This window comes from Aquila chrysaetos, chromosome 3 (assembly GCF_900496995.4).
Source record: "Aquila chrysaetos chrysaetos chromosome 3, bAquChr1.4, whole genome shotgun sequence".
In the NCBI taxonomy this organism is placed as follows: domain Eukaryota; kingdom Metazoa; phylum Chordata; class Aves; order Accipitriformes; family Accipitridae; genus Aquila; species Aquila chrysaetos.
In genome coordinates this window covers 17,391,658-17,629,086 of record NC_044006.1, presented here as the reverse complement: position 1 = coordinate 17,629,086, position 237,429 = coordinate 17,391,658, and the positions used below count along the sequence as shown (strand labels likewise).

Genomic DNA, 237,429 nt, shown 5'->3' with positions numbered 1-237,429 from the left:
GGCTGTTTTACCCGAGAGCTGCGTCGCGGTGCCGCTGGGGCCCGGCGTGAGAAGCTGCAGCCGCGGGAGAGGCACGGGGTCTTCCCTCTGAGGCGGCAGGAGGCTGGGCGGGCTCCATGAGCAGGTGCCGTTCCCATGGGGGTAACGGGACGGCACCTGGCCCGGCCGGGGCTACCTCGGGCCGCGCTGCCTCAGCTCCCGCCCCACCGCCTCCTCAGCGCCCAACACCATCCCCCGCCTCGCGCACCCAGCGAGCACGACGTCCACCGCCACGCGGGGAGAGCGCCCCCCGCCAGCCGCGAGGGGGCGGGGCTCCCGCCCCCGCCCCTCCCGGCGGGCCCCGCCCCCTCCCTGGCGGCTCCGCATCGAGGCGGCCATTTTGTGGCGCTGCGCGGTCGGTGGCGCTGGGTTCGGCGCGGAGCGGGGCCCGGGGCAGTTCGGCTCCGTTCTGATCCTTTTCCCCGTACAGGTCCCTCGGTAAGAGCACGGCTGCACCCGGGCGGGCTGGGCTGGGCCGTCTGCCCGGCCGGGCCGTCTGCCCGCCCTGCGGGCCTGCGGCGTGGCGTGGGGTGGAAGCGAGGCGAGGGGAGGGAGGCAGGCAGGCAGGCCGGGCGCGGCGCGGCTGGCACGCGTCCCCGCGCACAAAGGGCCGGGCCGAGCGACGTCTCCCGCGCTGCGGGCCTGGGGCGCCGAGCGGGGGCCGCTTCCGCCTCGCCGCGGCTTGGCGTGCTGAGGCCGGGGGTCCCGGGCCGCGGGCCGGCCCCCGCCCGCCCGCCGCGCCTCCGCCCGGCGGCCCGCGGAGCTGCGCGGCCGGCGCGGGCAGGTGAGTATGTGCGGGCCGAGCGCTGGCGCCGAGGGCCCGGCCGGCGGGGGCGGCCGAGTGACCTTGCGGCGGCGCCGGAGCCCGAGCCGGGGCGCGGGGGCTCTGCCGGCAGTGGCCGGGGCAGGGCGGGCGCGGGCAGCGGTCTGGGGGTCGCGCGGGCCAGGAGCGGCGCCTCGCGGGTCTCGCGTTGTGGGGGAGCGGCGGGGCCGCCGGAGTTGCGCGCGCGGCGACGCGGTCCCGTTGTCGGCGCCTCGCCCCTTTGGCGCGCGAGGAAGCGGCGCGGGGCCGGTCCCGGCGGGGCTCGTCCCGGGGGGGCGCTCGGCGGGGCGCCGGCCGCTGCTCCTCGCCCGGCCCCGCGGGACGAAGCGGGGAGGAACCTCGCGTGGGGCGGGTACCTGCCCCACAAGGTGTGCTCCGCGGCTGGGGTTCGTCTCCGTAGGCGGTACCGTCAGCAGGAGGCTTCTGGCCTTTTTGTGTCATGTGAAGTCTGGGACACGTTGCCATCCCACTGTATTTTGCCCCTTCAAAATGTCTTTAAGGAACAGAAATAACGGTGGATCCTTGCACTAACCCGAAAGCTGCTTCATGGCACACCTGTTTAATGCATAGAATTGAGAGGTACCATATTCTTTTTCGGGACAGGCCTAGGTTCAGATAGGGCTTATTGCCACCAAAATGGATTGCTGTACCAGTTGGCTTGGTATGGATGTGCGAACCATAGCCCTGTAGCAGGGCTTGGTTAATCGAAGCAGATTGTCAGTACCATTTTGGGAAACGGTTGTATCTTCTTTACTTACTGAAAGTTTTCCTGGTATCAGAGATGTTTCTAGCCTAAATGCTTGAAAATAGATCAGGAGGGATATTTGAATGTTGATGAGTCCAAGCTGGATAAAATAAATATCTTTCTGTGTACAGAATTTAGTACTGTATGCAGTATGAAAATAAAAACAAATATTAAAGACAATGCTAATGACTTGAAGTAACTTTTTGTAGGTCTCTGTGCAGAAGGTTGTAGCTGGGCATCTCTGTAACAGAAATGCTTTTGACCTGTGTTCATTTAATTTTCTATAATGAGCAAGGATCCTTTCACAGGATCAGTTTCCAAAAAAAGCCAAGTGAGAAGAGTTGCAACGAAGATCGCTCATAGTATAATTCTCTCTTTAATTTTTGTGTGACTTATTAATAGTTTTGGAATTGAAGGTGGTTTAGATGAATACTCGTTATGTGATCTAAGTCAGCTTGTGGAATATTTGAGTTTACATTCTTGCTGATAACTTTGTTGATGTCTCTTGATTAGAAATAAAATTTTACTTGAGCAGTTTGAGAGTAAAATCTGCTTGTCTGTAATCCAGAGTAATTAATTAAGGTCAAATTGGGAATGAGGCTAGAATAGTAATTGCTCGTAACAGTGCTGCCTTGACTGAAAAGTAAGCAGCATGTAATTAATTCTTACTTTTAATTGGATAAATTCTCTGAAGTGCTTTCTTATGCTCTTGTAGTTCCTGGATAACCTAGGCAATGATATTGACCTAAATTCTCCCCCTTGGTCAAGAAAGGAGGGTGCAATCCCGAATTTAATTGTAGGCAATGATAAATTTTCTGTAACTGCGTATTTTATTTATAACTGCATCTCTAGAAGCTAGTTATTGTCTGTGGCTGTAATTTGTCAGACCTTGACAGGAACTGACGCTGGTGCAGTAGGAAAGCTGTCCTGCCACTTGCCTCCTCATTTCTGCCCATATGGCACTGTCCTGCGCAGATGTGAGCACTTGTGCAACAGTGTTGTGAGCTGAGCTAAAGAATGTACATGGGGTGGGCGCGTGGGGGGAGGATTTATTGTTCAGCCCTGCAAGTGGTTGTCATCAGTATTTAAACTGCATTCTTGATGGTTGCCTAATTGCGTGGGTGCAGGGTTTTTTTTTTTTTTTAATTAAAGAGAAAAAGAAAAGTTGCATATACTTTGGACTTAGTGGTGCTTCATATTGAGAAGTCTTGTGAAGTGCTCGTAATAGTTCATTCAACAGCTGAACAAGTCTACTCCTTTCTTCTTTGCTTCAATGTATACCTTATCATCTTCACACTTCTGTTCCTTGCTTGCCTACAGGTTTATTTTGATTTCTTGTGCTTACCTGACTTTTTTTCAGGTAAGAAATAGTGACTTCAAGCTCTTGGTTTGTCCTTGCTGTCAAAATGCCAATAGCTACATGGCCTATACGTTTCAAAAAACCTTTTGGAACTTGTGGCTTTTCAGGTTTTTTGTGGATGCAAGCACCAGACTTAAGTGATCATGCGGGTCTATAATGTGTCCATGCTGACTGACTCCAGATGCATGTGGCAGAAAATAATGCATGTTGGAATATAATTACTTCTTTTTGAGGCTTGTTAGTTTGTTGAGATGCCTTTGTGTGGTTTTAGTGGGCTTGAGAACTTTCAGCCAGCCTTGTTTTGGTATAGCCAGCTGCAGTTAGCCTTATTTTTGAAGAACTCTGTTTCAGGTAGGCTTATGAAATTGGTTAAGAGATGTTATTGTCTCCAGCTGTGTCTTTTAGCTAGGTAGCCTGTATTAAAAGAAAGAGGGGAAGCACTGCTTAGTGTGGGATGGGGTATTTTTTTCAGTGTGAAGTTAGCACCAAAAAGCTTTCCTGATCTTGTTGCTGATGTTAAAATACTAGCTTCAAAACTGACTTCTTTTTTCTGCTACTTATATGCAGCACTTCTTTCCCAAGGAGATGGAGAATAAGCTCTTGATCCACAGAGTGCTTGAGTCAGGAAACTATCTTGAACACCTCTAGTGCTCTGGATACAGAACCGAGCATCCTTAGCCTAGACCTGTGCATCAGTGGCACAAAGACAGTGCCATTGGTAGGGTTTGAGTTTGGGTTTTTAGTTAATCTTAAAGTTGAAGGCTTAAAGCATAAAGGCTTCTGTTAGTGTGGCAGAGGTTGCAAGTATACCAGACTTTAATTGCTTCTTCACTATAATGCAAGTTGCTAATGGCTTTTTTGTTATGTGATCCCCTGTATTTGTATCAGTCCTTTGCCTAGATTGCAGTTCTGTCTTCTCAGTATTGCTGCCATCAAACTTGCAAAAAGATGCACTGATTTTTTTTTTGTTGTTCATTTGTTTTTTCTGCTGTCCTTTCATCTCTGAGCTGGGGGACAAGTCTACAAGCAGCCTTGAAGTGCACCCCTTTCTTTCCTTGTAATAAAACAGGCGAGTCACATCCTTCTTACAGTGTGGCACACAGACAGACGATTTGTCTGCTTAATGCATTATCTTAAATGAAGACATAATTTTTCATCAAAGCTCATGGCAGTGTAACTTGCAAGATTTGCCTTTATTTGACTGTCAGGAAAATATCCTCTTCTTTATCAACAAGTAGGGTAGACTTGGTCCTGTCCAGTCAGGAAGCAATTGAATAATGAAACTGAGAATGCCACATCTGAGTGTCAGAACCCTATATGCTGACTGCCTGGACACAATGCCCTATGGGATTTTCAGTGGCCAATATTGCAGGTGCTATAAATTATCTGTGAAAAATGTTTCTCAAATTTTTTTTAATGGATGTTTTTACAGGTAGACTTCTTAAGAGTCAGAAGTCCAAGTCCAGCTACTGCTGCAGGTACTGTTGCTGGATCATTTTTATGCTTTCCTAGTGGCTCCTTTCATTTTTGGTCATAATCTTTTCTTCTGATAGCTAAAATACATGTGTATGCTCACTGATAAGAAAAATCTTAGGTTCAACAAACTGCTGTAAGTGTATAGTGTGCTGCTGGAATACCCAGAGCAACCTCAAAGCCAGGGGCAGGATATCTGGTCAAAACTGAGAAATTAATTGGTCAGCTTACTGACCAACACATAGCCTTAAGCATTAAATTTCTATCTCAAATGTGGACTTCTCTAGAATACCAAGGTATTGCTTTCAGAAGAGATGTAGGCGGTAACACTTCAGAGTGACTTAATACTTAAATGTACTTAAATGTTTGTATTGACTTTAAAACATTGGCATTGAGTGCAAAATGGTATTAGTAATCTAAGTGTTGTAGCCAAGCAGACAATATGTAGGCAAATGGAAGTCATGTTCTTGGACCCTGCCTGTTTCTTAAAGGTATGTTCTTTTAAGAAGAAACCTGTTGTCTTTGCAAAATCATGAAATTGTCATACAAGTTTTTGAGCCCATGTGTGGTTCCTTTCCTCATCTGTCATGCAAAGCCACTCTCCGATGCTTAGCACCTTGTCCAAGGTTGTTCAATAGGTTCAACCTTAGGCTGCTGCAACACCACCCTAAACCAAATATTTAAATATAGTCCCACTGTAAGTAAGTTTGTCCAAGGAGTTCTGTGGGATTTTTGTTGGGTTTGCTTCTGAGGGAGTATAGAATGGTAATGAGAACCAGTCCACTTTTTTCCTTTTCCTGATTTCATTTTTATTTGACAAAGGCACTGTGAACCCATAGATACCTATTAGGCAGGGGAAAAGTGTCTTTTTGAGGACAGTTACACTTGGTGCATTCAGCATTATGAAGTGGTTTTATTCAGTTCAGGTAGAAAAACAGGAAAATGGCATTGGGGTGCCCAATCTGTGGGCTAAATTAAGCTTCTTGGAACAATTCAATTCGCTGTAGCTTGTTTCTGCCACTCCTGCAGTCTGGAGAAGCTTTGCATTTATTGACATGAATTGGATTTGTGGATGAAGAAACTGTTGTGGAGAAACTCTTTTAGTTAATTTCTTGTATGACCAAAATGCAGATCACTCTGCCATGTGATGAATGTAGTTTATCCAGCTGAGGATGTCTTTGTTGACAGGAGAGAACTAACTGCATTTGGTCATCTTGGCTTGTGTTTGTTCATGTGGCTAGATGTGTGTGGATTGACATGGTGAACTCTCATGATTTGGAGATTGTGCTTCCATAAGAAACAACACAGCTTGCTTGAGCTGTCTGCAGGTCTTTTAGCTGTTAAACATTTGAACTCTTAATTTCCTAGAGAGGATTTCTGGCTGTCTGATATTAATTTGCACCTTAAAATATCCTTCACACTAAATTTATTCTTTCTTAACTAAGAAGATCTAAAACCATAGAGATGTTTAGAGTCTTAAGTTGCTAGAAGCTTTTTTAAGGAAAGAAGTGTTCCGTGTAATGTTTTTTTCCCTGATTTGTTAGGCTGTTTTTTCCACAGCAGTTGGAATTACTTCTAAATGCAAGAAGGGTTTTTTTTCTGTCTCTCTGAATAGTTTAAAAGATATTTTTAAATATTCAGAAATCATCAGTCTTACCATGATATATCTTGAAAAGCCATGCTTGTTAAATAAGAGTATATCTGTAATTTGAGCTTGTTGAAGGCTTGTGTCTGACCTAGGGTTTTGGTTGGTTTTTTAAAATAACCCATACTGAAAGATGACTTGTTAAAGTTTGTTAACCACCGTGGTATTGCGGCAGAAATTCACCAATACGTGTAGGAATTGTATGTTACATCAGAAGCAATGACTTCAGTTGTGCGAATCCCAGTCTACTGTAATTGTTTTGCAAAAGAATTTTGATGTACTTCCAAACCTAGAATGCTCAGGCATTTTGACCCTTTGACTCAGATTTGGCAGTTTGGTTTTGTTTATGGGTTGCTTCCCATACTTAGTATTTCAGAATTGAGGCTTTCTCTTTTTTTAGCTGCTGTCCTCAGAGTTAAAGACTGTTTGGGTGATAGGAGTATAATTGATGCAGTGATATTTGTGGGGGTTTCTCAGTAGCAGTTCTCAGTAAACTCCTGGGAGGAAAAGAGGGTGTTAGATTTGGGGCAGATTGGTTGCATTTAAGTATCTTCAAATGTTTCGGATACACTTGCTGAAAAGTCTTACCTACCAAATAGCGGTTAGATAGAAAAGTGGGGAGAGCAGTTAAGAATTTCTGCAACTTGGAATAACAGAGAAAGGAAAAGCAAAAAAAACCCAAACCAAAAAAACCATGCCGAAAACCCCCACCAAATAACCAACAAATGAGATAAAGGGTGGTGGGGGACACCCAACAGTAGGAACTCTTGTTTTCATATTTAGCAATCCATTGGAAGAGATGGTGAACTCGTTGTGATCATCTGTGCTGGATCTTTAGCCTATCATTTCACCTAGAATCATACATTCTCAATGTACAAGATAAAACCGACTGTAGCCTGTAATTTCCTTTAAGTGCAACTCGGCCCATATGGTGGATTTAACGTGTCAGTGATCTAGTCTTTAAGTGTCTGCAGACAGTACCTTGAATTTTGTGTTACTTGCATATACAAGGTTTGGTAGTTACACTGTGTGCTTGCCTAGTTAATGGTGTTACTCTGAAATATCTGGTGTGCCAAAGTAGGAGTAATGATAAAGTTACTGGTGGCTTCTGTTTGGCAAAGGATAAATAAATGATGGAGAAATTTGATGTGGATATGCAGAGGGAGTATCTGTGTGTCTGTAAGGATCTCATAAGTTTCTCTCTAATATGGATCACAGCAGCCTGCTGACCCTCTGTATTGAAATACTTTCAGATTAAATTGATGTTCTAGAGGTGTTATTGTATGATATTGTTGGCTGTAGAGAAAATATTTTTTAAAACTCTAATCTACTTTTAGTCTCAGAATTCACATGACTTATGTTTTTCCTTCCCTATAGTTGTACAACAGTGTTTGGAATGTTTGCAGCCATATAAGCAACGAGTTTTTTCTTGGTGAGTATAAGCATGGATCCTTGGTTTTGTTAATTGTAGCTTTTCTTTATGCTTTTGAAGTTTTGCTTTAAAATTCAGGTGTTTATTAATTCTTGCAGAGGCACTGTGGATAATATTTTTCTAAATTAAATCCTTATTTTCTTAAAACAAAGACTGCGCATTTTCAGTTGGAGGAGAAAATGGCAGTTTCGTTGAAGTATATTTTCTTGAATATTGCTTTAGTTAGGAAAAACCTGCTTTATTTCGTGTGACTTAAATCCTTTTCCCAAATCTTTTTGCTTGTTCAGAGTTTAAGAGTGTTTGTCTTCTACCTTTAGTGTGTTACAGGAAAAAAGAGGGGAAACCAGAACAGCTAAATGAGAGATGATCAAATGATTGAAAAGAATTTTTTCAGTAATGAGTATTTATTTCTTTAATTGCACTTGGTAATTCAAATAGGTTTTATTATAGAAAAATATTTTTTCTGTTCTGTTGAATTACCCATGTTCATAATTTCTGCTTCCATGTTGGTCTGTCCCAGTCTCACCACAAATTTGAATTGACAGCACAGTTACATGGGATGTTGTTGAGAGGATGAAAATGACATTCTTGATGTCCTCTAACCATAGGGAGGGTGTGAGGATCTTGATCTGGGGAGGGTAACTTATTGCTGACACCTTTTCACTTTTGTCACCGAGTACTTTGAGTAAGTCTTGGCTTTTGGCTGAAGAGGAGAGCAAATGTAGATTTTTACTGGTGTCAGTTTTGTTAGTCTACTTGTATAAACTAGAGGAAAAATAGGAGTCTGAAATAAAATACTAAGTCTTATGCTTTGAGGGAATGTTTCAGTGTTGAGGAATTAGCTGTACAGCCACACCATTAGGACAGTTTACAGCTATAGCGCTATAGGTAAAGCAGCACAGTATTCTTGTTACAGAAATTTTAAGTATCAATTCAGGATCCAATTTCACTGTTATGTTGCTCAAAGAGTTTGTGTAGTTGTTGATTGAATCTGGGAAACCTTGAAAGCAAGAAGTCAGTGCTGGTTGAGATCTAGCTGAGGATCCTACATGGTGCAAATAAGAACTGCCTGTAGTCCAATCTTTTGTTTGAAATGAGTCTTTTGGATAGAAAAAGGGAGGTGATACAGTATTCCTTGGAATTTGTTGCAGTGTCTAATGGTCTTCATGTCCAGTTCAAATCTTTCCTGTTTCTGTTCCTGTTGCATTAAAAAACTGCTTGACTGAAGATCTGAGACATTGTGTTTTGAAATACCGGTGCTAAGGACATCTTCTGAAACTCATGGTTGTGTCCTGAAACTTACTCGTGTTGCTGTGAAATGGTATGCATAAACAAAACATGAGGCAGGAGCATAGGGATCCTTAGATGAATAGTTAGTACAGAAACTGTTTGTGGATTAATACTTTAACAGGTGTGGGGTTTTATTTCTGTTTTTATATGTAGGGTAAAATACAGTGAGGCATACTTCATGCTAGCAACACTGCTGTAGGCAAAACCTGGTAGGCAGAATTTTTTTGTCTGCAGGCAATAAAAGTCTGTTGTAATAAGCTTCCCAAGTCAGTGCCAAAATAATTTTTAAAAGTGGTGTTTAAATGTTTCTGAGACTTGTACTTAGTCTTCATAAGATGCCATTAGGATTGTATAATATAAATGGTGTCTGTAAATACTGTTTTGCAGTCTCATACAGCCATTACCTTTTCTCATCTGCAGGTGTATGGTTTCAGCACAGCATGGCTGTGTTCATCCACTTGCAAGGTCTTCCGATTGTGGTGGGGACCATGGACTTCTCTGGATTGACCATTCCTGATGGGGGCGTGCATATTGTAGGGGGTGAACTGGGTGAGGCTTTCATTGTTTTACCACTGATGAAGATGTGAGGCTTGGTATCATGTGTGCAGATGGTCTAAGTAAAAGGTCAAAACTAACTATTGCAGAGCAATAAAAACCTTGTGTGCAAAATGTGATTGAACTTAGTCCTTGGCAGTTTCAAAATGGGCACATAGATACGTTAGTTTTGGAACACTGGTGCTGGAGTGAATAGTAGAGTAGGCTAGGCTTTGTGGAATTGACTGTAAACGTGTTTTGGCATAGAAACTGCTTATACTGCTATATAGGAAGGAGACAGAACAAGCTTGTGTCTTGTCACTTGTTTAGGAACTGCAATTCAAATCTTGGGGCTGCCTTCAGTATCCCAGTTCAGTTATACCTGTGCTGCATCTTCAGTCAACACAGGACAATCTCTTGCTAGTTACTTATACTCCCTGGTTTTGCCAGTGCTTTTTATTAACCTGCTACCTGTCCTACCATGTAGTCCTACTGAATCACCAGTGACATAGAATGCCTCATAGGAATTGGACAGCAAGCTTACCATCCAGAATAAAACTTAGTACTACTTTGACAGTTTGCATAAATATAAATTTTCAATGCAAAGTTTACCATGCTCCTTTACGAAGTCAGAAAACTATGGTTTTTCGTGGAGTTCCTCTTTCTCTATTGTGCTCTGATGGGGGTTGGGGGGAAATCCCTGGCTTTGGCACAGATACACTAAAGAGTGAAGGAGACAAGAGGCTGAATTGTGGGAGTGAATTGCCTTTTTTCTGAGCTGCTTATGAAGTACTGAATTGAGACAGTACTAAGTTTGGAAGTGGGACTGATTTAAAGGCAGGGGTTTTGGTGTGGTACTACATAGAGAATGGTTTAATCATACTTATCAGTGATTTGGAAAACACTGTTTGCAAAGGTAGGTAAGGTTTTGAAAAAGGCAGCAGTGATTCTGCAGTTTCCAGAGAGGAAACAGTAGAGGCTGTTGTTAGTGAAAGTTTGCCATAGCTGCTCGGTTTTGCTCTGTATGATAATATGAAAGATTTCTCCAGTTTCAAGAGGAACCCTCTTCTTTTGGAACTTAGTAATGTGCCAGGTTTGGGGCTTAGCACTGACAGAGCTTAAAACTGAAGAGAATAAGAATGGCTATGCGTGCAGGTATACAGGACCCACACTGTTAGCAGAGCAGAAAACGTGTTTTAAAAAACAAAAATTATGATCCCTGAAGGGATCGATATTAATGTAAGCGTGTTCTCCTTTGAATTGCCCTTATATAAATGTGCCTTCCTGATTGGTACCTCTAAGTATCTGAATAGTCTTTAAAAGCTAAAATACCTCATGGTGACTTTTATGGGAAAGAAAAGGCTCTCCCTTTTAAACAGAAACGTGTACTTTCAGAGATGCAGATTTACAAATATTTTCTGTTGGAAGTAGTGACTTGTCTAAATCCTGGAGTATTTGTTCCTGAAACAGGTCTAATCCTCATAGTGGAATAAGAAGTTTTGGAGAAAAGCCGTACAGCTTTGGGGGTAGGCCTAGTAACTACCCCTTGTTTTAATTGTGGTCTTGAGCACTAGAAAAAAACGGATTCCCAGAGTTACTGGAGTGAAAAGCCTGCTCGTGTCTCAGTTTAGTTACCAAGTCAGTACAAATTCATTTTCTGCTGAAGAAAATTTTAGAAGAGATGTTCTGGTGAAGTATTCTTATTTCCAAGTTGTAGCTGTGACTGTGTCTGATTAGTCTGGGGTTGTTTGTTAAACAGTCTGTTTTGATGTAGTTCAAAGTTCTTAAGTAGCCCTTGCAGGAGAGGACAGAGGCTGAAATATAAAATCTCGAAGCAGAGGCAGGCCCCTGTGTTCACTGCTTGCTTTCTGAGAAACGAAGTTCTCTATATGGTCAAGGTCATGCTGGTGAAATGTGGATGGGCTTTAGTGTTGCCTGTTGGCCTTGTTTGTGACAAGCTATGTGATGGCTCCCAGTGCAAGTTGTATCATATGGTTTCGGTCTTGCTCTAAGGCTGTATGTTTCAGGGTAAAATTGTTGAGATCCTCTATTGAGTAATTTCTTGTGTAATGTTCTACCAAGTATGCATCTGCTTGAGGAAGGTGTTCCTGAAACTAGCTGCAAATGAAAAAGATAGCCGGCTTTGCAAGGCATGCTGAGTATAGGGACTGCTGGGTCAAGTGAAATCCAGTTGCAGAATGTGAGCGAGAACCCAAAGCAGCCCAAGTTTCATAACTTGGGAGGGGAGAGGAAGGATGACTTTGGGGGAGGAGGCAGTGGTATGAGATTTTTGCCCATACAATTTCTCCTCTATTTCAGCTTTCTGGTCAGCTGCCTTGTAACAAGCTTGGCCAAGTTAGTGAAGTTCAGGATGTGTGTGCTCTGACAAATGCTGGTGTTCAGCTTTTCTAGCTGTAAAGTGCACAGAGTTCAGACTTTTCACGGAATCTGCAGCCTCTGTAAGTATGGTTAAATGGCTTCTGCTGTTTTTTTCAGACTTCCCTTTAGTTATGATACTTGTTTTTTTAATGTTTGACTGAAACTATAGTAAGGCCTTCCTCACCAAAATTGATGTTTATTTATAGAAGCCCTATTGTATGAGATCCTGTTACTGAAGTCAGGAGATGTGTATGTTCCTCTTCAGCCTCATGTAGCTGGGCTGAAATGACTCCCATTCTTCAGGATTGCAGCTGTTACTGAAGCGGACCACTGCAGAGAACTTAAACAATGTACTTCCACTACTTTTAGGAGTACATTGTCTTTGTGTGTCCCTACTTAGTGAAAAGGAGAAATAAGTTTACTAGCACAAGAGCCATCTTGCAGGTGTAATTTCTCCTACAAGAGTTAAGCAAAATGTCTCCTCCACATTTGGAGGCATGAAATTCTATTGCTAGTGTGAGAAAGTGGTATTTTAATGATGTAAATGTGCAGAGAAGATGGTGGATGTTTGAGGTGTGGGTGGATAAACTGTTTAAAAAAGAGAATGTAGCTTTGTACTGGCTGCTTGGATTTCCAGTTTTTTTTTAATTTTTTTTTTTTTTTTTTTTTTTAATTCTTACTGTTTATTTTTCATCAGAATGTAAAACCCCAACCATCCTGACTTTTCCTTAATTTCCTTCCCCCTCTCCCAATTAAAAGTTAGGGAGGTGGTAGTTGAATCCCTGCCCCACCCCAGCCTCTAGCCATATTAGAAGACTGAGTCCTGGACTGATTCAGATCCATGCTGGGCAAACTCACAGTTTGTTATCAGATACTTTAGAAAAGTAACTTGCAATGTTTCTTGGTGGCTAAAATATTGTTTCTTTTGGTGTGAAATCACTGTGTTGTGAATTGAGCTTACAGGTAAGAGCTTTTTTTTTTTTTTTTTCTCTCCATACTGTTGCAGGCTGCTTTAACAGTAGTGCAAATGAGTCTAAAAGCAGTGCTTTAGAGGAAGACAGCAGATCATCTTCTGGTAGAGAAGTTTCTTTGCGTTGTGGTTATAATACTCAAGGTGGTGGGGGTGCCTCCATGGCCAGCCCTTGGCAAATGGCCTGGTTTGAAAAGTGTGTTGATGGAGTAGCTTTTCCCTGTGTTAGAAGCTTTGCCTTTCCTAAAGATCTTTGATTTCTGAACCACACTTGAACTTAAGAGTAGTTCTTCATAAAATAATGTTAGTCTTTTTATAGATGCAGTTCAGTATTATTGCTGTTTATGCATTGTGTGAACCAAAATGCTGCTGCTTATTTCTGTTGCCAGTGCATGTCTCCCTATTCTTGTAGTGTAAGATTAGAAGGTTTTTTAATTTAACATGTGTCTGTTTTATACATCTTTAATTGAATCTTCAAGATACAGCCTTACTGTAAGGAGGACAGTATTGAATAAAACTTATTTGTTTTTTTGGATCTTGTGAGCTTGAAGACTACAGGAACGGATCGTAATTTGTATCTTACAATTGTGGGAAACAACTGGCAAAAATTTGGGAAAAATAACTCCTGATCAGGCTTTTTCACTAAATGTGCCTTGAGAGAAACTACTTTGGCAAGATTTCTTAAACCTTTCTATTATCTTTTGGAAACATGTCTTAATAAAGACTGTTTTTATTTTCTGGTTAAAATGGTGGAGAAGTGGGAAGAAAGCAATGCAAATATGGAAGCAGTATAGACAGTCTTCTAAAATTGGTTAAAGAAACTATGTATTTCTAATATCTTCAAACTGTATTGCATTTTTAGTGATGAGGTGACATAGTGTTCTTGAGTGTTTCCCTAACATGGCAGCTGTTGAAAGATTGTTACTGTGTGTGTTTTTGCCCACTTCCTGTTTACTGGATTCCTTGTTTTCAACAAAACTGGGAGGGGGGAGAGAATATTATGAAACTTCTGTCTCAGTTGTGAATAAACATTGGGTTGCAGAGTTCCTAACTGACCTGGAACTTGGACTACTGGACAAAGGTTGAGCTTCAATCTTTCATGGTCCAGTAGCTACCATTTTGAAGGCCTCTTTTGAATGATTCTGCACGCTGTCACTTGGGAACCTTTGTTTAAGAGATAATTGCCCCCATTACTTTCTGCAAACCAAAAATATAGGGGTCCCTTAACATCTAGCTTTTGGGGATTATGGTACATAAGCTTATTTTGTGTATGTCTTGATTAGTGATTGATATTTAATTGCATTTTTCAGGGGAATAAAATCAGCAGTGTTGATATTACAAAATGACAAAACATCCTCCGAATAGAAGAGGGATCAACTTTGAGGTGGGAGCCCAGTTGGAAGCCCGTGACAGATTAAAAAACTGGTATTTTTTTAAAACCATTCATATTATATTAACTCTAAGTCTTTAATATCTTAAACATTTTGTATTGGTACAATATTTAGAGCCCTGGTCCTTGGTTTGTAGCAAAGTAGTTAATTTATAAAAGTTTATATACCAGTGGTTCAGATGGGCGATAGATGCTGATATGTTGTGCTGGTCCTTAAAAAGAAGTGTACTGGTGCTATCTGTATCTGGGAAATAGGACTACTCATAAATCTAGTGGGACTTCAGACTCTGGTACTCCTGAATTCACACTTCAAGTTCTGTGCGATACACAGATTGCAGAGCAGAAATTATGGAGAGAGAAATCCTTCGCAATACAGAATACCCAATGTAGTTCCTCACTACTTGGCTTTCCCATTGCTGTTGTGAATTCATAGGCTTTAAAGTCTGATTGAAATTGTTACAACCTGTGCTCATTTGAGGATGGTCAGCTTTAGAATTAAAGTGAGAGGGGAAATGCATTCCACACTAAGAAGTCTGCTCTGGAGCCTGTCTTGCAGACTTCAGTTCTGAGGAGGAACACTTTTCTTGACTAACCACTGCAGTAGGAAGGGGAAAAAGGACCTAAAAGTTACTTGGGCTAACTTTGAGCCTTCTAACTGTTAATTTTAGGAAGTCAGCTCAAAAATCATCGTTTAATAATGCTCGGTGAATGAGGCATACAATGAAAATTGCTGGAGTCAAAGACTTCTTAAGTACAGGAATTAATTTGGTTTTGTTAGCTTCTTAAGATATCTTCTTTCTCCTGAAATCAGCTATAGTTGACTTTTATTTAAGAGTCTGTGTGGGTTAGACATGATTGTACTTCAGGCTCTGGAACCTGCTGGGAGGTTAAGTGTGCAGAAGTCACCGTGTTGAAAACCATCTGGACATCCCAGAAGGATGGAGCACTGCCTTAGACACAGGGGGCTTGTTCCAAAACATCTTGGTTGCATGGGGAGTATTTCTCTACTTTCCAGGTACAAGGGGATTGGAATTGTGAAAATGAGTAAACATAGCTCTTTATAGAAAGAGCACGAAGTACGAATGTTAAATCATACTTGCATGTTATGTTGGCTTTCCTGTTTAACCAAGAGTTGCATAGGTAGGGCTTTGATTTGAATCTGCATGCATCTTTTGTATTCTTGAGCTTTGTTTATACAGAAAAAAAAAAGTCATGCCTACAAAGAAGAGATCTCTTAGCCTGTTTGTAATGTAGGCTTATTAAAGATGCAGTATAGTATAGATTGTGTTTGAGTAAGGCTAGTAACTTGTGTCCGTGACTATTATCATTCTGATGCATTTGGACAATAACAGTATCTCAAAGTATAGGTGTACACAGCTCCTACGTGGGAAAACTTGGGGGGGGGGAGAATTCAACACCTACTATAGGTTCCACAGATCCCTTGTCTTAAATTTGAATTTTGGATATGCTGCATGTCCAAAACTAAGCGGTGTTGTTTGGTTTTTAAAAACACTTGATCTTAAATGACCTGTTTTATGCACAGTGTTTTGCAACTCTTTGATCTCACAACTAAACTTTCTGAACTGGAGAGTTAACTTTCTTTTGCTTGCTAAGCTTTTGAAACCTGGGTCAGAAAGTCCATGTTACCTTGACTGGTGATCTGTGTATTTCTGTTTTCAGGGTTCGTGAACTGAAACTTGTAAGAGCTGGGGGCTTATTTTCTCTTAGCAGTATCAGTGGTGACAGGGTGACACACGTCCCCAGGTGTGGATTTGTAGAGGACAGCAGACTTTTTTCCCCTACTACTTTCACCTGCTACTGTGTGAACAGGACCACTCTATGGTGTGGTAACAATATGCTCCTTTTATGTGGACACAAAACTTTCTGTTTGCTGATACTTGCTTTTCCCAGTGCTAGACCTTCAGAGGTCCGAGCTTTTCTTGTGTGTACTTTTGTTGCTATGTTGGCACTTAAACATAGGCAGAAGTCTCTTGTTTGATTGGAGGGCTGGCTTTGATTTCTGAGCTTAGTACCAAACACACCAGTCAATTCATGGGCCAGTATCGCTTCTCAACAGCAATAGTGCTTTGGAAAGTATTCATCTCGGAGTCCCATTTACCTGCCTTTCATGGCAGTGGCTTGTGCCCTGAAATGCTAGTTCAAGACTTCAGGGTGTTTGGATGTGATACCAACCCTGTGAAGAGGAAAAAAAAATTGTGTATGCCAGCAGAGTAGTCAATGCAGTCTGCTCCCTGGCAAAGTGCAGAGTGAATTTTGCATCTTTAGAGCTCTTACTGAAGGTTGCTTTGTTGTATCTGGAATCATAGTGTATTGGAAGTGCACTTCAATTCCTGGTGCAGTTGTCTGTCACCTCCTAGACTTGAACTCCAGGGTGTACAGTGAGTACTTCTGGTGCTTGGCTTAGTTCTTAGGGCTTGGTTGATGCATCAAAGCTGTTACAAAAGGCTTGTGACAGTGTCTTTTGACCTCAGAGCACTAAAGGGGGAGAGCTCTGGCCATCACGCAGTGCCTCTGTGCATGCTGAAAGGTCTCTTGGTACACAGCACTGGAATTCAGAGGATGAAGTAGTGGGACTGCCCCAGCAGTGCAGTCCTAAATGGAGAGATCCCAGAGAGGCTAGCTGTAACGATGTACACGCACACATTGTCCTGGCTGAATTCAGTTCTTGAAACTTTTTGCATTGGATCATTTAAGCTCTTCAGCGCTTGCTAGCTGCAGACAGCCTCTCTTACTGAAAAGAGGTTGTATGACTCTGCACTGAATGCCTGCAGTAGGCAAATGATGACACCTCTTGTGTTAACCTTATTGTAATGACACCTCTTCAAGTTCTTCTGTCTGTTGTACAAGCCAAATGGATATGAAGAGACTTTTGATTCTGGTTGATGCTCTTGAGCATTGAAAACAAGATTACTATTGTTAGAGTATTGTGCTACCCTGTTAAGGTTTAGATTGTCAGTTCGATGAGTTTAATTGCTTGTGCTGTTAGAACTTTGTCTCAGTGCTGAAAAGATGTAATCCCATAGCTGTTGTCTTTCGTAGTACTGCTTCTCTTAGATGCTTCCTTTCCTCTCAGCATTGCTTTGACTGCAGTAAGCTTGTTGTTTCCTAGCTCTGAGAGAGGGGGGGTTTACAGCAATTCCATTTTGCTATATGGGAAAGGAGGAGGGAGACACACTAGTCTAGGACTGAGAGATAAGAACTCCTTCAGTCAGCACCCTGGTTTTGAATTTCGAGATATTTACCTCTTTCCAGAAGAGGATGGTTTTACACTCGTGTCTACAAGAAACCCATTTTCATATTGTTTGCTGTGCTCTGACAGCAGAAGTCTGAAGTTGCCAGTCATTGCTAACCCCTGTCTGTTGAGAGTTACACTGCTGGAGCTTTTGATTGTTGCTTGGGTTCTTATCAAAACTAATGCCAGCAGTTTGGGCATCTTGGATGTTTTCCCTTGCTCTTTAGCCAGTGGAAAAGGCCTTGAAAGGTACTTGTCAATCCTTTTGAATTGAGCTGGAAAACTACTTGTTTTGGCCTCCCAATATATTTCAAGAAGTTGTGTCTGATTTCAGCTTATTTTTCACAGTGTGTTAGATAAATATTCAAATCTGTACCTGTTGGGGATTTCTTACACAGGATCAGTTAGCTGTCTTGAAAACCCATGGAGTCAGCTAAATGCTTCCTTTGTGGTTTGGGAGAGGATGTGTTGGACCATCACTGGACACATGGCAGTTGTACTCTTCTTTTTCAGGCCTTAACCAGGCTTCAGCTCTTGGCCTTTCACTTTGTGTGTCCTCACATAGTATGTTTTCTTGATAAACAAGGCTGAATTTCTTTTAAGTTACCCCTACACCTTGGCATGTTCACAGACTTTTTGGTGCATGTGTATGGATATGCTGTATCATTCCTCTTCTGTATAGATCTGTGAGGACTTTGTACCTCCTGATGTGGCATGCTTGCTCAACACTTTGCAGGCTAGGGTACAAATGTTGGAGTAAGGAAGCTTGCACTGTCAATGTGTGGTGCTCAGAGCTGTTGACAGCCTGTGAACCTTTCTTCTTTGCTTTGAAGTTGCCAGTGTTGTGTTTCTGAATGGAAGGCGATATCAGGGAGGGGGCTGTCAAACTTTGTGGATAGATCTAGCACACCTTCTAATAGGTTTACTGTTCCAGTCAAGAGCACCAAACATATGTTTGCTGATGTTGGTTGCTTCAGAAAGACAAGATACTTTGCAGCATGTAATCCAGGAGCTGGCTGAGAGCTCCAGTGCACCCACACCAGCTCTCAACCAGGCTGAAACTTGGTCTTGTCAGGCATGTTTTTCTTGATGATACATCAGCATCTCTCCCCCCTCAGGGAGTCTTTAGAAGGTGAGGTGGCATAGGTGCAGATGATATTCGTGCATGGTTCTAGGATGATGGTTCTTCTGGTGGAGAAGGTTCCTCCTTTTACTGGGTTATGAAGCAGGGAACAGTCTTGCATCATAGAGTTAGTTCGCTCTTGTCACTTGGGCAGTGGGAGAAGGTGGATTGAGTGTGTTTGCCAGAGGTGGTTATCTGCATGGACTGGATTCTTGGCATAATGTTGAGTTGGTACTCTGTCATTTTTATCAGCTTCCCTCTTGATCTTTGAGAATCTGGAGAAGCCCTAGGTCCATTGCAGTCCTGATGGCAAAAGCGTCCTTCTGGGTAGTCTCTTGTTGAGAGGAACTGGGAATTCCTACCCCTGTTTTTGCTGCACTTTGTAGGGAACTGGATACTGATTTTTGTCATTACCTGTACTTAGTGGTAGGCAGTTGCTGAGATATCTAAGAATAAACTACATTTAATAGAACTATGTTGTTTTATGTGGAAAGACTGTGAATATTCCCCCCTCATGAACCTCTGCAGGGCAGTGCTTGGGGTTACGTAAGTATGAAATATGTTGACTGTCACACAAAGAAAGTTAGTTACTTCCTTCCTAGGAAGCTGGTAACCAATTAGTTGTCCCTGCCGTAAATATCTCCCATTTGTCTTCCTCTCCTCCACAGCCTTTGCTGCATGTGTCTTGATAATATATTGGGATGAACTAATGGCATAACTTGAGGCATGTGGCATCGAGTGTTAGGCAGGGCCTTAGTCTGTGGTTGCAGTGTAAGTCTCTAGCATGGCCTATTTGTAGCGCTTTTGAACAAGTCATGACTAGATGTCTCAGATATGCTGGAGAATTTCAGTTGTAGGTAGCTTTTCTTTTCATCTGTGTAGGATTGTAGAATGGTAGTCTGCATTTAAGTCTTAATTCTGACATGTCTGGGTTTTGTTTTTAGCATCAGGCTTGATTCTTTCGAGATGCCATTTCTTTCTACCACTTGTTCTTTTTAAGTGTGATTTACCAGGTACAGAATAATTGTGGATTTGGGTTTCTTTTTCTTAAGCCTTTTGTTGAAGAATTCAGTGGGGCCTTGCCTTTCTTCCACAAATAACTGAAAACACTGACAAGTGAAGATTTCCTTCTGGCACTATTATTGCGGAGTGGAAGATGTCAATACTTGGGATGTTACCTTCAGCTGGGATAGTGAAATATGCTGTTATTCTGAAATACTTACTGAAGTTACAAATTACCAATGCAATTAAAGAAATGCATAGTTTATAAGGTCTTCCTGATTAGAAACAATGGGATTTAACTCATCTCCGATTCCTGTACTTCTAAAATACTGAGAGATTTTTATTTAAGTCCTAGGACTTTGCAGATGAAATTTAACTTTGGGAATCTGTAACTTAAATTAGGTTTAGCGTGCCTGCTAGACTTTTGCTGTTACACTGGGAAGATGATTCATGATGCCTGTTGATGGATATCTCTGAGAGAAGTGAGTGTATTGACCTCCAGGTGTTACTCTTGATAAGAGGGAGCTGAAGCTATCAGTTTCCTGAATATGTGAAATTTCTAGGTGTAGGGAAGGATTTTCTGACTTCTTGATCTCTAGTTGCATTTTTTTTCCACCCCAGACTAAGAACTCCTTAGTTGTTGTCTCTTCTTCCTGCAGCCAATGTTTGCCTTTGCTGTTCAGTTTTGGGATTTGTCCTGTGCTGAGCTCTTAGTAATTTTGTAGCATCTTTATTGCTTATACAAGTGATACATCAAATAATATCGAGATTGTAGAAACTAAAGGTTGTTAGGTGTAGTTACTTGGCTCCCCATCACACCTGATCAAGCAGATCTTCAGATATTTTGCTTTTGATCATGCAGAAGGCTCCATTTGTGTCATGTTTTGTACTGTACTTAAGTGTCTGAGACAGCTTACCTTATTCTTAATTGAAATATTTTAATCTACCTTTTGACCAGGTATCCAGCTCACATTGAAGAAATCGATTATGAAGAAGGAAAAGTACTTATCCATTTCAAACGCTGGAACCATAGATATGATGAGTGGTTTTGTTGGGACAGTCCTTATTTGCGTCCCTTAGAGAAAATACAGTTAAGAAAAGAAGGATTACATGAGGAAGAAGGTTGTGCAGTAAGTAGAAAATAGAGGACATTTGAGTATGTTACATTTAATATGCAGTTGTATGAATTGTGACCATTAAAATGCTTTGCTGTTGCTGTGTTGCCTGCTGTATAAGTTTTATGATTTATTTTAAATATTGGAGAACTAATAATTTTGATGTTTTAATGAAGTTGTATGTTTCAGTAATTTTCAGATGAAAACACTTTTAACTCCTGTCTTGTAGGGATTTCATATAAATGATCAGGTATTGGCATGCTGGTCTGATTGTCGCTTCTATCCAGCCAAAGTTACTTCTGTTAACAAAGATGGTAAGGAGTCACTTTTGGTTTTGTCATGCTTTTTAGTAATGCATTTCTAATTGTATTCTAACCTTTTTGCTTAGGTGGAGACAGCAGGTACAGCAGACAGAAGACAACTGTGAAAAGTTTTATTTTGAATTATATGTTTTACTCTGCCCTCAACACTTTTAACCTAACCTCTTACCTTTTTCATGAGATAAAAGAACTTTCTGCTGGGATATCCAGTCAGTAATTGCTTTAAGTATATATTTTGGAAAAGTTGTTTCTTAAGTTTATTGTCAAGAGATGCATGTAACTGCAGTAAAACTAGTGTCAGAGCTGCAAAAACCCTTTACAAATAGGGAAGAAAAAAAGTACAGCCATGCTTCTCCTTTTCGAATATCATTAAGGAACCATGAAGGACTTGTTCTTGTGCTGTGCTTTCTTTAGATTGCCTATATGTTGTAAGATCAAGGAGAAAAAGTCTGTAATTATGTATTGGAGTATTCTACCAGAAATGTTTTGAGGTTTTGTGAGGAAAGTATATCTAAGGAGCAGCTCTAAGCTTAGACATGCAGCTTTATGCTTACCATAATTATTTTTGGTAACTTCACTGTTTCTCCCTTACATGGCCTGTGATAAGACCTCTGCTGTTGCAGTTTCTAACACAGATAAGGCAGCTTTTACCTAGAGCTAAATATGCAGCTAGAGTATTGGAGCTGTTAGCAAATGCTCTGTTAAATAACTTCTAATCTTTAAACTCTTATGCTTTATTTTCAAACTTTAGGTACATACACTGTGAAATTTTATGATGGTGTAGTTCAGACTGTCAAAAACATTCATGTCAAAGCTTTTTCCAAAGATCAGGTAAGTATTGTGTTCATACTACTAGTGTATTCTAAAATTGACAGTTCAGGTGGCTAGATTTGATGAATTATAAAATATGAAATGAATGAAACATCTCAACTGCTAATATACAATACATCTGAAATAAAATCTGTTAAAATGAAAAGGTTATGCAAATCTTCATGGTATGATTTGCAAAGCTCTCAGGCTCATGTTCTCATGAATGCATCTCCTGAACTAAAGTTGCCATAGGGATACAAATAAAACAGTTTTCTAAAAATCATTGGAAGATTCAGAATGTACGTACTAAAGCTAGTGGTAGGTTATTGAAACACACTTTGTTTCACCTGTTTGAGATTAGTTTAAATACATGCATCTTAAAAATTAAGGGATGGGAACTATGGAGTTGATGGAAACTATTCTTTCCCAAAATAACTACTTGATTGTCTTGAGACTTTTAAGGAAGCTGTCTGGTAATCTTTCACCTCACAACTTTGAGAAGATAAGCTTTTCTAGTAATCCCATGTTCTGCTTCTATGGTTTGGCTGTTCTACCAACTCTTCACCTGCTCAGCGCTCTTAGGTTCAACAACCTTCAGCTTATGATGGAAAGTAGTAGTGAGCCATTCTAAAAAAAAGAAAAAGAAAAAAATTTTCCTGCTGATGGTGAGAAGGAAGAAGTGCTGCTTTGTACTTCGGTTTTCATGTGTGGGCCCTTTGTAGGAAAGGCTGACAAGTTCTGGTCCTATGTCACTTGGTTAAAACTTAAGTACCTGCTTCAGAATAATTTTCGTTACAGGAGTGGTTTTAAGTTTGAGATCTTGCCACACATTCCTGTGTGGTAGCTGTAGCCTGTGTTTTTAGTCATACCTTCTGCTTTTAGTTTTCTGGAATGCTAAGTTTGAGCGAAGAAACTGAATCCCTCCCCCAAAACACAAGTCTTAAATACAGATTCCAATACTGAGTATTAATGGATACAATTTAAATCTGTTACTGTTGTGAAGAGGCATGCCATTCCTTGAAGATCTCCAGATTTGTCTATCTGCAAGGCTGGGAGGGAAAACTATTTCAGATTTGCCACAAAGTGCTCTTAATAGCTTTCAAATGGTAATAATTGTGCCTGGTTGAGGGTTGACTAGTACTCACAAGGGAGCTACTTGAAGAATCTTTGTTGCCATGAGAAATATTTATACCATATTTAACCCTAAATACATGAAATTGAACAATCTTAAGAAATATTCTGCATAAGAAAGGCAAAATATTTTGTCTCTCCTCTCTCCTTTAGGGAGTTTCATGTTTCTGCATAGCTTTGGGTGGGTTTTAAAAGGAGTTTAAGTTTTTGTCTCCATTTAACCACCGGCAGGGAAGATTTCTTTTAACCCAAGAGATAAGTTATGCTAGAACATTTTTGTTCTGTTCTTTAGCATAAAAAAGCATAAAGGGAGAATTTCCTAGTGAGCTCTGTTTACACAATCAGAAGTAAAGTTTAAAAAAAATACTTGAGCCACTGGAGAGCTCAAGATTCAGTTGTGAATGTAAGTTACATAAGTAAGGTGCGGATTCAGGTACAACAGTAACGTAGCAGCATGCTGGCAGTGGAGGGCAAGTGTCTGATTCCTCTTCATCATTTGGAGAGACTGTAGCCATGAAGACAGACATAGCTTAAATCTTAGCTGTTCTTAAAAAGTCCCCAAACCACCTGATTTCTGAAGGGAGCAACGTAAGCTGGTTGTCTTTTCTTTAATGACAGTGTTACCCTGTCCCTGTGTACAGGGTGTGACATGCTATATTGAACAGTGATGGTAAAATGCTAATGACCTGCACAGTGTGAATGTACTTATACAAGGACACACAGCTTTTAAGAGTTCAGTAACATCAAGAGGTAATTCAGACATACTGTATTTATGGTTCAGTTTCTTGAGAATAATTTGATTAAGATGGTTCATGTGTGTTCCAGTACCAGCTACTTGATTCAAATCAGATGGTTCTTTGAGCAGCACAAGTGATGAAACTTAAAGTCTGACTTTTGTGCTTTGATATTTTTTATTTTTTTTTTTACACTGATGTTTGAGTTTCCACTGAAGATTCTCCCATAGCTGAGGCATTTAAGGAATTTACAGAAGACAGATTTTTATGATGTTTGGTAAAAGTGGTGCTCAGACACCTAAGGTGAAAGACTTTCTTTCCTTTTGTGTTGCTGTTTTCTTGAAATATACAGCAATTTGATCTCACATTCTTAAAAAGTGCTTTTTTTAATCACCTCTGTGCCAAGTATGGTTGAAGTAATATCATAGAGGGTGGAGCAGATTACACATTCACTATTTTATTGCATTAAGATTATTTCTTAGGACTGTGGTCTGAAAACAGCAGTCTTAAAAGGTATTGGTTCATGTAAGCCACATATAGATAGGAAGACTGGGGTGGGAAGAGGCAAGATGTACTGTCTAGTACAAGGAGATAGTGAGTCTTAAGTTTATTCTCAGAATTTTGTATAACTTGGTCAGCTGCTTTCTTTCCACAAAAAGGTATCGAGGTATTTAGCCCTTGTCTGATCATTGTTCAAAGTTTAAGCTTGTTGTGCCTTGCAGAACTATGGCTGGAAAGGAGTATGGTTGTTCTTTAATTCTTGAATTTATTAGGCAACAGGAAGAGGGAAGTTAGTTCAACTAAAGGCACTGTTGACACACGACCAAATATAAATTATTAATCCAGGTGCTAAGTTAGAAGGTTTCTGTTCATCAGAGCAGAGAACTTCTGGGACAGCCTGTAGCAGAATCTTTGGAAGGGGAAAAAAACAAAATCGGCATCCCCCCCCCCGGTGGCGTTAATATGAAACCTGATCACAAAACGGAATGGACATTGAGTAGCAGTGACCTGTTGATATAGGGGTGTTCTTCCTGGTTTGGTGTTATTATATAAGAACTATAGGGAAGATTATGGTTGAATCAGTATCAGTAGCTTGCTGGCCAGGGACTATTAAGGATTTTCATGTCCTCATGCTGAACACAAATTACAGAAGGATAAAGTTTAAAGTTTTGTTTTTAAATTTAAATGTGTAAATTTTAACATCATGTGATTCCTGATGAAGTGGGTAATTGCAGTTGCTTTACATGACTCTTTACTTAGCGTGTTTCAGTAGCAGTGATAATTACAAGCTAAATACTGGTCTATTTTGAATGAGACACTTTTGTGAAAGGAAAATGGTTTTTGCATCCAAGTGATTGAGCTGTTTGCCCTTTTCTGTGCTCTTGACTCCCACTCTTTCTTCAGTGTCCCAAGCAGGCTTTAAGTAGTACTGCGCAAGCTAGTAGGGACCTAACCCGCACATGAGAGCAAAGAAACAGCAAATCTCTATGTCACTGAGTTGTGAAAAGAGTGAATTTGTTGCACTGTCCTGTTGAAGATGCATGAGTCCTTGAACAGTTCAAGTGCCTCTGGAGTTTTCATCTATGGGTTGCAATAGAATATATGCTTTTATGCTTTGAAAAATTGGACAAGGATGCAAGTTTACTAAATACAGAGGCGGGGGAGGACTTTCATATTGCAATAAGTTAATATTCATGTGTCATTCTCTTAATTCTAGAATATTGTGGGTAATGCTAAGCCTAAGGAAAGAGGTAATGAAATTCTGTCATCTCCTGAAAAGCGGGAGAAATTTAAAGAACAGAGGAAAGCAACAGGTAATGCAAAGAAAGACAAGGATGAAAAGACACTGAAGACTGAGAAAAGAGTTAAGCAACCTGATAAAGAAGGAAAATTGATTGTCATCTCAGAAAAAGGCAAGGTCTCAGAAAAGAATATATCTAAGAATGGAAAAGAAGATAAAGAGAATATATCAGAGAATGATATGGAATATTCAGTAGATGCAGAAATTGAGAAGAAGCCTGAGAATGACAATGTAAAGAGTCCACAGGAAAACGCAAAAGAAACTAAACGAAAACGTGGAAGACCGCCGATAACACCTCCAACAGGTATGTAGCTGAACTTAAATGTTTAGGCCATATATCAGAACCCTTCTAAACTTACCTAAAGGAATGAAAAGTATCTTGCTCTTTCACAGCCTAAGTTTCTAGAAACTTTTAAAAAATTTTAAACTCGTCTTTGTTCAGGCTTGGTTAGGACAGCTGAGAGCATACTTGTTAGTCAGATTTGGAGCTTCAGTGGTTTGGTCAGAGAGGAAATTTAGGCAAGTAATCTTCCTATATTATAAGACATGTCTGCAGTAGGATTAAATACTACTATGTAGACTTTGGAAAGCCAGGTGAAACTGTACTTATGCAAGTCCAGTTTTTTAAGTTGTGAGGCTTAGGAGTTTGTTTTGAAGAGTTTCGCAGCTTCATATTCAGTCAATTTTTGTTCTCTATCTAAATATGTAGAGCCAAGTTCTCAGACACTGCAGCCCATAGCTTTGGAGTTAAGACGTCGGAAAATACCTAAAGGAGGTGAAGTTCCATCAAAGCGTCCCAGGATTGAAAAAAACTTGTGTAAGTATTTTTTGGTGTTCAACTCTCACAGTATTTTTACCTATGAGTTCTTGAAGCTTAAGTGGAGGGGGGGGGGAAGTCTGTAGTATTAACCTTGAACTGTGATACATGAAATGGCTGAAATGCAGCACCTGTTTTTCTTAAATTGGCCATTCATCATGCTGAAATTCTCTCCTAAATCTTGGAAGCTGCATTTGGATAAAGGAGACACAAGCTGTGAGTCTTGATGCAGAAGTTAGTTAACATAGGGGAGGCAGTGATTATATTGCCTCCAATATGTAGAAGGTTATAAAAGCCTTTTTCGAGCTGTAGAAACTCTCTAGTTACTAGATGGAGGATCTACCATATTGCTTAGCAAAGAAACTTTAATACTAGATAAATATTCATGTCACTGCAGTCTAATAGTTTCTACTTTATCTTGGTATGCTGTGTAGTGATGTTGAAGAACTTGAGTGTGTTGATGAGGAGAGAAAACTGTATTCGCTATAGTAGTATCATGAACAAGGGGATGCAGATCTGAAGAAGGCTGTCTTTCCCTTCCTTAGGACCACAAAGTCTTAAAACTTCAGTGCACATACATTACCCAGCTTAGGGTCAAAGTTGTTCGTGTGTCTGAGTTCTCATCTAACTTCTAGTATTACTACGTCTGTGGGACAGTTGCTGTTTAAAGCAATGTTTTACCAGTAAGATATTGATCAGTATTCTTACAAATCTGTTACTAAAAGAAAAATTTGAGACACCTGTAAGATAGGATTTTGCTCTAGTTTTATGCTTATTTATAACTGCTAATATGATTGTAGCTTTTACAGAGAGGTCTAATCACCAGGGCTGTTTAGCTTTTGCTATTAAACTCAGTTCTTAAACGCACTTTCAAACTGGGAGGGGACATCTTTAACTTTTGTGAGCTATTTAGTAATCCTGTAACTGCATGGTACTATTAAATTTGTCTATTCCAGCTCAGGAAAAATTGAACAACTCTTCAGATAACCCTGAAAGAGACCAGATCAGGAGGCGATCTTCAAGACTCTCGTCTAGTGTTAGCCATGAGATTTTAAATACCGATCATGTCACAACTTCAACAGAAATTCAGCCTTTGAAAGATGCAGTATCTAATCAAAAGGAATCTGAGAAGGGTAAGCAGCTTCCTGGTATAGTCTAGATTTGTGGTGGCATGGCAGTAGTTGCAAGCACTATATTTTCACTTGCATAACCTGCAGGCTCTATATTTGCAATTACAATCTGATTTCATCAGCAGGGCAGAGAAAACTCAAGGAAAGTTTATATATATTTCTGCTGCTTGGATTACCTTTTACTTTTGATTCTCTCTCTGTCAGTAACCCTAGCATTTAACCTTTGTGTGATGGGAGCTTTTCCAGTAGAGGGATAACTGGCTGGGGTAACTAGCCTTGCAAAAGGAGAGCTCTGTAGGTCATAAAATAACTTAAAGGAAATGTTATGGTTGGGGTTTTTTGCTTTCTTGGTTTTTTTTAAGGGATGCAGGTTATGCTTGTGAAAATGAGGTGATTACGAAGTTTTAACACTTGCAGATTGAAGAAGTAACCCAAATGCTAAACTTACAGTTTAATCCTCTTGTTGAACACTAAAAACATCAAATGGGATGCTTTTATTCTTAGACCGGGTGGAGATAATGCTCCCTTTTTCTGCCCTGTGCTTCCCTGCCATTCCCTTTCAGGGGGAGCTCTGATAATGGTTTGAGGAGACCTGTCCCATTTTAGGCTATAAAGAGTTAGCAGCCTGTGTGTTTCTAAGCAGCTCTAAATTTAGAGGGTTGCTACAAGTAGCTGTGTTGCATTAACACAAAATCAAGTTTTTACAACAGCAAGTAGTCTCAGCGTGGATGGGTATCTGTCACCACTGTAATGTGATGAACACACACATTAGTGTTCTGGAATATGCTTTTGTGTGCGTTTTACTCAATGAAAATTTTTTCCTCCATTCTAGTCCACTTAGAAATTCCTGTTGAATCTGACCAAAGGTTCAGTGAACAAGGGTCGCCTGGAAACACATCACATAGCACAGCACTCAGTACAGATGCCAGTTTACAGGAAGAAAAAGTTGAAGACACTGAGTCTTCGTCTGTAACTGTCCGAACTCAAGAACCTTCTGCTGCTACAGGTTCAAATTTTGATTTCGTATTTAATGTTGATACATTTCTTAAGGCAACTGATGCCAGGTGTTTTGTGCTTGTATGTGTGTCATGAACAAAAGTTGTGTGTTCTTGCAGTGTTAACCACGGGGGGGAGAAATGCATATTTTTATTCCTTATGGACTGAGTTTTGATATTATGCTTTGGAGATTGACAGCAATCTCCCAAAAAGTGGCAATCATAATTTTTAAATGACTGGGTGTAATATTTTTAGCATGTGAATGGTGAAACTAACAAATGCTTGTTTTCAGGTTATAATTTAATGTTTGTAATTCTGGATTAAGTTGGACTAACATCTTAAAAGATCAGGTTCTTTTGTAATTTCTGTGCTGCAGGTATGTGGTAGCCTTGATGTTTGGGAATCCTGATTGTGGATTTCTATACCCTTATGTTTTGGCTTTTGTTGTACTTAAGTCCTAGACTACTTAGAGTTTTTAGTGCAAATTTATGAAATAGTTCAAACATTTCAGTGTCTGTCTTAATAATGTATATATTCTATTTTCTCTTAGCTGGGGAGTGTACTTACCATGCTTTTTCAAATTAAAATTTCCTATACAGATAGTAGACTATGCCAAAATAGTGCTGTCCTGTGATTATTTTTTGTAACTTTAATACTTATATCTGCAGCTAACTGGGGAAACTTGAACTACAATTTCCCTAGTTTATGCTCTATCAAAGAAGCTTAATTTTAAGTAGAACAGAGCATTTAGAGGGATTTACAGTTGCACAGCATTGCTAATCTGTATGTGCTAGCTTTCATCCTGTTTGTTGGTTATTCCAAACTTATCCTCCTGCTTGCACGTGTCCTCTTTCACCCACTCTCATGTAACTGTACAAAATAAATGTCCTCTCCCTTTGCCACTGATGTCCGCCTTCAGTGCAGGAAGGAATTTATCTCTTTCCCTTTGCTCAGGTTTGATGTGTAAATGGTCTTTTACTATTTAAAAATTAGAGCTCTTCTGATCTTGCTCTCCTTCCTCACCAGGCTGATGATATTACCCACCTGTATTCTAACTATGGTATATCCAGAGTCTTTTCAGTTCATGTGTGTTGGGGCCATGCTTTTACTTCCCTACATTCTGGTGGTGAGTTTGCAAGATACTGAGTGGCTGCAGATTCTTTTTGCTAGTCAGGCTGCTGTGTCCTTTTCAGTCTGTAAAGTACTTTTGGGTTTAACTTTTTTAAACTGATGCGTTGTAGCTTGTTTTGGCTCATGAAGGCAAAATCACTGTTTGGCTGTTGTACCTGAACAGAACATTAATCTCTCCGATGCCAAGGAAATGCCATTACTCTCTGTATTGGCTCTGAGTACATGAGCTATTGACAGCCTGCCGGCAAATCTCTGAAGCAAAGGAAGGATGTAAAAAGTGTTGCTCCTTCCAGTGGCTATGAATTTGTTCTTCCCCCTCTTGTAGCAGGTAGAACCAATTTAATGTACACTTTCAAGTTTAGGTTGAATACTTCCTCTGTGTAATTGCAGTGTAATATCACTGGTTTCCTTAAGGTCATGTGCTGACAACTGGTGAAGCTTCTCACAAGTGCTTTGTCAGGTACTGCTGTAGTAGTCTGCTGTCTGGGTTAGCTAAACTGGTACCCTGTCTAGAAGTTTGCAGTGCCAGCAATATTAGCAGCTAGTGCTGTGAGCTCTTTCCTTCGGAATTTGAAGTTCCTCTCCTCTAAGGTGCCCTTGAAACTGAACAGGCATCCTTGAATGTAATTTTAAGATGAATAGCCATGTCCTGTTTGCAAATTCTCATGCTGAAGTAGCTTTTGTGGATGGCAGGAGGGGCTGTCTGCTGTAGCAGCAACAGAGCATTCTTTTTTTTTTTTTTTTTTTTCTTCCTTCATTGGATCTCGGGAAGATGTCCCTGGAGTTCTTAATGGAAAGACTGCAGACATTTGTGTCACTGGGAGTGCAAAGAAATGCTAAAAAACAGTGGTGCTTCTTGATCCTGTTGGAATCTTGTGCTTCAGGCAAGCAGAAAGAGTGGTGGCTGTTGTGACTCCAGTCAGGCATGTGAGAAGGTGTGCAGGTACAGGCATGGCTCCAAACAGGTACAGTGAACTGAATTGCTCTGAGGTGAAGTGTGCAGGACTTGCACCTTAGAGACAGCTCTTCTAAGAGATAGAGCAGGCTGTAGCAGTTTTGAAAATTGAAAGAATTTTTAGTATGTCTGGAAATACTCACTTTTCAGCCTTTGACAAACTATTTAATAGCAGAGAAGGTATGGCAAAGCTTTCCACAACAGTGGATACAGTCACCCTTTGGACATGCTTTATATAGGAAAACGGTATGACAAAATGCTTTTTAACTTCAGTGATCTTGCATGATAAACTCACTGCATTTCTTAAAGTTTGGTTTTTAGCTGACAACCATTTAGCTTTTTATTTTGTAAATTCCTGCAAATTTTCAGTTTCAAGTGCAGCATTTTTAAGATGACACTTAATGTTTTGTGTAATCTTTTGGAGGTACTCACTGCACTATAGATTGACAAACCACAACTTTGATAAGGTCTGAGAATTTGGAGAATGGTAAATCTTGGCTTTTTGAAAGAACATGCTGTATTAACTGTATGGAAAAACTGTGTTAATGGTTACAGATGTTCTTCAAACAGTTAATGCAGTATTAAGAAGGCATCTGCTGCTGTTGCCTTTGTAAAATAATCCAGAAGTAGTGTCACGACCAAGACTGGACAGACCAGGGAGTCGTGTTTAATTCGAAATTCCCTCGGGCTAAATTAAGGTGAAACGACACCAAACGATCAGTTAAAGATTTTATTCATGACAGAAGCAAACTGAACTGGGGAGGCGTGGTAGTAGGTGGCAGGGTTTCTCACAACAGGAATTGGCATAAGACTACTTCTGTAAACTGTGTAACCATATACATCAATTCAGGGAATAAGGAGATCCCTCCTGTTGAGTTACAAGGTTCAGAGCAGACCCCCTTGCTTTCCAGACTCCTCCTCAGAGAAGGGTCTAGGGGTGGCTGGATCTACTCTTAGTCTCAGGCTTGGTCAGCGGTTTATATCTTGAAACGGATGAGGTGTAGGGATTGTGGAAAAGGAAAAGGAAAGAGAGAAGAAGACAGAGAGAAAAAGGAAGAGAGAAAGATTTCACCTGTCCTGGGTCCAGTGTTGGTTCAGTCAGCCGAGGTGTCCAGTCAGCTGAGGGGTCCAGTCCTGGTGAGCTTGCACACCCGGAGCTTCAGTTTGTGTCCTTTTATCATCCTTGCCTCTCCTTCGGGCGGGCACCCGAACTCGTCAGGTTAATGAACAGTTTGTGAGCCTTTGGGTTTGGGGGTTGTTTGTGGAGTAACTTCTCCTTCCCTGCAGACAGGGCCATGGTTTGATCTTTGTATCAGAACAGCTTATCAGAACAGGGAGCTGCGCACCCTCCAGCATGCCCTCCCCCTCCTGTTGCCGATGGGCTTTTCACCTTGGCTCCTTGCTGTGCAGTTCGTCTTTAAGCAGAACTTGCCCCACCACAATGTTTGAGACACTAACTCTTTCAGTCTCTCACAAGTAGTCATGGGATATTCTCAGAAATAAAGATGATTTTACTTGGTACCATAACATGTATAATCACAAAGCTTTGGGGTTAGTGGTTAAATACTGTTAAAAATGCCTCCTTCAAGGGCATCTATTTTCTTTCTTAAGTACTCATTTAGGATGCAAAGCTTTTCAGGGTGCTTCACAATGTCTTAGTTTCAAGTAACTATGAAATCAAAGGTGTTTTGAAAATTCTTACTGGTGTATGTGAACTGCAGTGTTGTCACAGCTGTATGATCATCTTCAGAGAAGGCTTCTTTTGAAAACAGAAAAGTTTGGGGATCTGAGTTCAGGGCTATAATGTAGTAAGAGATGGTACATACTCAGCAGTATGTGTTATGGGTTACAGCAAACAAATTGCTTCTACTGACTATGAAAGAACAAATAGACAAAACAGGCTTCGTTGTGTAAAAATGTTACTTCTCTGTATTTGTTGCTGATGGGGAAATCTCTTCTGTGAAAAAACTTTAGGGAAATGATTGACAGATTTAAGGGTTTGAAGTTGAACTAAAATACCAGCAGATTTTTTTCCTCTACTTGCATACTTACGTTCTCTTGATGATAGTTGCATTTTATAATTGCCTTGTTTTATTCCCTTGAACTTGTATAATATGTGTTGGGGTGAGATGCTATGTTTTGTGAGGGAGGAAGTAGGGAGAGGAATTCACTTGTACATTTGAAATTTATAAGGTAGAATTTCTGAATTCTGTGTTTTCAGCATTTGGGGAGCATAATTTTGGCGGCAGGTAGGTGGGGCAGGACACTAGTATAATGCTAGTGTGTGACTGAACCATTGGGAGTTCAAAAAACTCTGATCCCTTTGAATACCTTTTGCCATTATTACCACTTCCCTCTGACTTCCTAGTGTATATATTGCTAAGCATTTGTCATTTGGACTTAAACTGGGGAGAATTCCTGCTGGATGTGTAATACCTACATGTGTGGTGCCAGTCACACTGATGTGACATGTGGGATGTGGCCTTCTCCTGAGCTTGCTTAATTGGATACAAGCAGTAAAGCTGTGGGAACATGACTTGGTTTGCTTGCCTACCCAAAGCCTCTGGTATGGCTTGTATACTCCTGTCAGCACCTGAGTGAGCTGGATTAAAGTTAATTCAGGAATAGGCACTCATTGAATTCTGATATGAAGTTCAGCACTGTGGTGATGTCTGAAAATCCACACTTCTGAGCATGGTTTTTTGTTGTGGTTTAACCCCAGCCAGCAACTAAGCACCATGCAGCCACTCACTCGCTCCCCCACCCACCCAGTGGGATGGGGGAGAAAATCGGGAAAAGAAGTCAAACTCGTGGGTTGAGATAAGAACGGTTTAATAGAATGGAAAAGAAGAAACTAATAATGATAACACTAATAAAATGACAACAGCAATAATGAAAGGATTGGAATGTACAAATGATGCGCAGTGCAATTGCTCACCACCTGCTGATCGACACCCAGCTAGCCCCCGAGCAGCGATCCCCCGCCCCCACTCCCCCCAGTTTATACACTAGATGTGGTGTCACATGGTATGGAATACCCCGTTGGCCACTTTGGGTCAGGTGCCCTGGCTGTGTCCTGTGCCAACTTCTTGTGCCCCTCCAGCTTTCTCGCTGGCTGGGCATGAGAAGCTGAAAAACCCTTGACTTTAGACTAAACACTACTTAGCAACAACTGAAAACATCAGTGTGTTATCAACATTCTTGGCATACTGAACTCAAAACATAGCACCGTACCAGCTACTAGGAAGACACTTAACTCTATCCCAGCTGAAACCAGGACAATTTTGTTTCATTTAATTAAAGCCACCTCATTTAATGTTAGAAATGCCAGACATGCACCTGGATGGACATCCAGATGTGACAAGCAGGTGTTTTTATTGGAGAAAACTCTTAAGGTTGGGGAATAAGAATTGTACAGGGTGTTTCTGAGTAAATACTGTCACCTGAACTCCAGGTACAAAAAAAAAATAAATCTACATTTCCATACTTAACCAACATTAAAAATGTCACTAACAATGTCACTAACGAGTGGTTTGTTGATGCAAGAGTTTCAAAATCCGTAGATCCTATCATGGATATATCTTCTGTAGTTAAAAGTAGATCTCTGTTCCTGTACGTGCTTCTGTCTTACTTGTGGGATTGTGCCTGTACACTCCGGTCCCGATGAGCTGCCTGATGGGGGAACAGTAGGACTTGGGCTTTCACCTGGGAGTAGTGTATGTGCACGGCACCATGGCAGAGGCTTCTTGGTGTGGGATCTGAAAATGTCTCAGAAAATTGCCAGTGGCTTTCTGCTTGGAGTAGGGTGGGGGGCTGTTAAAGAGTCTAAGCATGCTGTCCTAAAATAACTGGTGTTGGAGGCTGAAAGCTGAGTTAACTTATTTTGTGGGTAATTATCAAGGGAACAGATAGACATCTCTCCAAATATTAATAACTGTATGTCAAGCAGTTGTGTTCTCAGACTGCCATGTGTATTAAATTTGGGGTTTGGAAAGGTGAGAAGTATGTTGTCAGAGTAGGCGGTGTGGGTGGAAAAAAGGGTATTTTTTTCCTTACAAGATTCTTATAAAATAAAGCACGAGAGCTAAGGTCAAAGATAACTTTTCATAATAAGTGCAACATTGTAACCTGATACTAACTTTTTTATTTGTCTGTTTATTTGTCTTTCATTCTAGTCACGTGATGGGAATTAATTCTCTTCCTGTAGGAAAATACTACAAAACATAATAAAATTAATAACCTTCATTTTCTTCAGTGTGTTGTGTTAGTTCGGCATGGGTGAGTGATGCACCCTGGTAGTACTAGCTTTCATTTGCATGATATATAGGAAATACATGAATCTTATACCATTTGAATATCAGGGATTTTTAAGGACAAAAGTGCTCTTTTTAAAAGAGTGTTTTCCCAGTCACGGGTTGGTAGATGATTCAAAGCTTATAGTAGTTGCAGATATTTCTAACAGCAAATACAATTTGGACTGTTTATATGCTTGTTATATTTTAAAATGTGTATGTCTGTAATGTGTTCTGAAAGGGCAATATGGCATTGCGTGTCAAAATGTAAGTTCCTTTTTTGAAATTTTCAGCAAACTTCTGATTAATTACATGTACTAGAGAATAAAAATTCTTTTCTGCTGTTTTTTGGCTTCTCTAATGTTTAGGGACCAGAATTAGTGATTAGGGTTTAGCTAAATCAAGTTGCCTTTCAAAAAAGCAGGTCTGTTGGCAAATTTTTGCAGCCAGTTAAAGTTCTGTTTCATATATCTGAAAACAGGCTTAGAAGCACTCTACAGCTGTCTGTGTGGTTTTACTCTTACAAACTGATTTGACTTTAATGGTGAGCTGCCTTTGCTTTGCACAGATCTGCTGTCATGTTTGTAGTTGTATTTCCCAGAACTCTTAAGATTACTTTTTTTATTTGCATAGACATGCATCAGGGATTCCATTTGCCTTATACTTACCATGTGTTTTTCTAATTTTGTCACTTTTAGCTTTGGGTTTCAGTTAAGAAGCGTATCTCTGCATCCAGTTTGAGGGAGCACCTGTTTATCCTGCAGCTTACCTAGGTAGGCTTTGATCCTTCGAGATAGTGTAAAAGCTGTCATTTTAAGCCTAGCAATATAGTACGTAAAGAAATCCATCCTGCCTTGCTCACTTAGTTTCTTACAGCTAGACACCATGATCTGGACGTGGTGTTTCAGTTACACCTCAAAGTGCAGGTAAAGCCTTTATATCCATCTGGCTGCTAGCCCCCTCTGAAGGTATGTCAAGGTTTGCACAGTGGTGCACTGCATGCATACAAGATTTTTGTCAGAGTACACACTTCCCTGGTTTTAGTGTTAGAAACTTAGTGCCAGCACAGGGAGAAGATGGTGAGTTAGAGGATTATATGAAATATTGTCTTGAGTAGTTCTTGCAATGTCAAGTAATGTTTCAGGCTCAAAAACCACAACTTTGTAAACATGTAATGATCTGTGATTATTGATGCTGTATGTATTTATTACACCAAGCATCTACTTGAGTGAATTCTGGATGCACTGGAAATGGTTGGATGCTGTCCTTACCTAAAGTAGTTTGAGAAGAGCAATTAGGCAAGATGTTCTTTGTTTCACAACTGAGACCTTGAAAGACAGAGGTGTCTGAAAATAAAGGAAGAAACATGGTTTGGGTGCTAAAATGAAGAACAGGAACACTTTTGGTGAGCTCAAGAATAGCACCACAAGATTTCAGAGGACATAAGACCAAATAAATGGGTAATTAATCAGGAAGTTAGCCCAATGGTGTGAAGTGATCCAAAGCACAGTGTAAAAAGTGTCAGCTCAAGAAAGGTATTAGTAACAAACAAATAATCTTGAAAATAATACAGATCTCCAGAAGCACCGGAGAACATAAGTTCTGGAGAGACTTGATCTGTGTAACTTAACAGCAGGTGAAGGAATAATTTGACCTTCACTTAATGTTTCTCTGGAGACCAGGAAACAGAGACTAGAAATCTCATCAGTTTAACAGGCAGTTGTGTGTGAAGATCTAATGGCCTTGCTGCAGTTTCTAGCCAACTTGAATTGGGGGAAAATGCTAAGTGTTACGTGCAGTGTTGGTTTTCTGGGATAGCTTACTAATGTGTTGCAGAAGATGCTTCAGGATGACAGACTTTCAGTCAAGATATTGTGCTGCTGCTAAACTGTCCTGTCCCAGCAGGAGTCAATTAAAACAAAGAATTTGGGGGGGTGGGGGGAAATCTCTTGTGGACTCAGAAGCTTTGCATGGTGACATTTTACTGTAAACTTACTGCTGAATGTGGTCATAGCTTGAACCTTGGATAACACAGCACAACAGGAAGTGAGAGAGGTTGCTGACTTGAATGCTGAAGGGATTTTTTTTTTTCTCTAGTGAAAGTTAAAGGAGACACTGTTGCTTGACCTTGAGTCTGTGTGCTTAATATTGTAATGGCTAATTGAACGCCAGGTGAGGAGTTTTAATTTTGGTTATAAACATGGAAGAAATAGCAAGTGGTAGGTCTATCATTAACTTCCCTCTGTACTTGGAGAAAACACCCATTAAGCTCCTCTGAAAAGGCAAGTGCCTGAAAATCTGAAGCCACTAGAGCAAAACTTTCTCTCTATAGAAACCAGTTTTAGTACCATGTGTTGTGAGCAAAAATTGTATGTATGTGTAAGGATGGAAGTTCCCCCCCTTAGATGTTGGTGTAATGGGTCGGCTTTGGAGCATTTGACTGGGAGCACAGGCTCTTCAGAGGCCTTCCTGGGTGGTGGAGTTGGGCATCAGTTTCCTGCTGAGCCCTGGTTTCAGGGAGTTCTTATTGTGTTACTTGTAAAGCAGGAATATGCCCCCAAATGTGCTGGTGATGCTAATAATTTAAGCTTTGTTTCAAACTGTTAGGGATTGTCTGTGGTTTTATTACTCTGAATAGATTCCTTTTGCATGTTGTACTAAGTTTTTGTCTGCTTTCCTTACCCTGTGTCTTTGTTACCTCTGTTTCTAAACTTCAGCTGACATGATCCTGTGCTCCTCTTCTAACTTGTAGCTGATCAGTTAGAAGCCATTCCCTGTATCTTCTCCAGAATTTCTGTCTCAGTGGAGGGGAGTTGCTCTGAGCTTGGATACAGGGCCTCATCATGACACTTGTGTGATGGTATAATAGTTTCCCTTGTCATCTTTTGTAATATTTTTTGGCTAAATCTTCAGACCCTATTACCCACTTCTGCTGCAGTTAAGTTTTCCCATCTTCATGTTAGTTAAGTAGAAACAAGTTCTCTTTCATTGTCCTGAATGTTGTTTTTTAGCTTTACTGTCAAGAGAACCTTTCTGCACTTGCTTTCACTAAACCCACAGGTCATTTCACTGACCGTTCCTGAAATATTTTTTTCATTCTTTATGAACGCAACTTTTGATGGTGTACAGTATCTTTCAATTTTGGTATTGGCAAACTTTGTTGTTCTGCAAGCGTGATCCAATTGTCTGGCTTTAAGCAATTATGGTAATAAGACTGCAACAAAGTGGCATCCCTGCCAGCATGTTCTTAATATGGCTACACCAAAATGTCTTTTTCTTTCTCCTTGTCGTTATTTTTGTGAAACACCCAAAAGCAGTGTCTTCATTTGTACTGTTCTTAAAATTAACTGAATAGCTTTTGTTTAACCAGTCTGATATGCATATGACTTCTTAATCCTTCCCCGTCTGTCAGCCTCCATAGTACCATTACTTGTTTCTTCTCTATGAATGACTTCAAGTTTTGTTTCTTTGTCATAACACAGTACTTAAATTAAGTGTTCTTCAGATACAGCTGTCTAGGATGCTTTTCTTTTGCTATGACATAACTTTTAAGTATGCAGCTCACTAACACTCACCATTTTTGTTGCTATATGCTAAAAATTTCTGAACAAGCTGTCCTGTGTTCTTACACCAAGATTGTGTCGACACTACCTTTAACACTCCCATTCAATGCGTTCCTGCATATGTGCACTTGTGGAAAGTCTTATTCTTTCTGCACTTTTGTTTGTAATGTTTCTGGGTCCTTTTGTGTTCCTTGTTTTCAACTACTTCTAATATAATGTCTTAATTTTCATTCATGTGCTGCCTACCTTCAGTTTTGCATCACTGTTGCTAGGTCTGGGTCTTGGCTTTAACCGCTTCATCTTTCTTAATCCTCCAAGTTTGAAAATACTTGTAAATATGGAAATAATATTTTAGTACTGGCAAAACAAATGGAAAATTTGTATTTGGAAGCTGTTTTGTAAAAACGACACCTCCTTTCCATTGACCTTTAGTTGGTGAGAGGTTTTTTTGATGCTGTGTGCATATTAGTGATGGATAATTGCCTGGATCTCTTTATGTCTGTGTGTTTCCAAATTTCTACCTCTCCTTTGTTATATTGAGTACAGATACTGGTGACAGTAATCTGATTTACTCTTAGTTCAAAATGTTTCTTTTGTGTATTTCTTAGCAAAAACATGAATTAAAAGTTTCTGAAATGCTGGAAGAAGAAATAGGAGTTTACCAGGTCAAGTTTAGGTATAGCCCTGGGTTGCACAGCAGTGCTCTTTAAAACAGATGCCTTAAGGTTCTTTCATTTGAGTCTGAAGACTTTCCTTGCTTTTTTTGAGAAACTAATTAACTATAGCTCATTGGGGAAATTTTTTAACAGATGCAAGCCATTTTCCTTTTGCTTAGTTTCATTCTTTCATTGCTGCTTGAAAATTGAAATAAATTTAAATTAAAATAAATAAAATAAGTTGAAATTTATTTCAATTTTACTTGAAAAATGTAGTTCTGACGTACTGCTTCCTTTATTCTTGGCAGTAACCAGACTTTGGTGGTACGACAACACATCCAGAAAGCAGGCAGCAAAATAATTATAAGCAAAGAGGCAGAACTGTTTTCCTTGGAAAGTGCTTTCACCAAAGATGTGAACAGTTACTAAGAATTAAATAAATACTTGATAGAACATAATCTTCAGTGTTCTGACTAAATACACAATCTGTGTAATTCAGCCTCATATCTATAGTAGCACTATATACAGTGATATTAGCTGTTGGGGAAGGGAGTTATGGAAGCAAAATGTTGTTTCCTGATGATAACTCATTCATAAAAACACTGGCATCATGACAGCCAATTTTTAAGAGCACAGTAGGGCAGAGTTTTCCCTTAAAAGCTATTGACCTTAAAGGCAGATACAGCAGTAAAATTTTATTTTAAGCATTTCATAGCTAACATGATTGTATGCATGCCCATTTCTTACCTTTTTTTGTTGTTTTAAGTTTAGGAAACCATTTGATAAATATAGCAAATGCATGGGGGAATTTATCTGTTTTGTTCTTACAGTAACAAAACCTTGTAGGAGAGCAGATTTTCTTGCATCAAAAAAAGCTGCAACTGTTGATCAAGATCACCAGTTTAGATGCAAGTTCTTGGACTGTTCAAAATCCTTCCGCAAAGCCAAGTTATTGCATTATCACTTGAAATACTTTCATGGAGTGGAGAAGGCTGCAGAATCACAGCAGAACCCTGTAAAAAGAAATATTCAAACCAGAGCTTCTTTGGCTTCTGAAAAAGCTAATCAAGAAAGGTCAAAAAGAGGACGGACTGCAGCTAGTTCGCTGTGTAAGTATGTTGCTGATCTCTTCCTTTTTTTCAACAGCAGCAGGCAGGACAAGCTGGAAAGAGCAGAAATAGATTTTCTTTTAGGCTGAAGGAGTCTCTTTTGGGCTCCATCTTAGCATATTTCTTTGTGGACAAGCAGCATAATATGTGTGAACATTATGTTTTAGAGAAGATAAAACTGAAGGAACTACCTTATCTAGAAGTATAGATCATGTTCTGTAATGAACCAACTGTGCAGCTTCTCTTATTCCTTTGTAATAGCTCACTTGAGTATTAAAGCTCTGTTCTTTTTTCAAAACTACAATTCCCTGAATTCCTGATTTTGTGTTTTGTTTTGTTTTTGGTTTTTTCCCCTGGCTTAACAAATACCTAATTAGTATTGTTCAAAGACTATTGTCCTTTTCTGTCTTGAGGAAACAGTCTGGGTAACTCCAGTGCTCTCCTATTTCTTACTTGGTCTTTACATGTCATGGTCTGACTTCAAGAGTATACTTGGCTAGAAATCCAGTACCACTTTCTGCAGTATTTACTGTTCTCATTGATGGACCTGTGGGGAAAAAAAGTCCTAGTATTTAACAAAAGTAATTGCTACAGCTGTACTTGAAAAAGATCCTCACGCAACTGAGGGGTAGTGGAAAGGGATAAAAACTTAATGGTTAGGAAAAAAAAAAGTCAATGCTTATGTTATATTACTTTGCAGTCTTCAGAATCACATTAACTTCTGCTTCTCCATCTTACTCTCTGAAGCACTTTCTTCCTAGTGTCTTGTGTAACATCAGAGTGGCAATCTAGGTCTAGTTGTGAACTGCAGTGTTGTTTTTGATAACCTATCCAAACTTTGTTCTTGTGGACTGACTTCCCTTTGTACTGCAGGTCCATAAAAATTGTCTTCTCTTTTGTATTCTGATTGAGCCTGTTTTATAGAATCCAGCTTTCTCTTTGCTGAATTCCCCAGTGTTTTTTGTCTTTGCATTTGATCTTTCATTAATACTCTGTTTAAGAATTTTGAAGTCTTTGAAGTTGTTCACTGAGCTACAACTCGCTACAGCAGAATATATCTAGCTTTACTTTGCTTCATGTCTGCTTTCCCTAGTGTGTCCAGCAACCGTTTTTTCATTTGAGGGGCTACTGCCTGTTCCTAATAAGTGTAACATAATATACTGCTACTACATGTAAACTTATATGCCCCAAATACTTCTGTAACCTTAAATAATGCAAAGGGATAAGATTTGGTTAGGTAGAGGAAGATTTTTCTTTAAATTCGTTAGGGTGTGCCGACTGGTGTGTATTATACTTTGCATGCAGCTTAAATGAAACCCAAACACTGCCTTGACAAACACACCTGAGACGAGTGCTTTATGAAGAATGGCTGTTAACAACTGCACAGTGATCAAAATAGGCTTGCATGTCACGTGCTTTTCCATAAATGGACTTCTATTCAGCTTTTTGTAACTGCATAATTATTTTGGTTCGAGAAGTTGTTTTCCTGTGTTTGTCTTGAATGAACTGACTAGTGACTCAAGATCTTGACCCTTTCATTTATCCTTTCCCCCATGTGTACACTGTTGGTTTGATGATATCATCTTGGCCACATGGGCAGGTAGTTCATTATGGTGTTGAGTTGTAACTGTATTTGCTTATTTTAAGCCCCCACCCCTTTCATTCCCCATTTGTGGATGGATACTTTTAACCTGGATTGTTTTGATGATGTACTTCATAGCATATCCCTGCAAATCGCCCCTGGGTTGTGCTGACAGCTGTTGAACAGTGCATCAAAGTGGAAGGTGGACTGTAAATTTTTCAAGTCACCTTCACTGTCAAAGCCTGTTGTTGTGGAGCTACAGTAAGGTTTTTCTTGATGAGGAAAAGTAATGTCGTCATATATCAGTTATATTGTATGTCTGATACTAAGTGCCATTTGGTTTTTAACTCATTGTGTTCTTAATTATTCTAATTTTTGTTGTGGGGGTACCACATGTTCTGAGGTAGAGTTAATGGGGTTTATGAGCTCATACTGTTGCATTTTGTGTTCTGTTCTGTCTTTTTGGAAGCGTCTCTTCTGTTCTTAATGACATGTATTGGAAGATAGCCTGCTAAGCAAGACTTTCTCCATGTCCGCTGAATGCTTTTATGTCATCTTTTTAAAAGGCCTTTCAGGAGTACTGCTTAGTGAGAGCAAAGGCTTTTGAATACATAATTAAGTATGGTACACAGTGGGTTTACTTTTCATCTTTACAATCCTTTTGTGAGCAAAAACTCTCCTGGTCAAAGTGAATATATTTAAATCATTTTACCTTTTGGTACAAATGTCCTTTTCTTTTCTTATACTTCACTATATTAGATAGGTTTTAGTGCTTTAGAAAAGGTGGCAGTTTCTAACAGATAAGACTTTAGAAATCATGAGTCTTGTTATTCCATAAGCTTGGAGATACTCTTGCTTTAGAAGCTTTAGTACACTCACGTTCTTATCTCACAAGTTTTATTTTGGAGTTCTGGAACTCCTTACTATTTCTGCTACACATCAAATTAAAATAATAAGTAAATGGTGGGGGTGGACTGTTGTCTGTATTTAAAGTGAAAATAGTTACTGTTTTTAAAGTTCTAGGAAATTATGCAATATTCAGCAAAACCTTTTCCTTGTGCTTAAAATCAGAATTTTGACACATAGAAAAGATGGATGTAAGTGGTCTTCAATGACCATGTTGTGGGATGCAGGAAGGAACAATTTAAGTATAACTACTTTGCACTAAAGCAGAGACTGAAATTTCAACATCTGAAATGTAAATCATGCCACTTGGTGTTGGCTTCAAAACTTGAGTGAGGTGGACAGGTTAATGTGGAACTGATTTGTCCTGTCTCTCCCTTTTCCCTAAGAAGGATCTTACTTTGCAGTGGCAAATTCAAAACGTATCTCTCTCTAAATTCTGTAGTGGCTCTTCATTGAACAGAGGGGAAGGAACTACCACTGCCTAGCTTGTATTTTAGATATGCCTTACTACTCTGAACAGAATGATGCAGACTTAAATGGCTACTGGATGCATTCAGGCAATACCTCTTTTTAATTTATCAGGAAATATTGCAAGATCATTGTGATGAAACAACTATTCCCCCAGCCCCATGTTATAATACTTACCTCTGTGAGTATTGCTGCTATTTGGTCTTCACTGAGAGAATTGTCCTTACAGAGAATAAGGCACTTGCTTTTGTGTCCCTTTGGAATATAGAAGATGCAGGCATTTCTGCTCTCAGCTCTTAAGTTGCATTTCACCTCTGCAGGTGCATTATAGAGCCACCTGCAGCCCTTCTGTTAAAGAGGAGAATCAAGACCTGCACAGACATAAGTAGATGCACAGGCTTAAAACAAGCTTTTTGAGCATAGCCTGCAGATGGCTTCTCAAAGTCTGTCTTCCAGGAAGGACTTGCTTAAGTCTTTGACGGTTCAAATTGAGATGTTCTATCAAATTTATCACTTGAAATTGAATGTGGTATAGTATGTGTTAAAATTTTTGGCAGTTAGTTACTACTTGTTGATTGCTGTAATAAAAAAACCTGAGTAGAACCACATTCCATCTTCATATGCATTAACCTTAGGATAGGCTTTTTTCTTTGTTGTCCCTTCCCTTTCTCTGCACAATCAGTTTACTGTTGGAAGTATGTCATCCCATACTGTGACTTGTGCCCTGCAAACACTTATTGTAAACACTTCCTCTGAAGGTGTCAGTTTTCTTTTTCAGATGCCTGTCTATCCATGTTATTTTATGTGAAGTGCCTACAAAAGGTTATTTTTAATGAAGTTTGTTGTTTCCTGATGTAGACCACTCCAGGGGCACAAGGCATGGAATAGCTTCATTTCATTCTTTGTACCTTCAACTCGTGACTTTAATGTCTTAACTTCTTGACTTTGAGTCTTTCTGAATTGGTGGCTTTCATTTTTTAGTAAAATCTTTTTCATTTGGAGGTTCAACAAAATTTAGTTCAAGCCCTTGTGTTGAACAATTTTTCTGAAATCTGAAAGTCAACTTGTGCCAGACTTCAGTGCTTGCACAGCTGGTGTACCTTATGTCAGACCTTTGAAACGCTCTATACTTAGGTATACTATAGGTACTGAAGGTTTGTCAGGAAGTTCTAACCTCATTAGATGTGAACAAGTAGGGGATTTGATAATGTGTGTGCAAGGAAATGCTATCAAAACCTTCACTAAGGTGTCTGGTGTACTCTTAATGCTCTTAATAACCACTTAGTAGTGCTGACAGACTTGATGCTGCCCTCAGCACAACTGTCATACTGACAGGGACTTTGTCAGTTGATACCCTTACACTCCTAGGAGATAGTTCAGTTCCCCTGAGGAGTTTTGCTTTAATAGAAGTTAAACCTGATTTTGAGACTTTAAAAATGCTGTGCAGTATTAGGCTGCAGTTTTGTTATGTGGGTATGTAATGGCAGCTTCAGTCTGGCAAGTTGCTGCCAGCCTTGGCTCTGCTGTTCTCCTTGCTTTCTTTTCTTCCTCATGGCAACAGACCTGTGATTTGTAGTTCAGAGACTGTAGAAAATCTGTCCCTACTGAGGAGTCCGTAAAAGGTACTTAAAGAAAAAAACATGCATATTGTCACTAGGTTTAAATTTTTGTACATGACCTTGTTCTTAAAAAATTCTGCCTCCTCAGAGTTAGTTACAGTGTGTTTTGTTAATGTATAAGTGTCTTAATGCCAGGAATCTGTGTAAAGAAAAAAGTGGTCTCATCTTTACTCATGTTACTGATGAGATCCTAACCATGCGTGTATAGGCAACAGGTTGGCAAACTTGCTTTGACAACTTAAACATCTAAGGCATCTAGTTGTCAACTGATAGCTGTTAATGTGAACCTCTGGCATGTGGCTTAGTGGTTTTCAGGGTGACCCTTCGAGGGGGCTTCCTGTTTCCCCTGAATATTGGCTGACGGCTGCCTCTTTGCTAGGCAGTGGAATGTGCATGGGTGACCTACAAACAGAGGGTTTCTTGTTGGAGTAGGTGAAGATCTGCATTAACACCCTCTGTGTTCTGCAGAATTGCCGATTGTCTTTTTGGCTTATCTTGAGAATACTGCATTTAGTTTGTGGAGTATGGCTGTGTGAAATACTACAGCTGTAAGTCAAGATGGTATGTGGTCTTTCAGTTCTTGGAAATACAAGTGGATATTCTCAGCAAATGATCTTACAGCTGTGGATGGTGAATATTTTCTAATTTGCAACACTTGGGAATTCGGTCTCTTTGCTCCCTGTGAAGGCTGAGTTATCTTCTTAACTGGGGTCTGACATCTTTTGTGTTCCACTGGACAGAAAGCTATTGCCTTGTCTGTCACCAAGTCTTGACATGCTTAGGTGTAAGTTCTCTTAAGGCTCTGTCCTCGTGGCTTCTAAATGGCTGAAGTGGTTTCATATCTCAGGTCTGTATTTGTTAGTTTCTAAGACCTTCACTGCCGCTGGATCAGCTCTTTATATGGAAGAGGATACTTTTCCCAGGCTTAAAGGAGAGGCCTGAAAGAACTCTGTGGAAGAGGGCTGTGGGCAGTTAATCAGCAAGCCACCAGTTTTTTATGAACATATCTCCTGTTCCTGTTAGTGGTATTTAGTGTCATCTGAGCTAGAAACTAACCTGCTGGTGGTTAATTACAATGTCACTGTTCAAGAACAGTGGAACTGTTCACTGCTCTGGATGTCAGGAGGGCTTTTGTGGTCTATTTGTAGAGAATAGTGTAATTCTAATGATGATAAATGATATTCTGGATCATAGAGGTATTGAAGGGTACTAATAGCTATTTTGTGTTTTGAGTTGGTCATGATCAGGAATGTGTGGAAGTTGTAGCTTAGATGCTACCCTGTGTCTTATCTCAGGATATCTCTGTAAGACAAGTGCAAGTGTCTTCATGGGACCTGCATAGACAGTTTTAGGAAATACATAGGAGTCTCTATGAGCACGATCCTGCTGTTCACTACAGACTCACAGTACAGTCATCTTGTTGCCTGGTAGTCTCAGTAGAGTGCTTACATGGACAAGTGACTTGCAAGTAAGGTTTGTTATAGCACTAACAAAAGTTGAAGGTGTTGTCCATGTAAATATGGTGTATTGTGTGCTCTGTGTTGGCCTTTCCTGAAACAGCAAATCAGGAGTTGCTGTGACTGGGAGGAGGCAGAGGAGTAGGAAACCTTCTGGAGAGTGAAGGTTGGCTTAGGGAGTCAGGAAGATGAACCCACTCTGCAGGTGGTGCCAACACAAAAGGTCTGAACTTGGGGAATGTACAAGTTTTAAAGGCATATGCCTAAATACAAGTTCTTGGTTGTGGTTGTTACGGTAAGTAATTGCTCTTTGTTCTTTTGCGGGCAACTTTATAAATTGGCCTGTCTGAATTATACTTGGAATGTTGTATTGAGAGGAAACAGGACACTAAATGTGGAAGGCTTACAAGTTTGGGTCTTCATGGCACAAGTTTTAACATTTACTTTCCCAAAAGTTTAGGATAACTTTCCAGTTATTTAATCTCATCTTCTTCTCAAATCTAGTCTCAATTCCTAAGATATATTTCAGAGCGCTCAAAGATCTCACAGACACTCTAAACTTTGTCAGTGGAACAAAAGGTGTTTCAGAATTTAACAGGCTTGTTGATAATTATTTTTTGTCAGTTATTGAAGAAAAATACATCCGGTGTATGTTAGAGTACCCTTGAACTCTCCCAGGACAGTGTTACTGGTGGCTGAAAAATCTTACAGAAATGTATTAACCTTTATGTGTCGTAAAAGATACAACATACTCTTGGCAAAAATGTCCTTAAACTTCAATCTTACAAAGCTAAAAAAACTAATGGACTCGAAATATGGTTTTGTTCCACCAATAGTCTGTGTGCACAGATCTCAGCCCACGGGAATCCCAGATGCCTTGTGCTCTTTGAAAGAGTGGTGGGATCAAGGTGGCCTTGGGGTTCTTCAAATGTTAATTCATGAAATGGAGTTGGGAGAGGGGAAAGTTAAGCGGCCTAAATTAAGGTTTTCTGGTTTGCATAGGTTTTTGTATTATAATTTTGGAGTTCCCTGAGAATGGTGTTCCCATAAATATTTTTGAGAATTAATGCAAGATGGTGCACAATCAGAAAAGCTCAAGAAAGGCTTGTTTATGTGACTTCTCACCCTGTACTGCTACAGAGAGTTTACATTTCAGAAAGTTTTAGGACACTGTTCCCAAACAGGTTATGAAGTACCTTAATCTTATTTTTCAGCTACCGTGTACCATGGGAAAATGTTTTGTCTGTCTGAACGGATGATGTCTTGTTCAACCCATTGGTCATAGAATTCCTCAGATGAGCAAATTCTGTTAGTAAGAAGTCGTACAAAAGTAGACCTGTGGTTAAAAACAAAAACAAACCCTCTTTGTACTTACTCCTGCAAGAGAAGTTAGTTCTGTTGAAAATGGAAGGCCATACACATACTGCAGTATCTTACCAAGGAGTATCTTCTGGTTTTGGTAGTTCTTCATGGACAAAACATGTTACTTTCTACAGTCTTGCAGCTCTTGAGGTAAATAAGCACCCAGGGAAAGGCAACAGTGAGTTGCCTTACTGGATAAAAGGTACCCTTATGAGACAGTCTTGTGTGGAAATTTGGAGGTTGGTCTAATTTCTGTCTTCTGTTGTGACTGCTGTAAAGTACTATGGAAGGTGACTAGAAGGTAACAATTTGGTTACAGAAATACTATGAATGGCTCTTTTTTTTAAGTTCTAATGCAACTTCAGAGTTAGAGAACCAGGGAAAAAGTCATCTGATGGCCTTCAGATTTCTGGATCTTGGAGTTTCTTTTGCCTGAAGAGGCCTACTTGATTCGGAAGGCTCTGTAATGACATGTGTTAATGTGCCTTGTTATAGCTTCAACTTGAAATGTTGGTCAGGGCAGAGTACTTGATACCATTTCTTCTCCTAATATGCTCTCTTGGACTCTCTTCCTTCTTTTTTTCAGTCGCTTTCAGGTACTGCTCACAATTCTTTAATTAGAGGTGTCCAAGTGAAAATCCAGCTGGCATGTAAGTCTTAAGACAAGAAGGAAGTTGCCTTTTGTATCCACTGAACTTTTGAGATGCTTGTGGTGATAGAATTGGACGTTCCTGATGAAAGTCAGCAAGCTGACACCTTGGCTACTTGGGTTTCATTGACCAAGATACTTGGTGTCATGCTCCAAAACGGCAGTGTACTTGTCTCGTTTAGTGTGGCTGTCCTACCTGCCATGTATGTAGCCTTAGCTTTTATCAGCTTCACCTCTCTTTTTCCGTGTCCAGGAGTGTTTCAGTAGGAGTTGCTAGCTGTAGTTAGGAAGATGAGAACTATTTGACTTGACTTAAATAGTAAATGGAATATCAGATGAAGCCGTGTCTATCACGTGATTTTTACAAATTTTAGGTAGTGATCCTGAATTCTTGCATCTCACTCTCTGTTGAAACACTGTTGTTTCAGTGGTATGTGTTTAAAAACTGCCCTTCCTTAGATGTGCAGAGCTTCTCTATGCCACTTCTATATACCTCATTACAAAGCACACTTTTGAGAACAGGCTGTGGTTCCTGTAACTAATTCAACAGGGCCACTTTTCTCTTAAAGAAACTAATAATAAAAATTACCTGACCCATATCTCTCCCAAACTAAGCTGTTTCTCTCTCCATCTTTCTTCAAAGCTGCAGTATTTCTGGAAGAATAGAGCTTTAGGGAATGCATTTGCATCCATGGTTTCTTTTGCGGGGGGGGGGGGAACCCAACAAAAAACCCAACCCAAAACCAAACCAGCAAAAGTGTTACAGGTTTTAGCCTTTAAATCAGCTTCTGTTTAAAAGCTTTTCTGTGGACAAGCTGTGAGTTGAGCAGTGTGTCTGATCAGAAATGCTCCACATGGACTACCAGAACTGCTGCTGGTGAAGTAGACTTACATTTTGAAAGTATTTAAAGCTTGGACTTCATCTTTATTCTCTTTGTAGATGCTCCTCTACACATAGCCCTGAGGAGTACCCCATATAGAGATGAAAAAATAGAAAAGAGAAGAACTTCAAGTCCTGTAAGTGCGTTAAATAGTCACCGACATACTGTTAGAGAACAAACCAAGAAACACATAGTGAGATCACTGCGGAAGCCTCAAGAAAAAGAAAGAGTTGAAAATGGTACGCCTTTTTAGTTTAACATGAAGTTAAACGTGGAAAAGTCTTGGAAAAGTTTTAAGCATTGAAAGGAACTGATAATATTGGTAGAAAGTATTCTATATACCTTCTTTTAGAGAGTTTAATTTTTTATGAATGTACAGTATAAAATGTAAGTGGTGTTATCTCACTGTTTCTTTATGGTAGTTTCAAATGAAGAATCAATATAAGGAATTTTATAAGTTTTCTTGCTATACACATTGGGGTTTATTCTTCCCAGTCAGTGTGTAATATTTTTTTAAGATGTAAAAAGTACTAAAGTATTTAAGGGCATGAAAAGATTCTTGGGGTTTTTTTTTGTGTGCTTGTTTGATGCATGTGTCTTAATTCTGTTAATCTTTTGGTTGTCAAAAGCATTAAATGTTTTAAGTAATCCTGAACTTGTTTAGAGATCTGAACATAATAAAAAAAGGAAAAGGGGAGGCAGGATGACCTAGTTTTTTCTTTTGTAGGTTTTTGGTTTTTAATAGCATTTGACTACTTCTGGTAGTCAACACTCCTTGCTACTAAAGGACTCTAAACAACTTTACTTCATGACTTTGATCAGTGGTATAGTGTAACCTTGTTTGTACTGGAATCTACTCTAGTATAGGTGCGTAACAGCCATACAGGGGGTGAGGTGTGTGTATACACACATATATATGAATAATACATATATATTTTTATATATAAATAAATAAACATATATAAATAGTTTGCCGCATACTTCCAGATTTACTACATCACCACTTTCCTTCACATAAGTGATGAGAATTTGAGTCACAGTGATCAGGAAAACACAAAAATTGTGTGCTTAGACTATTCTGTCTGTAACAGGTGATCTTTGTTCTGGAGATAGTCTTGAGAAGATTACCTTACTTGCCTGATACTGTATTGTTCTGTTGGTCATAGTAGTCAGTCAGTACTTACCATGTCTGTTTATTCTTGGGTATCCTTTGCTGCCTTCCCTTGTAGGAAGGTCTGAATGAGATCCATTAGTGTCTCTTCATTGGGCTGACTCAGTGGGACACTTCTTACTTGAGAGTATGGCATATAGAGATGACAATAAACTTTCATGGTGGTGGTAGAAGATGTGACTGAGTACTCACCCTGTTCCTCCTTAGTCTCTCTGCTATTCAAGGAAATTGAGATGGCTTAGGTCTCTATGTTTTTGCCAAAAACTCCTTTTTAAAGATGTAGTTGTTTTGTGATGAATTTTTAGGATTATATAGGGCAGTTTACCTTTCTTTTTGATCACATGAATCTGTGAGGGTGCTCCTAACCTAGGTAGCCTCCTTATCTGGTCTTTTTTCAGTGAGAAATGATTGGACTTCAGAGTGTTTATAAGGAACAACTTGAGACAAAAAGATTCTTCAGTACAGGGGTTTTGGAAGGTCCCTTTTATAGTACTCATTCTTTGCAGATTTTTTGTTTTATTAGGAAAACCTGCATTAACTGTGTTGTGCAGTCAAGAAGATAGCTGTATACAAAAATTTGCAAATACTTGTATTTTTTCAGATTTTTAAAAGACATACTGCCAAGCTGAAGGGGAAAAAGTGTGGAACAATGTGACAATTTTTTGTCATATTTGTCATGGATATGTTGGTATTGACTGAAGTAGCATACCCTGTGCGCTTGGATATCTTAAAACAAATCAGGTGATCTGACCATGCAAATTTCAATTTTCAAATTAAAAGATGCAAAATTTTCCTACCTTTGTTGACCTCAGTTATTCTCTCTTTGCCCTTCTGGAAGAATAAAATGGCAGAACTTACTTGCATCCCTGTGAGCAGGGAGAAGGAAATGGTACCTAGAGGATCTTGACCACTGGAGGACTAGGAGATGAGGACAAAGGACAATAAGAAGGAAGTTGGAAGCTCTGTACTGAGACTTAAATATGAACCTCTTTTTCCTTTTTTTTTTTTTTTTTTTTTTTTTACCCCCCCTCAACAAATGGTAGTAGAGAGGGGATGAGGTTTCTTTTGTGCTGCTAGTCATACTGCCTTTGAAAGACATGTAATTGGTGTGGCAAGCTGCCATTGGTGTCAGCAGTTAATGTGGCTGCTGGCAATGCACAATTTTAGCAGCCATCACTAATGACATGCCGAAAGAGGAACATGAATGGCAAAGTAGCAGGAGATGTTCAAGGTCTAAGAGGATGGGGAGATACAGAGCTGAAGACTCCTGAGGAGAAGCTAATAAGCATGTCTCCTGCATGCTTATCATAGGTGGTAGAATGTGACTGAGACTTCCAGTTTCTCAGAGTGAGCTGTTTGTACCATAAATGTGTAGTGTTAGGTTGTGAATTGGGGAGTTTACTATTAGCATGTATGAAAGAGGTTAACATAATACACTGGTTTGCTTCATGAGACCAGCTGGGTTCTTAAATGTTTTGTGCAGGAGAAGATTTCTTAGTCTAGAGTGTCTAGGTGCTTATTCTGATACCAGTAATCAGAAATTGAAATAGGCTTCTAAATGGGATGGTGAGTGGCTTAATCAGCTAAGCACTTGGAGGGCAAAGCCCTTTTGAGATGCAAGGTGTCTTTCTGTAATAGATTTTATGATTGCACCTATAGTCTCGACCAAGTCAAGATAATTTACTTAAGGAGCTGTTTAAGTATCTAGAAATTCTGCTGCAGACACCTAAATCTGAAAGACAGGAGTTGTAAACCGATGTTAGGATATGGAAAGCAAGGGTTTGTGCATATTACCTTGCAGCAGGATTATACTTTATGGCAAGCACTCTGGAAGCATGCTTTGAGGATGGACTTGATTGAAGGACATCACCCAATCATTCAAAAATTATGGTGTTTTTTTATTCCCATAAAAATAGAATGGAGAACAGATGGTGAGAGAATAGCAGTTAAAGCCAATCGAACCAGTTGTTACTCCATTTTCCATGAAAACAAAATATTTGACTGAAACTGTACTAGAGTTTGGGGAGTTGCCGTTTTGTTCTTGTCAGACTTCTGTCACAATGCTACTGATATGTTCAGCCATAATAATTTAGAAAACGGATATAAAAAATCTCCCAGTATCTTCTTTTTAATAACCTCTGAAGCACATAAGTGGTAAATGGGCATTGGCATACAGTTGATTTCTCCCATATGCTACTGTAATTATTGTTATGGGACAATCAAATTAGGACTTAAAACAGACCATTCCAATTATGAGAGCTGGGAATTCTTACAAATATGTTTTCTTGTTGGTTTTTTTTTTTAGTGAACTGGCCCTGATGATCTAAAGAAATTGTGGAGGTCTTTAAAAAAAATGAATAAGTAGAATAAGTGTGTATATATCTTAAAAATTAAGTTGGAATGTTGTCTAATTTCAGCTGTTAAAGAATATGAGAAGAACAAAGGAAGAAAATCCAAAGACTATGGAAAGTCCAAGTCAAAGAAAAAGAAAAAAAAGAAAAAGAGATCTAAGCCTGGTAAAGTTCTTTTTTCCTTCTGTAGAGGAAACCGGTTTCATTATTTTGTTTTGCCTGTTACCCAGTTCCACTCTCTTAAGACTGGTTTCTTCAGTTATCTGGTAGTTCTGACTTTATTAAGTGGTTAATATTAAATTGTGATAGGCAAGATAATTTATTTCGTGGTTGAGGTGCATCATTAATGCTGGATGATGGCTTATAGTAGTGCTTGTAATGGCACAGAATAAATCAAGCTCCAAAATGGGTATGTCAGTCTTCTAAGTCTGGCTTTTCATTAGCAAGTGTACTTGTATGCAAGTTTTACCAGTTAAAGTGGGTGCAGGTCCTCTTGATTTGTTATCAAGTACCCTGTGTACCAGATGTTCTCAGTTATATGAGTTAGTTTTGGGGACCCTGTATGAATGATGGAGTTTGGAAATGTTGATGGGTCCTCTTTTTCTGCTGTTAACCTTGTTGTTTCTTACATCATCACTTAGTATGGGGTGGGGTTTCAGAGGCTGTGACAATGAGCTCTATTAAACCTGTTGCATCCTACATTTTTTTCGTAAAGGATAAATCTCTCTTCTGGAGAGATGAAGTGAAAGCCTGATTTAAAGACTATATTCATGCTGTGTTCCCTCTGTCATGTCTCATAACTGCTGTTCCACCTACTTAATAGGGTTGCAGTAGGAAGATGTCTTCTCTATTGATTTCATCTGCAGAGGCTTGGGAATGCTTTCCTCAGGCCATTTTACACTTTGAACTTCATATGTAGGCCCAGGTGTTATTAGTGATTGGATTCTTCACTTCTGAAATGGCAATTGATTCTGAAAGATTTGTCCAGTGAGGTGTTTACAGATCAAGCGTGGCAACTTTCTCTGCCATTGATGGATGTTTAGGATCATTAATGCAGCACATTTCAATCTGGTATGCATAATTTGTTAAACTAGAGCTCCTTATGGAGGAGTTTGAGACAGGAAAGAGAATATCTTTTTGTTTGCTGCCATGAAGAAACAGGGCAAGCTGTCTTGAGAGAGTAGAGAGGAAGAAAGAACCACAGGCAGGCTGGCTCAGAATTGTACTGAAACAAATAATTTTAGTGAGTTTCTGATTGTATGGTGCCCTCAAATGTAATGATAATATGCAAAGTATAATTTGTAAACTTATGCAATAGTTGCACAACTAGTAGCCGCAAACTGCTTGTCTGTCTACCCTTGGGTTTTAAAATGTTGCTTGCCTTTTTTTTGATGTTGCCTTTGTGGTTCTTCAGTCCAGGAACCTTGAAGGTTTTCTCCAGATAACTGATTGGAGGGTACTGCTTAACTGCTGACAGCCTCGATTTATACAGTCCAGCACATGACGAATGGGTATTTCACAGAGGAACTGTTCTTGATGTTTTCTCCACACGTTCCTAATTGGGGCCTTTCTCTTCCACCCATGTATCCTGTTCTGTACCTACACTAGAAAAATAAGAGAGGAGATGCTTTCTGTCCACTTTTTAGTCTGTGAGATTAGGGAGTGTGCGTAGCGCATGTGAATAATAGCAGGGTGTGAGGGAGAGGTCTCCAGCTAACAGTGCTTGTGTTAGAAGTGCCTGTAATGCAAAAGCATTTGTAGACTTATTCACCCTGAAGAATAGTTAGGTGTAAGTAACCAGTCTTTTCAGCCTTTCTCATGTCAGCAGTGAAGGATGAGTGAGCTGCATAAGATTTTTCTGGTTCAGACAATAATTTTCTGGTTCAGACAATAACTTTCTGGCCTCTAGAAAGCTTGCACATCTTTCAGCAGCATAGTGAAGTCCCAGAGTCCTAGCATATTGAAGTGAAAACTGTCTCAGTGAATTATACATGCCTGCTATGGGCATGCCTGGTGCTGGTTTTTCTTCTGTCAACTTTTCTTGACCACAGATTTCTAATAATGATACTTCTTTACAATTTTACAGAATACTCTGGCAGTGAAGAAAACACAGATATTTCGCAGGAGCTTTCTTCTGAAAAATCAGTTGTCACAAAATGTATTTCTTCAAATAAATCATCTGCCCACCCAAGCACACTGCTGCAGTGCTCTGATTCTGGGCAGCACAGAGGAAAATCAAAAACAAATGGTAAGATGACTCTCCTCATTGGTTTGTTGGTTCTGTCTTTCCATACCAGTAAATGTGTGAGCTGCACTAATAGACATGAAAGCTGGTACTCATGATGTAAACTTGGCTATTCTTATGCAGGACTGTGTATGTTTCCTTTCCCCTGCTTGAAGAAGTTGAACCCAGTTCATTTGCCAGAGCTTGATGTTGCTGCTTTTTGCTTTGACTTTACCTTCACAGAAGCTTGAAGACTGTTGCCCTTATTTCAGAACTGCGCCTTTTTGCAGCACCTTATTAACTCTGTAATAACTATGTTCACACTTCAGTAATTAAAATTTTCATATTTCCAAAGATTTCTACAGAGTAATAACTCATTCAGAGTTTATAATAGATGATATGCAAGTTTATACAGTGTCTGTGCTGTGTTTGAGAGACCACTGAAGGTGGTTATGTGTACTTGTATAGATACAGTATGATACATGGTTAGAATGACTTTCTGAGCTTCATAATGATGAGCTCTTGAGTAGCTATTTATTAGTGTCTTCATAGCACTTAATAAACAGAGCTCATAAAAATGTGGCTACTGTGTTCCAGCTTTCATAATTTTTAATATCTTGGTCCGTCTTCCTGTTTACTGTCACAAGCCGGTACAATAAAAAAGGAAGACAAACATTTTGTTCTTTCTGTTATTCTTAAAGCTCGCAAATTTGAAGGAAATGGGAAATGTATGACAGCTTGATATGTACGGGAACCTTAAATTCTTTATTGTACAGATACACTGTTGATGGTAATTTTTTTTTTTTTTGACACAACTGTTTTCTTGTTTGGTATTAGGCAAAATGGAAAAATTAAGTTCGGCTAATTCCATTGTATAGGGAAAAGAGGAAACATTAAAAACTACTGAGGCGCAGATGGTGATAATGTCTTAAAACACGTTCTGAAAGTCAGAGCAATTATGGTTTTGGAGCATATTGACCATAGAATGCACTCACTGTTTAGTAACATGGCCATCAGTTGCTCAGACTTCTGTTGATCAGTTCATAGACATTGAAAGAGGTGAAAAGTATTGGAAATAGTTTTATTTCATCCTTTTCACAATTGCTTTGCTGCTTTTTGCATCTGCAGAATTTGTACTAGCAATAGAAGCAGTGCCTAGATAAAGAAGACCTGGTGTAAGTAATAGTAAAACTCTTGTGTCGAGTGAAAGTGCAGGGTGCTTAACCTGTTGCTTACAGAGTACTTCAGGAAAGTGTGTCCTATCTCAGAGGTAGAATAAAACTTCTAAACATGAAAATTAACTAATGCATTGGCTTCTCAGCCCCCTAAATTTGAGAACAGATGTTTCTCCAAAAGATCTAGTTTATGCCACAGACTGGTGGTTCTATTTCTACAGTCTTGTTTTAGGGGCTAAGTGATCAAAATAGGTCCACCCAATATAGGTGAGAGACCACAATCTACTTAAGAGTGACTATAATTTTTCCCTTCTGCTCTCCTCCAGCTCACTAGAGTGTTTCCCAAATAATTAAAATCCTTCTCTTCTCCCTCTGACCCTCCCATTCTATCCCCAAGGAAGGTGTAGACATTGCATTAATATTATTGAGGTAAGCATCTCAATTTAGCATGTTGTTCAGTAAAGATTTTCTTGGCAGTCTTATTCAATCCACAGAGATGCATTAAAGCTTTTAGTGTGGGAACATTCTTAAAGAATACCTTGGGCAGCGCACTGCCCCTGAATTGATAAATGTGTCCTTAACAGGAGACTAAATGAAAATAATCACTTCTGAAGCAGGATTAAATTCTCTGTTGGACTCTGAATGTTTCTGTAATGGAGACATTACTTTGTGAGATTGAATGGTTTGTAAGACAGAACCCCCTTATTTCTTTTGGGGAACTTTACACTTGAAGTACCAAGTCATAATTCTGTACAAATTGCAGAAACTAGTATGAATCCTTTTTGAATTTATAAATCTGGTTTTGTTTATTATACTTACTTCTCTAAAGAGACTTTGTGCCTTTGGTTTGAGGCACTGTATGTTGAAAATACAATTTTAATGACAGCTGCTAAGTTGGAATATTTTGAAGGAACTATTAATGAGAATATAAAACTCGATTATGTAGTAACATTGTGATGTTCCTTAAATTACACGGTGAACTCATGCTTTTAGAAATGTATGACTGCATACTTGGGATGAAATCTTGAGAGTTATTTGACCTTTTTATAATTACTCGGGATTTTATCTACTTTTTGTATAGAGGATGGCGCCCTGAGTGAGTCATCTATGGATAGCTTGCCTTGGAGTGATGATGACTGCAGTCAAGATGTTGATGTAACCACGAACCCTGATGAAGAAGCTGAAGACAGTGATTTTGAGATTGTTCGTTGTGTTTGTGAAGTAAAAGAAGAAAATGACTTCATGATTCAGGTATGATGTGGAGGGTGAATGCACATTTCAGTAAATACAGTGGGAAGTGTCAGTAGAAAAGCTATTGTAGAAATGTGCACAGGTACATTCTGTACATGAAATAAACTGTTGTTGTCCTCTGAAATCATAAAACTTTTTAAGGTAACTTATCAGGGTGAGCAGCTGCTATGATAGGTAGAAAACCACTTTTTGATACAGTTTGGGTTTTTTTAATTGAAGGAAAGTGGGGGCAAAGGGACTATTCTATAAAAGCCATTAACGGTTGGCTTGTCACTTGTCAATTTGTATTTTTCTAAAAATTACAATATTTCCTAGGTTTAGAGAATATCTATTTTAAATCAGTGGCTTATCATCTGGCTTTTTTGCTTCCCTCTAGTTCTGAGCATGTTCAGAACATTGCCATGAGATGGTGGTACCCTTCTGCTTCTCTGCCCTTGCAAGAAGCTTGACTTAAACATAGAATCCTCTAGATAGGATGAAGAAAAAAAATCCTTACTTGAGTTTTTTGTTTTGAAGCAGAGCTGCAGTTGTCCATTCTGTAGCTTGTTGGGTTTTTTCTTTTTTTTAGGAGGCTCCTACCCCTCCTGTCTAGATAACTTTTTGCTTGTTGTAGGGCCTCAGTTCAAAGTGACAGTAGTATAGCTTGGCAGCTGTGCTCATTGCATATTTTAAGGTAATTATTGCATTCTTTTGAGGAGGTGGTTTTATTTGTGAAAGGATATGGCATGACACTGACTTCAGAAATACTTTTCTGACACACAAAGCTCGCTCCCGTCTGCAGCTTTTGAATTCACTTTCCCAGGCATTCTGTTGCTAATTTTTGAGAGGTTTGAATCCCACTTTATGGGACCCCTTACTGGGATAGTTCCTGGCATGCTACTGTGAACTGCATTTCTCTTTTTGCTGTTTGGAACTAGGAGGAAAGACAGAAGCTGATCTATACCTACCTCACAGCTGCTGATAACTTTTTTTGGTGGACTTTATTGCGTGAATGGAGGCAGAAACCTGTTAAGCAGAAGGTGTGCACTGTTCAAATTGTTGTGTGAAGAATTCTTGGCTTCTGCAGCAGGACAGTGGAAACAACTTTTTTTTGCTCTGAACATCAACAACCTAATTTTAAAAAACTTTAATAGAGCTTGCAAATGCAGCTAAATGTGATTTTTGTCCTCAACGGTCGAGTTTAACAGCTAACTTCATTGGGTATTTTTCTTTGGCCTTCCATACTATTTTATGGAGATTTGCTCTGGAACGTATGACACTACTTCTGTTGTGCATCAAAATGAACTTGGCACTATCTTTGTATTAGTGTGAGATCCTGGCAATGCAGGGCAAAAGATATCTTACGCATTAGTAGGAGAGGGTGCAATGATGGGCTGTGGTCAAAATTAGATAAATAACACCTGAATGTATAGGAGGAAGAGGAGTCTGACAGTTGGGAATAAAGGGGGCTGGCTGTCCTCTGAAGAGATGGCTCAATGAAAGACACAAAGATATAGTCTGGAGTATAATTTTCTGGCAAAAGTAGGCTCAACACTAGTCTATGCAGAATGGCAGAGAACTGACAGCTAGCTCAGGACGTAGTCTATGGATAGCTTTCACGTAAGGTTTTGCACGCTGCTTCTGAGATCCGTGTTGTAGGTTGAACTAGTTGGGGGTTTTTTTGAGTGTATTGCAAAGTTTTAAACACTTCGGCTGTGTTATAAAAGAATTGTCTAGGAGAGCAGGTTAATCTCTCTGGAAGAGAGATGGAGATCGACAGTGTGGTGAGTACCTGCATTTGTTATGGAGGCTGAAGCAACAGGAATTGGAGAGCAAGGAGGTAGTAGTAAGATTGGGGGGGGCGCAGGGGGAGATTAGGCAGATAGTTTGTTTAAGGTACCAAGTGCTGTGCTCTCCTCTCCATATCTTTCTGTCAGCCTGTAGTTTTTGGGAAAATGTTTTGAACAGTCTGGTCTTGTTGTTGATGTGGAAGTGCCTGAGTTAGCTCTTTAACTACAGAGCATTAGTACAAAGCAAAGATGCTATGTTTTACAGCTGTAGAATTATGATGAGGGAAACTTATTTTCTGCTTTTCGGAGGTGTGGTGCTGAGATTGACACTTCCCTTTGACTTTACAGAGTGAGGATCCCATGTAGTTGTCATAACTTTATAAGAAGGAGAGATTTCTTCCCTATTTCCTACTCAGACTTTAATTTGACACTTGGAAACATGAATTTGGAAGCCTCTATCCTAAAGAACTTGCATTCAGACTTGTCCTCTCTTCCTGAAGATACATAGTTTTGCTTGGTGTGTGCGTTTTTAGAAGAATATTGTCATTCTTTGCACTTGTCTCCATTGAAGTGTTTATTCTGCTCCTGCTTATTACTGATGAGATCTGACTGAAATATGCTGACACTTGGGGTACTTGCTTGAGCATGTCCCTGTGTGCCAGTCTGCCTTGACTTGGTATCAAAATTAGAAGCCAGGGCATTTTCTCCATGCATGTGACTGGAGGTTCCTCCCTGTATGGTGCCCTCTTGCAAGAGGGAGAATGGTAAGTCTTTTTTCTCTCTGAATGGTGCTCATTTCCAGGAGTTTGCCAAATTTAGAGAAAAAAATTGTTAATTTTAAACATAAGTAGCACCTTTATTTTTCCTGAAAAGATCAGGGACCATTAAGGTTTAATGAAACTCTTACACAGTTAAACCGAGAATTTGTTCCATTTAGGTCTTTAAACTAATAATAAAACCCACAAAAAATTCAGCTTAGAGATTTTGCAAAAAACCTATTCCTTTATCTTGAACTTGCCTTAAATTAATTCTCTCAAGCAATTTGTGCATAAAGAATACCATTCATTACACCAGGATACAGAAATATGGTTTTGCATTTAATTTAAGTACCTGCCTCAGTTAGTAGAAGGTAAAACTGGAAAAAAGTATAAAAAAAATAATATATCATTGGTTAATGCTATTTCATTCTGGTTTCTGTAACTTTGCAAGGAGGTTACTAGATTTCATTTATGGAGCCTGTGTAAAGTAGTAGCTTAGCATTGCTGTGTGTTGCTTCTGAAGGCACAGCACTCCCTTTTTTAGGGTAAGGCTTGGGACCAAAAAAGTCCAGACAAAAATGTCATTGTTCATTTTGGTTTTTATACCTAAACATTGGTGAATTTGTGTGTGATGTAGAGAATTCTGGGGCTGGATTTGGTGGCCTTGGAGGTGATGGATGTAAATGGACTTGGGATATTTTTGTTCCGGTAGATGAAAAGCTGCTTTAAATACATGTCCATTGGGTTTGGGTATTTCACACTTGAACTTTGATTTAAATATTATTGCACAGCTTTGTGTGTTTTTCCTCTTCAAAATGTCTTACTTGGCTTGCTTTGCTACTACTTCATGTGCAGGGTGTAGCTTCTATGTAGCATGTGTCCAGAGCAATAGCCTGTAGCCTGGCCAGCCAAGTGGTGAAGTAGAACATGCAGATAAAAGGAAGGACCTGTGCTCTGATGGGGTGGATATTTTACTCAACTGATATTTAAATAAAAAAGTTGGGATGCTTCAGTAGAGTCCTAGGCAAATTTGCCTGGAAAATCACTGAGTGTAGCTCTGTGCCATATGGCATGATTTATAGGATGCAAGTGTAACTAGGTCCAGCAGCTCCCTCCTTACTTTTAGCATGCAGTCTGTTTTTCTTAATCTGTTTTCTTCATTTTAGGACATGTTCTTCTGGCTCCTACTAATCATCCTTGTGAAAGGAGGATGGGCTCTCAGCCTTTTTTGAAAACATCTCCTTATTGCTTTAGGACTGTTAGCCATTTTGTAAGGCAAAAAACATTGTTAGTCCCATTTGTCAAACCTGTTTCTCTCTAAACTTTTACATTCTCCATTCCCAGTGCTGCTATTTCCTCCACACCTAGACAACTAATTTAACAGAGTGATGTATGCAAAAACCCACTAATTTAATACAATGATGTATGCAAAAACTGGTGGTCCCTTTCTGTCTTTCCTAGCTTGAGGAAAGGCAGGAGACAAGAGCAGCATTAATAAAAGTGGTATAAGTGGTGCTCAACACAGATGAGATGTTTATCAAGTTGGCATCTTTGTAGGTCAGTGAAGAGCAGTATCTGAGATTGCTTGTGGTTGCTGTTTGTGTTTGGTTTAGCTGATTTTTGAAAACCTTTGCCAATATTGACGAGATCTCTGCATTAAGCTTTTGGCTTGTGCTCTGAGAAATAAAGGTTATGATCTGTTGTCTCACTGCTTGTGGAAATAGTAATTCTGAACTGACACCACAGTTTCAAATCAAAATTGACCTAATGTTAAGTGGGGTTTGGTCTCATGTTTCAGGGGTCTTCAGGCTACAGTTGAAGTTTTGTCTGCTTGTTAAAGTGGGGGGGTGGGTTGGAAGTAACTGAAGCAGAACATGTGGATATAGTTTTTCCTGCTCTAAAACAGTACAGTGATTGCATTTTAAATAGCATAACTGTGCTAAAAAAGTAGGACCAAATTATATTCAGTCTTTGCCAATGTGATTGCTCACACTTGGAAGGATGTCAGAAGTTTTTAAAGCTAGTACAACTGCATCTGCACTTGAGTTTTATATTAGTAGAGCTACCTTTGAAATAGATAAAATGCTAGAGATAGAAGTATCAGTAAAGCATAATATTGGCTAGTCCTGTGTGACATAAATATCCCTTGGATTTTATAATTGAATGTGATTTACCCTTTGAGGGGGAACCTTTTAATTCAGAAAACTTGATATATTTTGCTAAAGAAAGCTTGATTGCGTACTGTTTTTTTGTCCTGATTATGTGTGCATGCATCTTGTGAAGCATTTTCATCGCCAAAGGGAACATTTTTGCACCTTTCAGGATCTCAGCTTCCACTTTGTAATTGTTGTCATTCTCCAGAAATCCATGTGAAAAATGTGTGGAAAGGGTTCATACTTTATTGTAGTCCGTTTCTTTAATGTATTTGCTTGTAGCTGGAAGAGGGGGGTAGGTATTAATACATTTTTTTGTCTTAAAATATGTAGATGATGTGTCTCTCAATTGAGGTAATCTTATTGAGCTCCTGTAGGCTTCATTTCTGTTGATGTGCACTTCTTGACTTTAAACAGTGTGAAGAGTGTCTGTGCTGGCAGCATGGAGTCTGTATGGGCTTACTGGAAGATAATGTACCTGAGAAATACACCTGCTATGTTTGCCAAGATCCTCCAGGTACAGAAATCTGAGGTTACAGAGCCTTCTTATATATGTAGTAACTTTATTAAGTTATATATATGTAGATATATATAGAGAGAGAGAGAGATAGATATATATAAAATTATTAAACAACATTTTTTTCCCTCTCCCCTAGCTGTGTCTGTTGTTATAGGTAATTGAGTTCAGTTATTGATACAGAAAGTTTAATTTATGTGAATGTACATGAGTCAGTATTGTAGAATTAGAGCTGGACAGGAATGGAAATGAATGTTCTAATTGTGGTGACCATTTGTCACATATTTGCCAGTAATAAGGATTGTGCTGTCTGGCTTTGGAAAATGAATTTAGAAGCACTCAGGAAACTTAAGCAAAGACTCCCCATGGGCACGTCTTACGGGATGTGAGTGCAGCTTTCCTCCAACAAGACCAGGCTTACACGTTCTTTAAAATAAGTCAGTAAGAGGCTCACTGGTTCTCGATGGCCATGGATCTTATCTGTCTGAGTGTGTTACCCAAGATAATTTATATTTGTATTTATGTTGGGTAATGCAGTCAGAGTTGATCTACCAATACTTTCTCTACTCCTATGTATTTTAAAATGCCTTAGTCCATCTTATGCAGCAGGTAAAATTACACTTCTGTGGATCTTTTCTGACTTCCTAACTCTGTGAATTATAAAGCCTTGCTGAATGTGGAAATGTATGAGGTTCGGGCTTGAGTCCATGTTCATAAATTATGAGAAAATGGGATCTCTGCCTAATCACAAGACTGTTTTGTTTTATATACATATTTGGATTGTGATCTCTGCTTTTTTTGGCTGTTTAAAACTACCAACTCTTTTGTAGCTTAACTCATTGATTTGTGTAGTTCATATGCTAATGTTGTGTTTACTCATAGCAAGGAAGACATGCTGCACTTATATTCAATTATCCAAGTAGTAATATAGTTTAACATTTTTTTAAAGTTTTTTACAGTATCTTGCATCCAGGATTTTAACCCTCTGTTTTCAAGATATTTTGCTTTTGATTTGTGTCAAATTGAGTTAGTTGTGCACATTAGTTAGGTTTAAATGCAGACTGAAGTTCTGTCATCATCCTTGAACTATTTCTATTTAGTAAGAAACTTTATCAGAATGCTTTTTGGTAAAAACTGATTACAACTAACACTTCATTTGCTTAATTAGTTTAATTGCTTGTATCAACTATTGCTTTGAAGATCCTGAAACTTTTTTATTTGGACTTAATTTTACTTGTGTCTTGGAAAAGGAAAACATCCGACTTTTTTCGTGCAAAAGTGGCTTCTCAATTTCAGTGAATCTGCTGTTGGCTTGAAATGAGCTAAATAGGCTTTATGAATCAGCACAAAAGTTGCTTTTAAAACTGGGCATAGCCATTCAGCAAACTTTTATTTAGGAGCTTTCCCCAGTTTAGTGCTGGTACTTGTAACAGCACCATTCATATTACTGGAAATAAAAGCAAGTTTAGTGTAATTATGCCTAAAAAACTGTACCAACTGTCATTTTAGGGTTTTTTTGAGTCAAGTGGGATTTTTAAGAGATTTGGTAGCATTTACCCTTGCTTAAACATTATCAAAATGTTTGATGTGACAAATTAATTCAAGCCATAGAAAGCATGCATTGTTGGATATCGTCTTGTGTCTTCTCTTAAGCTAACACAGCTAGAAAGAGAGTACTTTTGGCTCTGAGTACACCACTAAGTAAACAATGCCGTGGATGGGCTTCAGTTGGATAATCTCACTGTTGTTCAGATGACCATGGAGTTCTAAAATTCATTGTTTTATTCTTGTGGACTGAAGTTCATTTTCTGTCACAAATGGTAGTTCCTCTAACACAAAAATAAATGTGTGGGAATTAATACAGGTATGTCAGGAGTGTCTCCAAAGTGGTTCTGGCCATACCTAGAAGATCTCTTGCTTGTTACAGTGTATCTGCCTGAAAAATTGAGCTGTTACAGCCTTGAAAATTTGTTCTTGTCTATGTTGGTTTCTGTTGGAGATTTTTTTGGAGGTCTTGCCTCAAAACATTGAGTATTGTTCTATACAGCCTAGTGGCTGAGCATGCTTACAAGCTGTTTCATTTGCTTTTATTCCTTTACTGAGACAGAGTTAGTATCGAATTTAAGTTTGAAAGTGTCCTTAATGTGCACGGATGTTCATACAAGGCATGACATAGAATGGCAACAAAATGGTTTCTATAACTACCATCCAAAAGCATATAAACACCTGTTCTGCTTATTTCTCAGTATGGCTTCCCAAGAGTTGTGTTGCTTCATTGAGCCAAAGTTAATAGCATGGGTAGCAATGATACCAAATACGTGTGTAGTGCAATCCCTTATTCTTTCTCTGCTGCCAAGTAACGTTTTTTTTTTAGCTTCTCTTTAACTGCTGAAACTTCTAGTCAATATTAACCTGCTTATATTGGACACTTTTTTGTGAACGTCGTTCTAAGTCTGTGCTCCAGTATTATCTCTGGTTTTGTAGGTTTGCTGACTAGGCTGTATATAGGCCAGTGAATGAAGTGGTGTTTCTCAGGGTGCTGAGCTGTCTTCTGAGAACATCTGTTGTAACAATACATTTTACAGGGGGTGTGTGGGCTTTTGTTGGGTTTTTGGCTTGGATTTTTTTGTGTTTGTTTTTGCAGTTTAGCAAGGATCTCAAGTTCCACTCTTTCCTGCTAATACCATTTTGTTTGGCTGCTTAAGTTACTTTTACTGATGCATTTATCACATTTAACATAATTTCATTTTCGCTGTTTTTGATATTCCAGCCTTTTAAGCTAGAATTAGCAGTATTAATAGCCTTAGACAAGTTTTCCATCAGAACCTCATCACTGATCCTTTAAAATTTACTGTTGAATGACTGTATTAATACATGTATGATGCTTAAAAACAAGACCACTGGAGAAGGGAAGTTCACTGCCTTTTGCTGCATTTTTCTGTCTGCAGAGAGCTGTATTCAAACTGTAGCTTCAGTTATAACTGTGGTTACCAGGCAGTGTGATACCCTGCTAAAAATCCACTTTTCTGTGTGCATCAGCTGCAATTACCTTTTGTGAATGTCCTTCAGAATTTGAGGTCTGAATGCTTTTACAGTTGGGCAGAGGTTTCTGAGGTTATTGTCTCACTTCCCACTTTACAAGTTATTATGTCTTCAGGGTTTTGTCTGCTATTATAGGATCTTTATTGGTACTACTGATAAGAACAAATAAGCTGTTGTAAGACTTTGAGATAATCAAAATGATTACCAGCAATGTTAACATACCATAGTTAATGCTTCATTTTAACACGTTCATTACTGTTGCTTTAGGTCAGAGGTCCAGCTTAAAGTACTGGTATGAGAAGGAGTGGTTAAGTAATGGTCACATGCATGGCTTAGCATTTTTGGAAGAAAATTATTCCCACCAGAATGCCAAGAAGATAGTAGCCACTCACCAACTTCTTGGCGATGTACAGAGAGTGATAGAAGTACTGCATGGACTGCAGCTGAAGATGAGCATATTACAGTAAGCAGTATTTAAGTATCGGTCAGCATGGTCTCAATGTGAATTAGATTTCAAATAGTAGAAAAATAACCAGAAATTCAGACTTCTTTTAGTGCTTCTGTAACAACATAGTTTGAATTGCTAATGTGATCTTGACTGCTTAAAAACTATTTAAGTGTGTTGAGGATTGTAAATTGACTACGTGTATAGAAGAGTTGGGAAAGTATGAAGGAAAGAGGGAGAAAACAACAGCTTCTCCTAAAGCACCTAAATAGATTTAAGTAACAAGAAGAGGGTAGGTGTAGAACCTATGGCAGCATTCTTACAATGCTTGCATTCTCCATTTTAGTAATTCTAAATCATAGCTTTTCCAGCAGAAATCAGATATTTTTGTTCGGCAAATTGTGTTGCTTTGTTGTAGTAGGAGAAGTACTTGCACCTTCAGCAACCTGTTGCCATTCATTTCTATGCAAAGATTATTACAGATATATATGAAAAAATAACATTCAGTAATCACTGTAGAAATCAAGTTTTCTGCATCTTTTCCTCTTTAGTCATCCTTGGGTTCTGATGACTGAAAAATTTTTTTCTAACTCAAATCCAGCAGTTGTAAATTGATTGAATTCCAAATTTATTAGTTGTTAAATTTCACAGCAGCAGCTATTTGGAAAGCAAAGCTTTTAGTGTGTCCAGTGTTCTTTATAACTTTTTCCCTTAAATTTCATCTATGGTGATGCAGTAGGGCTGGTGGCAGTACTTGAAATTCTTAAATATCTTTAATAATGCTTAAAGCAAAAGAGCAGCAATTTTAGCGTAAGGTTTTGCTTTTTCATTATGGTGTCCTTCAGTCAGATCTGCAAGTAATCTCTTTCCTCTTTGGAGAGGGTAGAACATAAGTATTGTAAGATCACTCCTTAGGCCTTTTCTTAAATAGCAAGAGTTCAGATTGTGACTTTCCAATTGTAGAGTAAACTGAGATTTGCACAGTACTAAGGTATGGAGCACTGGGCAAGTATATGATGCTTGTTACAGACTTTGTTCTTTTTCTTGCCCGTCCTGAAGTTGTGTAATGACCTGGTTTAATTAAAGATGAGGTGTGGTCCTGTTAGGATCATCTTGTTAAAAGCTGTAGCCCCTGTTTTTGTTATCATCAGATAAATCAGAAAGGATTTTAAAAATTGCGGAATTAGAAGAATGATTATATTGTTGATGCAGATCTACCATCTAGGGGAGAGGAGATGATTTCACAGCTGCCTGAAATTATGAGGAGAGTTTTGCTCAGTATTTCAAGAAGGTGGCAAAGGATCAGAGGTGACTTTGACAGCTTCAGTGCAATGGCAGGGAGAGCCAGCCTTCAGAAGGCAATAGTTAAAAGGTTGCTCAAGTATTAAGCATTCAATTTTTCATCCTTACGTAGCTGGTGCATCATCTTTCAATTTTCTGTCTTCTGTAAAGTTATCCCTTGCTCTTTGGCGAGCAAAATAGTGCCTTTAGGTGTAGCATATCAGTGGAGCTGGAATAGAAAGCTTTGGTAAATGTACGCTTGGCTTTTACTTTTTTAGGCGTGCCTTCAGGATTGCTCATGAAGGATATCATAGACATGCAGTCACTGGAGGTAGAGTGCTTGTGTAAAGTGGTCTGAGCAAGTCCTTGGCAGTTGTAGTTTCCTCTGATAGACACTGAAGAAACCTTAGCTACTATAGAACAGATCAAAAAGCAGTTACTTTGGAAGTAAAACGGTCACGTTTTGTTGAGTGGTTTGGAGAAAAGCTGGATCAGCCTAATGGAGTAAGTCCATCTGCCTTTGTTTGCAAGGAAGCACAGAGTGGGATTTTGGGGCAGACCACTTTCTTTCCATATGGCTGAATGCAGATGCTTTAGGGTCAGGATTTGCTTCTGCTGCATTCTTGTAGCCTGTAGCAGATAAGCTGCCTACCCTTTGAAGATAAGCAGAGTGATTCTGCTTTGCTCTCCTTTTTACTGCTGTTTTAATGCCTGACAGATGTAGAAGAACAGTATCGGTTACCATGCTTACTATAAACTTTTTGTTTGTTATATCCATGTAAGAATCTGATACCTATAGTTGTCCCTGCTGCTGGAATAAAAAACATATTAGTCAATTTGAAAGCAATTAAAATATGAATTTTTTATAAGGAGCAGGTGGGGGGACTATGGCATGTTGGTATACCAGGCAGTAGAGTTTGCTTAGCGTCTTGGGATTTAAAGGAAAGTTAAAGTCTTAAAGGAAATAATAAGGAAGTTGTACACCACCACCCCAGCCCCCAACTCCCCAGTTGTTGTTGTTATTAGAGAGTTATAAAAGATCAATGGATTTCATTTTGATGCTTATTTTGGGGAACTACAGGGTAAAGTTTGATACTGAGTGATTTGAGGGGGTGTTTTTGTTTTACTGGTGTTTAAAATTGTTAAAATCTTAGTTTACCTTCAGTGTACTTGACTTACCTTACTAAAAATACCCCAGTGAAAATGAGTTCATGCTGTTAATAAATTGCAAATACTGAAGCAAAATGCTCCTTCAAGGGCAACATTGGTAAAAAGCTGTATGTATCTATTTGAAACCTATTCTACAATTTTTTTCTTAATGCCAACACTTGGCTTATACACCATGTGATAGAAATGAAAATAGTGAACAGAACATTGTAGGAAGATACACAATTGAGGTCCGTGGAATTGTATTATTTCAGAATACTTGGGTATTTTTTTTACTGATTATAATGACTAAAGCATGTAGTAGTTCAAATATTCTTACTTAATTTCTTTATGTAATAGGATAGTTTGATCAGTCAGTTTGGCGTTTAAATTTGGATGTTTTACTACTTTTATGTTTGAACAGAAATAAAGAACATCCTGACCTAAAGCTTTGGTGCCATCCATGGAAGCACATTACGGTGGATGAAAAAATTCATACAAAACATATCATTCACATTGAGGAAAACTGTTGCAGAGAGGATACAGCAAGTTATAGAACTTGGAATGGGACAGTTGAGAAACCCTCAACCATTCCTTCTGTGGAGGAATCTTACATTACGAGTGAACACTGTTACCAGAAGCCTCGGGCCTACTACCCTGCGATAGAGCAGAGATTGGTTGTGGAAACAAGAGGTTCAGCCATGGATGATGGAGTAAATAGAATAAGGGAAAATGGGGACGATGCTCTGTCAGAGAGATTTGGCTGGAATCTGGACCGAGAAATATGTAAGGTGGAAAATGAATCCAAACACAATTACTCTAAGGTGATTAAAGTAACCCCATCTGCATAGAGGATGTGTTTGCCTGGCAAAGTGAAGAACTCAATCCTTTTTAATAGTAGTTTGTTTATTTGTGTTTAGTTTTTTCCTATCCTGTTAAATCTATAGTTGCCAATATACATTAAAATGATAGACATATTACTTGAAATGGAGGAGTTGATTAACTTACAAAAATAATCTAGGTTGAAGAGGACTTCTGGACCTTAAATCACCTGCACAGTCAGTGGAACATGTATTACGGTCCACTAGCAGTTCATTGCTTCTTCCTTTTATGTATGCTTAAATGTAAAAATAAACACTAGCAATGGGATAGAGAGAACAAGGCAAGCATGTATGATACTACCAAATACACTGGCATTCCAGCTTTTAGTTATTTCCATCTTGTTCCCATGTTTCTTGTAATAAATACATTAACTAAATTAATTTCAAGTTCTTCAGGCAGCATTTGCTGGTGGGGGAAAAAAAAGTAGTAGCCTGAACTGGTCTTTAAGAATGATCATCATTGAATAGTCCTGTATCTTCTTCCTACTGAAGCACTCCAGTGTTATCTTTTCAACTTTTGGTTGTCATTTTCAGCCCTATCAGGTCTATCAGAGGCCTTCATTTCTACACCCCAAGGCAAAAATTTTGCTTCGATTAGTGCCAAGTCATATGAAATACAGTCTGACAAATGCAAGAAGGACTCTGGGAAATACTGAACTCCCTATATTAGATTAAAAGGTTGTTTAGCTTGTGTTTCATGCGTATGTAAGCTGTAATTTATGTTCTTTTTAACTTATCTATCAAATCAATTGAGGTTGCTTTATGTTTCCCAGAAAGGCATATATTTCAGTTCTTCAGTCTTTTAGGAGCCTTTTTCTAAATCCTGTCGTATTTTTTAGCAAGATGATGAAAAAAGTAGGGGAGTAGAACCAACACTGATGGTGTAGTCACGTTTTGTAAGTGGTGGTAATGTGTTTTTTTTCTAGATGCTTCTATGAAAGTTTTAGTGGAATTGAGATTATATTGCTTCAGGAAAAATCCCTTCTCACTGCAAAACCATTTGCTCTTTAGTTGATTACTGTCACGTTTAAAATGGCTTTAGTGTTCCCTAGGATGCACAGATTAAGTGCAGTATCTTTCAGCTGGAAGTTGGCAGGGAGCTAGCTATGTGTATATATGTTATCTTTTGAAAATAAGATGCTTGTGAAGTGCAAAGAATAGGTCTTAGCAAAATACCTATAAAAGTATGTCTGCATTTAGATACACTTGCCCAAACTGCCTTAATATTTGTGTACAATCTCTTCTCTGTGTGTCTCTATCCTCCACTAGCCTAAGATTAGTTGAGCAATTAGCTTGGGTAGCTGTAAGGACCCAGACAGTCTGGCTCACCAATTCTATTTCGCTGTAACAAATATTAATGTTTGTATTTCTGCTAGGTAAGAGAGTCTGTCTCTAAGAAGGTCTCTCCAGAGGAAGCTATTGAAATGAAATTGCTGGAAAAAGACAAAGAAGGAGTTGTGAACTCGCAGCTGCAGTGGCAGCTTAATCTTTTAGCTCATGTGGAATCTCTGCAAGATGAAGTCATACACAGAATGGATTTCATTGAGAAGGAGCTAGATGGTAGGTAACATTTTTCTGTTTCAAAAATTAACTGTATTTAACTGAACTACCTGTTCAAAACATAACTTGAATTTTATTACTTCAGACCTACAGAGATGATCGTTGCTTTGTCAGATTTACTGCATTTACTAATAGAAAGTAGACATGCTGATGATGATGTGGGGTGGATTTTAAAACAAAGATCAAATTAAAACTGAGCACCATTTTGTAGAAAAAGTTCTAGTTAGATCACCTCTAAGTACTTGCATCAGATGATGTAGTAGAGTATCTTCCATGTCTTCTTGTTTTCAGGTTTTTGTCATTTTCCATAGCTCTTCTGTGTGTCTGAACTTCCCTGTTCTCCAGGGGCTTGCTGGCTGTGTTTAGCCTATTCTAGGTGGCCTCTTTGGTGCACAAGGCTCTCTTCCTGTCTCTTCTGAATTCTTTACTTAAATGTCTCTTGAAATTTGTTTTCCTAGTAATGGAAAACTTCTAAACCCTTTGTGTTACATTAAACAATCCAGGATAGTTCTTTTTCTTAACATCTTTAACTCTTACCATTAGTTCTTATAGTGGCTTACAACAAGCAGCTTGTCTTGCAAGGGTATTGGGGATCTAACCTTTGCCAAAGTAAGAGTCTTCTCTTTTGTAGTTAGTAAGGTACTGAAAAGTTGAACTACTAAAGGAATATTTCAGGTAATGAAGATCATCAAGCCTGTAATCATAATGCCTGTTCCATAAATGAAGAAGCTCTGGTTCACAAAAGTCAGGCTTTTTGTATCTGCTGCTGAGCTGGAGGGCTGCTCGGAGCATTGCTACTCTGATCAGGAATTTTCTTATTTCAAGGCTGGATGTGTCAATAGTTGGGTAATGCCCACTAGTTCTTCAGCAGATACTGCCCTTGGGTTAAACTACCCTGTTGATCTAGTTAGTGGCAGTGGCCACTACTGCTTCTCTTGGCAGATGTACTCTGTCCTCAAGGTTTCAGTCTCCTTCTACGATACTGTCCCATCCCCTGAACTCATCATAGTTCAATCTGACCACCTTTCTTGTTGTTCTGTTACATTGTCACCTGAGTTATCTTTTGGTCAGTAGTATTTCTGGTTCTCATTTCCCACTGAGAAGCTTTAGAGCACGAATTCATTTTTTTTGTGCAGTAGTCTGCTGTTCATGTTTTTGGATTTCATCCCCATTTTCTGTTACCCAGTTCTTTCTATCTTGGCCAATTATATTCTGTATGGACAACAAACTTCTTTCATTAGCGTAGTCCTACCCTTTTAAGATCTTCAGTTGCATCTCATGCTGATCTTAAAAGGTATTCTAATGGTATAAACGTCCTGTATTGCAGTGTCCTTACTGTGGAATTGATACAGATCAGAGGAAGTTTAGCACCAGATTTTACAATATCTAGTCCTGAGTTTTCCTTCCCTGCTTTCTCCTGGGAACACTGGGGGGTTTTTTTCTCCTTTCTCCCTGCACCCCCCCACCCCATGAATTGTTTTGTCGTGTATCAAAAGCTATTTGCAAAGATTGGTGTGAGGAGCCTGGTTTTCTGATTTTTTCAAATACCACATATTAAAAATATTGCCCACCGGTCTGTCAAAATTCACAAAAGATTTCAAGAATTCCTGTTTTCTGACTTAAGGTGATCTATTTGCTGAGAACTGGAATAGTTTTGTTTTTCTTTGCAGTTTTGGAGAGTTGGCTGGATTACACAGGAGAGCTGGAACCACCAGAACCACTAGCTCGACTCCCACAACTCAAACATTGTATAAAGCAGCTTATAACGGACTTAGGCAAAGTGCAACAGGTTGCACTTTGCTGCTCAACGTGAGACTAGAAAATGTTGGAGACTGAGTGTGAAGTTGGAGCATCTGATGTGAACAGCTCTGTATATTTAAATGAAATTAGCATGCTGGTTGCATGTGATGCAGATTGACTTCAGGGATTTGTGAAGAAGTGCTGTTCAAAGAACAGCAAAATGGTTATTTTATCTCATAATTTCGGGTTTATTAGGCAATTATAATGCTATAGAAGAGGTCATACTGTTGTCTTCAGAGGTTGGGTGTTGGTTGATAAATTATACTTAAATTTTCACTCCTTACAAGTTGCTCATTGAAACGGTAGACTTTTTCATAATTAAATTGACTAACAATTGTGCCACTGAAGAACAGAGTTCTAAGAGCCAAAAATGTTTAGTTGACAGAGGTTGTAAATAACTTTGCATAGTTTAAGTGACTTGTGTCATGTTTTATTCCTTCTGATTTATGCATAATAGCACACGGTATTTAATCACTAGGAAATGTTATGACAGTTTTCAGACTTAGTAAGTATGAATGTCCAGCTCTTAACTATGAAGTGTTACGTGGAGGTTTGCAAGTAACAGTGGCCTAAACCCCACTTCTATTACGTTAAATAATGTAGCAGAAGGTCACAGGTGGATTGCACTTATTTTCAGAATAAATGATTGTTTTCTGTATTTATCCTGTCACTATCACATGACTCGGTACTGGGGAGACCCATTAATGTTGTGTTTATGTGCGTTCTTGAGCTCTTAAATATGGCCATACTGTGCCTCCTGAAGCAGTGCTAGAGGGATGCCCTTGTTGCGGTAGTATGAAATACCGCCGTGAAAAGACTGGAGATGCGCTTGAAGTTCCAGACTTCAACAAGGTCTGTAATGGATGTTATGTAGTTTTCTACCCATTTGTTAATAATTGCCATTCCTGTTATATTTTGAAATGTAGACTTTTTTCAATACTCTGAACGTGTTCATTGTAAAAACTTATTCGATGAATGTGTGGGTTTGGGAATCAGTTTATTTTATATTTGTGTAAATAAAGCCTCAAGATCTATGCATGAGGTACTGTCCTCACAGACAGTGAGTGGGTTATTATCTTAAATGGTATATGTTCACAAAGTCCTTTTTTATACCTTAAGTTTTAATTTTCTGGTTTGTATTACTTTGTGAGAGCAAGGTGAAAATGCTGCTTATGTTGAAGTCACATTATACAGTATGTTTTGAAATGTTGGTGTATTGTAAGTATTTGAGATGTTAAAAGTCTTTCAGCTGCAGATCATAGCTCCGTAAATAATGACTGTGACTTTAGTTTTCCTTCCCAAATGTTGCTGAGTTAAGTTCACTGTGGAAAACGGTAAGCTGTTTTTGCAGCGAGAGGGTGTCCTTAAAAAGCTGGATTCTTTACCTTGACTTTATTGTGTGTGATGGTACCACCAAAGGGTGAAATTCAAGCACAGTTGTAATTGAAAGACCCATAACTGTACAAATTAATAATTTTTTATATGAATCTGTAATCTTTGTATACTGCAAAGAATAATGTAAACTTGAAATATCCAATATTATTGTAGGAGTTAACAGTATCTACACAGTGAATACTTTATTTCCTTCAGAAAACAAAAACATTAGGCTACTCTAGGTAGTAACTAAGGCTTCTGTGCCAAGACTCATTTCAGGGAATTATTTTTCTCGGTTTTATAGTACTAGTTGGTATATAGTGAATACAACATATGTACAGCAGAAAAATAAACTTATTTTTCTGTAACGCAGTTGGAATAAAGCTTACATGATATTTAAGAATCACTTTGCTCTCTGAAGATGAGACCAATGTTCATACCTTGTCTCATTCCTGTTAATGACACCTGGATTCATGTATACTGTGTAGCTCTAGAACAGGCGGCAGTAACCAGACCACCAGAACAGCATCAAAAGGAGCACCCTGGACAACTGTGAAGGTTTTTTGTTTTTTTTTCAGGTGAGATCGACCAGAAAAGTGTTCCCTGGTTGAAATCTGTAAAGCAAGCACTCCAAACAGGCGTCTCTTGAGAAGAACATAGCTGCATTGTTAACAAGTCAGCTGTGCTTACAGTTTGAGGGTGTGAAAGCAGTTAAATCCCTGAGCAGACTTTTCACTCCAGAGTGGAACTTCTCCTTCCCAAGCAATTGCTTTTTGTGTGTTCATTGTATGTTTTTACTTTGCCAGTTTATTTTTGCTCAGGGCAGTATTTAAGATCCGGAAGAAAAGGCAGTTCTGATGGGTGAATCAAATGGCAAATACTGGAGACTTGTTTTCCTTTACTAGAGCTAGGGAAGCCCTTGCAGATAAAGACTGAAAATATTTATTTAAAATAGAATAGCATTTCTCATATTCAAGAAAGATTCTTTATTGTGCTCTGCCTGGATTCATTTTTGTCCCTGTTTTTGCAAGTTTCCACATTGTTACTTCTTAGTCTGGACCAACTGTTTGGTCTGGCAGGTCACTTTTTTATTTCTTTAAATCACTGGTAAGTGAATGCAACGTGGAGCCTTGATGAAATGAGCAAACATTGCACTGTGGACACATAAGTATATTTGTCTTTGTTTATGCACTATTAGAACCGAGGGCGCTGTATATAGAATTTTGCTTTGGAGCAATATTTGCAAAACTTGAAAACTTCTGTATCTTGGTGTTTGGAGTAAATAAATAGGTTTTGTTGGTTAAGTCTTAGTAAAGTCTTTGTTTCAATTAATGATTATTTGTAAAATAACTTTGGACTTTTTTTTCTTCACATAGCATTGAAATGCAGGAACTGTAGTTTGACAGGAATATAGATCTTAACTGTTCCTGAAGTATGGAAATGTTTGCTTTCAAGATCTGTCTCATAAATATTCTTAATAGGTAAACTGTTATGTATTGTTTTATATTGGATAATGTTTTAGTGAGGAGCTTGTACATTTGATTCCCAAATCCTAATATTTGTAATATAATGGGACCTAGTATATGTAATCTGACCCTAATTTTTGTTCCTATTTTGACAAATAGCCTACCAGGGCTGCTGCTGAGCACTTGGCAGTCTTGATCAGAGAGGGGCAGCTGGCTCATCCCTCTGATTCCTTTCACAAAAGACGAGTGTTGCAGGTAGGAAGCTGCTGCAACCAGCACAGCACTGTAACATCTGGAAGTGTGTGTATGAGACTTCTGCACCAGGTGACAAATGTGAAGCCAGGATGCTTGTTCCAAGAGTGCAGAGACCTAAAGGTGTAGCTTCCCTGAACAGTTAGTTTCTGAAGAGTTAGTTTAGGGCAAGTGCTGTCAGCTGTACAGTGCAGACTGGGTAGAGAAAAATATGTAATTTCTGTACAATTTTCATGTGGAAATGTGTTTTGCACATGTAGCAATGGGCTATCAGTTGAGTTTCAGGTAGGTTAGGGAGGGTTGAGCTGGAAGGGAACACCATGTGGGTGCTTGCGCCTGTGACGTTTTCCTGAAAGCTGCTGTCATGCTTCTGGGCAGCAGCAGCAAGCTTGGTGTAGAAGCTGCTGCATGTTTACTGTGTGAGGGAGTGCTGCTTTAGCATTAATGCAAAGGAAGGAGCTTTCGATGTATTTGAACAATCCATACAGAAAAAAAAGCCATAGGCATGGGAAGGAGAGAAGCTAGGAAGAGCTGGAGAGGAAAGGACCTGGCACAGGGTGTCCCTAAAGGCAGGGGCAGGCACTGATGTGCCTTCAGATGCATTTCTGGTTCCATCTCTTCCCCTCTCTTATTTCCCCAGTAGCAGGAAAACAAGGTTATTCTCTTATCCTAGCAAATTGACCTTCCTAATTTCATTCTCAAAACAAGATTTCCTGTAAAACTCCTGGATTTTAAGGCCCGAGGGTGCATCACTCTGCTAGAGCCTGGCTTGCGAAGCCTGGAGAACGTTTGGCCACTGGTGGCAGATCAGGCATGTGTTTCATGGTTCAGTCAAATTGTGTAGGATTTGCTGGTTATTTAAATGTCAAAATCAGGTTTTGAAGATGTGATCTGGATTTGAAATAACTTACTGAAATGTGTGCTGGCCATGTTTGTGGGAATGTGTGCCCTCTGATTTGAGCTTGTCCAAGCTCCCCATTGTACTTGCTTGTCTTAAGATTCTTGTAGGGGCAGACTCTCACATCAGGAGGCAGTTGCTTAGTCATCTGTCAGCCTTCATGGGGGTAGATTCACCTTGAAGTTCCTCAGCGTAAGAAATCTGACACAACCATTTTAATATTCTTACTGTTATTTGACCAAAATATCATTTCTTGTAATTACATGATCTACTGTAGATCATCGTCCAGACGGTGGATCTCGTTTGTGCTCAGCTTGATGCTAGAGTAGCCTCCCTGCTGCTGCAGCACTGGCATTTTGTCAAATTGCAATAGCGTTTGTGACTGATACTTGGTCTGGTTTTTCCAATTGGCGTTGTTGAGCACCTCAAGCTGTTAGAGTTGTTGAGAAGAATATTCCCTGTTGTCATACTAATACTTCAGTACTTGCATAGCAACTTTCCTGTGAAGGGAAAAAACTATGTACAGCTCTTGCCTGGTTAATACGTGCCACAGCTAACCACAAAAAGTCCATGTTCAAATAGGCAGGTAGTTAAAAACAGAAAATACCCCTTTTTTTTTTTTCCTATTAGAACATACATGCAGACAGCAAAACTGGGAGCAAAACAACAAAAAAGCTGGAATTCATCACGTTCTGCCTGCAGGGTGTTTGTGCTGGTGGTGTTCGTGTGCCATCGAGGTGTTTGCTCAGTAAAGGCTGAATGATGCCACAGTCTCCTTGGTTAACACTCCACACCAAGTTCTTAGGGATGGTGTGTGCCCTGTTTCCCATCGTTTCAGGATGTAATGTAACGTGCATTGGGCCCAGGAGGAGGAGAGGAGCTTTCAGATTGTGGTGGTTTTAAGTTTTGCAGATGGAGTACATACACTGTTTTAAGGGACACCAAGGGAAGAACCAGCTTGTGATGTGGTGGGTTTCCGTACCCTTGTGTCAACTGGAGTACTGGTTTGCTGAATGCCACGCTGAATCTAGGCTCCAGAAATGGCTGTGTCCTCTGAATAGAGCTCCAAAGCTACTGAAGATACTTTGGCTATTTTGCAGCTCCTCCAACTCCCTTCAGAACTCCCTTTGAACCCAGCATGTGCTTGGTGGCTGCTCTTGTGGAAGAGATGCTCAAGCAGTTTAGTTTCAGGTGGGTGAGGGGGCAAAGCATAGGCTTGTATGGTGAGCTTGCACGGTGAGCTTGCACATCTGGATGTCACTAAGTACTTGTCACTTCAGAGGAAGTTGGTGACGAAGCTCTTGGAGGAGGTCAGTGCTGGCCACAGGCTGGCTGAAGCAGCCAGAGTTCTGCAAGCTCAGCGTGCCCTCAGCGCACAGCAGAAAGCATCGAAGCAGCTCCTCTTCCCATGAGCATCCTGGGCACTTGGAGCACCTCTGGTGAGGATGGGTACTAGCCCTGGTCCCTGCTGGGTCTCCACAGCTGCCCACCCTTGGGTGGCAGAGGCAGCTGGCAGGTCCTCTGCTGCCCTGGCACTGGTGTGTCTCCTCAGGGCTTGTTCTGTCCCTTCACAGCCTTCAGTGTCGCAGTCCTGTGCTGCCTGGGCAGCCCCTGCCTCTCCCCTCTGCCTTCCCCTGTCTGCGGCAAGAGCTGCTGCTGGGAGATGTCATGACCTGCTCTGCCTCTTCCAGCTGTTAAAAACCTGGTTTGGCATCTGGCTTTGTGCCTGTGATGTTGACTGGGGTTGCAGTGTTCAGCAGTGGGAGGCAGGGAGGGGGGATGGCAGCACCCTGGGCTGGGCACCCTGGGGTCCCCCCCAGCAGCAGCTTCTGCTGCCCTGAGTGCCACTGCCCCGCTGTTCTGGGGACCTGTGACAATGTTTCCCAGCGTGAGTGAAGTGTACCCAGAAAAAGGAGCTTGTGGGGCTCGGCAGAGAGCTGCCATGGGGCTGGAAGAAGGAGGGTTCAGAGGCTGCCAGTGTTGCGGAAGGGTTCAAATAGGCTTTCCAGCCAGGTACTTCCCATCTTACCAGTCACCAGGATATGAGTATTAGAGCAGCAGTTTCTTGACTGGCTGCATCCAGTCTGAGGTAGAACCATCACTGTGGTGTAAAAGCATCCAACAACCTGCATCCAGGTTGGAGGTGGAGGAAGGAGGCCCAAGAACTGGCCTTTGTTCACAGGATCTGAGTTAATGGCAAAAATAAAGGAAGCAAAACCCTCCACTGCCTTGGGGGCCTGGGTTGGCAGCGGGCTGCAGGTCAAGGTCAAGGCTGAGGGCTAAACCCTGACCTGTGTACTGTGCTGAAAAGTCAGCTGGGTTTGAGGTTGATGGCTGAGCAGGTGTGTAAAGCTCTGGGCTGCAGTGTGGAAGGAAATGAGAAAGCAACAGTAGGTTTACAAGAGCAAGCTCATCAGACATGAAAATGAAGAGGAGATGTGAGCATGTCAGAGGCAGGAAACCTGCAGATGGGGGGGGGTGCTTCTGCACCAGGCTCTGGGTGCAGAGGAAGAGGGAGGAAGGGATGTTGCCACATGGTGAAATTGCTTCTGCACTGGTTCTCACCACAGAGGAAGCTTCCGGTGCTTTCCTCAGGCTGGGCTTTGCTGATAAAGGGCTGTTGAAAGCAAAGGCTCAGGTGTGTTGCTCTTCTGAGGCATTTCTGCTGCTTTTAAGGCCCCCTCTAGTCCAGAGGTGTAGCCTAGGTCAGGGCTGAACATGAGTATCTGCATTCTGCCTTTTGGAATTTAGTCCTGGCATGCACCCATTTCTTGCCCCATTGCTCCTGAACAGGAGTTGTGATGCTAAACATTTTTAAACCTCTAGGGCTCGTTAATTTGCCCTAAGCAAGTTGGCCAAGGACCAGACCTGACAGCAGGGCTGGGGGTGATGGCTGTGGCAGGAGCAAAACCCCCCAGGCTGTGGTGGGTGGAAACCTGCCCTGCAGTTGCAGCTGGCAGTTCACGATTTATTCACAAACCCTTGACTGTGAACAAAGTGCCCTATAATTAAGACATTATAAATGGTTATTGCTGCATGTTTAGCAGGATCGTGTTTTATGGACCTTAAAACCAGTACAATCCATATATTTAAAGGTTTAAAAATCAGCTACTTGGGGTGCCGTGAGGGGCTGGTTCCTCCTGGCTGCTGCTGTGCTGGTCCCAATAAGCAGAGGGGTGGGTGAGAGCATGAGGGTCTGCAGCTGCTGCTCATAGATCCTGTCCTGCACAGAACCCCCCCCCCCCCCCCCCCCCCCCCAAAAAAAAAAAGTTTGTGCATGAACTTGCAGGGTCTGACAGGGTCAGGCTGTTCTCCCACCTGGGCCAGGCTTTGGCTTGTTGGGTATTTGAATCCCATTTCCCTGCTGCTGTGGGGGCAGAGATGCGATGGGGAGCCATTGCAGCCCGTGGGGCAGGCAGGGCTCCTGTGTACAGCCTCTGCCTTCTCCTCCCATGGGTGTGGGGGTGATGCTTGGGGTGCACAAACATCATGTCCTAAAGCACCCAGCTTTGGGGAGGATGGGCCCTTGGGCAGCCCTTTCCTCCACTGTTGGTGCCTGCCCCTCCCCACCTTTGTCTCAGCTGTCCCATGTCCAGGCCAATGTCCCCCAGGTGCCTGGCTCCCAGGGCATCAACAGTGATTGTGGCTGAAACCAGGTGAGCAATGTAACGAGGGGTGGGTGTCTGCCATGGGACTGTGGCCAAGTGGGGCCCTGCCCTCAGCTGTTCTTTGCCCCCTTCCCTGCAGGGCTCTGCTTGGGGGTGGCCATCTCTGTCAGGAGAAGGTAGGAGCTGATGGCTTCCCGCAGGCCCAGGCTTATGGGAGAGTCCTCCTCTGGTGCGGATGTGGCCTCTGAGAGCAGGAGGGAGCTGTGGGAGGGCAGATGGGGCAGTCAGCAGACAGACCCTAGACCCCTGAGTGTCTGTCAGGGGTGGTGGGGGGAGCCCCAACCCCTTCCCCAGCCATCCCTACCTGTCAGTCTTGTCCCAGTTGAGTGATGGCTTCATGACAGTGGGCATGGTGGAGACCGGGGCCACCCTTGCCCCTTCCGTGAAGCAGGGCTCCCTGAGGAGGCAGCACAGCCCCTCTCCAAACTCTGGGCAGGGAGCAGGCAGCATCAGCAGGGTGCCCCCACCTGCACCCCAACCCCAGGGGCACCTTTCCCCCCTCCCTCCCTTGCTGCAGGGCACAGGGCATCCCCCCCACACAGATTCGGTTTGCCAGTGGCCTGGAGGAGCATTACCAGAATAGTGGTCCACCAGGTCGTGTAGGCTGGGGAAGGTGAGCCGGGGTGAGATGTACAGCCAGCCGTTCTCCAGGCGGTAGATGCGGTAGTGTGTCACAGAGTCCCAGGAGGCACGCTCGCTGCAGCGCACCGACAGTGAGTAGCAGCCTGCTGGGGCATGGGGCGAGGGGTGCATGGCCAAGCTGCCGTGGGCACCCACCCTGCTCAGCCCCACTGCCCTGCACTCTCCCACATCAGGGATTTTATTGCCCCGTGGGGGTGGCTGGCAGCACCCTTCTCCCCATGGGGCTGCATGGCTGTGAGCATCCCTGTGCCAGCCCCACACCACGAGCACTTCCAAACCAGGGGATGGGGGAGTGCCAGAACATGGGATGACCTCAGTAGCACATCAGATGCTGTGGTTCTGTGCCCAAGTCTTCACTTCTGGGGGCCATGGAGGGATGGGCCATACCCAGCCCCATGACCCCCTTGGTGCCCATGCAGCTGTGGGGCCATGCAGTGTTGTGCTGGTGCATCAGCCATGTGCACTGGGGCACATGGCAGGATCTCCTCACAGGGTCCCCTCAAGCACCTCATCATGATGGGACCCTGTTTTGTTTCAGAGGCTGAGCCTTTTCACTTCTCTGCTTAACCAGAAGCTTCGGGAAGCCTGCTGGTTTTTTTTTTCTTCTGAGGTCCTGTGGCAGAGGCAGAGGCTCAGCATGAAGTGGGGAGCAGCAGCACCAGGAAACTGCCACGAGGGCCAAGCTGTTGCCACTGGGTGCGAGTGATGGACGATCAGCCCTGCTGGGGCCCTGCTCATGCCCTCAGCACCCCAGTGGGGATGGCTGGGAGGGGGTATAGGAGTCAGGGCCTGAGGGCTCTCACCTTGCCTGGTCTGGCTCTCCCGTATCAGGAAGGACCCGCTGCGGTTGCCTGGCTGGAGCAGCAGCTCCTCTGCCTTCTGCCGGCTGATGCCCTCATACAGCCACCTGTATAGGCAGGGGGCACTGGCAGAGCCTCTCCTGGCTGTGCAGGGACATGCAGCGTGCCCCAAGGCCTGTCCTGCCCTGGCCAGGGCAGAGAGGACAGCTTGAGGTGCAGCAGCACCTGTCCTGGGGCCACCCTGGCACACAGTGCTGCCTTCCTGAGCCCCAGCGCTGCTCTACGGCTCGGGGAGAGAAACGGGGCAGGATATCCCCATGCAGTGGTGCAACACAAAGCCTTGGGCTTGGCCAGGCTTTCTGCAGTGGGGCCATGTCCCCTGGGGCCCACCCTGAGCCAGACCCTTCTCAGCATTTACCTGTGCCTGACCTTGGCCACGCAGCTGCTGGGGATGTGGCACTCTTTGCCGGACACCTCAGATGCCACCAGCCACCAATCTCCGTCCCTGTGGGGGAGGGGGATGAGCCATCCTGAGGGGGTGAGGCTGCTGGGTGCAGGGTGGGACCCCCAGGATAGGTGCGACCATCATGGCCCTGTGGGCTCCACACTGGTTGGAAGTGCCTGCTCAGTGTGAGGACTTACTCAGAGAGAACACGGAGCTGCTCTCCCATCCTCAGGACAGTGGGTGCTCCTGTGCTGGCAGGGAAGTCGCAGAGGGCCAGAGCCAGGAAGCCGCTGCGGTCTGTGGGGAAGGTGAGGGGGCTCAGAGCTCTCCTGGCACCACCCAGCCCCAGCTGGGAGGGGAGGACCCTGCACACCAGGGGACACTGACCAAACTTGCAGCTGCCAGGCACTTACCTGCCTGCATGGGCGGCGGAGGCTGCACCATGTTGGCAACTGCTGGTGGGATACTGAGCGGCTTCTCCCGGCTGGGCAGGCTCCCCATCCCTCGGGGTCAGTGTGTGTCCCTGGCCCCCGGCCTCGGCTGCTGCTGGCTAGGAGGGACAGAGAGGCTCAGGCTTGGTGCCAGCAGCACCATGGGCCCTGGGCAGAGGGGTTGGCTCCCTGCCAAGCTACAAGCCCTGTGGCACAGCTGTGTCGGAATGCGGAATGCAGACTCAAGGGTCGCAGTCACCCAGGGCAGGGCATTGCTGCGAGGGGATGCCAGCAGGGCAGGTCCTGAGAAAGGTAGGGCCAGGGCTGGGGTTGAGCCTGGGGGGCAGCTCCCTGGGGAGCCTTTTGAGGCAACCACCTCTCCCTGCTGAGGGCATCTGGGGCCTCATGCCCACAGCTGGGGGCCCTTCCCAGGACAGAGCATACACATCCCCATGGTGAGCAGCACCTGGCCATGCTCACCTGCTGTGTGCTGCCAGCCCAGTGTCCTCCAGCGTGTGGGGTACCCTGTCTCAACACCCCAAGCTGCTGGTCCCCATGGGGCTCTATGGGGACACCCCTCTGCCTGTTTTGGTTCCTTGGCCACAGAGAGGTGCAGCCGAAGCTGTTTGTGACCCAGCCCCCCCCCCCCACCCTCAGCGTGGGGTGAACCCCACTTACCTGCTTCTTGCTGCTGTCACCATTGTATAGGAGTCATCAGGGCTGGGCAGACATCAGCTGGGCTCTGCCCTGTAGGGTGCTGCTCCAGCGTGGTGGATCCACAAGGCATGAGGGTGTCCCTCTGGTGCAGTGGGTCTCCCTCAAGTAGGGCAAGACCCGCTTGGTTTGCCCTAGTCCCCCTGCTCTAAGGCTGGGTGTTTTCAGGTGCCAGAGCCAGGGCTGCTCCCAGCAGCGCTGCTGACAAGGGGTGCAAGGCACCAGAGCTGGGGCTGCGGGCTGCCGCTGTTTCCTGTGACATATGCATGCACATGCAGGGTTTTCTCTTTTTCACTCAGCCAAACATGTTGCTCAGCTGTGCCCCTGGCGGGGGGACCTCGGTACGGGGCACAAGGCCTAAGAAAATCCCTGAGGGCACTCAAGGCACTATGGTCATTGCATGGGATTTGGGGTTGGATAAGAAGAGGGATGGACAGCATACGAGAGCAGGAGCTGAGCCGACTCCAGGATTCAGAGGTTGAGGCTGAACAAGTGCTGTCCCCAGCCAGGACAAACCATGGGGAGTGGTCCCAGGGTCCCTCCTCTGCATGGTGGCTGCTGCTGCCCCTAGCTGCTCACTAGTGCAGCAGGTCCATACATTGCCCTTGGGATGATGCATGGTGCTGGTTGTGGGTGGGATGCTGCCCAGCCATGCACAGGTGCCTCTTGGCACAATGCTGCTCTGCACCCAGCACTGCCAAGCCCAGCTGTGCCTGCACCTGGCTCGGTTATATGTGGGAGCAGCCCCAGCTTCCTATCTGTTGTAACTCCACCCTCAGTCCCAGCCCCATCCAGCATCAGCCTCCACCCCGCCAAGTGCCAGCAAATGCTGGCTCAGTGTGCAGCCATTTCCCAACATGTGTGTGGATATTTCACTTTTCAAAGCAAACAGTTTGGTTCAGTCAGCACCCCCCCCACCCCTCTGCCTTGCAGAAAGTCCTTGGGATTTGCTCTTGGCAGCTTTTGTGCCGCCATCCTGGGCTGGGACCAGTCATGCCGTGCTGGCGCTCACAGCCTGGCTGAGCAGCACTGTCCCCCCACACTTCCTGCTGTGTGCCTGCTGTGGGGCTCCTGCCCCAGCCACAGTGCTGTGGCTGAACATCCTGCTGCTATTTATGCTGTACCCTTGAAAGTTTCTGATCAATTGTAAACCACTGTGACAGTGTGAAATGTCCATGGAAAAGAGCTTTTACAAAAGCAGCTGCCCAATGGGGCTTTGCATGGCTGTTGATGTTCAGGCCCCACCCCCACCCCGAGCCTGCTCTGAGCTTGGACACTGCTGGCTTGCGAGTTGATTAAGTCTGGGCGAAGATTCATTTGCACCTGGAAGTGGTGGTGAAGCCCTGCTGGGGTTCCCAGGGATGTGGGGGAAAACACTTGGGTGTGCCATGACTGATCCCAAATGTGGCTCAACTCCCCCAAGGCCAGTGCTGTGTTGCCCAGCATCTTCTTGGATTAGTGCTGGTGAACAAAATGGGACCTTCAGTCACCCTCCCCAGCTGGACAGTGGGGCTGGGCAAAGGGGCTTTATCTTAGCACATGGGCAGGAATGCAGCATGCAGAAATGGCAAAAGCGTAATCACAGATTTCTCTGGCCACAGTATGCAGCCAGCAGCGGCCCACCCCCCCGCCACGCCTCCTTTGCCAGGCAGCCCCATGCCACAAGTGGGCAGGGACAGCAATAACATGCCAGCTTATGCACCTCAGATCCAATGGAGAGGGACAAGTCTCCAAGCAAAGTAAGCCACAACAACCATCCCTGCAGGCTGTTTCAGGAGTTAAGATCAAATAATGGATGATTTGTAGGGAAGGAGCCCTGGAGGTCCCCAGTCCTGCTGCTGCCTCAATATGTGACTGACACCAGCTTGGCTGCGGCTCCATCTTGAAAAACCTCCAAGGATGGACATCCCTCCCCACGTCTCATCCCACGGCCGCACCACCCTCCTGGCTTAAAAACAAGGAAAAATCCCAGTACCAGTTCTGAGCCTCCCAAACCAAAATTTTTGGCTGTTACTCCTTGCAACATCATCTGGCACTGCCAATAAGAGTTTGTCTCCATCACCTTTTGCCAAGGAACATGTCCAGCTATGGGTGTGCAGCATGCTCCAGCCTGGGCAGGGGCTGCCTGTGGCTGCAGCTGGGGCCATGGGGCTGGGAACAGCAGAGCAAAACTGCCTTCTCACAAGGACTGTGGTCGTCTGGGTAACGTGCAGCACAAGAGGCACCACAGCCCAGCAGTCGCATGGCAGAAATCTCAGCCCAAGGCTGTGAGAAGTGTTTTTTCTGTTGGTGATCCCAGAGAAACCTTCAGCAGAGCTGAGCTCAGCAAGATTCTCCCTGTGTTGCTGAAGAAAAGGATGCACACTTTTACTGATGCAAAGATTTGGGATCTTGGGCTGGGAGTGCTGTTGAATGAGCTTGTCCCAAGGTTTTGAGCAATTGAGAATTCAGTCCTAAGGATGTGGGACAGCTGGAAAGCATCGGCTCCATCTGCCTTCCCAACCCCAGCTAAGCCCCCTCCCCGGGCATCCCAACTCCAGCCAGAGGAAAGAGGTCTAGGAAACACTCCAGTAGTTTACAGGGAGCGAGTCTAACCTCAGTGCTGCCCCTCAAAGTGTGGAAATGCACAACTGTGTCCCCTCAGCCAGCAGGTGTCCAGCTCACACCCCGGCAGCTAGTGGAACCAGTGCTGGCATGGTTTGGGGCCCCAGACCAGGGAAGCCCACCCTGAGCTCGAGCTCTACTCCTGGATGTGGTTGGCATTCCTCATGCCACCCAAAGAAACATTTTGCCCTTTATTAAACTAATTTCTCAACTTGTATTTAGCTTTGATTGTTGTATTTTCACCAGGAAAAGCACTTGCTTATGTGAAAACAAGTTTACTTTTTCCAGTTCTCCTTGGGGTAATTAGATATATGACAACCTTCACCACAAACCTTGCCTTGCTTATGCCTATGAACCACCATGGCAACAAAGCTCTGTTCTTAACCATCCCCTTCCAAATTGCTAAAATCTCATCTATTTACTCTCCTGGGCTCCTTGTTCATGGGCAGCCAGTAGCTCTGAACTCTCCTGCTCCACATCATCATAAACAGTACTCACTGAGCTTGCACCAACTCCTGCTGTGGTATTATTTCCTCTAACTCATTTCATTGTCATTTTAATATTGTTTGCCTTTCTTTTGGTCTGTTGCTGTATTTTCATACAGGAACTCAAGGAAGAACCATTTCTCAGTGTAGTCAGCTGGCATTAAATCACAGTGCTGCACATATATCAGGTCTTCTCTTGCATACGCTGCTTTGCATCCAGCACTTGCATTTAGCAGCAATGATCACCTGGTATCTGGTGGCCTGGTCTCTTTGATAGTCTCATGTCTTCTATAGACTCAAACTTACGTTTTTATTCATTTAATCACTTTGTCACTTCACTACTTGCTCATTAATACAACTGGCCGATTGCTCCCATTTCTCACCTTTCATTCAGTTTGTGATTCATGAAAACACTTTGTCTCACTTCCTGCAATGACATCCCCCAAGGTCTTCAGAGTTGAAGCAGGAGGCTGCAGGAGCCCACCCTGTGGGCATGACAAGACCGGGACTAATCTGTGACCAACAGTTTAACCCCTCTTCAGTCCCAGCTAGCTTTCTGTGAAAGTCAAGATGACAGACATCTGAAATTTGAGAGCAAAAGCTGGATCTGAAAAGCAGAAGATGAAGAAACAGTTGTGTTAAATGACCGGCTGCTACGCATTGCTCCACCTGCACCTGGCTGCAGTGCAGGGGGCAGACATGCGAACAGACCTCATGCTGCCTTCCAAACTGCCCTCTGCCTTTTTGTGTCACAACCACTGCTTGTCACAGGGTTTACAGGTTAACTTTGTGTTATACCCATAACACGCTGGTGCAAATCACTGTTCACCAGGGAAGGCAGCTCCTAGTGCTCACCTTTGTTTGGAGGCAATTCTTGGCAGCGTGCCTGTTTTGCAGCAAACCTGTTGTTCAGTCTCCACTCTGTCAAAGCTGGAAGTTTCTTTTTATATTTTCGCTGAAGCCAGCTCTCCAGCGCCTTTAGACAGCCTCTTCCAGGAGGGCCACCCAACCACGCTGCTCCCACATGGCCGCAAGGACACCTCTGGCAAGTGGTGGCCAGTGCTACCCCTTCCACGGGAAAGAGTTTGCCTCTCACAGTAAGAGACGCCAAAACTGACAAAACCGGCTGGGTTTTTGGGTCATGCCAAGAGAAATAACATGCGCACACAGGGTAACAATGAAACTCAGTTATAGCTTTATTTAGTAACTGGTACAAAGTCCCCCTCAGGCAGAGCCTCCCAGTCCCATTCCCTACCTGAAATGGAGCAGAATGTGAGCGTGACCCTCAGAGGAGCTGGCTCCCAGTGAGTCAGGACTGCTCAACAGTTAAGAAAGGATGTTTTGCTCATCTACTAAGACCTGTAGTAGCTTGATCACTCATCCCTTTTCTCCCATTAACAGCTAGACCCTGGCATGCAGCAGGCTTTTGCCTCCTGCCCTCTGTGACCTGGCCAGATGTAAAAAGGCAGCAGAATTGTGAATTCCACAAAGACAGTAAATAGTACCTGCACAGAGGCATTCACTGCTCACACTTCTGACCTGACTCACACAAACATGGGTCTGCTGGCCATCATTACATTCAGTGGTATTTCCTGAGCCTCAGTTAACACCCTGTGCAGACACTCTGCCTGGGGCTGGCAGCAGTGGGAAGCAGAGCTGGCAGTGCAGGAGATTTCTGGATCTCCACCTGGCAAGGGGCACTGCTGCCCACTTCACAACCTACTTGATGTTAAAGATTCACCTGTGCCAGGGTAGAATAGTGACTAGGTGTTAATGCATCTGGCCCTCCCGCAGGAGAGGGGGAGGGTCAGCAGAGGTGGTCTAGAAGCCAGGGCTGCTGTAGTTTAATCCCTTGTACTCGGTTAATAGTGCACCTTGGTTAGTCTAAGTTGACTTGTTAATTGCTTTTCCCTTTCAGGAGGCTCAGGTAAGAAATCACTCTGCTCCTTCTTAACACACATACAGAGATGAGACCAAGACAGTATTTCTGACCATTTGTTTTCCCCATGGCTGCCTGGCACGCCAAGAGTCCTGGGAACACAAAGACCTTCTGGTGGGTTCTGCACTCCAGGCACAGCTCTGCCAAAGAGCATCACCTGCTCCAGTGCCTGGAGTTTCATATCATCATGGTCTTGCTTTCCCACATCCCACAGATGCTATACCAACTGCACCACAAGGGTCCTTTAGCAGAAGCACAACTAGAAAGCAATTCTAAACCTCACAAAGCCACGGAAATTATATTTAAATGAACAGGGGAGACAATGGCTGTCATCTGGATTGATACACAGCACAGACAGGAGATGGTATCAGCATGTACAGTAACGTGACTTACTAAGACCGCGGAATGTTAACGAGTTTTAAAGAGGTTCTGATGCCAAGGGCATACAGAAAGGACCAAAGTAATGCCAAGTACAGACTACCAAGGAGGTGGCAGCTCAGATGGGCATGCACAAGTTAGAGAACAGTTAATGCCATGTTGGATGAAATGCTAGATTCTGAGTGGGTTCAGTGGGGGCGAGTGGAGTTGTCTGAATCCAGAAGAGGGGCTCCTGCCTAACAGGATACTTCCATGGTTTGAGGTGCATCCTGGAGGTCAATTCCTTCTGGGGTTCCAGCACTTCCTTCACCATGGTTGCTAGTATGAGACCGGCTGCGGACACTCTCGCCAGAGCCCACGCTAGAGGAGGAGTGAGTACGGGAGCGCATCAGCCTGGTCATACTAGCTGCTGGCACTGCAAGAAAGAGCAAGTGTGGGACTTAGAAAAGGAGAAAGTTCCTAGAGCAAGTATCACAGTCACTCAGATATGTGTCACTGGGTAAGCACAAAAAGAGCTCTACCCTCAGGAAGAAAACTCACTCTTCACTGCCAAAATTTGCATGTCTAAAGCAAGGTGTTTAAGGCCCAATTTCAAAAGGTCCAAGGTGAGCAAATGCCAGAAGTGTAACTGATCATTTGCAAGTGCAGTCATGGTGAGTGTCTGTGCAAACCAAGGCAGCTGTTGTAGATGACCTTTTGAAAGTCAGTCTCATCACTCTAGAAAACCACAGAGCTGAAGTCATGCAACAATCAATCAAGAAAATACAAATGAAAGGTGAAAAAACCATAGCATACACATTGTACAATGAATCAGCCTAGCCCACAGCAGGCCAGCAGGACATGCCGAGACAGAGCAATGCACCCGAAGAATCATTCAACTCAGTACACAGACTTGGGCTGAGGCAGATGCACAGTTGAAGGTACCTGACTCAGTGCTTAGATGGCTGAGCTGCACATAAGGGACTGGAAACAACATGAGACAAGGAAAGGGATGAATACAGGAAAGAGCCAATTAGTTGCAGTGTGTGACTAGCAGCTGCACTGCTCCTGGGATCCCCAGCTACTTTCCCTTCCACTCCCAGCTCACACATTGTGCTGAAAGCTCCCAGTATTTGTGAACACAGCTGCTAATGAGCATCTCGGGGAGATGCCAAGCTGACTCAAAAATCCATCAGGGCCAGATCTCTTCAATGCCTTTAGCTGGAAATTGCAATGCACCTGGTGACCCTACCTCCCCACTGTACACACCACAACTGCTCAACAGAGATGTCATCTTCCTGTGGCAGGGAAACTAGTTACCCTGTAACTCCAGATACGGAACAGAAATTCATGTCCTTCATTGAGTTGACAGCATCAGATTTCTGCTACAAGCCTACTGCAAGGCATTACCTTCCACCTGCAGTGTCAGCACAGGCAGGTCCAACTGTTTTAGCCAATGTGCAGAAGGCACAAGAATAGCTGTTGAGGAACTGGTTTGTGCATTTCTAGAAATGGCAAGCTGCCTATTTGATTCTCTCTTGTTCTCCCTGAGAGGAGGACTTGCTGGCCAAGCTCAGCAGTGCCAACACAGTCTTGCCCACCGAAGTTAGGAAAACCATTCTGGGAGTAGCTACTAATTCTGGAAGTAGAAAATTACCCCCTGTCCTTCTCAGCACTGCGCACCCTATTTGCAAGAGAACTGACCCCCCAAAGTGCTGCTGAAGTCCTTGCTCTGATGACAGCACTTACTGACTTTACTAATGCCAGGAACACAAGAGAAGTGAACACTGAAATGCTCTCAGGCCGTGAGGCTGAGGGAGCCTTCTCACATGGCACCCCCCTCTGCAGGACCAGGCCCTTCTGGCCAGCCTTGGAGAACATGATTGTCCTGCTACGTTCATGTCAACGACACATAGCTCTAAGGAAAAGGACAGCTTCTTCTGAGTCCTGATGCCCATGAATGGGCAAAGAAGTTCTGGCCATGTGGAGACCATTGGGAGTGTCACAGCTGCCACAGTGGCCACGCTTAGTGGTTAGCCAGCCACTTGAACCAACCCCTCCCATGATTCCAGCTTTTGAGGGTTCATCATCCACAGAAGGGAACTCATAGCCCTGGCCCCTGGCAGGCAAGACAAAGCTGTGCCAAGGTGCCTGCAATGGAGACAGAGTTGCTTTAGTGCACTGAGAAGCCATTCTCCTGAAGTCCCCCAGTCTCTGGAGTGCCGAGGGCAGGGGAGCTGAACAGCTGTCAGCCTGACACACTCAGGAGACAATGTCTTCTGCCTCCAAGCACAAGAAGGAAGCCATAGGGCATGGCATGCATGGCATCAAAGCACAGCTCCCTCTGGGCTCCCTGGGTGTCTCAGAAGTCACCCAGCTCTCTGTTCTGCCATTAGAGGGTTTCATTCTGAGATATTGCTTACCCCTGGTGAGAGTCTGAAAGAAATAGGTATGTCCAAGGAGAAAGGAAGGAGCTCTCATGTACCCATCATACCCGTGAGGCTGCACTGCTAAATCCTTCCCCTCTGGAGAAGGTATGCACAGAAGATTTCAGAAGATTCCCCATTCTTGGGAGCACTTTTCTGGACTGGCACAAAGACGGACTTAAAAGGTTTTAACAACACCAGAGCAACCGTAAAGGGATCACCGCTGCAGCTGCAGTGCGGATTAAACACATGTCCGGGAACAGCATTGGTTTCCTAAGGCTTGTTAGAACTCTAGTTGATTTTCCAGCGTGAATGGATTTCCCACCAACCACTAACTCACGGGTGGGGACACAGATGCCAATGGGCTCAGATGGACCAGAGAGGCTGAGTTCCCTTTACAACAAAACTGCTCCAAACCAGAAAATTGTATTTGCCACTTACTGTAGCCCATTCCCTGTACAAAGTATTTGAAGGCTTCAGTCAGCTTGCCAGGCTGTGGAAACAGAAAGTGTGGCTTTAGCGTGAGCAGAGCAAGGGCGTCTGTACAACCCAAATGCCGTGGGAGAGCCAAGAGGCATTTCTCACCTGAACCACCTGGGGCAGACCCCCGCAGTCAGCCATCTGCAACAGGAAACAAAAGGGAGGTTGAACCACCCCAGGAGGACAATCCCAGCACCATGCCAGCACTGCCCACCCCACCGGGGCTGATGGCACCAGGCTGCACTGCTACACGAGGCACACTTCTACCACCTTGTCTCTAAAGCCAAAGCAAGGCCTGGTGATATGTCTTCTGAGAACCTGTTGCTGAAAGAACCCAGCACCTTGGAGGCCGCATTACCGAGTGATCTCCGGCCATACTGTAGAAGCCCAGGAGTAACCCTTCACTGTCCTGGCTCCCCTGCCACTCTTCCCAAACCTGTCACTTTGCACTTTTATACAGCAGCTGTCTGGCACGCTGCGGAGCCATAGGTGAGGATGGGAAGGACTGGTGTAAAGCTAGAAAAAGTGATGTTGTTGCTGGCAGAGAGCAGGGTGGAGGCAGGGCACCTCTGCTAACTCTCAGCAGGTCTTCCCTGCTGATTGAAGATAACAAGGAAGTGGCCATAGAGCAGGTATTCAGGGACACCCTGACAAACTCTTCTCTCCCAAGTCTGGCTCCACGCAGGAGAGTACACAGCCCTGAATGACTGTCCACAAACTTCTTAAAGCTAAACGTATTGAAGGCAAAAACCTAAGTGGAGCTAGCCTCAGCAAAAATAACGTCTTTGTGCAGGCTGGAATGATCCTGGAGTAGCACTCACCTTCAGAAGGGTAGTTTTGGTTGGGTCAAGACGTGAATTGCATTCAACCTAAAAAAAAAGGAGGAAAGAGCGACATGATATAACACAGAAAACTTGAAGAGTCAGATGTAAAATGCAAGGCAGCTGCATGAGAGGCAGTGGCTGTCTTCAGCAATGAGAGCTTCTTTGGGGCCAAGAAGGACTGAGCAAGAAAGCAGAGGGCACGTAGGAGGAGAACAATGACCGAAAGATGCAGGGAGGAAAAGCAGGTGTTCCCATCAAAGGGGACCTTGTGGTGACAGAATGTCACTGTTCTGAGATGTGACCGTGACTTCAAGGGAAATCATCCTCTGGTTTGGGGGATGTGCTGTGAAACCCTGGAGCACCTTCTGGGCTCCAACAGCAAGACTAGGAGGGAAGAAGACTTCTGCGCAGTGCAGCCCGGAGGGAGATCACTCAATCCCCTAGCCAGACAAGGAGGCCACGGCCACCTCTTCTCTGTAAGGCTGCTGCAAAAAGGGAATAGGTGGGGACCCTATAGGAAAAGCAACCCCAGCAGGGGAGATTGTCATGAGCTGGGACCTGGCCAGCCAGATCAGCAAGCCATGATCCAGAAAACCCCATCCTGTCCCCCAGCTGTGGCTAGGAAGCAATGAGAATCCTCAGGGATAGTATCCTAGCAAAAGTCAAAACTTGTAGAATGTCTCAGACTTCCAGACCAGACTGATGAAAAGGCAACAGGCCATGACCAGAAAAAGCCCTGCAGCAATTCTCTATGCACAGCTCCTAGGTCCAAGCTACTGCTTTAGGAGACTCTTACACTCTTCCATGGTTTCTTAAGACAACTGCTTTTGTTCACAAACCCCTGGTCTCCCCACAATCACTGGCTGAAGGGGAGGAGCAACATCCACCACAACCACACTGCACTGTGCCATGCCCCATTTAGAACTGTGCTGGGAGGGAAGGGGGTTATAGATGTCTGCAGAGAACAACAGGAAGGAGATGCTTGTAAGTGTTGCCTTCCCTGTGATGCAGTGCTTCCGCAGAGCTCTATGTGAACACCACAGTTCCACCACAGGAACTGCAGTCACACTGCTAATTTTTAAACCCCAGGTAGCCTCAGCACAACAGCAAGAGAAGAGTAATTCATTACTTGAACTGAACTCCCGGCAGCAGCTCGGCAGAGCTTGGGGAAAGATGCAAGTTCCTGAAAAGGGTACTCTGCATCATTTGTCGAGCAAGATGCTTAGGCACAACGACTCTTATTCAGGCCCTGCCATCCTCACCTTAGAGCTGCCCTGTGGGGCCATTAAGTCTCCTGAGCTTCAGCTCTCCCCCTAGTGGCTGACGGTTCTCAATAGCTGGGGGACTAGAAAAGAGCTTGGGACAAAGAGCCACTTTCTGTGACTAGTTCTGGGCAAGCTGAAAGCACTGCTGGGTGAGGTAGGTTTGCTAAGTGATTTGTGGGGCTAATGTCATGAGATGAAAGAGTTCACATATACGTACCACTGCTTCCACTGCAGGTGAGTTGTCACCAACCACTAGCAAGGCAGGGCACCTGGTCAAAACCCAAAACAGAGCTGTTACTCACAGTGCATCTAAGGGATTTCTGAGAAGGTTGAGCTCTGTAAACCAACAGCCTTATGAAATGTTAACAACACTTAGCAAAATCCCTACCTGCCACCACACCATGGCATTTTGTTGCACAAAAACATCCTCCAGGACTTGCACACACACCCATACTGTCCCCTACATGCACACCAACTGCCACTACTATTGCACACATGTTAAAAGATGTGCCTAGGGCTGGGAGAAACACCATCCCCAGCTGCATAAAAGACCTTGCTCTCTGAAATGAATATCTGTTAGGAATTTAAGAATAACCACATCCAACAGAGGAGTTTAATGCTCTGAGGCTGGCTACTGCTCTGCACTGTATTTTGGTTTGGGTTTTAGAAAGAAACAGAAAAAATGTCGGGGAATATATCGAAAAATGTCACAATATCAAAGCCTCAGTTGGCAAATTTGTGCCTTCATATCCTTTTTTATATGTTATTGTAATTTTAGAAGAACAATTAACATTCAATGTGTAAAACATACACAGGACGTCACTGACCAACTGTCTGTGAATTTACACTATTCATTTACAGATCAAAGTAAGAAAGGGGTGGCTAAAGGCCCCACTTCTGTGTGTTGACTAGATGACAAAAATTAGACTAGAGAGGCTGTGAGCCACAGACCTCAGAGTCAGTGCAGTACCACCTCTATGGAGACAGAGGATCTATATGCAAGTCTACTGGCACAGAGATCCACACTTCCATAAGAAATATTTTAAGGGTCTGCAGATCCCTGAGAGTCACTTGAATGGACAGACAGTGGTCTGTGGCTTAAAGCTGCCTGCATGACAGAGAGCAGCACGACTGGCTTTGCCTGGAGACCAAGCAGGGAAATCCACTGCTTTTAGGTTAGCGAAGATCTAGAGAGTTTGGCTGTGGAAGCCTAAAACATTTCTGGGACTGGCAGGAGCAGAAGTCCATACAATTTCCAAGGAGCGAAGAGCAGAGCCTGGGCAGCAGTCTCTAACCCAGCCTAGGCATCCTGCCTCAGCACTGCAATTCACATTCTTCATGTGTTCTGTGCTCTGTATGTTGGAGATAATTTGCCCCTTTTGCTTTCTTGCTTGGAATCTGAAAATTTACTTATACTTGCCCTGAGCTGATTATTACTAGTTCTCCAGTGTCTGTCCCTTCTCAGCTGTACCCTGCATAGACTGTCCCCTCCCAGATGAGAGTCACTGCCACTGGGAAAACACCACTGCATTCTCTGCATTCAGAACCCACTGCCATCTCTGGGAGAATTGTGCAGGTAACTTTTTTCAGCAAGGTGGGGGAAGCCAGACAGTGGCAACAAACAAAAACTTGCCTCCCTCATTTTTCATGCAAAACAACCAAACTAACAGTTTGGCAAGTACAGTGACTGCTGGGTGGATACATTTATTCCTCTGACCCTGCCTTCTGGAGAAGTGTGTTCTTCACTGTGTTCTTAATGACAGGGCTTCCAGACACCAATCTGCCCCATTCTAGTTGACAGCACTGCACTACAGCCTGGGACTGTCTTGAACAGTCTTCCCAGTGCTTGGGCTTGTGGGGTTCTTGCTTAGAAGCAGCAACAGCTTTTCTGCTGAAGGGACTGCACAATAAGTAACTGAACAGGCTGATTCAGAGCAACTTACTTGAGTGTTTTTGCAGTATTTTCATTGACACCAAGAACTGGTCTCTCAATTTCCAGGTCTCTACGACTGAAAGACAAAACAGAACAATTCTCCATCAAATTCACCAGAGGAAACTGGTTATCATGGGAGCATACAAAATCCAATCAGGAGTGTTAGCTCCAGCACCCAGGCAACAGGTTATCACTCCCTGTGTCATGCCATGTGCAGGAGCCCCAGCAGTCACCGCCAGAAAACAGGATCCATGCTCTCATGGCAAGCTTGCTGTGTGCCTAGAGAGATGATCTACTGAGGTGTGAAAGGGTCATCCAGGCATGAGGGCTGAGCTTGGCTCAGGATAATGGCTGAAGACTAGGCTTAGGACAAAGCTTCATATGACATTATATCCAACAGAATAATACATATGGCAGCAAGTCTACTGAGCAGGGAAGCTACAGGAGCAATCTAGCAGGCAAAAAGGTATGCTGTACCTGTTGTATGAGGTGAGGAACAGCTGAAGGTTATCTTGGTTAATGTCCTGTGCGATATGAAGCCTGTATGTTTGGATCAAATCTAGATTTGCCTGCAGTTCCTCCTGTACAAAAGCAGAAGAATTGAAAGACAGGGAACTTCATCTTTTTCACAAGTAAAGAAACAATACTCATAAAAATACTGAAGCATTAAACTGCCTCCATACACACCATTCCCCTGTGAACAGTAACACAGAGGGCAGCGACTCCAGACTGCATTAGTACCTAGGCTACATTAAGTGTTTCTGTGACATGACTGTTATGTGCCATACTTTGGTAATGTGACTACACTTTTACAAATGGCAGCACACATGCTGCTGCAGGAGTACAAAGTATCTTGAGATGGGGTAAGTTAGTTCCCGAGCCTTAGTAATGCTTATACAGATACTCTCTTTTTTAGGAAGGTCTTACGCTTAATGTTAAAGAAGCAAAGCTTTATAGGTAAGCCCCAAGACTGGGGCCAGAGGAAAATTGAATTCCAACACCCAGTTCTACTAAGAAACTGCATTCCAATGAGAGCTAGAGAGAGAGACAAGAGAAAAGGGAATGCAGGGAAGCACTACAGATAATGAAGGGGCCTGAAAGCAGGAAGAGAACAGCATGTGCTCTAAGCAGGAGGAAGCTATGAGACTCTTTCCAGTGCTGATGTGTATTTTTGCAGGAGGGCTTCAGGTCAGGGACTGATCTGCTGCATGACATATATAGTGTGCACGAGGCACACACCCTTTCAGTTGCCCAGTAAGCTTGCTGGTTGGGAGCCAGCAAATTCCAAACAGAAGGCATTGCTGTATGCAAAGTTTTCAGAAGGGGCTGGTTTGCCTCTGCTGAAACTGAAGGGGAAGACAAAGAGCAGAATGCAGCAGTTCAACATCTGGACACATACAATATCCCACTGCCAACTCTCAGCTGATCTGGGCTCTACCCACAGCCCAAATACTTCCATGCTGGCTACAGAGAACCAGCTGCCACTTGTTTCTGCAGACAGTTGCCTGGGCACCACAAAGACAGGAGTTCTAGCACTAGTGTGTGGGACACTACTTCCTCAAAATGTCTGGAGACAGGGCAAGCGTGAAGATGTGTGTGCCCCCCACAGTGTGCAAAGCCCTGATGTGAGCTTGACACACAGAGAAGATAGTACTATCCGTGGCAACCCTTATTTGATGGACCAGAGCTATTTCAGAGGAGGTACATACAGAAGTTATAGCTCCATGTACAGTTGCAAGGGCAACATTAACACCTGCTGGGTACTTACATGGCCAAAATGATGCGCCAAGACAATATCCACTATGTTAGTTGTCCAGCCTGAAAACTGAAGAGTGACCATAAATGAGGAGGAGGGAGAGTAACTGGAAATGCAGTTTCATTACAAATTTCAAAGCAGCTCCTCAGAGTAAAGAAAATAACAAAGAAACTATTCAAGCGATATAAGAAACAAATGCCTGAAGCTTGGGGTGGGTGTGCAAGGCTCTGAAGAAGTGTGTGCATGCACAACACAGGTCTCCAGAAACCTGGAACCCTGAATAACTGCAAGTGGCCAGAATAACAGAATAATTAAAAGATCCATTCAACTTCAGCCAAATGAAGCCTGCAAGCATGAGTACTAAATCAGAAGAAAGCTGAGTGCTCAACAGCCACTTATCTCCAAGCAGTTTACCAGGATTTCTCATTCATATATGATCACACCCACCCCTGCTCCTACAGTGGAGGCCATACTACACCCTGACTGAGAATGCAGCAGGGACAGAAATGACATTGTACAGTTTTTGCCATAAACCAGCAAATTCCTGTACTCTGTCCTTTTTCTTCTTACTCTACACACTGTTCATTAAGCACTGAGGAGAGGAGATGTGCAGGAGAAGGAGAATCTCACCTTGGATGCTGCCCAGTCAATCCAGCCTTTTGCACATGGATCAACGTTAATAAGAACGAGTCCCTCCACCAGGTCAGGGTGGCTGAGCTGTGGGGAGAGAGCACAGGCACACTCAGAAGGATGATTCAGCCCACTCATTGGTCAACAGCAGGTGCAGCAGCTGGAAAGCTTCTTGCAAAAGGAAGACAGAATAAAATGAAGACTAAGTGGGGAGCTCCTGTGCCGGGCAGCCAGTGGCCTTTTCAGAGTCTGGCCCAAAGCTGGCTCCCAGCCAGACCTTACTCTATTGAGTTGTTGGCACTGAGGGATTGACTGCTCACACAGCACCTGCAGCCTGAGCAGGCCTCAGCAGCGTCTTCTGGTGACCCATGCCTCTGGTGCAGCCGCAGGTCCTGCTCAGGCTCCCATGTATTACAGGGCTGCAAGCAGTGACTCTCTCTGCTCCAGTCTGGCACCTCCAGGAAGGACCTGGACAAACTCCTGTGCCCAGAGAGCATCTCCCTCCACTCCTGAAGGAAGAGGCAGTCTCCCAGTGGAGATGTGGCAAAATGGCAAGATTTGGCAAATGGCATGGGAGTTGGTGCTGAGGCCCTGCACGACCTGCAGCCTGAGCGGAAGCCTGGGAAGCCCCAGCTGCAGGGGCACCTGGCTCACCAGAGGGCACCCCCGCTGCCCCCCCCGCCTGCAGACACCCCTTCCCCTGCTCCAGCCTGGCATCCCCAGCACCCTGCAGTTTACCTTGGGGTATGTGTGTGGGGAGCACGAGTACAAAATACTTTGAGAACAGCTTGCAAACACAAACCCAGCAATCTAACACAACCAGAGAACTTTGAGCTCTAGGCTCACTCCAAGGCTGAAATTTTACAGCCGCTCTTCTGCTGCATTGTATAGATTAGCACTGGTTAAGCAGAAGGAAACAACTCTGTCCTCAGCAGGAAACTGTCTGCAATCCAGGCAGCATGGCAAGGGCTTTCTGGCACTTCAGTGAGCTGAGGACAAAGGCTTATTTGCATGATCTTCTCTTTAGCAAGACTGAAAACTACACAAGATACAAAAGGCAAGTAACAGAGCAAACACCAGTGCCTCACGCTGCCCCAGGCTCAACCCTGACTGGAGGAAATGGGAAGCAGAGAACTTTCTGTAGGAGGGGCAGCTGCATGGTAAAGTGGCTTTAAGCAGCAGTAATGTCCTAGATAATCAGCAACTCTCCGCACTCAACTACTTGAAGCAAACTTTACTGAGATTGCCAGATTTCTGTATTTTTTTTTTTAACACTATCTCTGAAAGATTCAGGCAAATTCCTTAGCAGCTAAACTAAGTCCACTGACTTCACATACTTATAAACGCTCCGCTAGAGAGAAATGTAGAAGTATGTACCAAGATTAAGCTAGCACTCTTGTCAAAGGGTGGAGTGCAAAATCTACTTCCTTACAGTGAAAAAGCACATTCCTCATCAGTGCTAGTTCACAGCACATCACCATATCAATTGTTTGGTGTCATAAACACTGGAAACAGCATACAGTAATGCAGCCAGTCTTTGTGAAGACATGAGGCTGGATACTCCTAGCAGTCAGGATGGGCTCTGCTGACTCAAAGACATCACACTACAATCTTTCCATGTCTGGCATAGCTTGAGAGTAATCATGGCTGCTCCAGTTTAACCACCTGGACGTGAAGTAGCTTTCACATGGCTCCCTGCAGGCTTACTGTAATTACTGACTACTACTTTGCCCGTGCCCCACAAATGGTCTGTTTGAACAGTGGAGGACCACAGCTCATGTAAGTCACAAGGAAATGAAGAGATACTTACTGCACACCTGCTGAGGACATAAGCTCCAGCTCCCAGTCCAATCCCAATGAAGCTTTTCAGGCTGAAATATAGGCATTTCACAATCAGCAAGGCTAACTTAAGCTCACTTATGCTGAAGCACCCCTAGAGGCAAATTCTTTCCCCTCACTACATCCAGCTGTTCACTTATGGTTCATTTTCAAAACAATCCAGCAATGATGTAGCAGCCATAAATTGTCTCATGTGGCAGACAGTGTTCCCAGCATAAGAACCAGACAGGGTTAGACAGGTTAGGACATGCTCAGGCCTCTTAGGACAACTCAGTAAGCATATCAGATGTTGCAAGGATAGAGATAGGTGCTGGAATGGCTGTATCTAGCTGGCTCACCCCATTTCCTTTCAGAGACTTACTTCAGATGCGTCAGAACAGCAGGCAGCATTTCAGCCAGTTCATCCATACTGGGATACTGGTACCTGAAAATCGAGAGAGACTGAAATCAAAGCACCTCCAAATACAGCTTGACAGAGGTTACCTTCCAGTTCTACCCAACGTAGGAGAGACAAGGAACATCTGACAGGCATGTGCACAGGTGATTATTTCGCAACAACACTGTACATTCCAGCCAACTGCATGGATCCCATACCTCAGAGCAAGACTTAACACAGAGCTGTGTTTTTTTGGGCAGTCGGGCTTCTGTGGGAGGATGGACAGATGGAGCAAGGAATACCAGCTAGATTGCAGTATGCTGGGCTCATGCTCAAGTCAGAAAGCTGGTACCAGCACTCACCACTAGTGAGGGCTTTACCCATGCCTCAGTAATAGAGAGTTCCCTGAATGCCCCTTGGGAAGCATCCTCATCTTCCCATTTCCTCTGCTCCTGAAAGCTGCCTGCTACTACACTCAGCCTAGCACTCCCAGCTGGCTTAAACTGGATGCTACCTCAGTCCAGACTGCAGTCCAGACCACATCTGGAACAACAAGGGTTTCTGCAGAGCTCTTACCCAGATGGGAATGGGGGGGCTCCTTCCTGCTGGCCTGGTGCATCCACATGGCACACAGCAAAATGCTGAGTGATCTCTTGCATGTCTTCAAAGTTAAAGAATGCATTAAAACAGGATTTGTCTACAACAACAACAAAAAAGAAATGAGACATTTCCTGAAGTTTTGTTGCGACCCACCCTCCAAACACCAGGGCACACACCTGCATGAGCCCAACTCCCCTGCTGAGTCTGCTGGGCAATGGATGCTGGGTGATCCATGCTGCTGCTGTGTCCCCCTGACTGCAACGCAGCAGCAAGTCCTAGCAAAGTAATTGGCACGACTGGAAGGCAGGCAGACAAATAACACCCCAGCATGCGTGCCCAGGAAAATAGGGCCCTGCAGCACTTAAGATACTCACAGTACATACTGAGGAGCACCTGTGTGAACATAACACTGTATGTTGGGTGGGAAGACATGTGGAAAGAACAACTGAGCCTGCTAGAAACACACTACTGCAGCCTTGTAGAAGGGACTGGTTCACCTGCCCAGCATCCAGGGAACAGATGCCTTTTGGCAGCTGTGTCACACAGTGCAAGAAGTCAGCTAGAGCACTATCGTGTGGTGGGTGGACCTATTTCCACGTTTCCACCTTGGCCCTATCTTTCAAGGGCTGCTGGAACGGACAGGGGCGTGCCACATGCTCTCTCTCCTGCAGACCTTTATCTTTTTACTCTGGAATGACCTGTCTCATCTCAGCTTGAGGACAGTCTCACTGGTCCCCACACTCAAAAGCAAATACCATGAACAACCACTTTTTCAGGGTCCTGGGAATGCAAGGGCTTACGGTTGAGGCCAATGTCATGGTATGTGAGGATGACAGGTCTGTTCCCCTTGGGTGTGCCCCGCATGGTGACATGGACCACTCCAAAAGCTGTCTCAATGTCATGTTCCTGCAGAGAGAGAAGAAGGAGCCTCAGTGTTACGTGTGCTGCCTGTGCTACAGGGAACCCTAACTAAGGGCCAGCAGCAAGGGCGTCATCCACACTTTAACATTGCTCTCCTATGCACAGCTCTTGCAATCTGCAACCCTTTCAAATCTCTCTCTCCAACCACTGCCAAAAGCAGGTTGCTTTTGTACAGATGTGTGAAGCGTTTGGGGCTGTGTCTTCCTGTGACCAAGATCTCATTTCAATGGCCTTTAGTGACGTTGCTGCACCATAGCAGAAGCTGGGTGTCATGTGTCCATCTGTCTCTAGGGGTTCATGGCATCACAAATGCAGCTCCACTCCCATAGCCAAGCCTGCGCTCCCCAGCTGGCATCCCTCTCCCTCCAACCCACCAGCCCACAAGTCTCTTTTCAGTGTGCCTCCAACCCACACCCCTGGGAACATCCTGTCTGCGGGCAAGCTGATGCAAGGGGACACAGCAATATCTGAGAGGCTGGCAGCAGCCCCAGCCCCTGCGAACCATGTACCAGAGAGTTCTCGAAACAGCATGACAATGCAGAGCAGGCAGATGGCTGGGACAGCAAAGAGACCCAAGCGCTGCAGATCCAATCACCGGCTACCTGGGAGGTTGTACCTATCCACAGGGGAGTGGGTGGCAGCTTTTCCTTTCAACAGCAATAAAAATGAAAGATGCAGATCCACACATACCTGTTCTCCCAGGCTGCCTGTCTACTGCAGTCCCACCTTGGCCATTTGGCCAAGAGCCCATCAGGTCTTGAGCGCACTGCTGCATTGACGCTCGCTGATCTGTCACCCCAGGGAAGGCTGAGCGCTGTGCCTTAACCAAGCACTTTTTTTCCCTGCTACCAGGTTTGGTAATGTGACAGTAAAACACCCTTAGGCTCCTCCAGCAGCTGGCACAGATACAGGAGGTTATGCTGGTTTCCAGCTGGGTATCAGTGAAGCAGTTTCATGACCTGTTTCATGATTATTTGCCAGCAAAACTATGTGCCTTTTCCCAAGCAAAATATTGAGGGCTTTTTGCACTGCACCTTGCATAAGAGAGCAAGAGGACCATGAGTCCTCTGGGTACCTCTCCAATACCTGTCCAGTGCAGAAACAGAAGCCACAGCCTCACGATGACGAACACAGAAATGCCCACAAAGTTGTCTGAGTTTAACTAAAATAGCTGCAAACACATTTAGACAAACACTGATCTGGGATAACTACAGACTTTGGAAAAGCTGCAGAGATGGCAGTAAGGCTTGGTACACAATATCACCTGTAAGTCCTTTCTCTCATCTACAGAAATCAAAGGAGAGACTTGCTCTGACTTACAGACAGTGTAAAAAGCACCAATTATTTTCTTAATATTAAAACAATACCTACTTAGGGAATAGCCTCATGTTTCACCTGAAGACAGGACATTACAACCTCAAAAATATTTTTTACGAGTTTACACAAAGTATGTGAATTTTTTTTTTAAACAGTAATTTCCAATAACCCGAAAGTGATTAGACCAAATACAGGACAGGTGAGAGTACCTGGCTTGCAGCACATCAGAAATTCACCTCATGCCTCCTTTCTGGGCACTCCCAAGGGCTGGCTGTGAGCCAGACTGATTTAGCTCTTGCAGTGAAAGATCCTCTTACCCCAAGCTGTACTTCTGTTTGGGGGCTCCAAAGCCTCTCCCCTTCCCCCAGAAGTGTGGCAACAGGAGGAAGCTGCCACAGCCAAATCACCTGAGGTAGCCTGAAGCCTTCTCCAGCTTGGCTTTGAAGGATAAAGATACGCCTCTGACTACTCTCGTCTCCAGAAAGGGGTTGCGTTTTACTTCCATGCAGCTGTTGCATTGTGCACTTGGAGAAGCTGGAGTACCTACAAAGCAGCAGTGATCTGCCTGCAGGAGACGCAGGCAACAGAATAGAGCAGGTGAGTTTATCCAGCCTGATGCTCACCCAGCTCACTTTTCCTTAGGAGTGGGCTGTGGGCCAAGGCGTCCTGCACAGGTAGGAAATGACTAGTCCATGTGTGCAAAGTGAGTCTGGGTCCATGCAGCAGGACTGCCTGCCTTTGCAGCAAGGGTGCACGAGGAAGCCCAGGGTGCAGCCTCCATCTCCTGAGCCTCTGGAAAACCACCAGGCTCTGCCCCTTGCCTGTCTTCTCAGCGCTGCTCTGCTAAGCTGGGCAAAGTCCTGTTTTGCACTCCAGCTGGACATGTTGTGCAGACATAGCAGTGGCCCTCATTTTAGCATTCTCCAAGTTCGCAGGTGTTAACAAGTCCTTTAACAAAAGCAGCAACTTTTGGATGAGGCCAAGGGTGGTGACTGGCAGTACACATGGCTGAAACGGCAAAGCGCAACAAACTCATGGAAGAGCCCAGCCAGTGCCAAAGCAGCCGGAGCTTGCAACCCCCAACTGCACTTCCCTATGCATCTGAGCTAACCAAGTGGTTGACTGCCATTAAAAGTAGGTCTCTCTGCCAGCTCTGGAAGTTGTGGTCTCTTCCGTAAGCAGCTTTAACTCACTGACCTGACAGGAAACTATCCAGCTGCCTTTTATTTTTTTTTAAATCTTACTTTGTTAGATTTCTGCCAGATCACCGAGTTAAGAAGCTCACAGAGAGGTCTCGCAAATGCTGGTTCTGGCTCAGAGCCCAAGGGGAGTGCATGGGTTGGTAGAAGAAATAACCCTACCCTGAACACAAGGCCAGTTAAACTGACTCACGTCTCATGAAACTGCACCTCCAGAGGACTAGGGAGGGTTTTATAAGCAGCAGCAAAAGGCTGACTATCAAACAGAAGCACAAAACCCAAACTGAGCCAACAGTGAGAAAAGCACAGAAGTCAACAAAAGAGCTGATGTTTTTAAAAAAAGTCAGCAATACAGTGCCTTTTCTGGAATTACATTCAAACTTACTGCTAAGGTCACATGTGCTTCCACTAAGTAGAATACTGGACAAGGTACTAGAAACAGAAACACCCACCTCTCTTCAGAGCTTTTGTTCAAGCACCTCAACGTGCTTCATATTGTAACACCCTGCATTTTTGTTTTCTGAAGTTCAGCTTGGGTCTTAGCTCTCTAGTAGGGAAGGAAAAGAGTTTCCTTGCACTAAAAAACAATCCTTGCTCTCCAACTTACTTTGACTTTGCAGATTGTGTAAACTGCAATCTGGGGAAACGAGATAGTTTGTCAAGAGGTTTTTCATGCCACCACCAGGCACCAGCCCAATCTGAAGGGTACTCACCTCACTACTCCTTCAATCACATTAGTGATTCAAATATGTCCACAAAAGATGGAAGCAACTTGAGAAATCCCATCTTTAACAAATCTCAGCGAGTAGCACTTTAAAAAATTTAGGATGCTAAATCTGCAAACTTCTTACTCTGCCCTGTACAGTGACAAAGCCTTAGACTGGGAGTGCTTAAGGTTATTTCTTTTTTCTCTTGCTAGTTCCCAGGCAAGGTGGAAGTCTTCCTCCTGGGAAGCAGCTTCCCTCCTCTGCTTCCTCTGGTTAAAGCCTTTTACTTTTTTAAGGCTTTTTCCAAGCTCTACAAAGCAAGTAGCAGACACTACATTCAAGATAAGGGTTTCTACATTCACTTTTTTAGCTACGCATTGTAACATTGTGCTGATCTCCTTTTCAAGATTACCTGGAGAAATAAGACTGAGTTTTACCCCTAACTTCCCCACAGGTAATTCTGTGTCCAGTTTTCCAGTGAACCTTATTTTCTCTGAAACTTTGCCCTGTAGCTTCAGGGCTTTTACAAAGGACAAAAACATTTTCAGACGTCACACAACTACAGTGCACATGACTTCCCTGTCACCTGCTTTTCTCCAAAACAGCTCTCTCCCACATATCAAAGCCAAAGGACAGCATGAGGCAAGTGCTTAATACAGAGCTTAGGTATCATGCTTAAGATGGCAACAACAGTCTCTACACTTATAAGATACAACTGCTACCTTGAATTGGCCAAAAAAAAGTTATTATTTCATTATATCACTACCAGTTTATTGCTCTTCCAAACATGGAGCAGAACAACCCAGTTACAATGGGTACAATTTCTCACTGAGTACTCAGTGAGAAAACAGCAGCTTAGCAGGCTGCACCCTCTGCCCTTGCCAAACACGCTTTCTTCACATCCTTCTTTTATATACACCTTCCCTGCCAGCCACCCAGCAAGATGACCTTCCTGTGTCACACTGCCTCCGTACCCGCTGCCCACCCACAATGCTGCATATTCTCTCCTGGTATTTGCCCATTGCTTATGTAGAAATGTAGCGTTGGACAGTATCAGACACTTGTCATCTTTGCTTCTCAGACACTGGCACGCTTCGTTTCTGGTCTGTGTTCAGGCCAGCTTTGACACATTGCAGCAGAGTAGCTTGAATAGAGATTCAAGGATTGTTACCTTGTATCGAACTCCAGCTATAGTCTGAACACTGATCTGGTCCATAGTGCAGGGAAGCAGTGATAGGTGAAGGCAGGTGGAAAAGACATGGCCAGGAGACAGCCAGATTTTAACAGCTGTGCAGTCTGCAAAATAAGGACGATGAATGCGAGAAAAGATGATGATCTGCAGTTGTATTTTGAAAAGCTTGGTAACATTTAGTTTTCACTTAGGGACTGGAAACTTTATCAGAGGTTTCTCTGAAGAGATTTTATCTTCTGCCCTTATCTGTACAGTAGGTAAAAAATAAACAGCAACTACAGACAACCTGCTGTAAATGGGTACTCAACAGCAGAGGCAGCCTCACTCTCGGCAGCCTGCTCTCGCTGGCTGTAGGTGCAAATCTTGTGACGCACACATGCCGAACAGCAGCCTGCTGTTGGGGAGACAGAGCAGAGACACTAGTCCTGTGCAGGCAGCTACTATTGATCAACTCAAATAAGCTGGGAACCATCGCTTCAAAAACTAGCAGTTCCCTCAGGGGACGGATGAGAAGAGCAATGATGGAGGAGGATCAGGAGGTATGGAGACCAGCTGTAGCTGGTCAGACCAAAGGCGCAGCTAGCCTCCTAGTCTGACTTTAAGACCATGTCCTTGTGGAAAAATAAAATAGAGCAAGCGCATAGTGATACAAGATGTAAGTGTTTGAGGAAGTAACAGTTTTGCTTAATTTTCCCAACCTCCAGTAATCTGTAGGTCAAAAGAGACTTCCCAAACTGGAGGTGTGGTCTTCACTTTGACTTTCTCTTCTGAGAACTGGGCAGTCACCCCCTGCTACCTATGCCTTTGGCATCTGCCTCACCCTGTGACCAGAAAAGCCAAAACTTAACAATGTGCAGGGTGAAGAGCCACTTAGTTCCCCACCTTGTATCTGCTGGTTTTGCATGAGATCCCCCAGTCATTGGTTTGGAAGATGGAGAAAAACTGATCCCATTTCCATAACCCACAACAGTGCTGACCTAACAGCTTGTTGCAATTCCCCTTCACCTGCCCCTTTCTGGGCTGATGTGCTCTGGACAATCTGGCCAGTCCTGGTACAGCAGCTTTTTTCTAACCATTCTGCTGTTCTCCAAAATTGCCCCATCGTGCTCTGTCCTTTCTGAGACAAGAGGGCTGGCAGTATGTCAAACACACATGGGCGTGCTGTGGATTTACATGGTAGCACAATGAGGACGCTTTGGTTCTCTGTTCCTGATAAACAAGAATTGATTTGCTTTGTTGAAAGCCATGAACCCTGAGCTGATATTTTCATCCATCTCTTGCAACGTTAAGGCCTTATGCCTGTGGGTTATCATCAGCCCTAAGCCCGTCCTTTTATATTCCACTGTAGGATGGTTTTACTCAAAGTGCATCACACTTCATGTTTACCCAAAGGCAGATAAAGTTTGCCATTGCACTTTCCATCACTTTTTCCAGATCATTTAAGCGTAGATTTAAGCAGCACAGGTCCCAACACAGAACTCTAATGTGCTCCTCTAGTGATCTCAAACAACTGTGAAAATAATTGCTGGAGTTTTTTTCTTTTTTAACCAATATTTCACCCATGAAAGGACCTCTCCTCTGACCACATGGCCGCCTAAGTCCCTTAAGACATATGTCTTAGGACCCCCTTTGGTAAGGGATCTTGTCTTTTGGAAATCCAAGGAGGCTGCATCAACTGAACTGCCTTTATTTATATGGTTGCTGACTCCTTCAAAGAATTCCAACACCTCTGCAGAGCAGGACTTCTTCCCTTTACAAAAACCACATTGACCCTTTCCCAATATTTATCCACGTAATTCATCCCACTATACTCCTTGCTAGTTTTATCAGTCTGTCTGGTACAGCAGGTCAGCGAATTCCCAGAACTCCTCTGGGATCTGTTTTAAAAATTGTCTTACAGGTGAAGCACTGCAGTCCTTAGGCACCATGGCAGCTTCAGCAGAGGAGCAAAACCTCTCACTTAACAACTCAACTATTTCATCCTTAAACTCATGTAAAACTCCTGGACTGATACATCCAGTTGTGGCAACTTGCTATAAAAGCATATATTTTATCTTTTTTACAGCCTCTGCAATAGGCATTGCTGTTTAAGGCAGGGTCTCTGCCGACTCCCCACAAAGAGCATTCCAGCACAGTAACCTCTGTGAGCTGCTCTGTGGCAAGCTTGCATGCAGAAAAATTTAAATTTAGTTTTTCTGCTATGGCTAGATCTTCCCCAAGTCCTCCTTTCAGAGCCTGAGCAGTTAGTAGCACTCTCCAAACTCTCTCCTATGGTTCCATTTCCCATAGGTCTGAAACAGGACTGTTATTTTTTTCCCCCTTTAGCAAGTCATCTCTCAAAATTCCATTTTGCCTGCTTTGTTCTGTTCATGTATTTAATCTGCTAAAGTTTATAACCTTTTCCATTTTCTCCAGCTTTTTGAAGAATGCTTTTTTGTTTTCAATAGCCCCCATGCCCTTCTGTTTAGTCATGCTGGCTCCTCTGCACCATTTCTCATGTCTGCTGTGATAGATGGTGGGCATTCGCTCTCTGCTTAGCTTATTTTCAATAAGCTTCTCCATTTCTGTGCAGTTCTTGCTTTGAACTTTGAGTGCAAAACCAGTGAAGTTTACCATGTTTGGTTTTTTTTTTTTATTTTTCCCCAGGATGTTGATCTGGAGCACATTACAGTTCCCATAACAGAACAGCTCTCTGAAGACACCGTTTTGAACATGTTTCTCTGCCCTTCTCAGAATCACGTCAGTGATGGCCTTCTCCTCCCTGGGGCTCCCTAACCTGTTGCTCCATAGAAGCTTGTGGCTAAAAGGGAGTATCAGTGTCATGTCCCACAGCTGCATCTGTCTAATTGACACAGCGCAGCTGAAGCTTCTTACCCTTGTCCTGTCTCCTAGCCTTGTAGCTTCTCTAATCACCATCTTGGGCCTTCACTCACATAATTACAGACAAAACATAAGTTTCTTATTTAGGCCTGGGATTTCAGTCTAAGGGGAGTCTAAGTTATCACTGACATTAGTTAGAGCCAAATCAGATCAACGAGCTTCCTTTAACATCCACCTGCACCCTCTACCACCACCTGCATCTACCCTCTCCTTCCTGTACACTGTATCCAGGTATTAGTGTTCCACTGTCAGTGTCCACCAAGAGGGACCTCAACTCTCTTCTGTGTTCTCAGACAAGAATACAATAACCACTGGCAGAAACAAAACAGCACTGAGATTTTGGGTGCAACTTCTTGTTACAGATTGGCTGACTTGATGATGAAGTGCTATCAAAAAGAGCGCTTCTCATCCCTCTGCCCTGCCCCATGTCCAGTGAGCTGATGGTCTCACAGAATCCTGTAAGTCGGAGTGCAGGGCTGGATTCACTGTCCCACTACATCGGAAAACCAGAGCAACTGACCCTGCAGCCACAGGATCTCTCATTCGCATGGAAGGCAAGCACTGAGAGCGTACACAGAGTGGCAGAGGCACTGACTTGCCTTAGATATACTGTTAAGATATACTTTCAGGTAGGGGTTGGGCAGAAGAACAGATAGTAGCCAGAGAAAGGCCACCAATGCTACTGACAATCTATGAAAGCCCTGTGATTTTTGCTATATGCTTTCTGGTCCCAGCTCCTGAGAATCACTGCTCTTAGTCAAAGAGCCTTACACTTTAGAAAATGAAATGCATGTGAACCATAAAGGCTCAGACAGTGGAAGGTGTTAAAGACAACCCAACAGCAGCTTTAAAACATTTGAGATTAAACACAAGCAGGAACTGCTGGGAGATATTCCTTGCTGCGGAGTTCCAGAAGGTCAGACTAGATTGGGACATTATCCTATTTGGCCACAACATCTTTGAATGATTCTTAAACTGAGGAGGAAAACACATATCCAACTATGACTGCCAAAGTCTAAATTTACTTGGGACTGATTATGGGAAGAAGTGGGCACATGCCCAGGTTGGGGAACCATCTCTGACTGCCACCCTCTGCCTTTGGCCAGAAAAGGAAACAATGAACCATCTCTGACTGCCACCCTCTGCCTTTGGCCAGAAAGGGAAACAATGCAGTGCCACTGACAGGTGCCACAGAAAGTTTCCCATATTAAGAAAAAACATTTCTGAGTGAAGGAATGAGGCATCCAACAGCAGCTCCAGAGGTGCTAATGCCTTGAGCTCCAGAGACTCCCAGGCAGCAGAGGTACCTGGGTGCCAGACTGCAGCAGTCCAAATTCCAGCCATGCTCCCTCAGCTCCAGGTCAGACTGTGATCCAGAACTTAAGTTTTAAAAGTTATTAAAGTCTGAAGTAAACCATTTGTTTCACAGTAGGAATGATTAATGATGAGAATTCATATTACCAGTGCTTTTCACAACTAATTTATTAAGCTTCTTTTTTGGCATTACCAGATGATTTTTACTCCCAATGTGAAGCTGCTCAAAGTTAAAAACTAATTCCCTGGAAAAACTGAGAATTGATTTAATTTGGAGACCGACAATAAAGATGACACCTGTGAAATCCCTTCAATTTTTTTTTTTTTTTTTTTTAACATTCAAATCTGGCAGAACACAGAGCAGCAATGTGTCTGTTGCTCACATTCTGCTCAAGCTTGTAGAATGTCTGTTCTAGTAGAGGGCTAGAAACATCCCCCAAACCCTTTCAGCTTAAGGACACTCAGGTCCTGGTTCACCCAAGCCAAAGAAAACTGCCACTGCTGCTTTGCTGTGAGGTAGAGGAGATGCAGATTACTCAGGTCAGGTTTTCCCCTTTTTCAGGGATACTGTAGCTACAGCTATTATTTACTTAATGTCATCTTCACCAGTCTTGGCAAAGGTGGAAAACAATTGCAGCATGCCTCTTGGGCAACCTATCACAGTTATTAACCATGGAGAGATTAAAGTAGAGATTCCATTGTATTGCTCTTTGCAACAGCTGCCCTCCAATTTCTACACATTACTAAAACACCACCACAAACTATGTCTATAAGCTAAGAAAAAAATATTGTAAGACTGTAAAACATCACCATCTGGTAACTCTTAGCATTACAGTACCACTGACCTTAATGCAGTTGGGTAGGTAAGTGCTTACCACATCCTCTTTGTACAAAATTATTTTGGAAATAGTAGAGCTGAAGAAGACAGCTGTGTAGGAAGCAAGCCTAAATCAGATTTAAAGCAACATCTTGAACTAAATTATTCATTTCCATACAGAGCAGAAATTTATTAATAGAAAACACAGTACAATCTATGCAAGCAGGCAATGGTTTCTAGTACTTTGTGTAATTGGATTAAGTCTTAAATTAGAGAAATGCTGGGTGAGGATCAAAAGCAGCAGAAGAACGAGGTATGTAATCTGGTTACACAAACTCCAAACCATCAGGAGACAGAGGTGCTGCTGGGCTATCCCCAACCTATTGCTGTATATACAAACAAGCATTTATGTGTTCCTGTTCCAAAGGCATGTGACGCTGAAGGACAAACCTCATGTGTACCTGTAACCCCTTCTAATACTCTGTGTCAGCCAGAGAGAAATGGCAAGTCACCTCCAAAACACAGATTCTGCCAGAGGACAGATACTGGCTCTGCTGTCAAATGAACTGAATTCAAGAGACCTACAACAGGACTACAGCTGACAGGTTGGGTTTGTGCTCCCAAATTAGAGAACACAAACTCCTACAACCACATAATATTGAGGCCAACAAGCAATTAATGACAACAACTACGTGCTGGGGATGGAGCAAGATGTACTTCTCCATCTCCTGCCCAGCCCATGTATTACAAGAAGCAGTTAAAGCCACAACCTTCTTGCACTCTGGTCAAGTAACCAATGTCATGAGCAAGGCACCCAGCACAGATTTAGAATAAATATGTGGTGCTTCTTACTCCTGCTCTGAGGGTAAATCCCCCCCTTCCCCAGCTAATGCAGGAAATTGGACCTGCCTAGATCCATAATAGTTCAGGGTGAATTAAACCACTTGCAGATCAGCTCTCATCTGCCCAAGTCTGGCAGTGGGTTGTTTTTTCCCAGCACTCTGCACCACTGTTTTGAGTCAGTAGGGTATCAGTAGAGTATGCAGACTTCCCCATGGGCTGCAAACAGAACAGGTTGATGCCTCTAGCACTCTTCCATCCCCTGGACAGTGGGCTCAAGGTGCCACAATCTGCAGACACACAGCCTTTGTAAACCTGAATCCTACACAAGGAAGACTTGAATGTGCAATGGCACAGGCAAGTCCAAAAATATTTTGTGTGACTGCTAGACCCCAGACCATCTTAACCCCTAAAGGCAACCTGGAAGATAAGCCAGGGGCCATGTTTCCAGCCAAGGACAGTCCACCTGCTGACATGATGTGCCAAACTACATATCGGTATCTTGCTGAAGACCATGAACATCTTAAAATCTCCTGAAGAAGAGAAAGTAGGCCATATTCTGTGTCTCCAAACCCTCAATGTCCTTGGGAACTAGAACTGAGTCTAACTGCATTGAGTTATAACTAGTACTGCAATTACTCATTAGTTGCTCTGAAACTTTGTGTTTCAGAGAGTTGCATAATGGATGGAAACAGATCAGTCACTGTTAGTGGAAAGGCACCATTCATTTTTTTGAAGGAAGGAGGCAAATCCCTTTCTTAACATAAAGCACATACATTTGCTTTGCTGTAAGAACTCACCGACAAGAACAAAAAAGCACAGGAACTTCAAATACCACATCTGCATAATCAGCCTCTTTAGCCCACTGTTGTCACAAGCATACAGAAAGCAAAAGTAATGTTTAAGTAAACCCCATGGAAGGACTGTGCTCATAAGTTTAAACATAAAAGTCATGTTTCAGTCCAAGTCCAGCTAGCAAAAGCTTTCCAGAACTCAACACTGCAGTTTTACAGAAAACACAGTTTTTAGATGGAAAGCATCAGAGGAAGAGCTTCCCAAGAAATCGGAATAATGACAAAAAATTTCCAAAATAAAATTCCATTTTAATCATTTTTAGCTTTACAGTATTTGTTGCTATAATGTCAGCAGAAGTCAAAATCAGTACTTTAGTGGTGACACTACTTTTAATAAGATTAGGAGCAGCTCCTAATTTAGCAGACATTAAAAAAAACTTGCTTTCTAGATCAAAACATCTTCTGTGTTGTAACTAATATCACTCTAGCACTTTGAACTAGAGAACAAAAGAACTCATCGTACAAATCAGAAGAACAATGGTCCTCAATATCCTAGGCAAAACGTTTCAATGCTGGTGAGAACAGCTCCCTGTTATTCATACAGAGAAAGCAAACCCTTCCTCAAAGTGCTAACGTTTCATGTTATTTCGTTACAATCAACAGAAGATGCTTTAAAACATCTTGTAGTCAATGCCACTGTGTAGCAATCACAAGCTGGCTTTAATGATTCCATTAAAAAATGAACAGTTTCGATTCAACATCCATTACATCAGCAAGTGCACACGATGGAATATTTCAATAACTTCTCAGTAGCAGAATACCATCTCCTACCGCACAGCAAGCAAAAATAAAGCAAAGGGATTGGGCAAGGATAAGCAAACTTTTAAAAATACAGATTAAAAAGCTTCAAACAAATGTACTTGTGGAAGAACTTCTCCAAAATTGAATCAGTAAAAACCTGGGCTTATTGAAAAGTTATACCTTCAGTGGAAAAAGTGGCAAAAAATTTCTCATTGAGGTCTGTCATTAACTCTTCAAACATTTTGCTGTGTTTTACTCTCGGCAAAGGCAACACTGAGTAACTCTACATTTTCAATTAATTGCAGCAATGCATAGAAGTTGTTGTACAGGCCAGCTTTAATTTCTTTCCTCCATGGGTTTACACATGTCTGGCCTTTTCTGGTTCAGCTGAACTCTGCATGTCCTGGACTTACTTATTCCCACCTCACCTTGTGAGCTTTCTGCAAATACTCTGCCAAATCCCAGACCCATCTCCACACCCCAGGTCCTCTTCCGCATAGTGTGTGCTGGAGGGCAAAACACGTCTCTCCCTCCCTTCATGTGGGTGGGAGGCAGCAGAGGGGAAGTACTAGCTACAGATCAGATGAAATGCTAGCTTATAACAGACTGAAACATAAGGCAGATTTATTTGGATAGTTTTACAAATATATCAGCATATTCCTTCATTTGTATTTAAAGCAAATCACCTGGAAAAAGGGGACAGATTTAAGCTAACACAGAACACCTACTTCTCAAAGCAGCTGAAGAGGGTCTGCAGATAATAAAAACACAAGCACAGCTCTATTAACTGTGCAGGTCACCACACCATCTGTCCATCAGCAACCCAGACCATTTAATCCACCATCTGCCTGGGAACATTAGAAGAAGCCAAGTCTCGATTTCACTAGGATTCATATAGCTTTCAAGTAAAATATAGGTCTCAGATTTAGGTTAATACATTTTATTTCTGAGAATAACCTAGATTCATATTGATAAAGAACCCTAAGCCACCATGCTAGCTCTCCTTTTTATCTCCATTGCAAATGGTTATCAGATTACATGGGGGTTGTTTCAGCTGATGCCGAGGCAATCTGTTATTTGTCAGGATTAATTGCAGTTGCTTGTAGATGAACAGTTTAAGAAAAGCAGGGCACCAGTATCTGAAAGTCAGCTGTATCAGAAAAGCTAAAAGCTGCTTCACACCACATTCACCCAGAGTAACAAATTTCAGAAGCAAGAGGATGCTTGTTCTGTTGACTTTGCCTAGATCTGATCCTGGCAAGTTATTCAAAACTAAAAACAAACACACCGGGGAAATTAATAGAAATTCACAATGGCATCACCCATTTTCCCCAAAGGAAAGAAAGATCTTACAAACCTTAAATATACAAGTTACCTTGAACAGTAACACATGCCAAAGCTTTACAGAAAACAGCGTGCCTAACCTGTGTGCCTGGCACTACGCAACTCACGGAGTCAGTGACAGTGGTAATGACATGCTCATGAGCTGGGACTAAACTAAACACTTCTCCCAGTCATAAGCATGGATCAGCTGTAGAAAATATTTTAAAACTTCATCTTCCAGCCAGAAGGGGGTCTAGAGGTACTGCAGGATGAACAAACACTGCGGCCAGATGTGTTACTGCTCCAGCTGTATCCAAGGCAGAGCTCTGCAGGGGCATGGGTCAGTCCTAGAAGGAGCTGGGATGGACTTACAGCAAATCACCTCATGGCCGAGGGCACAGAATAACACAGGCTGAAATAATACAGGACTCACTCCAATATGTCAACGTCTTGTACTGAGGAGTTCAAACTGGACCTGCACTGTCAACTGGGTTGCCACCAGTGCTGACAGAGGGCACCCCCTTCCCTTGCCCTGCTGGCTGCAGCCTTGCAAGCAACCCAGGATGTGGTTGGCTCCATGCAAAGCCACAGCTTTATCTCCATTTAAAACAGCTTTTTTTTTTGACTATTAGAAAAATAAAAAGGCCTGAAATGTGTGTCTTGCATCACTGATGCCATGCTCTTATACTGCAAACACTACACTGTGTAAGATAATATAATCCATCCCACAAACCTCCTAAATTTTTGTCTTAAAACACACCAGAGCCCTTGCAGATGTTACTGCTATTGAAGGCTGATCAAGAACTTCTGTAACTGGAAGCCATCTTCCAGTTATCAGCCTTCGTGAATTTGTGGCCAGTTTGTGCCCGAGATCCTTCCCAAGGCTCTTCCTCCCTGTGAAACTCTGGACAAATTAAACCCCTGCCTCAGCCTAAGTACTTTTAAGTCTCTCTTTACACAACAGGATCGCCATTCCTCTGAAAGTGAGCAAACTCACTTCGAATTCCCTCTTCTCCAACACTGGTAAGTAAAGTCACATCAATTCTGCAGAGGCCTGAATGTGGCAGCCAGACATGCTTTGCCAGATTAAAAAGCAGCAGTAATTTTTCACAGGACAACACAAGAGCTCAACCTCCTAGTTTAGATACTGTTCCTGGTATTAGCAACTGAGGCAGAAAATCCAAGGACCCAATGCACCATCTATCCTCTCTGACAGATTTCAAACAGAGACTTAATCCACCCCTTGGGGGTACTTTCCAGGTAGGACAGAGGGCCAAGACAGGTGTGCTCTGAAACCACACCTTGTAGGGAGAGACGCTGGCGGGAAGTGAGGCTGGGACAATATTTACAGTCACAAGAGACACTGTGTTAACTTCTTGCTAAGAAAAATATTCTAAATGAATTACCAAGAGGGCTCCCAGAAGGAACATCTTGTCTCCTGCCCAACTGTTGCCATGGCCACCAGCTCACTGCTGATCTAAATCAAAGCACAGAGAAGCAACAAGCAAGTCCTTCCCCGGCCCAGCACTCCTGAGAGCCCCTCTCCCTGGCTGCAGGGCCGCTTGGTAGCTCTTCCCGCAGATCAGCCCCGGGGTAGACAGGGAGCCAAGACAACAAACAGCACCAGAATGTGCGGAGTGCGCATGAATTGGTGGTTGCGGCACCATGTTTCTCCGGGGCTCGCACAGCTTCAGATTTGGGATGTTTTTTAAAGAAGGGCACAAAGAGGCTTTGCTTGTTGAAGGAAAGTGTAGAGCAAAAAGGCAGCAGCGATGCACAGCTCTGTTAGAGGGACTCCTTCCTACCTTCTCACTCTGCTCAGGCTCCCAAGACCATACTGCTCACAGACAGGCAGGGGACGGGAAAACCCAGAGTTTTGTTGGGTCATTAGAGAATTTACAGTAAAGGCTCAGACACTCAGGCACTGTATTTATATTCTTTCCAATCATGGCAGACAGGCCTCAGTAGGCAATGCGTGTACTACCTAATGCTCTTACTCAAAAGCATTGCACCTATTTTTACCCATTACCCATCTGACATGGGAGCACTCTGTACCTCTAGAAGAGATGGAGAAGATTCAGAAAGACAGATGGAGACAGGATGGTACAGGGAGGTGTTTTAAACCCATTACCTACCCTTATTAAAACAGAAAAATCATTGTCTAACACTGTTGCCGCTTCTAAGACTAGACACTAAAGTTTCAACGTGCTAAGAGTAGTAATTTTTATACTTAGAGGCTTTAAGATAATATTAAAACTCACAACGAATCAAGCTAAAGCAGTACAGTGACACGTGCCTGCCCAGATGGGGTGTACTTTCAGTGTCTGACATCAGGAGATGGAAAAACTATCTTCTTAGGACTGTATTTATTATATTCCTGTTCTGCACACGCTTGCAGAAGGTTTTCTGGAATCATCTACATCAACAGACTTTTATAAAACACTATCATGTGATGTTCACAGCTCTATCCCCTAGCTGCACCACTGGTGTAATACAGCAGCAAGAACCTGTCCTGTGCTAAGCAGAACACTACTGTCACAGCAGCCTCCTAGAGCTGAAGAGAAAGAAAAGCTGCTGGCTGCATATCAACATGCTGAGTGGGAATTCAGCAAGGTAATCCGGCATGGTAAACGAACCTGCGCTCTATAAAATGCACCACGTAATCTCAGTGCTGTGCTCCGCCTAACAAAGAATGTGTCCTCTGTCTTGGATGCTTGTGGTGCAACCACTCCTCTAAAAGGATTATTCCTACAGCAACCAGAGCAATCAGGCTCATTTCTGCACTACTCTGTCAGGTGAATAACCTCCCAGAAAATGATCACGGCTTTGTCATGACCCAGGCCCAGCAAAGCAGGGGTGCTATATCTGGGGCAGCTTGGTGACTTCCATCTCCTCTCAACACAAATAGACAGAGGATGAAAGCTCCTCCTTTCCTAGCCAGTGAACCAGATGGGATGTGACAGAGCTGCAGCTTTTCAGCATATTGCATGTTTCCAAGAAACTGCTTTTCAGGAAACCAGCCATCCTGCGAGATGTGAAGCCTTGGCAGAGCACTCCAGGTCTGCATCTCAGAGCTCAGAACAACGTGCTGTCCATGAAAGGGTGAAGGGCAATTTCTGCCAACTAGACATATTCAAGTTCTTATTGATTAAACCTTAACAGGAGCTAAAATTAAGATATAAAGCTTTTTCCTTGTTCACATCTCTCTCTCAACATTACTGATGGGCCATGGGGAGTCTGCCCATAGATCCTTGTCTCCTGCACATGTCTTACCTGACAGTCGAAGTCTTGGAAGTTGCGAGCTGCATTCTGTTAAAAACCAGAGAGAGAAAAGAAAAGAAAAAAAAAAAAAAAGTTCAGCACAGTACCCCAGAACACCCCCAACAACATCGTGAAAGTTCCCCTCAGAGACCTCTGCTTCAGCACAGTCTAGCCTGACTGCAGTCAGGACAGCAGCAAAATGTGAGACCTGTACAAGAAAACTCCATGCAAGTTCTGCCCGTTATTATACGGCAAGGTTGCTGGGGGCTGTCCCAAGGCTGTCAACCAAGGAGAATACCTGTGGACACCAGCTGAGAGCTGAGAGCATTGGAGCAGGGACAGATGTACACAGGAAGGACCCTGACCAAAGTCAGGCTGGTTATGAAGTTGGGTTTTGTCTGGCCCTGGTGCCCATTATCAATTTGAATGCAAAACTCTTGAAAGGACTACCACTAGGATCTCACCTAAAGAGCACAAGAAAACAAGCCATGCAGTCAGCTACTCTGCAGTAACTGCCGTGTGCACGGTATCATTCCATGACAAATGCAGTGACCTGTAAGCTACTGAAACCAGAGCGCATGGAAACCTGGCTCAGCAATTCACAACTGACTTTTCCCAGAGGGTGACACCACGCATACAGGTGAGCACAGTAAGTACAGCACATATTTGGTGTACTGCAAGTTTGAAGGCCTGCAGTAACTTGTCTGCATGCCCACATGCTTCCTAAGACTCTGTCTCTGACCACAGAGTAGGTTATGTTACCGAGTCCTGTCAAATGCTGCAAAAGGCTGAGCAAATCATTTGAGACAGCATTCTAGCTTATGTGTTTTAAACATAGCACCTTAGTGCTAAAATTACAACTAGGACCCCATGACAGAAACACCCCAAACGTTTCTTCTGGCTGAGCACCCTAACTCCTCTCTGTGCGTAAACAAATGGAGCTGTTTTCCTCCCCCCAAAGCTTTACCACATTAGCAAGAACATAGGTTGTTACCTATGGTCTTCAGCCTGAGATGTTTAAGTTGAGATATCTGCAAATCTGTTTTAAGAATCCCCCTGGTGTTAAGTATTGAACTGTGTCAATGTTTTGAACATGACATGGCGCAAAGCACCAAATCCTCAGGCTGGGGAAAAAGAAAATAAAAAGCAGCCCCCTCTTATTTCAGTTTGAGATCCTCAAGTTAGTTGAGATTTGACAACTCTGCCTATGCCTCTATCCCTACTCTGTTAAATGCAGACAGTAGAGCCTTCTCACCTACCAGGTCGTAAAGAAGGTCAATTCAGTCATCCAATGTCACAGTGATTAAGGACTGTAACAAAGCCTATGAAGAAATGAGAAACTTCTGTATCCAGCACTGGACTTGGACGGTGCATGCTAAGTAAAGGCTGATCTGTATTTGTACTGAGAAAAGCGCAAGATTTCCCATGCAGGGAGTGGGGAGGAAATGACACAAAGCAAAGAATGAAGGTCTGCAACTGTGTTGCTTGTTGCATGGTATAGCATGATGCACAAGTAGCATTAGGGCTGACATGTCCTGACTCCTGGATACTTGATTTTAACACACCAAAATCTGACTTTAAAGCATTAATCTATTCCTTGAGAAAGTTTAAGATTAAGGCAAGTTTTTCAGGCCTCTGAAGGTGTGATGGCTGCACCTCAAAGGCAAAAAGCTAGCTGGAATGACCCAATCCACCCTAAGGGCTGTCCATTCAATCTCCTGAATTAAGCTGTTGCATTTCAGTAAGTTTTCACTAAGGCTATATTAATAGGAATCAAAAGTGCCAGAATACAGACCATACAGAATAATACAGTGTCACTGGGATAAGTTTTCTGATCAGGTTAAAGGCAGTACTCCCTTTTTCTCTTTCAACTAAATGGGAACATTTGAAGTGGATTTTTTTTTTTCCCAGTATAAAGTCACTGCATTTTAGTGAGCCTGAATGAGGTGAACATACATAATCTAATGTATTTTACTTCCCTGCACTTGCTATTAGCACTTGCTATTAGGCCTAAGTTACACACAAACATAAGAGTGTTTGTGTTCTTTAAAAGTCAGGCTTGTAATTTTTTCCTGACTTTGATTTGAGACAAATTTCCATTTCCCAGGCAATTCCACTGGTTTTAGAGTTTGAGTATAAAGACACCAGAGCTCCTTTTCTCTGTACAGCAGCCTTTGTAGCTGAAGAGTTCATGAGCGCTCACCCATTAGCACCTTACGAGTTTTACTGTACTATTTCTGGCCATTAATCCATATTGGCTCAAACTCCTGTATCTAAAGTGGGTTGGTCAGTAACAGTCTTAGTGAACTGCCAGCTCAATACTTTTTGGACTCTGATATGCTGCACAGAACAGCATATTATGGCACCACACCCATATGATCCATAAAACTATGTCTAAAAAGCACATGTATTATTTCAAGCTTGAAAGCATTAATAAGGGCCAGACCTCAAGAGACAGTAGCTCCCTGAGGCACTTCTTTTGTTAAAACAAAGTACAAAAAGGAGAGCCACAGCACACTTCTCTTCCCATGCAGTGCTGAGGATGGTTCTGGAGCCTCTACATATTTTTTCCTACTGAGATAGTACATACTTCCTGTAACTTCAAAACTGAGTCAAGGAAACCAAATATCACTTTGTATGTGCCCTTCTGTATGCTGGTTAACACCACCGGGCTGTTTAGGTGAGCACTCTGCATTTAAACCAGAACTGTCCTAGTTTAGATAAAAGAAGTCGCTGTGTAGATGACACCATGGCAAGGACCTGACGGGACTGATTGGGCAATACTTGACAGAGAGACCGAAAACTTATAAAGTGAAAAACACTTTGTTTTGGCATGCTTCAATACCTCCTACCCAGGTCAGCTCACTGAAGCAAGGGCAGCTACCTTCAAACTCAAACACAGAAAATCTTAGCAGAATCATGAGCAAGACCTGGGGCACTGCATTTAGGAAGCTTGTTTTCTGTAAATGTTTATCTCTCATTTTGAAATCATAAGCTGCTTCCAAAGCCTTTTGGCATTTTTATCTGCTGGTCCACGCTGATTTTGTTCTTCCAATACTCATCCTCCCTGGAAACATTTAAAAAAATTATGTTTAAGCTATAGTGGAAGCCTAGTAGTCAGTACTAGGCTGTAAGAATAGGCAGCTGGACTGCAGATTTCAACTGAATTTTTTGAGTTCACAGATATTAAACAGATATGCTAGCACACTAAAGAAGTGAGCAAAAAACAAGCAGCACAGACTAAAACATAGCAGAATTTCAGAGATTTCACCCATTTTGTGTGGGAGTCTGCACTAGACAGCGCAGTCTTCCGCGAGCACACAGTGAGCAGACAAAGTACTGTATCCCTTTGGCAGCACTAGCTAGTTCTTGATGTCAGCCACTAAACAGCAAAGCATCAGGAACGGCTTCACACACCAAACTTGGCTGTGAGGTATGGAAAGTGACCAAACTGCATTGCTCATAATCACAATTTGCAGATGCAAGATTCTAGATCTTGTTGGGATGGCCCATAATGACTTAGGCACTCAGAGCAACAGTTCATGGCAGAATCCAGTGAGGCTAGGGCTTTCCTAAAGCCCAGATGGCTCTCTTCCAGCCCACAGAAGACAGAGTGAAAGCCTTAAAGACCTGCTGCAATACAATGATTTTCCAAAGTTTCAGTATTGCATAAACCTAGACTGCTCTAGCTAGGCTCTGCAGATATTAAGAGGAAATGGCTTTCCATTAATAAATCCAAGGAGACAGGGTTGTTTTGGGGGGGCAAAACACAACGGGGTAATTTCAGACAAAAGATTTTAAACAAAAAAGTTAAAAAAAAAAAAAAAAGGGGGGGGGGATACAACCCAAGGTTTCTCTTAACAAGCAGGAACTTATACAGGTTCGACAGCTCCGCCAGGTCAGGAATGGTGTCACCTTTCCAATTTCTGCCCTGCCTTTGTACATCCTCAGTACAGGCATGACATACAACAGTATGGCCAGGACTCCAGACTTACCTGAACTGTGGTGGTCTGCCTTTCCCTGAGATTTTGGAAGAGTGTGTGGTGGTGGATTATCAGAGTGGGGAAGCATTTACTGTTTTTCAGTACTTAAGGTACTTCAAGCTGTAAACAGATTCTGGCAATCAGGGTTCCTTGCCAGACACAAAGTCAGCCAGAGTACACCTGTGAGAGCAAAGTAGCAGCTAGCATTACCTTATCATTCAGGAGCGGTTTGATCTCTGTCAACTGAACATCCTGCAGTTCATCCATAGTGCTGTAAGTGGAGCCAATTAATCCTCAGGGCAGCAAGTGGGTGATTCTGAAACAAAGGCATATTGTTAGAAACAGTATTACAAGAGATGCTAGCCAAAGAAAGCTTTAAGATCTTTCATTAGACTTTTATATGGTCAAACTGAAGCCTGAAAGTCTAAAAGAAGCTGGTTCTTGGTGTAACACAAAGCACCTGTAACTGTAGAAGGCAAACGGCCATGCTTGCAGTGAATGTGTCAGTTACGCTACTCCTTACCCTTCACATTGCCTTGCCTATTGAAAGCTGTCCCTGAAAGCTCAGGCCTTTCTACTGAGAAAGTCAGGATCCACTTCAGGATGCATTGCTGGTACTTCTGCCATAGTCTGCCTAGAAATGAACTGGAAATGACTGGAACAGCAGAGTGAAAAACTGTGTTCAGTATGCAGGAGCACTTCCATCTCACTGCCCTGCCTGACACACCTTAACCACAGCATCTAGCCATTGAAGACAGTGCTGTGCCTGTAACCCACAAGACATGCAGCCAACACTGCATTCGCACAACGGAGACAGAGGTGTGGCGATCCAGGTAGCTTGTTGGCAGAACGTAAGACAGCCCAGAACCCAAGGCAGCCCTTGTTTTATGAGGTGGGATATAAAAATGGCCCCCAGATAGTCCTGGTCCATTTGAACACATGCAGGGTGACACTGTTAACTGTGCAGCCCAAACAATCATTCTCCATCAGGTGGTACAGAGGCATCAAAGGAAAGAAAAAAATTGCAATCAACAGTATGTGAGGTTGCTGTATGTCTACGGGAAATCACTGCTACCACAGAGTCAGAGAAGAAATCCCCTAGTGTAAACACAGCAATGAGGATGGACGAAAAATACAGCAGAGTTTACCAGGGATTTAATTTTTCTTCTTGAGGCTCTACCTGTGTTTCTAGACAGAATTTCTAGAGCAGGCAGTTGCAGCACTATGAAGAGGGCTCTGGCAATAGGAGATGATCACGCCTGATGGTGCAGATTATTTGGTTGTTCAGGAAAACTATACATATTACTGTACATGAAATAAAAGAAGTCATGCAGATAAGTAGGGACAGGAATAGGCATGTGGTGGGCTTCCTGGGCATTAGCTGAGTGTGCTAGAAAAACAACTCTCAAATACTGTCACAAATCAAATGCATTGTCTAAGATAATATATTGCTGCCAACCACGGAAGAAAAAAAGTGCAAAAAGAATACTGCAACTGTGCTTCTCCAGCCACCTTAATTCCACACAAACATGCACTGCGCTGGAAAGGAGGGGTTCCTGTCACCCCAAACGCTGTGCAAAGCTACACATTCTCGTCATCCCCATTTGTGCCAGGACTAACATTGGTGTGGCTGAAGCCAGCCTGGCACAAAACAAATCATAATGCCTTTTCCCTCTGAAAATCAGCCATAGCAGCTCCCCTCTTTTAGCTCCTTTGCTTTGGAAAACTTGAAATTATTCTTCTTTTTCAGATTTATTTTTGCTGTAAAACACATCAGTTGTGAGAGTTCCAAGAAACTAGTCAATTTACTGGTAACATCCCCCTTACCCCATGATGAATTTTTATTCAGAAGAGCAGTAAGAGTCATTATACAATGCACTGTAAGCCCCAGAGGAAGAGCTAGTTACCATAGGCATTATGGAAACCAAAAAAATATTTTCTACTAAGGAATTACAACTTTTGTATACACTGGGACTGATTAAGAGCTCAACATCTACCAGGTTCTCTCCAAAACAGCATCCCACAAGGTTATAGACACCAAAGGAGTTTCAAACAAGCCTCACAAAGCTTATCTGCAGCAGGTGACACAGTACTAGAACAACCACCTCATTATTTGGAGACCTTATTCTTCTCTTATGCTCTTATGAAAAGACACCCACTGGACCTGATGGCAGGCACGAAGGTGATATTTATTCTTGGGGTCACCCAAGAGACCAAAGTTGTCCACTCTACCCAAAGGGATTAAAAAACTGTGCACACACTAGCCACCTTTCTCTGTGGGTTTTTATACACAAGGGAGTAGTAAGTTACACTTGTTTTGTGGTTCATGCGTCTTAGGGTCACACCCAGCATTTTTGCCTAAACCAGAGTCTACAGTAAAGCAGGGCATCTAGTAATCACTCTCTAATCTACCAAACTTTGACTGACCAAAGAACAACTCAGAGCACAAATTGCTCTGTGTTAGATTGCTCAAAGGTATTTTTGCTAAAGCTTTGCAGATATTCCTCCTAGTCTCCCCTGCGCTATACAAGGAACAACAACTCCCAGAGAGCCCTGGGATGCATACTGCATAAATCTGCCCAGGGACATCATTTGCTGCTGATACAAGCATGCAAGCCCATGAAGTATGTAAAGCCTAGAGAGAGGGAGACAGACACATTTTGTAAATCCCATGCACCACTTCAAGCATTTGTTATATAAGAATAATAAAAAACTAAGTAGGTGTTCAAAGCAAGGATTATCAAATGCTTTTATCTCATCTACCTCAATTTCATACTTGGTCTCTAAATGCAACTACAGTGCACAGAAACAATGTCACTCTGAAATTAATTTATCTCCCTGGTCCACTATTGTTCCAAACACTGTTTCAGGGGAAGGGGGAATCTCTAGGGGCTAAGGCAACAAACTGCTATGTTACACCTGCACTGTGTGTTGCTCCTTTGTTAAAGCAAGCTGGGCAGCAATAAGAAAGGCTGCTGTTTTGGATGCTGGGCTCAGAATTAGGTAAAACTTCTCAAGAGAGAATAGACCTCCTTCCTTAACACCAACTGGGCTCATGCAGCTGGGAAAACTTCTGTAGAGGAGCATGCAGGAAGAGTAGGAGACATGCTCTGCATGCACAGTCTGCAACACAGTCAGCTTGGGAGACTGGCTCGGAGCAGACTGCAGGACCTCCAAAGGGGCCAGAGGGAACCGAATGCTGAGGTGAGCCAAGAAGCCACTGAAAATTGCTGAACTGAGATCAAAATCAGACAGAAAGATTAAACCTGCACAGCCATAAACGGCCAGATGGTGGATTTTTTTCTGAACCTTTTGATTCTAATCTGCTCATCCAGCGAATCTGAGTTTTTTTCTGCTTTCCTAAAAACTCAAAACTTTTGAAGGTTTTTTGAAGGAAAAGGTACAGGGGGGCCCCCATCACTGCTTGCAAACAGCTTTTTTTAGATTGCTGAACCAGCTTTCTCAATCCACTCACTTGTGAACTCTCCAGAAAACGGCTGTCACAGCCTCAGGACTTAATTTCAATCCATTCAGAGGATATTCTGTAGGCAGATGCACGCACTTTTCTCTTCCCAAGGTCTCAGCAAGCTGAATGTGATTGCCCTGGACCAAATCTGGGTAATTTGTTATTACAGCATGAGATCTGACTCACTCTACATGATTATTCACCACAACTTCACTTGAGCACCCTGCTATACTAACAGGAACATGGCTTTTGGTTTAAAACATGGCAAAGGGGCACATTTGTCCAAAAAAGGCCACAAAAATTTCTCAAAAGAGAATGCTTTGTAGCAGAGAGACCTGGTAAAGCACATCTCCAAATGCAGAGGCAAAGGGAAAGGTGGGGTATTGGTGAGCTGGGCTATCCTCTGCTCCAAACATGTTAAAGACTCCTTGTAAAAGATCTGCAGACATGTCTGCCCAGGAAACAATCAATTCTCTCCCTCCACTTCTGTTACTTAGAGAGACAAACATGTCATTTTGTAAGCTGAAAGCAAGTTTAAAATACCACAACAAAGCAGCATAAATATTCATAACACACAGAAGAGCTCTGTAGAAGACAGGCTACAGGCAAAGCAAAAGGTTTGCCTGGAATGATCCCTGTATAAATCATACATTTTTCTATAAATGTCCCAGTACCACCTGCTTTGCAAGTATTCCTCTTGGCTCCATTTACGTATGGCTATAAATACACTCAAATACCCCAATTTAAACCATCCATCACTTTCCAAAGGCTGAAGCAGACTCTTTGCTCTTTGAAAACCATTAAGACAAGAATCAAGGAAAGCCATTTGGTGAATCACTAGCAGAGAGACTAGAAATCAGGGCAGGATGCAGAAGGCTGCAAAAAACCAAGGCAGGTGAGCCTCAGAAAGAAACCATCTACCTATAAATAAGATCTGAAATATGTGCTCGCATGCTTACTCCAAGATGAGGGTGCTCTCAATTTATATCATTTCAATATACAAAAAAAGAAGTTGTGTTAAAGTAAGTTCAGTAAGTCAAGAGCTTGAGTACTACAGACCTGCACCCACAGAGCCAGCAGTATAAACTGCACCACCTGTGGGTACTTCGGCTCTGGTTTCTAGTTGGCAAAGTTCTAGCAGTACTGCTCCCCACAGGGTTACAAGCTGCAAGAGTCGGATCTTGAATCCAAGTCTCTGGGCACCTCCTTGAATATTCTGTTTTATTACAGAGGTGCAATATTTCCACAGTGTTTAGGAAACTCAGTGCCACAAAATCTGGTATTCAGAGGCTGAAAATTCTTGTTCGTTCATCTCGACTACAGCTTCTAATTTGTTAACTCTATAGCCCATTACACTCCTGCTTTGTACATTAACCACACTGAGGCAAAATTACACAAGGCAGTTATCAAGCTATGCTACAAAACATGGCATTAAATGTACCTAAATATATGCTCCCTTGTTTGGCAGCCCAGCAGAGGCCGGCTGAAGAAGCTTCCTTTCTAGGGATGGACTGCACTTATAGTCATGACAGCAACCCACTTCTTACAAGATAGAAAGAAGAAATGCTGCTCCAGGGTGTGCAAAGGGAAATGGGAACAAATCCAGAATTTGCAGCCAGTGCAAGAACCAAAGTATGCTACTCATGGTCCTCAGGTTTGCAGCTCAGGCATTTATTCAGCCACATGTGTTGTACAACTTTTCACTACAGCTTTTTCCTTTCTACATAAGGGGATTCCTGCCTCCTGTGCCTCCTTTGCTTCTCTCTCTCATACACACTGGAAGACAAGCTGCCTGATGAGGCTCCTCAGTGTGGTCAGGCAGACCACAGTCTTGGCATATAGATCTTAAGTAAAATATGTTTCATTTATGGCCCTTAAGACCCTTGGGCACTCCTGTTATGTTGCTCCTCAGTCCTTTGTAAGCCTCTTGACAGCAGTGTGCTTCTGAACCACCTGCATATGCTACTCTGTTTTCTATACTGAAATGCTGGCTGACATGGTAAACTTCCAGCAAAACAGGCAAAGGGTCCAAATTCACTTTCAAAATACTTTCCTAGGTTACTCACTTTGTGTTCCAGCTCATACATTTTTGAGAATGCACCGCATGGTGCTCCACCTCCAAGACAAACTGCGAGCCTGCAGAGAGAAATTACATTCCGCTTAACCAACACAGTGCCAGCTACCACACATGAGCAACAGTGGCTTCCTAACACGGCATGCTTTTACCTCCTTTAAATCTGGGCTACACCCAGGACAGAAGTGCCAGCTGCTAAATATACTTTCTAAGGAGTTTAAATGAGACCTACGTTTAACAATGGTTTTGTAAGGAAAAGGTCCGTGCCTAGCTTTGCATTAATTTTGGAGAAGGAGTCCAATTCTAATTACAAGAATCATCACACTGCCACGTCTGTAACTGAGCTCAGCTAAGAGGACATCATCCTTCGTCACCATTTGAATTAACAGGCATCAACTATAAGGCTGATTAAGCAAGAATGCAAGAAAAATGTATAAGTCTTCAAATTGTTTTGGGTTACCTGGACCAGTGCCCATGAAAACACTGAATCGTGCCGAGCTCCCCTGTACAGTACAGTCCAAGAAGTTTTAGAGTGGGGATACCCAGGATATAAACTGGAATGAGAAATTTCTCCTATGAAAATGATGCAAATTATTGTCTCTGAAAGAGCCTTTTCTGGACATGGTATCTCTTTCAAATTGCTTTGCAGCACTTCCCTTAATAAGCTGTTCTCCCCAGTGCAAATGAAATAAGCAGTGGCCACTATTATCAGTCATGTTATTCACATGATTTTTCCATGTCCCTTTCTTGCCCAATGGCAACACTCTAAAGCAATACCTGCATTATCCAGCGTCAGCAGCTCACAGCTCAAACTAAACCAGAGCCATTTTTACTAGTTTTATGGTGAAGGACATGTTGAAATGGATCTGTTCAAAGATGCTTTCCCCTCTACTGAGTCACCTGCTTCCATAACCCGGTAGTTCAGCAGGTCCCACCCAGGCATGGGTGAGGGCTCTTGAAGACTTCAGTTGGACATTTGCCCCAACCAAAACATTTGTAGCTCTTCATCAGCACTACCACCACCGCGTTCACTGCAGCTTCTCCCCATGCCATCTCCACTATCTGTCCCGTGACAACACCTTCAAGCTCTCACCCACACAGAGGCAAATATGTGTAGCTCAACTCAACTGCTCTGAAAGCACACATCCTCCCATCTGACACAAGGCAAGTGGGGAAATTGGTCTCTTCAGCAGCAACTTACTCTTAAGCAGCTTACAAATAATCTGACTGCTTTCCATCAGATCCTTTGGTTCCCTCTGCAGTTTTATTTTCAAGTTTGTTTCGGCTTTATTTCAACTATGCTTCCTACTAACTGACTGTGCGTTTTTACATTTTAAGTGAAAAAAAGTTAATCAAATGTGAATATGTATCCCATTGAGCCAAATAAAGTGTTCCAGACCAAGATGGATTGGAAATCTGTTTAAATGGGATTTTAATAATGATTTTTATCATCAAGCGGCACGTTTCAATTTACTGAAATTTAACACTGATTTTGCATTTTATTTATCTTACTGAAAAGGTTGCATTTTCACTGGCTACCAAACATTAAACTGCATTGATAAATACAACCTTTACACCCAACTGAGCCTTCTTGCTGTCTGGGAGGAACCACCATTTAATTTACGGTATAGCTAAACAAACATCTGACTAGACCTCAGCTTTTGTGTTTTGTAATGCAATTGTGATTGATCTTTTTTAACTCATTTCTTTTAAGTGCCATTGGGATGGAAGAAAAATATTAAGATCAAATGCATAAGTTCGTAGAGTCACTTTCATTTTAAAAATAAAACTACCTTAAATTTTTTGTGTTCACTCATATATATAAATTATACAACCTAAACCTGATGTAATAATGTATATTCACCAGTGAAAGAATTGCACCAAGTAGTTTTGGTCACATCTCTTGGCATGTGTAATGTAGTGCAGCCTGGATAAACCTAGCTTAATGTGGGTACAGAAATCATCACAGACATGTGCAAAGCTCAGGAAGAACGAATATATTTGCTCCTCAGCAGCTAAGACAACACAACTGCTTCTGGTATCAGCTCATTCAGGTAACTAATACCCTTTCATTGTCCTATGTATGTACATACATCTAAATCACTTCTACTAATGCCTTTGCAGAGCAAATCCATACTTTTCTTATTTCATTCAAACTTGAATAATGGATTTTGGCCATCAGAAAATAGTATACTTGCAGGCAAAAGCTGATCAAACATTTCAACATCTCCAAGTTATCCACCAGACATGGGAGAGACCTTTTGTCACAGCAAATACATATTGTTTAGTATTAAATATTATGTCTGTTGAATATAAGAACACAGATGTACACAGAAGACAGATTTAACTCTCAGAATGCAGTTCCACTATTTTAATGCGCTCTAACTGCAGACCGCTTGCAAGTGGCATTCATAGGATTGATGTAAATTTTAAGAACATATTATTAAGAACAAGAATATACAATGTTTCATAATGTATGAAAAACAAACTGCTAAAATTAGATTTTTATTACATGCTTTTTTCCCCCTTCTTCCTCATTAATTAAATGTATCTTTCCCTTACCCATGTAGCACTGTTCGTTGGACCTTCCCAGAACAAGCTCTTTCAATTTGGCTTATTGCCCATCCTACATCATCTGAAGGACACTCTCTCCAGTATCAGTGTCATTACTTCAAAACCATCACAACTGCTGTACTACTGTCCCTTCCATCATTTCCAGTCTGTGAATTCTTCCAAGCAGAAAACATCCTTGTGTGTGTCAGGCTGAATTTTATGCCCTTTCTCAGGCAGCTGGCCAGCGCAGGAGGGGTGACTCAAATTAACACAGTTAAAATCAGTAACAGATATACGGCAACTCGGAATCAATTCAGGATGTAATTTCATTATTCCTTTAATATAATTGTGGGTTGCTGCCAAAAGGGATGCTCCTGGCCTCCCTACACCAGCCAGAAATTCCTTCCTCTCCTTCCCTTGCACCAGGTTGATGATGATGCAGGTAACGTGGCAAGTCAGATCCGCTTACTGCCTCCTCAATTGTTTTTTCCAGGACTAGTTTTCACTTGGATAAGTGAACTGACTGATGAAAAGGCTCCTTTAGCTCCTTCTGTACCAACTTTTTTCTAAATCTGTCAAGTATGAAGACCTTGCTTTGAGATTTGATTGTAAGAAACTGGGGTTTTTGGTAGTGTTAGCTCTTCAGTTGAATCATGGAGCAGATAAAGTATGTGCTCACGACACTGCCAGATGATACACAGGGGCCTGTGCTTAGCTTCAAGATATGCTAAATCTAATCAATTTAGATAAAGTGCATACAGAATATAAGACAGAACTCAGTTTGCTAATCTACAATTACCCTACCTTGTTGTAGGGTATTATTCAGGATAAAGTGGAACTAAAGTTTCACCTCACAGCCTCTGAAAAGGAACATCAGACCCTCCAGCTCACTTCCCTGCTCCTCCATCCCCTTGCAGCTGTGACCCAAACCCTGCCTGAGGCAGTCTGGCATGCCTGATGGCAACGTGAGCAGATTTAATGCTGACTTTTTGCCAGGCTAGCTTTCTGCTCTTTTAGTGAACTGAATGAGCCTATCAGACAATCACATGAACATCAGGACTGGCTCATGTACAACATACAGAGTAGGAAAATATGCAAATGATGTTGTTAATTCACTACAGTCTTCATGGTGCTCCCTGGATACAACTAACCAGGCCTATAAATTAACATCTAGTACACATCAGCATGGGCATTCATGTTATAAATTTCTGAAATGGATAGAAGCCTTTTGATAAAGCAGGTAATAATGTCTTATTTCAGTGCGGGTGGAAACAGATATGGGATGCAGCAATTGACCACATCTTATGCCAGCCATTGTGAGCAGTTCTGGGAGCAGTTTGTAAACAGCTGCATGAATACAACACAGACATAGGATGGAAAACACCAACTGCTTCAGCAGGAAATCAAGACTGCTCAGTGTGCCCGAGGCTATCAGCTCCCTGCAAGGTACATCTGCCCAGGTACCGAGACATTAACTCCACAGAGTTCACTGGGATGCGCTTCTGTCAGACCCTGGCCCTTCCCATAAGTGACACTGGGCACACAAGTGCTCCAAGTGACCCATTTCTCAGAAGCAAACTGAAGCAGGGCCCATTACAGTTGCTCTTCTAGGAAGCATCCTGTAGAATGATCCTCTGAGGAATACTAGTGGAAGATCTGCTTTTCAATAGAAAACACAATACCATAAGGCTAAAAGCTGTAGTGTAACAGAAAGCCACCCAACCTGGCTCATAGACACTAAATTTCAAGAAAAGTAACTATTTAAAAAATGAGGCAACTTGTCAAAACAGAATAAAAAAAAAAATAGAAAAAGCAACAAAAAGAAGGAATCCTACAAGCACCCTGGAGACTGTTAAAAATGCTTTATGGGAAGCCCAGGTAATGTGTGTGCCACTATGCAAGCATAAAGAGCCACCTTACATCCAAACCCTGCATGACTCAATAGGAAGTTTAAGGAGGCCATCCTGGGAACGGCTGGAATTTAAAGAAGTGAGAACTTTATCCAGATGAGCAAAACAGGAAATCCCATAAAGCATGGCAAACCAAATGCAAATGGATAACTAAGAGGACTAAAAGAAAGAGAGAATTCAAATGGTCCCTTGGCAAAGGATGCTCAGACTGAGAGTTTGTGTTACTTGTTTACTTGCTAACTATGTTTCTCAAACATGTCACAACCAGGAAGCCAGCTACAGAGTGGATGAGATCACCTGACCACCATGATGTACAAGGGGCACTGTGGAGTGGCAAAGCCATTGCAGGCACCCAGCAAATACTTGACATCAGCCATCACTTCCAAAGCTACCACAGAAATCCCTCACCAGCATGTTTTGTGGTGCAGACAGAGCACAGGAGTTAGAGCATCCGCAGGAACATCAGGTGGTTCAGTACTTGTGAAAAAGTTTGAAAGTTAAAACTCATTCAAGAGTTTAATTTATAAACACATTTTTATTCTTGCTACATTTGTAAAACTTGGGGATGGGGGATGTTCTTCCTAAGGCACAGGTTTGCTTTCTACTGTTTTGGTGAATTGAAGCAGCTCACCCTGTGATCACAGGAGCAAGGGAGCCAGTGCAATGGTGGGAGTGAGGGGAAAGGAGAGGGGGATACAACCCACCATTCAGGAGAACTATTAATAGAGCTCAAATATTCAAGGTTTTAGAGGTAAATAATTTCAGGACATTCAAAAAAATGGTTTGATACATTCAGGAGAACAGGTCCATAAACAGACACTAGATGGCAAAAAAATAATAAAATGGATATATCCTCCAGTCTCCATAGCCCAACCTGTGTGGATCCTGGGAGAGCAATGGGGAAAAGCAGCAGAAAGCTGGCCAGCCCATAGCTTCTCCCTAAACAGCCTCCCCCACTGCCACTGTTGGAGAATTGGATGACTAGATGCACTGCTGGGCAGGCCAAAGAGCATCTCTCTTACGTACGTCTTTAACACACTTCACATGAAACCCTTACCGTGCATTTCTCTACATGCTGAAATAAGCAAATAGCAGAGAAGCTCCTCAGCACAGCCCGGGGTGCTCAGCCTGCGAGGAAACTACAGAATTACCTGCCCACCAGCATCAAATTGGTTTTGACTGGGCCTGGATTTGGGCAGTTACTCTTCAATTGTGAAATAGCATCACCCGAGCAGGGACCCACCAACCTGTAACCCCCCAACTATATATGGTAAGATGGCAGGTTCTGGACAGCCAAGTCCCTCCCTATCACCAGATTAAGTCACCTCACGGTGAAATGCAGAGGTGAGAGAGATGTATTTCACTATCAGCTGTATCAAAAGGAGGCCAAGAGCCCCAAAACAGATGCCAACCCTCCCTCCCTTGCCAGTAAAACCCATCCATCAATGACACAAACTGCTTAAATTCTTTGTCCAGGTACAGAATCATGCTACAACAGGCCTGGGATATCATCAGGTATGCCGACCTTCAGCTAAGTTCTGCAAGTTTGATGATAAACAGGATGCTTGAATCTGGGTGGCAGCTGCCTAGAAAACATGTTCATGTGGGTTTCCTCAGTGTTGGTCAGATGATCAGACAAGAAAGAAAAAGCAAGAAAAATTATTTTCCTGCAAAATGCTTTAACTATTTCAGGAATGACATCAGTTGCTTCTGAGGTTTCAGCAGCAGAACAGGCTCAGTGTCTCTCTCAGATGCCCCTGCTCGACATGGCTGCACAGCTCTGAGCAGCCTGGGTCCCAGAGGAGTGTAGGAGGGGGCACAGGGGAGCCAACTGCTGCTGTTTCATAAGCTCTTATGACCAAGTGGCATTTTACCCAAAATAAAAAAAAGGAGCTCTTTCTGATGATGGGCCTGAGCTCTGTTGATCATTGCCACTTGTGGCTGCTCAAGTAATTTGTCACCCTTGACAGGCTCATGGAGCAGTGTTTAACAATCTCATCACAGCCTCATGGAAATCTCTAGGGTCTGATTCCTGGCCATCAGTAACTGATTTCAAATCACTATTCATAAGAATGACTTCTGTCTGAAGTCAATTATAAAACTACATATAAAGCAGATGCCTAAAATATCTTCGGAAGGGAAGCGATGTTTTCCATCAGATTAGGAATGCCTTTCTGAAAGTAGCTGGAGGCCAAAGGAGGATGGCACTCTGTACCAAATATGCCTTCCCAAATTTTAAGTTTGTCAGATAAGACCTAAGGAGGAATCTCTGACCTAATTACTGGGTGCCATGTGCACCCAAACCCAGTTTGCTCTCCACAGATACCAGTGGCTGTTCTTGGTTCTGGATGCGAGTTTAGAACTTCCTTCAAAAGCCCTGGCCATTAGTGCCTGCGATCAACCAAAGTATGACAGACAAATCCTCTTGAAGGTGCTTCCCGCCCCGGTGAGATCTTGTCCCTCCAAATCCTAGCCCTACTGGCATTTTAGGCAGGAAAGAATTTCTGTTTCCCTTTTTCTCCATCCTTCTTCCGCTCCCTTTCCTCAGTCATCCCCACACTGATTCACGTTAAAATTTGTGTGGTCAAAGTTCGAAGCTGAAGCTATCTAGTCAGTGAACTGGACTATGTAAACAACTTATATCAAGAAAAGAACAGTTTTTACAAAGGTAGGTTGAATCTGCATAGCTTTTGCTGCAGTATCTCTCAGGTAGAAGTCATCTTTTCTTTTTTGTCTCACCCAAACTTCTCCAAACTGAAATCCATGGTGTAGACCAACTCGGAGTTTACTTTCCACTAAGAAACAAAAGCGTAAGTTAAGGTGATTCCTATTAAGTGAAATTCTGTTTTTCACACTTGGGATATAGCAAGGACATTCATAAGCTTAAGAGAGCTTCACATCACGTATCTCAGAGTGGAAATCCACGATACCACAGACACTCCAACTAGGACATGTAGTTATTGTAAACAAAGCCCTGAAGATGTTAAAACAGAAAGATTTTACTTCTTTCAAAAGTAGCTGAAGATCTCAATACAAGTGATGCAGTTTCAATACTCTAGTTCTGAATGAAGCTGAACCATCACATGGGTTTCACATTTAAGCCCTCCACGTTTAGAAAGACTTGGTTACAACAGATTAATTCCCGATTTCATTCCCTAGAAACCAGCATGAGACCAAGACATACCACACCAAGGCAACAGTGAAGATAAAGCTAAGTACACCAAAGTCTAAAACTAATTCCTCGAGTAAGAACTACTAAGAGGAAGTTTCTCAGAAGTCTCTTCACAGCCTCTTCTGCAGGTGAAGGTGTGACAGCAGAGACATTGCAAGGTTTTCATTTACAGGATCTGAATGCAATAGCAGAACAATGTAGGCTGGAAGGGATCTCTGGAGGTCATCTAGCACAACCTCCTACTACAAGCAAGAGTAATTTCAAAGCTGGATCCAGTTGCTCAGGGCCTTACAGATTTGAAAATATCTAAGGATGTAGATTCCAGCATTACACACCATTCTCATCACAAAAAATTGTTTCCTTTTATCCAATGCAAATTTCCCTTGCTGCAGGTGGAAGATAGATGTATAAACAATGAGATTTTTAACCTGAAAATATCACAGAGCAGAATAAAAATAAAAAAGAAAATCCAAAAGTAGTGACTGTTACAGCCACACATCAGCACTATTTAAAAATTCCCTTTCTAAAACTGCTTAATAGTGAATAAGGAATCAAGTCAGATACTTCACATTAAAGGCGTAGATGGAGCAGAAATTCATCTCCTGGTAGGTTTTTCAGGGCAGATGTTAATATGTCAAAACAGCAGGTTTAAAATTAAATTGATTCTCACCCCTGAAAAATATTCACTATTTTCCAGAATAAGAACACATGAAGAACTGCACAGGATATGTGTAGCACAAGATCCAGTTTGATACAGTTCAAGAGCAAATGCCTAGGAAACAGCAAAAGAATAGCACCAAGTAATACTTCCTCTTAGCTCGTACATCCACGCATACCTCAGACGAGCGTCAGTCTCTCTCAGGTCCTGTAGAAGCTTCTTCCCTAGTGCACTGAAATGCTGTTGTTCTTTCTGAACACAGAGATTATTTATTCTTAGGCTTTATGAAAAACTGGTAAGGCAGCCTTACCCATGAAATCTAGTTTGGTGCCTCTCTCCTTCCCTAACAGTCACAAAAATTATGAACATCTTTACCTATTATACAGAGAATACTCTTTCATCCCAACATGACAAAAAAAAAAAATTCAATATAACACACACTCCAGAAGATAAATCAATGACTAACTTTTTCCGACAGGCCATTTCAACAGCTCTGAGCAGCTATAACTTTCCAGAAGTCAGCATGTCTTGTCCAGAGAACGACCTTCCCAATGCAAGGCCCTTAGCAACTGCAAGCATTACAACACCAGCCCTGACCCTGCAAAAGCCTGTTGATAATACCTTCTCTAAAGACAGGCTAGCTTGCCAACGCTCACCTGGAGAGAAATTATAAAATATTTTTACCTGGTTTTAGTATTTCCTTCCTGTAACATTACATGCACGTTTCTCCCATATTAACCTTTAAGCAGAATTTAGTTCAAAGACATTGCTGATGCAGTCATCTCAGAAATAAAATGAGAGCCCTAGTTAGTTCTGGATTGATTTTATTCACTCCAATAATACTTTTTTCCCCTCCCTCTCCAAGCTTCATTGCCTTATTGTCGTGGTTTAACCCCAGCCAGCAACTAAGCACCACGCAGCCGCTCACTCACTCCCCCCCCACCCAGTGGGATGGGGGAGAAAATCGGGAAAAAAGAAGGAAAACCCACGGGTTGAGATAAGAACAGTTTAATAGAACAGAAAAGAAGAAACGAATAATGATAATGATAACACTAATAAAATGACAACAGCAATAATGAAAGGATTAGAATGTACAAATGATGCGCAGTGCAATTGCTCACCACCCACCGACCGGCACCCAGCTAGTCCCCCGAGCGGCGATTCCCCGCCCCCACTACCCAGTTCCTATACTAGATGGGACGTCACATGGTATGGAATACCCTGTTGGCCAGTTTGGGTCAGGTGCCCTGGCTGTGTGCTGTGCCAACTTCTTGTGCCCCTCCAGCTTTCTCGCTGACTGGGCATCAGAAGCTGAAAAATCCTTGACATTAGTCTAAACACTACTTAGCAACAACTGAAAACATCAGTGTTATCAACATTCTTCACATACTGAACTCAAAACATAGCACCATACCAGCTACTAGGAAGACACTTAACTCTATCCCAGCTGAAACTAGGACACTTATCTTTTTGGAAAATGGCAGATACATTTACCTACTCCATGTCCAGTATTGCAATTTACAGCCATGAATTCTAAAGAAACCCTCAAAAGAGATTTAAAATCCTCTGCAGGAGGGTAGTCATACCATAAGATGTAATTAAGAGAGTATTAGTCAGGTGAATTGTGGTACTAACAGGTGCCAAACCCAGTTGTAAAGAACATCATATTAGTTTAAGCCACCATCATGGAACCAAAGCATACATTCTCTTTTGAGCCTCCTCCACAGCAATTTAAGCTAATGAGTTTTAGCTCACTGGTGGAGAGGTCTAAGAGCACCCACAGAGCATAACACAGTTATCTGTCACCAATTACTCTGGATCATACATAATACTTTAAAGGTAAAATCATAATAACCCACTTTACCACAGAGTACTCCCTCACCATCTCAAGAGCCTGATTCAGTCTTGGGCACAGCCGTACCCTGCTCAGAAGCAAGGTGTCCCTGGGCAGACATCAGCCTCTCCCGGGGAGCGAGGTCCCCAAGGCCACGAGCTCACACTGCAGCTCAGCACACATCACAGCGGTTACAATGGAGGGGTTATCTGGCAACACCAACAGACCGCATTGCCTCTCTCCCTGCTCTTTCAACCTCCAAATATCTCAAAGATTTGCAGATTGAGGTAATATCTTTTATTTAACTAGCTGGAAATAATTACAAGCTTTTGTGACCAGAAGCCCTTTTCCAAGTCAGGAGCAGATGTTAAACTAAAACACAACTCAAAGCACAATTCACCCAAGCAGTTTGTGAGTTTAAGTGACATCTCTCTTTACAATTAAGTAAAGAAATGTTTAGCAAGGTGCTCTGAATCGGCCTAAAATGGCAAGAAATTAATTTTGTCAATGAATATGTGAACAAGCCACAGGTAATAAACCACAAATAAATAGCACCTGTACATTGGAACGATGTCCAGTTTCCATGAATCCAAAACCTTATCCTTCAGTCTGTCCTTTTCTAAATCCTATGAAGCAATCCCAAAATAACACTGCTGCCACTGGCTGGTATTTTATTGTTGTATTATTTCTGTAGAAGCTGAAGCTGGAACTACCCACCACAACTCACTATCAGACAAAGAGGATACATCAGCTCTCGCTGTCACAGAAGTTTTAATCCTTCAATAACAACCACAAAATACCAGCCACAAGACTGTACGAACTGTAGTTGACTTTACTAGGTATTTCCACCAAAACACTTTGTTGAGAAGTCACACTGATTTTGCCCAATGAAAAATTATCAGAGGGGCTCTTTCAGCCTGCCAGGCTTCCTATTCTTACTCCCAACATTCGAAAGGATTTCTCTTACAAACAGAGCTCTAGAGCTAAGCTTTCAAAGCCCTGTGAACAGCTTTCTGATGAAGTGTTACCGCAGAATAAATCAGTCTAAATCCAGGGAATTGTTCCAACAGATTAAAACCTCAATGCCAAAAAGCAAAGAGATGGTCCTGCTCCCACTTTATAAATATCTCACTTTGTTTTGAGCCTGCCACCCACTACTTTCATTTGGTGGTCTTAGTCCTTTTATCAGAAAAGACAGTGAATAATGGGTTCATATATGCTCCATGCTACTAACACTTTATATGCTTCCATCATATCCTCTTCAGAGATATCTTTTTAAGACTGAAGAGTTTTGATCGCTATCATTCTATACAAGGAACTAATTTCACACCTTTGATCGTGCTTGTCAACCTTTTCAAGATCTCTCACAGTTTCACTAAGTCTTTAAGAGCGACGAGAGCAGTACGCATGCAGCATTCACAACATGGGTGCATTATGGGTTTACTAGCAGTATGTTTCCTAGTTTGATCACTTATTTTTCCACAAGCACCTAACTCTGAATTTGCTTTTCCAAACACCGAGATAATATTTTGAAAGAATTGCCTATTATAACCCTCAAGTTTCATCTATGGCTGGAAAGCCAGTTCAGAGCTCATCACTACACACATACAGTGGGGGCTGTTCTCCAGGTGCACTACTTCACTACACTGAATTTAAAATGCTATTTTATCACTCTGTGCCATAGGATTTTTCCATGTTTCCTCAAAGTTAACTCTTCTATTTACTCTCATAAATTAATTTTTTTATCAACAAACAAACATTGTCACCTCTCTTCTATTTATTTTCTAACTTTGACTTCTCTGTGCTTTTGGCCTCCGCATCATTCTCTGGCAATGGCTAACACTGTGAAAACACTGTATAAAATAAATCTTCCTTCTGTCTGATTTACAGCTAAATTTTTATTGGATGTCCCAACAGTCTTCATGCTCTCAGAACTGCCAGTTATTCTTTACTCACCTTCTGTGCCACTCATGTTTTCATAAAGCTTTATTACTTCCTTTTGTTCCCCAAGTGGCTCCCTTCCAAGGTGCAAAGTCCTAAACTGTTTAATATCTCCTCCACTTTCTTCTCATTCCATGCCTTTGCTCTCTCTTGTCACCTTTCCCTCTCTTTTCTAGTTCTCTTATACTCGAAGAATTTGCCAGAAATTATGCTGATAATGAGCTCCAGTGTAGATTACGTCTAAGATTTTACTGCTCTATAGGACCATTTTTCACGCTTCCTCAGGGAGATATATCAGGATTTCTCTTTAGAAATGTGCTTTAATACTGTCACATACCTTCATAAATGTGCATGCAACCTCCCACATCACACCCTGCTTCCCCCACCACTCCCAGAATTAGGAATTTTGTTAAAAGCAGTTTTTCATGACATCATTTTAAATCTAAGCTGTTCATATTCTTTGCCCTTGGCCTCAAGCTGACCTAAATTTTTAATTATTTTTTTTTTAATCAGCCCTTTTATGTACATTTTCTGCATTTGTGTATTAGCTACACTAAGTTAATGCCTGGAAGCTTCAAACAAAGAGAAAATGGTCCATCCACTACAGCAGTGGAGAAGTCCTATATGCCTCTACTTGTTCAAGAGCTTCAATCAAAAGAAGGACACAGTGGGAATCATTACAGGCTCAGGCATCCATTTCTTTTCAAAACAACACGTTGATCTAATTTTGTTTCAGTAGTTCACCCTAATTTATTTTTAGGCTGTACTTTTGGTTTTCTTGGACGCTTCAGGTAATGTTTCTTATGTTGATATTATTCAACACGGTAAAGTCAGAAGAGATCAGCTTCATTCATCTGTCTGACCCTCCTGCCTAGCACAGGAAAACTAATTTCTCTATGCAATTCCTTCACCAAGCCATGCATGCTGGAATTGAGCGGTGCCATTTCTCTTGGGATCTTTTGAGTCAGCACTGATTAACTTTCCATTTAATGAAGGGACCAACACTTTCCATTGCAACCCGATACACTGGCACCTGATACACTCCTCCTGTTAAACATGCACCTCAGGTAGAGTTTAAATGTTTTGGTTTTCCTTCAAATGAAGCTGTAATCAGGGGAGAAACAGAGAAAGAGGTTAAGAGCTCCAAGGCCACCTCCCCTGCAATGACTCTGCAGCCAGTCTGGAGTAAAACAGACACCCTCCCCTTACCACCGCTGCCCTGCAGACAGATTGAAAGCTGTTTTCTACCTTTTATTACCCAATCACCAGTAATAAAACTCGTTGCTCTTCATCTAGCCACTGCACAAGAAAGAAAGACAGCACAACATTGCTCAATCAAGCTCCTTACTAGACCAGCGGCGATGGCGATCACCAAATTGTGCTAACGCAGGTGCTCAGAGGAAAAGGCAGCAGCTGTCATTTTTGAGATGTGACTGCTCATCCCTTAAAAATGATGAGTATACAGGTATACCAGTAAAAAAAAAAAAAAAAAAAAAAAAAGGATGGAACTTTCTAATAGCTGCACAGAAATCACTGCAGTCCTTGTCTGTTCAGCCAGATAACAGGAAGAGATCCCTCTCCTGCTGAAACTGCATTCAGGAGCTCGGAGGCACCAGAGCTCCCGACCAGCCCCTGGGAGCACAGCACCTCTGCTCCCCACACCCTGGCTTTCCCTGTACCTTTTATTCACACAGATGCTTGAACCATGCTGCAGGGATGCAGAGGCCAAGATTGCAGAACAAGTCCCTTGATTTATGGAAAGGTGATTGCCAGTCTTGAAAGCTAAGGCCTCAGACTATGAAAAGCAATTTGGAGTCTCTGCTGCTGGGAAGACCTGGGGTTGTCTTAAAAATGCAAAAGAAAATTTGAGTCTAGTGATTTATGATAGGATAAGAATACTTCAGACTTCACTAAAGGCAATGTTTAAATATCAGGATTTAAACTTTGTGAGCCTTTCCTTATTGAAAGCTTTGACAATACTAAGACTGTATTCGCTTAAATCATTTTTAGGCCAACAAGGTGACTGATGATGGCTTCTACTTAAGCAGTTCATTTTAACGTGGAGACATGATAAAAATAGCAGCATAAGTGCCATGTTTACAATCAATCCACAGCCCAGAATGACGTTTGAAGGCTAGAGATCTGAGAAAACATTAATACATCACATCAAAGAAATCAAACTACAGAAAAGCAAGATGCTTGCATTACAACACTTCTCAGTTCATGCAATTAATGCTCAGGTCACAAATTAAGCTTTCTGGTGCCTGCATTTCAAGCCATTTCAATCTTTTGGCCCACCAACTACTACCTACCAATCAGAGAATGTGCAGAGATTTATATTCTGGAGACCTCCATAAAAGGTTGAATAATATTTCTGCCTAAACAGTTCCTATTTTATGAAAATGAAGTACTGACAGTATTTCTCCTGCCTTTATGTAAAGTCTTAGATTCATATTCATATTCCTATTCTACTATGAATTTCTCCAAAGGTTACTATACCATACAATGAACAATATTCTATTTCTTCTTTTTTTTTTTTTTTTTTAAAGAGAGCACAAGCTTCTGTTGCTAACTGTTTTATTGCTTTCATTGTTAAGAGACTGCTGTCTTTAATAAAGAAGAATGAAGCAATTAAAGTCAATGGGGGAAAAAAAGCAGTTATCTTGTGAAAGGCCAAAGGAAAAACCTTCACTATCCTTCTACTACTGACAAAAAAATATCTAATGCTCAGTGAATGCCTCCATCTGTCTGAGAAATCCTGTGCAACACAATTTTAGAAGCTGGTGTTTGAAGGCTGTCTTGTGCTTGTTTTGCAACCTCAATAAAACATTTTTAAAATGAGTTACAAAAAGATGAAGTTTTTTTTCCAGACCAAAACAGCTTCTCAGGATAGATGAGAAGAGCAGCTCAGCCTCTGCTGCAGCATCACTGCACACACTGTTTCTGCTGGAAGCGCGGCAGAAACACACTGCCTGGGAGCAGAACCAAGGGTGCTGTTTGCAGCTCAGCCATGAGCAACACGAGCACACAGCTCACTGTCCCTTCCAAAGGCATCTTCTGCTCTGCGTCACAGCATCACAGACACCCATCTGTTCTTCACTATCAAGGTTTAAGTGTCCTCCAGGAATTCTGCTCCCTTTGGGATATCACAGTTAATAAAAAAAGCAGGACAACAGACTTCTAAGAAGTCTTTAGGGGTCACTGCACTGCCAAAAAAACCTGTGATCAGTGAGGAAATACCATTTTCCAACACCTAAAAACACCACCAAAAATAGAATGTATTCATGTGGAAGAGGCACAGGAACCCCCTCCTGAGTAACCAACTGGTGAGCTCTGCAAATTGTTTTAAAGACATTTTTATACTGATGAGAGTGGCAGCATACATATAATTATAGCGGCCTCAAATTACCCTTGAAAACATTTCATTTAGGCAGTTACTACCAGGCATAACAATAAAAGCGATTTCTCAGCGTAAGCTGAATCATTATCAGAAGGGCTTGATGGTCTCATTATACTAGTGAAGCTTCTGTAGTACATGCGTGACCAGTCAGCCCTGGCACTGAAGCTATTGCTTCCCAGATTTCAAAGGACTGCTGAAATACCCGGATACAGGAGTTGTCATAAAGCCAATAATCCTCTATAACAGCAACTGTCAGGCTACCCAAAATTTGGGAATCACTGCCAACATTCCTATGCATTTGCAAAGACTTCATGAAGACAACATGAGAGTACACATCACACAAAATATATCAATTCATATTCAACATGCATGAACAGGAAACAAAAACCAAAACGGCAAAAAGCATTTGGTAAGAAGGGTGCAAGAAGTCTCCAGCACTGTCTTGGTATGACTGTCTCAGGCCAGAGAGGGGCCAGAAAGGCTGCATGCATAGCCAGTCAGGTCATCTTTATTTAAAAAAAAATAAATAAATAAAAAAATCTTCCATTGACAACCAAAAGTATAGTTATTTCAGAAAGTAAGAATTTTTTGGGGGGAGGAATGGCGTTTCCCACCCCAACACCTCCACCACCTATGCTCTCCAGCATGCCACAGAACCAGAGAAGTTCAGAAGAACCAGGATAGTCCCCAAGGAAATCACGTCAGCAAAGGTCTCTGACTTCCTTGCAGGCCTGGGGTATAAACCTGGAACACTAGCTGAGTGACAGGGAGTGCTGCAGTAAAGTCAATCACTGTTCAGGCAAGTAACATCTCTAAGCAAGAATCGCATGTCTGAGATGGCTCCCTTCATTAGAGAACATCCACAGAAAATTTATTCAGCAACTACTCACACAGAGCAGTCTGGACACTTACCCTCTTACCACGTGCAATACATCCAGACAAGTGTATATTCAAATACAACGAATAACCTGAGCTAAAGGACAAAATCAACCTGGCTTTAAGCCCCATTAGCTCCTTTTTTAAGGAACATTCTCCAACTGCAAGCATCACACTCAGCAATTGCACATAAATAACCCTTTTGGGTGTAGAAACCAGGAGAAATCCCAATGATTTATATTTTCTAAGATTTGGAATGCTGCTGAAAAGATCAGAGAGATAGCTTTTGTGAGCAAGAGAGATCACACAAGCACTGGGTTTCCTGAAGCTTGACTGGCAGTAGGACTTAGACTTTGTATTGTTTGTGGCATTTTAGTGGAAGTTTAGAAAAACCTTGTGAACCCCTGCAATCACAGCCAACTTGCCTCAGTTCCTGCTTCATGTGGTCAGCCCCATGACCAAGTCCAGGAGCAGAATAGCTACGAGTTCCAAGACCATTTAAAAACAGCTACAAATGCACAAATTAAGTGTCCAAAAGATAACAAACATCTGGGTACCACCTAGCTGGTGTACTGCTTCTGCTCAGTGTGGTCAAAATAACGTTTTAAACCTTCACTCTCTTATGGCAAGCCCCCATGCACTGCCAAGTTCCCAGGCTGGGGTACAACTGAGTTGCTACAGCACACAGACCCTATCACTTTTCCCTGGGGATGGAGGCCTCACTTTTTTTTTTTTAATATGTCACTGAAAAAATAAATAAATAAAACTGACACTTAGCTCTCCAAAAACCCAAATTGCTTTAACTTCTTCCTGGAGGCAGAGACAATCTGAAGTTCTTCATTAACTCTTTTGTACAGACAAAGCTACAACCTCCTCTGTGCTTTTGTATTCACTCTGCTGGAAAATTCCAGCCCTTTTTGCAATTTAGACGTTTGTGTTGAAATCTTCATGATGATGGGCCAGTAACTGAAAAATTGCAGTCGACAGTCCTAGATTACTCTGTGCTGGCTTCTCAGTCATAATCATTCAATTATATGACACAGCAGTATGAATGAGCGTGGTACCAAACACTACAAAGTGACAAATGCACCAGTTGTAGCCAGGGAGACAATGTTACAACCCTGCATTTGCAGACTGACACAGGCAAGCTCAAGATCTCACCAAGTAGACATCTTGAATGACAATCTTCTAAACAACTCCTCCTTCCTTTTGTTTCTTCCAACACCATAACAGCAGCTATATCATTTGCTTTATACAGATATTGTACTGTGTAAAATGCTGAAGAATAATACACCTCCTTTTAAAGCAATGTCCTTGCTGCAAACCAGAAGCCAGCAGACCTGTGGTCCCACAGTTCAGCTCCCAACTCCAAGGTATTCCCAGACTCCCCACACACCGAGATCTCAGCAACACAACCATACTCACCTTTGCAGGAATGGAACTAAGAGGCCACTCACTGCCAGGTGATCTGGCAAATTATTTATTAGCCAAACATGAACCAGATGGAATACCTGAGCAGTGTTCCATCCATTTACTGCTAGAAGTAACCAAAAGCATTTAGGGCATACAAGCTCCCTTACTGACTTTTTTTTTTTTTAAATAATGATTCCAATTAACTTTTTATCTTAAAAATGTCAGGGAAGTATAATTTTGTTCTGTGGCTGAGCTAATCCATGTGCAAATTTTCACCAAGCTCTAAGCCTTTCTCTCTGTCAGCTCACGGATAAAGCTCAATTGCATTGTAAAATGAGAAAAAAAATCTTCCCCGGCTTTCCTGAGGACCATAAGAAACATATCTGGCAACTTCTTCATCTGGGCTGAAGGAAAAAAGAAGTTGAATTTGTAACAAGGACCATTTCTTTGATAAAAACCATGTCAGAATGAACTACATGAGCAAAATAGCAAAGGTAGAATACTACACAACAGTTAAAAGCATCTCTATCAACTGTGTGCTTGCTTGACACTCCCAACACTGTTATATTAATTCTCCAGCCATGGCAGAGACAAACCATGCAGCACCTGAACTGGCAGCACAAAAAAGCAGACTTAAATCACTCCCCAAGCCCCCATCTTCTACCATCTGGAAAATAAAGCACAAAACCACATATAAGCCCTCCTCTTCTGGAAGGAAATAGGCCAATCCAAGTCATATAAACATATATTTACGCAAATCAAGTTTTTCTTTCTGCCTATGCAAAGGTAGAAACACCTACACAAACTGGAAAAAACCAGACCTTATTGGCTAAGCAATACATTTCAAAGCTACCACAGCCAAAAGAAACTGTTAAAAACAGAAGCATCTAACTTCACTTCTCCACACAAAGACAACCCAAAAACCCCCTCAGCAGAAAACTGTTATTATGTATGACAACAGAACTGGTGAATCTGGATATGAATTTTCAAGAACACAGCTGAAAAGCCTATTTAGTGAACAAATTTCATTAAAGACCTATATTCTTTGTATTTAGGAAACTTAAATGTACATAAATCCCAAATAATTCTAGCATTTACAAAACACTACAAGGGCATCAGTAGCAAAATTTGTGAATGTCTAGTTATGTATTTTTGAAATATTTATGATGCAATTGTTCCTAATAAATTAGAATAAAGTCCATATATAGGATAAAAAGTAATACTAGATCTCTATTAATTTACATAACTGCACTAAAACCCACTCCTTCACTGTCTTTGTTTAAAGAATTCCAGATATTAACCCACAGTCAGATTGGTTTTCTGCCTTGGTACAGTGAAAGAGTCCAAGAAGCAGTCACAAAATCAATCAAATTAGTACCTAGGTGCAATTCATACACCAAGTCATACTAATCTAACTACAGCATCAAATTCATGCCAATTTGAAATAAAAAGTGCAAGTCTGTGCACAGACACTTACACTGCCTTCAGTCTAGACTACAGTTGAGCCTGTAAGGTCACAATTTCAATCATCAGCAGCAAGCATAGAAATATGCACTTATCTAACTGAATTGATTCTAATTAAACCCACACATTTGTATACTATCAGTACAGCAACGCAAATCAGTACAGTAATGCAAATCAGCATTAATTTACAATTTGCTGGGTTCATTTCCAGCCAGATCTGTTTCCAGACTGGATTCACTGCACAGCCGCAGGAGTGCTGGAGGGGAGCATCAGACAGGGCTGCAAGGATGGGCAGAACCTCTCCGTTCACAGGGGCGTTCATGGCCGTGGGTTTATAGCAGTGACAAAACTGCAGTACAAGATAACGTTCGGATAGCCACTGAACTTCGGCAGCTCTACAGCTAGAAGATAAATGGGAAAGCCCTCTCCTGGACTAATAACTAGCTGAAAACAGACGACAGAAGGTAGGCATAAATGGTCAGTTTTCACAGGGAGGGAGACTGCGAGGAGCCTTTTGCAGTGCTCTGCTATACACTGTATTCATAAACAATCTGGAAAAAGGGGCAAGGAGTGGAGTGAATATAGGCTATTCTGATAGTAAAGAGAAGGGCTGACTGAAAACCTGCAGAAAAACCCTGTGAGGCTGAATAATCAGGAAATAAAATAACAGAAGAAATTCAGTGCAAATAAAGTAGCAGACCAAAGAAAAATCACCCTAATTTCACATACAGAGTGATGTGCTCCAAACTGATCATTAACACTCAGAAAGTCTTGCTGGAGTCATGACAGACTGATAAAAGCATCAGCTCACAGCCATTCAACATATTAAAAAAAATAAACCTAATGTTAGGAAATGATTGGTAATTAAACCACCATATAAAGCTACAGAATGTCTGCAGCTTAAATCCTGGATGCAGTGCCTGTTCCTTCATTTCAAGAGGACATAATGGAAGAGGAAAATATTTTAAAGAGGAAACAAGGTTTGAAAAGATGAATAATGAGGAATAATCCATTTGGCTAGGGTTATTCTGCCTGGAAACAGAGATTACTGCAGTGACATATGACAGAAGCCTATAAAATCATCAGTTGCATGGAGAAGGTAAACAGAGATCAGTTGTTCACTGTTCCAAACAATACAAAAGCTAAGAGATAGGAAATGAAGACAGCATCTGTCAAGTTCAAAAGAAAACAAGCAGACGTAGTTAGCACCTACAACACTATTTTGTGCTCTGGAAGGTCTCCCCTGGGATGTGTCACTGCTACACATTTAAAGGGACTGGAGACACGGGCAAGTCCCCAAAAGAAAAATACATTAACCATTAAGAAAATAAAAGCAAACAACATCTACCTCTTGACATCCTACAGCTGATGAGAGACAAGAGGGCTATCAAAGGTTTATATAATTTGCCCTGACCTTATGCTCTTCTCTTTGGTCATTGTCAGGAAAGGACAGCAAACAAGATGGTTCCACCTGATTCTATGGCTGTTCTTACACTACAAAGATCAATTACATCTCTGGTACTCCTTAGCCCTTCTTTGAACTCACTCAACTTGCTTACCTGGCAAAAGCTGATGTTCTGGGGAGATGGGGACACAGAGGGACTGGATTAGTGCCCTGCTTATTTAACAAACTGAACTGGTTCAGAAAAACGTCCAGTAAATGCTGGAGGTGGTATGAGACAGAGCAAGAATAGGACCAACTCTTTTGCGTGCCAACCAGTCATTAAATCAGTTTAAGATGTGACACGCAGCTTCATCACCAAAATACAGACGAAAAGGAAAGCAGTAGGTTGCCTATATCCTCTGTTTGAACACACAGGGAAAAGCCATAATTCCAGCTCTTGCGGGAGAAAAAAAAAAAAAACGGGGGGCCAGTTTCACATTTTTAATCCATCTGGTAATTACAAAGAGAGTCTGGTTTACATACGACTGAATAGTAAAGGTTACATTAAAATTAAATATTGCCTTTATAACCTCTACTGTATTTATACTACATAAAGCAAGGAACACCCCTTTGGTGAACTAAAACCCGTTGTAAATTCAGAAATGCATCCAAGTCTGCTAAGGACGACAGTCAAATGAAAGCAAAGCTATTCCTTCCTGTGCTTCCCACAGCATCAATTTGATTACTACATTAAATGGTGCTACCTCAGTCACAAAAGCCAAGGGGATATGACCAGATAGAAAAAGGTGAATGATCAATAAGAATATATTATTAAAAATCCAGCAAGTCCCATTTACAATTCAGAATTTACAAGAATAGAACTGAAGACCAAGTGAGATGATTAAAATCTCTCATCAACTCTGATTTGCACAGTAGAAGGCAGAGTCACCCAGTCCTTCCCATGTCAGGACCAAATCACAACTGGTTTGCTTAATAATTGACCTGATCTGGCCAGAATATTGAGAATTCCCAGGGTAAAGCAATACAGAATTTTCTTATTCCTCCAAAACCACATTCATATGAAAATAAGACCACTGAGATGCATCAAGACACATACCAGGAACATTTTCTTCAACAATACACAGAGAAACAGTAGCAAAACAGTCCTCTGTTCTCCTTGAACTATCGCAGATTAAACCAGACTGTAATAATTACGGATACAAATAGTCTTAACCAGTACTGCGCAACTGTCCAACATGAGGCTTAAGAGTCATAAGCAGCAGAGGCATATTTACTTTTATCCAAGACACAGCTGACAGAATATAAGCACGAGATAAACGCTGATAATGGAGGGTTATGGTGTCAGCACTGCCTACAGAAATAGAACTCACTGAGTGTTTGGCTATACCTTTTTCCAGGAAGCAACAGTGGTAGCAATCCAGCTGAGCTATTATTTGTGAGAATGACAGGTAAATAATTAAAAATTAAAATCCCTATTCTGTTACACATGAAAACTGAACCTCCCAAAAAATTTAAAGCTGATTTGCTTTCTCCTATTTATTTCTTTTTATTTTTGTGCTTAGACTATATTATGACCATAATTTTTTGAGCTTCTTACTAAAAATACCATACCTATATATTACTACTTAGCTATAACGTTTGCCTTGAGCATGCAACAGAGGAATGTTTAAGAAAACTGTCCTAGAAGCATCTTTAAGAAAATTTCCTACTATATCTTTAAGGAACCAAAATATATGTTGTATGTAATAAAGCCTCTGAAATCTAAATGTACCATTACACTTACGCTTTCCAATGAAAAACACTAAAGAGCCTGTCATGTATGACCAATGTGAAATATGAGCTGCCAACAGAAGCACTGGAGAATATTTCTGAAGGTGATCTGAGATCAGGAAAATGAAATTAAACAGTTTTGTTCATTTCAATTAGTTTTTAACCTTAGATACAAAATGAGTAGCTAGGAATGTAATTATAGCCTCCAATAATGCTGCTTCCAGCGGTTGTTTAATTTTCATTTTATAACATTTCCAGCTTCTACATTCTACATTCCAGCATTTGCAAACATGTCAATATCAGCCAAGTATAGCCCACACTAAGTTTCTGCCCTCAAGACAAGTTTCAGTGACTCGCGTGCCATATGCAAGCTAAGTTTCAAAATCCCAAACAAATAAATGAAATTGGAACAGTCATTGCCAGTCCTGAGCTGTCTCCACAATCCCAATCCAATGGCTAATAATCCAAATGAATCCTAGTGACTGCCTTGCTTCTTCAGGAGTCTATCCCCAATTCAGTAAGACACACACATTTGGCAAGTCCTGCTCCCCTAGTCCAAGTTATTGTGCTAGAAAAGCTCCACACTGATTTTAAACTCAGCTCTTAGACTTTACATTACCTTTTTACTTTTCACCATAGACTGGTGCTAAACACGGTTTGACAGGCTCCAGGATTTGGAAGACTGTTGTCCTCTTGTTTCTACAGAAAAGGAAAGGCAGAAGCTAAAGTAATGAGCCCCCAAGTCCTCCTATCTGAACACGGGAGACTCATGAGTGTGCCTGACAGAGGAAGCACAAGTGGATTCTTCTTTACTTGTAATCCCCATCTTCTCATCACCTCAGTATTCAGGCACAAAAAACTCTCTGGGCTTCGCAGATGCAACCCCCTGACATGTACCAGACCTTTCCTATTTGCCAGAGCAACCACGCATGTGACTGAGTCGCCCCAGTTCTGCTACAAACTTCAACTGTGATTCATGTGTTGTGACCGCACTGTATTGCAACTTGATCACGCAGCGGTTCCAGACTCCTCAGACTTGAGAGGAATCAAAAAACGGATCAGACACCAGGCTCTCAATTGGCAGTGCAACACCTCAAGCAAGGCACGGCCACTGAGCCAGCTGACGGCACTCCCAACACCTCCTGGGAAGCCAGTGACAGCAGTACACAGCGTCATTTGTTTTGTAACACTGCATTTTCTGTGCTGGACTTTATAATGATGATTTTTAAGACAGTAGAAGCATCTGACTTTGCTACAATGTTTTGAACTACTCCCTATGACTTACATTAAATATAAAAAACCAGAAATGGACATTGACCTAAAGTGATGATGCAAGTCAACAAAAAAATTTTTACAAGCTATTCCTTGCTCATTCACATACTAACAAGACTGTACCGAATTGAAGAAAAACGCCCTCTTTTCGTTGTCCAAAATAAATAATACAACCGAGAATTTTGAGATCTGAATACCAGAAAGAAAAGCCACAGATGAGAGCAAGCAGGAAGCCCAGAGCACTCCTGTCCGTTAGTTACATGAAAAAAATAATCTCTGCAATAAAACCAGGGGCAGTTTCGAGGCGTTTCTCTTCCTCCCCAGCGAAGCCCCTTAAAACGAGGGATTATCTCCTAAACCCAGCTCCGTGAAGGAGCAGTACTATCCTCCGGCGTCTCGTAACGGCAGAGGAGCCGAACCGAGCCCTCCCTCCCTCAGCGGCGGCCTCTCGCCGGGCGACGCCGGCGACAGCGACGGCCCTGGCCCCTGAGGGCTGCGGCCGCCTCAGCGGGACCCGCCCGGGGAACACCCCCCGCCCCGTTAACCCTCGCGGCGTAACCATTCACCGACGGCGCCCCGGGCTCGGGGAGCGGCGGCGGCGCAGGGCTCGGCGGGACAGACGGTGCCCCCAGGCGCGGCCGCCGCTGACCCTGGCCCGCCCGCGGAGCCGCCGTGCGGCACCTGCTGCCGAGCGGCAGCCAAGCGCCTCGGTGCCGCTGCGGCGGCGCCCGGTAGCAGCGGAGGACGCGCGGGGCCGGCCTGGGGGTGTACCGGAGCCGCTGCCGGAGCTCACCTGGACGCCAGGTACCTCAGCACCTCCGGCCGCCGCGGCATGCGGGGCACTCTGCGCCTGTGCGCTGCGCTGCGGGGGCCGCACATGCGCGGGAGCCGGGACTACAAACAAGATGGCGGCCGGGCCGCGAGCCGGGTCTGAGCGCCATCTTGGGGGTAGTTCCTCCGGCACCGCCCTCCGCCCGGGCCCCGGCCGCCCTTGCCGGGCTGCAGCGGCCCGCCCGGGCGGGAGGCGGCGCCGCTCTCCCGGGCGCAGCGGCGTCTGCTCGGAGGCGCCGGCCTCCCCACGGCTCTGGTGTGCGACCCGGCCGGGCCCAGTTCTTCCCGCCTCGGCCCCTCGTGGCTCTCACAGCGGTCGCTGGAGCGCTCAGAGCAGGAGAGGGCTCCCCGGCGGGCTGGGCGCGCTGCAAGGCTACCGAAGCCCCAGGCACACCCTTGCCCGTGCGTCCCAGTGGTGAGCGAGGTCGGGGCAGCGACCCGCCCCGGGAAGCTGGGGCTCGGCGTCACCGGGGCCGGAGGCAGGCGAATTGCAAGCTACGGGAGCCTGCCTGCAGCCAGCCCTGGAGCCGCTCCAAACCCGAAACGCCACTTGCGTTGGTTTTAGTTAGGTTGGTTGGGTTTTTCTTTTCGCCTCCAGAGGTAAGACTAGTTTCTTGGAAGGCCAAACAAATCTGCTTATTCCTTCCCCCACTGGAGATTCTGGCAACGTGCAAGTGTGAGTGTTGGGGGAGCCCTCCCCGAGGTCACGGTTATCCCCCTGTACCCACTACCTGACTACATGAGGCCAGCCATCCCCAACGGACAGCAAGCTCTGTGCAACCCCTGGCGTTTCCAGCTGCACCCCGAAGGGGTGCGTGTGCTGTCCTCTACCGGCGTGCTGCCTGCCTGCCCCTCTTCGGGAGCGTCTCCAAGTGGAAATACTTGGTTCCCAGGTCAGTGTGTTATCCCCAGCACGTCTCACCTTCCCTTTGGTAGGGCTCTGTCCCAAACATTTAAAAACAAGGTATTGCCAAAACTTAATCCATATTCTGGTTTCTGGTGCCACCCAGTGATGCTGCATACTGCTTCTACTTCAGTTCTTAAGTAATTACAGGCTGTTACTGAACAGCAACGGTGGAGGGTAGGCAGAGCTGAGAGGGTTTGTAGGTAAACCATTCCGAAGTGCATTCCCAGTAGAAAAGAAAGAGCCCTGGACCACACTGCTACTGAGGTCATCCCAGCCTTACACAGCATCACTGAGTGCCTTGTGCTCCTCTCCCCTTATCTCTGAGTCTCAGCCCTCCCTCACACCACTCCCCTGAACCACCTGTGAAATCCTGCCACCTCCCTCAGCACCAGCTGCTACTTTATCACCTTTTCCCACTTACCTGTTATCTCTAGTAATTTGTCAGTAGTTTCTCCCACCCTATCCAGCTAGCTGAATATCAGGCCAGGGCCTTCTCATTTGCCAGCAGTCCCCACCTTTGAGGTGATACCAGAAGAAGCTGCCTTAGTGGGGAAGCTTCCACTCATGCAGTTGCAAGTACCTGCAGCCTAATCTCCTGCCACCAAGACCCAGTGAGGGCAATACAGGGAGGCATTTTAGGTAAATAACGCCCCTGTAAGCAGGCAGACAAGTCCAGCTCTTTGGCTTTGTTAGGCACATGATGCTTCCCAGGGGTTGGTAGCAAGGTGGAGTACGTTGGTTGTCTCTCAGGCTCCTGCTGCTGGAGTGAACCCAGTTCTTGTCTGAGTCTCAGGTCTTTCGAGACAACCCTGCAGATCTGCGTGATCCACCTCAATGGTCTACTTCATTGTAGGTCACAGTATTGAACACTAAGTCAAGTCTGCTTCCTGGGAGTCAGATTCAGTTCAGAACCACAGAGTTAGGCAGTGTTACACACTCACTCAAGCCTGGAGGCAAGCAGCACTCTGTTTTGCCAGCCAAGATTGGTACAACCCTCCCAACACACCCATTCATTTATAGTGCACCATTGCCTAGAGCTATATATTGAAATTCAGGTGGTATGGTCACCATCTCTCCCATAAGCTTCCTTCCTAGTTCAACCCAGACACATTCCCCTTCTTTTAAGGAGCTGCCAACAAAAAAACAGGATCCAAGGTGAGTGTGTACTTACCAGAGAAGGTACCTAAAGATGGTATCCAGGTTCAGCTGAGAGTCCAGGTCATCAGGCAAGTTCATGGTGATAAGGCAGATCCAAGTCAATCTGCAGGACTGGGGTCAGGCCTGGTGAGAATAACCAGGATCAGATGCAGCCCAGTGATTGCTGGGCAGGTCCATGGGCATGAGGCAGGTACAAGATCAAGCTGGAAAGTCAGTCTGTGGGTCAGGATCAGTTTGGGCCAGGCATAGCTGAGGCAAGGCTAGAGAATGGTTCTCTTATAGCTCAGACAGGGACTAAAGGCCCAGGTCTGAGTTTAAATGGGACTCCTGGGTGCATGGGTAGGATGTGGGTGAAAGCCCCAGATGAGGCTGGTCAGGGCTTCTAAGGCCTATTAGTATACTGAGGGCCCTGGCAGTACCTCCCAAAAATCTGTGTATGGGATTACCCTGTGCATGGGTCTGATATCCACTCCCTGCTCCTCACACCTAGCATTGCCAGATTCCCCTCTTGCAGCTCCCTCCTGGGAGCCTCCAACAAGTCTTGGAGCACTTCAGGTAGACAGTACCAGCTGTACCTCACTTACAAGGGCAGTGATTTTCTTTCAGGTCCCTCTTAAGATGTGAGAAGTGTGCACTAAGCGATCACTGGGTACCACCCAGCCCCTAAACATGTTGGCTAAGATGGCCCTGTGATGGACCTGAGTGTACTAACAGAGGCCCGAGTGGCTCTGACCAGCCTCCCCTGGGACCCCCACCCATGGGTCCAGGAGCCCCATTCCAGCTCAGCCCTGGGCCCTCCCTCCCTGCTTGAACTATGGTTGCAGGGGGTACCTGTCTCCAGCTGTGTCTCTTGCCTCAGCTCCTGGCTGGACCTTGGCTGTTAAGTAGTTTATCTCTTGGGCAGAATCCCTTCAATGTATGTTATAGCCCACCAACCTCATCTTAATTGAGCAATTTTTTTTTTTCTGTTTTACTTTTGTTTCATACAGATACTTTTTCGTATAAAAGCATTTAAAGAGTAACATGCCTAGTGCTATCTGCCTCTTCTTGCACAGGCCCAAGCATAACTCTAGCTCTTCATGATACTGTTGTTCTTGCCTGGACTACCAAAAACAAGAGGGGAAGGAAGAGGGGTAAGTGTGGACCTGTGCAGGCACTACATGCAGAAACAGTCAGTACCACTGCTTAAATTTTTAGGTCTTATGTAAACTAAATTGGCTGTTGAACAGAGGTGGAAAGAGGGGAATTTCCCACCACAAGACTGTACAATCATTGCAATAGTCCTCCAGCCCAGGAAGTTGTTTTTAAGCTCTCTGGTGCGGCTGGTCCCCATGCTGTGCTTGCTGTTGTCAACACAGGTTACTTCATCTGTGCATGTACTGCAGCATGGCAGTCCAGGACCCTGCAAAAGGCAGCAGCATTTGACCTAACTAGGCTAACACCACTTCCTCCCCACGTGTTTTTGACTGACCTGTGTCTTTTTTTCTGCAATCCTCACAGAAAAGATTGTTACTTCCTATTTTTCTCAGAGAACACACTAATAAAAAGAACTCCTGCTGGAAATTACTTACAGAACCATATGCTGTTGTGTTGAGGATCCAATGTAGTAATAAATATGTTGTGGGCATAAGTGAGGGCTGGGAAGCAGAGGGCTCTCTGGCTGTAAAGGCAGTCAGGGTTGGCGTTCCTGGATGTTTTTGCAGTCATTCAGTTGCATGTCAGCACAGGTGTTCTGTGCCCTGGCACAGTGTGGCTCTGGGCTAAGGCACCAAGGGGGACGGGGCTGCTAATGCAGCTCTCAAATGAGCCCTGGATGGGCCAGCTGACTTCACACCAGGAGAACATGGGTCGTCGTTTATATCTAAACAAGCAGGGTATAACTGTAAACTTTCTCCTGTCAGCCTCAATCCTTCACAAAGCTTTGGCTGAATGTTCTTTCTTGCCAAAATCTACAGCTTACACAAGTTGATCTAGAAGATCAGCAGGAATGAAGCAACTACCCTACACATCCAGGTCTATAGTTCAAAATACTAAGACAGTCTTGAAATGATATTGTATTTTTAATCCAATTAATTATTTTTCAAGCTTTATAGAAAAATTAATTGTTCACTACAAACTGATAAAACTGTCTTAAGCCAACTTAACCCTCATCCATCACTTGTACAATGTGCATATTTAGTGCAGCTAAATGCTTGGAATGTTTGCATTCAGAGGAAAGCTGTATTTGGAAAATAACAGCTAGAATTCAGTCTATCTCTGCCAACCTCTCTTCTGCCTAATCCAAGTCAGATTTTCCCAAATACTGTTGTTTTTTTGTTGCAGTCAGAGCCTCTTCCCGGCATATTTGCATTCAACCCTCTGCAAGGAGAGTGTGTCTGCCAGAGATACCAGCTTTGATGAAACAGACTCCCCATCAAAGCATCTAATTGAGCTAGAAGGCTGCTGTGAGTGGCCTGATTCTGCAAGTAGTTCAAAATCTAACATTTCTCCCTCTGACAGCTTTTGTGACAGCACAGAAGGAAGCATGTAGCACATGCAGCTGAAGTGCAAGGTAAAGGGAGCTTATTCCATTATTTTTCCCACAGGAAACTCATTTGAATCGCTGAGGGCTGTCCCGGGTGATGGATGGCTTGTTTCCACCAAACACCAGGAAGGGACAGCAGGGACCAGGTAACAGCCTGTGAGGAGCCTAGGGCTGGCCCTTAGCAGGCACCTCTGTCTTCTGTTACAGTAGTCAGGGGAACAGTGGGCTACAAACATAGTTATATGGCATCTATACATACACATGCCTAATCAGGTTCATTCAAATCTACTGGGCCCATGTGATTTCCCATGTCTTTCCAGTTTTATGCAGAGAGAAAAGCTGTCTGGGTCCAGAGGGCAGAGCTGTCCCAGCAGCAGCAACTGGAGCCTGCTCTCCTGCAGGAACAGCCTACAGCTCTGCCTCTCTGGGATGGGTCTCTCCTGCTGGCTGGACTTTTCAAGCATCTTCCCAGGGTACAAAAGTCATGATTGCTCATCTTCAGTCACAGATGGGGAATGAAGAATTGTGCTACACTGTGAGGCCAGAGGTACATGGAAAATGGCAAGACTGTTAGGTAAGTTGTGCAAGAGGACCTGATGTAAGGGCATGTGTTTCCGAAGCAGTGGACTGCTGGAGTCTGGTAAGCTCACTGTGTTGTGCTGGCATCAAAAGGAGCCCTTAACTCAAGCTGGCTGCTCAAAGAACTGCAAAAGGCTGCTCCTTCCCTGTAAGACAGAGCACTGCAACAGAGCACTGCAACGCAATGCTCTCAGGGCAGGGTTGCAAAGTTGCTGTCCGTAAACCTCGTTTCTTTGTATCACAGCCAATGATTCACTTGTGTCTTTCTGGGGCTTTCCTGAAAGTGGATGAGTGGAAAGGAGCTTTCCTCTTACTTCATTGGCACATTGAAAAACACTTTCCACATCATCACTACATGTCCATTGTATTGGCCACTTCCTGAGAAGTCTAAGTGGGGCAGCGCAGCTTACTGTGCAAAAAAGGGTAACACTGAGGTTGGCTGCTCTGTTTTCTCAAGGCAGAAGGCTGCCTTCTGTGGGCTAGGTGGTTTGTGGTTGAGGGGCACAGACCAGGCATGAAAGGACCGTATACCTGCTCAGCAGCTCCACTGAACATGAAAGACTCTTCTACTCATTTTCAGCACGAACTCCTGTTTCTGCCCGAGCTGTGCCCTGCACTGGGCACAGCAGCTGGCAGTGCTGGCTCTTGGTGTGCAAATAGGGGTGGCTCCTTATCTTCCAGCCCAGAAAAGAGACCGCATCAGATTCATTTTTCTTTTATAAAACCATGCCTTTTCTTCAGTAAATGTTTAGTATTTACTTTCTCTGTGTTCACTTCCCAGTAAGTATTAATGGAAAATAAAGCAATGAATGCTAAGCATGCCTGAAAATAAAGCTATGTATTAGAGGTGTGCAGTGGAAGTAATGGGAAATGTGAGAATGTAACTGATGGAAAGTATTTTTTTCACATTTTTATTCTGAAAAAGCTCTAACTGGGACAGCAACACTAGGGTTACAATAAAGGATGGAAGAAAATCTTCACAAGACACCTGGGGTATTGTCTCGGTGCAGAAGAGCAGGCTGAGGAAGTAGGCAAAATATCCAGATTAAAGCTATACATATATATATGTATATGTACCTAAATGAATGGTTATGATTATAGGTATGTTATATATAAGATATATTAATGATATATTACTTATATGCATTATATGTATGATATATAGTGAACTGATGTAATATGGATATAGAATTAACTGAATGCATGGTCCTGGAGACTGCGTAGTTTGGGCTGGAGCTTTGGATTGGAAATACGCTCAATGTGTATAAAAATAATTAGCAAATTAAAACATTGTCCTAGTTTCAGCTGGGATAGAGTTAAGTGTCTTCCTAGTAGCTGGTATGGTGCTATGTTTTGAGTTCAGTATGTGAAGAATGTTGATAACACTGATGTTTTCAGTTGTTGCTAGTAGTGTTTAGACTAATGTCAAGGATTTTTCAGCTTCTCATGCCCAGCCAGCGAGAAAGCTGGAGGGGCACAAGAAGTTGGCACAGGACACAGCCAGGGCACCTGACCCAAACTGGCCAACAGGGTATTCCATACCATGTCACGCCGTAAACCTCGTTTCTTTGTATCACAGCCAATGATTCACTTGTGTCTTTCTGGGGCTTTCCTGAAAGTGGATGAGTGGAAAGGAGCTTTCCTCTTACTTCATTGGCACATTGAAAAACACTTTCCACATCATCACTACATGTCCATTGTATTGGACTGTGTATAAACTGGGGGGAGTGAGGGCGGGGGATCGCCACTCTGGGGCTAGCTGGGTGTCGATCAGCAGGTGGTGAGCAATTGCACTGCGCATCATTTGTACATTCCAATCCTTTCATTATTGCTGTTGTCATTTTATTAGTGTTATCATTATCATTATTCGTTTCTTCTTTTCTGTTCTATTAAACTGTTCTTATCTCAACCCGTGGGTTTTCCTTCTTTTTTCCCGATTTTCTCCCCCATCCCACTGGGTGGGGGGGGAGTGAGTGAGCGGCTGCGTGGTGCTTAGTTGCTGGCTGGGGTTAAACCACGACAAACATGAATGCCAGAAGACAGCCTATAAGAAAATGAATGGTGTGGTGTAATGAGGAACTGATGAAATGCTTATAAAACAGAGCTCTAGCTTATATTTGAGTTCCTGAAGCTCAGACATCAGTGTGTTGCTCGGTCACAGCACAACACTTCCTTGTCCTGGTTTTGGCTGGAACAAAGTTAATTTTCTTCCTAGTAGCTGGTGCAGTGCTGTGTTTTGGATTTAGGATAAGAATAATGTTGATAACACACTAATGTTTTAGTTGTTGCTAGGTAGTGTTTATACTAAGTCAAGGACTTCTCAGCTTCTCATACTGCCCTGGCAGCGGAGGCTGGGGGTGCATAAGAAGTTGGGAGGGGTCATAGCCAGGACAGCCGACCCAGACAGCCAAAGGGATATTCTATACCATGTGACATCATGCCCAGTATATAAAGTGGGGGGAGTTGGCCTGGGGGGGCACTGTGGCTCAGTGATTGGCTGGGCATCAGTCAGTGGGTGGTGAGCAATTTTATTGTGCATCACTTGTTTTGCATATTCTATTATTAATATTTTCCCTTCCTTTCCTGTCCTATTAAACTGTCTTTATCTCAACACATGAGTTTTACTTTTTTTCCCCGATTCTCTCCCCCATCCCACTGTGGAGGGAAGTGAGTGAGCAGCTGCGTGGTGCTTAATTGCCAGCTGGGGTTAAACCATGACAGTGACAAATCTAGTGCCTAATCAAGCTGGGCAGAAGCAGTCCTGTTCCTCACAGGGTTCGGAGCTGACTCTGAAGCAGACAGTTGTGGGCAGAGGTTGCTTTCTGGGCATGCAGGGTGGGATGATGGTCCCAGGCTTTCTGCCCAGCTGGGTGCCAGGAGTGGGCAGGGGGAGAGGCAGACCCTGGGAGGAACAGCTGGACACAAGCGTGATGATAAACTTCTCCAAGAGGCCCAAGGTCAAGGTGACCCCCATCTCTGTCCACTATCCAAATGCACAGAGGTTCACACCGAGAGAAAATTTGAATGGTTTTCAAGAAGCCAGCTGAGTGAGGCCTTTGCATTGCTGTTTACTACAGAACAGCTTCAGGCTATTCCCTGGCTGAGATTTTTCTTTATGGGGAATAAGTCAGCCAGAAAATCTGTTGCAAGCTGAAGTAAGTAGAAGAAATCTTAAGACAAATTGTTCATAAGAAGAAATTGCTAGCACTAGATCATGCTTGCTCCTGTGTTGTAGACTAAACAAGAAATTAGTCACCTACCTGCTTATGTAACCATAAAACAAAATGCCCTTGATGTGAGAGGAATGGGACTTGGCAAAAGCGATTCCACTTTTTAAAAGGGAGTCGGGGAACTGCAGACCATTGAGTTTAGTGTCTCTATCAGGCAAATGTATGGAAGCTATACCAAAAACTGTAATTGATAGAAATATGGAAAAAATATGGTAAAATAGTGATGAGTCATGATGGTTTTACAGAGGGCAAAGTGCTTCACTGGTGAAGCAGAGAGGCTGGAGGTCCCCAACAAGTGAGGGCATGGATCCATCTGGGTGCCAGGAGATAGAGCAGAGTGCCTGGCTGAGGAGCGGCGAGGCTAGGGCTGAGCCCCATCCCCTTTTCCTGGCTGGGCTGCTGCTCCCTGGCAGCTGTGCTCACTGCCTGCTTCACAAGGGCGATGGGTGGTAGCACCCGGAGTGCCCTGGCTGTGCTGCTGGGGAGAAGCACGAGGGGGCTGAGATGGGTGCAAGTGGTGATGGCCCTCCGCCTGCAGCTCTCGGTACCGAGTCACTGGATGGGTGAAACCAGTGACTCCAGACCAAACCGCCTCCGATGAGATTTGAAAATAAGCCATGAATTTTGAAAGGACCTTTTCAGAGAAAGAGTTGAAAACTGCATTTTTACTTCCCCATTCTCTGTTGAGTTTAAGTAATATCTTGTCCCAGTTAGTGCTGCATGCAATGTAAACCACAATAGGGCTTCTCGGAGTTAATAGCCCAATTAGTGGACAGATGACATTCTCTAGCATGCAAAAAGGCCTTAAATGTAAAACAAGCCTTTTCTTTTTGTTCTTTGAATGCCAGTGGCCTTTCTCTGATGTTGTCCTTTCTTTGAGAGCTGTGGTTCCAAACATGAATGAAGACTGTTTGCTGAGCGCTGCTGTCTTCTACCTGGTCAGCCAGGCTTGTGTTTTGAAAGCACACCATAAAATCCTGATTGGCCAAAGGATAAGGGAACACAGCTAGCACAAGCTGGTACTGCAAAACAGTGATTACAAGTGGTTTTAAGCTCAACTGACAGCTGTGGGCAAAGGGAACCCCCACCTGATACCGACTCCAGTTTTCTGTTTCTAATCCCCTGGCCCAGCCCTCTTTTCTCCCAGCACATGTGGTCTTTTCCCGGAATCCTTTGGGGTTATTGTCCCCACACATGCTTCTGGGAATTTGGTGTTTATTTCTGGCTTTCTATTTCTGTGGTGACATGCCTGTATTTTGCACAGCACAAACACCAAAGGCTGCCCCAGTTACAGCGGCTGGTCACCCAGCTGGGTTGGAGCCATGCATGGGAGCCTCCTGGCTGGACACAGGCTTGGTCTCTCCTTTGCACAGCTGGCATTGGGTGGGTGCCTCTCGGGCAGCCCACAGGCCTGACCCTGAGCCCTGGCATTGTTTGCACCCCATGGGGTAGGGACTGCCTAGCAGACCTGCAAACCATGGTCCCTGAGCTTGCCTTTTCTTCTTGTTTCATTTTCTTTTTATTTGCAGTTAAACTTTAATTATTAAGTTCACATCTTATTAAACAACCTTTTCATGGATACACTTTTATATATATTTAGGTTCTGCAAATAAAAAAAAGTCAAAGTGTATCTGTATAATATATTTATACATATTTGTACAGCTTTGCATATGTAGAGATAGGTTTGTATATAGAAATATCTCTCCCTATAGCAGATCATGTAACTGCCATGATGGAGCCTGCCACCCTGCAGCCTGCATGGCCGTCACCATCTACCACCCGCCCTGGGCTTCTGCTCACTGCCCTGGTGCAGGTGCTTGGTACGGCCCCTGGAAGAAGGGTGGTCTGGCTCTGTGAGCAATCGATTAAAATACCTTTACTGGAGGGAACATGAGAAGGAAAAAGAGGCTAGCAGAGACAGCCTGATGCCCCTGCCATTGTGATCTTTAGGGTTTTATAGGGTTTTCCCCAAAGTAAACAACTCCATTCCTCATTTCTGCAGTTGAGCAAAAGGCTGTTTAATGAAAACACACTGCTTCACTTCAAGATAAAGACAAGGACAGGCCAGTGGTGTCATTGCCAGGTGCCGAGTGGGAGCTGCCTACAGGCTTCTCTGGTGCAATTAGCTGGCGAAGCCCATCCTGCGGCCAGGAGGTGCATCCAGCCCAGCGCAGGTCTGCTCCTACACAGGTCAGCCATTATGTGGATCACTGACTCCTTGATACAATGGTCTTCTGGTTAGGATCACTACACTCCACCCCTTGATCCACATTTGGCTGACCTTTCCTAAGGATACTATAATTTGCAGTTCACATCAGTACGCTTTTTGGCTACTAGAAAGATCCTTATATACAAAGTCATTACTACGATTAGCAATACAAGAGTAGCAACAAGTGAAAAAATTGTTGGGTGCGAGAACAGGTGTACAACAGAATGGGTGTTGGAGCTAAACCCACAAAAAGTGTCCCACCATTGGGCAGCAGCACCAGCTACTTGCCTTGTGGCAAGGAAGAGGTGTTGACTCTGGTGTAACACTTGTACTTCTACAACATCACGTTGTACACATCTACATCAACAACAGAACCTTCCTCTTCTACATCACATTGCTGTTCAGTTTCTATAAATGATTGTATGTTATCTTCTAAATTTCTTGTGGACCCCAGAGTGCTGTTAAGGAAACCACCTGTTCCTAGTCCAAGGAGGGTCCGTGTTAGGGGCTCCACGTAAAGACTGCATGACATAGGATGGGTCACTTGTGATATGCACAATTACCAACCGCTCTCACACTAACATTATCTTGACACTCATGAACTGGAGATGTACTACAAAAACCAGTGTGGTCTATAGGAACAACACAAAGTCAACCATCCCAGCTGGTGATAATTGTGACCTTATTGTATAAAGCTGTTGAGGTACATGTGATGGAAAGGTTCACTGCTGAGCCTAGATGGCCAGATGGCAATTGTGAGAAGGGACATGAGCAGTGTGCCCTAAGGAGAAGATGGACCTCAAGCTGGGTTATTAAAGTCAGCTGATCCACTACAGATAGAAATGAAGGGAGGCAAACCTCCCTCCTTAAAACAATACCCATTATCTCAGGAAGCAAGGGAAGGTATAAGACCAATAATTGAAGATTCTCTGCAAAAAGGGACTTTAATTCCTTGTCAGTATCCCTGTCATACTCCTCTCTTGCCAGTTAAAAAACCTAAACTAGGCCTGGATGGAAAAACAGTTTATAGATTTGTTCAAGACTTATGAGCAATGAATAAATTGGTAACTGTACCGCATCCAGTAGTTCCTGATCCTTCAACAATTATAACTATGATGCCGGCTAATGCAAAGTGTTTTACGGCAATTGATTTGTGTGCAACTTTTGTCATATTCTGGTGCATCTGGGATCTTAGTATATATTTGCCCTCACCTGGGAAAGGAAGCAGTTAACATGGACTAGATTCCAATGTACCTGGTGGGTGTGTTATAAAATGTGTGGTCCACACAAAAGAAATTTAGAGCTATCATTTCCGAAGTTCAGCTGTGCTTAATATATACTTGTGCTTGGTTATCATCCAAAATCAAAGTTTTTTCTATGAACGGTTCAATCACCAATTACCCCCTTTCCCACTTGGTGCAGCCTGAGATTATTGCCCTGCGCCCTTGCGAGCCATCGAGCTCCATTCCTAGTTGCGTGCCCCACAACTTGATGATGATGCAAACTCCACCAAGCAGTCCTCTGTGGTCCAGCAGCCACGGAGGAGCTTTGGAGTGGCTGGAGGGCAGGGGCATCCAGCACTTTGCATTTGCTGGTACACAGCACACAGCGAGTGAAAGCCGTCTGTGAAACCTGGGTGAGGCTCCACACAGTGGTTCTGCATGAGATAAAACAAATAATAAATTATTTGACATACTGCGGAGGCACAGGACATCACACACAGACCAATGTGATCAAGTGAAGCCCACTTTACTAGAGCATCAGACATCATTTTATACATTGATTACATCCGTACATGTGTTTAGCTATTTTACTATTGGTTACACACATTATTCACACACTGTCCACGCGTCTAGTTACACTTAATGATTGGTTATATCAACACTGTACACGCACATAAACATAAGACATAATTGGTTATACTAACTAAAACATGCGAGACTTGTCTCAGTCTAATTGGTCAAGATAAACTGCCGAATTGAGGTTGTTTGTGCCAAGTTCTCTTTATCGTGGAATGTGCACCTGTGTTTTTCTAATTGGTATCTTTCTTATTTTTGTCTTCTTGTTTATTCTGTTCAAGGCCTTCTAAAGGCTTCTGGAATGCTCTTGTGACCGTTAGCTAAATATGTTCCCACAACAACATACTACATATGTTGAGGGACATGGTGAGGGGTGTCTGCTTGTTCTTCCAAGATGAAGTCAATGCTCCTGGCCTATGTGCCACAGTTTCTGCAGGCATGGGTTTTCCACGTCAACAGCTGGGAGACTGGGGATAGGCAGGCGGTTGGGAGAGGACACAGCTGGGACAGCTGACCCAAACTGACCAAAGGGGTATTTCCTACTATATGATGTCATGCTCAGCAATAAAAGCTGAAGGAAAGGACGGGGGGAGCCCAACAGTTGTCTGTATTGGAGGCTGAAGTGAACTTAACAGGGGACAAGTGGCAAAAGCAAGCTCTGGTGACTGGCCTGGAAGCCCCATGTACCCTCAGCACAGACTACCTCAGGGGAGGGTACTTCAAGGACCCGAAAGGGTACTGGTGGGCCTTTGGTGTAGCTGCCATGGATGCAGAGAAGATTCGACAGCCGTCTACCTTGCCTGGCCTCTTGGAGGATGCCTCCATTGTGGGTTGCTGCGGGTTGAAGAACAGCAGGTGCCAATTGCTACCATGATGGTGGACTGGTGGCAATATTGCACCAGCCGAGACTCCCTGGTTCCCATCCATGAGCTGATTCATCAATTGGAGAGCTAAGGAGTGATCAGCAAGACTCGCTCACCCTTTAATAGTCCCATATGGCCAGTGTGAAAGTCTGACTGAGTGTGGTGGCTAGCAGTGGACTATCGTGCCCTGAACAAAGTCACGCCACCACCAAGTGTTGCTGTACCAGATGTGCTAGAGCTCCAGTATGAACTGGAGTCCAAGCCAGCCAAGTAGTATGCTACAACTGATGTTGCCGATGCGTTTTTCTCAGTCCCTGTGGCAGCAGAGTGCAGGCCACAGTTTGTTTTCATGTGAAGGGCTGTCCAATACACCTGGAATTGACTCCCAGGGCTGGAAGCACAGTCCTACCATTTGTCATGGACTTCTCCAGACTGCACTGGAACAGGGTGACGCCCCTGAGCCTCTGCAGTACATCGATGACATCATTGTTACGGATGCAGAAGAAGGGCTGAGACCACTTCTCCTCCAGATCTTGGTGAAGGGATTTCTAGTTTGAAACCACAGGAGTCCAACAGTGAATACACCAACCAGCAATAGAGGGTCCCTGACTCTGGCTCAGTGGGTGAAAGGAACGACCAGATTTACTGCACTGTGTGGATTCAATGGCCCAGCACATTGGATCCATGGCTTATAGGGCTATGGGGTACACAGGTCAAGAGCACACCCTAATGCCATCAGGGTACAAGGGGACATGTGTGGTTATGGTGTTCACCTTCCCCAGGACTCGTTACGCGTGCTGGTCCCTGCTTTCCAGGAAGTGGCCGAACATCCGCTGGCTGATGGGAAGTAGTGAAAAAATCCCTTCTTTGCTTTGCTTGTATGCACAGCTTTTGCTTCACCTATTGAAACTGTCTTCACCTCAGTCCATGAGTGCTCTCTTTCCTTCTATTTTCTCCCCATCTGTGAGGTCATCCCACCACAGCTTGTGACTGCCCGGCACCAGGGATGCTGAAGGAAGCATTCATCAAATTGGTGGCACCAAGCTGGGTGCTAGCCCCAGCAGGGTGACATTACCAGAGCAGCCGCAGCCCCAGGTGGTGCTCACACCCGCTGGCTGACGGTCTGTGATGGATGCACTCGAACCCGCTTAACCAAACTTGCAGTAGTTTGGTACAGACTCCAAAGGAGGTAAAGGCCTGAGCCGTAGCTGGGCCAATAAATCCCCTAGGAAACCCATGAAGGAACAGAGTGACACAGTGAGTATTGGTACATATGAGCTTGGATCACCGATCATGTGATTAACAGATGAATAGTGGGTGGTTTTTCCAAGACGCATTTATCAAGGAACAAAGACAGTTGTGGGTACAAGGAGTCTTGTGCATACCTTTCCCATTGTATGCAATTTGGCTATGAACCAACCACTTTATCCCATAAATATGACAGCCTAAGTGAGCCTTCTTTGAGCTCTCCCTGCTAGGCAGTGTGGCTGCATGGTGGTGATCTCCCCTTGAGCTGGAACGCCTCTCAGGGTTGCTCCTTGAGGTAGCGAGACCTTTTACCAATGACAGATTGTTGCCTGAGCCCAATTTAAGTTCTCCCTGAATTGCAACTGGACTGCATGCCAGGAGACTCTCCCCTTGAGCAGGGACACCTCTCAAGGTTTGAGATTCCATGCCTGAGACTAAGAGATCCTTCCTTACCCAACGCGGAGAGACTCCTTATTTGCAACAGATCCTTGGTAAGTGACTGATAGCATGCTGAATGAATACTAATGAAATCCATGTAACTAATTCCATTAGACATAAACCATTGTCCAAGACTGGGACTAAGTCTGGATCCAGCTGCACCTAGAGTCCTCTCTGAGAAGATGTTGAGAAAGCAAGGGGGTCCACTCTGAACCTTGTGACTCAATGGGAGGTTTTCCTTATCCTTTGTATTAATTCCATTAGACATAAACCATTGACCAAGTCTGAGCCTAAGATTGGACCTAGCCGCACCTAAGCTCCATCAAGAGTTTAGAAAGCAGGGGGGTCCACCCTGAACGTCATGACTCAATGGGAGGGTCTCCCTTACTCTCTTCCATCTCTGATCTCTGTGTAATCATTCTAGTTTGATTCTAACTCAATTTTCCTTTGTATGTTTCTTTCATGTAGTAAGTAATAGAGTGAACCTTGCCATCAAACCTTGTTAAGTCGCACTTTTACAACATCATATTAAAATCACTTTTGCCAATACCTTTGACGATGATTCCTTACGTGATCTAAATCACTCATCCATGACAAATTGGTGTAGTCAGCAGGATCCTAAATCGGGATTTGCGACACGGTCCCACACCAGGACGCAGACAGGGCTATGAGGAATTGAGCGTGCTGCTCTGAGGCTGCAGGCTTTGCAGGGAGCGAACCTCAGTGCGATGAGTGCCTGGGCCCAGACTGATCAGATCCCAAAGGGACATTTTCCCCCAGCAGTACTAAAAGTCTATGCTACTAAGAAATCCCCAGCTGTGATATATTCAGGAATCTGGTAATCCACGCTTGATCAGTAAACGGTGGAATTTTCTAGTTGCAAAGGTTTGAAAAGTTTCTTGAGATGGCCCCCCCCCCCCCTCCCCTGGCTCCCCAGTGTTAATATTCATCAGTTGATTCTTGGGGTAACAACATGGATTTCTGTCAATTACAGTTAACTCGGCCCTGGCATTTATAAGATCCATACCCAGCACTCATTCTGCCAGCCCTGGTGGTTACAGGTAGAGCAAAGGGGTGATGGCCCCCAGGCCCAGGGCTGTCTGTCCCCTATTCTTGCTTCCAGTGGGGTGGGGGACATGCACACACACCGGTCAGAGGAGGCAGGACCTGTGCCCCAGCACCCCTCCTTTGCCCCTTCCCGTTTGCTTATTTATACAAGCCCCACAAGTCAGGCATTGGTTTGCCATCCACCTGCTGCCTGTGCATCCCTGCCTGCGCTAATGCCAGCAATGTCTCCTCCTAAGTCACCATCCTCTGCTGCTTTTGCACCTGCAATGACCTGTGGCTTCTTCCCTTCCCCTCAGCCAGGCAGCTGCCACACTGCTGGGCTAGAGGTGCCCTCAGAGCAAATGGGGCAGCCACTAATACCTGTTTTTTCACGCCATGGGGGAAAGGTTCCCTGAGGGGGGTTACCAAACTGCATGGATATCCACCTTGCTGTGTGGCAAGTTCCCCTACGTCCTGGCAAGCCTCACCTGTGTTTTTCCAAAGCACTACTTTGTTGCCCTGATCCCAGGGTGAGGGACAGGGTCCCCGCAGCCACTGGGCAAGTGGCAGGTTTGGGGAGGTGGCTCCCGAGCAAGTTGTTGAGGGTTTGAATGGACGCTGCCAGCCCCAAGGTCCCAGGCATGCAGCAGCCTTTCTACCAGTGCTCCTGCCAAATTTTGCAGATCAGTTTGTCTGAAAACAGGGGTGTGTTGGGCTGCCCCCGGGGACCCCTTTGTTTTGTTAATCACTGACAGCTGGGCAGCAAGGCTGCTGCCCTACTCATGCTCCAAAGCCTCTGCCCGCTCCTCAGCACCCAAGTCCCAGAGGTGCTCATCCCATCGACCACTCCCGTGGCAAGCGGCTAGGGCCTCAACAGCTCCGCTCGCAGGAGACTCCATGCACCACCACCCCCCGGCCCTGCTGCCCGCTGCCGTGGGGGCCCCTGCACTGCTGCGCCTGCACTTGCCTTTGTGTGAGATGGAAACACTCCCACGTCTGCTGCAAGCACACCCATAACCACTGCACACAATGCGACTCCGGCTGAGCCTTTCCTTTCCCTGCCCCTTCTTTTTGGAGACAAGGGAATATTTCAGTAGGAGTAGGAGACACGGATAACTCCTTCTCCCAGCTCCCTGGGGGGGGTCAGCCAGGCCAAAAGCCATACAACAGCTACCCGTGGCTGCCTGTGGGGCCAGCTGGGTACACCAGCACTCTTTTCCCCACTGCCCTTTTTCCAGAAAGGCATTCCTGGCCACGATCCTGCCACCAACACCGAATATAAAGTGCAGTGGCTGCTGCTTGTTAGGGATCCCAGCAAGAAAGGTACTTGGGTTCTGTAAGGTATTGATTAAAAATACCTTTAAATTAAAAGACCTAGAGATAACAGGAGAAAGAAGAAAAGGTATAATCTTACATCCCTTTGGATGCTGGGAACTCCAAGTCATGCAGCATCTCATGGACCTCCAGCCAGGGCATGGCACAGAGTGCAGGGGAGGGAGAGGTTCACTGGCATTGTGGTCTTTAGGGTTTTATATGGTTTTCCCCAAAGTAAACAACTCCATTCCTCATTTCTGCAGTTGAGCAAAAGGCTGTTTAATGAAAACACACTCCTTCACTTCAAGATAAAGACAAGGACAGGCCAGTGGTGTCATCGCCAGGTGCCGAGTGGGAGCTGCCTACAGGCTTTGGTGCAATTAGCTGGCGAAGCCCATCCTGTAGCCAGGAGGTGCGTGCACCCCAGCGCAGGTCTGACAGATGGAGCTTCCCCTGCGGTACGCACAGCCCGGCCCACGCCCCTCGGGTCAGCACTTGCGTGGGTCACCAGCCCCTCAATGCCCAGCAGTGTCCCATCAGGATCAATGCGGGTGCTGGAGATGGGGATCTTCCAGCATGCTCCAGGAGCAGTCCTGCTGTGGACAGGGAAGGGGGACAGCAATCTTAACTTTTTTATACGTAAATACAGGTAACATGACAATGGTAAGGTGCATGAACCCTGTGATAAGACACCAAGAATCCAAGCAGGGCAAACTGCACTGAACTGGGGTGGCAGCGCACAGGCAGCAGCAGGCAGCCCTGAGGCCATTCTCAGTGGTTTTGAAAACCACATGTAGAGAGTGCAAAGGAAAAGAGCAGAAAGGTGGCTTGTCACGGGCTGCTGCAGATAAACGCCAAGTTCCCTTCCTCTGCCACTGTCAAGCTTAATGTAGGAGACTGGAAGGAGTGTTTGCACCTCTGATATAGCAGGCAAGGGGCTGAGAGGAAGATGGGCTCAGCAAGCAGACTGTGGTTTGGGGGGACGGGGGATCTGTGAGCCAGGTCTGCATGGTTTTAGTTGCATAATGTCTCTGCACGTGTGGTTGTTGGCTCTCTGAGCCTCTGCTTGTGCACCGAACTCCCTTTCCACTCAGCCTTCTCAGTCCTTGCTGCACATACCACCCCAGCAGCCTCACTAACACCTCTCCAGAGCACTACTTTTTTTTATTAGGCACCAGAGATTCATGGTACTATGAAGTGTTGTTCCTGCAAAGGCCCCCCTCTCCCCTCAAGGGAAAAACAGATTTACTGTGAAAGCACTGAGCAAATCTTTACTGCAAAACTCTTGCCCCTTGCTATCAGCAGCCTCCTGCGCGCAGGGTGTGTAGAAGGACAGAGGTCTTGCTGCAGGACGGGGGTACAGTTTGCCCTGTGATACATGGTGTTCCTTCAATGGATGGCAATAGAAGGGGTTAAAAATATCTTTGCAGGCTGCTGTTTCTTCGGGCTAACATTTTCCTGCTGCACTGAACAAGGAGCAGCGCAGGCAAATGCTACAGAAGGAGCCCCGGCCCCTGCGAAGCAGCCGATGAGGGAGGGATCTGCAAGAGTGGCCCGACCTCCCCAGCCGCGCACCCGCCGAAGCATTTTGCAGAGACCAGAGAATATTGCAGACGAGGTGAACATGATGTGCCCTCCGTGGGGGTATACAGCTAGCTGCACCGTGCTGTTCACCAACTGCTGCAAGTTGTGATGCTGAAACAGCCATGCTGCTGCCCTCTGGCCCGTTGAGGGGGCTTCCAGGACCCTCGCACCCTCCCTCAGCGGTCTCGGTTGCCATCTCACACAAACTGATGCCTGGCTGTGGGGCACGGGCACTGCTCCCTCCAGCGTGCCCCACGCTGCCTTTTCCCCGGCTGTGTTTGGATAGAGGTAACTCCTAACGCCGTGGCTCAGTACTTTCAGAGCCTGCAGAGAACCTCCATCAGTACTAAGGGACCGGGGCGGCAGCAAATGAGAGCAGAACGGAATAAAGCCAGCTGGCAGGGAGAGACGCAGCCCGCGGCAAGGGGGGAGCAGCGCTGGCAGGGAGAGACGCGGCCCGCGGCAAGGGGGGAGCTGGTGCTGCTCGGCGTTACCTCCCCCAGCTACGGCTGGCCCCGGCTGCAGCTGCTGGGGGTGTCAGCCGGCAGCGGTACCTGAGGAGAGGGTGAGGGCCAGCCCGGACGCCATCGCACCCCAGAGACCCCTCGGCCCCCTCAGCGGTCGGAAGAGGCGCCGGCTGCCAGGAGGGGCACGGCGCCTGCGAGGCCTCAGCTGGATGAGGCCCGGCTCTATCCCCTGCGGACGGCAGCAGCTCCTAACGCCCCGGGGGGGGGGGGGGGGGAAGCCCGGGGGCGGACAGGCCCTGCTGCCACGCCGAGGCTGCTGCCCCCGGCCCTACGTGGAGTCACGGTGAGCCCTCGCGGGGCCCTGCCCTGAGCTCAGGGGCGGCAGCGCTCAGAGAGGAGCGGGGAAAAGACAAAGGCCTCCCCGGAGCTGAGAGCAGCGAGGAGCCGCGGGCCGGCCCGTGGCGCCGGGGGCTGCAGCTCCACGGGCAGGGCTGGATAGGGCAGGCAAGGCGCGCGCGGCCCCTTTAAGAAGAGCACGGCGGCGGCGACGGGCGCGGCCGCGGGCGACCCGCGCACGCGCGCAGCCTTCCCCCGCGACTTATTCGGCGCCGCCGGCAGAGGGGGCCGCGCAGCCGGGTGGTGAGCTATGCTGCAGCGTGGCCATGCGCATGCGCAGGTGCGCCGCGGGGCCCAGCTGCCCGCCGTGCGCTTTGTGGCGCTGCCGGAAGTGGCCGCGGCGGAGTGGGGCCGAGCGGAGCGGAGCGGAGCGGGGCAAGTGCAGTGCGGAGTGGCATCTCCCCTGTGTCGCCTCGGCCGCCGCGGGCACCATGGAGCCGGCGGCCTGAGGGCGGAGCGGCCGGCCCTGCCCCGACATGCCCGCCGGGCCCTTCGGCGCAGGTAGGGTGGCCCAGGCCCTCCCGCGGCGGCGCTGCCCGCGCCCAGCCCGCTCCTGCCGCCGGCGGGGCCTGTGGCGGCGGGACGCCGCCTGGGAGCCTCCGCCGCGCTGACCTCTGCGCTGCCCGCCGCGGAGCCGGGCTGGAGCGGGCGTAAGGGAGGGGTACGCTTGCCGCCGAGGGCTTCCGTGGTCGCGTCGTGTAGCTGCTGGGGGCCCGGCTGGTACCGCGGAACCGCCGCAGGGCGGGCGAGAGCGGGCCTCGGGGCCCCGCCTCGCACCGGCCGCCGGCCCCGGGGTCCTTCGCGGCTTGTGCCCTGTCCCCGGCCGCAGGGACCGCTTCTGAGCCGCATTTGGGGTCCCCGACGCGAGCGTGAGGTGTCACCCGCGGCCGGTGAGCTCCCGCCCGCCGAATGCCGGCTCCTGCGAGCAGGAGTGCGGTCGTGAGGGAGGGAAAACTTTTTGTCGTTGTTTCCCTGCCGACTGTCTTGCAGATAATCCAGTGGTGCCTTGCGTTCCGGGCTGCAGGCCTCCCGAGCTTTGCTGTGGTTCTCCTTTCCCTTGATTATTTTTCATATGGTTTGATCTTCAGGGCCTGTGGGCAGTGAATCAGATTTCTTTTGGAAAGTGGTGAGCAGTAGCAAAAGCCCAGCAAGGCTTACTGCCCGGGTTCAGGGGACTGTCGGCTTCAGGAGATCCCTTCCTGGTTGAGCAATTTGTAGAGTTGCACAAGGAACTGGACTAAGGAAGAAGTGTGAATGTAAAATAAATCGCTGAATAAAAATTATTCTCAGTCTGGGCCAGGGAAATGCACTGTTTTGCGCTGGAGTTCATTACGTGGCTTTTAGCACAAGTGAGGGGTGTGAAAACTCAAACTCTCAGATGACCTGCCTGGAAGATAATTTTCTCAATCCTGGTTTTAAAGATGAGAATGATAGTAAGAAGCAAAGTGGTACTGATGTTTGAGTAATGAAGCTTGAAAGCAGAGTAATAGCCAAAACATACAAAATTGACTGACGTTTTTGCTTTCTTATGGCTCTGTTAATTTTCAGATGCTGCAGTATGTAATTTTTAGGCAGCTGCCTTCTCTGTGGCAGGTGCCCTGCTTCCTGCTTTGGGAAGGTTGGTGTCCAGTGGTGCTCTCGGGAACCAGAATGGTGATGGGGTCTCTGAAGTCAGTCAGTAGGGAGTGCTGGGGAGAGTGAGACCCAAGCCATGTGGCTTAAATAGCACCTTACATTTGAGACCCAGCCTTCCCTGTGTCAGATTCATATATTAACTTCTGCTACAGTTAGGTGATAAAATCAGACGGACTCATCTTCCCTGGGCAAGGGGAGCTGTGATTTTCTTCTCTTCTACTCAGGAGCACTGTGGCTGAACGGCCTGGGAAAGGATGACATGAGTTCCTATTTTTTCTGTGCCTGATCTCTTCCTGCCTTGAATCTAGACTTTTTTTTCATTTAATAGTACTCCTGACATGCATCTCCATTTATTCTTTAACAAAATACTGACTTGGCAAAATACCAACTTTCTGCTAATGTTTTTTTCAGATGGGTCTTGTGTTTGGCTCTTGCCTTTTTTAATTTTTTGCCTGCTATCTGCTCTGCCTGTTGTGCTTTACATGTTGTGTGTGCCTAGGGCAGAGCCTGGAGGGGTCTGTGTTTCTTCAGTCCTGGTGGGCTTAATATGAGAGGTGCTGAGTTAGTCTTGGCAAGATCTAAGTTGGTCTCTCCAGCAGAAGCTTGGAGGGCAGAGGGGCAGCAGTGTCAAGGTGGGGCAAGTGGGCATGTGGCAGTTGTCCATGCTCAGGATGTTGTAGGCCTCAGCTGGCTTGAAAATTGCTCATAAACTTCTTTGGTATGTGATCCAGGGAAGAGGGATTGTGGCAGGATGGCTTTTTGGCATTAATTGTCGCCTCTAGAAAGCAGATGGTAGTACTATTGGTGTAGTAGGGGTCATGTTAGAGAGGGGGATTTCTTGTTTTCTGTGTAATACTTATAAAGTATATCTACTATCCCAGAACTTTATGGTGTAGACCCTTTATGTTGATGCTTCTCTGCTTTAGGCTGTAGGAGGTCTTCAGCCTTCTTTGGGCATCTCTCTGTTGATGGTCTTTGCGTCTACTGTATTAATTATAATTGCATCCACTCTGCTTTTGTGGTTCATATAAAACCCAAGAAACACCTGTTTTTGGGACAGCTTGTCTTTGTGCTTGAAATCCTTTTGCATTTTAGGCAAATATTTCATTTTACATATGAAGCTGCTGAGTACAAAGGGCTAAGTGTTCACGTTTGCCACCAATGCTCCCCTCACCCAGCACACGCTTTCTGCAGAACTGCTTTGTACAATAATATTGGTTCTCTGACCTCTCCCCTGCACACACTCTAAAAACCCCACCTCTGCTTTAGGCTCTGAGCTCCTGCATATTCCTTCAAAGTAATTGCAGAATGTGGGTCTGTTATTTAGTTAGGTAGTTCTCATTGTCTAACTTTACTGATCCAGGAGTTTAAATATTTTGGCTGCAGCTGTTCATATTAAGTCTTTGGGGACTGGAAGTAGAACTTAAATATCTTTATTTCTGGAGTTTTCTGGGCTCATTAGTAAGTTCTTTCATGCTCACCAACCTCTGCAGTGTTTATGAACCGAGGATCTTTCATCTTAAATACTGAAACATCCATTTCCAGTGGTTTGTATGGTGATAGCTACTAAAATTACTAAGCTGAGATGGATCTGGAGGGAATATATTGAAACCCAAATTATTTACCACACAAAGGAATACTGGAGTTATGCTCAGTTTCATAGTAGATGGTAAATATTTTAACTTCACATCTCTCTGTTGTTCTGCCAGTGTTAATTTTGACAATTTCTTTCCAGATCTGTCAGTCTCTGAGAATCTGGAGATGTTTTATTTAGCGCAGCCTTCAGGAACATAAACACAACCCCTTTCCAAGCTTGAGAGTGTGTAAAACTGCTTGGTAAACTTCAGGGTTGTATTTATTCTTCTTCCTGCCTCTCCTCTTAATTAGGTTGCCTGTCATTCTGAGAGTCCTTAGTGATTTGAACCTCAGTAAGACATAGGTTTATGTGAAATATGAATATTCAGCTGGATGAAATTTAGGAGATGTTATTTGGGGCAGTGAGAGTGCTTTTTTGAAGCTGAAATGCAGAAGCATTGCAAAAACAGAAGTAAAAATCAGGGTATGCTGTTTGTGTGGTGTGACAGTTGCTTTTTTTGGTTTTCAATTTGCTATTGCTGTTTAAGTAGTTTGTGATTAATACAGCCTCTTCTGAGGGAGTGAGTCCCGCTTTTACAAAGCATTAGGTGCCTTTTGTCTAAAGCAAGTTACAGAACTGTCAGGATGTTGAATCTGTCAAAACAGAACATTGTAACAAATACAATAGCGTGGGGAGACTTACCAGCATTTTTAACTTATGTCCAATTATAAGAAGCTGCATACTAGGTGGGCTTAGCTATAGCCCAATCCTAACGGATGGCAGCAATTTCCAATTAAAATAGCAGTTGAAGTGGAGTCTTAAATGAAAAGTAACTTCTAGTCCTTGCAAATAAAAACTTCTTACTGCTAAGTGTAAGGGGTGAATAAATCAATACCCTAGGAAATCCCATCTCAAAAGGATTTTACATCTGAAGCATTACTTGTTTCAGTATTCCTTGTATATTGATAAGAATGTAGACTATAAGAATAACAGAAGATTTATGGCAAGACCAAAGGAAGTCTTGCATATTAATAAGATACAGATTTGTTCATTAAATTTACATATGAAGGTCAGGCAGCAGGCTGGGTGTATGTGGCACCAGAAGTTTTGGTTACCCTGTACTGCTGCTAAATGTCTCTTAAACATGGCATATTGTATCTATCCTGTATCTGTTACAAATGCTGCTCCTCTCAGAAGTATGGAAGGGTCACCCAAAAGAGCTTTGCATCTGTGCTTCAGTATGGTAGGGAGCTGCATGAAGGCAGGTGATTGCATCCTCCCATTGCCTTGCCCTAGTGCAATGACGGTTTTCCGAAATGCAGCAGGATTTGGGAATCCTTGTCCTCTCTGATGACTTTTGTCTTCTAGACGAGAAAGCTCTTACATAGGCACTGTGTACAATTTGCTTCTGCTATGCAACACTTCCATGCTTCTCGGAAGCCTGTTCTGGTATAAGGGCAGCCACAGTAAGTGTGCTTGCAGTTATCAGCATGCTGATAAGTTCTTGCCATGAGCTGTTAGCTGCCAGTCCTTCAGCTGGAGTGCAGCAATAGAAAGTACATGCTGCTTTATCAGTTGAAATCAGTTTATTTAAACCAACGCTCCTCAAATGGTGTTACGTACTTCTGTAATGAACTTGAGTGTCAAATGGGAGGGATGGAGAGTGCTTTCGCCCTTCCCTTGTGGTGAGCAGCAAAGCTGGGGGCAGGGGGAAGGGGCACACTGCTCTGGGGCAGTGATGTGGGCCTGAGAGAGGAAGGGGAAATCTTGCAGAGTGGTGATATTTCACTTCTGTTCCTCCTTCTTCCACTCCAAACACAAGCTGGAGGCTAAGGCAGTGTTCAGGTGGGACAGAAAGGGGAAGAAGAAGAGGCCCTGGGGGTATAGGATATGAAAGGAAAAGATATCAGTAGGGAAACCTATGTAATGAGTGACTGAAGCCATCACTAAGGATTGCGTGTCATGTTCATCTTGGGGGTTTTGTTTGTGGGTTTTTGGTTTTTTTGTGGGTTTTTTTGTTTGTTTGTTTGGTTTTGTTGTTTTTTTGTTTTGTTTTTTTTTTTAATTTTGAGTTCTCTGTGTCCCAAGAGGTAGTGGCTTAGAGGAAAACAACAGTTCCAAGACTAAGGATTTTGACTGCAGTGGCTCGTGCATTCCCCCTGCCATGGCCCACAGAGGAGAGAAAACGCCTAAAGGACGGAGAGGATATGCTTCCTGCAGACTGTGGCTGCTCTGATTAATTTGCTTTCAGATGAGCACATGTCATTGCTGCCTCAGACCAGAAGGACATCGTTTGGAAAACCAAGATCATGCTGCCTCAGCTTCCCTCCTCACTTGAAGGGAATCATCGTTTTTATGTAGGTTCTAGGTGTAAACACACACATGGGGTGTCAGCTAAATAGGCAGACCTGTTTAAATGGTGACTTGTCCCTAAGAAGGTGTGTTTCCAGGCCTGGCTTCTTGTTTGGTTTTGGGCCAAGGAATGTCTAAGGGAGGCATTCAAAACATTCCCTGTATAACTAACTGGCTTCCAAAATGTGCCAGCTAAATGTAGTTGCAAACGGTCCTCAGGGTGCCATTTGTGACAGTTTGAGCTAATCTAAGCTGTGGCTGTTGAACACTCGGTGCTTTTTATCCTGTGCCAACCCTGTTTTCCTTACTTTATTGTCCACGTGGTCACCTGGCTTAGGTAACTGATAAAAGACTGCTGGTGTTGGTGGGAGATAGCACAGTCCCAGTTCTGATGACTTAGGCTGCTGTGGTACCGCCTGCTTAAGCAGCAGTTTAAGGTTGCTGTGAGTGGGTACAAAAGCCTGCTACTGCCAGAAGGGATGCTCCTGCCACCCCTCCTGGCCATGTGTCCTCACTGCTCCTTTGTGTTGGCACCGATGTTCATCTCACCTGGGTTAGATCAGATCAGACAGCTAAAAACTGTCTCAGCAGAAAAAATGTTTGTGCTGGCTTAGCTTTCTGAATGTTTTGATGTGTAGATCAAAACAGGCAGCGCATGGCAGATCTTCCTGAGCTACCCGGTGAGACTGGATGGCAGTCCCGTGACTAGCTGCTGGCCTTGTCACACACCGTGCTTCCCTGCTGCCTGGGGCTGTTTGCTCTGGCCAGGCTCCCAAGCTTGTTCCTGTACAGCAGGTAGGTGTTGCGTATATGCTGATGGTGGAGCACGATTCATTGCTCTTGGGGCAGAAGGGCAGACCCTGCCGTGCTTCTGGACAAATGCAGGCTGAGAGTGACTGTGGAAGCATAGCTTAACTTTTTCTGCCTCTAATCTGCCTCTCTTGGTTGTGGTTTTGCAACAATACCAAAAAAACCCCAAACCCCCCAAAAGTCACCACTGCAAAAACCTGGTTAGTTTGCTGTCAGTTTGGCTGCCTGAGCTGGCTCAATCTGCAATAAAGGAAAATGCATAACTGCAGTTGTGCTGGGAGCACTGTTGAAAGGAGAACTCTGTTTCTCCTGTCTAGTTCTGAGAAAGCTACCTGGGAAATTCTCTAGTGGCTTTTCTATCCTGAATCTTTGGAACAAATCTAGATTAGGGAGTGACTCTCTGTGTGTGTATTGACTTTACAAGGATTTGAAATGCATTAGGGCTTACTCTAAGGCCTTAGGTTTGGTACCAGTATGTGATGTTATAATGAAACTATGACGTGATACTGGGTTTAAGTTAGTGATCCGCCGAGGCTCAGTCAGTCCTGAAATCACTTCAGATAAAGTATTCTCTTCATCAGTCAATCAAATTTTTCAACCACCAGTTTTGAGTAGTGCATGCTGTAGGAGAAATACTTTATGAATGTAAAAAGAGGCTGAATTTTTGTCTTCTGGGATGACTAAGATTTTCCTGAAAGTTTCCCGGTATATATTTTTAACTACTATTGAGCTGAAAAAGGGAACAAGGTGTGAATTGGAGCCATTGCTTGTATGAACAAAATACTTGTAGAACTATTCTCCGTTTAGTCAAGGTTGTCATGTAAGTAAGCGCATCTTTCCTGCAAGGATGGCACAAGCAAAAGTTGTGTGATGTGAAGTCACTTCTCAAGTTTAAGTGTCTCCAATGGGCTGCTAGGCCCTAACTGAAATGTACTGTAATCCTTCTTAAAAAACAAAACAAAACAAAAAAACCCTCACAGCTATATTTAAAAAAAACAAACAAACAACAACAACAAAAACAAACCAAACAAAACCAACAAAAACAACCCCCCCAAAACCATATTAAGGTTGAAAAACAGCTGTCGGAATCTCTTCCAGGTCTTCAAGTGTATGACACGGACACGTGCATCTTGAATTTACAAGGGTCTATATCATGGCAAACAGCCTCAGTTTTGGTAAGTCATGTCATAGACATTTCTACTAATTATATTTTTTTCTTCCTTGCCCCCCAGGTGTTATTTGGATTGTAGCATAGAGGCACTATGTACTCGGAGTGGAGATCCTTGCATCTTGTCATTCAAAATGATCAGGGGAATACCAGTGTACTTCACAGCTACCCTGAAAATGTGGGGAGAGAAGTGGCAAATGCAGTGGTGCGTCCTCTTGGACAAGCTTTAATTACATCATCTGTTGGAAGTGAGAGTTTACTAAAAACGGACAAAGAAGTAAGTGCATTTCCTTAGAGATAGTGGTTTCCTTCATGCTAGAGTAGCAACTTACTGATTTTCTATAGCCTCTTTTATTTTTCTTTCTTTAATAGTCCAAGTTTTATGAAGTATGCCATATTTTTACATTAGTAATCTTCATAACGCTACTATTAACAGCTAGTTCATAGCAACAATGTACTTCATGACCTAGTAGTAAGTGTTCATCTGAGCTAGTGTACCAGGAAGTTCAGGCTAAAGCAAAAAAAAAAACCCAAACCAAAAAACCAAACCAAACAAAAAAAAACCCCCACCAAAGAATTTAGCAGTTAACACATAAAGCCTTTCTAATTATCTTCATTTTTGAAGCAAGAATATGTGACTTTTAAAAAAAGTCTTTGTGTAGTACAAGTTTCTACTAGAATTTGAAAATCTTCCATTACATCAGCCCTTGTGTGTTCTCAAAAGTTCTCTCTACAGGTTAGACTAAAGAGATTCAGGTTTTAGAGTGATTTGCCATTTATCATAATCTTCATAATGTCATGATACACAAATTAATGACTTGGTGTTTTCTTGCAGCATATGTTAAATAGAATTGCCCGTACCACATAACTACTGTTATTTTGTTGAGTTAGAACCAATGTGCTCTGACCATTGTTTACTTGCTAATATTTATTTTTAGTAACTTCTGCTTTGTGTTTGGTTAGGTAAAATGGACTATGGAGGTGGTTTGTTATGGACTGACCCTCCCTCTGGATGGTGATACTGTGAAATACTGTGTTGATGTCTATACAGACTGGATTATGGCTCTTGTATTACCTAAGGACTCCATTCCTTTACCAGTTATTAAGGAACCAAACCTTTATGTTCAAAGCATTCTCAAACATCTCCAAAATCTCTTTGTACCGAGGTGAGTGTTAGGTCTGGGATGCTTAGGAGGCACAGGAGTTCGAACCTTTAGTCAGCAGGTAACCTGTCAAAGAGGCCTGATGGGCTGTGGAGGCTCTTGATTAAAATAAGACTGCTATCATTGCAAAGTTAGGAGGAAGGTATCTTTCCAAACCTGTTTTGTAATTTTCAGTAGCAAATTGAGTTGTTGCTGCTGTGTTTAGGAATGTTTACTGTTCTAAGAACTTCAAGAACCATCTCTGTTAGATGACTGGAGGGTGGGGGAGAGGTTAAGTAGCATCACTGTGTGACTGTGTGCTTGGTATTGTGTAAAACTGAGATAACTAAGAGCACATCATGGTAATCCCATGCTTTGTTTACTCAATACTTGACACATTTCTGATGCGCTGGAGGATCTTGCAGGAAGTGGCTGCTTTGTGCCTGCATCTTGCTGCCTGTTAAATGGGCATAATCATGCTGTCTTTTGCTCGTAGTTTCAAAAGAATCCTGCAGAGGAGTGCTTGCTATCTGACAATGTGGTGTTACACAAGACATCCTTGGATGATAATGTTGAGATACACATGCTTATAGGTCTTGAACAAAGTTATGTTGTCAGAGTGCTCAAACATTATACTTTGTTTATAGTTTATGACAAGGTTACCTGCTGCTGTTGAACACACATGTTGGATAAGTAAGAGGAGATTATTTAATGGTGCCCTGTGAAACAGTACTTAAATATTAGCTACCTGAAATTACTTCAGATCAATGTTTAGTATATGTCTGTAAGTACCAGATCATCTGCTTTTATCAGTATTGATAATGTATCACTGCAAGTAATCTTCAAAGTGGTCTGCTGCACTTGGATCTCTTAACTTTACCTGAAGGCTTTGTTAATAAAGGGCTTTGAATAATAACTCATACAAATTCAGATGAGGAGTTCAATGCTATTTATTGATTGCTTCAAAGTCTACTACCTAACCTTAGTTGTCATTGCTCTTAACTTGTAGTGAAAAAGGCATTTTAATTCCTATTAAAGGATGGTCAGGGCAACGGCACAAATCTGAGGATGCTTCCAGATTAGACTTCTGCAGAAGGTTGTCTCTAAGCTTTAATACATGCAAAATAGAGTCTACTGTCTGGGAACCTTTATTCCCTTGGCACAGTAGAGAATGAATTCTTCACTAGTCCATTAAATAGTTCTTGCTATGATCCCTTGACTGCTTTCAGACCAGGGGCCCTGGCAGCAGGCAGTTCTCTGGTCCTGTTTCTTGTATGCCGTTGGTACAAGCTGCCATTCTACCCTTCTTTCCCAGCTTCATTGATGGAGCTTGATGCAGGGGTGGTAGACTGCATGTGATGGCTGTCGAACGAAATAATTAACATCCAGAGGCAGGGCTGGAAAATCATTATTTTAAACACTCCCTGCCCCCCCAGTGTAATTGTTCTATTGTTTTCTTTCAAAAGCATCTGAGATATATCTGAAACTGTTTTTTCATGGCTGCTGCTGTCAACACTTGATGTTCAAGTCCCTACTCTGTTTTCAAGAAAAAGAACTTAAAGTTCAAGTTTTGTCCTCCAGGGATCTGTGTTCAGAATTCACTCCAGCAACAGGAAGACATTCTATAATGGAAATTAAATGCAGAACTGAGTTGTGCACTCCTTGCTTGAGTGAAAGCAAAGGGTCATTCTTATGTGCCTGTGGTGGGGAAGAGGAGAATAATTTCTGGTTTTACCCAACTGATGCGGGTTGCTAGTGCTGATGGGCTCCTGTAGAATACTTACCCAGGAGTTCCTGTAGCAAGCTGCATTGAACTATTTCCTGGAGAAAATCTGTTCTTGTGTTGAAAATACTAAGCCTTTCATATAAGCCTATGTCCTATGGAGGGTTGTGATTAAAATAGCTTCCTTCCTCATCCTGTTTTCCTGGAAACAATGTAGCTGTTGGTTTGGCTGCCTTAAAAATAGTGGCCTGGGGTTGGGGAGAGCGTTTCAGACCTTGAGGAGGATGTATGGTTGAGGTGTGAAATGCAGCAGCCTGAAGTGAGCAGTTCAACTTAAATAGCATCTCAGGAACATGTATACACCAAATGCAAAGCACTTGTGTATAAATCATTCTAGTTTCAGTGCTCAGCTGAATCAAATGTTTACATGCACAGTCCTTGAAATAGTGTGGTGCTGAAAAATAAGAACAGTGAAAGATGGGTGAGTCAAGTTGCCTTTCCTCTCTCTGCCGGACTGACTAGAGAGAGGGTGCTTGCATCCTTCCCCCCAGCACTGACCTTCCGTCCACTCCAATGAAATAACCACTTCTTTTCTTGATGTATTTGAGCAGTCCCCAGGCAACCCCCAGGCTTTCTGTCTCTAGCAACCCTACAATATTCAGGAAGCCTTGCAGATTACTTAACCAGTAGTGGTAGTTACTGCTGTCAGATGAAGTTCCAATGCAGCAAACTCTTGTTGGAAGCACAGAAAGAAAATATGAGAACTCTTTCGCCCTGCCTCCCCTCCCCAGGAGATTGAGGTGTAGATACCAGGGTCTTCTGTGCAACTAAAATGTCTGGAATTGCTTAGAGAGACCATGAAACATGTGACTGTCCAACTGTAATAGACACTTTTTTGTAATAACTTCTGCTTCTCATATGAAATCATGAGAACAATTCTTGTTGCAAAGGAGTGTGGGAACCAAAAGACCAGGTTCTGTAGAAATCTAGACATTAATCTGCAAAATGCTGCAACCAAAGTTTGGCATTCATTTGACTTTGTGGATAAGAGGAGCTGATAGATGGACAGGGACTTTAGAGTTGCCTTTACCAGATTAGTTCAGAAATATCCCATTAGTCATCTTGCATATGGAGCTCTTACATGTAAGCCCCCTTTTTATAGATTCCTTAAATTATTAAGGAAACAAGTCTTGAAACAGGCTTTGAAACTTCAAGCCTATCAAGATTAAGGATATAATTTGATTAAGTATCTACTCTGTTGCTCATGGAAAAAACAGTGCTATAACCAAGGTGGGGCTTACTGGTCCCAAGCTTTGTTGTTCTATGGAGACTGTCTGTTAGGATCAAAGCACTAGCATCAAGCAACCTGCTGAAGTCCTGAACTGCGACTAGTAGTCTGCAATTTTGTATTGGATATTATCCTGTCTCTTTGTAATCTTTTGCCAGTACTGTAATACAACATTTATTGTATCAAGATAAGAGTTGATAGTATTTTTAAACCATGTCTGTCAATAAGTGATCTCAATGCGAGCTATTTTTCTTGAGGAAGAGCAGATCTCTGTCTAGTGAATCAGCATGTTCTTGAGATGCTTACCATGCGGCATCACTTGTGGGTTATACCACATTGAAACTGTTTGGTAGGAATCTGGTAATACTATTTAGTAGTCCAGTGGAAGGTAATATTTTTATGATTCTTTTTTGTCATCCCTTCAGTGAGTGGTAGGAGGGATGAGGAAACGGTGTACAAGTTGAAATATGGCTTGCATATATTGCACTCTTTTTAATCTTTCAGGCTTCCTCAGCTTTGTTTACCATCATCCTCAGATACTGTCCAGAATGTTTCACATTACTATTTTGTACCTGTTCTTCCTTGTCCAAACTAACTGATGGGAAGAGAGCATGCTGCTTTGTGCTGCTTCTGTAACACTTCAGTGACTCAGCAGTGACAGTGTGGAACTGGTTGTTACTATAGGGAGAACCTTGATAATACCAACTTGTTCCCTTTCTTCCTTACTTACACCTTCTTCATTTAGTCTGATTTTCCTATTTAATGACCCTCTTCTAGATTTTTTTTTTTTTTTTTTTCCCCTAAATCCAAGGAATTGGGGGTAAGAGTTGGATCTACATTTGGAAGCAAGAGGAGAACTAGGAAGAATTTAAATTAATTTGCTAACAATATTTTCTCCTAACTTTGCTACTTCTGAATTATCTATGTAACAATTAGTGATGTCTCAACTACATTCTCATTGTTTGGTCTAAGATAAATTCCTTTGGGATAATGGGTTGTGCTTGCTCCAGTTAGTGTTCAGTCTCTGGTGGTGAGTTCTGTGACATGTAGAGAAGAATGTTATGGTACATCCTGTACTCTTTACGGCAGAGTTAGGATGCTTAGAGACAGAGTTATGGTGCATAGAAGTGTATTAGCTCATGTTCTTGGCTCTCATTCAATAATATTGATGTTTCTTCTTGTAATTGCTCAAAGTTCAGATTATTGTATGCAACACTTCAAAGTTCTTGTTTAGAGACTCGGGTATTGTTTTCTTCTCTTGCAGGCCGGACCCAGGATCTAGTCAGATTAGGTTGTGCTTGCAGGTTTTGAAAGCTGTCCAGAAACTGGCTCGTGAATCAACAATTATGGCAAGAGAAACCTGGGAGGTTTTGTTATTATTTCTTCTTCAGATCAATGACACTCTTCTAGCAGCTCCAACTGTGCAAGGTTCATATTCAACTTCCATTTGGTTCAATTACTGGAAAAACCTTTGGCTCTGCTTGGTATTGAGCTGTCAGGTGGATGGAGGGAAACCTGTTAAAAGCTCTTAGTAGCCACCAAAGCACAATAGCTCACTCCTAATTCTGCTACACTACTCTGAAATAAAGCATTGTCAGAAAAGACTGAATGATTTGGAGTTGAGTTTTCCTGAACATATTTTTGCAGAATGGTGACTATGTACAGGAACAATTCATGGTGAATGGTTTCAGACAATGTTGTTCCCTATTTGTTTCTCTTAAACCACTATGTGTCTTGCTGTTTGGCCTGCCTACTGGAAAATAATATTGTCAGTTTATACCTATTTAAAAAAAAAAAGACAGTGCAATAGAAGACAGCCTATGACTGGTGAATTCCCAGTGTCCCTTAGTGACATATGTATGTGGCTGGGCATTGTATATTATGTTTGGTCTCATAAAAAGGCTAATTGGCTGTAGGAAACAATTGGGAATTACTCTCTAAATGAAAAATTATGAAAAAAATGAACTTCAGAATCTTTATGCACTCAAACTGAAATCTCCTTGGGGAGATATTTGAAGTTACTTAGATTGAATACTCACTAAAGGCATGCTTTGTTTCTGTTACAAGGTGGCATTGCTGAGAATCTGGCTGAAAAATTAATTGGCGTGCTGTTTGAGGTGTGGTTACTAGCTTGTACGCGGTGCTTTCCAACACCACCTTACTGGAAAACTGCCAAAGAGATGGTGGCCAACTGGCGACATCACCCTGCAGTAGTTGAGCAGTGGAGCAAGGTCATCTGTGCCCTTACTTCCAGGTAGGAGAAATCCTATGGAAATAAACACACCTGTATGGGGATGATCATGGTTATACGTGTTTTTCTCTGGAGTTGCTTAATTGTGGAATGCACAGCAATCCAAAAGTAAATGAGCAAAACAAAGTGAGAGATCATGGTAGTATCCTTGGCTTTTACTGTTTGTGTGTGTGTCTTCGTTCTGCAAGTGAAAAACTGAATTGGATTGTCTGTGTTATTGTGTAACCTCAGCACCTCTCTGATATTGAGCACTTTACAGGGTGTGTATATTAGTCTCCGTCACTGTGACTTCATCATGTCCTGTGAAGAATGAGTCATGAATATTAGTGTAGCATTATAGTCTGTGTATTTAATGGCAGTCACCACCAAAATTATTAGGCGCTTGTTACTACTGCATGTCGCTGTGTTTGAGGTGACTCTTGGACTCTGCCTGTCCTGCCTGGCAGAGCAGAAGCCATGCTGTGGCTGCCTGGCACTTGTGGCCTGGCAGTAGGGATGTGATGGGCCAGGGGCAGGCTGTAGGCTCTCCTCTGAGCAGTGGCACTCTCCTCCAGACAGTATTGGAGGAGACCTGTACCAAGGCTTGCTGGACATGGGAAGAGTGAGGATCTGTGTGCTGCGGGAGAGGTTAGGCTGTAGTAAAAGGGTCTGAACAGTGAGGGGAGTCTCAGTACCCTTAATGGTGGGGTCTTTGTGGTATGAAGTCTTCGTGGGACAAATCTTAGCCTCTTGGAGGAAAGAACTAAATTAATTGGTGAGGAGCAGGGGTCTGGGTCTCCTCCTCCCAGCTCTCCTGAGATGTCAATGACCATTTCTGTGAAAGTTCAAAGATGTATTAAAATTGCTGAGCTGTGAAAAATTCAATAGTATGCTTTTCTGCAAGGGTTTATTTTAACTCTGAAAACTTTTGCTTTTGAATTACCTGTCAAAATTCCAAGTGTGGATAGATTTTTCCAGGTTATGCAGCTACTTGTTAAACCTGTGGGAAATAAAGCGGCAACACAAGTTCTGCGTATTTCCCACGCTGTTTCTTTAGCTATTTTTATCTCATTAGATGTAGCGTTGCATAACAGAAAATATTTTATGATTCACTGATCTGAAAAGAACAGCTCTGTCTCAAAACATGCGTTGGGGCTCTGCTCCATGCACTATGCCCACACTTTATCTTCTACTGTTGACTAACAGTCTTAGTTCTGTTGATGCATAGTAGTCTGCAGGTTTTCTGTAATGTTTTAGTCTGCTGTTCAGTAATGCTGGTTTATGTATAATACATAGAAAGCTGAACTTTGAGGTTAACTTTAAGTTCAGTGGTATTTTAAGCTGCACTTTCAATACTTAAGTGAAGCTCCAGCTTCAAACAGTTAAAGTGTTGTTTTAGTAAACAGTTTTCTGAATTGGGATATTAGCAATAAGCTGAGAATAAACACCTCAACTTAAAACTGTATGGAAAATTATATTTGGAAATCTGTACACATATGCAGTGTTAACCTGTATCCATGGCTAGGACTTCATAGGAGGACGAAACTAGGGTCCTACTTGTGTTGCCATACCAATAGATACTAGTTTTACCTGTCTAGGATGCTTTAAGTCTATTAACTGTCTTATATGTGTGGATTACAATTTATTTCTCTTTTCAGTCATTCTTGAAAATGTCCCAAATTTCAGTTAAGATTTGGCTATGCTCCTTGAAAAAACAATTTCTTGCAGCTCATAAGGGGAGAATTGTGAAGTAGTGCAGTCTACTGCTGAACAGAGATTTGGGCATGATTTTGCATGGGATGTACCCAGACTCTTCTGGGTTTGTCAGAGCTAGGTAATTCCTCAGCAAAAACCTGCTATGGGGTGATGCCTCTGGGGCACTAAATGTAGATGGCTGCTGGGGCATCGGTGTGGCATACTGAAAAGCATTTGCTGCCTGGTACTGGTTTGTGTATTTCTGGTTTGGAGCTGAAAAAGGCCTTGTGTCCTAAAGCTCATTTGCTTTTCTGTCCAAGCTAGTTACTATGATAGACTGCAATTCCAAACACACTTTGAGTGTATTTTGCATTAGTTGGCTGCAAGTTACTGTAGTGCACAGTACTGGGGGAAGTGGAAGATGGTAATTCAGCCTATTTAACTCTTGGTTTAGGAGTCACCTGTAGACTTCTGCTCTCCTCCCCTTTCTCCTAGTTGTAATGACTTTATCTCTATAAAACTATATGGTTTTTATAAGTGGGCAATGATGAATGGGACATGTCTTGTCCATTACAAGCAACTCTACCCTTAGAAATAAGGGTATGATAACTGAAGCAAGAAATGACGCTAAAAGTGAGTTTGGCTTAGGGAAGGACAAAAACTGATTTCTGAGAATGCTAGGATATTGAGAAGGTGCAGCTTGGATCTCTTCCATCCTTTTAGAGAGCACCAAGGTTATGTTGATCAGGGAAATTGATCTATAAGTTTGCAAAGCTGGGGATGAAGCAGGGGTCAAATCAGACAACAGTGGCTCAGTGAAGCTTATTGGTGACTGGTCAGGTAGTTACAGCACTACTAGAGAAAGATCTCCATTTATCTAAGCCATTATCCTCACGATATTACATTGTTGGGAAGCCCTCTGCGGGTTTGCTCTTGTCCTGGTTTCGGCTGGGATAGAGTTAATTTTCTTTCTAGTAGCTGGTATAGTGTTATGTTTTGGGTTCAGTATGAGAAGAATGTTGGTAACACACTGATGTTTTCAGTTGTTGCTGAGTAGTGTTTATACTAAGTCAAGGACTTCTCAGCTTCTCATGCCCAGCCAGCAAGAAGGCTGGAGGGGCACAAGGAGTTGGGAGGGGACACAGCCAGGACAGCTGACCCAAACTGGCCAAAGGGACGTTCCCTACCATGTGACGTCATGCCCAGTATATAAACTGGGGGGAGCTGGCCTGGGGGTGGGGATCACTGCTCAGGAACTAACTGGGCATCGGTCAGTGAGTGGTGAGCAACTGCATTGTGCATCACTTGTTCTGTATATTCCGATCTTTTTTTGTTTATTCTTATTGTAATTTTATTATTGTTGTTGTTATCATTATTAGTTTCTTCCTTTCTGTCCTATTAAATTGTTCTTATCTCAACCCACAAGTTTTACTTTTCTTTTCCCCGATTCTCTCCTCCATCCCACTGGGTGGGGGGAAGTGAGCGAGCAGCTGCGTGGTACTTAGTTGCTGGCTGGGGTTAAACCATGACAGCTCTTCACTGTTCTGCAACTCCCAGCTTCTGCAAAAAGTAGTGCATCTTTTTCAAAGAGCTTGTTACTCTGTGGATTGCAAATCCCATACTGCTTGTAGGATGGCATCAAGTGTTGCTCAGTGTGCTGGTGTAAATTGTAAGTCATCAGGAACTTGGAATTTAGACCTGTAACCTAATGTGACTTGCTGGTGTCATTGGACACTTTAGCTGAAGAGCCTTGAGGATAAGGGCTTAAATTCCTTTTTTTTCCCCTCTCCTCTCCCTTCTTATGTAACATCTTGTCAGTTATGTTTGTGTCTATGTTAATAGGTAACCCCCTGGCTAAACAGATAGGAGAGCTGCTATGGGGTGTTATGCCTTAACAGCTCTTTGATTGGGTTGGACCTTTGGGCAGGCTCCAAGGTGTGTACCCTTCAAAGCTTTAAGAGGGCTAAATGACTGTATAAAATGGGGATCTCCAGGAAAACTGGGCATGTTGTGTTGTCGCTTGTGGGCTCACTTGTGGACTGCTGGTTCCTTTGAGGCTCAAATGCCCTGTTAAATTTTTCAGGAGTATTAACTCAATGACAGATCTGTCTGACTTACTTTCTAGATTGCTGCGTTTTACATATGGACCTTCATTTCCTCCATTTAAAATTCCTGATGAAGATTCTGGTCTTATTCCTCCTGAAATGGATAATGAGTGCATTGCACAAACTTGGTTTCGCTTTTTACATATGCTGAGGTATTGTAATTACAGCCATCCATTGTTCATATTCTTGCATCATTTCTATAAATTTGGATGACAAATGAAAAATTTCTCTGGAGATTGCCAAGATTAAACACCTAAATAAAATAAAGTGTGAGAGACTTGTACCAGTGCCCTGCAGCAGTTCAGGGCAAGGCTGTGAGTGGGTTGTTCAACTTTGAACTCTTTGACTCTTTCAGAATGTACACTGGGTTCATGTAATTAAAAAGTTTTTAGCTATTTGGCGTTTTGGAGATTCTGAAAAAGAAGACTTCAATACAATTTTGTTTCTCTGAGATAGCAAACAGGAAAAGCAGAACAATAGCTCTGAGAGATGTATACTGCTTCCATTTATTCTCCAGAGTGTTAAATGTAACCTACAAAAGACTATTTTTAAAATGGGTGTATCTCTTTGTTTTTATGAAGAAAGCTATACAGTTAATTTTAACATCCATGTTATTCTTCCTTAAACACACAAGAGAATCAAGTGGCATGTTTGGTTTTAAAGATACTTGGGAATGGCATTGCATTAATGTTCTGAATGGCCAGAATATTAAGCTTTTCCTATAAAGCATTATTTACTAATTAAATGTAGATAAGCATTAGACTGTTTAAAATGTACTTCTTAACTAACAAAAAATCTGTTCTTTTTCTTCATTTGTGATAGTAATGTCACAAGTGCTGTACTCTTCAAATCTGGAATTGCTGTTACAGGATTTGTATCAGTGAGGAAAAATTGCTCAAACTTTTACAAGCCACTCCCTTTCTTGTCACTGTTTGGCAATATTTAATTCATCGCTTACATTTTGAGAATAGTTGTAATAATGTAAAGACCTCTTAAACTGAGTTCAAAAGACCTTGTAACTAATTAATATTACTGCAATGGTGGGTTTATTCTATCAAGTGTATGCTCTGGTTCATTAGATCTTAATAAAATTATTCAGTGTATTTGGGTAATGCTTGAAATGAAGACAATTAAGTACTGCCAAACCAGCAATTGAAAATTGACTTCCTGTGATGGAGTAACAGCTAAAAATATATTGATGTTGGATGCTGTTTTGCGTTGTTATTTAAATGCCTTAAACTATTGCATCTTTAAGTATTTTTAAAGTCCTAACAGCTGTTCTTAAACTGACTGGAATATATTTTGCTCTTTTTGTGTGCAGTAATCCTGTGGATTTGAGTAACCCAGCCATTATTAGCTCTACCCCGAAATTTCAGGAGCAGTTTCTGAATGTGAGTGGGATGACTCAAGAACTGAATCAGTACCCCTGCCTTAAACATCTGCCTCAAATATTCTTTCGTGCCATGCGTGGGATCAGCTGTTTAGTGGATGCATTCCTAGGTAATGCTTTTGTTTTACCTGTGGGTAGCTAGGAATAGTAACTTAATCATTAGTTTATTCTCTTTAAATCTTGTCTTCTCCATAAATACAGTCATAACAATTTATTATTTGCAAGTATATCCTGGAATTGATAGGGAAGGGACCTCAGGTCACTTCTAAATGACCATCTGTATACACAATAATAATATTTGAATGCATGGTTGTAGATGGCCTTAGTTTCAAATGCATTGTTGATTAGACAAATAGAGAAAGAAGCCTTGTTTGGGGAAGAGATGGCTGGTTTTACTTTAGACTTCAGATTTATTTATTTGTTTTGCAAGTGTTATGCTTTTAGCATGTTGTGAGCACTGACCGCTTTGTTTATAAATTTTGTGGCAACAGCTGTGTGTAGTGCCTGCTTTTATAAGGTATTGAATTTTGACTAATCTTTATACTACAAGTGCCAGTTTCGCTCAGTTTCTGATTAGTGGGTGACTAGTATTGCTGAGGAGAAAAGCTGTGTTTCTTTGTGTCTGCCGGTAACAGAGTAGCTCAAGTTTGACTGAAAGGTAAAGTAGATGTAAGCGCTGGCTGGTAAGTTTTAAGTAACACTAGCACCTGAAATCTAAAGCATTATTCTTAGTATGCTTCAGACTTATTAAAAATTCTTCAGAGAAAATGTGCTATTGTGAACTCCGAAGAGCTGCCTGTCTCCTACTGCTTTTTTGCTTAAATGTATGCAAACAAATATTGTCCTCTGCCAGAAGTGTGAGCTGATGTGAGACTGCAGAAGACTTGAGCAGATATGTAAACTGTGTTCAGAAAAAAAATGGGCTGTGGAATTAGACTGTCAGCTTTTACACGTTTGTCTTTTGGAAAAACCTGAATGGTGTAGTCCTTTTAAGCAAAGCACCTTAAGATCCTCCTGTCTCACTGAATTAGAAGATCCTTTTTACTAGAAATACATTCTGTGTTTCTGTAAAAATATTGCAAGGAAAAGGTTTATCAGTATTCCCCACTGTAAACAAGTTGTTGTCACAACAGATTTCACTTTTCACACAAAGGAATAGCTTTGTTTAAAAAGCGATGTAAAAGAGCAAATGGTCATTTTTCTTAAGCGGTGATATTGAATCTTGAAACCTGTTGTGTGGACTGTGTTCTTCCAGTTGTCTTGCTACCAATTTTAAGGAATTTTAATGATTGCTTTTTACTAATACCAGATGTGAGATTTAAAATATTCAGTAGTCTGTCAAATAATATCATAATTTGTTAAAGGAGGTTTGGTGCGTTGACCCTGGCTGGGTGCCAGGTGCCCACAAAAGCTGCCCTATTGCTCCCCCTCTTCAGCTGGACAGGGGGGAGAAAATATAACAAAAGGCTCGTGGGTCAAGATAAGGATAGTTTAATAAAGTGAAAGCAAAGGTCGCACGCGAAAGCAAAGAAAACCAAATGATGATGTTCTCTACTTCCCATCAGCAGGCGATGTCTAGCCACTTCCTGGGAAGCAGGGCTTTGGTACGCGTAGTGGTTGCTCCGGAAGACAAAAATGCCCCCCTTCCATCTCCCTTTACTTAGCTTTTATATCTGAGCTGACGTCATATGGTATGGAATATCTGTTTGGTTAGTTTAGGTCAGCTGTCCTGGTTATGTCCCCTCCCAAGATCTTGCCCAGCCCCAGCCTGCCATTGAGGGGGCAAAAATGTTGGAGAGACAGCCTTGATGCTGTGCCAGCACTGCTCAGCAGTAGCCAAAACACTGGTGTGTTATTGATACCTTTCTAGCTACCAGTGCAGAGCACAACACTACAAGGGCTGCTATGGGAGAATTAACTCCATCTCAGCCAGACCCAATACAGGAGGATTGTATATAGGCAATATATGGCCCAATCTACAGAAACAATCTCCTTATGTTACTCTGTCAAACTCTATCTTCCTACCTATGATAATATGATTTGGCAGTCAGCACTGAAACAGTAATTTAAAAAAAAAAAAGAAAAAGTCCAACTGGGCATTAGTAGGTGTTCCTCTGAAGTGTCTTTTACTGGCTGTGTAAGCTGAACTAAAATTTTTTTTTTAAAAGCTGTTAAGTATAGTATGTATTGAGGAAAAACGTACTAGGTCCAAGGTTTTTGTGAAAGTGTGGTTAGTAATTAATTTTCAGTGAAGAAAATAGTTTGTAATGTAAGACTCGTGAAGGGTGCATCTTGAAGTGGAGGCAGAGGAAGAAGCTGAGCATTTGATAGCTTTGCACAGTGCATGCCCCTCTGCTGGGATAGCTGTTGTAGTGAATTCCTCTTGGACCTTAAAAATAGTTTAGGGTTCTTACCTGAGATTTTTAATCCACTAATGGTGTGGTAGTCCTTTTTGTGTTCTGCATTTGGCTGCCTGAGACTCCATTCCCACTGGGGTGACAGTGATCATACACAACTCCTTGTCTGGATGCAGTGGGGGGGCGTGACCGTATCTGGGGCTGAGGTCTTCCACGCTGGCCAGCTGTGGAGCGCTTCTGCAGGCCCCAGCAGCCCAGGCTCTCCTGTAAGCTTGCCAGGAGCTTTCTGCCTACATGAGCTTTTAATAGGATGTTGAATCGGAGACTTCAGACTTCGGAAGATCTCAACTAGCAAGATGAAACACCTAGGGTGATTATAGCCCACCTGGAGTTCAAAGACATAGACTGCAGACTGTGATGCATTCAGGCACAGGAGAGCTCTTGGTGAAACTAAAGTCAAGCTGTAGGTATGGACATGAGAGTGTGCTCAGGCAGATTTAGAACTGCATTATGGACCCCTTCAGCTAAGGCTAATGGGAGATCTCACTGCCTTCTACCTCAAGTGCTAAAGCACATGGTTTTTTATTTTACCCTCACTGATGCGTATGTACATAATGTGTGCGTTTGGCAAAATACTGCATCGTCTTTTCCAAAAAAGTGTACCAAAACAATACATTTCATAGTGCATACTCTGCCTTCTGCATGAGGTGTAACACTAACGGTTTAGCAGGAGTTAGTTGTTCTGTAATGTGTTACGAAAAGTACTTGAGTGCTTTAATTAACATGGGCAAAAAAAATCTGTGGTAAATCTTCAAACACATTGCAATTCCACACTTGGTTTTTCAAGTGGGGTGTGAGGATGGTGGTATTCATTAAAATGGGAAGAAGTGGTGTTTGTCACTTGAAGTTTTGCAGAGGGCTAGTTGCTTCTGATTCTGACTGGCAAGAGTAGCTTTATACACCATGAGTACTTCCCTGAAGCTGGGTAAAGACTGATCTAATATCCTGCTACTGCCAGAAAAATTATAGCTTGCTCTGCTTTTTTTACCCCACCTCTTGTACTGACTTAGTGTTTGGCTGTTCAGCAAGCTGATTCAGCTCACAAAACCAGCAGAAAACTGCATGGTGGATGGGTTTTATCTTAATTTAGTGAGCTAAGATGGCTTTGAAGGGTTAGAGGTATCTCAGAATGGGGTGTGAGAGGTATGGTTGGGAAAGGCAGGCAAACATGAGGCATCTGAATTTTGGCAGGAGTTGGCTGTTAAATTGACTTTGGCAAATGAACCTTGCCCCTTTCCCTCTGCCTGCTTCTAGACTTGGTCCTCCTGTGTGCATTTCCCATTTTCTTAAGGTGTGGAGTTCTCTAGTGTGTTTTAATCATTTGCTTATCTAATGTTAGCAGGGTTTTCTTTTGCTTGTGCATTTATTTCTGCTAATAGTAAAAGGGGAAAGATGTTTTTCTTACTACTGCTGTTTGGGGTGTGGGGGAAAGCTAATCTATTTACAGAAGGCCCAGATGCTTACCAACTGGGCTGCTGCATATGAGCCTATGGAATTTTTGCTGAAAGCTTGCTTTATTTCTTGATCTACAGGGATTTCACGGCCCCGGTCTGATAGCGCACCACCCACACCAGTAAATAGGCTGAGCATGCCCCAGAACACTGCTACCAACACCACTCCACCCCATAACCGAAGGCATCGGGCAGTGACTGTGAATAAAGCAACCATGAAAACCAGCACTGTAAGATTTCATATTCTGTTTTTAAGTAGCTGACTCTTTTGATAGTTTTCTCTGTTAGAGGAAGTAATTTCCGTGCTTCTAGGAGCTGATCTGTTCTTCTGTTCAAATAGGTAACTAGTGCACATACTTCAAAAGTGCAGCACCAACCCTCCTCTACTTCTCCACTCTCTAGCCCAAACCAGACAAGTTCTGAGCCACGGCCACTACCAGCTCCTCGCAGGCCGAAGGTTAACAGCATCTTGAACCTCTTCGGGTCGTGGTTATTTGATGCAGCATTTGTTCACTGTAAACTTCATAATGGAATAAACAGAGACAGCAGCATGACTGGTAAATATTACTGAAAAATATATGTACGCTTTTTTCCTTGTTTTATTTACATTTCCTACCTGCAAGATTAATATATGCATCATCAAAAAAAAAAAGAAAATCTGAAGTGCTGTATTGTGGTTAACCCCTCCCAGCTGAGCTAGCCTGTTATTAGCTGAGCGGGTGTTTGGGGGCTTTAAAACTAAAAAAAAAAAACTTTTTCCTATTTAACACTCCCTTGTTCTAACAAGCATGGCAGTTGCAATTATGCTAGTGGGGAAAATTTTATTAAGTGAAGGAAATAATGTGATAAGAGTCCACTTCCTAATTTGAAATCTGCTTGAGTATCTCTGAGTAATAGCAACTTTTTATAGTGACTTTTTAATGTTTGAAAAATTGTCAAACATCACTCCAGATACTGTACCAAGTGGTACTTCTCCTTGTTTTGGGAGAGTGTTATGAAAACAGAAGTCCTTAAAATAACAAGTGAACTTGCTGCCTTTCAGTGATTGTTGCTACATGTTTCTGTGTATGGCTTGATACCTTGGTTGTCTTCAGTCCTTAACTGCTAGGTTTATTTTTGTCTCCTATGCTTTGCTCAGCTTCAGAGGTTAAATGTTTTGAGACATGACAGCAGAATTAGTGCTGTGCTTAGAGAGGCTTTTTATCACTCTTCTTCCTTTTGGTGATAATATTCAGAAAAGAATAAACTTTCTCACTCTTGGCAATTTTCCTGTTGTTCATGTAGTATTTTGAATGTCTGCTAAACTCTTCCAAGAGATCTATCTATCAGGAGCTCGCTGGCCTAGGTAAGAAAAATAGGAGGAAGAGGTTTGTTATAGCAAGTTGGGTTTATAGTGGGACTTGACAGCAGCAGTTAAACTGATGATCTTCCTTGTTTGTTGTGTCACAAATCCCTGTGTAGAGGTGATAGGTTTAGCATTTGGGATCTATTAAAGGTATTTTTAGGTATGCAGTGTATGGTTTTTCAAAGTGTTCAGTTGTGGATTTCTGTGGTAGGAGGTTTAAGTCCCTCTGTAAAAGGCCTGTGACACATTACTAGAGAAATAGCTGAGCTTAGGAATGAGTAAGGCATAATTTGAGGGTGTGTTCAGTTGCATATGCAGCTAATATATTTCTGTATTTAATGCTTTTCAGATTGATTGGATTGTTTTAATTTTGACATAACCTGTATCTTGAGCAATTTTAATGAAGTGCTTAACCTGAAAAGGATGTCAGCTGAGATGCTGCTTATGCAACAGTGTCAGCTGTAAACAGATGTGTTGTGATTCTAGCAGAAGTACAGTCATCCAAAATCAAAATGATTGACTTCCTTGAAGAGGTTCCAGGCCCTTCTATTCATATATGCAATGTCTTAAGTCGCCTAACTGCAGTCAGAAAATTGTAATATTGCTAGCCTTACAGAGGGACTTACTAGCTTCCTGAAAACTAGAAACAACTACTTGGAAATCACTCAATTCTGTTCCTCCTCCGTGCTCTTCAGAGCATGCCTTAGTGAGACCAGTCTTTGCATGTCACCCATTCTGCCATTTATTAGCAGCAGTGGATCTGAGAGAATTCTGTTGGTGGAGACCCAGAAAACCGCTTTTGTAGCAATTTGGAAGACAGAATTAACTTAAAGAATTTCGTCAAGTGTTTGCTGCCCTTCCAGGATGCCATGAGTGTTGTTACTGCTGCGTAAAGTACTGGTCACAGCAATGCCATGGCGGGCTGTCGGAAGGAGAGCAAACTGAAGGTGGATCCATACTGCTGAAACTCTGTAGAGAGGCACCTAAGTCTGATTGCCTGATTTATCCTTTTGGATAAATCCGTTTGCTCAGCCTCTGCTTTAGGCGGGAAAATGTAGCAAGACTTGTAAAAGGCTAGGCTCCTGCAGTTTCTGTTGACTTGAAACATCAGTGTCTTTTAAATCAGGTTGAAGTCCCAGTTGAAAAGCTTCTGTTCTGGGAGTCTAATCTGTGAAGCCTGATGCCTCCAGGTGAAGTCTTTTCCTCCTCAAACAGTGTAAGGCAGGAGGTGCTGTGTTGGGCTGATGAAGTGGGCTGGAAAGGTTGTGTACTGTGGTCCCCCCCCCATCACACAAGGCGGGCCCATCAGTAATAATCAGATCTGCATGTTGTGCCCATCCACGTGCCTCTGCTCATGCTACCCAGTATAGATGTGGCTTGAAGAAAGAGGACAGCAGAGAAGGGACAGTTAGCTGCCACAATTCCTACCTACCCTTAGGAAAGGACAAAAATTTTCTTTTTGGCTGCAGGTTGGCTGTACCTGTATATCATGGTCCATCTGCTATCCTCTGTAGCCTAGTACAGTAACACTTTTGCCACTAGCTTGAATATTCTTACCATGTTTGACACTGCTGTTGATAATCTTTGCATTAGCTTCAGGAAGCACTATTATTTTTATGAATGCTTTAAATATTTTTATGATTGGGAAGTGTCTGCACTTAAAATCAGCTTTGCTCTGTAGTGTTGTCTTCCACTGGCCCATATGCACAATTTTTCTTTTAGGTCTGGGACTGCAGCTGTATAAGACTTCAATAGCTTTAAAGCCTTCCAATTTCAGTTGGTTTCAATGCCATGCAGTTAAGAATTTCTTCTGTCATAGCTCTCTGATATGATTTCTCTGTTTTGTTGCTGGCTGGAGGACTGAAAGAGGTGAAATATCTTGAAAAAGAAAGAGGTGAAGTATCTTGATACAGATTATTCCTTGGTCCCGCAGAGAGATCTCCTGCCCTGGGACATCTTTCTGGAACGCTACATTTTTCTAGTGTGTGTTTCTTATTCCTTTTCTGTCATGTGACACATTCTTAATGAGAACCCCTGTGACATGATTTCTAAAGAGGTATTCATGAGCTAAATGCAAGTGCCTAACAAGTAACCCTATGGATGAGCTGCGGTCTCAAGTTCTAGTTCAGAATTTAGTTCAGTTCTTTTAAACGAACCCTACTGATTCACATGGACTAGCACATTGTCCTTCTCCCATCTTACGACACAAGTCTTTTTGATAAGCTTTAGGAAGTAAAGAGCAGATCAAGGCTGATGTGAATGAGTACCTATCTACGCTTGCTTTTCTCCTTGTCCTGGAGCCTTGCATATCTTACTTCTTGAACTCCTTAATCTCCAGAAAGGAAGTCAAGAAAATGACTGGTGGAAAAAATGTGCAGCTTTTTGTAGGTTCTGAGATGAAAAATATCTGGATGGGTGGAAGGGTAACTGAACTTGCTCTACTTGACTCTGCTTTGGGGGGGGGGGGGGCTGATTCTATAATCTCCAGAGGTCCCCTCCAGCTTCAACTCTTCTCTGGTTCTGTCAATATAACTGCTGCCCCACTGTTGTTCAATTTTGTCATCTTCATTGGTAAAATTCTTGTACCAACCCTCGCACAATTCAGGGTAATCGTAGGTATTTCACATTTGTGGTTGCTGTGGTTTTGTCTGTCTCTCTTTGGGAAGAGAGAGAATTGTTCTCTCACACAAGATTAGCTGGAGGTCATCTGTGTATGGCTGAGTACTGGTGGAATTTATCACCTGGAAAGCAGTGTTTCTGTTTGCTCTTTGAGCCCTGTCCTTCAAGAGTCTTGTGGTGGTGTTTGGGTTCTGAAGCAAAACGGTGATCTTGCCATTGTTGGTGTAATGCTTTTGTGCATGGAGTGTCCTGTATCAGGTTTTAGTTTCTGCACTGAGACCTTGATGGTGAAGCTTTATGGCTTTATAGCAGACAGCCAATGAACATTACTCTGTATTGTGGTGAGAGGCGAAAAACGATGTGTTCGAAAATGCATAGTTGGTTTGAAAGGAGCTGCATCCTGCTGGTGTACTCTTTAGAATTAGATGGCTGCATGGTATTTATTTAGCTCTTAGTGTGGCATAAATAGCTCCCTATGATTGGTACTTGAGAAAATGCCTTCATAAGAAATTTGCTATGAAGCCTTTTTTATGAAGTTAACCCTGAATGTGACAGCTCTGGGGGGTGTGTGCGTGCGCTGAATGCAATTTCACTGGCAAGATGTGTTTTGGTTAGACAAGCTTGGCCATACATACAGTGCATGCTGCTGCTAGTTGCTGTCCTCAACAACTTGTGAGAACTGGGAGAAACTTAAGAATACCTTGTGCCAGCACTTCAACAGCTGAATCTTCCAATCTAATGGGCTCATTCTTAATCCTTGTACCTAAAGAAGTCAGTCACAAGCCTGCCAGTTGTGTGTTTTATAGCACCTGAAGGAGTCTTACCTAGGCAGGTTGCTGGTATCACCCAGGTGCTGTTGGCAGTGAGGGAGTCTTGGGGTATAGTTTTACCCTTCTTTCTTCTGGTCCTACTGTCATTAATATTAATGTCCCAAAGAATGTTTCTGAGGGTCTAGGAGCAAGCTATAAGAAGGCCTGATTAGAGACATCCTGAGTGTTGCTGTGGGGCTTGGTCACAAGTCTTGAACTGACCCTGCACATTCAGAGAAGCAGCTCTTAAGAGGTGGTGGCATTCTCTCCTGGTACCTGGCTACTGGAGTCTTTCCTCTCTTCTTTCTCTGGGGATTGTTTTTGAGATGTTGATATTTCTGGTAGTGTTCTGCCTTTTATTTCTGCTTTGGAAGATTTTGATTGAGCTGGTGGCCAGGGGAGGTATGCCCAGGTATACTCATTGTTAGCAACTTGGCTTAGGGAAGATGGAGCTGTAATACCGTCAGGAACACATGGTTTGGAAGCGGAAGTATTGCTGTAAGGAGGGTCTGCAGGTAAGTAACCTCCCCCCTACAAGGTGTACCCCAAGTCACAGAAGCCTTAGGATAGCCTAGTATATATTCCATATACAGTGCAACATAGGGAAATGTACTTGAGCTGGGAAGGGTTAATACATCCTTTTAAAGAACTGATGTACATTGATACGAACAGCTCTAAATCTTATTAGTGTTTTGTAACTTTTTGTTCATTGTTTTGCATGATACTTTCAAAACCATAATTTTGGACCTGAATGCCAATTTCCTGTGTGTTTAACGAGCTTGCTATATCATAAAGCTTTTAATCTATTTTTTTAAAAAAAGCTAAAAGCTTCTTAACTTATATTACAATTTCACCATCTTTAAAAGTATTTTATAACTACTGCTGTCCTTTGATTTGTTTCCATTTTATTTCTATTATCTTGCAGCATCTTTTATCCAAATTCTTCTTTCTTATAAATCTTGTAAGTAGGAACCAGTAGCTTTTCCTTAATTGCGGTCATGCTTTTCTTTTTCCATAAACCCATATTTTATTTGTAAATTCATTCTCATTGTCTCTTGTAGCTTTTGCACTTTTACTTGAAAAAGACAAGTAATTTTTTTGTGTGTGTCTTTGGGGAGGATTGTTGGCAAAAGCAAATTAATCTGCCTGAATCAGTCCCATCTTTTCTGTACTTTAGTCTGTGATCATGTCATGAGTTTCAGGACTTTGCACTAACCATGTTTTTTTTACTTAAAGCTTATTTTACAGACCTAGTGTTTGATTTGTATGCATTGTGCATGTAGTGTTTTTTTCCAACTACAATATATTGCTGGATAGCTTATTTAGGACAAAAAATGGCTCATGGGAAGATGCATAAAGATTTGTGCTTATTTGCTGCTTATGTCGTGAAAATTTGTAAGGTAACAGTAAGTTAAACAATGAATTTAAAGACAAAAATTAGGAGTAGACACTTGTCATTAGGATGCTTCCTTTAAAAAAATAAAACAAACCAACCTATCTGTAAATTAACAAGTATTCCAACTGTCGAAGTGTTAATGGGCCTTTGTTTGCAAGACAGATTGTGAACCTGATGTTCCCCAGTGTCCCAGGCTTGAGAATAGAGTAAGTTCTCTGGTACTGGTAGAACTACATTGGCTTGACTCTGTTAGGAGCACACATTATGTGTTGTTTGTTTTGTAGCTTAGAGAAGTTTTGAATATCAATACAGTCTTAGTTAAAAATGAGTGTGCTCTTTCTGCCATTAGCTATCCAAGAGTGAAGTTGTCCAAGTAAAAAATGAAAAAAAGAGAAAAAAAAAAAAAATCATATTGAGAGCAGTGGGTTTTTTTGGTTGCCATCCTGGAAGGAAGGATGAAGCTAGTAAAGCGAGTAGCCTCCTGCATCGTATGCATGTGATACTGATGTGTGAAAGGGGACCAGAGGTCTCTCTAGGAAGACATGAATTTAACTGGCTTGGACTGGCAGAACCATCCTACAGGAAGGGAGCACAAAGCTCGGCAGAACCATGTCCTGTTTAGGTAACAGCAGGCTCCTGAGAGACTTTTGTAGAGCATATTGTGGGATAGGGAGTAGGAGAGGGCCAGCCTCCCTGGTAGCTGCTGTCTGGAGGCTGTCTAACCTCAACTTCATTTGGCAATTTCAGTAGGCATGTGAGGAGAGAGGGACCAAATCAGGAGAGTTGGTTTCAGCAAACTTCTCTTTCTGATATGGGTCCATAGAATTTGTGATTATTTTTTTTTTTTAATTTTTTTTTTTAATACGTATGTTTATACAACAAAATTGGATCAAAGCAGCTTGGTGTTCTGAGCAGCGTAAGAGATTAGTTGGCCACCTAAAAATTAACCACTGGCTTGGAGGTCACAGTAATGGCACCACCTAAATGTGTTTTGGTATTTGAAGGCAGCAAGGCAAGGTGGTACTTCCATTTTTCTGGAGATGAGAACTAGGTGAGGGAAGATCCTTGTCCACCAGAGAGAGTAGGAAGCTAATATTGGATATAAATGTGCTCTTTCCAGCAGAAAGTTGGGACAGGCTCTAGAATATAAGGATGACAACAACTGACCTTCATAAAGAAAAATGTTAGTTACACCCACAAATACTTTCTAAACAGAGGCACTGACTCAAACATAGTGAACTAACAGCTTCATGATAACTACTAAATTTGACTTGATCTTTGTGTCCAGGATCCCATGAGCCTATTATATATGTTAACAAACACTGTGAAACGCTGTTTTTTCTCTTCCCAGCTATAGCAACTCAAGCTAGCATGGAGTTTCGCCGGAAAGGATCACAAATGTCCACAGACACAATGGCTTCCAACCCCATGTTTGATGCAAGTGAATTCCCAGACAACTATGAAGCGGGAAGGGCAGAGGCATGCGGGACACTGTGTAGGATATTTTGTAGCAAGAAGACTGGGGAGGAAATATTACCAGCTTACCTATCCCGGTACTAACCTATTTTCCAGTTGCTTTATTGGTATAACTTTATGGTGCAAATTAATTCACAGTAACGAACATTCAGTTACTGTCTGAATCCTCTGTTACAAGTTCAGAACAACCTGGTTAGCCTTCAGATGCTGTAGGTGGGGATCCCTGGCTAAACAGGGTAGTGATTTCCTTTTGTCTTCTCAACAATGCTGTTTTTCATTGGGTTTTCTTCAAGTTCCAGTTGAAGGGAAGTCCCTTAAAGTGCCTCCCAGCTGGAAGGAACCTTGTCTTTTTGATACTTTCTTGCCTCTTGTATTCTTGTTTGTTTTTTTTTTTTTTTTTAATTTGTCACTGAATATTGTTCAGATAAAGAAAAAAGTGTGTAGACATAAGACTTTGTACACTTTATTAGGACATGAAGGGTCTTATGTTGTCAAACACCACAACACTGGGGTGGAATGTGTTTGTGGTTTGTTTTTTTTTTTTTTTTTCCTTTAAATGTAGGAATGCACTACTATTCCGTTATTTAAGAGTTGTGTTCTGAACTACCTCTGTTTTCAGTTTTGTTTCTAATAAACTGAGGCAGTCTTGCCTATCATAGTGTACCTTTTTTCAAAACTTTTGTTAAAAAGTGAAATAGAAAAGGTTAGAGGCAGAGAATCAACTTCAAATCATGACTCTCTCAAACTGTTCAGGTACATTTGTCCCAGATGGCATCAAAACTTCCTGGAAGACTGAACTATTTAATTTCTTGTATGTTATAGTGTTTTGTGTATAGATAGTTCGTGTTTCTCTTACCCAGTCAGTGAGATTCCTCTGTATTTGCAAGCCTTTAAAAAAAAAAAAAAAAAAAAAAAAAAAAAAAAAAAAAAAAAAAAAGAAAATAAAGGGGATATAAGTATTCCCTAACAAGAAACTGCAAAGGAAACTACCTACTTCAGGCTGATGGGCAGCTAGGTTCCTGCCCCCCCTGCTTTTTCATTTGAACTGGTTATGATGATTATGTTTGATGTCATTTTCTGTATTGCTGATCAGCATGTCCTTTCCTCTTCCCCCCGCCCCGAAAGACTTTGCAGTATTTTTCTTGTGTTGAGGAGTTAAAAATCAAGGTCTCATGCCAATCCTTACATAGGGAAGGGAGTAGTGGGAGAGCGTGTGATCCAAGCACTGTTAGTAACCGTCTGGGCTGTATTTGCACAGCTCCCAGTCTGTGTTGCAACAAGTTAGAGTTTTCAATAAAACTATGCTGTACTGGCTTTTCACTTGAAATACATGTGATTGGTGAGGGGTTTTTGTTAAGCTGGTTAGATGCATTTGGCTGTGCTAAAGTAACTTGTGGGGGATGCTCATATAAACATTTTCTAGCTCTGATTTTGAAACTTACTCTGTTTTATATAGAAAAGACAAATAGTGGCTGCACATTCTTGTTCATGTGGGATGCTGATTGGTTTTATGTGCAAATAATTTAATCTTATCTTTCTTTGTCAGATTTTACATGCTTTTAATTCAGGGTTTGCAGATAGCAGATTTCGTTTGCCACCCCGTTCTTGCCAGTGTTATTCTAAACTCCCCTCCTTTGTTCTGCTGTGACCTGAAAGGGATTGATGTCGTGGTTCCTTATTTCATTTCGGCTCTTGAAACTATTTTACCTGACAGGTAAATTGCTATTTCCATATAAACATCACCAGAAAAGTGGGAAGGTGTTTATCTTCTGGGGTTTCTGTCATTCCTGAGCAGTTTTCACTGAAGGAATTCTGTAATGTGGGCCCCATAGTGTGTATGTATTTGATGGGGATAATAGTGGCACTTCATAAGCTCTAATTTTCAATTTTATTTAATGCAATTTTCTTTAAAGCAATAATAGTGCTTATTTTAAATGAAATGTGTGAGTTGTGTTATCTACATATTCATTGATGGAAAGCATATCTGTAAGAATAGGGAAAAGGAGTGATTTAGCTGAAGTATATTGAAAGCCTACTGATTTTTAAGTAAAACTTCACAGGATATTCATTAGTGGCTGTTGCTGTGGTGAATTAAGAGAGTAAACCTACAGGTCATTAAGTAGAAAAATTGATAATTTAGACAGGCTGGTGAAATTGGAGTGGGTTCTTAAACCAGAAGATATAACCTCACTTGTCAGAGCTTTATAGATTTCTGGACGTTTTGCTAAGTAATAATACTCTGTGCATGCCTTCTTCAACATAATGTTTTATGTCTTGGTACTGCATTTCATTTTGAAGTTATGCATAAAATATTACTTCTGGGCTTAAATCTGAGCCACTGCTTCTTTTGGATAAGTCTTATAAGTAGAAGAATTTGCTGGTGGCTACTGAAAAAAGTTGATCTATTCGCTGAGCAGCTTGTGTTTTATGCAATATATACATGAGCATATTCTGCAGATCTGTGATAATCCTGGGTGGCTTTGAGTTGTAATAAGCCAGAAGAGGCTCATGATTGAAACTTCCTGCTTTGAAGATGTAGTATAATACTTTTATCAGGTCATTGTTTTTCTATGGGGTACATAATCCTTAGCAAGTGATGGTTCCTGTATGAATTCATTGTGCTATTGGTGCTGTTCCAAAAAAAAAAAAAAAAAAAATCCTGAGCCTAGAAAGAAACAGCTACATTGTATACTGCAAATTATTTAAGACTACTGGGTGGCTGTGTATTTAACTTAATTAAATTTGGCTCCAAATTCCTGTCAAAAGTTGATTAACTGTATGATGCTTTGATTTGCAGAGAACTCTCAAAGTTTAAAATCTATGTAAACCCCACAGAGCTAAGAAGAGCTTCGATTAACATCTTGCTGTCTCTGTTGCCTCTCCCTCATCATTTTGGAACCATAAAGTCTGAGGTAGTAAGCTTACCGCTTTGTTTTGCATTTCCATTTTTGTGTTCCTGGTTGTTTTGGAGAAGGATTTGGATGATTTGTGGGTTGTATCCGGTGTTCCGTTTAGCACAAACTCTATAGCAAGTCTGTAACAGTAAGACTGTATTACAAGTTGTCATTAGCAATGTGTGCTGTCGTTATTGACTTTTGAAACCAATACCATGCTGGTGTGATCTCTAATTGATACTGAAATAAATATATTTTTCCTTCAGGTTGTCCTGGAAGGGAAATTCAGCAATGACGACAGCTCAACGTATGATAAGCCAGTAACCTTCCTTTCCTTGAAGCTGAGGCTTGTGAATATACTTATAGGAGCTTTGCAGACAGAAACAGATCCCAACAACACTCAAATGATACTAGGTTATTTCAACTTTTTTATTTATTAACTGTGTTGTAGAAGTGTCTGTCTTAATCTGACCTGGAACAATACAGGTTATTAGTAATGTGTTGCTTTGTAAGAAAAAAGATGAAATTCCTGGCAGGTTGTCATCTGCATAATCTCTCTCATACTATGAAAACATCTTGAAAAGCCTCACATTTTTGTTAAAGTAATCTCTCTCTTTTTACAAATGTGGAATAGTACTTGTAAAGTAGCGGTGGAAGTAAAGCATGTTCTGGCAGGAAAAGTCAGTCATAACTAGGAATGGATATAGAAAAAAATGTTGGTTTAATATTGGGAAGGACTCTTGACTAATAGGTTACAGGGAACATTTTAGTTTTTGGCATGATTAAGTCTAGAAACAAATTGAAATACTGGGTGACTGGTGGTCCAGCACTGGTAAAATACAGATGACATATGTTTAGCACCGTGTAAATCCTCAGACAAAAGCTTTGGAATAGAGTCTGGAGATGCTTTGTAGTTTGGCAACAAACTGTTCTTTGAGGTAATGAGTGTATTAACATTATTCTGAATACCTAGAAAGTAAGTAGAAGCTGAAAACTAGAGTAGTGCGTAATCTGTCAAGTTAAATATATTTTCAGACAAGTAAAAAATGTACTTGCCTTTTATTCTCCCCTCGCCTTATTTTTCTCTCGTTGGAAGTGCCTTTTTCCATATTATGGTGTTCTTGTACTTCAGTAATGACAATACCACTGTCCTTTTGTCTGTTTAAAAAGGAAACAGACTTGCACTGCTGTGGGAGGGGTCTACCTTGTTCTGGGAGACAGAGAGCCTACCTGATTAATAGGAGAGGGCAAGAAAATAGCATGAGCAATGACATGAAGGGAAACAAATCCAGTCTGCAAAGACTTTTGGAAAGTTTCCTTGCAGCAATTGAAATAGTTCCTTTACTAGCAAAGACTAGAGGAGAATAATACAAAAGAATGATTTACAGTCAGTGCTGGTGAAGGGATAAGGATATTTATGGTTTCAAAGTGATCCTCCAAGTGAGACCCACAGAGCATCAGTGCACAGAGGGTTGCATCACCTTCAGAACCACAAGGTGATGCTCTGTTAAATCCTACCCGTGCGTTCCTGTATCCCTCCACTGCAAGTTGGTGTTTGCATCTGGCGGGGTAGATGCTCTGCCTTGAATGGGTTTTTACCATTACTATTTCCATGGTAGTCCATACCAGTCCATCTCCCCTGTATTCCTGTTGTTAACTTCACATATGGAAACAGGAGTTTACCTCCTGCTGGCTTTGGTTGGAGAGGATTCATGAATCTCCAGTTTAGCCAGAGATTCTCACATGTGCCACCAGCTTCTCAACAAAATCAGAGTGTGTCAGTGTCAGCCTGTTACAGGTCTATGTCCTTACTGCTTCTTTCCTCGTCGCCTGGGGCTGATGCTGCCAAGCAGGTATAGGCTGTCCGTGCCAGTTTACCTAAGGCACCCAGAATGCATTGGCAATTTTAATTTAACAGTGCCTTACACTTGTGTGTAGTTATCTCTCCCAAGATGGAAGAGATAAGTGCCTGCTGGCTACTTTGGATGCAGTAGGGTTGACTACCCCCACACTTAGAGCTTCAGCTTTTTCAATACAGTATTTTGGGCACTGATGGAAAACAAAGCACAGAAGGTGAGAGGCTGGGGATGACTTCCAGGTAGAGAGAATTTCAGTGTATCCCACCTCAGATTATGAACTGGCCTCCGGATTTAGGAAGTTGTTTTTATGTTTTAGCCAAATTGAAATGAAAGCAATTTTTAATTTGCTTTGCAAACCCACACATTATCAATGATGCAAATACTGGCCTTTTTTTTTTTTTTTTCTTTTGGGGGGGGGACAGCAGAAATGTCTTTATAAAAATAAAACTCCTTGTGTTACAGTGGTTTGCAGGTTTGTTTCACTAGTCACTGATCAGTACGAGAACAAGCATGGTCCCTTGCGCTGATGTCTTAAGAGTTGCTGAGTGGACCAGACATTATTCACTTTATTTTCCAGCAGATTGCTGTATGTACTGGTAGTTCATTAAGACTTGAAAACATGTTTTTGTTTGCCAGTCACGAGCTGCGTTTTGGCTCCTCATGGCCAAACTGGGGAAGGGAGCCTCTTTGTGCCAGGCAAGAATGTAGCCAAGGCCAGCACTATATAATCCTTGAGGTGGCTTTGGACTATGCAGCTCATTTTAGTGCTCTGTTATCTAACAAATACTGTTATTTTATTCACAGAATCAGTAAATATCCTTAAATGTAACCTGAGGTTTTAAATCAGCACAATCTGATGGGAGACAAGGAACGATTCCAGCCCTTCTGTGAAACCAAAATCATTCTGAACTGAGGAATTTAAAAAACCTATGTTCAAAGCATTTTTAAAATAGCTGAAAGAATTCTCTATCTTAGCTCTCATCTGCTTCAAATGGCTAAGCCTGAAGCAAATCCTGTGTTTTATGAAACTCTTTATAGAAGTTTTTATAAAATGGGATGGCGATCCTGTATTTTAGACCTTCAGTGCTTCTTTGTGAATTTTAGCAATGAATATTCTACTGCGGTCTTTAGTTACCTTCTTGTATCTGATTCTTCAGGTGCAATGTTAAATATTGTTCAAGATTCAGCTCTGTTAGAAGCCATTGGCTGTCAGATGGAAACGGTAAGTATATTTTGTTTATGAAGTTACCACTTCAGAAAGAATGCATTAGTCATTTTATCTGCTGTTGTAAGGTGCTCAGCATCTTGAGGTTTGATCATCTTTTTTTCTCCATTGTATCTGAGAGCATCCTCTGGTATAGGGAACTCTACTCAGAAAAATCTTCTCATTGCTCAAAACTGACTTTCAATTTGCAGAATGGTGGGGAAAATAACCTCTTCAAAAGCCACAGTCGTACTAACAGTGGCATTAGCACTGCAAGTGGAGGCAGTACAGAGCCCACAACACCAGATAGTGAGAGACCAGCACAAGCCCTTCTGAGGGATTATGGTAAGGATAGCTCTTTTGAAAAAACTCTCATTATACACCAGGGTAATGGTTTTGGTTTTTTTTTTTTTTTCTGTTCCTAGTTCTGTCTAATACATTAATGTGCATGCGTGTTTTGAACCCAGGGTGGATAGCCCCTTTGTTTATTGCCAGTTTGTGCTCTCATGTGCCCTTTCGGTGGTTGCTTTTTAATCGTACTAAAGGACTCTGCTAATGTTTTAAAAATAAGAATGTAAAAGCTTATGAAAAAGGTGTTTGCAAACTGCTCTACTTTAACTTATGTTTTCTCTTGTTCACTTGGTTTTCATGAACAATAATGGGATAAATGTACATCAAGTGTAAATTAATTGCTTCATTCATTTTGGTAGCATTCCAAATGCTTACCTGACTCTTGCAGCACCCTTTCTTAAACTATATTTAAAGAGTATTTGAGGGACTCGTGTTTTTATAGAGCAAGTAAGCAGAATGCTTATGATGTGTTATTTGTTGTAACAAGAGAATTTAGTAATTAACTTTAGTTTGCTATGTCTTGTACCGTGCATTTTTGAATCTTTGTGATAAAATCCATGTTCTTCTAAATCTGTGTGTGGTAAGCTGGCCAAATGTTGAGATCCTGGAATTTCATTTGCTTCTTTGGTCTCCATCAGTTTAACTGATGTTGACCAAGGAAATGTGAGAACAGATCACCCTTATTATATTGTAGCCTAAGTTGACAACTCTGTTCTTGCCAACCAAAAAAATTTTTTTTCTCTAGTTCTATATCTAAGGAGAGGAGTGAGGTTAGCAGGGAAGACTTCAGTATATTCTAGGGATTCATATAAACATGTTGGTGGTTTCCCTACAGGATTTGTTTGTTTGAAATTATTGAAGTGCTAGTTTTCAGCACACCATTTGATTGTATGTTTAATTTGTATGGGTTTTCATTGACAACTGCTTGTAAAAATAGCTATTTGTAAGGTTAAAAAAAAAAACCCCTGTTAAATACTTGACTTACTGATTCTTTAAACCATGACATAACTTGAAAGATATTTTTGTAATATATTCATTTTATTGGATTTTTAATTTCCTATGCGCAGAGGGTAAGGTTGCAAGAAATTTATGAAAAGAATTTCTGTGTTTCTGCTGGGTGCTTCAAACAAGAGAAAATTGCAAGCAAGATGGTTTATTTTTACTGTTTAACTGTAGCAGACACTTGAATCTGCTACTAGTGTAACATTGTACTTAGCTCTTGAGTGTTAAATACCATGATTTAAGTTTGGGGAAGGATATACTTTAGGTGTCATAGTTTTCATGTGTCTTTAAACTAGTCATTTAGCTGTTTTTGTTTCTGAAATTAATTTGCCTACTTTAGTTTTAACAAGCATGTATAGCATTTATGTTCCTAATATTTTGAAATGAGAACAACTGATACAAAAAACATTTCCTATTTTTAATTTTGAGCTAGAGGTTCAGGGAAATTAAAGGTCTAGAAATAATTGCATCTTTTTTTCTCCAGGACTCATTCTTTCATTATCTACACTTATCTAACTAGTACAACTTTTGATAAACATAGAAATATGGAAAGAATGGGTAACTTCTGGCATAGATGTCTGAAGTTACATGTGCTCTATTAGTTCATTACTGATGCCTAAATATAGAAGTACTGATGTCTAATATATATTACCAATGTCTAAATTTTTCTGAGACTACAAGGCATCGCAGCAATTTAAGTACAATAGCAAACAATAGCAAAACCTGATGCTAGCTGTTGTGCTGCTGAAATGCAGAATGCTGGGATTATCCAAAATGTGTTTTTAAAAAAATAAAAAAAATTGTAATAAGGTAGTCTGAATGTAATTGTTTAGTGTCTGGTGGTGTATATAACAGAGTTAGCCTGTACAAAAGTGACCAACCCAATTTCTGGATTCTGGGTTGTGTATAATTTTATTTTATGTGTGTATTGTGGCTGCTTTGGCTTGTGCCTGTGCTTTGCTTATTGTCACTAATGCTTAGTTATTTTCCCTCCCTGTGGTATGTGGTATTGGGGTTATATCCTAGCTCTTAATACAGATACAGCTGCTGGACTACTGATACGCAGTATTCACCTGGTAACCCAAAGACTCAACTCGCAGTGGAGGCAGGACATGAGTATCTCTCTGGCTGCACTGGAGCTTCTGTCTGGACTGGCAAAGGTGAGAGGTGTTGTTTTGTGTGCTCTGGTCTCCTCTCAAAGAGTGATTATAGTCCTGTTTAGGTGGAAGTCATGCCACCAAACAAATGTCTGTGTCTGAGTTTGTCAGCAAATGTTCTGTTTGGACACGAGAAAAAAATAGTACTCCATTTGTACTTTACCTTATCCTAACATAAATGCTCTGTGGCTCAAATGATGTGTGCCCTATAAATGCCTGTTGGCTGAAAGCGAAGCTCAGGGTGGCTTGTTCAGATACAGGCTGCACTGTACGATTCTGGCTGGTTTTGTTGAGCTAGCTGGATGTCTCCTAACCTTTCTCATGGATTCCCATGTGTATCTGGTTTTGGTTTTTGTTTGTTTTTTTTTTTCTTTTTTTTTTTCACTACAGGGAATGCATCTGCCATGTTAGGTTGCACAGTTGAGGGAAAAACTTGCCACTAAGCTTCTAGTGGCAAGTGTAGGGTCTTGGGCCACTAGTTTTCAACCCTGCTGTGACCCATTTATCATAGCTTTGCTTGGTTGGGTGGCTGGTCTGTCTGTTCACTGTGTAACCGGACTTGGAAACAAGGTTTTGTTGCTGTTAGTTGGCAGATTGCAAATATGTAGGTATTAAACAACTTAATGGTGATTTTTGTAAGTGTTGTACCTGCTTTTCCCCTTCATCTCATCTTGGAAATAGTTTTCTGAGCTAAGAAAATGGTAGCGTATTTCTAATATGAAGGTGTTGCCTTCTTCAGAGCTTTATTTGCATGCAGTTTCTTGATTCAGCAGCTACTAGGTGGGGTGGGGGCTTTTTTTGTTGAGAAGTAAAATGCCCTTTTCTGCTTGAGGGCTCTTGTCCCCAAGCTGGACTTCATGGCGTTTATTAAGCAGAAGTCTAGTGTATTTACAGCAGCCATGATGACCTGGTGTGACAATTCAGCATTTCCTGTTATATTCCCCTGGGAACTCAACAGATCTCTTTGGAATATGTGTCTCATGCATTTATTTTATTTTTTTTTTAGAGTGTGGAGTCCACACTGAGCCATGTTGGACTGGGTGCTTATTTTATTACTGCAGCAACATGAGCTGAAGGATGCATTTGAAAGTGTTCTGCAATGAATTAATGTATGGTTATTGGGTCTTAGAGTATCATACAGAACCAGAGGTTCCTGCAGCTTGTGTGGTTAAGCCAGGATACTGGGGTTTTTTTTTGGCTTGCAATGAGATGGGAATGTGAAAAAATATTATCAAATATATCAAATATATATTTCAAATGCCTAACCAGGTTTATATTAAATATTGTAATCTTTGTATAATTCTCATGCAACTGAAGTAATTTTTCCTCTGGGGTATCTTGGATCTCTTTCCCTTTCATAACTAAGAGGGTAGAAAGAGATCACCTCTTACTGCAGAACAGCAGAGTGGAGAATTGATTCTGCTTGTGCCTTTGGAGGTGACAGTTCCCAAAGTCCTTCTCAGGTCAGGGGGTGCTCTGTCTTGTGTCTGTTCAGCACCAGGTTATTAGTGGCACTTGGTAAATTCAAAAATCCTGTTTCCTGCAAGAATGCTCATTCACCAGCCTGCTTTTCATAAGCTCATCTTAAGGAGACTATTTGCTGTAGATCTTATGCTTCTGAAGGGAATGCTGCTTTCATCCTAAGGGCTCTGAATTGTCCCACCCCACCACCCCCACCCCTCTTTGTGCAGTACAACTGCTTGGCTCTGGTGGTGTCACCAGCAAGACCATTCACCTTCCTGCTTGGATAAGTGTGCACCTTAATGAGTCAAGCTTTATATGGCATGGTCAAATGCTACAGAGCAGAAAAATCCAGCTTTAACTGACTGTTCCTGTGCCAAGTCACAGGTTGGGAAGAAAAGACAAATTCAGTTCTTCAGTTAGTTTTATAACATAGATCCTTGTGCCTCAGTGTACAAGGCTCTTCACTAACTGTCTGGTCTGGAGCCTTGCTCCATGGAGCCCTGAGCTGGGAGAGAAGCTGAGGGGGTTTTGCAGTAAGTTTTGGCAGAGGATTTATGGGTTTCTTTTGCCAATCTGCTTGTTTGAGGATGGGTTTTCTGTCCCTTTTTCACTGGTGAAAGTTACTGTGCTGACAAAATATGCCTAGTAGAAAGTCATGTGAGCAGAATGAAGCCCTGTGGAAGGGAGGCTTGGCAGTGAGTGGGTTCTCAGAGATACAGAATGGGTTGTTACGGCTGAAGGAGAGAGGTATTTGCTGAAAATAAGTTTAAAATACTAATTTATTCAGCTTGCAGTTAATTTCTTACCAAACCATATTGGTACCACTCTTGCTCTTGGAAACCAAGCTATGTAATGTGGTAGCACCTCAGTGCAGCATTTCTTTCCTTTAAGTTTCAATGTCCATTACTGTTAAATATTTTTACCCACAGCTTTTAAGCTGTAATCATAAAAGAGCTCAACCGTTTATTCCTATTTCTTAAAACTGCTTTTAAAAACTATTTCTCCTCCAAAAGATTTTTTTTTTTTTTTTTTCCTGGAGGAATTCTCATCCTCTCCTGCTTGCTTTACGCAGGTGAAAGTCGTGGTCGATTCCTCTGATCGGAAGAGAGCTATTAGTTCAGTGTGCAGCTACATAGTGTACCAGTGCAGCCGCCCAGCCCCACTCCACTCCCGTGACCTTCACTCCATGATAGTTGCAGCTTTCCAGTGCCTCTGCGTCTGGCTCACTGAGCACCCTGACATGCTGGATGAGAAGGTAAGAGTCTCTGGTGTATATATTTTGAGCACTCCAAATTGTAACGCCTTTCATGCCTGACCTGCCTGTTCTTGATACTTTGATGTGGTTTTCTTAGTTTTCAAAAGTATACTAGGAATTTCAAAACCAGTTTCTGTGCAAAGTAGTTTTGAATTTTGATTTCTGCTCTTAATTCACCAAGAATGTTTTTGGCTTTAAAATCACCTTTCATATTTCTAAGAATGTCTTGATCTTTCTTGCTTTGTGAAACTGGAAAAAGAGAGAAGAAAAAAAAGAAAACCTGAAAAAATAGAAACTGAAAAGAGAAATATGGGAATGAATGGTGTATATAAAGCATAGCTACCTGCTGCAGATAAACTTCACTAAAAGCCATGTCTCTTCTCATTTCTTCTCATTTCTCAGCTCTTACCTGACTAAAGCATCTTCTAGACTTAATGGAATTCCCTTGATGATAAAATTTTGATAATCATAGTTTGTTTCACCAAGAAACCAGTTTTCTAGAAACTGAGCAAGGTACAGTTCAGTCCAAGACAGAATTTGCTTGGGAAGCTTGAAAAGAACAGGAAATGAAAGATGCATGTTTCCAACAGCCTTCTGTCCTGCTGTTTTAAAAAAAAAAATAAAAAAATTTGAGTGCATATTTTCATTGTTGGTCTCCTTGCAGAGACAGCTTGGTGATCTTTCTATATTTTTATATAGAATATATATTAATATTAATATGTATTATATAGTATTTTAATATATTTTTATATAGAACATATATTTTATATATCTTTATACTTTGATTATATATTTGATAGCATATATAAAATATGTATGTTTAAAAAAAAAAGAAAATTGAAAACCCACAAGGAGGACTTTTAAATAAAGGTGCTTTCTGCATGCACTTTGAGATACTGGCATGGCAGTAGGTGACTAGGAGAGGATGGTTTATCTGGTCGTGGCACAGCATGGGTTTCTTCAGTTGCATAATGCTTTATTTCCTTTCATTAGGTTCTCTTTTTATTTTAATTATCACTTGTCGTGGTTTAAGCCCAGCTGGCAACAAAGCACCACGTGGCTGCTTGCTCACCTACGCCCCACATGCCGTGGGAATGAAAAGCTCGTGGGTCAAAACAAGGACAGGGAGGGATTGCTCACCACTTACGGTCACAGGCAAAAAATAGATGTGACTTGGGAAGAAAAACAAACCCAAAGTCAATTTAATATGTTACCAATCAAATCAAAACAAGGATAATGAGAAGTAAAACCAAACCTTAGAACACCTTCCTCCCCCACCCCTCCCTCCTTCCCAGCTTAACTCTACTCCCGGTTCTCTCTACCTCCTCCCCCTGGCAGCACAGGGGGATGGGGAGTGGGGTTTGGGGTCGGTTCATCACATGTTGTCTCTGCCACTCCTTCGTCCTCAGGGGGAGGACTCCTCACTTGTCCCCTGCTCCACTGTGGGGTCCCTCTCACGGGAGACAGTTCTCCATGAACTTCTCTGGCATGGGTCCCTCCCACAGGTTGTAGTTCTTCAGGAACAGACTGCTCTGGCGTGGGCTCCTCCACGGGCTGCAGGTGGGCATCTGCTCCCCCGCTCATCTCCATGGGCTGCAGGGGGACAGCCTACTGTCTCACCACGGGCTGCAGGGGCATCCCCTCATCTGGCGTACCTCCTCCCCCTCCTTCACTGACCTTGGTATCTGCACAGGGGTTTCTCTCACATTCCAATCTCCTCCCCTGCTGCAGGTTCCCCTTCTTAAATCTGTTCTCCCAGATGCACTACCACCATCCCTGATGGGCTCAGCCTTGGCCAGCGGCAGGTCTGACTTGGAGCTGGGGGAGCTTCTAGTAGCTTCTTACAGGAGCCACCTGCAGCCCCTCCCCCACTACCGAACCCAGCCACACAAACCCAGAACATCACTGCATATCACGTTATTGTTAGCTACTGTGTGCAGTATAGACTGGACACTTAGTAGCTCATTCCTGAGTCATCGTAGTCAGATGGGAACCTTTGCATTTGCAAGAATTAGAATTGTAATTTTCCAGGTGCCTCATCTTATATTTGCTTTGAATTTCACCTGTTATTTTACTAGCCAATGCTGTAAACTCCTCCTGTAATTCTTCATGGCTAGTCTTTGCATCTTGACCCTGGTTAATTTTGCTCTGTCAGACAACTTTAATCTTCCTCATCACCTCTTCTTTTACATCATTATGAATATAAGGAAGGACACAGGCCAAGGCATAGAAGCCTGCCTGGTCTCTGGTGGTAAAAACTGACCACTGACTCGCGTTCAGACTTTAGCCAGTTATTTATTCATGAGAATGCTTTCCTTGTTACTCTATAGCTCAAGCCATTAGATTTGAACCTTTGTTGTAGCAATCCAAGTGTTTTCAGCAAATGATTTTGTAACGAACAATACTTGTGAGTCATACCTGCAGTTCTACTGAGTGTTGGCCTCTCCTGCAATAGATTTGTTGAAGCTTTGCTGTGTACTTTTAGGATATTGTTCTCTTGATGAATTAGATACCATGATATATTTTACTTATGAAAGCTGTTGGCAATTGAAAGATTTGGAAAAGGATTTCTTGCAATTTTCCAGATAAGTTCATTCTTAATGGGCTTAGAACTTAATTAAAAGTTCTGCAGAGAGTCTCAGAAATGCATTTATTATCTCTTTAAATATGTTTACATTTTTCAGTTGCACTCTTAGTAGTCCTCTTGGCAATTTTGTACATATGTAATGGAATATATTGTGTTTATATATTCATTTAGAGCACTTTGTACCATTAGAATACAAACATAAGTAGACATCTGTAGGTGGAGAAAACATCATTCCTATAGCAAATGTGATCTTATTCCAGCACTGTCTGTTAGAAGATTATTCTGTCCTTATTTCTGAGCTCATATACCAGCAGTACTTTATTTTAAGTGATGGTATATCACTGTTTCACTGAGGTCATGCAGACATTTATTGGAGTGCTTCTGCTTTAAGGTGGTTCCTCTTGTGTTTTAGGATTGCTTAAAAGAGGTACTGGAGATTGTGGAGCTGGGCATTTCGGGAAGTAAATCCAAAAACAGTGAACAAGAGGTCAAGTACAAAGGAGATAAGGAGCCTAACCCTGCATCCATGAGAGTGAAGGATGCTGCTGAAGCTACACTAACATGGTATGTAACTTGTCAAGAGCATGTTTACTCTTTAGCATTGCCTTGTCTGAGAGTGTTTTGATTAGGAGTCTCTCCTAGCTGGTGAGATCTCTGTGATGTAGCAAGAGCATTTGAAAAGTCAGCCAGAAGCTCCCTCTGTTTTGCCCTTTGGGCAGGGTTGTCCTGTGCTCTGCCTTAGCTGTCTTCTCCCTCCCATTACAGGTGTTCAACAGAAAAAAGATCCCTGTGATTGCTGTCTTCCCCTCCTGCCTGTTCTCTTCCTTGGAGAGCAAAACCCAAGCCCTCCTGCAGCCCCTGGTATTCTGTTCTCAGCCAGTCCTCTCTGCAGACAGCAGATCCCTCTATCTCCCACTTGACCTAGTGATGCTGTCTTTCCATTCCCCCTTCTCCTTAGCCTGACAAGATATGCCATCCTTGCACTGATTGGGAAACTGATAGACACTGACACAGCAGGGAAGGGCACATGCAGGAGATGTATACTGGTGTGGGATGGGATGTCATTCAGCATTGGGCTTGCTTAATGTATTTGAGAGGTTCTGCTGGAAATGCAGTAACAGATAATGTGTGGGTTGGGGAGGGGAAGCACAGAGAGGAAAATAGAGATTTGCTCCAGCGAAGTTGAAAAGCACTGTTTTAGTGGATGAACAGCATGATGGTAGACAGGACAGACTGAGGATGGGTAGGATAAATATGTTTTGCAAAAGGCAATAGCTGCATTCTTTTTTGCTCTGCTTTGCAGTAAAATTGTTATAAACTTTACTGTTAGTAAAAACAACTACTCATTGGAACTTGTGGACAAACCTTTCTTGTTGCCTAAAAGTGCCTCTTTTCCTTTAGAGAGATGAAACTATCCGTTCTCAGAGTAAAGTGGAAGTGTGGGGAGGAGATCAATAAACTTACTTTTGGTCTGGGTGGTGGTATTAAAAGTAAAGTCCTGAGTTAGATCATGTGATCTTCAGTCTGACACTGGATGACTCTCATCACTGGTTCCTGCTGTAGAAATTTTCAATTTCTAATAGTATTAGGCAGATCCTATACAACTTCAGATGGTTTAAAGCAGTACTTCTAGGAGCCTCCCAAGGCTGTGGCTTCAAGGAGGTAGGCACTGTTGGACCACACCTAGAGGCTTTCTGCCAGGGAAGGTTACAATCTATGGTAGTTATGCTTGTGTGATCCTAGGTCTTTCTTAAAGGATTTTAAGTTAATGTAATCTGTACTCGAAGAAACCAAAGAGAATAATAACTAGTGCATCTACCATGTCTGTCTTGTTTGTTGATATGAGTGGGCTAAAGTATGGATGATTATCTCCAATCATCCATATTCTTCTTATAAGAATGAACATGAAAAAAGCTGTGGAAGGGTAAAGTTTTTTGTGCTTTAAAGCACATCTTAAGATCTTTATAACGTAGGTTATAAAGAAACTCATTATGTAGGCAGAGTACCTTTCTTTGTAGGTTTTCGTGTGTTTTTGTGAAGTTACTGGTTATGTTTTAAAACAAGCTGATGGGAGAGGGCAGGCTTGCCCTGATAGAGTAGGGTAACTGCTATGTCAAGATAAAAATGAAGAACATGAATGGAAGTCTGTGCTTGGGTGGAACAGTTCGTTGTCTTAATCTGTCATAACTGTTAACTTTTTTTTTTCTCACTTGTAGTATTATGCAGTTACTTGGAGCATTTCCTTCTCCCAGTGGCCCTGCTTCTCCTTGCAGCTTGGTGAATGAAACCACATTAATTAAATATTCTCGTTTACCTACCATAAACAAGCATAGCTTCCGTTACTTCGTTTTGGATAATAGTGTCATCCTGGCGATGTTGGAGCAGCCTCTAGGGAATGAACAGAGTAAGTTCCTACTTCCCATTTCCTTCTTCCTCTGGTTAAAACTCTTTGTATGGAGCTGCAAAACAAAGGTGCTTCATCAAGTGTCTCTTTCACATTTCAGGGGCTTACCTGTTCTGTGGGCATGTGATTGAACAGAGTGTTGTTCTGGGAGGAAGTGGTGGGAATAACTTTAATGCCACTGATAGTCCAACATGTACAAGCCCATCCAAATTGTTCATGCAGTTGTCTGTGTCTTTCACGCAGTTAGATCAGATACTTGCAGCTGACTGCCATCTAAACTATTGCTGGTGGACAAAAGCAATAGCATTAGATTTTGAAAACATCCTTGTTCGTAAAAGAATGAAAATATAAAGAGTATAGGAGGCTTGATAGTGATAAGTGCTCAAGAGATGTTGATGTGATGGTTGATGTGACACCTTTATGCTTGCGCAGTTGCTTTTGCTTGCTTTAGGTCTCCTGTTACTAAATGTTTCTGTGGATGCTTTCAGCTCAAATGGGTTTTAGTTGCTTAGGAGCTGTTAGGACTTTCCCGTGTACCATCCTGTTCTATCAATGACACCTACTGTAAATGACATCTGTCACAGGGTATTGGCTTTCACAGCTGAATCTACCTAGTTTCAGCCTCATATGCTTTGACCAACAAGAATTTGTATTAAAAAAATCTGGTATTAAATTACATGAAGCTTTGAACTGAATAACTGATCCCCCTGTAAGTCTTCATGTATCATGGAATTACCTAACAGAATAGATGAAAATTCTCTTATATGCTACTTCAGTTTAAGACTAATGTATGTTAGGTCTGCTGCTCTGCAACAGATATATTTTCTTCATCTATGGACAGAATGGAGTCTAGATACTAGTCTTGAAAACAGAGATTGCACAGAACTTCATGAGCTGGCTAAGAAGTTGTTATTTTGAGTTGCGGTCCAGAGTGCTCCAACCTCATTGAGAATCACTGAATAGATCTTGCAGAAAGTGCTGATGCTGGGAGCCATTGCTGCACGTCCACCCACAGTCTGTGTTTGAGCAAGCGTGTTCCTGACTAGAATGGATTAGAGCATGCTGGAATGGCTGAGCAATTCTCATCCTTACTCTGCATCTGCTAAATGCGTTACTGAGGACTCCTGTAAAGCTATTAGAATCTCAAATTAGATTGTCTTTTCTTGCTGTGCATAACTTGCTTACAAATCCCCTTTCAATCACAAGATTAATTGCAGTAATGCACAAGTATGTCAAATCACTTTTGAGGCAGATCACTGAAGTGCGTGACTGTGGGTAGCTGGTTTGGTTTGTCTATATGTGTGCTTATGTAGCTATGCTGCACCCTGTGCTTCCAATGAAATACAGGGGAAGGAATATATATCTGCTAGTTACCTGATGGTGTCAATTTGTGGTTTATATGCACAAAAGATAAATAATTTTAAAAAGAAAAGCTGTAGAGATATGATGATCCCTCTTCTAAGGTGGCTAATATCAGTGGCCTTTTAAGTCTCAAAGGAAGACTGAAATCCCTGCAATGTTAAAACTATCATTGTGCAAGTGGAAAGGCACTTCAAGAGTCTGCCGTCTAACCTCCTGCTCTAAACAAGGTCAATACTGAATTCAGACCAGGACAATGCAACCTGACGTTGTCCAAGTAGGTCTTGAAAACCTGTGAGGACAACTTCTCTGTGTCCCTATTCCTTGTGGTGAAAAATTTTCCATGATGTGAAGTCAGAATCTTCCCCTGTCTTACTTTGACCATTATCTTCTGTCCTTCCACTGTTCTTATTGCTGCTATTTGTGTGGGACCTTTCCAGGTCATGGAAACTGTTTCTCCATATGGTCATTTGTCTACCTAAACAGGAAGTGGCTGGACAATGTTTTTTTACTTCCTGGAAATAATTTGGAGAGAAACAGTGATCTGCATGAATTTGGATGAAACTTACTTTTAATGATGAAACTGAGCTGGCAACTACTGAACAGACCACAAAGTAGACTAGTACTTCCCTGCTGCAGAGAGGACGATTGCTCACTTCTTGCCAGGAATTGTCTTCAGGGTCAGGGAGGAGTTAACCTTGAAAACAAAATGTCTGTCATCATACCTGTGTTTCTGGTGAACTGTTTGCAATTTCTGACAATGTATTATTCTCTTAACCATGTGCTTTGCAGATGACTCTTTCCCCTCTGTCACGATTTTGATCCGTGGGACATCTGGAAGATTTGCATGGGCCCAGCAACTCTGTCTTTTACCAAGAGGAGCTAAAGCAAATCAAAAGGTCTCTATCAAAGCCCATAAAGAAATCTTTAACTTAGAGATGTTCAGCAGAAATTCCACTAATGTGAGACAGCCCCACAGAGCTGGTGATTATACATTAAGGCTGAGCCACGGGGCCTTTAGCTGTAGGTAATGTGACACATCTCTGGTGACTCTTTACAACTTGTGATTAATATTAAATACAGGCAGTGAAAGTGCTGTTGCCTTCTAGACTTGTTCAAGGGGAGAGGGCATTCTCCTTTTTTTTTTTTTTTTTCTGAAACCATCTTCCAAGGTGATGGGGCAATGGATGGCATATTTAGTGTGTAGGTATGAGTGTTGGTGCTGATTTTAGGATGTCAGGCAAAGCCCTTGCAGCAGACGGAGCAAAGTCTGGAGGTGTAGAATGAGATGCTGCAGAGAGAACAGCTATTCAAGCTACAAAGCCCAATGTTGCAAAGATGGCTGTAAACCTGCTGTGAAAAAAAAAAATTATCTAGATGAACTCTGGAACAGCTCTGGAGAGGAACAGTGGAGGAGAAATACCCCAATCTCATTTTATAGTAAAATTTCTTATTGCAGTTGTCTATTGGAGCATGTCCTTCTGTTACCAAAATTTCTGTCTGTTTGCAAACTTCTCCAAATCTTCAAACTCTTCATGTGCCCCTCAGTAAAATAAAGGAAATAATAATGTAGCTGAAATGAGGGCCTGTCAGTTTCAGCTGTCATGTTCACATTTAGATGAATCTGGTCTCTGCAAAGCAGCCTTTGGGAAGACCCTTTGCATGATGCCTTTGGAGCTGTGCTGTCACTGAAGCTGAGCCATTTTGCTAAATAGTGTCAGTCCGAGTGTGCTACCTCCTACACCAAAGGAGAAGTCATGTCCTGGCTGCTGACCTCCTTACCAGTTTTAAGGGAACTTTTCAAACTGAAAGGCATTCTGTAACTTTAATGTTAACAGTTTTGCCCTTTTGAAGTGTAATGGTAGTAAATAAATTTATAAAGCAGCACTCAAGATGTAATTAAAGGTCTTGCTTGCTTGGACCTTATGCACCTGCAAACCTGCACCTAGATCTTTTGTTGCTTTCATTGGTAACTTCAAGTTTTGAATTACATACTAACAGTTTAGAACATAATGTAGTAACAATGTCAAAGTTGCATTACCATACATTATGCAAGCCCTTTGATACTCAGGCAGTGGATCTCATTCCTGGTCCACAGCGTTGCTGCTGTTCTCCTCCAGGACTTCTCAGCTGGACTTGTCATGAACATCATAGTCAGCAGGTTTAAAATGGAGGCTTCTCAAACAGTTGGTAGCTTTTGCTCAATTCAGTTAGAATGGATTGAAAATAAGATGTTGCCATGTAAGCTTGCCACTTTTATTGGGATTTGCAACTGCTTAGAGCTTAGGTGGTAAGCAGGGTTCATAGGTTCCAGGAGTCCAGCCACCAAAATGGGCAGAACTGTGTCTCTTAAAATTTACAGCCAGATTTTTAATACAAATCTGTTAGTTTAAAGTACTTACTGAATGTTTTTTAATGATACCTCTCACTAATGGATTAGTGTACTTCTGATCGTGAGGGGAGAGGGAACATTTCCCATCTATTATAATGAAGTATTGTCTAGTGGTACAATGCCTTGAATGTAAAAACTATCCCCCTTTTTTATCAGACTTTTGTACCAGAACCTCGACCAGCTCCGAAAAATGATGTTGGATTGAAATACAGTGTGAAGCACCGCCCTTTTCCTGAAGAAGTGGACAAGATCCCATTTGTGAAAGCTGACTTGAGCATTCCTGATTTACATGAAATTGTCAATGAGGAAGTAAGTAACTCTTAGTCTCTGACTTAATTTTGTTCTTGGGTTTTTTTGTCTGTTCATGAATTGTACATTAATATCTTACTGTGAATAGTTTTACTCTTGAGCTTGACTAATTTCATATTAGTGGAATAATAACCTCTGCAAACTAATGAAATCTGTACACTTCTCCGGGAAGATGACAATGCCTTGGATGTGTTTTTTGGGAGGCACTGCTCAACATTTTTATTACAGATCCTAATATCCTGGTATTGCTAGGAAGCGATAACTTGCATTTGGTTGCTGGTAGGGAAATGGAAGGGGCTTTTTTGAGACCTCCTGGGGGAGGAGGGAGGTACATGTCTAAAAAATATTTTAAAGTTTCATATTGCCAAATGTGTTAGTTTCTGTTCACTTGAAAGGGAGAAGCTGTAGCTGGTACTGGATACATAAATTTGCAACAGCTCTCCCATGCAAACAGGGTGTTTAGCTGTTCATTTTGTAACGCTGCAAGTTGATAGTGCTTTAGTAAACATCCTGGTGGTGGTGGTGCAGCTGCTGCTGTACCTGTGACTTACAGCTTTCCTAAATGATGGAGCTGTTTTCTTAGTGGATCTTAGTGATCTTGGTGGAATCAGCATTTCATACAATGTTTTTCAGCTTGAAGAGCGACACGAGAAGCTGAGGACTGGCATGGCCCAGCAGATTATCTTTGAGACTTCCATAGACCAGAAAAGTGAAGAGGAGTGGCGGAAGAAGAGCTTTCCCGATCCGATCACGGAGTGTAAGCCCCCACCACCGGCACAGGAGTTCCAGACAGCACGCCTGTTCCTCTCTCACTTTGGGTTTCTCTCACTAGAGGCACTGAAGGTGACCTAATACTTCTTAGTGTTGTGCAAATGCCCTCAGTACCCATATGGTCTGGCTTGGCAAAAGAAAACTGTTTTGTTAGTGGAAGATTTTCTGTGTAATTCCAACTACTGTTAAGCTCTAGTCTAAACAAATAAAGTGATAGTTTCCAGTCTTCCAGGATTGAGAACAGGGTTGTGAAAGGCCATGCCTCAAGCTGAACATGCTCTGAAGAGGTAGCTGTATCTTTATTTTTGCAGTGGGTACATCAGCTATCATATTCATGTGTTCATACTTGAAATCATTTCCCCATCTTGAATTAGGTTTTGGGGTGGTACTTTAAGAGTTTCTGAAATGAGTGCCTTACAAGTTCTGCTCCAGAGATGATTGTGCTGAAGTGGTTTAATCATATATAAACACCTGGGAGTACATATAGGTTGTAGAGCTTTCTTTTTAAAGTTAACAAGAGTTTATAGAGATGATCCATATTCTTAATTTGACATTCTGCCTTTTATTTGTTGCATTTCCTTCCAGAAAACCATCAACAAAAGTAGACAATGGAGCTTTTGCAAAAATAGTGTCTAAAAGTGCTTAGTATTTTACATATTATTGGTGTATAAGTTAATAAATATAAAACTACACATGTGACTGTGTATAGTTGTGATATTTTGAAAGTATCTGCTGCTTTTGTTGTGGTAGCTAGCACTCTTTTTGAGCAAAATGTTATGTCCAATTTGCTGGCAAAATACCCTATTTAATGAGGAGAGTAGAATGCAGCAAATTGTCAAACTATTATGCTTGCTGTTACTCATTTACAGTAACAGGATGATATTGCATCAGAAATTTGTGTATGATTTTGCACTTAGGAGAAAAGGGAAATTGTCTTTTTATATTTTAATGGATTGTTACTGAAACCATAAAGACCTTTTCAGTTAGGAAAGATGGTTTTTTAAGCTGTTAAACTCTGTCTATTGGATAGGAACCTGCTAACAGTCGTCTTCCTCCTCACCTGATTGCACTTGACTCTGCTCTTCCTGGGTTTTTTGATGACCTTGGCTACTTGGATTTACTACCATGTCGTCCTTTTGATACTGTTTTCATTTTCTACATGAAGGCAGGCCAGAAAACAAACCAGGAGGTAAGTGGAAGTGTAGAGTGCCAACTAGCCTATATTGTCTTGTTTCTGGTAATCCTCAAGGAAATAAAGCATCATTGCTAATGACTAGAGTGGAGTATCGGAACCGGGGGTTCTGGGCTTTTTGTTTGTTTACAAAGGATGCTGGGAAGCAGGAAGTAGTGTCCATGTAGAAAGTCAAGGGTTCTAGGCTTGCCAAATAGCTATATTTGGGCAAAGCCATGCTGGTGACACAAAATTGTGACTAAAAAAGTGGGAAGAGAGCTGCTTCCTGGAGTCTCCTGTACCTACCACGGTGCTGCTGGTTGTTTCAGATCCTGAAGAACATGGAGTCTTCCAGAATTGTTCAGCCACACTTCCTGGAGTTCTTGCTGTCTCTTGGCTGGTCCGTTGACGTGGGGAAGCACCCTGGGTGGACTGGCCATGTCTCAACAAGCTGGTCAATCAATAGCTGCAGTGATGAAGAGGGACCTGAACAAGGTAAGACATAGTAATATACGGTGTAATATTAAATTAAAATGTTTAGGCTCCTTTAGGAGATAGTAAATTTAAAATTTCTTGCTCCTGGATACCTATCTGAGCACTTGCATATTTTTTTCAGATAAATGCTTATGTTTACTAGAAAGGAATGTGTAAATATTAGATTAAAGTGAGCAAAAGTCAAAGTGAGCAAAACTAATGTCTGTATGCTGTTGCAAGGAAGTAGCCTCAGCAAGAAATACCTCTGGAGATGCAGGAACGCTTCCCTGATGGTGAAGCATGGCTCGGAGGCTCCTGTGTGCCTCCAGCCACCTCTCTGTCAGCATGCTGAATTTCACTGCTCCATTGGTTTTGCTGAGGCAGCTATCCCAGGAACCCTTCTGTAAAATGGATCAGAGAAATAATTCAGCTTAAAGTCCTTGCTAGTCTTTCTGGTAGTGCTATGGGGAAGGGAAGGGTGGGGGTCGGGGGTTGTAATTTACTTACAGCATGGCTCCACCAAAGAATTGTTTTCTCTGTACTGTGAAGGCCTGATGCACTGGCCAGCTGTGATGAGGCAATAAATGGGGGCTGAGAAGAAGAAGCTTTCTTGCATTGGGTTTGATTTAAGAGAGCCTTTTTCTAACTTTCCTTGGCAGAAGAAAAGACATAGAGGAGAGTGTGTAGAAACTGGCTTGAATTCTAGAATAGTATCAGACTGAAGTTACAAATGTTAGAATCCTTTGGAAATTTAATGACTAACTGAATGATGTCCGTTAGAGGGAATGGTTAGAAATAGCTACTAGATGAATTCTTGTGGCAGACGTGCTTACTAGGCTACTCAATCTGAGGGAAATAGGGTATGCAGTACAATGGAAATATGTTCAAAATAAATCCTCTCCCAGTCCAAAATTCCATTTCCTTCAAGATAACAAAAACATTTTTCTGAGAATAGTTGTTAGCCATGAGATCTGACTGTGAAATCTTTTTCATTTTTTAAAATGATTTGTGTGATTTCTTCTCCTTGATTGCACCTTGTATTGGAAGGTCTTCTCCTGAGGCAGTGTATAGAGGTAGAGCTTCCTTTTGACTAAACTTTCCTTTTCTGTCCATTTCAGATGATCTAATTATTTCAGAAGATGTTGGGGCAAGTATCTTCAATGGGCAGAAGAAGGTGCTGTATTATGCAGATGCCCTGACAGAAATTGCTTTTGTTGTCCCATCACCAGTGGAGTCCCTAAGTAAGATCACTTTGTACATGCTGTTTACAAAAGCCGAAACAACACTTTTTTTGTTAGAGAGCTTTTTCAGAAGCAGAACCTAAATAAGCTAACTAGTAGTATGTCTAGCAAGATCCTTGTCAGAAAGCTACTGCTGTTTAAATTAAACATCCTAATCCTTAGACTCCTTCCTAAAGTGGTTATCTGTTCTGTGACCCTTTTTCTCAGTCTAAGCCTCAATATATGTCCAGGTTTGCACAGCAGTATGGCTGTTACCCTGGGTGCATTAGGTTGGGGCATATGGTTCACCATCAACTGGTGAGGCTTTTTTTTTTTCTCCCGTCTTGATGATGTGCTCCTGCAGCACATGGAGGAGCATGCACACAACTGCTGTGTAGGTGAGCAACAGCTTTCACGACATCTTCTGCACACTAAAACCTGTGTGCAACAGTTCCATGGCATAAAAGGGCTGTGAGGAAATGATAGCCATGGGAAGGAGGAGACTCCTTCCATAGGAGAATGGATGGGACACTTTTAAATCCACAGGGAGTGCTTTAATTGCAGTCTGTTTCCACAATAACTGGCAGTTGTCCACTACTGGATCCTCTTCCCGCTTTTGAGCGCTATATTAACTTGACCATAAATCTATGTATGTTTAGTTTCAAAAACTTCCCAACCTTTTTTAGTTTCAAAACCTTACATGTGACAACAGCTTAAGTTTTTGGCAGAAGAAAAGGCAAAACCCACCTTTCTTCTTCTGACTTACAGCTGATTCACTGGAAAGCAATGTCTCCGACCAAGAAAGCGACTCCAACATGGATCTGCTCCCAGGAATATTGAAGCAGCAGTCTCTGACACTTGAACTCTTCCCCAATCATACAGACAACCTTAATCCCTCCCAGCGGGTAAGGCAAAACTTGCATTGAACACTGGCTTTTGCTTTTTTTTTTTTTTTCTTCTTTCTTTCTTTTTCCAAGAAGCACACTGGCAATGCTACAGCATTTTTTGATAGTATCATTTGGTTTCCTAGCATGTGGAGCTACTTGTTCCTAGCCATTAATCTTTAACATCTGCTTTGGTCCTACCAGAATTTGCACCTGCAGTAGGAGATTGCAAGATTACATAAATTAAATATAAAACTTAAACATACTAAGTAGTAATACTCTGCATACTGAAATCTTGAAATGCATGCAGGAAAAAGCATATGCAGTATTTACAAAGTAATTCAGACTCAAATCCATGTTTGGAAATTTAGGATGGATAGACATGAACACTTTTCATACCTACACAGTTTAAAATAGTATGTGTCAGTTGTGTCTGAAGGATCAGATGTGAAGTTGCTTTTGTATGGTAGCAAAGCAGAAAACCATGGACTGCTGTAACAGTTAGCAAAGGACTTACAACTGCTTATTTCTTGTATAGAATTCACTTCCAAATGTATATTTAGTTACTGATTTAAGATCTTTGAGAACATTAAAAAGTTGGTTCAAATTTTTCTTAAAATTGAATATATTAATTTGTTGAATATAAATATTGTGGAGATCCAGATTACTGTTTCTCAGTGGGTAGTTCCACCGCAGCTGCCCCATCTCAATAGGTTGTACCTGTCCGAGACCTGAAAGACTAAGGAGCAGCTGTGGAGATGCTTGTTGGATGCATTACTGAGCTCAGGACATTTGCAAATGCTGCTCTTCCCTTGTGTTCAAAACAGCTCAGTCCTACCTCCAGATCCAAGAGGGTGCCTCAGGGCCGGACCATTCCACCGATGGGACCTGAAACCAAAGTGTATGTGGTCTGGGTGGAACGTTATGATGATATAGGTGTGTAGAAGTTTTTATTGTTTGCTAAATTAACAACAGGGCAGGAACCAGAGGAAAAACTCTGTTCCATTCCTCTATAAAATGCTAACTCCTTATTAGTGTCTGTAACTGACTCTTTTAAGATTCTAAAACATTCTTCTAAAATATTCTTTGATATTTGAGTGGTGGTCCATGGGGTGTACACGAATCAGTGGCATGTAGGTCTGCAGATTATTTTAGCTCTGGCAGTACGTGTGAAATACTGTCATGCACCTTCTTAAGCTTAACACACAAGGCCAGTGTGTTTTTGAGTTCCCCTCAGCTGCTATCTCCTCAGAGTGGATATGTTGTTCTTCCTTTAAAAAAAAATCACTTTTGCCACCTTCTGCTTTTGTGCTGAAGAGATCATCATCCTTCTTGGTTTGATGGTACCTTTGAAACTTTCTGTTCCATCTTGTGGGAGGGCTTATTTATTCTGTGCTCAGGGTGCCCATTTCATGCTATGCAGTCCAGCTTCCTTTCCTCTCCATTGTTCAGACAGGGTCCTGCTCCTCAGGCAACTTAATTTTTCTTAGTTTGGTGTTTCCTCTCTGACTCTGGGTACTGGCTGACCTGGGAGAGACCCAGCTTTGCCCATCCTGTTACAGCCATGGCATGGACAATGGTGGGCAGCTGGCTACTAGGCTTGAGGAGTCCTTTGTCCCAAGAGCTTCTTGTGTGTTGGTTCTAAGCCATGGCCTGTCTTTAGCGCTATGCAACAGCCACTCTGTACTGGCCTAGCCCAGCAGAGTTTGTAGTACTGGCCAGTAACTGATACTTTATTCTATCTTTCATTTCTAATCCTGGTTCCTAGTCTGGCAGTAAGGGTGGACCTTAATTAAGCCCTTAGCTCCTCCCAGAGGAAAGCAACTAAGAGAATGGGAGTTATCAAGAGGAAGCTTCCTGTAAAGTGTAGGTGTAAATTCTCAAGACCACCTTCTCCACAGCACATCCCTCAGAGCTTTACTGGAACCAGGAGGTGGACTTCAAGTTCTGCAGCATCATTCCTTTATCCAGACATCGGCCCAGAGGGTGTTCCCTTAGCTCCCGGAGTCCCTCAGCCGCTTCAGTTCCCAAACTGGTGTCCCTGACCCACTTCTTTCCTGGGTGGCAGCTAAAGCCAGCTCACTGCAGAGGCAGCAACTGTGCTACACATGCATGTTTCTGCTTGGCTGCTTCTTTCAGCAGCTGTAGGAATCTCCCAGAGCTCTGGGCCTGAAGCTGAAGAAATGAGTTTGCGAGCCTCAGTAGGCATGGCAGTTAGACTGGGAGGGGAGGGGGGGCAGCTCTTGAAAGTGGCTTCTAGCCCAGAGGCTTTGCCTTATGCTCCTTATGTTCTTGGCTTTTGCCTTATGCTTCTTGTATATCTTTGAATCTGAACAGTGGAAAAGTTGTCACTTGGTAGTCTAGGCTATCACCCCCATGGCAACTGTCTGTCCTCCCTCTTGCTCCAACTCAAAGTATTTCCATGGCCCTCCATGCTCTCCCTCTGCTAGCTCCAGCTTTTGCATACTCTTAGCATCCCAGCTCTGATGGCAAAAGGTGGTTTTGGGCCTTATACTTTTTGCTGGAAGAGGCGTCAGCACTGCCCTGCTGTCTGAACTGTACTTTTGTGAACGACTCTCAACATCTCTCAGTTCCTGCCCCTAGACAAGGTAATGGGAAGTGCCACATACCCGTCCAAGGATCCAAGTTCTTACTTCCTTCTCCTGCACTTTCATTATGCAGTCACTTGTTACCAAGTGCATGGCAGCAGAGTTGTAGGTTATGGTGAGGATCTACAGAGCTTGGATTTGAGGAATGATACCGTGTTTGTTGGAGCAGGGCTCAAGGGAATTGTAGATGTGAGAAGTGGTATTGTTTGAAATTCCCAGCACTGTTCTTGAGGCTGATTACTTGTGGATAGGTAAAGATGCTGTTGAATAATAATTTGAAAGCTCTGTTTGTGATTGAAGTACTTCACGTCCTTTCTGCTTTCACTGTTCCTCTAGAGATTTTGACCTTTGGGATTGAGAGAATTGAGGGTCTGGGACATGTGTTACCTAATCTGTTGAGCACAGGATGGCTGAGGTGTGTCTAGACACTCCATGAATGCTTAAGCTTGAAAACAAAGACTTTGCATCACTAGCAGTGCAAGAACATCCATAGTGTAAATGCTTGAGGACTGCATGGTTTTAACTGATGAGAAATAATCTTTCTTTGTACAAAAACAGAAAAAAACCTAAAACTTGGGGTAGATAAACTTTATTCAGTGCTGCCTTTTCTTACAGAAAACTTCCCCCTTGCTGATCTTGTGTCTGAGACTAGCACTGGTGTGGAAACCACAGCCAATAGTAGCACTTCCCTAAGGTAAGACTGCTGCTCTTTTCATTATTTTTCTTGATTCTTGTGGACAGTTTAGGCCGCACTTTAGAAGAAGTCATGAGTGATATTATTTGCATTCTTCAGCTTTTAGAGGCAACCCCGAAAACTCTAGTTAGTCTTGTTAAAAAAGACAGATGAGTTTCCTCAGTGGATATTTTTGTTGAAAAAATGAAAGAGCTTTTCATATAATTGCAGTTTAAACATAAATTAAGGAACAGAAAATGTGTAGATCTTATCTTGAGTCTGCGATTAGCCTCCCTCCTGATTTACTCCCTTGTGAGGTGGCTAATGCTGCATATGTGTCGTGAGGCTTAAAGCCCTGTCTGCAGGATTCTCAAATTCTGTGGTGACAGAAGATCATAGAAACAGTACAGTTGATAAAACCCTTCTAAAGTCCAGAGGATGCACCCAGGAGTCCTGCTGGTTTAGCCACAAGACATTTTTTAACATTCTTTTAACACTTAAAGTGGTCATTATTCATCTATAGATTAATTGAAACAGTGCTATAAAACTGATTTAACAGTTGTGGTTTTTCTCTTAAGATCTACCATTCCTGAGAAGGAAGTTCCTGTGATCTTCATCCATCCTTTAAACACTGGCTTATTCAGGATAAAACTACAAGGAGCAACTGGGAAATTCAATATGGTTATTCCACTGGTGGATGGAATGATAGTCAGTAGGAGAGCTCTTGGTAAGCTAAAGGTTTTTAGGAACAATCTTTTTTTTTTTTTTTTTTTTTAAATACTGTATCTGCAAAATACATGGTCTGGAATTTTTCATTGGAAAAAATATTGGGCATGGCAGAACAAAATAAAAACATGTTTTTTGCAGCAACAGTGGTAGCAGGAACAGCAGAGGGAGCAGGTGGTCAGCACTTAGCTCACAGCATAGAAGGGCTCCACTGCAATTGTAGCAGGAGAGAAATGAAGGGTTGGAACTAGTAATGGTGGAAGGAAAAGGTAAATGCCTGTTATTTAGATAAGAGAGATCAGAAATGTGGCCCTGGTGTTTAGCATTGAAAGCCAAGGTGCTACTGCATGTAGACTGCCAGAGGGTACTGCTGAATTTTTGGACTGTGCTGGCATGCTGTGTTTGTTCCTTCTGTTTTTAAAGTCAGATAGGGATTAAAAGCCACAGCAATTGAGGATTTTTTAATGTGTTCAATAAAAATACTTAACCTACAGTGCAGGCATGTGTTAACAGGGATCTGTGTGTGCTATCTGCCTTTTCCTGTGTTCCTGGATGGATTAATGGATCTGTCTTGGTATCTGTGCTACTATAGCTTCAGTAACTGGAAATCTCACTCCAGTGAGAGCAATTCACAAGACAGAGCAAAATGAATAAACGAACATTAGGATACTTGTACGTAACCATAAAACTAACATTGTAGGGGTCTGTTGGGGCTAATTTTCAAGTTCTGGTTTTTGCATGCTTAATTCAGTGATGGGGAAATTGAAGCCAGACTGGGCCTTTAAACAACATTTGTGAATGCAGCTGATGACAATGGCTTGTACTGGAAAAGAATCAGGTGTGTTTTCCTAGAGTTGGGCTGGTTTTTCAGCTGCATAAGGACTATTAATATAACAAAATTAATATAATGAAATTTGTCTCGTCTCTAAATTCAGCAGATGTGGCTTGTGTGCAGTCAGGAATCAAGTCTCCTAAATAAAGAAGACACTGTTTGTGCTGTAAGAAAGTCCTTGTGAAACAGCAAAGGTGTTAATAGACACTTACTTCATTAGAGGCATATGAATTTCATTTTAGAATAAAATAGAATCAAGTCTACTGCCAGCTTTGACCAAATGTTACTGCTTTGGTTCCCAACCTTCTCCTCCCTGCCATATACAGCAGTATGAGTTACAGAGAGGTAACAGTGGCAAAGCAGTGAGGAACCTGTTCCCCACCACATTCTTGTCAAGTCTTTCCTCATCCCGTGTTCCAAGGGGGGACAGCTCTGCAGACAGCTCTGCAATTCCTACTGGAAAAAAGTACTGATGGGTACTTTTTTCATGCTGAAGGCTCCCCTGGCATTACCTGGTACAACCTCAGGGCCCACCCGAGCTCTGCAAGTCCTTGTGCTCCATGGCTAGGGGCTGTACCACTGTGATTCTTTTATTAGCTGCCCTGGACTCTTTCCCCTCTTGGTCCTGAGGGTGCTGTTGCAGGCAGTTGCTTGGCTCTGGCAAAACAGAGAAATCTTCCTCCTCCTCAAGCCAGTTTAGGGTACCAATGGCTTAGTCCATTTCTTACTCATTTCTCACAGTAAAATGTCCTTACAGGCCTGGGACCATGGTTATCTGTTATCAACTACTCATTGAGAAAAGTTCTTGACCTGGTGGTGCTGAGCATCTCCCCTGGATTTCTAGATGGGACAGTACCCAAAATTGTCATTAGCTGCGAAGGCAGCAAAGGGGGACAGACTTGAATTTGTTTAAACTTGATTCCAATGTTGTTTCTCTTTCAGGTTTTTTAGTGAGGCAGACAGTAATAAATATTTGTCGGAGAAAGAGGCTGGAAAGTGATTCATACAACCCCCCGCATGTCCGCCGAAAACAGAAAATAGCAGACATTGTCAATAAATACCGGAACAGGCAGCTGGAGCCAGAATTTTATACCTCGCTTTTCCAAGAGGTTGGGCTCAAGAACTGCAACCCCTAGGTCATTATCCTTCCAGGACAATTAGATCAGAGCTTGGTGGCTACAGTAATGAAAACAGTTAAATAACAACAACAATTTCGTCAGCCCTCTGGAATTCAGGAAATCATATTCTAGCACAAGTCAGCAGATACCATGTGGGAGGAATGAGAAATGAATCCAAAAGATTGCAGTTGGGATATTGACTTAATTCACCTACCCTCAAAAGATTACTTAATTCCAGTCTTCCTGGATGCTAGCAACATAACCTCTTCACCCAATCATTTATTCCAGACTAATTAGGAACTGTGTCTCATTCTGTGAGAGGAAAACAATCAAAACAAAGCCATCTCTGCGTATAAGGATGGAAAACAAAATACAAACAAACCTGCCTTCAGACATCTTGCTACACCCACATGTTAAAGGAGAAGGGAGCCAGGATCTCTCCGTTGAGGAGTCTGTTTCAGAGCATTAACTATCCCTGCAAGAACTTAAGACATTTTCAGCCCCCCTTCAGAGCTCAACAGAAGATCCTTCACTGCTTGTAACCAATTTGTGTACCAAAAGCAAGAGGAGGAAGATTGCTTGGAAACATCAGGTCATGAAATTCATAGCCAAGATGCTGTATTTTACAGTTCCCTCTGTGGCTGGGAGCGAGTCCATCTGCATAGGAGATTTCTGTCATGCTGACAACAAACACCACCTGAAATTACCTGACTTTCCAACATGAGTTGTTACTAGATAAGAGCTCTTGGTTATATAAAAACAAGGTTATGACTTTCAGGTCTGTTGCAAAATGTCACATTTAATTTTAGTAGCTTGATTTTTTTAATTTTATTTTTTTTATGCAACTACTTAATTTATTTTGAAGTGTCTGTATCACCTACTCACTGTTTCCATAAAGAGCATAAACATCACTTGCTTTCCTTCCCTTGGATTGAAATCTGAGATTGTGGGGCTGCCTCCTGCCTGATATTTATAGCATAAGCAGTTTTCGCAGCTTCTACAACACTTTTCAGAAGCTCCTGTTAAACAGACTAAAACAACTTGAAAAGAAAATTCAATAATTCTTCTTTTTCCTCATTAACTTGCCATTCCATGAAAGCCCCTTTGGAGTTAAAATTGTTTTGAATCTACTGTGCTTTCTCATGCTCAGCAGTGGTGGTTCCCTTTCACCTAGGTCAGAAGCTTTCATTTTCAGACTGTGGATTTCATGTGTTCAGGACTTGGAAGGATGTACTGGGAAAAGATGTTTACAACTACAAATTTAATACCTGGAATATAAAAGCTGCAGTGGGCGCTGGCAGCCTTGGGAGCGCTTTCAGGCTCCCAGCGCAATCTTAACTTGTGTTGCAGTAATGAATCATCACTGGCGCTCCCGGGTAGATGCAGTTTGTGATCACTGGCAGCAACACGTGTCCTTTTCCTTCCAGTAAGCAGGTAATGTAAGACTATGAGTGTGAGCAGGAATTTGGGGAGCTCCTCATGTTATTCCAGAAGTGTTTTTATTAGCTTTTTAATATGCATTGCAGTAATACCTGTCAGTCATTTAATTTTGATATTTCAGAGTTACTTTTTGCAACAGTTCTGACCTGAAACAGTCTTACTTGTTTCATTACAACTTATCTGCCAAGCACACACCCTGCTCCTGTCTTTTCATGTGGTTTTTCACAAAGAGTTAATGGAAACACAGGCCCCTAAAAATACATGTGAAAGGACTTTCAGGATGTCAACCAAAGGGGTTTTAAGTGACGTGTGCTTGTTGCAGGGGACAGGCACACTAGCCTCTCAACTCAGGAGCTCTGGATTTTGATCCAGGTGAATCACAAGTAGAAAAGTGAAACCACATAAAGAAAACTACTGTAGAAGTTATCATGATGGCTGGCTCACCCTTGCACGATGCCTAGGTTGCAAATGGCAGGAGGAGTCACAAGGCAGTGTTAAGGTGTATTGGCAAAGTTGTGAAGGGAAATTGGACAGCTTCATTCCTCTGCCAGACTCTTGCCAGTATCAATTTAATGCACGGACACTAAATTTACCCACATCTTGGATGTACCTATTGGATCTAATTAATGGCCAAACACACTTTAGTCCACTGATTTAAAACGCATGACCAATGCATGTGTAACAAATAAACATACTGAGCAATCAAATGTCTGCACATCTTCAATAACGTAACAACAGAACTCATGTACCATAGCTAAGTGTATGTTATATGCAAAGTCACTGGTTTATATAGTAATGAGCTGCAAAAGATACTTCTTTCAGGCATTTGGGTACACTCAGTAATGTAAAGGTGTGTGCATTTGGGGAAACCCTGGATATTTTCCAAAGTCCCAAGACAGCCAAATGGACTGCCTGAAAATTTAATTTTTTAAAAAGGTCTGTGCTTGGCTGAAGAATAGTCTTGGGTCTGCTTCCATGTTCATTTAAAACATGGGTATGGCACCCACTTGAGCAGTAACAACTGTGAAAGCAATGCAACTTTTCAGAAGTCTTGAAAGAAGGTAACTTTTGCGCACATGTTGCTGCTGATCCCACTGCTGAGGGAGTAGGCATTTATAACCTGCTTAATTTGATTTGTAAAACCAGCTGGTTAACATGATACACACTAGTGGTGTGATCTGGCCATAAGTGTTGGTTTTTACTACCTTGAAAGGTGAACCTTCAAGAAAGTTGCAGGTTAGTATAAAAGTGTTGTGATTACAGAAATGTGTTGCCATCCCACTTGGTTTGGATGCCAGTTGCAGCAGCAAGTGCCCCTGGCAGACCTGTGCCAGTGGAAGGTGTCTGCAAGGAGTGTCCCTCCTTCCCCTGTGCACAGAGAGGTCTCCAACCTCATAATAAAATGTAAAACACTGATTTGGGAATGAAATCCTTGTCCTGTCAAAGTCAGGAGCCAAACTCCGATGGCTTCAGCTAGTCCAGGGTACAGCCTTGAGCTTTTTTCCTCAAAAGGGTTAGAGCAAGTGAGATTTATTGCAGCTGCGACTGCAAGAACATGTTAGTCAAGAATCCAGATTTTTTTTTCTTCACAAACTGCTGTATTGAGTTTTCAATTTCACAACTTGTGTGGCTTGGGTTTGCATTCCTATTCATCAGAGCTGACAAGTATTGACCACTTGCTTTGTGCATAGCGTGATGTTAGTCTAGACTCTGCAGGTAACATAGTGCTGCAAAAGCTGAGTTGCAAATGTTGCCATAATAACTAAACTGAGACTTTCTCTTTTCTTAAGACCTTTCTGTTTGGGTTCATAATTCTGCTTTAAATGATGGCATCCTTTTAATGGTGCAGAAAGAGGGGGGAACCATTGTCACCTTGTTAAACACAGTGTTGAAATTACAGAAGTTTTAGTACCTTAATAAAGACTCTTTTAAAGAAAAGCAATTTTTTAAAGGTACTTTTAAAAAAGGCATTGCAACCTTACAGCAAACAGGAGATGGGAAGGACAGTGCCTGTGGAAATTGAGGTGTCTATGTGGATAGCAACGTGTGCACAAGGCTATAGGGAAGAGCAGCCCCTCACTGCTCAACTGGCTATACGTGCTGGGTTCTCCATAGGTGACTGTATTTCTTTCCTGTGAGGTTCTGCATGCTCAGAAAGATGACAGAACTAAATTTCAATCTAACAGACAAATTTGATGTGATTTAATGATTGCGTGATTGAGTGATGTCTTTGAAGGCAAACACAGAACTTTTCCACATGGAATTTAGCAGGAGCAATTAGAAATGAGAATGCCAGATATCATGTGCTTCAAATCATGTAAAATTTGTATGAATTTCTGTATGTTGCCAAGACATGATCTTTTTGTTCTTATTGTATTTTTCTGTAAATATTCCTGGCGCTAAGTTGTAAAGTAAAGGCAAAATGTAAATATGAAGATGTGAACTATGTTTCCTTGTCTAGTACTTTATCTCTTATTTGTTTAGGGAAGGCACACAAAGGCTTGTTTGTATTTATGCCAATTCTTTGTCCAGGAGAAACACATCAAATATTGAATGTAACACAATTAGTCCAATAAATTTTAAAGATTCTTATCTAGTAACTTTGCAATTGTTGATTTTTAATTTTTTCCAATGCCTTTGGTTGAAATTATCAGCCAATAGAGATGTTTCCCAGGGAAATAGCAGATGGATGTAGTAAAATTGCGCACCCTCTGCTACGCAGCAGCTATGGTAACAGTGTACCAGCTTATATTTAAGGAATCATGTTGCATCTTGATGATGTGGGGAATGAAAACATGGAAACACAGCTTTTAAAGGGAGACCCAA

General features: G+C 42.6%; 4 protein-coding genes and 1 long non-coding RNA gene across 17 annotated transcripts; 2 read left to right on the top strand and 3 right to left on the bottom strand.

Annotated features, from left to right (window-relative positions):
- The first annotated feature begins 342 nt into the window (after window positions 1-342).
- PHF20 (PHD finger protein 20) lies at window positions 343-75,144 on the top strand. Of its 3 annotated transcripts, XM_030009751.2 has the most exons (22): window positions 343-477; window positions 4,400-4,445; window positions 7,463-7,517; window positions 9,228-9,356; window positions 14,001-14,115; window positions 20,417-20,588; window positions 20,803-20,887; window positions 21,645-21,724; window positions 25,286-25,673; window positions 26,079-26,186; window positions 27,143-27,319; window positions 28,149-28,322; window positions 39,740-40,018; window positions 49,002-49,181; window positions 52,531-52,629; window positions 54,551-54,712; window positions 56,945-57,114; window positions 62,212-62,311; window positions 65,621-65,816; window positions 68,650-69,049; window positions 70,483-70,666; window positions 72,337-75,144. In XM_030009751.2, exons 5-22 carry the CDS (start codon window positions 14,033-14,035, stop codon window positions 72,477-72,479), a joined length of 3,180 nt encoding a protein of 1,059 aa, XP_029865611.1. In that variant the 5' UTR covers window positions 343-477; window positions 4,400-4,445; window positions 7,463-7,517; window positions 9,228-9,356; window positions 14,001-14,032; the 3' UTR covers window positions 72,480-75,144. The 3 variants fall into 3 exon arrangements, with proteins under 3 accessions (XP_029865611.1, XP_029865617.1, XP_029865624.1); XM_030009757.2 differs by lacking the exon at window positions 49,002-49,181; XM_030009764.2 differs by lacking the exons at window positions 65,621-65,816; window positions 70,483-70,666; window positions 72,337-75,144 and having other exon boundaries at window positions 345-477; window positions 68,650-68,916.
- Window positions 75,145-79,482: 4,338 nt separating this feature from the next.
- On the bottom strand, window positions 79,483-87,305 carry SLA2 (Src like adaptor 2). 2 transcript variants are annotated; one of them, XM_030009771.2, is made up of 9 exons: window positions 86,629-87,305; window positions 83,121-85,501; window positions 82,425-82,561; window positions 82,209-82,308; window positions 81,985-82,071; window positions 81,570-81,673; window positions 80,700-80,849; window positions 80,429-80,552; window positions 79,483-80,325 (listed from the first exon to the last, which is right to left on the bottom strand). In XM_030009771.2, the coding sequence occupies exons 3-9, from the start codon at window positions 82,510-82,512 to the stop codon at window positions 80,175-80,177; spliced, it is 804 nt and encodes a 267-aa protein (XP_029865631.1). In that variant the 5' UTR covers window positions 82,513-82,561; window positions 83,121-85,501; window positions 86,629-87,305; the 3' UTR covers window positions 79,483-80,174. The 2 variants fall into 2 exon arrangements, with proteins under 2 accessions (XP_029865631.1, XP_040978590.1); XM_041122656.1 differs by having other exon boundaries at window positions 80,429-80,849.
- A 112-nt stretch (window positions 87,306-87,417) lies between these two features.
- Window positions 87,418-152,109, bottom strand: NDRG3 (NDRG family member 3). 5 transcript variants are annotated; one of them, XM_030009765.1, is made up of 18 exons: window positions 152,021-152,109; window positions 150,575-150,654; window positions 122,230-122,335; window positions 118,049-118,084; window positions 101,471-101,576; window positions 100,647-100,767; window positions 100,056-100,118; window positions 99,666-99,726; window positions 97,856-97,942; window positions 97,238-97,294; window positions 95,947-96,050; window positions 95,480-95,545; window positions 93,754-93,805; window positions 92,269-92,316; window positions 91,553-91,588; window positions 91,409-91,460; window positions 89,487-89,525; window positions 87,418-88,977 (listed from the first exon to the last, which is right to left on the bottom strand). In XM_030009765.1, exons 3-18 carry the CDS (start codon window positions 122,284-122,286, stop codon window positions 88,799-88,801), a joined length of 1,164 nt encoding a protein of 387 aa, XP_029865625.1. In that variant the 5' UTR covers window positions 122,287-122,335; window positions 150,575-150,654; window positions 152,021-152,109; the 3' UTR covers window positions 87,418-88,798. The 5 variants fall into 5 exon arrangements, with proteins under 5 accessions (XP_029865625.1, XP_029865628.1, XP_029865626.1 ...); XM_030009768.1 differs by lacking the exon at window positions 89,487-89,525; XM_030009766.1 differs by lacking the exon at window positions 118,049-118,084.
- A 17,519-nt stretch (window positions 152,110-169,628) lies between these two features.
- LOC115339825 lies at window positions 169,629-171,898 on the bottom strand. Its single transcript, XR_003922845.2, has 2 exons — window positions 171,513-171,898; window positions 169,629-169,970 (listed from the first exon to the last, which is right to left on the bottom strand). It is a non-coding gene; the product is annotated as an uncharacterized LOC115339825 (long non-coding RNA).
- A 227-nt stretch (window positions 171,899-172,125) lies between these two features.
- RALGAPB (Ral GTPase activating protein non-catalytic subunit beta) lies at window positions 172,126-237,203 on the top strand. Of its 6 annotated transcripts, none has more exons than XM_041122226.1 (31): window positions 172,126-172,322; window positions 179,427-179,639; window positions 180,326-180,528; window positions 184,780-184,943; window positions 185,583-185,769; window positions 189,566-189,697; window positions 190,867-191,045; window positions 194,885-195,033; window positions 195,144-195,360; window positions 200,502-200,537; window positions 202,324-202,525; window positions 203,995-204,162; window positions 205,246-205,360; window positions 205,609-205,756; window positions 208,359-208,423; window positions 208,618-208,750; window positions 210,785-210,918; window positions 213,452-213,634; window positions 216,634-216,785; window positions 218,438-218,625; window positions 220,777-220,883; window positions 222,533-222,685; window positions 223,319-223,528; window positions 224,487-224,645; window positions 224,957-225,122; window positions 226,220-226,342; window positions 227,090-227,226; window positions 228,033-228,141; window positions 230,430-230,508; window positions 231,066-231,214; window positions 231,938-233,178. In XM_041122226.1, the coding sequence occupies exons 2-31, from the start codon at window positions 179,457-179,459 to the stop codon at window positions 232,009-232,011; spliced, it is 4,404 nt and encodes a 1,467-aa protein (XP_040978160.1). In that variant the 5' UTR covers window positions 172,126-172,322; window positions 179,427-179,456; the 3' UTR covers window positions 232,012-233,178. The 6 variants fall into 6 exon arrangements, with proteins under 6 accessions (XP_040978160.1, XP_029864702.1, XP_029864701.1 ...); XM_030008842.2 differs by having other exon boundaries at window positions 172,127-172,322; window positions 210,797-210,918; window positions 232,988-237,203; XM_030008841.2 differs by having other exon boundaries at window positions 172,127-172,322; window positions 232,988-237,203.
- Window positions 237,204-237,429: the final 226 nt, after the last annotated feature.

Excerpts from the sequence above, each read along its gene's own strand:
- SLA2 (XM_041122656.1), bottom strand. The coding sequence starts at position 82,512 with ATGGGGAGCCTGCCCAGCCGGGAGAAGCCGCTCAGTATCCCACCAGCA. Across the intron at positions 82,309-82,424 it reads TCCGCCGCCCATGCAGGCAG|ACCGCAGCGGCTTCCTGGCT; the intron begins GTAAGTGCCTGG and ends CCTTCCCCACAG. Across the intron at positions 80,326-80,428 it reads AACTGGGACAAGACTGACAG|CTCCCTCCTGCTCTCAGAGG; the intron begins GTAGGGATGGCT and ends GCCCTCCCACAG.
- RALGAPB (XM_030008841.2), top strand. The coding sequence starts at position 179,457 with ATGTACTCGGAGTGGAGATCCTTGCATCTTGTCATTCAAAATGATCAG. Across the intron at positions 185,770-189,565 it reads ATCTGTGCCCTTACTTCCAG|ATTGCTGCGTTTTACATATG; the intron begins GTAGGAGAAATC and ends CTTACTTTCTAG. Across the intron at positions 225,123-226,219 it reads TGAAGAGGGACCTGAACAAG|ATGATCTAATTATTTCAGAA; the intron begins GTAAGACATAGT and ends TGTCCATTTCAG.
- PHF20 (XM_030009751.2), top strand. The coding sequence starts at position 14,033 with ATGACAAAACATCCTCCGAATAGAAGAGGGATCAACTTTGAGGTGGGA. Across the intron at positions 40,019-49,001 it reads GACTGCAGCTAGTTCGCTGT|ATGCTCCTCTACACATAGCC; the intron begins GTAAGTATGTTG and ends TTCTCTTTGTAG. Across the intron at positions 62,312-65,620 it reads TGTTTGCCAAGATCCTCCAG|GTCAGAGGTCCAGCTTAAAG; the intron begins GTACAGAAATCT and ends CTGTTGCTTTAG.
- NDRG3 (XM_030009765.1), bottom strand. The coding sequence starts at position 122,286 with ATGGATGAACTGCAGGATGTTCAGTTGACAGAGATCAAACCGCTCCTG. Across the intron at positions 93,806-95,479 it reads AATACTGCAAAAACACTCAA|GTGCCCTGCCTTGCTAGTGG; the intron begins GTAAGTTGCTCT and ends GGTTTTGACCAG. Across the intron at positions 92,317-93,753 it reads CACCTGCAGTGGAAGCAGTG|GTTGAATGCAATTCACGTCT; the intron begins GTACGTATATGT and ends CTTTTTTTTTAG.